Raw genomic sequence first — 233415 nt, 5'->3', positions numbered from 1 at the left:
TATTAATAGATGTACAAAAAACTTTCCTCAGTAAAGCCTGATGTATATTTGAAAAAAATAAGTATGGATATTCAGTCCAGTATTAGTAAAATTGTGCAAAATTGTTTACTTTATAAAAATCATTAAAGATTTCACAACAAAAAGACACGTGAAGAGTTCCAATGCGAAAGCCTCTAAAAGCCATCTTGGTCAAAAATGAGATAACGATACTGAGTGAATGCTCTCCACATAGTAGGCCTATATGTTTATCAAGTGCTTTCACTTCAAATGCGCCTGAAAGAAATGCTCATTTTAAAGAAAATCATCAGACATACTTAGAGGCTTTTGCATCTGAACTCTTCATGTGAACCATTACCAGAAGGTGGACAGTTTTTACATTAAAAGGCCTTTTACTTGATAAAACAGCATAAACTATCAACAGGTTTTCTTCAAAATTTTGATCATATTGGTCATTTAGAGAGTTTATTGCATTAAGCTTCCATTTACCATATTTAATATGGTGATATATGACCCAATTAGACTTTTCACAACAGATGCTTTTTAATACTGCCATAATTGTGTGTAACGTATTTGCAATTTTTTGTTAATTATGTATTCATTCATTTATTGAGAGGAGCTTAAACAAAGAATAGCACTTGGCTAGAATCAACCAAAAAAACAAAAACAAAAAAAAACATTTAAAGTCACAGTGTATTAATGTTGTTTATTCAGCATATCACATTTAGAAAGTGTTACATTGCAGGCTGGACTCAAACTGCAGTCAAACAACAGGTTCTCCATGAGCAAGAAACAGTGTTAAGTGTAAGTGTCGTAGTTAATGCTATCCTGACATTATGCAGTGTAAAGCCAGTGGTAAGTGGGTGTAACTAACGGGTATTTCTCTGTTTTCTGCAGTCAGAATTTCCAGACACAAGCACATTAACTTGCTGTACCTCTGTCTCATTATAAAGATGTCCAGTCAGCAGCTGAGAGGAAACAGCCCTGCAGGGAGAGCCGGAGAGAGACTGTGGCTACAGTCACACACTGAGTTTAGGACAAAAACATATTTAAACAAAAACACGTCAGTGTATCAATCGATGATATACGATTTACAGTCGCTCCGTCTCATTTCCACTGGTAAGTGTCCCTAATTTTCCCCATGGACAGAATCAGTGATTTACAGAAGCTGTGTAAGAAAAAAAAAGAGCTTTGAACATGAATGCTCCACATTCCTCTGACTGTATCCTTGGTAACAGATGGACAAAAGAAGACATTGACTGTAGAGGATCAAACATTGTGTGTGACTGCTGGTTTGTGAGTTCACAGTTTCATGCCTGCGAAACCAGCAGCACTATACTTTCTGTTAATGTTATTAATGTTCCTGTTAGTAATGTTTGGGTTATTTTAATATCAAGCTAAGCTCTCACTTGCACATGGTCAGTTTGAACCGTTAATGTGAAGTCATTATGAATCCACCAGGTGGCAACACCTCCATTGTGTTCTGAGCCAGAAAACAACGTTTTAGACTGAAAATGTGCAGACTAGAATTCATTTAATTAACCTATACTCAAACCATGGGCTTCAACAGACCATTTCAATTTTTACCTGCAAGTCTGTGTTTACTGCAAGAACTAAACCTGTGGTTTTTCTTTCTCTGTTTACTGCAGGCTATTTCCAGGAGAAAAACCTACAATGCTTTCAAATTGAACCTATAATTAGAACCTCAAAATATTTTGTGTTTTTAATAATTATTTGTTTTATTTAAATAATAATAGTAACAATAATAATAATAATAATAATAATACATGTTTAAAATAGCAATATTCTTATTTTAAAAAGAAAGAAAAAACAATTCCAGAAGCAAAAACAATGACAGTAATAATAAATAAAGCATTTATTAATCTTAGTTAATGTTAATTTAAATTTCTATGAATGCATCATTATTTATTGAACCTGAGCGAACAAAAAAGTAAAATGAACAGTTATTTTTATCAATATTAACAAAAATGAATAAATACTGAAACAAATACTGTATCGCTCATTGTTAGTTAATGTTGCATAATGCTAACATTAACTAATGGCCTTTTTGTAGTCAAAAATATAACAAATATATAACAATAAAAATAATGTCTGTGTAATATTTTTGTGTAATTATTCGTTTGTCTTCCTAATACTCCTTAGCACAGATCTTCTTAATGTTTAAAAACAAAATCCCTTTGCTCAGCATTTTATACGATTTGCAAACCAAACGGCTCCAATTTGGGGTTGTTCTAAATGTAAACATGTGAAGTAGCTGATTCAGCAGAATCAGAGTGAGAGGAACCAGAGTGATTTACTGCAGGTTTGCACAGATGCTGTAAGCAGCTCTGAAACACCCAGTAATCTACTGTAGCTGTTACATTGAATAAGAGAGAGGAACAGAACAACAGTGACTTATTCAGATGTGAGAAAGTCATTGGGTTCCTGTAAAGATTTCACATTTTAAAGACTCTTCAGTCTTTGATGTAGTCCACAGGTTCAGTCATTCTGTGATTTCAGAAGAATGTACTGTGCTCTGTCATGTGCATTGCTTCATGTTCTCAGTTTATTTTTTAAAATGTCATCAGCAATGTTGGGGGTTATGCATTATAAGTAATGCGAGTTACGTAATCAGATTACTTTTTTCAAGTAACTATAAAGTAACGCATTACTTTTAAATTTACAAGAACATATCTTTTCAAGAAAGTAACACACGCTACATTTTCTCATTTATTCACTGACACCTCTCCTGTTCGGTGCTGAGAGAAATCTGGATTGAGGCGCAGAGGCCGGAGGCTTATTAATTTCACTTCTGATGTAAAAGGGCCTTTACAATTGCCAAAAATATAACCTTTGGTTATTTTTCGATTAAAAACAAATAAGCAAGCTCAGCTCAGTTGACAAAAAGTAATATAATGCATTTATTTTCATAAAAAGTAACCAAGGAACACAATCAGTTACTTTTTATGAAGTAACGCGATATTGTAATGCATTACTTTTAAAAGTAACTTTCCCCAAAACTGGTCATCTGTGGATGTTTTCTGCTAAACAGAATAATTTACTGCAGGCCCATATCACCAGTTCATCATAAATATTATAAAAATAGAACACACTAAAATAGTGAAATATTTCCATTAATTAATGAGACTGAGGTCACAGACCCCTAGCGTGTTGAAAACAGGCCAAAAATGTGAAGACTCCTTATCAGCCAGTCTTACAAGTATGTAAACATGAGAGCAGAGGAAAAATTCCATTCCAGATGTTAAGGAAGACTTAGTTAACAAATAAGAAAGTCAACAGACCCATTTAAAAACTGTTTATAATACATTTATTTGTTGCTAGGGGTGGGCCACCTATTTTAGTGGTAAAAAAATTTTTTTTTTTTACATCAGTAAATATTACAGTGATTTACTACAGAATCAAGTTACCATGAGACTCCACTCAGCTCCAACATAGATTTCAGACTGATACTAACGTATTCCACTGACCCGTTAAGTCAAGACTTAATACAAACATGACTGTAAATCATTGATTTTGAGCCATTCTGTTTCCCAATACGCTTCAAAGGCAAAACATTTTAAAGCTGCACTTTGACACGACAAGAATGCGCTGATCATGTGTCAGAGAGGCACAGCCTGCTCATTTCACTGATCATATCAGCAGAACCTGACAGAGAAACAGAAGGAGACAGAGAGGACATAAAGCGTTTGTTTGAAAGGTAGCCATGACAATGGAACACTCAAAAAAGAAGAAAGAGGAGTCCTAAACAAATGCCTATCTGCATTTTAGGGCCTTGTGTGGTTGCCAGGTGATTGTGCAGCGAGCCTGTAATCGCTGCTGAGCCACGCTGGCTCCTGTGTACAAACCGCAGCAGCAGAGCACACTCACAGGTGGGGATCGGATGTGTTTATTATGGGAATAAACAGTTACGCCTGTATCATCACAGCACTGGAACCATGCAATACAGTTTACAGTACAAACAAAAACTAGACACTTCAACGAGACCACATCACCAATATAAAATATCAAAAATAACAGTATCACCAAAATTATTTAAAAGTACGAGTTGTTCCTTTCTGAAAGTAGCCTAATGTTTTTTAAGGATATATATCATTTCACATTTACAATTATAAATAGGCCCCCAAAAGTATTTGAACACTTCAGCCACACAAAAATGTGAATGTCACTGCATTAATTCCAAACATCAAATGCTGTACACGAGAACTTACTTCACACTTGTGGTGTGTGTTCACGTGTGGTCTGCTATTGTATGTCAAATATGAAATTATTCCTCAAAGTCTACATGAAATCAGATTGTACCCAATTTACTCATTCACAATACTTATTTTATGGTTAGCAAATAATCCATGCAAGTTAATGTTTGTTTTCCTAATCTTTAGGCAAAAGATGAAAATTCGCTTTCAGATTCAGAGAGCCAATAACAAACTTGCCGCATGTTTTCTTTTCACTTTTTCTGAGCTGAAACCTAACTAAATCCAAAAAAAGAGAAAATGTCATCCAATGTCTCCAGTCAGCTGTCAGTCTGCTGTGATGCAGTGTGTTAAAATCAAGCCCCAGACTCAGGGCTTTCAGTATTTCGTTACACAGAAAAACATCACAGAATGTTTCACGTTGACTTTAAAGGGATAGTTCATCCAAAAATGAAATTTCAGAATTCATTTTTGGGTGAACTATCCCTTTAAATGTGAACTATGTACGGTGGCCTAGAGAGCTCAATGAAAAAAACACCTGCAAATTAAGAAAACAACTTCATCAATTTGCCAACACACGTGCTGCAAATGCTCACAACACAACCAAATAAAGAAAGGCACTGCAAATAGAAAAAATTGATTTTTGGCCTCTCTATCACCACCTATGGTTGAAACATACAAATTACTTTGCAAAATTGACACTTAAGTTAAGTTTTATCAAGTCACTTACAACATATGCACTTTTTTCAAACATTTCAGCTTTTCTTTGGTAACACTTTATTTAAAAGTGTCCTTGTTACACATGTTACATGTACTTACTAATATAATAACAATTAATTATGCATAATTGCATGCAAGTAACCCTAAACCAAACCCTAATCCTAACTATATAGTAAGTACATGTAGTTAATTAATATTACTCAGTACTTAAATGTATAATTACACTGAAACAAGGACACCTTAAAATAAAGTGTATCCTTTTTTTGCATTAGTTTAAAACAAAATCACTAAGTATCCTTTTCACATCACAAAATAAGTATTTTATCTATGTAAACAGTTTATTCACAGTATCGAGCAGGGGTGAAGACAAACAATACTGGACGCTGGACATAGAAAGACACAGGGCTTGTGTCAGCGGCGGACGGCGGGCTTGAGACAGCAGCAGATGGCGGGCTTGAGACAGCAGCGGCCGGTGAGCTTGGCTTCCCTGTGGACGGCGGGCTTGAGTGAGCCGCGAATGGTGGGCTAGAATCAGCGGCGGTCGGTGGGCTTGCCTTCCCCACGAACGGCGGGCTTGACTCGGGGACGGCTGACAGACTCGACGGCGGGCTGGTTCTGGATTGGGGCAACGGTGGATACTGTCCTGGGACGCCCCTGGTTAGCTTGACATCATCCTGACATCCAGTGGAGTTCCGGGGAGGTGCTTCGATGGAGTGATTCCTGCTACAAGGGGTGTTTAACCGATCTCCCTGCACCGAGTCAAACCAGTAACTCCATCACTCTCTGCTCCACCACCATTGAAAGTCCAGCCTCACAAAGCACTGTACCTGCTGCATACCAGGCGGACTGCGCTATCGACCTGCTGCCTGGGGCCAAGTTACCCAAGGACATGTCTAACCCCTCTCGATCCCGGAGCACTCTGCCATGGAGGAGTACATTAAGGAGGATTTACAACAGGGGTTCATCCGTCCTTCCAATTCTCCTGCAGCAACCAGTTTCTTCTTTGTGGCGAAGAAAGACGGCGGCCTACGCCCCTGCATCGATTATCATACCCTCAACTCTCAAACCATGAAGTTCACCTATACACTCCCTCTGATGCCAGCTGCTTTGGAGGAACTTCGCGGAGCCCGTCTCTTCACGAAATTAGATCTGCACAGTGCCTACAATCTGATCCATATCAGAAGAGGAGATGAGATTTCTGGGATTTGCGAACTTCTATCGCTGCTCCATCGCCCATTTCAGTCAGCTGTCGGCACCACTTACCTCTCTCCTACGAGGAAAGCTGAAGTCACTCTCATGGACGCCTGAAGCGATCAATGCATTCGCACAACTGAAGTCCTCCTTCTGCACTGCTCCTACCCTCTCTCACCCAGATCCGAACCTCCGTTTCATGGTTGAAGTGGACGCCTCCACTCTAGGAGCAGTGCTGTCTCAGAGGAATGGTGAACAACCAGTACTCCATCCATGCGCATACTTCTCCAAAAAGATGTCCCCGGCGGAGCAGAATTACGACATCGGGAACTGCAAGTTACTGGCCATCAAGCTCGCTCTGGAGGAGTGGCGGCACTGGTTGGAGGGAGCTCAACATCCTTTCGAAGTGATAACTGATCATAAGAACCTTCAATATCTTCGAGAAGCTAAACGCCTCAATCCACAACAAGCAAGATGGGCCTTGTTCTTTACTCGTTTCAGATTCAAGGTAACCTATCGTCCTGAGCATAAGAACATCAAGGCAGATGCTCTCTCCCGCCTGCACCAACCTGATCCATCTCCAGAAAGCCCAAAGCCCATTCTCTCACCCACTGTGTTTGTGAATCCTGTTGTATGGGACCTGGATGATCAAATTCATGCCGCCACTCTGACAGAACCCGCTCCACCGGGAGGTCCAGAAGGGAGGAGGTATGTACCAACCGCTCTGCGCCTTACCCTTCTGGACTCCATCCACACCTCTCCAGGATCGGGTCACCCAGGCAGCCAACGAACCCTCTCGGTTCTCCAGAACCGATAATGGTGGCCCAGCATGGCTCGGGATGTCACCTGTTATGTCAGAGGTTATTCGGCCTGTGCCATCACATTCACTCCACGCCGCCTACCAGAGGGCAAACTGGTCCCATTACCCATTCCACGCCGACCCTGATCCCATATTGGAATGGATTTCGCCACTGATCTTCCACCCTCCAATGGGTACACTACCATCTTAGTGGTTGTGGATAGATTCTCCAAGGCCTGCAAACTCATTTCCTTACGAGGGTTACCCACTGCTCTAGAAGTGGCTGAAGCTCTTTTTCATCATATCTTTCAAATTTTTGGTATTCCTAAAGATATTGTGTCTGATAGAGGGCCACAATTTATATCCAGGGTCTGGTGTGGTTTCTTTCGTCTGCTATCCACAGGCTATCATTCTCAAACCAACGGCAAGACCGAACGCAAGATCCAGGAGATCGGGCAGTATCTCTGAGCCTACTGTCATGAACACCACGACAGCTGGAGCCAGTATCTCCAGGTCTTAGACTCCCGACAGCGGGGCAGCCGACTACAGTACCTCGTTGACTGGGATGGGTACGGTCCCGAGGAAAGATCATGGGTGGACAGAGATCATCACTTCTCACTGACTTCCACCAAACTCACCCAGATCATCCTGCTCCTAGGGGGCGTGGTTGTCCTCGCCAGGATAGGTACTGTCACAGATTCACCAGTCACACCAGCCACCTACACCAGATCACAATCACCCGATTACTAATTACAGACGCCTGATTCCACTCACTGCACCCTATATACTGTATGCATACTCACCTCATTCCCTCGTCGGCTGGTCTCAAGGTTGCATACCCCTCATCAGGCTCACAACTTAGTCTCCAGATCGATAAGGGTCTGTGTCTCTTCCGCTCTGGTTGGATATCCCTGGAAAGATTCAGATAAGACTGATTTCTGAGTTTGATGAGCTTCATTGACTATATGTAAGAACTCGCTGTTTTGGAGTCTGCTCTCAGTTTGTTACAATAAAGAAGCTCTGAATCATTATTTCAGTGTGTGCCTCTCTATCTGGTTGTGACAATTGCAGAGTTGTTTATTTTATTTTTTTAAATCAGTTGTTCTTTTGCATAGTTGAATCTAAGGTATGATTACCTGTGATCAACTGTATCAGAGCAGATCTGTCTTTCTACACCAAGACTTACTGACAGACAGAAGGAAGTCCTACATGGTTGTATGTAACTGTTTAGCATGCAACATTAACTTTAGTGTACTTTCTTATTTTTTAATGGATATATTTTGTATGATGTTTATATAAAGTTTTATTTATATTAATTAATGTATTTATTTTGCTAATGTATGGGAGTTTTATCTTTTTTTTTTTTTTTCCCATTTGTTTGTTACATGTAAACTGTTGTGTAGATGCTTGTGTTCTTGCAAAGGTGTCTGCACAGTACCTTTGCTGTTTTTTTTTTATTTTTACCTCCCTAAATCTTCTGCAGTGCACTTAGAATACATACATTTTAATGACTATTACATCAGCCTAGACTATAGTACTACTGGCTTTATTGTGATTAATGATCACAGCCGGCTTAAAGTGTCATCAGTGATCTGAGTCCATTCATAAAATAACAGTCAGCATCTGTGAGGATGTAAATAGTCTTTCTGTTGATCTTGTTAAATGCGGAGGAGGGTGGAGGGCCTGTGTAAAGTACTCATCAGATAACTGGAAAGAGGGAGCAGGAAATGCCAGCAATCCGACAGCCCTTGACACACGTCGTCATCTCTGCACTAATAAACAAGCTCAAAACCAGAAGCAGAGCTACACGCGACCTTTCAAAGCTTTCAAAACACACTCTGCTACTACTATCAGCAGGTCAAGAAAACATAATCCTCAGATCTTGCTGAGCTCCTTTCTGATGAAACTGAATGCTAGTCTTTCATATTTCACAGGTATATGCAATATAATACTAGTTTATCCCTTCAGGGAAAAACCACTGAACTCACAAACCTCTACATTACCTGCCAGGACATATGAGGAAAACTTGTTTATTATGTGGGTTTTGCATATAACTGTAGTTTTGTATATAAGAACATAGGTCTCTTGAGTCTAGTGTAGATTTTTCATCATAGCTATTCGGTTTTCGGTTTATTTCCCACTTTTCTTTCATTATTTATCCCTGCGGTTTTTCAGTGCAGTTTTCTGAAATATAAGCTGTTTGGTCACCGGGAACTGACTTCCGTCTCACACAGACACACTGAAGACAACGAAAACATCTCTTAATACTATAAATGGAAAACCCAAAATAAAGACTTCTAAATGTTGCCCTAAATTTCTTCTCATACATCATCATTATCCAGAAACTTTACAGTTTTATTTATTTGTTTTGGTGCAATTTTCACTAGCAATTTGTACATTTTCAAAACTCTAAATACTAATCTCACAACAGATCATCAGAAATGCACTTTTATCAAACATTTCAGTGTGTTTATAGTTGCATTGGTCCAAAACAGAAAATATTTTCACAACACAAAAAAGTGTCTCATCTACGCAAACGTTTCATTCACAGTAACTGTACTGTGATGTTATTACTATAAAACTTTTCATTTGCCTCTTTTTTTTTTTTTTTCTTGTTCAGTTTAATACGTTTGTCTTAAATCCAACTGATATTAATGGTTAATCAGTGAATCGTTTGGTAAATCTATATATTTCAGACATAGTTTCTGTAGAACTGCATGGTTTGCAATTTCCAAAATGGGTAACTAAGTGTTATGAATTATTGTGAGGTAAGGTAGTGTATTTTCTAATGGGCCTGTATTACTGTAACAATTTTAATTCAGCCACATTCAGCTGATTTGAAACATGCAATTGAATGAACTGATTGTTAAAAACACTACACTGAAAGACGATCATAGTATTGTCTTTCTGTGATTAAACCAAATGTTCTCATTACACATTAAAAAAACCTTGTGTTTTGAAGCAATGGTTATGGGGACTGAAAATACTGTATATATAACAGTACTGAAAGCATGAGATCAGGTTTTAAAAGATTGACCAGCAGTGTTACGTGATCAGTTTGGATTTTTGCAAAATGTCTGAAAATGTACACCTTTCATGTAAAAACTGCACCAAAAAAAAAAAAAAAAAACTGTATTGCCCCCTGTCACACACTCGGGTCTTACTGAGCCAGTGACACACAAACTACCAGACGAGAGAACTGGAGGAAACATCAGACAGACATCTGTGAACAGAGCTGGGACGCGAGACAGGGTTTCCAACTGCCACATCACCCTGACACCGAAACACACATGCTTTGTGTTCAGAGACTGAACTGAAGTAATGTTTCTTTCACTAAGATAAATGTTTATTTCAGCTCAAGTTGAGATAATTGTATCACTGTGACAACAGAAAACATTCTCATTGCGATATGAACTCTATGAACGTTTGTAATATTTATGTCTGTAATCACCACAATGCATAGTCTATTAAGGGTGACACAAATTCAAATTAGAGGCCAATCAATATTATTAAACATCTGATCAACTCAATTATTAAACATGGTTCAGCCCTACACTATAGCCCACATTTTTATTTTAATTAATGGCTCATCATAGAAAGGCCTTGAACTGAAATGATTTCAGTTAGGCCTAAAATAACAATTATGAATAATACATAAATGTAAAAAGAATGAAATAAGGAAGAATTGAAGAATTAAAACAATTAAATCGGTCTAAAATTAAACTCAATTTTAAATTTAATTAAAAGAAATTGTAAAATCAATTGTTAAATGAAATTATTAAATTGAATTAAATTAACAATTGAATTAAATTTTAAATTAATTAAAAATTTAAATACGTGCATATTTATTAAATTGAATTAAATTAACAATTAAATAACATTTTATATTAATACAAATTTAGATACTTACGTATTTTAACCTTTTGGTTATCAATAGGCTATATTTTCTTACTTTTCAACAAGCATTCTCGAACTGACCAGGAAACGGAATAAATCATACTATTGGAAAGGTTTGGCTAATGAATAGTAATTAGGATTCCTGACTGGACGCTCCAAGTAGGATTCCTAGAACGTCATCTGGACCTAATTAATATTCATTAGACAAACCTTCGTCATAGTAGAATCAACAAATTTGGTAAGGGGGTTGGGTTTAATAGCAGCCCTGGAATGCCAGATAGAGCAGCATCGGGAGCGCGCATCGGTGCGACAGGTCTGCAGTGTGTGTGTGTGTGTGTGTGTGTGTGTGTGTGTGGTTGAATAGGGAAGAGAGACGCTGGAGTTGCGTAGGGAAGTTCGATTCTTTTGGCGAATCGATTCATTTGGACTGTTCATTTCAGACAGCTAATAAAACGATTCACCAGTCATAGCACTCAGCAGTGTTCACAGAAGCACATTTTAAATAATAATTTGGTTAAATATAAAATCCAGAAAGGTATAAACTTTCAGTCGTTGGGTTGAATTGCATGATATCCCATTACAACCCATGTTTTACACAATCTCAAGTTTATTCTCAAAACAAAGTAAATAACTAAAATTTCAAACAAACAAATAAAAGAAATAAATAAATGAATAAATACTGTCTACACTGAATAAGGTCTATTGTATTTATTGCGTATTTATGTGTTCCAGTTTGATTGTGTCATTTTGGGGTATGTTTCCCAAAAACAACTATGCTCGCAGGTTCCTAACGATGCTTTTGGGAAACGCACCTCTGTTTGATACCCTTTCTATAGCTAGCCTATTTAATTGTCCAGATAGGCTACATTTTTCTATACCTGCTCGAAAAGTGTGTCAAATGAGGCTTGTTTATTTGTTTCAATAAAGTTTCACTCTCATACAAGAAGGTTCTCCCTCACTGAGGGATTTACGAACGCTTCGTGAATTATTTAAACCGAATCGTTAAAACGAACTGACTCAAAAGAACGATTCATTTGCGAATCGGACAGCACTACGTTGGAGAACCATGGCGGTGAAACAAATGACATGCTTGGGGATCTAAATTAGACAGAGCAGAAGAACCGGCGCCCGTAAACAGTGAGATATCCGTGGAGGTAAGAGAAGTAGATGACTTGATTGTTGCAGAAGCTGTAATTGTTTGTAACTCGATTTCCGAAACTTTATTTTGATCATTTGTTTGAACTTATGCTGAGCTATTGTTCCGCGGCGAGTCCCGCTGGAGCAGCTTTAGTGGGTTTGAGGGCAGGTTTAACACCGATCGCGGTAGTTCTTGATTATTTGAAGAACATTATTTAGTCTAGTTTTGAGTTTTTGAACAGTAGGCTATCTTAAAGTGCTGAGACTCTGTCAGATATTGATCACTGAATCAATGGAGACCAATGGATCTGCCTGCATATCACTGTAGGAAAGTTTTGATCCGAGTTGAAAAAGTTTCTTTGATCAAGGGGATGAGTCAGTGTGTAGATTATATCTGCTAACAAAAGAGCGCCGAAATCAACGTTTTTCATGATTGTGCTTTCAAATCGCGTTAAAATGTAAACGCGATCGTGTCAGTTTAGAATGTTACATTGTTTCTTTTCTTTTCAGATGAGCGCGGGGATTCGATAAAATGTGTCAGAGTGACTCTGAAGGGCGCATGCCATTGTCCGATTGAGGATACAGGACCACGGACCTAAAATACAGTTTTAACAGTTTTAACACTTTGAAAGTCATTGAAAATGATCAAAGCAGAGAGCAAGGGTGAACGCACCCTGCGGAGCGCGTCCCCGCATAGAAATGCATACAAGTCGGACTTTCACGCCATTAAGTGCTCTTTTGATGGGACCAAATCCGACAGTGAGGCCAAATCTTATGCTAATGGAGCCAGTGACCCCCGGGAGGACACTAGAGGGAGGCCGTTTGGCAATCGGGTAAACAAAATAAAGAACATTTTCCTGCAAATGGATGGTCAGCAACCGCCGGAGAGTCCGGATGCATCTTCTCCCGTATCCCCTGTGTCCAAATTCCCGGTCAGCACTCACAAAACCAGCCTCAGTAGTGCCAACAACCAAGAACCGCAAAACGCGGACAACACTCCGAAGGGAGAGGAAGTCGAGATAGATAAAGTCGCCCTGGCGGAAAAATTTTCAGTCACCAGAAAGCTATTTGAGAGAGGGATAAAAGAGCAGCCTGCCACAGAGAAACTGGGGCCCGGCAGGGTTTCTACTCGCCTGTCCCAGGGGAAGGTTCCTGAGGAGGGGCGTGGAGCCCAGAGGTCCTTTGGATCTTCTGAGAATAGCAGTAATAGTGTCATCAAAAGCCCAACGTCACCTGTGAGGAGTGCCCCAGAGGAAAGTAGGGATGTTGAGGACTCGAAACAGGTCAATAGGCTGTCACTTAATGCTGGGCCTATTTCCAAGCGGTTGGAGAACTTCATTGTGGATGGCGACAAAGAAGAGTCAGTGCAAAGTCCTGAGAAACTGAGCAGCCCTACTGAGTGCTTGCTGCCATCACCTCTACGAGGAAGTTTCCAAAAACCCAGCTCGCCTGGTACTGATTCAGCACACAAACCTACGTCCCCAAACTCTGACAAACTCTCGCCTAAAACGAGCTACAGCAGCCCTCCGTTCAAGTCCATCAGCCCCATTTCATACATTGCGACCTCTCCGACCAGCAGAATCCCCGGCGAGCCTCTATCGCCCAATGCTCAAAGCCCAATTAAACGATCGCCGTCATCAGGCAATGACTCGGTGAAAGACTCCCTGACAAATGAACCACCTCAACTTAGTAGTACTCCTGCGAAAGATCTCAAAGCTTCACCCTCTGCCAGCAGCATATATAAACGACCCTGGGGTCTGGAGGAACCAAAAAGCGAAAACCACATAATTCGCAGTCCATCTAGAGACATCTATCAAGAGCAGGCCGCACAATGTCTGGACCCTACTGGTGCAGGAGTGGTACGGGCTGAGCTGGTAGTGGTCCAGAACGAGTCTTCAGAAAGCGAGGAGAACGATGAAGAGTTTTTGGAGGAGGTTAAGCTGCAAAGGGAACTTAAATCTGAAATTGTGGCTGACTCTCTGCAGGTGTCATCAACTCAAAACCATACAGAGGACAAACAGCTGGAAAAGGATGTGTGTTTATCAACAGAGTTGAAGAAAGAGGAGCTAGATCAAGAAGAAGAAGAGGAGGAGGAGGAGGAGGAGATCATCCAAAAGAGGAATAGCTGTCATGAAGATGATGATGATGATGATGAGGAGAGTGAGCAAGAAGATCCGGATGAATGTGGGAAAACGTCTCCAGTGTTTTATAGTTTTGAGAATGCAGCGTTTGTGGATGATAAGGAACGGGTTCAGGACCAGCAGGATGAAGATGAAGATGAAGATGAAGATGAAGATGAGGTCTATGAGGAGTATGATGAAGCTCCTGGTTTGTCTGAGGATGAGGAAGGGCCTCCAAGAAGGAAAATCAGATTCTCCATTGAGCCAATACGGGTAAGAAATATCATTGTGAAAAAAAAAAAAAAATGTGTGTATATATATATATTTCTTTTATTCCATTATAACATTTTCATGATAGCTGAAAATTCAACGTTTCATTTTTGTGTCTCATTTTACATGTCTGTGCTTTGGAATGCAAAGTCTGCTTTTGTTTTGAATTTGATTATTAGAAAAACACTTAATTTTGGGTTAAGAGCACTCAGACACATCACTGTGGCTTTGGAAAGGAGATGTTTTGGGGACATTTCAAGCTCTCTGTGAGGCCCAGGGTCAAAGCTCTCACAACAGTTGGGCAACACAGAGGCTCATTGCAGAACATTTGTTTGGGGGTTGAAAAGGGGGAATATTTTTAGAAATATTGTTGACATTGCGATTCACAGAGGGACAGAGGGCTGACCTGTTTTACAAGCAATGCTGATAGTATAGTGCTAGTATAAAAAGCCAATTGAGTGAATCTTACAAAACCTGTGAAGAACATGTCTGGGTCATATCTGAGTCTAAAAAAGGAATAAAATAATGAAATGGGATGGGACTATTTAATATTGCCATTATTTAATGAAAGTTTTTGGTTGCCAAAATTCTTCTAAATATCTCCTTCAAAATTTTTTACGCTTTTAAAGGACAATGTCCTTAATTGTTTTGATGCAAAAATGACTTAATTTTCTTCATTCATCATATTTCATTTGTTATTCTGTGCTCCATATTTTGTCCCTGAATCGCAGTGATCAGACACCACTAGACTCTGGCCCCATCCTATGGCAGCCGGCCACGGGCATGTGGTCCTGATCTACTTTGCCACGCTGCTCTTTTGTCTGATCAGGTCTTGAGACGCTTAATGTCTATTAATCTATTTTAAGTTAATAATTTCCATCTTGTGCATTCCTCAGCTCTGGAATGTCTTTCACACCTTAGCTGGTAATGATCAACACAAGGTTTTCCATTTCCATTGGCCTGTTAGAAATAAGAAATAAACAGAGCCCTGCAAAGGTGGCAGAGCAAGTTGCCAAAATACCAGCAGTGGCCTGTTCCCGGGGCAATCTAGCACCTGGGACATTCTTCCTCTGTTATCTGAACGGCACTGCAGACTCCTGCACTCAAAACAGGTGTGAGCAGCAGCGATAAACACCTTTCCTTGTGAGCTATCTTCATTTTGATCTCTCTCTGTCTCTCTCTTCATGTGTAGCCTACATGTACATGTTCCATGAAATCTTAACTTTTAATCAAAACTGTTGATTGAACAAAATGTGGTGCTGCTTGTGCGAAAACAACCTCTACAATGCTAAAGAGTTCTGAGTGTTTTTGTCATTGCGGTTACTAGGGTGTTCTGGGTGGTTGCCTTGTGGTTTTTTGGTGTTCTTGGCATAGATATGTAGGCATAGATGCTTTATTATTGGTTGTTTCTATGGGCTGCTATAGGTAAGCCGTCTGTCATATTGGAAAGGTCAAAGCTGGTCTATGAACACTTGAGAGCACGTTGATTGCGTTTGCAACTGCAGTTATACATGTGTGAATATCTATGTCTACAATAGACATAAGCAGATGATTTTGCTTAAGTAACAAGACAAACAAGACAAACAAGACAAAGCCATTAGTTAACACATTAAAAAGTTACCATAGTTTAAAAACCTGTAGCAGATTGAGTTAATGCATGTTAAAAACACAAACCAACACATTCTTACCTGTGCAAGTTTATCCCATCTTTTTGGGGAATTTAAATTTTGTCTGTGGAATGTCGTGGGCATGTGACAACTCATTGAACCATACCATTAAAAGATCCCACCATAGACCTTTCATCAGGGTAGCACCATATTTAAACCTTAAATGCATGAATGTTTTGCCAATAACTGTTACATGTATTAAAGTTAGGGGTGTTAATCAAAAAAATTTTCCGAAAATTAATGCGATTAATCAAATTTTAACGCGTTAATATTTTTATATTTTTTACGATTAATCGTTTCATAAGGTTTGACCCCAACTTCTTCCCGTCATCGCAGCGCGGAAGGTTATCTATTGTGTGATGAGGGTACAGCGAGCGAACTAGTGTTGCCAGAGCAGCGGCACAAGTGGTTTATTTTGAAAATACAGTCGCGGGAAAAAATTACAGAGCCGTGGGTTGCGGTTTTTTGGGCTACTTTTTTAATGTACCGCGGTGTATACAGACAAATGAAAAATAAAAATAGATCCTTTTACTAATGTGTATTATACTTGGAATGTATACCTGGCAACTTAAGAATGGAGATGCGGTTGTAACATCACAAACAACGTGAGTTTCAGCAGAGCATACATGTTAAGGCTTTTACACAGCAGAAATAAACATGACAACAGCCACTATAGATTATATAAGATAATAAACACATGATTACGATAGATATGGTCTGTATGTGATTTTCTTGAGTGGAATGTGTGCATCTGAGCATCTGAAATGCAAATTTGTGCAGCACATAAAAGGCTATAAATGGCATATTTACAACAGTAAACGCCCAAATTCCACATGTGATCGCAAAAGGAAGTTATTACAAACACTTGATGGTGGTTTGAACTGAGTTCTGAGGAAAAGTGTACTATTAAGCTCATAAATTGTCTTATGTAGCATGTTAGCTCTAATGCAGCTGCAGAACAGGTCCGATTCTTCTTCATAATGCATTTTGTCATAATACTTCACGTACGGTCGCAAGAAATGTTTTGTTGTATTTATTTAGAAATACTTTTGATAATAGTTGGGTAAATGTATACTGGGATTGAAGCGATGTGGCTTGGTAAACGTTTTATTGCCAGTTTAAAGGTTGATAATGGCTGAATAAAAACAAAAGAATAATAAGGATTATGTCTCATACCTGGTGGAAGTGTGAAAGGTTCTGTTTCCTTAAACTAGATTGTCATGCATTTCTTTTTCAACACATTTACAGGTAAATCCTAGTATTTTAAATTTGCGATTAACCATGATTAATCACAGTCCATGACTGTGATTAACGCGATTCAATTTTTTAATCGATTGACAGCACTAATTAAAGTCTTTAGCAACCCGGACCTATCAACCCAATCTCATGGCAATTCATACATATTTTACGAGGTGGCTAATTCATACAAATTCGTATGTCCTCACTCTAAGGAATTTGTATGATTTTTGCTAAATCGTATGTATTTTACGAGTCCCCCAATTTATATGAATTTGTACAAATGACCTACCCCTAACCCTGCCCCTAAACCTACCCGTCACTGGGGTCTAGACAAATTGTACAAAATCGTACGAGTGAGGTCGTACAAATTAATATGAATTATCCACCTTGTAAAATACGTACGAATTGGTCCTGAGATGGTGTTGGATCGATATATCTAACATGGATGGATCTCTAACTGCTGCAGTAGTGTAAAACTCTCCTGATATTTTAATAACAATTACAAGAGAATAAAATAAAGCCTATTTCGTTACCTTCTGAAACTTGGATGGGTTCAGTTTGAGCAGATTGTTCAGCATCTAGCTCATATTTGTGATCTCAAGCATATTTTCAAAACTGTACTCAAGCATATCTTCAAAATCAATATTTTGATCACTGGCAGCTTATTCACCACATCCACCATAAAATGACAAATATTTAATTGCAGGTCAGTTTTTTCTGATTTGATATTATTGATGACTCTTCACATGCGACTTTCAGTAGACAGAAACAAAGTTTTGTGAGTTGTAAAAATTGCATGTGACTTATGACCTTTATACAGTGCTTGCCATTGTACAGACTGTAAGTCCGTTCTTCACAGCCTTGTTTTCATTTGCATAAAATTCAGTATGGTATCTACCTTCACTGTAGAAGGTCTAGATGTCTGTGTAACATGCTGGTATGTTAAAGTCACTGATGCATGACTAATGATAATGAATGATGAACCTTTTGTCTCAACCTTTGTAGGACCCACCTCACACTTGCTCTTTTGCTCTGTTGTCCTCTCTTATTTCTCTGTGATTGTGAAATGAAGGTGTGTAACTGTGTAAACAGGTCTTGTCCTGGCTTGAGGCAGGTATTTTTCCGCCATTGTGTTTCATCTCAGTCTTAACATGTTTAGCTAAAGAGTTGTTGCATTGCTGCTGTGGGTTCATACCTGGGGATTCAAACGAGTCTTTTATGAACAGGTTTGGTGAAGTTGTATAAATGAAAATTTTTGTAGACCTGGCAAGCTGCATCTCTGGTGCATTTAAGGCAGGAAACAGGAGATCTGTCTGGTTCCTACGTCATAGTGAAAGAGATTTTATCGCCTGGTTGTAGTTTACAAGGCATCTGTTGTAACTGGCATACGTAGTTGAGCGTAGTATGTAATGATTGTCATTAAACAGGGCAGAAATCAACTATGAGTGATTTATAGAGGTGCTTTGAGGTATGTCTGGAAATTGTGCAGCAGTTTTATAGTTGGTCTTCAGTGTACTCTGATTGATTGCTTTGAATACACAATCAATAAGCCATATAGACCGTTTTAAGGGATGTAAACAATAATAATCTAACACAATTAGCCCCAACACATTTCTGGTTGTAAACTTTTTATTTTCATAACTTCTGGGACTCCAAAAAGGTCCACATGCCTCCCGTTACTGTTTTGAAATAGTTTGACGTCAAGCAATGTTCATGGGACAATGACATCGCCGCATATTGAAGAGTTTTTAAATGTATCAAAATAGCTGCAGAAAGCAAGGTACTGCCAAAAATCGCACGATAACCAAATCTCAAAATGAAACATCATACCCCTTTTTAACACATACCCCCGGTTTCACAAACAAGGCTTAAGCCTAGTCCTGGACTAAAATGTAAGTCTGAGCTGTTTCAACTGAAAGAAACTTGCACCGACTGATCTTAAAACATATCAGTTCCTTTTTGTCTTTAGATGCACACCAGTGATGTTTTTTTTTTTCTTTTTTTCTAAGGCATGTTTATAAAAATGACTTAAATGTCTTAATTGAACAATGGCCTAATCCTGGCTTAGTCTAAGCCCTGTCTGTGAAACCGGGCCATAAAGTTACTAAAATTTGGAATTAGTACAAAGTCCTATCATGCAGGATCATGATCGTTTTCATTGTTGTTCATTGGTGTAACTTCCAAGTATGTGAGTATTCAGCAGCTTGAGGTATCTCTAAAGGGTTAGTTCACCCCAAAATGAAAATAGTCATTTACTTACCTTCATGTAATTTCAAACCCAGACTTTCATGCATCTTCGAAACACAAATTAAGAGATTTTCCTCCATTTTAAAGTCCATTCACTCTTCAAAAAGTTCATGAAGGCATCGTAAATGTAATTCATATGAATCCACATCTTCTGAAGAGACGTGATATGATGAACAGATTTAAATTAGGCTTTTATTCACACATCAACACACATAGAGCATATCAAATATGGTAAACGCATGTTCAGACATGCTTGGCAAGCACAAAGCATTAAGGTTTGTTGGGCTTCCATTTGCCATATTTGATTTACTATATATGTATTGTATAAAATCCTAAATGAAATCTGCTCAATTGCCCATCATATAAAGTAACTATGTCTTTTCAGATAAGAGATCCATATGGATCTCTATGTGAACCTTTTGAAATGTGAAAGTTTTGGTTACGTGGACTTTCAATGGAGGGAAAACCACTTCATCTGTGTTCCAAAGATGACGTAAAGTCTCGTGTGTTTGGAACAACATGAGGGTGAGTAAATGACGACAGAATTTTCATTTTTGGATGAACTACCCCAGATAAACAGATAAACACAGAGCAATCAGACATTGCTGTGGCAGTTCACACGGTCCTGTGAACCGCTCTAGCCAACATCAACACAAACTGCAGACAGTCTGGTCAGTGGTCTGTGGGCCACTGTAAAAGTTTCGTTATTTTTTGGAGATGATCTTTCACAGCACCCGCCTTCAGATTTAGTCATTAAATGTGTCCTCAGCTGCGATGGATCTTTTATGGCTTCATTTAAAAATATTGAAATTACACCACAAGTCTGTTGTATGTCAGCTTTTTGGAGCTTCAAGTATTTTTGGAGCTTCACACAACTGTGATTTATCTGCTGATAAAGGATTCATGTTTTTAAGATTTTACAAGTTCAGTTTTAATAGTGCTGCAGTGTGTGGATTTTTTTTTTTTTTTTTTGTGGTCATGATGCAATTTCAAGTTTTCCTTTCTCTTTGGAGTGTTACAAGCTGTGCATAGATAAGATCCCTGAAGTTGCAAAGACTAAAGTCTCAAAACCAAAGAGATATTCTTTATAAAAAGTTAAGACTCAACCACGCCCCCCTAAAACGGCTCATTCAAACATGTCTACGTCACGGTGTGGGGAGGTTTGCAAAACACCACCCAAATGTATACGCAAAGAAAGGGGGCGAAAGCGAAACTACTTTGTTTGGGCTTCCAAAAGAGGACACAACTAGAAATCAGTGGTTAAACTGTATTTACAACACTGTTCCAGAACAGTTCAACCCAAATATTAGAGTGTGTGCAGCGTATTTTAACGGAGGACTATTTCCTGAAGCTGGGAGTAGCCCGCCAGCTATGCTCAAAGGCTGTTTCTATAAAGTGTGGCAATTCCAACTTTGCAAGGACAGTCTGGCGCTTCACAGCCTGTAAGTACGTTTTCTTATTTAAAGAATTTGACTATTTAAACGAGTGTTTTGAGCTGTGTAGAGTAGCGCTTGTTGTTTCTCTGATCACAAATGCAGACATGGTAATGTTTAAAAAGACAGTATAAGTCATTATAATCAGTAATCATGTCCCCACTGGATGCAACAAATGCCTTGTTTATAATGGGTTTTATTGTTTTTGTTGTCGCACTGGGAAATGGCATCACAATACGGTAAGGGGCGTAACGCTTGAGGTATTCGGCCAATTACAACACACTGGATAGCTGGCCAATCAGAGCACACCTCGCTTCTCAGAACGATGAGCTTTGTAAAAATCTGCGCGTTTCAGAAAGGCGGGGCATAGAGGAGCAACAATAATGTACAGTTTTTTGAACCTTAAACCGCATAAACACATTGCGTTAAACCAAATACACCAAATATTGGTGACATTGTCATATGACCCCTTTAATGAATTTGCATCTTTTCAGCCTCACTTTCAAAATGCTTGCTACAGTTGCGAAAACGCAGAAAATCGAACCTGATCCAAATTTTATGACAGACAAAAGTTTCGGAGGCAGTGTGTAAACGTGATTGACACAATTTGAAGTCATATTTATTTTTTAACATGCAAAAAAGTCAGACGAAATTTTTGGGCTCAGTGTGCAATGACCTTTAACAAGTGATTTCCTGTGAACACTGAAAGTGTAAATGCTATATGACCAGACACAATCACAGGGCCCTATGAATTCAATCATACACATGTAATTTACAGTATAATGTGGAATTTCACAGAATGTGTTATTTTGGCTAAATCAAAAGTGGCGCTGTACTCTCAAATCGCAGTTTAGGCTAGTGTCTGTGAACATTAAAATGCAGAAACACTACTATTTAACGTTTTACATTTTAAAAAGGTTGATTTAAAGTGTTAATGTTTTATATGCAATGTAATTGTAAACGTTTAATGTTTTTATAATACATTTTGTAGTCATAAACCCAGAAAAATGAAAACGGACAACAAAATGTCTGACAAAATAAATGAAAAAAAATGAAAATCATGATCAATCAGTTCAGTCAGACTATGAGTTTTTGATTATTAAATTTTAAACCATTAAAAGGGAATCCAGAAAAAAGTAAAATAAAACAGAATTTGGGGAAAAATAAATTGAGCACATGGAAACTACCATGCAACAGACAGAACTCTTGTTACAGCAGCAGCTGGTTAGGACAGAAACTCATTAATATGCAAGAGAGAGCTCAAATTATTGTCACACATGGTTAAGACACATTGGCAGCCTTATATAGTTTACAGATAGTTTGATACATATTTGCAAACAAAAATGGCAAGAGCAACAGTCGCAAGTTCCAGTCTGATTGGCTGAACTCGTGCAGTTTCCAAGAGTTGGGTTGCTCTAGCGATTAGTCTGGCAACTTGAGTTTTGTTTCAATCCAACCTCAGTCAAGGAAGTCCCGTGTTCCAGAGAGGAGGAGGCAGGACAGGGTCTCACGGTAACCTGAGCCTGTCCTGTAGAGGAAGAGAGACGGAGAGACCGAGTATGAGAAAGAGAGACTCTTTGTTCAGCAGACCGTGCAGACAGAGTGAAATAACTCCCTTGATCACTGTCTTCTGTCAGATGTCTCTGTAGCTTCTGAAGTCATTGTCATCTATAAGAGGCCACATTCTGCACCTTTTTAGCAGTTTATTGTTTTCTGAGAAGTCCACCTATAATGCGATGTAAGATTTCAGCAAAAGCAGTCATACTTTACTTTTTAAACTTAGTTTACACCTTCTTTCTGACTTTGATATAACAGGGCAGTTTTTGCTACTGTACCTTTAAGAATTCTACATGTAAATAAATACCTCTGTTGTGATTGGATGTTCAGTAAATAAACACAAATATAGCTAACACCATCACGCATTAGGCAGAGCCAGGTTTCTTAATGTTGACAATATCAGTTTATGTTCTGCCCACAGAAGGTCATAATAACTCCACTAGCCCTGTCCCTTAGTTACTGTTGCTATGCCTGTCAAACTATATTACTGCCGCTTGTTATGCCTCTGGCAAATATGTACAAAGAGCTGATAGGATTAAGTGAATTATCCCAGGAATTACTAATGATTAACTGTGTATTTATGTCCATTATTTTAATCTCATCTGTCATAGAAGGCTTCATCTAGAAACCTGAAACTGGACAAAGAAATGTTTTGAATCTGTAAGAATGTGTATACTGTGGTGTGTAATGTTGTAGGTATGGGTGTAACGGTATACAAACATGAGATATATATATATATATATATATATATATATATATATGTGTGTATGTATATATGCATGTATGGTTTCGGTACAGCAGGAGGAAAAAAGTAGGCTTATTTTTTTATTTTTATAACTTTGTTTTTAAGCAATGGTTTACTGAACAAATTGCTTTAAATAAATTCAATTACAATTAAAATTTTCTTAGGGATAAAAAATCTACCTCAGATTCTGCTCTAAGCTATAGGGAGCCCTTTTACATTTCTACAAGGTTACAATTAACAACAGAGCCCAAAATTCAATTACTATTTATTTTTAACTATAATAATTAACACTCAAATAATAAATGTGTATGCAAACATGTAAATTGCACATGATGCAGTTTTTAAATTAACTTCTAATTATACAATTTCTATTTGTTGTTGAAATATAATCATTTACACAGTGGCTGTCATAATGTATGTTTAAATAAATCTTTTATAAGTTAAGTAATCAAGACACTAACAGGTAAAGTAAAATATAATAGTATATAGTCTAATATTTCTTAAAATGCTCTTCTCTAGATGTCATTTCTCTAGCAAATAACGATGAGCTGTGGACACTGATGACTTGACTGAGGTAAATGAAATGCTACGTGACATTTTGTTTACAAGCTGTTTTATTAAATTCAAACACTGATTGAGCGATTTCACGAGATGTTCATTCATGTTTATTTTGCGTTAGGAAGGGATGATCGCACTCCGTGCTGCTGTTAGTACTGAGGCTTCTTTACAGAGATCTGTCGTGCCACATCAGAGAGCACCAAAACGGCATTTATTGTCTGAATTTCCTGAAAAATGGAACGATTTGATAGGTACACATACCAAATCGAAAAACCCGTATTGAAAATTTTCGGTAATCAGTGAATGTGTACCGTTACACCCCAAATTGTAGGTATAGGAGTTATAGAAAGAATGTGTATTTGTAGTGAAAACACTAATGTGTCCTCACCTGCTGCATTGCTCATCTGTCAATTGTCTGAAAACAAGCACCATAAACAGTCCAGGCTGCATGTGGCCTTAAAATAACATTTTGACTATTTACAAAAAAAAAAAAAAGCCAAAAGGTTTACAAGACTGCAGTGAACCTCTTTTTATTGCCTGACAAGCAAGCAGTGACACCTTTAATAATAACAAAGAGCATTCCATACTTTTGTATATACAGGAGTTTTACAAACTAATTTGAACACCTTAGAAATAGGCACTATTTATTTAAGTTTTTTTTATTTTATTTTATTAGCATCATTTCCCTTTAATACAGTACAGCAACCTTCTTGGAATAGATTCATTCACCTTCTGAATAGACTTCAGTTCAGTGGTGTCTGTCAAAACATCTGCCACTTGCTTCAGAGATGTTGGAAGCAGGAATCAGCTTCTCAGTCTTCTCTCCAATGTTATCCATAGTGGTTTGATAATATTCAGGTCAGGTGATTGTCTGGTGATTTGTCTGGTCAGGGCAGATGTTGAAGTTCATCTTGGTGCTCCAACTGTCCAGATTTTATGATCATATATTTTTGCCATTTTAGTACTGATGCCTGTGATTAAAGTTATAGCAATTGCAGCTCTTTCATGGATGTTCTTTTCACGGATGTTGAAGTTCTCTGTGGTTGGTTTTTGTAGAAACAAGGTCTTCAAGGTGAATATTGAGGTTTGTTGTCACTTGCTGCTGTAGTTATTTGGACACAGTCCTTCTTAGTGCTTGATGGTCATTCACTTTTAGGTTTTGCCCACTATTCTTCACTGATGAAGTCTTGCCATGCTTTGCATATGCAGTCATAATCGTAAAGACTGTTGTTCTTAAAACACCAGGTTTATGGTTACATACTACATGCTAAACGGGCTCCCTTCACAATTCCTCGAAATCCCTTCACAAGCGAGACCTCTTGTTACTAGCAGGTGTCGACAGTTTTCTATCTCTGCTTGTGATCTGCTCATCTGAGATGTTAATTCTAGTGCTATAGTAAAGCGCAGACAGCATCACATAGGTAGTTAGCAGGTGATGACACAGCACTGTGGTAATGACACCATGGTAGGTTAGCACATAGCTTTACTAAGCCGTACACTGTGTTTATAGTATGCAGTCTGTGTGTAACTCATAGCTGCAGGCATCTCAAATACTCACACCATAAATAGTTCCGTATGTGATGATACTTGAAACATTTGTTGGTGGTATAGTGTATTTTTAAATGTGGTGAGATTAGTATATTTGGAGAGTAACAGTTGTCTGTCTGTCTGTCTGTCCGTTTCTCATGTTCTCTCTGAAAGACTGTAGGTGTGTCTGTAATAGTTGAAATCACAGCGGCAGCTGAAGTGGGAGTTTAATCTCTGATTCCCTTTGTTTTAATTCTCTGAACTAGCATGCTTTATGCATTTTTTACATTTTCAACATGACAATAAAGCAATTGTGTAATTGGAGCAATTTTAATGAATAAAATATCAATAGTGTCAAAAATAATATAAATGTGTAAATATGGGTAATAATTAGTACAGTAGGCAATGTAAAATTAAAGTTCACTGAAGAAACCACTGCTATGCAGTTTCTAGGGTGTGCTGGGAGGGTGAAACAGCTTTGTGAGGTGATTGCTTTGCCCAGCAAGAAACTACCAAAACAGCCAAATCGAAAGAGCCGTAACTTAAAGGCTAAACTGTGCTTCATTTTCTGTTGTTTTGTACTCCGTTGAGCATGCACAGCTTTTAAAGGATGCTGTATTTATCGTGAGCACAGGTTAATACATTCGACATGTGCACACTACCTAGTGGACCTTTGTGTTTGAGAACTCAAATCAGTGCTGATGAAAATTACTTTGGGCACAAGCAGGGGTTTAATTGGGCCGGAGCCGTCCAGGGCTGAGCCCCGGCACATGGGCTTACGCTGGTAACTCATCAGTGGACTTTCCTCGTACATTTTCAACAACTGTAGGCTATATATTTATGCCATTCCAAAAGTGCCTCCTACTGGTTAGTGAATCAATTTGCATTTTTAATAAGCCTCTCTTTTTGTTCAGACCAATGTGAAAATTCACCCATGTAACACTGTTTTAAATTAATATTAAAATGTATTGTTTATAATTTATTTAATATTTTACTTTTTTAATTAATTTTTGCTGGTCTTTAAAAAAACGTCTAAATTTGATTAAAAAAAATCTTGTAGTCAGATGTAGCTTTGTATACTGCCAGCATGCAGAAAGATTTCGATCAGCATTTTAGTATTCATAGCAGAGGACTCTCTCAACTTGTTATATTTTACAGGTTGTCAATTGATAGAAGACTTTTGTAGGCTTTGCATATACATGTGCAACCCTCGATAGCCTGAAATCACAGAGCCTCCCACCCCATAACAAATCCCAATTTTTAACCCCTGCTCACAGGGAAGCTATAATTTCAAATTTAAGGCCTATTCACACCACCATGATGTTCAGTACAGTTTTTTTTAAGTGATTTGCCTATGCAGACCAATGTGATAAAACGGCAAACAGGCTGAATGAAAATGCAAATTCACACTTTGACAGTAGGTGGCACGTATGGAAAACCAAAGCAGAAATGCTGTGGTACACAAGGGCTGCATCCGAAATCGCCCCCTATACCCTCATTTACTATTCCCTACATTGGGCCACTAATATAGTTCACTTGAAGGAGTGAATGAAAAAGAGTGAGTGAATTCAGACACTGAGTGCACCGGATGGACTGCCGCTTGTATAGTTTGTGCTTGCTGTTTAATAATCATTTGAAATTGGCAAACTGGCAGCTCCAGTAGTATAGGTGCGTTCACGCTAGGGGTTGAATGACTTCAGATTTTTTAAAGTCGACTTTTATGTGATGAAAGTAGAGTCGCAGTCGACTAGTCGCTGATGACGTCATTAATGAACAAATAAGTCTGCAGCTGTGACAAACAGTGTTGACAATACATTTCCGATACATTTGGAAATGGAGCGTAAATGTGGAAGTCCTTCATAGAGTTCTTATACTGTTGCGCCCTCTATAGGACCAGCGACTGGTCGACGTCAAGCTTAAAGCGTCATGGCAGAGCATTAAAGTCGACTAGTCGATTAGTCGGTGCAACCCCTAGTTCATGCCATATCGTAATTACGATAATACCAACTTGAAAAAAGCGTTCACATCCTCATAGAACTTTTAATTACAACTTGTGAACTGGGAGTTTTCTGAGAGCTACAGCTTGTACCATGTGACCGCTGCACCTCACGCAGAAAAATGGCGGCACTTCCAGTAGTAAAATACACAAAGTATTCTCATAGCTTCGCAAAATTTAAGTTGAGCCACTGATGTCACATGGACAGTATATCGATGTCCTCACTATGTTTCTGGGTCTGGGAACATAATAGTTGTGTTGCTGTCTATGGAGGGTCAGAGAACTCTCTAAACAAATCTCGATTCATTTAGGGATAGGAGTTTTTATAAATGTATGTCTGAGGAGAACTTACTATCTTTATAAAAGTTTAGATGGTATTTTTTCTTTTCATCTTGCCTCTGTATAATGCATATTGAAGTTCATAAGTGCAGCTCTGCTTTGTTTACAGCGAAAACCAAGGAAACGCTTTAAGTGCCACCTGCTGGCAGAGCGTGAATCTGCGTCTCATTCAGCTCGTCTGCTGTTTCTGTTTCATGCAGATATTTTTTTTAATATTATGTATAGTTTCACAAAACTGAAGTCAGACCATTCTGTTTTTGCTTCAAATTTCGAAATTATACCATCTAATTTAGATTAAAAACTGCTCATGTTGCATGTATGCAGCATCTTTGTTTGGATCATGATTAAAATGCAGTGGTTGCCTCTAATTTTAAATGGAAAGAGCACAGACAAAGCCTTATTTTGTTTATATGAAGATATTTATTTTATTTGTGTTGCTAATTTATTTGATTTGGGGCTTGTTTTAAAATTTCAATTTAGTTTTGTTATTTACATTTAGGCTACATTTATATTAAAATTTTTTTTTTTATTTAGCAGATGCTTTTATCCAAAACGACTTACAAATGAGGACAATAGAAGCAATCAAAACCAACAAAAGAGCAATAATATGCACGTGCTATATTATTATAGTGTCATATTTCAATTTCACAAAGAAACGTGCAGCATTTTGTCCAAGCAATAATAAAAGGACACATTTAATTTATAATTTGTCTTAAATCTCATTTTGTTAAAAAAAATAAATAAATCATGAATCAAATCAAATCGTGAGTTGAGTGAATCGTTACATCCCTAAAAATATCTTAATTTTAAGTAACATTAATTCAAGTAACTAATGTTGATTAAAATAGGACTTAAAGTGCTAATGAACAAGTCTCTGAGTGTTTCTCTTTATCTTAGCGAGTCAGGATATTTCCTTCATCCTCACACATGTCTCTTGTTGTTATATTTAGCAACTCAAGGTGTGTTCTTCCTGTTTACTGTCTTTGAATGTGCATTTGTGTGCTGTCGTGTCCTAGACGGGGAGTTGTAGCATTAGTGTGTGTGTGTGTGTGTGTGTCTGTCACGTGTGATTATGAAGTGCACCTGCCGTGCGCCCCACCTCTCTCCGCTCACCGCTCACTCCAGGAAGTTCAGCAGCCTCTCCTCAAAGCTACACAAAAGTCTGAACAAACACATGGGTGTGGCGCTAACAAGGGAATACTTGTGTTTCTATGACACACATCAGCCGTCACCTGAGGAATCTAACTTGCTCGTGCTCTGAAAAACTGGCTGACTGTACATTACGCAGGGCTCTTCTTCTTTGAGTTGTTTTCTTCTGTGCACAGAGAGATCAAGCAATCTGTAAGGATCAGTTTTTTTTGTAACCAAGTCACAACCCTAGGATTAGGATAGAGAGGTGGAGTTTGTCTGATGGCACTGCAGAAATGTGTCGTCTGAATCTTCATTGTTAGAGAGTCAAAATAATACACTTGTTTCGATTCCTTGTCGAAATCAGTTTCCAGCTGCTATATTGCAGGAGATAAAACACATTGTTCTTTTGAAGGCAGTGAGTTGAGCAGCTTTAGAAGTGCATTATGCTATTATCTCTTTTAATTCTTACATTTATATAAAAACTATTTACAAAAGGAAGCGTATGTGGACACATTAGTTATAAATATTAAAATAAAATAACCAAAAAAACATTCGGTTCAAGGGCTGGGCGATATATCGAACTCGAAATTCATGCGCGATTCATTCATGCGTAAAGCCGGTTCAGTGATTAGCGCTATTATAGATGAAGGCGATTCATCTGCAATAATGAACGCGATATTGCGTATCTTGTCAGTAAACTATGGCTGTGTGTATTAAATGGCGCTCTATTTGAAAACAGGCGATGGGAGATTTAGCGCTAATCACGTAACCGGCTTTACTGACGAGATGCGCATGAATATTGTGTTCAATATATCGCCCAGCCCTAACCAAAAGTCAATAAATATGTCTTTTTAGTAATTCACAAAGAATGTAATTTTCTCCATAGTAAATATACTTTTTACAACGTCAATCCAATCCTGTATTTGTGGCAGATTAGGTTTATACCAGCATCTAGTAATAGCTTTTTTACTTGAAGCAAGAGTTGTTATATACATAGCCTATAATTGTTCTTCCTTTCCCAGGAAACCATTGACACCTTGCTCATGTAAAGTACCTCAAAACTGAAATCAACTTAACGTATTAGAAAAGATTTTAAGCACTTATGTATATCCTTCCAAAAACTTCTGATATTAGGACATCCCCAAAATATGTGAAAATGGTTAGCATCCTGTGAGCCGCAGTGTCTCCAAAACTTTGAGTTGCCTAGAAATGTATTTTTCCTGTTTTGGAGTAAGGAAAAACAGAACAAAATTATCTCCAATATGAAGAATGGGAGGTTGCCCAGTTGAAGTTTACATATATTTTCCCAGTCCTCAGTTGAGATAGTAATACCACTTTCTTTCTCCCATCTCTCCTTAATGAACAGAGATGAATCTCCTTGTAAATCCATCAATGCTCTATATAGTTTAGTATTAGTCTTTGATAGTGGTTCAGCCTTGTAAGCTGAGGAGAATATTTTAACTAGAGCACTCTTATTTGGATATCCATCTGGCCTTTTTTAATTTTCTGATAGAAATGTTGTCGGAGCTGAAGATATCTGACAAAATCCTTGGAATCTTGATTGAATCTTTCTTTTAGAGAATTATAAAGTCTAGTAATTGTCCTTTATCTATGATTGTACAGTAAGCAGTGATCTCTTTCTTAGCCCATATTTTAAAACGCATATCTAAGGTATTTGGTTTAAAATCAGAATCATATGATCATATAATTAAAGGTCAATACTTGTGTTTTTAAAATATTCAATTTAAATCCTGAAAAAGTCCCAAAAATTTGTAATGTTTCCCATAGCTCAACCAATGACTCAGTTGGATCCTTTAGATACACATATGTCATCAGCAAATAGTGCTATTTTGTGCTCATCGCCTTTGATGTTAATACCTTTTATTTTTTAATTTTGCCTGATCCACTGCCCCAGGGGTTCGATAAACAATGCAAAGAGTAGAGGGGACAGAGGACACCCCTGTCTAGTGCCCCTCTCCAGTGTGAAAGTCTTTTGATAGATTGCCGTTTATTTTAGGGGTCATATGGGGTCATATGACGTTGCTAAAAAGAACATTATTTTGTGTATTTGGTGTAATGCAATGTGTTTATGTGGTTTAAGGTAAAAAAAAACACATTATTTTCCACATACTGTACATTATTGTTGCTCCTCTATGCCCCGCCTTTCTGAAACGTGTCAATTTTTACAAAGCTCATCGTTCTGAAAAGCGAGGTGTGCGCTGATTGGCCAGCTATCCAGTGCGTTGTGATTGGCTGAATACTTCAAGCGTGAGACGGAAATGTTACGCCCCTTACCGTATTGTGATGCAGTGTCCCAGCGTGACGAGACAAAAACAATAAAACCCATTATAAACGAGGCATGTGTTGCATCCAGTGGGGACATAATTACTGATTATAATGACTTGTACTGCACTACATTACACTGCTCAAAACTCGTGTTTGAATCGTCAGTGGCAAATTCTTTAAATAAGAAAACGTACTTACAGGCTGTGAGTCAGAAGCGCCAGACTGTCCTTACAAAGTTGAAATTGCCCCACTTTATAGAAACAGCCTTTGTTCATATATAGCTGGCAGGCTACTCCCAGGTTCAGGAAACAGTCATCCGTAAAATGCGCTGCACACACTCTAATATTTCGGTTGAACTGTTCTGGAACAGTGTTGTAAACACAACTTAACCACTAATTTTTAGCTGTGTCCTCTTTTGGAAGCCCAAACAAAGTAGTTTCGCTTCTTGAAACACAGCGTCTCCAGGACATGGTGCCGGCCGCAGCAACAATACTACAGCGAGAATAAAAATCACGCCCCCTTTCTTTCCATATACATTTGGGCGGTGTTTTGAAAATCTTCCCACACAGTGACGTAGACATGTGGGGGCGTTTAAACAAGGCATTTTAGGAGGGCGTGGTCAAGTCTTAACTTATATAAAGAATATCTCTTTGCTTTTGAGACTTTAATATTTGCAACTTCAAGAACCTCATCTATGCACAAACAGCTTGTAACACTCCAAAGAGAAAGGAAAACTTGAAATCGCCACGAGGGCGGCAAATCTCCACCATGTAAAACATAATTAAATGCTGGCAATAAAATAGGGATAAGTTGTTGTCTAAATACTTTATACCATTCGGATGAAAATCCGTCTGGACCTGGTTACTTATTTGTTTTAAGCCTAGATATTGCTTTATTTAGTTATATCTGCAGATAATTTAGCATTCCAGGTATCACTAATCAAAGGGAGTTTTAAAATTTTAACAGGATCTACATTAAAATAAATTTAAAACTAATCAAATCGTCACATTTTATGCATTTTTTGAAAATATACCATTAAATCATAAAACACAGAATAATTAAAAAAGACAAAATATTTAAAAAAATCAAAAATATAAAATGCATTTCACAGGACTATTTTATTTTTTTAAATACATTTTAATAATTTTAATTTTAATAAATTGTTACATTGTTAAACAAGGAATTTGGGGTTAAAATAAAACAGATAATATTTTTAGTGCAATATAAAATCAATTTTTAAACTGCAGGGTTGATTTGGTCTCCAGTGTGTGTAAGATCTTTGACACATTCATCTGAAATTGATGTGCTGTTCTCATGTTGTATCTCTTCATAATAATACAGTGGCCATGAAGTATTTAGACTCTTCAGTCTCTCTGAAAGTCATTGCTCTAGATACATAACATCAGTGTGTCATCTGCCCTCAAATGCTGCAGGATCTTTTTTTTCTTCAGTATCTTCACATTTCTTCAACATTTTTGCTCTGTCTTTGAATCAGCTGTTGTTTTGGTGATTTTTAGTAAATGTATGACTCAGTTCTCCAAGTTCACACAGGTGTTCCAACTCAGGAACCACAGGTGTAGTTCATAATCACATAAACTATAAACATGATCAACTAGCATGTTACAAACACAAAGTGTACCAAATTTGCCTTAATTTTGACCATTATTATTTAGCATCTTGAGGAACACTTTATTTAATAATTTTTTCTAAAATAAACCTTGTCTGGATCTTTTTAAAACAATGACTTTGATGCATTCAAATACGTTCTGGGACTACAGCGAGTTAAAAAATACTGACCAGGTGGAGTGTATAGCCCACAGCAAATTAATAATAATAATATATAGAGAAAAGAAAAGAAGAAGAAAAAAAAAACATAAGGTGAAAGTTAATCATCATTAAGTGGCTTTGGTCAACCTTGAGTTGCTTTAAATGTGCTTAATGAATGAATGGCTATAAAGTGCAGCATGGGTCTGGTTCAGTGCTGTTTTTCTTTGTCACATTCATGGCGCATGCTGCCAATCAGTCAAATGTTAAACAGCAGCAAACTGGGTGTTTAAATTGGTCAGAAAGAATATAGCATATATGAATTGCCTGTTGTCACTAATTGCTAAATCGGCTCTGTTGTGACTGGTGGAATTTAATCAGATTTGTGTGTTGTAAATTCACAGGAGTGTGTGCGGTGGTGTTGAGGTGAAGGTGTAGAAGTGCACTGCTGGTGTTTAGTCATGTTAATCACTGTACTGCTAATATGCTTTTGTGTTCAAAAAAATGAATGTCACAATGAAAACAAAATGGACAATCCTTACTTTACCTTATCCTTATTAATTAATTAATTAGAATTTATTGTTCTATTTATTATAATTGATTTGTTCATGCATGCCATGTAAAAAAAAAAAAAAAAAAAAAATCATGTTCCCTTTTATTCTTTAATCAAAAACATTAACATCCCCTTCCCTTCTCAACAAGAAGCAGCTGTTTCACTTGAATACATGACAAAAGTTGCAATTTCCAATTGATTACTTTAAACACAACAAACGTCTATATCCAACCTTCTACCACTATATAAATATATAATACAAAAATATATACAAAATGTCAATATAAATTTTAATATAAATTCATACCATAAGAATCAGGGACTTCGACATGTACACAAAGAGGGTTGGAAAAACTTTTGACCTCATATAACATAAGTGGAAGGTTAAGCACATTATTTACACAGTTTATTTAACAAAAAGAAATAAATAGATAAACAGAATATTTCAGACACTATTTTGTACATGACTTGTGGAAAATTCTAAATAAGTCTTTGTTTAGATTGTTCTATGATTGGCTAATATAGATTTATTTTTTTTACTATTCATTTTTTCTTTGTGTGTTAATGTGACTTACTGTTTGTATTCACGTATGTGTGCAGCCTGTAGGGTTTGTTGGCTGATATACAGTATGCATACAGTATGTGTGTGTTCCCTCCTCTCACACAAGCGTGTTTGTGTGTCCTGAGCAGGAGTTGAGTTAGCTTTACTTCACACAGCTTTTGTGTGTAGCTTAAAGGAGTTGAACAGTAATTATTGACTTTGAAGAGAGAAATGGAGACATAACAGGGAAAGACTGGTGTGGCGTTCCAGTGTTTCTCTGGACTGGAGTTGAAATGTAAATGTGAAGCAGATGTACACTGAGTATTAATTTACCCACATTACAAATGTCAGGACACCACATAAAACATGCACAGTGGTCAAACATTAAGCATTCTGTCTTGCCTTGCTCACCCTCATGTTGTTCCAAACGCACGACTGCTCTGTTCATCAGAAGAATGCTCATCCATACATTGAAAGGTTACAGGGACCAAGGGTTCTAAAACTCCAGACAGATATCAAGTAATGCATCAAAAAGCACTTTTATGATGATCCTTATAGTTGTCTGTAGTCACTTTGTGTGAGGAACGCGTTTAGGGCCCTATGATTTCTGCGACGCGTAAAACACAGACGGATTTCAATTAATACGAGATGCTTCATAATGATTGATAAAATTAATTTAACCATTAAATCAGAGTCTAGAAAAATTCAATTGGAAAAAAAATGGAATCCGGAAAAACTTTAAAGGAACAAAACGGAATTAGGAAAAAAAAAAATACTTATTTCATAGGGCCCTATTCGTAAATAAACTTTCATAGTTCTGAAATCTTATACATGCTTTTGCACATTTTCTTAACTACTGTAATTCTGTGTATACAGTATGTGCATATTTATCAGGATTGCGCGCCTTTATGTGCAGGCATGATTCGTTTGTGAGTCACCGGCAGCGCGAGAAGCCAGCAGAGAAAAAGATACTCCTCTCAGAAAACGTACAAATAAGGATAATTTTAGATATTTAATTACTATTTTGAGCATTGGGATCGCTAGAAGAGTGCTTAACAATCAAATTTTTGTGAAAACTTAAAATCGTCATTTTTCACACTTTTTTTTTTTTTTTTGTCTGGTCTGTTGCTCAAAATTAGCCCGTGCTCATTCACTTATTTTGCCAGCACGGGTCACATATATTTTTAATTCAAAACGGTAAGATTTGAGAGTAGTTTGCATCACTGGATAATATTGCCAGTCGTTTAACATTTCTATTGTAATGCGCTTGTCAAATATGAAATGTTTAGCTACTACTTACATTGCCCTCTTTCACTCTTAAAACTGAAGCGCTGTGATTCAAGTTCATGCTCGGCTTCAGTGAACAGTAAAGCCCACTTTCTTATATTTGATTGTCCAACTCAATCATTTTGACGTTGAGCACAGTAGCAGACCATGTTTAAAAATGTACTTTTAAAACTTTTTGTCATCATAACACAAAGAGCAGTGTGTAATGAAGAGCAGTGAAGCAGCATTAAGATTAAATATTGGGTGTTTATGGTGGTTTACGGCCTGATTAGTTTTTAAGTATAGATCCGATGACAATGGTTAACAGCTCATTGGAGAGGAAGATTATCAGTAAATAATATTAAATTTCAGCCTGTTTCTCACACAGATCTATCGCATGACATTCATAGGTGTATTGGATTTAGAACACAAGTCATAGGTGGACTACTTTTATCATACTTTCATAAAACCTGTGATGATACTTCTGTGGGTTGTAAAAGTTTTGGAACAATATTCGGTTGAGGAAATATTTTATTCCCATAATGTGCTTGCTCTCAGGATGAGGATGGGAGAGGAAGTCAGAAGTCAGACAGGAAGCTGTTTGAATGTTGACGTGTAACTGAAGCAGGTGTGAACAGTGCAGGACAGATTCTCTCTCACTCTCAGAGACCAGAGAGGTCAGGTTTCAGCAAAGAAAAGGAACATTGTTTGAATTGCTGGCGTCGTCCATGGCAACAAGAGAGATGGAAGAGAGACGGAAAGAAAGAGAAAGGAGAAAAAGAGGCCAAGTGTAACCACAGAGCGGTGTGAGGTCAGTGCAGGCCTGCCATTCATCACACGCTCACAAATACTCAAATATATTCAACAGTTAATTAACACGCAGTCATTTCTCTTTCTCTGTCTCGCTCGCTGTTATTTTTCTAGATGGATTTTCAGTGTGTTCACAGGTTCAGTCATGGTGGGTGTAAGTTCACATGCTAAAAGTAATTTTTATAACCAGTACTTTGTCTTGCTTTTCCAATAAAAAAATAAAAATATTCCTAAAACAAAATATGGTTACACTTTATTTTAAGGTGTCCTTGTTACAATGTAATTATACATTAAATATTGAGTATTAAGTACTGGGTAATATTAATTAACTATATGTACTTACTATAGGGTTAGGATTAGCGTTTGGCTTAAGGCCCCGATATACTTCAAACAAAATCGAAGAATGAACTGATATGATGTCATTTCGAACAAAATCAGGCTGAAGTGAAGTTCGTTTTGAGTTTTGATACAGCTCACCAAAGCGAACTTTTATGGAAATGGTATGTTTCTTTTGTATTGCAAACATGATACTTGACTCTGAACTGCTGCTAATCATTATTCTTTTGTCTATAATATTCTGACCATTGGTACCCGTCTCACCTAGATACATTTCTTCATTGCATCGTTATTGTGTTTAGGGCATACGCATGAGCGGCACGACATAATAATCTACTCCCCGCCTCCAGCAGCGCGGGGGTGTTGGAATGTTCGAATACAGTATACAGTCACTCAGCCTTTTCGATCTTCTTTTTGCCCCCAAACGAAGAACGAAAACGAACTTGAATGGGTTACTTGAATATAATTATTCATAATTAATTGTTATTAGTGCTGGGCGGTATGACCAAAAATGTATATCACGGTATTTTTCAAAATTATACCGATTTCACTGTATATGACGGAATATACCGATTTCACGGTATATTATTTTTTTCATGCATGACCGGGTATTAACCACATTTTCTACTGATTGAGAGAGGAAAAACTGCAGTAGATTGACTTAGAAGGCCATATTCTACTGTCATGATGAGCAAATATTGTAGAAATATTCCACGCTAAATAGTGACTAAACACAATCCATTAATACATGTTAACCAGGAGTCACTCTCATTTCGCGACATCATCTGATAAAATCAACATGCATCTAACGTTACACTAAAAAAAAAAAAGATGCTAGGTTTATCAGTTTGTATATTCTATGGAAAAAAGCCGCTAAATGGGTCTGAAAGTTGCTAAATATAGTGCTAAAGTCGTGCTTGTGTGTGTGAGACGCGGGAGCTGATGGCAGCGGGTGGTGGATATTAGAGGTCGACCGATTCATCGGTTTTGCCGATTAATCGGCACCGATAGTTGATTGCCACAACTATCGGTTATCGGCAAAAATCCATGCCGATAGTTTTCCGGTTTGCAACCATTGCTGGAGTGGCTGAGAAGGGTCTGCTGGCATTATACAGTACGAGAGCGGCCTCTACAGGCGGAAATCACTGACAGCACGTGTTGTTTTTGACACGTGAAACTCCAGACTCGCATTTAAATACAGCCGACAGAAAAGCCTGCCGCGGAACAGAGCGCCATTCACATAGTTTTCTATTAAATTACATTATATTTGTCCCAAATCGTTGTGAATGTATAATGACTTCACCCTAGGCTATAAATTATGTAATGTGCATTTTTCAGCAAAACGTTTGTCTTTCTGTGGCTCTAATAAAGTCTGTATGCTTCATATAGAGAGCTGTAATACAGATCGCGCGTTCTCTTTCCGCTTGCTCTGTTTTTTTTAAACACCGAACTTCAAACTCATTTATGCCACTTTGTTCATTCTTGAAGCAAACTTATGTCCGTTTGGTGATTTAAATAAATTGTTTTAGACCGCCACTTGATTTGAATGCAAAGCGTCTGGTGTGTGTGATACCTCTGAGTTCTTCTAGACGCAGCCCTGCACTTTTGCACGCTTAGTAACACATACAGCTGTGTCCTCGCCACAATGCAAAAGTGAAAAGAGACCCTCTCAAAAAGTGCCGCGTTCTGAACGTTATTTAAATGACACCGGTATTACGGTGTTTAAAAAATTCATATCATAAGAAAAATAAACACCGGTATTCGGTATGAACCAGTATACTGCCCAGGACTAATTGTTATTATAATTGTAAGTACATGCAACGTGCAACAAGGACACCTTAAAATAAAGTTTTACCCAAAATACATTAACTTGAGAAGCAAAACTGGATGAAATAATAATAAGATTTGTTTGCAGAGAATATCTTGTTTGTTTGTTTTTTCTTTCTTCATTGGAAAATAGATATTTAGGCTTAAATTTATGCTTGAAAAAATATAAACTTCAAGGTGCATTTTCTAAAAAACACGTCTTACAAGAAGATCAAATTTACTTGAGAAGCTTCTAAGGATGTTAAGATCTTTTTTTTTTTTTTTTCTGTAAATCAAGATATACATATTTATTTAGGGTTTTTTCCTCTGTGTCTGCTGGGCTAAAGAAGCATGTTACACTGAGTCAGTGGGTGAACTGCATTGAGGTTTCTGTTCAGTCGCTTCAATGAAGATTCATGCTGGGCTTTTCTATAAAATGTGCCGCCCAGCCGACATAGACTGTTGTTTAGATTAAATCCTGTGAGGAGTGTGGAGGAATGTGAGTGTGAGACACTGTTTCCTGCTCAGCTGCTGAATCTACAGCAGTCTGAATTGAATGGAGTAAGTTAAAAGCGGCAGTTAAATGGCAACAAGTCTTTCTCTTGCATCATCAAACAGACAGAGCAACCACTTTTGTTTTCAGTTCGCAAAGCAGTGACTCTAACGAACTAGTTCTTTTGTACTGTCCATTTCAAACTCAGTTTTGTATTGTTATGGTGTTAAAACCTCTAATTAAACCTTTTTTAATCTAAAATTGTCCATTTTGTTTAGAAAAGACAAATGTGTAATAGTCTTTTTAAGTCTTAAAATATCTTAAATTTCATTCAAACATGTTGAGACTGCATTAATATATGGTACAAAAGCAGTATGGTTTTATTTAGCTTGTAGTTAAGACCAATTATTATTGGTTAGGAAAGTTAGTCCCTGTGGTTGAGAGAGAGACGACTGTGTGTGTAGACAGAGAGACGTCTAGTCGTGTGGATTGGGGATTATGTTCAAGGTTGGGAAGCTGAACCGTTTTTTCCAGTTTTTGGACTACATCAATTTATATTCCACCATCTTCACACTAACCCTGTAACACGCACGCACTGTTTTTAAAGATGCCATATTTATCACTTTTATTCACTTTTATTTTTGCTGAAGTCTACTTTTATATCGTTAGCAGGGCTCATCACCTGGATTGCTGGCCAGTGGTTCAGATTTTTACAAAATTTACACTGGCCCAACCACTAACTAACTTAAATAAATAAATAAATAAATAAATAAAGATACAGCTTTCTTTGTTTTTGCCTCATGCAACAGTTCTGATAAATAAGAACACCAAAATTTTGCTTTAAATAAATTTTGAATACCATCTCAAAACCTCCAACCCAACTAATATAGAGTTAAACATTATTAAAGACAAGTAACTGTCAGTAATAAAATGAGAACAAACAAACATGTTACAAGCAATAGGTCAAATATACAAATGAAATAAATTTTTTCAGCCAGGTCTAACAGTAGCTTTCAGGTGAGACACATTACAGAAATTGAATAAAGAAATCAAATCTAAAATAACATGCATAGTCATCAGTCATCAGCATAAATTAAATATAGAATCATCTTTAAAGAATATCAAAGGTAATTTTTTTTCACATCTTTTTGTTCACACAAGTCATAACCAATTGTGTTTAGAAGGATACTTGACATGATGGCCGGTTTAAAGTCATTTTGTGTATATGTTCATTTCAAGTGCAAGATGATGTGAAAGATAACTAAATTCAGCATTTGCAGCTTGTCTGAAAGGCGGATTCGAGTGTGTACAAACAAAACCATCTCAGACAGTGAGTGAATTGTACAGTTAGTCATCTTCTTGTGCTTGATTAGTTCAAAATCGCTTACAAGTTTTTTTAAGTCTTGCAACTTAAAACATTCGTGAATGAAAACCTGTTACAGTTTCATAAACTATTCCTACCATATTTCACACTGGCCCTAGGCCAGCTCTTAGTGTTGAGTTTTGTGTTAGTCCAGATTTTTTATACCTGAAGATGTTATAATTTAGTATACACACTGAAAAAAAAATTATTCATTTGAATTTGCAAAATTTTCTTAAAGGAACACTCCACTTTTTTTGGAAATAGGCTCATTCTCCAACTCCCCCAGAGTTAATAAGTTGAGTTTTACCGTTTTTTAATCCATTCAGCTGATCTCTGGATCTGGCGATAGCACTTTTAGCATAGCTTAGCATAGATCATTGAATCCGATTAGACCAGTAGCATCGCGTTCAAAAATGACCAAGAGTTTCGATATTTGTCCTATTTAAAACTTGACTCTTCTGTGGTTATATAGTGTACTAAGACGGTGGAAAATGAAAAGTTGCGATTTTCTAGGCTGATATGATTAAGAACTATACTCTCATTCGCGTAATAATCAAGGAACTTTGCTGCCATACCATGGCGCAGCAGGTGCAGTGATACGCAGCGCCAGAAAGTAGTCCCCAGCTAGGTACCTGGTTATAATATAGCTGGGGACTGCTTTCAGGCGCCACGTAATATCACTGCGCCATGGTACGGCAGCAAAGTACCCTGATTATGCCGGAATGAGAGTATAGTTCCTAGCCAAATCGGCCTAGAAAATCGCAACTTTTCATTTTCTGCCGGTCTTAGTACACGATATAACTACAGAAGAGTCAAGTTTTAAATGGGACAAATATCGAAACTCTTTGGTCATTTTTGAACGTGATGCTACTGGTTTTTGAACTGCTAGGACTGGTTAAGTCTTACTAACCAAAATAGACTAAATTGTCTTTCATCAGGACTCACCAATTAACCGATACATGAATATGTAAATTAATCATGGTTGTGGCATCTTTATCATAAAGATTCCTGGATGAGCTGCTTTTAAGTTCGGCTTTAATAAATATTCTGGGTGGTCTGTGGAAGACATGATACATTGAACTCTTATTTAAAAGACCAAAATGTTGTCTGCTGGAAAGTGTCATATTGTCTAATTAATATTTTAAAGAAAAAAACATGGCATTGTACTCACACATGTAGCTTTCCAGAATGGTGACTGAAACCAATGAGCTGCCTCTGTGCTGTTATTGGACTTTCAGTTAATTTGGCATCATGCTGATATATTCTGATGTAATTCATCACATCAGAGCTCAGCACATTTGAAGTGACGAGCAGCGCTGTTTTCTGTACTGTGATGTAGATGGTTCTCAGTAAGACTCTTTTTCTGCTCCTAATTTTGAATCGGCATTTTTAATTCAAACCACAACCCTCAATGCCATAAACCAAGATTACAAAATACTTTGGACGCCTCTAAAATTTTCTTTCCCCCTAAAACTGCAGTTGGAGGAGCCCTCTAAACCTCCACAGAAAGAGAGGTTAGTGGCGATGATATCTGTCTCTGTGTCTTTCCTTCTTAGTAAACGTTTGTAGTTCTCAGGTGGATTTACAACGATAAAAATGTCTGTTTCCTGTCTGATCAAAGTATGGCGCTGCTCAGATGAGCAGACTGACTGCTGCTGGCCTGCTGTGGATGTGTGTTAATGTGTAGTCGCTCAAGCTCTGACATGCTCCGGGTAGTCCACACACAGGAAATGTTTACCAGGTTAAATCACACTCCTGAAAGAGTCCTAATCAGTAGACTGATCTCATTCCCTCTCCTGCTCTGAATGAGTCTAATGTAATGAGACATACCTGAGTTTCTCTTCAGATCTACAGAGCCTCGGAGGAAAACGTGTGTGTTTGTGAGCTAGAGGAAGAGCTGGCAAAGATTTGAGCTTTGACTTTGTTCATTTGGAGCCCAGTCTGTGTGTCTCTCCACAAAATAATACTATTTGGGCTAGTTGAACTCTGTCTACAGTTGGATTCATTTTATATTGAGTTTCCCCTCAAATTTCTTCTCTCAGACTGATAAAATATAATTAGTGGAGCCCAGTGAGATCATTTTACTCAAACCCAATGTTTTATTGTTCCTCTCACAGTGTTCAGGCTTAATCCGCTTTCATTCACTCGATCCTGTTTCACACACAATAAACACACACATTTAACTCTTTTCATTAATCGAGAAAATATTTGATAGACTGTTTAAAGGGATACTTCAGCCAAAAAAGAAAATGGTCATTGTTTACTCAGTTTTGTATATTGTTGCAAACCTGTATGACTTACTTACTTTATTCTTTGGAACAAAAAAGGGCAACTATTGTAAAATAGAGGATTGTTTTGCAAAAAATAAATAAAATAAATATAGTAAGTAAGTGAGTAAGTAATTAATAATCATAATAAAGTAATTAAAAAACAAAAAATTAAGTAGAGTATGTGAGGCATAAAAAAGTGTACCTCTGTCATAGTTACTCTTACTTGTCCTCATGTTTATGTATTTCACATTATGACACATGTTCCATTAATGAAAATGAGTTGAGTGAGTGATAAGGTGAGTAAATGGTAACAGTTTTAACTGTGGGATGAAGAAAACTTTTAAGTAAATTGTGTATTAAATTTTATACATGTATAATTTAATTGGGAAAAAAACAAGTTCTTCTCTTTCCATATCCTCTCACTTTCTCAGCTGTGGCCTAGTTCACTGAGGTTTATATTATGTTTGAGTTTTACATGTTGACTAAAGTTGGGTATGTATTTTTTTAAATGTTTTTTATGATTGTTGCTTGTTCTTCATTAGACTGTTTCTATAGACACAGTCACACTGCATCAGTTCATCATATAAATTCACTGTATGTATATTCACTGATTTTGTAAAACTTGGCTGACTCTAAAGAATGGATAAATCTCCAAAAATGATTGTGTGTGTGTGCAGTAAGTGATTTTCTCTGTAGCAGATAAGAGCTGCTTTCACTGGGCTGATACTGTAGCAGAAAGGAAGCCTTTCTCTGGCAGGACTGTAGAGAAGCTGATTACAGCTTTGATGTTTTGGTTTCATTGATATATCCAGTGTTTTTGCAATAAACAAAATGCTGACCAGTGAATTAGGAAGGGGTCTCATCTTAATAAACCACATAATAGGCACTCTGAAAGATTATGAAAGCGAATGAATAGTTATTGTGTGTTATTAGCTGTAATTGACAGTTGTTTCTGGGGCTTCAGGTGTACAGTACATTCTCTAATGAAGAGTACGACCGGAGGAACGATGATGTGGATCCTGTGGCGGCGTCTGCAGAGTACGAGCTGGAGAAACGGGTGGAGAAGATGGACGTGTTTCCCGTGGAGATCGAGAAAGGTGAGGCTGTGTCTTTGACAAAATACTTCGACTCTCTCTGAGATTCTTTACCAGAAACGTGCATTTAGTTTTCATGCTCACTTTTCCATCTCACGGACCCTTAGAATTAAACAGATTGTTTTTGCTACTGTACCTTTAAAGGTGTGGTCACATTAGCAAAATTGTGTGAGCAAAAATAGGTCCATTGTCAATAGTGTAGAGAAGTATGAAGCACAGGTCAAACAAAAATCACTTTCAAACCAAGTTTTTTATTGATCAATGTGGCAAATTCATGTGAACAACTTAAACATGAGAGAAATCCGCAGAGGGAAATTTTTCGGCCTATAGATTTCTATTGGAGTCACTGGATTTCACCATGAAATACATACAGAGGTATGTAATGTCTATACATAAATGATCTCCATTATGATTGGCTAGCCTCTTTGCATGTGAAATGAGTAAGGGCATCCCTGCCAAGATACTGAACTCTGAACAGGTATCAATATAGTCATATGTTAATGATAAATGGCCTGTTTGAACTGGGGAGAAGCTGTAAATGTTAGAGTATGTCTGCATCAATTATTGCACAACAATTCCAAGTCAATGAAAAAGAAAATATTCTGAAGACTTACCGTTTTTTTCTCTCTTCTCTTCGCTTCTCTTTGTGTAGGTGATAAAGGGCTGGGGATCAGTATTATAGGGATGGGTGTTGGGGCAGATCAGGGTTTGGAGAAACTGGGCATCTTCGTCAAGACCATCACGCAGGACGGAGCTGCAGAGAGAGATGGCAGGTGAGATCTTCAGATTAATATTTGGACTGGCAGAATAGAATTTCTTAGAACAAGCAGAGATTCACTGTGGATCCATTAGATGAAAAAACAGGTCTTGATTGCTTGGGAAAAGACCACACATCTCATCAACTGTCTCTGATACTGTGTGCTTGCAATATTGGGTAACACTTTATTTCTGTAGTCCACTTTAGACATTTTACTAACAGTAAGTAACTTTGCAACTACATGTCAACTAGCAGTCATTAGAGTATTAGTAGACTGTCTGCTTAATATCTTGTAACACTTTATTTTGATGGGTCCACAACATACAATATATTGACTATAAGAAACTTTTCAAGTATATGTCAACTTATTCTACTTGCCTAAACCTTCCCTGCTGCGAGTTAGTAGACACATAGTTGCAAATTAATGAGAATTAGTTGACATGTAGTTACAAAGTTACTTATAGTAAGTAGAATATCTAAAGTGAACTATAGAAATAAAGTGTAACCTAATATTGTCCTAATCAGTCCTTTTTCTTGAGAGAAGCATAATTTTATTCAGCAAGGACACATTAAATTAAGGAATATAACAGTTAAGACTTTTACACTGTTACAAAACAACTCCGTATCAAAAATTGCAGTTCTTTTGTTATTTATTAAAAATGCATCATGGTTTCCACAACAATATTAAGCAGCACAACATTGACAATAATCAGAAATGTTTCTTGACTAGCAAATAAGCATATTAGAATAATTTCTGAAGGATCATGTGACACTGAAGACTGCAGTAATGATGCTGAAAATTTAGCTATGATCACAGGAATAATTAACTTGTATTCAAACAATTAAAAAAATATATCTCACAATCTTACTGTTTTTACTGTATTTTTATCAAATAAATGCAGCCTTAGTGAGCATAAGTGACTAAGTGTAAAAAACATTAAAATATCTTACCGACACTAAACCTTTGAACGGTATATATGCTGGTGAGCTCTGTTTAGATTTGCAACTGCAGTAGTGGTGGGCATGTCTTCATGTGCTGCTTCCTGAGGGCAGCTGGAGCAGGACACACATGTTTGATCTGTCTGATGGGCTGTTAAACATTCTGTCCAAACCACTGCATTTATGACTGTGTCACAGTGCAGAAAACAGACTCTTCCTCTTTCCTGTGAATCTCAGCACTCGCTGCCAACTGGGATTTTTAAAGCAGACTTTGTTTGAAATACTTACTGCTGTTTGGAAAAAGTTGACCCAGCTGGGTATCAGGCCTCAGAGGTGTCTGTCATAAACATGTTATGATGTATAGTTTGTGGGTCAGATTAAGTGTGGGAAGTGTTAGCAATCTGTGGCATCCTGGCTAAATTTTCCCGTTGGCCTCTGACCATCATGGCCTCCTTATCATCCCCATACACTGATTGGCTTCATCACTTCATCCTCTCCACCAATAAGCTGGTGTGTGGTGAGCGTTCTGGCACGCTGTGGCTGCCGTCACATCATCCAGGTGGATGCTGCACGTTGGTGGTGGTTGAGGAGATTCCCCCCTTCTATGTAAAGCGCTTTGAGTACCCAGAAAAGCGCTATATAAATGTAACGAATTATATATGATGTGACATGCATTTCACATGTCACAGTGCAGCATTTAGCAGCACATTTACAATAGTGCAAATTAGATGGAATGAAGTATTATAGGTAATTTATTATGAAATAGATATTTTGCATTGTAAGAGTGACCATATGTGGAGGGTTTCATTACTGTATGTTTTGGAGCTTGTTTGGAGCTCAAAAGTTTGGGTTAAGTTGGATTAAAAAAAATAAAAATCAGCATATTAGAATGATTTCTGAAGGATCATGTGACACTAAAGACTGGAGTAATGATGCTGAAAATTCAGCTTTGCATCAAAGGAATAAATTACATTTTAAAACATAATCATAATTATAATCCATAATATAATCGGTAATATTACATTTTCCAATATCATAATTATTCCAGTCTTCTGACTGGTAGTGCTAAAGTAATGCACTGAAATGTGAGTGCATGCCATGGGACCTCGCATTTGCAATTTAGATTAATTTCGTGGTGTTGTCACAATACCAGTATTTTGACTTGGATACGATACCCGACTAAAATCTCGATACTACTACTGAACTGATGCTACGACAAAGACATAGAACAACAGGAAAAGTTTTATCTTTGTTATCAATAATAAGAACATAGATGCATGTAACGAAGTAAAGGACAAATACAATAAAACAAAGACACAAATGAAATAAATATAAATCCAAATTCCGTTTTGTTTTTTCCAAATTCCGTTTTTTTTTTTTTAATTTTTTAGACTCTATTTTAATGTTTACATTAACAAATATTAATAAAAAAGAATGTCTAATTAACTGAAATCATGAAAATTACACAGTTTAACAGCAATTTATTAGAAGTTTAACAAGAAATACATTTTTAAGGCCCTATGAAATACGTTTTATTTTTTCTCAAATTCAGTTTTACTTTTATCAAATTCTAAGAATCTGTTTTCCATTAATTTTCTGGATTCCACTTTAAAAGTTTCATTAAATTTAATAATCAAAAGCATGTTTAATTATTTTATACATATTAATTAGATTTTATAATTCTTTTTTTTTTTTTTTTTCAGAAACACTATGTATATACAATTTTTTAGTAAATAAATTGTGGTAAATATTTTTTCTGGTAAATATTGCTTTAAATATTGTTTTAATATTTTTATTAGTTGTAGCACTATCATTACATTAACTAATATTTATGTCAAGCTAAACCGGTACTAGTAAAATGCGGAATCGTACCATTTTTAAACCGGTACCGGTATATCGTGCAACACTATTATTTTAGAGAGCAGATACCACTTTAAAGAAAAATCTATCCACACTTTAGGCAAACATATCTAAAAAAAAAAAAAAAACTACTTTTCATAAGACAATACAATCCCATTATGTTCTGTTTTATTAGTAATAAACAATAATGCAAACTTTTTAATTTTACTTTTAAATGTAACATTTCACAAAAGTGGTTTGAGGTGTTTGTTCTCTGTGTAATTATGTTTACATTGATGGTTGCTTTAAGGGACATGCTGTATGAAATCAATATTTTTTTTGTCATCATAATATCTTAAACATTGTCATTCTGTTCCAGGATCCAGGTGAATGATCAGATTGTGGAGGTGGATGGCATCAGTCTGGTTGGTGTGACGCAACTCTTTGCTGCGACTGTCCTGAAGAACACAAAGGGAACTGTAAGGTTGGTCCTGCTCTGTCTATCAGTTACATAAACATCGTGTCTTCTATTATGGGTTAGAAGTTTTATGAAAAAACTGAAAAAATCTCACATTTAGCCTAGTTTAGTGTGGTCATTGGGTGCTGCATGCCATCACCACAGATGTCTGCTTAATTTCTTATGTTGTCAGACTTTTGTTTATGTAATGTGGTCCACATCACACCTTAACTGGCCTTAAACCCCATACAAATAGATAGGATTAGACCATCTGACTGACATGTAAAGTGACCTACAGTAGCATACAGTAGCTGCTGTTTTTGCATGATGAAAAAGGCTTGTGATGAGGCATTAGACTTAAAGTCGGAAACAGAAGTAGCAAGAGATTTTGTCCATATGTTGATGCATGTAAGGAAGGACATTACCTTTTATTAATAGGAATTTTGAGATGTGCTTGTTGCACTCAAAAAGAGAGATCTGAAAGTCAGCTTGCAGGGACAGGGTTAAAACACACTGAAAGTAGTTGGGCATACGTCACTAAGTCTGTCATTTCACTGGAATAATGACTAAAGACAGTTTGATTTGAAAATTACAAGCTCAAAAGGGCTTAACTTGCATTTAGAAAATAGATAGAGCAAATTTTCCTTTCATGCTGACTTTAAATCAGTATAATTACGATCTGATTGTTCATGTGTAATATGCAACTACACAGTTGCTAGTTATGTTATCAAAAAATGTTGGTTTTTATTTAGTATAAAGTTTTTTGGGTTTTAGGATTGTAAATGCTCAAGCTCTTTAAAGGGACAGTTTACCCAAAAATGTAAGTTCTGTCATCATTTATTCACCCTCCACTTTCAAATCTGTAAGAGTTTCTTCTGTTGAACACAAAAGAAGGTATTTTGAATAATGTGGGTAACCAAACAGTTGCTGGTAGCCATGGACTTCCATAGTATTTGGAAGTCAGTAGCTACCGACTCGGTTATCAACATTCTTCAAATTATCTTCTATCCACTGTAAACACATCAGTCCCCACAAATAGTAATGGAATCTGTGTAGTCCATGGAGAAAATATACATATGTATGCCCCAACAGTCCAAACAGAATGAACGATAAAGTAAAGATTATACAGTATAACCAGCATTTTAGCGTTTATCAAAAAAAAAAAAATCATTCTGAAAGTGAGTCCAAAATATTGTTTCTCTGTCGTAATAGATGTGGTGTGGGCTTCACTATTCTCGTAGAATTAGAATGTTTATTAAATATTTATAGTTACAGTTATAGTGACAACTCTGAATCTTTTTAGCATGTTAATGGATGTGACTGTTTATGTGTTTTATGCATTTAACAGACTAAATCTGCTACATGCACTGCTGGAGAGCAAATATGTACTTGCTACTGCTAACAGACACGCTGCTGTGACCATATAAGATATGCTGAATGAACAGGCATACGTGTATGATAGACAGGTGTAGCTGAGGGAGGTGGAGGGTTTCTGTGCTTCAGGACCAGCTTACAGTGAACACTGAACCAGACAGTTTAAAGTGCCCCTATTATGGGTAATGAAAGGTTCATATCAAGATCAAGGTAAAGGTTTATATCAAGATCAAGATGGCGCCGCACATGGTTGCCACGGTGCTTGGCTCTCCAGTTGTTTTAGTGTTTTTGTTAGTTTTTCCAGTTTTTTGTTTGTTAAACACGATCAGTTTCACCAGGGATGAACTGCTGAACATTCGGCAGAACACACCACAAAATCTCCTACCAGTTTTTGATTATTCTGATGTTTTGCTGAACGTATTAGTCGGCGGAGCAAACGCTTTAGGACGAGCAGACGGGGGAAGCGAGCTGGCGCACTCGTGAAGCTCAGACAGCACGGATTTCGAACGCCGCTACCCAGTATCCATCTGGTGAATCTCCGCTCTCTACCCAACAAAACGGATGAACTCCTTCTGCTTTCCTGGTTAAACAAGGACTTTTCAAACTCTGCTGCTCTGTGTTTCACGGAAACCTGGCTGAATGACGCCATTCTGGACAGCGCACTACATCTGCTGGGCTTTCAGCTGTTTAGAGCGGACCGTGACGCAGAATCAACGGGGAAATTGCGCGACGGCGGGACGTGCTTTTACATCAATGAAAGGTGGTGTACAGATGAAACTGTGTTAAACAATATGTGCTGTCCCGATCTAGAAGCGCTCTTCATTAACTGTAAGACTTTCTGCTTGTCGCGGGAGTTTTGCTCGTTCATTCTCGTGAGTGTTTAGATTCCACCGCAAGTTCACGTGAGCTCAGCTTTACAGAAACTCGCTGATCAAATCACAGAGACAGAACTACAGCACCCGGACTCTGTTTTAATCATTCTCAGGGACTTTAATAAAGGAAACCTCTCCCGTGAACTGCCAAAATACAGACAGCATGTTACATGTTCCACCAGAGACAGTAATATATTGGATCACTGTTACACAGCAATAAAGGATGCATATCACTCTGTCCCACAGGCAGATTTAGGACTCTCTGATCACTGTTTGGTTCATCTTATATCCACCTACAGGCAGAAACTGAAATCAGCTAAACCTGAATTAAGGACTGTAAAGAGATGGACTAATGAAGCAGAGCGGGATTTACAAGCCTGTTTCTTTCTCACTGATTGGAGTGTTTTTGAAGTTGCTGAAAACGATCTGAATGAGCTCACAGAGACTGTAACATCCTATATCATTTTCTGTGAAGATATGTGCATTCCTACCAGGACTCATTTAACCTACAACAACGACAAACCATGGTTCACTCCAAACCTCGGACAGCTCCGTCAAGCCAAAGAAGATGCTTACAGGAATGGGAAAAGAGTCTTGTATAAACAGGGCAAATACACGCTGGAAAGGAGATCAGAGTGCCAAAGAGGAATTATTCCGAAAAGCTAAGTATCCAATTCTCTTCCAGTGACACGGCTTCAGTGTAGAAAGGTCTGAAAGACATCATCAACTACAAGACGCCATCACCCAGCACTGAGGTGAATCAACAACTGGCAGACGATCTGAATGAATTCTATTGCAGGTTTGAAAAAACACCATTAACACCTCCAGCAACCCCCGTCTCCCCCACACCTGCACTCCAGATCAGTGTAGATGATGTGCACCAGATCTTCAGAAAGAACGAGAAGAAAGGCACCAGGCTCCGACGGTGTTACACCAGCCTGTCTGAAGTCCTGTGCTGACCAGCTGGCCCCCATCTTCACACAGATCTTCAACAGATCACTAGAGCTGTGTGAAGTCCCTTCATGCTTCAAACGCTCCACCATCATCCCCGTCCCAAAGAAACCCAAGATGACAGGACTTAATGACTACAGACCTGTGGCAATCGAATTAGTCAATCGAAAAACTGGTTTTGGCTTATCTGAAGGACATCACTGGACCCTTACTGGACCCCCTGCAGTTTGCCTACAGAGCAAACAGGTCTGTGGATGACGCAGTCAACATGGGACTGCACTTCATCCTGCAGCATCTGGACAGACCAGGGACTTATGTGAGGATCCTGTTTGTGGACTACAGCTCCGCTTTTAACACCATCTCATCACTCCTCCAGCCCAAATTAACTCCACTATCCGTGCCCACCTCCATCTGTCAGTGGATCAACAGCTTCCTGACAGACAGGCAGCAGCTAGTGAGACTGGGAAAATTCTCATCCAGCAACCGTACGATCAGCACTGGAGCTCCTCAGGGTTGCATCCTCTCCCCACTGCTCTTCTCCCTCTACACCAACAACTGCACCTCTGTCAAACTCCTGAAGTTTGCAGATGACACCACAGTCATCAGCCTCATTCAGAACAGTGACGAGTCTTCTTACAGACAGGAGGTTAAAGAGCTGGCTGTCTGGTGCAGTCTTAACAACCTAGAGCTGAACACACTCAAAACAGTGGAGATGATTGTGGACTTCAGGAGAAACCCCCCTGCACTCCCCCACTCACCATCATGGACAGCACTGTAACAACAGTGGAGTCATTCAGATTCCTGGGCAGCACCATCTCTCAGGACCTGAAGTGGGACATTCACATATACTCTATTGTCAGAAAGGCCCAACAACGTACATTATTCGCCAGCTGAGGAAGTTTAACCTGCCACAAGAGCTGCTGAAACAGTTCTGCTCCGCCATCATTGAATCCATCCTCTGCACTTCAATAACTGTCTGGTTCAGCTCAGCTACCAAATCTGACCTCAGAAGACTACAGAGTGTAGTCTGGACTGCTGAGCGAATCATTGGCATAACCCTCCCCTGTCTCCAAGAACTGTACTTATCCAGAGTGAGAAAAAAGGCTGGCAAAATCACTCTGGACCCCTCACACCCAGCACACTCCCTGCTCAACGACTCCCAAACGATTCGCTCAACGATTAATTTTTCCAAACCCCTCCTTTGCGTGACGCTAATCTGTGGTGATTGGTATGATTGGTCTCATTTCTATTTCATCATGCCTGTAATGCCTGATAAAGCAGCATTTGTGAGGCAGTGCTGCTTTGTGTACAGCCGTTACCGGGGAAACTGCTATTTTTAACGCTCAAAAAGCAGCACCTAGTGGCAAAGGATGAATTTGCATTTTCATTCAGACCAACGCAAAAAGACCACAAGTGGGCGGGCAAAATGCTAATGTTTCATGTTGACCTTAACATGAAACAGCTTGGGATTCGTTTTAAAAATGACTCGTTTCCATGATTCAGAGTCGACTCTTTCTTTTGAGAGACAATAACTTTATACATGGTGCACTTTCAGATTTAAAACGTTGCAGGATGTTTTAATTCGCTTAGAGCTGTGTTGCTGCATGAAAGGTCATTTTCAAGCATCCACAATAGGGGCACTTTAAATGTTGAGCAAGCAATTTCACTGGCTGCAGAATCAGCAGAGGCCAGTCAGTTTATGGCATAGTAAATTATGTGATTGCTAGATTGCATGTAAAGAACTGTAGGTTCTGGATCTGTAAGATTCTCCACACTTGAACCAGCTAATCGAGGTCTTCAGGGTTACTTGTTAATTACAGAGAGGTGTATTGGAGCAGGGTTGGAACTGAAGCCTGCAGGAAGGTAGCTCTCCAGGAGCAGGTTTGGAGACCTCCGCTCTGGGCTAAAGGTTACGAGTTTACCACATGCAAATAAACAATGCACGCACTCACACAGGCTCAGTTGTTTCATCTCTACCTGATGTACGCAGATCAGTATACGTTATACACGTAATCCTACTTTTGTTTCTGCCTTGCTCACCTGTCAATTACCCCGTTCAGGTTTCTGATTGGCCGAGAGAAGCCAGGTACTCACAGTGAGGTGGCAAGACTAATCAGTGAAACCCTGGAGCAGGAGCGGCAGCAGCAGCAGGTGGACGACACATACGAGCAGTCCACTGAAGAGGTCAGTCAAACACACAACTCATGGGCTTTTTTCTTAATCAGTGCTAACACATTGTACACGTTTGGAGTGCAGTGCTGGGTAGGTTACCTTCAAAATGTAGTCTGTTACTGATTACAAATAACATAATGAAAATTGCAGTCAGTATGTACTCTAGTCTAGATTACTCTTGTATTCTTTTGGATTACTTTTAGATAACTTGTTTATAGATTAATTAATAAAAAAAAATTAAAAAAAAGACAAATAAAATATATGATTATTAACAACAACATTTTGTTAAATTATTGAAATATTAACTTTAAATCCCGGGGACTTCAAGTTAATATTTTATATCAATGGGGTTTTTACTGGGGACAAAAAGTTTAGGAATCCCTGAGTCACATGAACAAACATAACTAAACATGAAAGCACCAAAGACATGGTTTACATATTATACATTAGCAGTGTTTAGTAACTTGCGTAATTATTAATCTCATACATGATATAATAGGGAAAAATTAGGGAGAATCAATAAATTATGAAGAATTTACTACCATTGTGTAATGCAATTTGTAATCATGTAATCCATACAAATGTAATCCAACTAATCTGATTAGTATCTGAAGTATTTTAAAAAGTAATCTAATCTAATCTAATCATAAATACTACATTTTTGGAGTCTGAATACACAGTCCAGATTACATGTAATCACTTACTACCCAGCATAGTAGGAGTGATTTATTTATTTATTTATTTATTTACTTTACTTTGTAGCTCAATATCAGTAAGATTTTGTTTGTTCCTGTGCATTTTAATTCATAGTTCCCAAACACCCCAGTGCATTTATTATAATTATAATTATATTTATTTGCATTTGCATTTATTGATTGTCAGAAGGTTTTAAAGTGGAGTCACAATTACCATTGCTCTGTGAAATCCAGTCATTTCAATAGGAAAACACAGGACCAGAATTTTCCATGGGAAATTGCTGTGTTGACCAGCAGAAAGCAAATTTGTTTGAAAATGACTTGTGTGTGAGCTGTGCTCTATACATTGCTGCCCTATTGAAAATGTACCTTTTTCTCCTGCAACATTTTGCCAAAGTTTTTCTAATTTGGCTGCACATTTAGACTGGAATCCTGCACAGCTGAGTTAAAGAAATACCTTCAGACTTTTTTAGCCAGAACTTCTTTGTTGAATGTTCACAAGTATGCAAAAATATGTAAAAATCCACCATGCTGAATGAGGAAACAGATTCGTGAGTCTATTCAAAATCGTAGTGGGGTTTATTCCTGTGTTGAACCACTGTGTTTTTGGTACCCGTGCAGGTATGTTAAGCTTTTGAATTCTGAAATGTTAATGTTTGACCAGTGGTTTTCACGATTTTCATTATACTTGGGTTACTTTGTTAATTCATAACTTATTTTTCAACTTTGCTTTTTTGGACTGGCTGTTTCTTGTTTTGTGCGTTACATCATGTCTGTGTCTCTGATGTCATGACAGGACGAGCACTACGAGGATGAGGAGGAAGGGGGAGAGGATGGCATCCTTGGTTCGAGTTTTGGCAGGAGGAATGTGGAAGTGTACGATCTGCCCGAGAGTGAAGAAATGTTCCTGCCGTCAAACATGGACGCCGCTCAACTAACGTTCAGATTTAAAGAGGTAACAGACTTTTGGTGCTTTTCATTTCACTTATTTATAATAGATTGCCATTAACAATTTCTTAATTTTGTATATGTTCTGTATTAATTTCAGCTCCAGATAAAACACACCATTGCAGAAGCTGAAGTGGATGAACTGAAAGAGAGAGTACGGACTTATGAACCATCTTATCCATTTATATAAAACATACAGCATTCCTGTGCGTTTTAATTGAAAAGGTTTTGTTGCAGTTGAGAGAGTTGTCAGAGGAGCGTGCGGCGTGGGAGGCGAGGGAAGCTCAGTTAGAGAGGAGCGTTCAGGAGAACTCTGAGAGAATCGTTCAGATGGAGAAGAACTGGCTGGAGGCTCAGGCTCTCTGTAAAAGCATCAACGAACAGCTCAATGACACGCAGAGCCAATATGAATCTCTGGATAAAAAATACAGCAAAGCCAAGAAACTGCTCAAGGACTATCAGCAGAAGTGAGTGGAGGACATGAGCACTAACCTTTCCATTAGTATAAAGTTTAACTGCTTTTTGATCATCATGCGATGTCTTAATTGTAATAACTTCAAAACTCTCTGTATATAGTCTGTGATTTGCATGAACTTGGGGTTTTTGGAGCATTAATAGCACTTTTTTGTCCTTTGTGGCAGCCCTTAGTCAAAGTATGTTTTCACAGTATTGTATTCTTCAAATTTCCTTCTCAGTTTCACAGTACAAAGTTATACAGATTTTAAATGACATGAGAGTGAGAATCCTTTACAGTCAACTAACCATTCAAAACAGGGCTTAAATGTCACTTACAGCAAGACACTACATGCAAAATCCACTGTTTTGTCATGAACTGGTCACTTTTAAGATTTTGGCTATTTTGCTTCCATAGCATATCTTCTTTCAGACTAGTGGAGAGAAAACATCCAAAATACACATTTAAGTTTTTGTTTCATTCGTCTCCATAGATTTCTTTTAAAATACACATCTTTAAAGGTTATTTTCTTAAAATTAGGGTTTTTGTTTTGATTTGCTTTTCTCATGCACTGATCTACTTCAGTAGCATTACAGTTTTATTATCTGTATTCTGAGTGTTTTTATCGGAGTTTCTTCATATAACATTTACCTGATTTATCTAACATTTTATTCCTAAAACATGGTGATTAAAACTCTGGCTGTTGACAGCATTTTCTGATTCATGGAGTGATAAAAGTACGACGGCGTTTTAGTGCCTCCTTTTAAAAAAAAAATTTAAAAATCTAAGATTACGAGAATAAAGTCGAAATGTTTCGAGAATAAAGTCGAAATGTTTCGAGAATAAAGTCGTTATTGTATCGGAAAGATGATTGACTCACATGCCGCTTGACAAACACATTATTGCAATATAGCCTACATATTGTTTGTATTTCGCTATAAAACTGACAGATTTGGAAAACTGAGGTTTGGAATATCTCCCGGTGCTTCCAATCCGGGCCATTTGCATGAGCAAAAGGCTAGAATAGCCTATCTAAAAATATTATAACTATAATCTTTATTTTCATAACATTTTGACTTTAATCTTGAAACATTTCGACTTTATTCTCGTAATATTTCTACTTTATTCTCGAAACATTTCGACTTTATTATCGTAGTGTTTCGACTTTATTCTCGTAATTTCGACTTTATTCTCGAAATATTTCGACTTTATTCTCGTAGTGTTTCTACTTTATTCTCGAAACATTTCGACTTTATTCTCGAAACATTTCGACTTTATTCTCGTAGTGTTTCGACTTTATTCTCGTAATTTCGACTTTATTCTCGAAATATTGCGACTTTAATCTCGTAATCTTAGATTTTATTTTTTTTTTAACGAGGCACTAAAACGCCGTCGCATAAAAGAGATCTCCAATAATCCCTCTGTAAAAAAAAACAAAAAAAAAAAACATTTACTTCCAATATGTCAACAAAATGAAACCAGAATTTTGAACTTCACTTCATGCAGTGTTCATATTTTTGCACCGGAAATGTATGCAAAATGTGTTTTATTAAATGAGAATGCATCATTTGCATATCTAAACATAACATTGCAGAAATTAGAAAAATCATTCTGATTGGCTGTGTGTGGCAGAGAGGCAGAGTATGAGCAGAGGGAGGAGGACTTACAGGAGAACTCTGGAGGAGAGAGAGGCCGAGTATAAAACTCAGATAGAGGATCTGCAGCGCAGGGTGAGAACACACTTCACTTATCAGCGGCAGCAGAAATGAACTCACACATAAAGCTTTCATGTTCTCTGATTCCTACCTATCAATCTGTCTGTGTGTGTAGCTGGTAAATCTTGAATCTGGCAGCGGTCATCATGAGTCTCCACTGTCGGGCAGTAAGTCTGCAGATTCAATTCTGCTGGGTGAGTTAAAGATCTCAATGCTTCTTAATGGCTGTCTAAATCCAAGCAGGATTAATTGATTGTAATATCATGCTGAGCCCAGACTGAAGTTATAAGATGCGAAAACCAGTTGGGCTCAGTCATAGAAACATAAAAACTGCTGCAGAGAGGAACAGCAACATGAAATGTATGCGTAATTATGCTAAATAAGCATGCAGTTGACTTTTCACATATAAAATAGTTAACTCCAGGGTCATTTTAATCCTGAATTAACTGGTTGCATTTCTTAATTGGTTATTATCCAAGGGTAGTCATGTTTTAAAACACTAGGCTGGTGTTTTTATTGGCATATTTATAGGGTTACTGACAATTTTTTATTTATTTATTTTTTTTTGCATTACATCATGTCTGTGAGAAGGCATCCATGAGAGAAAGCATCCCTGCTCCAAGCATGCATCCTATTTTAATAACTGCTTGTACATATCTTACCACATGAATCAATAATACTGTTTCTTCTGCAACAGTATCATTATGCAACAGTGTTTACTGATGCTGTCTCTTCAAATGCAGAAACTAAACCCAGCAGCACAAAAAAATATACATAGTACCACTCTTGCTAAAACCATTAATGGCGAACAAAATTAACCTATAAAACATGGTCTGAAGTAAGCTAACACAGCCAATTTTTGAGTAGGCCTGAGAGAAAGCATGTAGTTAAGTCTCCAGATGGTCCATTATCCATTGTCAGGTGCATAGAGATAAATGAAACACTGTTCACATAGAAGTCAGAAGAAGCCGTGACTACAGTGAAATTCACTTGACCAACTTGAACATGAGCAGTAATTCATACAGTTGGAGAGCTTTCAAAGGATCTCTGTCAGTTAAGCATGCATTGCTCTTCAGGAGCAGACTGGAATGAGGTGGTTCCTGAGACGGAGCGTTTGGACACCAGCGCCCATCGTGCAAGGGCCCAGCTGGCCCAGAGATCCAAACGGCAGCCACCGTCCCGCAGTAAACTCAAAGAGACGCTCAGCTCGCCAATGAGAAGCGCACAGGTCACGCAGAGCTCAAGAATTCATGACTGCTGTGAAAAATCCAATCCGTCAGTTTTGAACAATAACATTGTTTTTGACTTCAGGGTGATGATGAGAGTCAGTCTATGAGTCCCGAGTCTCCACTGCCTCGTAGGAGATCAATCCAGGAGAGTTTGTCCCTGCCGGTCGTCATATCTTCACCTACTAACCACCAGAAGGATGAAGGTTCTATTACAAGCAGCAGCCAATCAGTGCAGAGGGATCCTCAAGGCCCCGCCCTCTCCTCTCCTAAAGACTCCTCCCCCTCCAGCTTCCTGCGGAATGTAAAGAAGAGAGAGTCCAAAGGCAAGGGCAAAGAGGTCAAAGGTAACAAGCTGGATTTAGGATCCCAGGAGAATGGAGCTTTTACAATAATCATTGTCAATCTTGAATATAGATGTGCTGCTTAATTTTTATATATATATATATATATATATATATATATATATACATCCCCCCCCACACTACTGCCATAATCAATAGAAAATTAAGTGTTAATCAGTCCGTGTTAGCTTGGAAATCAGATGTTTGTGTTTTAATACAATTCTTTTATTTATTTCAGATGAGTCTAATGATGCAGCTGGTAAATCTAAAAGAAGATTCCCAGACTTTGGGTAAGAGCAGAATTCCACAACTTTTTCCATAGCATTTTACAATATAACTAAATGGTTTACAGTGAAAGTGTTCTTGTTGTAAGTTCATTAAGGATTGTGTTGTTGTATTTAATGCATTTGTCTGACTGTTTCTGATAGTGGTTTAAGGAAATCAGGAGGAAAGGGGAAAAAACTAAGCAAAGAAGCTACGAGGGCGTCACTGGACAGCAGGTAGGCAACACACACATTTGGTTTCCATGTTTTATAGACATAATGGTTTTTATACTGTCCAAACTGTATTTTCTATCCGTTACTCTAACCCTGCACCTAAACCTACCCCTTACAGAAAACGTTCAGAATTTTTAGATTTTCTGAAAACTTCATTCAGTATGGTTTATCAGCTTGTTTCCTCAAGGAGACCAAAAAGTCCCCACAAGGGCAAAAATGACTGGTATTACTATACTTCTGGCAAGGTCAGAAATGAACTTTTTGCCCCCTGGAATTGATTTCCTGGGGCAATTGTTGCTCTTGATATTGTACTTATTATTAATGTCGATTAATAGAATACATGTAAAAACATTTTTGTGTTTTGTGTCTGCGGAAATTTTGGGAAACGGCTCATATTCTGGCAAAAACTTTTGTTATAATCACTGAAGTTACGAAATGAATGTTTTATTTACATTGTATCTACAACATAACAATAACTCAGCGATGACTAACTTAAGTGTCTCTGATTGGCCATTGCATTCCTAATCTCAACGGAAATGCGTGTGATGGGTTATGTGGCTCAATGCTGCAAAGAAAACAGTGTAAAAAGCAGTCTGTTGCTGTGTGTGCATATTATATTGAATTTGTGGGGCATTTTTGTTCATTTTGGTGGCATTTTTGTTACACGCCCTCGTTAATTTCAGACCCTGACTTGTGGGTACATTTGATCCCCATAACGTAGGAATACCAGGTACACAAACACACACACACACACACACACACACACACTGAGGACAATTTTACACTTCAACTGTTGATGTGGATCCAAATACATTTGACGTTAGTTGTCAATGTGAAAGCTCTTTTTTTTTTTACAATCTGGTCCTCTGTTAGAAACCACATATGTCCTCCTGTGTACTTTTTCCTATTCACTTATTGTTTTTTGCAAGCAAAAGTTGAAGGCAAGCTGTGTCGTGGATTAGTTAAAGTCACGTGCATCAAAAGGTCCAGCTAAACAAATAAAAAAGTTGCCATTGGAATAAGTATCTAAAGCCTGGTAAAATACTTCTACAACACAAAGCTTGTATGTTCTCTCCTCATGTCTCGATGTGTTATGTTATGTTGTAGGGGTTCAGCGGAGTTACTGGAGGAGTCAGGGGTCCGAGTCTCCCCTTCAGAGTCTGTGACCTCCATCCCCACCTGCATGCCCTTCTCCTGGTTTGGAGAGAAAGACAAAGAGAGAGACAGAGAGCCATCGTCCTCATCCAGCAGTCTCCCACACACCAGTGCAGACGCCAGCGAACACAGCCACAACTCCAAAAACAAGGTGACAACTACTTCTCTCCCAGAGCACTTCTGCTCGAGGATTGATTCTCTTGCATAGCTTAAAACTAGTCCAGATCTATTATGGATCTTCAAAACATAATGACCACGAATTGACTTTTTGTATGATGACAACTTTATTTATAAAACACTTACAGTATCTTAAGATGTGGAATGTGAATTCTGACATTATTATCTTGTCATATTACTCTTAATATCTTGACCCTTGCAGTTCTAGGGCTAAATAATATAAATATTTGGCACTTTTTACACATACAGTACAAAAAATTGATTATATGAGTTGATTTTCTCTTTCTTTTGCTAATTTCTAGCAAAAAAAACCCCATTAAAATAAGCCCAAACATCAAACAAAAGTGATCAAATTAAGATAATAGATGTGATTAAAACTTGATAGTATTCATTCTAAATTAAAATGTTAGATAATAGTTCAATGCTTCTCACAATAAAAGCATGGGCTCTTAAAAAAAAAGTGAAGGGACACCCAATTATATTGTATTCATAAAAAAATAAAAGTAGTTATACATGTTTGGGGTTGGTAAGATTTTTTTAAAATGTTTTTGAAATAAGTCTCTTATGTTTACCAAGGCTGGCATTAATTTGATAAATACAGTTGAAACAGTAATATTGTAAAATATTAGAATTCAGTATTAGATATTAAACAATTAAATATTAGAATTTAAAATTGTTAAACTGTTTTATTATATTATTATTATTATTATTATATTTGAATTATTTTAAATTGTAATTTATTCCTGTGATGACAGCTGAATTTCAGTGTCACATGATCCTTCAAAAATCATTCTGATATGCTGCATTTATTTGAAATATAAATTTTTGGGTAAAAATGTAAAAGTATTTACTGTCACTTTTGATAAATTAAAGCATCCTTGCTAAATAAAGTATGAATTTCTTCTAAAAAAAAATCTTACTGATCCCAAAGTTTTGAACAGTGCATGTATGAACTTCTTATCTTTTCTAGTTAAAAAATTAGTCAATGGGAGAACAAACCAGCTTTCTGCCAAACACACAACAAAACTAAATAATAAACAACAAATATCTGGCATCCAGCTGGACTTGCTTTAGTTTGTTTGTAATTGTGAGTTGCCAAGGAGGAAGCAGCGTCGAAATGTTCTGGGTCGAAGCCTGCAGCCATATGGATGTGATCTTTCATCCAACTTGAGCCAAACAGACTCAGTCCATGTGTCAGAAAATGAATTCAGCAGCTCTTTGATCGCTCTCCGTTTCATCAGCTCCAGCTGAAGCATGTTTGGTAAAGGTTTGGGACAGTGATGTGATGTCATATTATTAACCCCTTTTCCCGAACAGACAAACCTCTCCTGGTCGTCTCTGTTCAGTCGCTCCTTAGATTTGGTACAGTATATTTTGTCTTATAAGCGCTCATAGATGTCAAATTTGATTTAGAAATGTAGTGAAATTCTTGCTAAATATCAAACCTCATGTGTCGAGCTTTATATAGAAACACATTAGCGTGTGTGTGTGTGCTTGTTGAATGCAATGCACTAGATGCATGATGCTGCTTCTGATTTAATCAGATTTGATTTGTACACTCACTCTTTTTCTTCGAGTGATTATTTTTTCAGCCTTCAAATACAGGCTATTATTGTCAAATCAACAAGTAGATGCATTACACTGCTTATCTGGTTTAGTCAACACAGTCTCATGGAAATTCATAACTATTTTGCATAACTGTTATCTCATTCGTATGTCTTTGTACGATCTACTTGCGCCCCAGTGATGATTGTGTTTATGGGTGGACCTTCATGCTTACTTTTTTAGTATAAATTAGGGGTGTTACAGTACACAAACATGATGGTTCAGTATGTACCTCGGTTTTGACGTCACGGTTCGGTATGGTTTTGGTACAGCAGGTGGAAAAACTAAACGAAATTGCTTTATTTTTTTATTTTTTTATACATTAAACAGTGGTTTAATGAACAAATTGCTCTTTCTTTAAATAAATTCAGATACAATTAAAATTTTCTTAGGGGTAATAATCTACCTCAGCTTAGGGAGTCCTTTTACATTACAATAAGGTTGCAATTAACAACAGAGCCCAAACTTAAATTTAATTATTATTTATTTATATGGCAATCTGTCGCACCACATTGAAGATAATGGCATAATGCCATAATGGCATTTATTGTTTGAAAAAAAAAAGACATTCATTCAAACACATTCATACCGATCTGAAAAACCCGTACCAAAATTTTTTGGTATGAATACATGTACCGTTACACCCCTAATAAAAATCGTACAACGTACAAATGCATACGAAATCTCCACCTCATAAAATAGTTGCGTTTTCATGTGAGATTGGGTTGGGTTTAGTATGTTGCTCTGTCTTGTGCTGTTACAGTATGTTGTAGTTGTTGCTAAAAAGTAGCTGTAGGTAGGTGGTGGTCGACCGATATGAGTTAGAAATACCCAATATAATGCAATATTAATAGGGCTGGCTTGACAATTTTGATTACACTATTTTAAGTGATCTTCATTTTGATGAACCAGCAACTCTGTTTTATTTGAATGTTGATTGTTATGTCTAAAAATAAATAGCAGTTGAATTTTATAGTTTGGACTTGTTCATTTTAACCTTTAATATTATAATAAGGTACCAACTGACACATTTTCCTGTAAGCTTTAGAGCTTTTAGAACTTATTTGGTTGAGAGATTGTATTCCTTAAAGGAATTGTTCACCCAAAAATTAAATTTTTGTCATCATTTACTCACCCTCATTTTGTTTCAAACCTGTATTGAGTTTCTTTCCTATGTTGAACATGAAAGAAGATATTTTGAAAAATGCTGGTAATCAAACAGTTGATGGTCCCTATTGACCTCCCCTACTATGGAAGTCAGTGGGGTCTGACAACTGTTTGGTTCTTCAGAATATATACAGAGTTCTGGCATGAAACTCTAGATGGATCTGACCTAATGACATCATCATCACATGGTACAGCTGATTGGTTCTCTCCTGTATCAGTAGCCAATGAGCTCTCTGCTCAACATTCAAATATATGACTAGTGCTTGTTGTAGCAGTTTCGCAGCGTGCTTCAGAAACCCTCCACCTTCCCCAGCTCCACCTGAAAGATCTGCTACGAGGTGATTCATGTATGCTATAGGGGGTTATTTCATATATGTTATATGTGCAGCAGTAGCATTTCTTACATGCTCACAGCAGCATGTTGTGGATGTATTGGCAGTAGCAAGTCTCGGGACTTGCTCTGCAGCAGCAGCAGCAGCAGCATAGCAGAACTGTTCCACCAAGACCAAATACATTAAATACATTGTGTTCAACATAAGAATGAAACTCATACATGTTTTGAATGACATGAGGGTGAGTAAATGATGACCATTTTCATTTTTGGATGAACTATTCTTTTAAATTGATATGTACTGTAGCTGATGCTGTTTATAACCAAATTAATCAAGATCAAAATCAGATGGAATCAAGAGCTTGTGAATCAGAATCAAACTGATTCATGAAATCTGTGTCAATATCCAGTGTCAATACTTTTAAATAATGAATATTTCTTATAACTCAAAATATGTGAAAACGGATAATGTCTACTTGCAGTAGATTTTACCCAAATGTTTGTTGATTAATCAGTCTGGTCAGTGTATCGGTCTGACACTTCCAGTAGTCATTTGTTGATGATGTTACACTTGCTGACAAGTTCTTTTCTCTGAAGCTCATTCTTTTGGTTCGGATAACAAATCCTGCTCTCTGTGCCCGTTCCAGAGTTTGTCAGTGTTAGATGATTCGAACCCCAGCAGTCCTGCTGCCGATTTTTCTGGGCTGGTGGTGGAGCCCAACCTGTCAGGCCGCTCTCATACATTAACCTTCTCTTCCAGCGAGGTGAGTGCAGATCAGACATGACGCTCTCACCGCCATTCGTTTGCATGCGTTTCGTGCCATAAACAGGCCATCTGGAAGGTCAAGTATTGTCTCGTGCCACCCGCTCTTCACTCATGTCGTTCCTGTGTTGTAGTTATTTTTAGTGTGAAGCATGCATGTGTGTGCTGATGGTGTTTTCATGTGGCTGATCTCAGTAGTGTTTGTTTCGCATGACCGAGAGGATTACATGCATGCTTGATGTGCACAGAAATCATCCCACATTCATTCGTATATTCTACAGTAGCCAAAAAGTAGGTGCATTAAATAAAATGATGCCTGTTTCTAGGACCATGAGATTCACCTGGCTGATATGTGTGTGTATTAGATGCTGGATGAGGAGCCTTGTTCTGGAGGGAAGGAGTATCACTGGCAGAACCGTCCTGTCTCTGATTGGACGTCCCAGCAGGTGTGTCATTGGCTGATGGGTCTGAACATGGATCAGTACACACCTGAGTTCAGCACACAGGCCATCGATGGACAGCAGCTCCTCAACCTGGACAGTGACAGACTGAAGGCGAGTAGGATGTGCTCTCATGGATGTATTTGGAAGAGAACGGTTTCTAATCTGACATAAACTGGCATTAGTGTAGCCTTAAATACATGTGCATGTATTGTAATTAGAAATATATTTTTATTTTGGCTCATTTTGAATGCTTAGACATTACTGTTTTTTTTTTTTAAAGAGGTGGATATGATTCTATGATTAAAGCTGTGCGATTAAAAAGAGAATCTAAAGGATTTATTAAAAAAAAAATACTTTTCAAAATGTATTGTTCATCTTTAGTGTTTTATCGTTTTTATCCCCAAAATATCCCAAATTACAATAGAAATGCAGTTACTATAAATGTAAACACAAATTTTCAATTTTTTGGAAAGGAGAATTTAAAAGATAAAGATGAATTAAGAAGAATTAATACATTCTGAAAATTTTATTTCCATTTGTATAAATATGTATTTAAAAAAGTAATTGCAGTCTGATTATGAAAATTAAAAACATTATAAATCTAATTACAAGTATTTAATTTCTGGAATCTGATTGTGTAATTCAAATTTCATATAATCAGTTATTATAATTTTCATATAATCATATAAACCAGCACTGATAACAAAACACATTTATGGATACATGTTTTATGGAAATGTTATTTTAAAAGTACGGAAAATGTCATTTTCATTTGGGATAATGAAAAAATAATGGTAGACCTATCAAAAACGATATATTTAGATTTTTTTCAAATTTTAAGAAAACTTTTTGACCCAGTATAAACAACGAAAGTGCTGGAGATTCAGAATTGAAGTAAACACTGGCACAACCATATATACATATATGTGTGTGCGTGCATAATTATTTTGCAGGTTGATATTCTTATTATATTTTCCAAGCACATTTGAGCAATTCAAAACCACATCAATCTTAATAGCTGCTATTTATTTGACATATAATGTAAGTTATATATGATTGTTAACCAGGGCTGGAAGTGAAAAATGCCTTATATTCAGGTGTGCATAATTACTAAGCAGGGTCATTTTTATATGTAAAATGGGCCAAAAAGAGGTTTAACTCGCACTGAAAAGTCTAAAATTATTAAATGCCCACAAGAGGGATGCAATACTAGAAATTGCTAAATTAAGGTGCGGCCATCGGACAGTGAAATTCTCATTGGGTTAGCAGAGCCTGAAAAAAAAAAACAGGTGATGTTTCAGGATTCTTTACCTAACCTAATGCCAAGTTCACACTGTACGATTTTAGCCCTGATATTCACTTATAAAATAAAATTAATCATAAAAGGGGGCTAGGGTTTTTTCCTGTAAATAATATTATTCTATAAAAGTACAAAAGATTTATTGCATTTTTCTTTTTCATCACTTTGAGGGCTTTTACAGGCTATAAGAAATAAACTCATTATAAAATGCACAAAACACTTTCAAGTACTTAGATTAGTGTATATACAATTTTCCAAGCAGAAGTATGTTGTTAACAAGGAAGTCATCTTTGTTAATTAGGCTATTGCGTGTCCGGGGAGGACTTATAGACCACAATATCAGCGTGATCTTGCGTCATTTACTTATCACTTCTCGTGTGTTTGCGGATCAGAGTTGTCGGCAATTCTTCCTATTGTAAAATCATGCAGTGTGGTGTTGTTTTTTTTGTTTTTTTTACTTTACTGACCCAATGATCATTTCACTGTCCGGTGGTCGCACCTTAATTTTAAAGTTTCCAGCCCTTGTTAACAATTATATATAACTTATAAATGATTATATGTCAAATTAATCCTGGTTATTAAGAGAACAATTTATTAATGATTTGGCCATCACTCCCATTTCACACAAAAACAAGGGTCGGGAAACTAAACTGCAAGCACAATCTTTCAGAAAATGCACTTTACAATACTCGAAATGTAAAAAGTGCATTAAGATCACTGCAAGATGTTGCTTCATTGTATTTTGTCATCTGCTGACACACTTGTGTTTAAGGATGGTTTGCAATGCTCTCCACAGGCTCTGGGTGTTTCCAGTCAGAATGACCGAGCCACCATCAAGAAGAAACTGAAGGAGATGAAGAAAGCACAAGAGAAGATGGAGAAACAGCGGGAAAAGCGTGAGAAAGAGGCCAGACGCAGCGGACGGCTGCCTGCCAGCACAGACTCTGTGTGCTGATGATGTTCAGCGCATCACCTTTTATTCATCTTAATTCTTGACACAATCCATTGGTAGACCGTTACAACACATATGAGCCATTCTAGAGGAGTTGCTATGAATGAATATGGTCAGTAACTCATTAATAACAGTCCAGACGGTCTAGCTGAAACACTAATGAAGCTGCTTACGAAATCATATTTTACTCTGTTCACTTCAGTCTGTGCAGCACAAATATGAGCAGAAATATACTGTTCATCTACAGGTAGTGATTTTACTAAGAAAGGTGTTTACAGATTGAACCCATCTGTGGGCATGTTGCCTTCACTGTAAAAAGGAAAAAAAAATTAAATCAGTATTTTGTCTTTTTTTTTTTTTTTAAGTAAAATATCTCAGCAGCCCTAAAACAAGATAAATGTATTTGCATAAGAAAATAAAAAAGTTACACATTCATTTTCAGAGAATATACAAAATTTTGTTAAATTAATATTTTTGTTGTTTTTTCTAAAAGCTTAAATTTCCAGAAGAAATTGCATTTAATTTATCCTCTGAAAGCAAATAAATCTATATTAATATATCCTAAGAACATTTAGATTATTTTACTGTAAAAAAAGACAAAATACTGATTAAGAAAATTATTTTTTCAGTGTTCTAAGTGAGTTATTAGACTAGCTTGTAAGAAAATGAATACGGCTGTCCAATTTATAGCAGACCAAAACTTTTATTAGTTTTAATTGTATTTTATGATACCACTGTAGGGGCTAAAAAAAAAAAAACATGCTAAGGGATATATAAATATTCAGATGCCTATTTTCACAACTTTGCCACTAATATTGTGGCACGAATAGTGCTTTCAAAAAAGATTTCTTATTGTATTTTAGGAGTACTTCTGGCCTGTGGTGTAAAACGGGTCATTTTGCTGGATCCTTGTACAGTCAAGTAATATTGAGCACTATATTTTTACTGAAACAAAAGGGGAACGTGGTTTATAAATGTACAAATGAAATATTTTATACACAACTATTAGCATAGCTTTTATTAGCATAGCTTAAGGAAGAGACATTAACTTTTGTACACATTTTCTACTAAGTAGAATAGCTTGTTGGTTAAACCATTTTGCTAATTCTGAAAAGCAGAGAGTGAAACTCAAAGTGAAAGGTGTTTGTACATCTCATCTTGTTGGTTGTTTTTATTTGGAAGGTTACTGCTTTTATATTATGGATATTGGTCAAAAATACATAATTGTTACACAATGTAGCATAGTTAACTTTTATTAGTGGCCATGGCCCAAATTGTATTTGACTAACAGAAGCTGTAATGAATTGAAGTACTGGATAATCATCTGATTGTAAGCGTCGTTTTAAAAGAGTGCTCATGTCATCGTGATTCTGTGTCCTGTGGTTATATTTTTCTACCTTGTAAAATAGATGATTTTGAACAGACAAAAATCAATCTTTCAATCTGGTACAAAGTGCATAAACTGCAAAATAAATGCTTTCACCTCTTATAAAAGAAAAAGACTGTGTGTGTTGAATCCAAAATGCGGCTCCCTTCACACTAGAACCATGTTCAAAAAGTAAAAATGGATAATGATTGTTCAGTCACTGCTAACTTACCTATTAAATCAAAATGAATCAATTACCTAGATTCAGATCAAATGTTTTCGAAGCACTGCCTCGTGAAGATTTGCTCAGTTCAAACCTGTGATTTATGCGTATGGGCGTTCATATTCTGGGCTATTCTGTTTAGTAATATTATTAATAAGGTTATTTATTAATATTAGCCTAATACATTTTTTCAGCTTTTATTAAGATCGAATTTGGTCCTCCAATGTCAGTGTTTTAAAACATTAAGCCACATTAAGTTTTTGTATGTCCCAAAACCGTGCTTTGAGCTGTAGCACTGATGTTTTAATTTATTTGAGTCCAAGTTCAAAATAAAACACTATGAACCGCTACATTGTGAACATATGAGCTGTAACCACTGCAAGCTGTAAAGTAAACAGGAAGAGTTTGTCCAAACTCAAATGGTTTTGCGAGAGAACACAAAAGAAAATTTTTTTTTTCTACCACCATGCCAGGTCCCTTCAGGGCTCCGTAGGAACTTAATATTTAATGGTATTTGATTTTGTAAATTGCATTTAGTCCCTTACAAAAATTAACTGCAGTACATTGAAGTACAACTGGACAATTGCAGTATAATGAAGTATATAACTGCAGTTCATTAAAGTTCAAGAGCAGTAAAACTGAAGTGCAATGAAGTGCAACTGTAGATTTGCTGTATAATGAAGTACAGATACAATATAACTGCAGTTCAGTGATACGCTGAAATGCAGGTGAAGATTTCACATGCAAAAACTTCTAAGTCTGTCTGATTAAATTTATTTAATTGTATTCATTTTTTTTATGAGAATTTTTTTAAAATAAAGCTCCTATGATTAGGTTCAGTAATTTCACTTTAATGGCAATGAGGTTCTTTTCATTGCCAATAAAGTCGTCTTGTATAGGCCCTGTACTGCTATGCAAGTGCTGTGGTTATAGACTTGGCAAGTGTTTTTTTTTTTTTTTGTGATCAACATTTTATTAAACTTAACATGAAATTGTACACGTTTCTTTGTTACATAGCAAATATACATATCCATGTGTACTCTTTTATTTGTATTTTTTGTAACGTAGACTTCCTATAAAATATTCGTACAAAAATATTTGCCCATGGAATATTTCACCCACATAGATTATATACGCACGTGTGATCTTCCTTCGCGCCAAAGGTCGTTGTCCTGACAACGAGTCTCGCGAGCATCTGTTTGATTACTTGTAACAGTAAATCAGCGTCTTTTCCGTAGTGTCTACTGCAGGATGGATATAAAAGTATAAAACACGTTTTGGTTTGACACCATCGTTCATATGTGAACTATCACAATTAAAGCACAAAGACATAACAACATTACACCCCGAGACCTTTCACAAGTGCGACAAAAGAGAAGAAACGCTTTCCGGAAGAGAAGTTCATCAGGCGAGTTGGAGACTAGTCGACTCATCCAGTTTAGCGGTGAGTATAATGTCTAATGTCCTCATATATCTTTAGTTATAATTTTAGAGAGATGTAAAAAGACTTGACGGATATCTTATTCAACCCGCTGAGATGAGAAGAAAACGAGAGGAACGCCGCTTCAGTGCTGATCTGTAGCGCTCGCGGGTCTGTGCGCGAGGAGCTTATGATTGAAAGACAAAACAACTGGTTTAGTGCTGTTTTTACTACACTTTTACTATAATAAACACCAACATCCCAATCCAACCAGTGACAACCCTGTGTATAGATGCATTTAACTCTGCTATGGCTCAGCAATTTGTTATAAGCAGATCTGTAGAAATCAGTCATGTCATTGTCCAGCTCAGTTCAGTACATCATTTACAATAATGAAATAAACAAAATTGTACTGAATACAGTGTATTTGTTTGTTTCTAGGAGAGCATCAACCCCTAATTGATATGAGGAAAAAATCACTGAAAGGTATACAGTGTACCCCTCTTTGCAACAGAGGAAGCATTAGGAAAGAGGGAAAGAGGAGAAGAGAGAAGGTGAGAAGGCACTCAACAGATGTTGGTGAGACTTGATTTCTGGAAATGCTTTAAAGGTCACTCACATTCTAGTTAGCCACAAATGTAAACCTGATTTTAGATAGTGTTTAAATGTGATTAATAACTCCAGCTACTTGTAGGCCTACAGTCCTGTATATTTCACACTAAATTGTGATGCAGCCTGAATCATAATCTCACCATGTTCATTTGTTGCCCAGAGGAGAACTGATCCATAAACTAAACATACTTTCTCCCAATGTTTTTTTTCTCCATTCTGTCACCTGACAGAGTTTGGGTTCCTTGCCGCTGTTGACTTTTGGCGTGCTTATTTGGGGACTAATAATATTCAGCAATATTATTGATCTGACTCCACTGGCACTATTGGATGAGGACTGAACTGAGCTTGATGATGACACCACTGCTATCTAGATGCACTGAAATTATTTTATATTTGATGATTTTTATACAGTTAATCGAAATTAACTGAGTCAACACTGATTTCAACTGAACAATGACACGTTTTATTGTTTAGAGCTGCTTCACAGCAGACGTGAATTCTGTTTGCATCATTATTTTTCTTTCGATCACTGTAAAGCAGCTTTGAAACAATCTGTATTGTATAAAGCGCTATATAAATAATGGTGACTTGACTTAAATTGGTTCAAATCTTCAAAAAAAAGTGCATGAAACAGGCAACCTGAATAAACACAAACTACAGTTTATTAATGATAACTGTATTTGCCTTTGTTTTATGTTAATTTTCTTAGGAATATCTGACAATATTTAGTGCTGGATATACACAAAAATAGAATAAATCAGATTTTTTCACAGCACTGTACACCAGCATTTATGTGCAGTAGTGTGACATTAATGTGTGGAAATGGACATTTTATCAGTGTGTGATTGCTATTTTCAGGAAAATGCGCTGGTAACAACTAAAAAAAGACGACCAAAAATATAATTCAACAGAGGATGATGGCTGTGGTGAAACAAGCACTCAAATAATGGTGAGCAGTAATCTACTTTATTTAATTGATCTTTTATTAACTATTATCTTTATAGTTTATAATACATAATAACTGCTATTGTATTTCAGAAACTAAGACCAGTGGGAGTGCTGGAGAAATCAAGTGTATAAGTCCTCTGTCGTCGTCAGCCATGTAAGAAATCTTCAGACATGAAGAGATTGAGGAGTTAAATGAAATCAAAGAGCTAAAAGAAGATTTACAATATTAGTGCCATTTCAGTATGAAAACAGAGAGAGAGCTGAGGGAATGGAAAGGTAATGAAATCTAGTTATAACAGCAGTTATTCTCAATGTTTAACATAAGCTCTCAACATTTTTTTTGTGGACTCTTTGATTCTCTCTGATTGACTGGAAGGTGTGCATTAAAACAATGAATGCAGATAATTACAATCAGTTCCTTTGCTATTTTAAATCAATGCGCTGCTTGTACTGTAGCACACACATACAGTCAGAACGCTAGATCTAATGACCTGTAACCAAACGAACTCATGAAAATATACTTAGTTTTACCCTTCCAGTCAAATTGTACTCCACAAACATTAAAGGGTTAGTTCACCCAAAAATGAAAATTCTGTCATTAATTACTCACCCTCATGTCGTTCTAAACCCGTAATACCTTTGTTCATCTTCAAAACACAAATTAAGATATTTTTGATGAAATCCGAGAACTTTCTGACCCCTCTATAGGCAGCAACGCAACTTACACATTTAAGTTCCAGAACAATAGGAAAGACATTGTGAAAGTAATCCATGTGACTCCAGTGGTTTAACCTCAATTTTGTCTTCTGTCGCATGAACACAACACTCATCTGTTGTGATGCTCTTGTGAATGCACATTACAGATCAATATTTTTGTAAATAAGTGGTATTTAGTAGGCAAGTAGTTTTTTTTTTTTTTTGGACGCAAACACTCGTGTCGCTTCATAAAATTGAATTAAAACAACTAGAGTTGATGAATTACTTTAACGATGTCTTTCCTACCATTCTGGAACTTGAATGTGTAAGTTGCATTGCTGTCTATGCAGGGTCAGAAAGCTCTCTGATTTCTTTATAAATATCTTTGTTTGTGTTCCAAAGAGGAATGAAGGTCTTACGAGTGTGAAACCACACAAGGGTGACTAATTAATGACAGAATTTTCATTTTTGGGTTAGCTATCTCTTTAAAGGCAGCTTTAACTTAACTAGCTGTAACAGGTGTGTATTACACAATTTTAATCGACTTCAATGGAGGCAACACGTTTCATGTCGGGTGGTTCTTTGCCTCCACCTCATGCATTAAAATCATGTAATGCACACCTAGCCATGGATTAGCCCTTATGTGTGAAGAGAGTTATAGGCTACACAAAGTATTAAATGAAGGGGGCACAATAACTGTGGAACACATATATTCTAATTATATATTTAAATGATATACTTGTATATTTGTAAATTGTTTTTTTTTCTATTATTATTATTTTTTTAGTAGTATTTAATTTATTTAAGGTTAGAATTTTCAATGAAAAACCAAAATGATAAATAGGGCAAATAATTTGAGTATTTAAACATGATTGTGTCTATGCTTTTTCCCAGAAATGCATGTTATTGTTCAAGGGGTAGTTGCATGGACTATCAGTGGAGGAACAGAAAGCTCTGAGATTTCATTATAAAAAGATCTTCAGTTGTGTTCTGAAGATGAACGAAAGACTTGCGGGTTTGGAACGTCATGAGGGTGAGTTATTGATGACAGAATTTTCATTTTTGGGTGAACCAACCTTTTAACTTCTGTTACCTGCAGTGTTTAAAGACATTGTTAATGCAGACCAATATGCCATAAGAAATGGGAGTAGAATGAATACTTTACACAAACACTTGGTGACATCACAATTCAAGATATATTTTAAGCATACTAAATATGCCTGTGGTGAAAAGTGTAACTGAAACTTGAGAATTTCTGATAGTTTTTGTTTGTTTGTTTGTTTTTCCAGACTACATCCAAAATAGTGTTTCCACATCTGAGATGAAGGCAGTCATAAGAACCAAGCAGAACGATGAGGATAAGCTCTTCAAAAAATCAAACCTGTCTGAATAATGCGGGAAGAAATGTGTGATTGTGTGATTTGTAAATAAACACTAAGTACATTTAGTGTAACTCTCAGCCTGTTATTTTAAGTTTAAAGAAAAGTAAAATCATTTATTGTTGCATTGCTGTTTGAGACATTCACTGTTGTTTTGTACCTTAATTTATTATATTGCAGTTGTGTAAAATAAAACTTGTTATTCTGAATATTCTGGTTGCATTTCAGTGTTACTGTACAGCATTTTATTAGTATTGCACTTTGGTAGTACTGAATTGTACTTCAGTTGTATTATTGCAGTACTACTGCAGATTTATTGCAGTATAACTGTAGTAATACTTCAGCTGTATTCCAGTAATACTGCGGTTCTATTGCAGTTGTATTTCAATAGTACTTCAGATGTATTGCAGTAAAATGGCAATAATGCAGTTTTTTCATGTCCAAAAAACTGCATTTTTCTACATGTAACAAAAACTGCAGTATTACTTTAAAAAAAAAAAACTGCAGTAATTTTTTGTAAGGGGTAGATTACACTTTCAATAAAACATTTGCACAAAACAATGGGTTTGCAAAAGCTGTTTTTGTTGCATTTTCATGTTCTGACCAGCAGGCGTCACCAGCGTGTGTCGATTGGAGGCCTTCAAAACAGTGAATCATTCATCACACTGTAAAACATATCCTACAACTGTGTTTAAAAGTGTATAATACGTTTGTCATGAGTTTGCAGTTACAGTCGGTCTCACTGCTATTGTACTCAGCGCTTTATTGAAACGGGATGAGACTGAAACTACTGTTTAAAACTGGTCAAAATAAGACAATTAGGCGTTTGTTCCTCTTTTTTTGTCCTTGAAGTGCCTGCAATGTTAATGAGTTAGTTGAAGCTGAAAATTTTCTAGTGGTGTGAAGCATTTAACACTTTCAAACCCTTCACACTTCATTCTCACACTTTCTTTCTTTTTTCTTTTTTTTTTAAAGCTATGCAAACAATATGTAATACATGGGACTGTACAAGGAATGTGAAGTCCCAGTTATGCTGGTATATATTATAGCCCACAACTGCGTGACACAAGCTTGACTTCCAAATCACAATGTGTAAGTTTAAAGCAAAAATAATCAACACTTCAGTCTCATGACAAAAAAAATAAATACTGACTTACACATTCAAATGTAAGATTGTCATGAAACTCATACTGGTACTAGATCACACTCAGAAATAATACACACTAAATACACCAGAATTACAAAAGCCTAATTGTCTATTTGGGATGTGATGGCACTAACTTACAATACTGGTACCACATGGTACAGTGCAAAACGTTTTCATTAGAACATACTAGAAACGTAGTGTTTCAGCATGCTCTTTTATGTATCCCCAGTCTCTTTTGTTACTCTTCTGTCCTCTATCCTGATCTACACTGGGTGGATAGATGAAGGTAAGATGCTTTATTGAGTCTGTAGAAACACATGCACTGGTGAAAGGTGCGAGAGGGAGTCTGGGCAAGCGCATCCACAACACAAGCGTTGAGGTCAGACTAGAAGCTGCGGAAGGTGGACATGTCCTTGGGTTCTTTGCTGGGGACACACCAGTCATCCGCTTCATGGATGGTTTTATAATGCTTCCAAGCAGATTTGTTGTAAACGGGAAGCCTCTCGATGGACTCAGTGGACAAAGCCTTAAGGGATTAAAATACATTATTATAAATGGAATCCAGAAATAAGAAAAAATATAAAGCATTATTTCAGTAAATAACTAAAACAGTAATTATTTCAATAATTATTAATATTATAATAGTTAGGCTATTATTATTATACACAAAATTGTTCAAAAGTTTGGGGTTGGTAAGATTTAAAAAAAATTATAATTTATAATAACAATAATGTTTTCTTTTGGAATACATGTTAAAATGTAATTTATTGCTCTGATCAAAGCTGAATTTTCAGTATCATTACTCCAGTCTTCAGTGTCACATTATCCTTCAGAAATTATGCTGATTTACTGCTCAAGAAACATTTCTTATTATTATCCATGTTGAAAACAGTTGTGCTGCCTCATATTTTTCTGAAAAGCATTAAGCTGGTTCTGAGTCTGTTTTAGGACCATTAAGGTTTTTTGCAGAGATACAATTCAAATGTTGGCTTTGTAGTTTTTCATCATATTTTTCCACATTACTGTAATGACACTGACATTTTTTGCATTGCTGTTAAAGCAATATCATAAAAAAATGTCAATGCAAAAAATCTGATAAAATGTCCTAAAATAGAATTAACTTTTTATGTAAATAATTCTAATAAAAAATACATAGATTTGGGAGGATGAAAATCAGAGGGTATTATATAAGGTTACAGACAGAGGTACTCACTCTGAAATAAATGACAGCGTCTGTGCCAAATCCCTCCATGGAGTAGAGCTTCAGGTCACCTTGGAAATATCTGGCGTAAAGTCTGGAGATGGGCAGTCCATAACCAAAACCAGCCTGAGACCACAAGACAACACATGCCATCAACACAGCAAAGATATAGTGTGGGTGCTTTAACAGGTCATTTAAGACAGGTCATTCAAAACAATGTATTTGTCTATCAGTAAAAAATGGAAAGTTGAAACAGAAATAATGTAGACAAAACAGGGAAATGAGATCAAGAAATGCAGGTTCCAACTTGCTACATCATTTGTCTGAGCATGTAAGCCAATCACTAAGCCACAGCTACTACAACCCTTCAGTTTCTGAGCATTCAAAAATGAAACCGAAAGAAAGTGGGACCCTGAGATGCGGACTGTACTGAGAGAATGTTCAGATTTCAGAGATGTCCCATACTGACCAGAGGAGTGGCTCGAGATGTGTCCATCTGAGGACGAGGTGCAGTGGAGTATGTGTATGTAAACAACCTGTCAATCTTCCTCAGCGGGACTCCGCCTCCACGATCACTGACCTATGACAGAACAACCCGATTCACATTAAACCAGGTTTTATTGTTTAATGGCCTATTATCTATCAAAGATTCTACCATTACATTAAGTGGAGATTTACACCAGCTTTCAAATGTTTGGGGTTGGCTGCATTTATTTGATTAAAAATTCAATAAAAAAAAAAAGTTTAATATATTTTAAAATATAATTTATTCCTGTGATGTTAAAGCTGAATTTTCAGCATCATAACTACAGTCTTCAGTGTCACATGATACTCCAGAAATCATTCTAATATGCTGATTTGATGCTCAAAAAACATTTCCGATTATCATCAATATTGAAAACAATTTCTGTGGAAACGTGATAACTTTTTTTTCAGGATTCTGGGAATAGAAAGTTCAGACGAGCAGCATTTATTTGAAATAGAAATATTTTTGTAACATTATAAATGTCTTTACTGTCATGTTTGATCAATTTAATGCATCCATGCAGAAAGAAAGCAAGAAAGAAAAAGAAAGAAACCAAACTTTTGAATGGTAATTTTAGGGACTCTGTGATTTATAGTATGCAGTATAATTAACAAGAATCCAGCTGGCTGTTTTGTTAAGTTTAGGAGTTACCACAGATTTGACCACAGCCGGTCTGTCTGACTCTGTACCTTCACAGACAGGTCCTCGTGGCCGAGGACGATCTGCACATGCACCGGAGGATATTCCATGGCATCTTCATAAAGTTCCATGGTAGCACGCATGGCATTCTGCAGGAGTCACACAACATATTTATAGCTCAGCACACTGCTGCTCACCTAAAAGAGCAAAGCCATTCACTGTACGTCATGTGACACAACATCATGTGTGATCTAAAACTCAATATTAACACTCTACTTAGAACTTTGGGCAAATATTCTCTCCAGATGAGTGCATACTTCAATATTTCAGCAGTGAGAACTGGAGTACAGTACCTTAAAGAGCTCAAACACCATGTGGTACAGATGAGACGGCACATAAACCACAGCAACAGGTTTATCAGGTCCTTTAACTGCAGAAGAAACACATGAGACAGATCAGTCACACTTCTGACAGTCCATGTGGAAAGCTGATGGTTTACAACTCATTAATTCAGTCACATGACTTGTAGTAAATGTGCGTGCAGCAGGAAGTTACCGTTGAATTCTTCCAGTACTAACTCAGGTGAGTTCATATAATACCGGTCGCAAAGGTTACGGGCATTTTCATAAGCATCTGAAATGCAGTAACAGGTAAAAGTTTAAATATTGAACAGGAAAATGGATGTTTTATAGATTCTGAAGAAAATATAAATGGTGCTTGTCAAGGCAAAAGTTGCTGTCGTGATTCCAGTGTGTTGTGGCTGTTTGCCAGGGCACTGATACATTCTTTCTTAACATGTTTTGGGTGGTTGCTAGGGCATTCGGATCATATTTCAACTCAAAAGTTATAAATAAATCAATCAATATGGCTTAAATGAAGTCTACAAAGCACCCCTTTCCCCATTTTCATTACTGTAATGCAGAAAAAAATAATGAAATTTTTTTAAATGTATTCATACATTTAAATCACGGTAACATTTGCTATAGTGAATTTAATTTATGCTGACAAACATTTTATAAAATTCTCATTACTGTAATGCATCTAGATGTTTTACTTAATGGTTGTTTTTTGCTGTTATTAGTGAAAGTTATAAATTACTGCATAAATGATATATTCAATTGTGTTCACGTTTAAGTATTTATTCAATGTAGCATTTGCAGTACTGAATTTATGCTGATTTGAAAATAAAAAAAGTATTTAAAAAAAAATAATGAGAATTTTGAGGGAACATTTTCTTGATTGTCAATACCTCATTAATAAAATAATGATTATTGCTTAATTATTGCTACATGTTTATGAGATAGATAGATCACGGTCACCTTTCACGACATCAGTGACATGACAGCTGGGGTCAATGCTGCCGATCTGTTTGGGATGAGCAGGATTGTCACATATCTTTCCCCCAAACAAAAGAGCTGGAAACACACAGACATCATGTTATTGACATGTAAGCCTCTCATTGGTGGTGAAACAACACAACTCGATGTTTACTGGGTGACTGATAAATACATGACAGATTCAGATATCTGGGACACTGATGGCTGTGAAACTTGTAAACATGTCAGTCAGTGCTGCTAATTCAATCTACACATTTCAGAAGCCCCATTCATCGGACTGTACACTTCTGCTGACCATAATGGAGCCCATTATAAAGCGTCACAGAGCACTAGGTGTGTGTGTGTGTGTGTGTGTGTGTGTGCGCGTGCGTGCGTGCGTCTCACTGTGCTGGTTCAGGAGCATTCTGATCGAGATCCTGCTCATGTAGAACCGGTCCAGGAAGTACTGGATGTTCTGGCTGGTGATGGGGTCAGTTCCGTAGGTCTCCTTATATTCCACCACTCCTTGAGCCATGGTGGGCACCACATCATTGTGGCGGTTTCTGATCTTAATTATAGCACCTGTGAAGCTAAAACAACAGAAGACTGTGAATGAGTGAGTGAGTGAGTGAGTGTTTGTTAGAACAGGAAGGTAGAGGTCTTCATGGGTCCACTTGGATTGAGACCCAAGTGCATTTGGGTTCAAAACTTAGACGGGTGCTTTAGACACGGGTCGGGTCTGATATTAGTAGCCTTGGGTTTGGGATCATTTTAAATTAATACAGTTTTATCAAATAGACCAGTTATTTTAAAACATGCCAACCTTTGATTTCTCATTTTGAGCATTTAGCAATATTTTATTATGCAAAACAAATACATATCAATAATTCTATGCTATTACTATTAGTATCCCCCTTCTTCTCTGTCAATCATTACCAAACCCTACAATACAGATGCATGCAGCAGCAACATATGACGACATGTTTTCATAGTTATTAATATTGTAATTCTAGCAAACTTTATATTTATATATATATATATATATATATATATATATATATATATATATATATATATATATATATATATATATATATATATATATATATATATATATATATATACATTTAATTTTTTTTTTCATTTATACTTTGCTGGGTTTTTTTATTACATTACATTACATTACATAAAACTGGTTAACACTGCTGCATGAGTGTTTCTAATAAAGTGATAGCATGATGGCAAATTTGACAACTTTCTTTTGACCAACATTTCATAATATAAATATAAATATACATACACACACATACTCACCGGCCACTTTATTAGGTACACCTGTTCAATTGCTTGGTAACACAAATTGCTAATCAGCCAATCACATGGCAGCAAATAAATGCATTTAGGCATCTAGATGAGGTGAAGACGACTTGCTGAAGTTCAAACAGAGCATCAGAATGGGCAAGAAATGGGATTTAAGTGACTTTGAACGTGGAATGGTTGTTGGTGCCAGAAGGGCTGGTCTAAGTATTTCAAAAACTGCTGATCTACTGAGATTTTCACGCACAACCATCTCTAGGGTTTACAGAGAATGGTCCGAAAAAGAGAAAATATCCAGTGAGCGGCAGTTGTGTGGACGATGTCCAAAAAAATGCCTTTATGTCAGAGGTCAGAGGAGAATGGGTAGACTGGTTAAAGATGATAGAAAGGCAACAGTAACTCAAATAACCACTCGTTACAACCAAGGTATGCAGAATATCATCTCTGAACGCACAACACGTCGAACCCTGAAGCAGATGGGCTACAGCAACAGAAGACCACACCGGGTGCCGCTCCTGTCAGCTAAGAACAGGAAACGGAGGCTACAATTCGCACAGGCTCACCAAAATTGGACAATAGAAAATTGGAAAACCGTTGCCTGGTCTGATGAGTCTCGATTTCTGCTGCGCCATTCAGATGGTAGGGTCAGAATTTGGCGTAAAGAACATGAAAGCATGGATCCATCCTGCCTTGTCTCAACGGTTCAGGCTGGTGGTGGTGGTGTAATGGTGTGGGGGATATTTTCTTGGCAAACTTTGGGCCCCTTAGTACCAACTGAGCATCGTTTAAACGCCACAGCCTACCTGAGTATTGTTGCTGACCATGTCCATCCCTTTATGACTACAGTGTACCCATCTTCTGATGGCTACTTCCAGCAGGATAATGCACCATGTAACAAAGCACAAATCATCTTAGACTGGTTTCTTGAACATGACAATGAGTTCACTTTACTCAAATGGCCTCCAGTCACCGCTGACAAATCTGCAGCAACAGCGTGATGCTATCATGTCAATATGGACCAAAATCTCTGAGGAATGTTTCCAACACCTTGTTGAATCTGTGCCACGAAGAATTAAGGCAGTTCTGAAGGCAAAAGGGGGTCCAACCCGGTACTAGCAAGGTGTACCTAATAAAGTGGCCAGTGAGTGTGTATGTATGTATGTATGTATGTGTGTATGTGTGTGTGTATATATATATATATATATATATATATATATATATGGGATAATCAACAGCTAGCTGTGCATTAAATGATCTGAATGCACGACGTGGAGGCGCGCGTCGGGTGGTTGCCTCCGCGAAGTGCATTCAAATCGTTTAATGCACAGCTAGCCGTTGATTATCCTGTTTATGCCATGGTCATTTCCCAGCATTCACATATTAAAGATGTTAATATTTGCACTGCAATATTTGACCGGAACGATAAAAATGACGGTTATTTTCATCTGTATTACTATCAAAGACTATAGAGACTTTGTTACTATTCAACTGTAACTGTATGTTACTATGGTTACCAATGTTTATAGGAAGCGCATTGATATAGAACGTGATTAAACTGACCTGGAACTACCGGTACAGTTAAATGAATTTAATCAACACCTGCCAGCCAATCAGAATCGAGTATTCAGACAGACCATGGCGCGCATATATATATATATATATATATATAGGTAGGTAGTTGACAAATAAAAATTGGACTGTGTCCTATGGTGTGACATAGAAAAAAAATTAACATACAAATAACATGAGAAAAATGTGTCTTCATTCTTAAGAGTTACAAATTGCATGAGAGAGGTTTATCTTCAATGTTAGAGGTTTTTTTCCCCCCATTTTTGCTGTCACACTATAGGACAAATTATACACTATATTGCCAAAAGTATTGGGTCACCCCCTTCTAATGAACAGGTTTGACTACTTTAGTAATTTCCATGAGTACAAATCTTAATGTTTAAGCATATAATGATATTCTAGGGAATTGTGCGTTTCTAATTTTCAAGCAACAGTTTGGACAGGACCCTTTTCTATTCTAACATGACAATGCCTCTGTGTATAAGGCAAGGTTCAAAAGAAATGATTGATTTAGTCAGTGTGGAAGAACTTGACTGGTCTGCAGAAAGCCAAGTCCTAATCCAAACTGAACACCTCTGGTGTGACTTTAAATGCAGATCTTGAGCCAAAAACTCTTTACCAAACACCAATGACTTGTACATACACTATATGGACAAACGTATTGGGAAATACCCCTTCTTTAGAACAGAAAAAGGCACTTCCAAAACTGTGGCAACAAAGATGGAAACATAATTCATGTATTTAAAAATTGTATTTCTATCCCTGTTGCAACAGTTTTGGAAGTGTCTAAAATGACTGTACCCATATGTACAAGTCATTGGTGTTTGGTAAAGAGTTTTTGGCTCAAGATCAGTAACGTCAAAGAAAGCTAGACATCGCATAATTGAATGAATGAACTTGAACTTGAATGAAAGTAGCCTAACCTAAAAGAAGGACTTGTGGGTTGATGTGAATGCCAGCAAGCAGGAATAATGCTCAGAATGCTTGTGGATTAAACATCTCCGGCGACGATCGTCACAATGGATTCATTTTATCGGGTTACAAGGTAGGATATGGATTTAATTGCGAACTAGTAATTTTATGATTGACTACATGCTACGGCATTCGAGTCCACATGCGTCCATCTAGAAGCAACAGCCTGGTGAATAATCTGCATTATAGAAAGGAAATAATAGTAATAATAATAATAATGAAATCTTTAAAGGTTATTCACGATTATGTATTGCTGCCAAGGTAATCTCTTTACACTGCTTTGTTATATGGAGCTGTTTGGTAGATCGTTATCTAATTCGTTTGTCTAATAAAGTGCTTCAGTGACAGATCAGTTGTATGAAAGTAGGCTATACAAGTTACACTGTAATTAAAACAAATTTAATGGTCAGTAAAACAAAGGGAGAACACCTTAACTCCAAGACGGCCCCATAACTTCATATTGATCCGAGGCTAAACAAAGGCAGAACGCCGTAACTCATTTTGAGTGTTCCAAACAAAGTGAAAGAGCCGTAACTGGTGTTATACGGTGTTCTGCCTTGGTTTCTCTGGGGCTTTTTGAAGGTACGGCTAAGACGACCCATTATTTTCTCTGAAAAACAACGAAATTGACTCAAGATACTTATACACGTGATAAAGGATGTCTTGAATGTCCCCAAAATATCAATAACTCATTTTCGACCAAAATCGTTACAGTCTTTTGCCTTTGAACGGCAGTATTTTATATATATATATATATATAAAAAAAATTTATTAACTAAGGTATGAGATCTTATTGTAAAGTGATACCTATTGGTCTTTATAATTCTTTTGCACTTTAATCTGTGTAAAATTTTTAACTTTATACATTTTTTGTGTATTGCTTTATTATATTTAAATATTCAGTTATTTTTGTTATAAGAAAAAAAAAGTTATTAAACCTGTTATACTGTATTATGACAACACTTTTTTGCAACTAAATTTCAATATCGTGATAATACCATATACTGTGATAAAAGCATTATCAATTAATCGCAACATGAAAATTTGATAACGGCATATCCCTACTAATATCTCTATCTATCTATCTCCATCTTGATAGATAGATAAATAGATAGATAGGTGTTATAATACCATGGCATTAAATTACAGAAATGCTCTTGGGGCAAATGTAGACACAAAAGTTATTTGTTGTAGTAGAGTTCACCACCAAAGATGTTTACCCAACTATGAAGACTTCGGTTTCTGAGAGCCCTAGTCATTTGAAAGGGTCCATTCTTAGGACCCAACAAGACCTCTACTAGAAGGTATTTGATGAATCTCTTACTCTTGTATGAGCATTTCATCATCAATATCCCTGTCCTTGAACTCCAGTATATCCTGGAAGCTGTGCATATACCTGCAGAGATGCAACACAAACACAGAATGTAGCTTACATATGCACACATATCAGAATAATAAGACTGCGTGTATGCATTCACACCGACCAGCTCTGCACCAGACGCACTGAAGGAGTTCTCAGAAGATTATCAGGCAATAAATCTATCTCCTTCATAATATTTGCCAGCCTGACAGGCAGTTCCTGTCTTAGAAACGTGAATGACGTTTTCGCACATGCGTTCTCTGAACCTGCAGAGACAAATGTACAGAGAGACATCATAACATTAAAAACAATAACATCATCATCGAGTTTTGGTGCATGCATCGATTCTATCCAGCATTACACTGATATTCTAGTTTACACTGATACAATTGTTTGTTTACATCTTTAATTAGATTTTATTTTTATATGTTCTACTTTAATTTTATTTAGTAGGTTTTAGTAATTTGGTGTTTTTTGTTTTTTTAAGTTGTTTATTTAATTTTAGTTTATTAGGTTATTTAAACCTTAAACTAAATGAAAATTTGATTTTTTTTTTTTATATTATGGAAAATCCAACATACTTTTTCATAACATCCTTCTCTATTCTAACTTTTGATTCGATTTTTTTCTACTTCTCTTTTATTGTATTCTATACCAATTACAAAAATACCGTGTTACATGGATATCAGTAGCATGGCTTTCTCATCTCTTTCTCACCTCCATGGCACTTTTTTTTGCAAGGGACTGTTCGTTTATTAATTTCTGTTTTGTTCTATTCTCATACTGAACTGTATTGATTTGATCTCAGACTTACCAAAATCTATGAACTGTTTCATAGAGAGAGGAGAAGGTGAGAATCTGGAATAAAAGTCGATTTGTTTGGCCATGGATGCAACGTTCATCAATGTCCTGAAGATCCTCATATTGGCGGCTTTTGCAGTTTAACTCTTCAGAAAATCCAGAAAAAATGTGTCCTGTTGGCTTTCTAAGCTCATATTTTCTTGCCCAAAACACAATCAGCAGAAAATTACTTGATTCTCGAAGTATGAAGTTGAATGTCAGTCATGTTCGCACATGCAGCGTTTCATTCAAAACCAGTGACCCGGTGACACCCAGCGCAGTTTCACTCTTCTGTGTCACTCAGTAATGGCACTGCAATCATTATATACATGAAATCGCACTAAACATGCAGGTAATCCCGGAGTGATAATGCATGACGGGTGTGAAGCCCGATGAACAGTCCAGCGTGTGTGTATGAACTCATGTGATCCGCAGGAGCATCAGTGAACACTGGGCCTGTCACCGCAGTTAAAGCGCACATTACCGCAGCACACTGTCCTCAGCCTCTGAACAACAGCAGCTGAGCTCCCAGCACAACAAACACTGAAAACACCCTAACCTCTGACCTGCTTCCTTGCTTGATTAGCAAACTGCCTCGCCAGGCTGCTGTAAACAAGTTAATGCTGCACGAACATAGATGTTTCTGTAAGTCAGCGCAGCCACTCTTGTTTTTCCGTCTTCTTCTTCTTCTATGGGTTTGTTGGCGGGTTGTCAACCAACACTTCGATGCATAGCGCCACCTCCTGTGCTGGAGTGTGAAGTGGTTTCAGTTTAGGTATAACCGGTTGAGATAATTTCCTATTTTTAACGATTTTTAATGCAGTCTTTAATCACTTCTTGGTTCTTGTTTTGAATTTGACACATTTCATACAGTAAATTGTTTGCATACTACAGTCTGTGGGTCTCTTTGGAGCTCATTCCTTTTCTGTTCATCAGAGCTGGGACAACAGTGTGTAATCAACTGTTTCTTGACACAATTCACATTATCCTATATGCTATGAGGTGTATAATTAAGTTTTGTACGACTCATCCATAATCTTGTTAAAATGATCTGGGCTACGTTTCCCAAAAGCATTGTAAGCCTAAGTTGATCGTAGCTCCATTGGTTTCAATGGGTGTACGATGTACTTAAGCTTACGATGCTTTTGGGAAACGCAACCCTGATCTTCTCTTCTTATGATTTGTGAGCGTCCACTCTGTTTTACTTCCGCATTACGTGCGCCCTTGGGTCACGTGACTATTTTGTGGCATTGCTGGTGGACCTTTTCCTTTTTTTCCGGTTTCTCAGCAGCGGATCCGTCTTAGTTGGGTTAACTTTGAGAATGGGAGAGTACCACAAATATATATTTTTTGCATTCCCATTTGCTCAAATAGCAAAAGAAAAACTCCACAATAGCGTTTTCATGACGTTCAAAAAAAAAAAAGGAAAAATTGAGAGAGGCTGATAACAGCAGTCAGAAGAGAGAACGATGTCAAATTTACCGTCCCTCCAATAGGGCTGTTCGATTCCGATTCCTGTTTCTGGAATCGATGAGATTCGATTAAAAGAATCGATTCCTCACTGTTGTTTTATTTGTAAAAATTGCGATTCATTTTTGTAGCGCTGATTAATTTTAAATTGTCATTTTGTCTGCATTGCGCGTGAAATAGTAATAGCCCACAGCTCAGCAGTGGACATGCATTTAAAACGTAAATTAAGCTGAATTATGTTTATTTTAACCATGCTTTGCACAAAAATAACAAACTCCGATACAAAATAACCAGAACATTAACAACAACACATTACGCCCGTTTCACACCGCAAAGCGTGAGCGGCGCAGAAGCGGTGTGTATGCAGAGCAGGAGCAGTGCGCGCCCATTGTGCTTTCATGGCAGCGTTTGTCGCGCGCAGCTGAACCGCGGCTTGTACTGCATTACAAACGAGTATCGTCATTTCTGTCATATTTTCCAGCGTTCTCCTCCGAACACTGTGTGCCATGTGCTTTGATGTATGATATGGCCAGCATACTCTGTGATGCGATTGTTCCCCTCCCCTCTGTCCCACACACATATGTAAATAACATATATTATATATAGGTAGTTTACACGATAAACTTGAGCCAAGTTTTCAAGATGTGTATACGAAAAAAATTGCCGACCCTGTCAGGAAAAATTATGTCTGACCCTTCTCATATTTTGTACGAGGAATATACATTTTTGCCATCTAACAGAAGGCTTAGAGTTGCATATGCTAGATTGAATTGGCTATGTTACGTAAATCTTTGGTGTATCAGTCTTTAAAAATAATAAATCAGAATTGGGGCTCAAATAGGCCTCTGGGCTCAAATGCACTGTAGCCGTGTGTATATGTATAGCCTACTGTTGTTTTCTTTGTTTTAAGGTGCGTCTATTGTATTGTTTTTTTAGTAATTATCAGTGGTGGAAAGAGTACTGAAAAAATATACTCAAGTAAAAGTACCGTTACCTTCCAAAAAATGTAGTGTGAGTAGAGTAAAAGTACTTGTCCAAAAAAACTACTTGAGTAAGAGTAAAAGAGTAGCCTATTTTACTGACTATTACTCATGAGTATTGAGTAGTATTGAAGCTGTGGATTCTACCCCCTCATAATAAACACTGTACATTGCATTTTATATATATTTTAAAAAACGCCGTACATTCAGTAATTCACATTATCTTGTTTGTCATAAAGAATGAAGAATATCTATCATCCAGCAGTTTTAATTTTGACTACCAACTCTTTAAAATACATCAAAACAGCACGGAAACAGTATTCAGTTGAAGAAAAGATTAAAGTTATTCTCAGTACAATCATCCGCATTTAAATCATAAAGTTTGAAAAAAATGATTTAAAATTAGGTCTCAGGTGTAAATGGGGAGCAGGTGTTATCGCTCTCACTCTCTCATACTGGTCACTGGAAGTTCAACATGGCACCTCATGGCAAAGAACTCTCTGAGGATCTGAAAAAAAAAGAATTGTTGCTCTACATAAAGATGGTGTAGGCTAAAAAAAGGGGGAAAGGTTGGGAAACACTGGCATAGTCTGTTCCAGTAGACTCACCAGTAGGCACGCCTTCAAGGATTCATTTACTGTTTTTACACACAAAATGTTTACTTGTCACACAGTTTCTGAAAGCTGACACTCAAACACCAGAACCACACACCATATCTGTAAAACCATACGCTAATTCTCGGCCTTTGACTCAGTTTTCAATTTCATAAAACACTTTTTGCAAAACACAACACACAATTCTCTACGTAACACACAAAATCTAATATTATGGCAAAGGTTTTTGCAAATGTTTGCTTTTGAGATGTGTGTGTGATATTTTGAATGCAGTGCTTCATTTTGCAAGAGATGTAAGTCATTTTGCATTTTGTGTGTGCAATTCTTGAATTTGTGTGTAATTTGTTGCAAAGTAACATGCAAAGATGTTACTTATGAATGGCACTGTTGCCAACTGCTTTCAGTGGAAAGTACAGCTACAGCCTGCTCACTTAAATGGTGCTATATTACGTCATATTGTTGAGTCTCAGAAACTAGATAAGGTTTGTCCAAAAATTCACTAGATTTTCAGGTGATTAAAATACGGACGCTAAATAGAATAAGTTGCTAAACATCTACAATTTAGTGACAAAATCAACACTGATGGGAGAAACTGAAACACACAATATGGCAGAACAGTGCTGCCTTCTAAATAAAAGAGCCAATCACTAGGCTAATTGGTAAAGTCATCACATAACTTCAGCTGCCGTTAGAAGCTGTAGAAAGTGACAGTTTCCTGAGATACCCCTCATTGGCTAGCCTAAATAAGCTTTTTTTAACACTATTTGAGCATAAGAAACAACATTTATGAGACAGTTGTTGTCAGATTTCAAATAACCAAAGAAACTACAAAAGGACTACAAAACTACAACAGGAAACCAAAACTTCAATATAAGAGTCCTAACGGAAAAAAACCCCCCAAAAAAACAACAACAAAAACAAAACACACAAACAGGGAACATGTGAGATTCAAATAAAAAACATTTAAATATTAAACCATCAAACAGACCTGTAGATGATAAATAAAGTATATTATATGGTAATTGCCAAAGCCTTTATTTTATATTAAAATATTTCAGGTGTAGCTGGTACACTCCTGAGTTATAAACTATAGTTAAAACCATACAAAACGTTTATTATAAAACTTTTGATAAAACATGGTGAGCTTTGTGAGACTGCTGTGCCTGATTTAAATTGTGTTGATTTGTTTGGTTTTGTCAACTCTAAATCTTCTCTGAAAATTGTGATATGTCTCTTATTTTTGGAGTTGCTTTGACCCTGGACTGTATGCCCTTTCCCTTATGGGATGGTTTTCATTTGCCTTTTTGTTTATTTTTGTATTAATAAAAAGCCCATTACGCTTTGTGTCTTTGGCTTCTCCCCATACCTGACAAAGATGTACCAGAATGGGTGCTGTGGATGTTTTTTTTTTTTTTTGATAAAAGTGATATAAGATGTATTGTAGTGGTTTAAATGTTGTGACTGATCAGAGTTGTGTTAGTTGTATTAACTGAATTAATTGAATTGAATTGAATTTTTTGCCATGGCGGAGACTCAAGAAGATACTTGCATGCCAAAGGTGAGAAGACATGCACTATAGCACATTTGTGGATCTTTTTTCGTCTGATATTGAAATGTGAGAGAAATTGAAAACACAATAAAACAACATGTTTTGTACCTTATAAAGGCATGGCTGGATAATTGACCATCTACAAGCATGCAGAAGTTTTTTGTCTGTTATATGGATAATATGTCTGGTTTGTCCAGTGTCCAAATTGTCCAGACTGCTACGGATGGACATGATTTATACATTATATTATATATAATATAATCTCTTGCAGTACAGAAGTTCATACGCAATAAAAAGCTGCTTTATCATTGACAAACAATAGAAACATTTGCATTTCCAACATTTGTTTCCTAAAGTACAGTGGACTGTATGCAAATAAAATCATTCAATATCATAATATCATTACTGTGTCTTATCAGGTATGCCTTTACAGTGTGAGGAACCTCAGCAAAAGAGTCAGCGTAAATATCAAACTGAGTCATGAACCATTTCAGACCTTCAAATGAGACTGAGAAAGTAAGCCGTTCTGGCGGATGATGTAGGACGTAGGCGTAGTGCATGCGCCTGTGAGATATGCTAGTCTCGCAAGAACCAACGTTCGTTTACAGGAGCAAAGAAAGCAAAGTTTCCTTACTTTAGCAAAGGAAAACCAGTCTCTAGACTTATATCGAAATCATCCGACATTTTTCTTTACAAATCCTCATTTTGTACTTCTAATTCACGACCGGCATTTTGTTTTGCTCTCTCCTTTGCGATTACGCATTCGTCACTAATCACCAAAGCATGGGCAATGCATACGTCCCCCGTCGGAAAGGCACTCTCTTGTGAAAGCGCATACGACAGTTAGCAAAAACTATAGAAAACTGTTTCTAACATTTTAAATATGGACATTTTTCTTACAAAAATGCATCTACAATGCACTACAGGAGGCCTTTATTCACTCCCCAGAGTGTGAGGCACTGTTTATGGATGCGCTTTATTGCACTTATTTTGGACTGTTGAACAAAAACACCCACCTATTGCCATTATAAAGCTTGGAAGAGCCAGGACATTTTTTAATATAACTCTGATTGGATTCATCTGAAAGAAGAAAGTCATACACATCTGCCTTGAGGGTGAGTAAATCATGGGCTATTTTTCGTTTTTGGGTGAACTATACCTTTAAGCACTGAATATTAACTGAATTGTTTTCTTGTTTAATGTATGATCTTCAAGAGAGAGCAGAGAGATCACAGCAGCAAAAGGTGGTCAAAAGCAGCCCAAAACAACAAAAGAGGAAGGGAAATAGGAAAGGAAAGAAATCTAAAACTAAATATCATCAACTAGTGATAGTGATAGTGATAGTTTAGTCACTTTTCACACACACTGCTGTGTGTACACAAATCCCACAAAAAGAACTCAGTAATATATGTATGTTTACATGCTCATGCACTACAAATCATCCTGCACTGTTCCCCAGCCAGCTGCTTGAACTCAATGTTTCTCCTTGCACATGTACAGTATTTATCTGAAGCATTCGTATAGTTTGTATAGTTTGTATTTTTTTAGTTTGTATAGGTACTTTTTTATAGATAGTATATTTATATTTATAGTCAAAATCTATCAGTAGGATAGTTGTGTATAGGTTTATATTGTCTTACTCCATTGTTGTATGCCTGTATTTATGTAGCACCGTGGTCCTGTGAGGCACGACATTTCGTTCCACTGTATGCCCCGCATGTAGCGGAATGACAATAAAGCTCAACTTGACTTGACTTGACTTGACTAGTTAAGATTCTCCTGTGGCTCGATTCTTCGTGGTCATCCTGGCCATGACATCTCTCCACCAGAGAATCAATTTGCATGCCAGTTTCTGATGGCTTTTATTGTCAAAGTTCTGGCAAGCTGACTAGATGTACTTTCCCCGGCAGTCAGGATTGTTTGCCTGGTGGCCTTCACTGGAGAGATGCATTCATCTACATCAGTGGTTCATCATCCCAACCCAGGAAAAGCAATCTGTGCCTAATACCATCAGCACAAAAAAAGAAATACAAAGATAAAATATACCATCAAAAGAGCTGTCTCTCCATCATGACAGCTTCATATCATCTCAAAGCTTGTAAAGTCAAAAATAAAGAAAAAAGAAAAAGATATCTACCCGTCTACATACCTGGTGAGGTGATCCCCTCTGGGTTGTGTTGTCTTCATTGCTCTGTTACCTGTGTGGAAAGTCTATTATCATCATCATCCACCTTTTGATGAATGTTCACTGTTCAGTTTACTGACCTGTTTGCCTTCACCTTTCTGTTGATAAAGTACTGGGGTGTATTCCAGAAAGCAGGTTATGTGACATACCCGGGTATGTTTGAGGATAAGAGAGCGGATAACCTCAGCTTTCGGTTCCAAAATCGGCGGTTACTTTCAGGGTATGTAAGTAACCATAGCAACTTGCTCTCTGAAGATAACCTGCTCCAGAGCAGGTTATGTTCCAGGGTTAGTTCACTTCAGCGCTATCAGAGCATGACAGATAGTGCAAAATATTATATATTATTACAATACAGTTATGTATATAGCCTACTATATATATATATATATATATATATATATATATATATATATATGCTATTTTAATGATAAAGCGCTAATATAAGTAATAAATAAGGTTTGCCTATATATTGCTCTAATATGGTTATTATATTTTATTGGCATATATAACAGTTATCTGTATAAATGATAAAACACTATTATGACAAGGTAATGTTTAATTTATTATATTAGCCTATATATATATATATATATATATATATATATATTTATTTATTACATTTTATATTATCATCTCACACATGGATCGGCATTTTCTATAATGTATTTCTATAATAAAAATACATATCTGATATGACTTAATATATAATTAGCATCAAACAAACAATATAATTCTTATTCTCAAGGATTAAAGATCAAACGGAAAAAAAATAAAAATGATTGCAAAACCATCAATTAGGTGGCGATATGCACGAAGCATAAGGCCAACATGACCTTTGAACAGAAGAAGAAGAAAGAAGCAGTATGGCGCGCTTATTCTTAGCGTCCGTTTCCATAGTGACTCGTCGATTCGTCGCTCTGTTGAGAATGTCTTGAGTCTTAACCAGGAACATACTCTGAGTTGAATGAACTTACTCCCGGACGCGTTTTTGGAACCACATACCTCGAGTAAGCAAGGTTTGGGGTTAATCAACCGAAAGTTCAGGGTTTATCTGACGGTAAGTTAACCATGCTTTCTGGAATACACCCCTGGTCTGTGTTCAAAACTAACATTCTGCTTAAAGGCTTGTTTATCCTGACAATAGAATGTTTAGTTTTGTGATGTTGTTGTTGGTGGGGGTTGTAACGAGTCAATGCAAGGAAGAGGAGAGGCAGGATCCAAATGCAGGCAATGTGAATTTTAATAAAACAAGAGGTAATACAAAGCATGAGACAGAGAACAGGAGAGGGGCGAACAAGGCCAGGGAACAACATGCTACAACTTCGCAAAGACAACAACCAACAATGACTAACTGAACCACTGGGCTATGTATATACAGAGACGTTAACAAGATGACAGGGTAACAACAAGACACACCTGGGAAAGCATTCAAGAGGACCCATAAAACAATAGGACTACAAGTTGACTACAACTGGCACTAAGAACAGGAAGTAACACAAGAGTCCACACACAAGACAAGCCACACAGACAGGGATCATGACGTGGTGGTGTACATGTTGTCATTCTAATTTAGGTGTTTATTCATACAACACCATTGTTTCAAAATATGGCTCTGATTAAGTAAAAAAAATATAATGAATAGTAAAAGAACCGCTGCTAAACTAAATATATAAATATACATGGTATACAGTAGATAACCATTGTATATTCATATTTTTGGTTCAGCAACAGTACGATACATGGAGTTTGCCCCCATGTCATGCATTAAAATTTTTCAGGTACACACCTGAGTTAATCATAAACTATTGAGCTAACCCAGATTTAACTATAAAATATTTATGTGAGACTGCTGTGCCTGATTTAAATCGTTTTAAACTGTTTTTAATTGTGTGTTTTTTTGTGTTTTTTTTTTTGTGCTTTGGCTGCCATCTGCCCTGTATGCTCTTTTCCTTACGGGGTATTATTACGTTGTAAATTGTTATTTACGTTTCTTTTTATTCATGTATTAATAAAATACTATTAAACTTTGTTTAGAGTCTTTGGCCTCTCCCCCCACCCTTAAGATGTACCAGAAAGAATGCTGTCAATGCTGTTTCTGTCAAATCATAAAATTACTGATATTTTGTTATGAGGATAATTATAATTTTAAAACATGTTATAATAATGAACAGATCAGATTTAAATATTAGTGACAGTTTATATATATATATATATATATTTTTTTTTTTTTTTTTTCCTGGATGTCTAACAAAACAAATGTTTTTTATTACTTCTGAGTAGACAGATACACCTGTGTATCTGCAAAACATGGACTGACATGTTTACAGTGGTTTTTGTATAGTTGTGTCTGTTTTTGAAAGGTTGTTTGAGACAGAATGGACTTTGCTATTGCCTACTATATGAATCTGCAGTAAAATACAGTCACACCTTACAGATGCACCTGTTTTGCTCACATATCTTAAACACAGAACAAGGAAACTGTTTCAGTTGCTTGAAAGGAAGCTGGAAACTTGTTGAGCTGTTGTTTTTGTCTTTTGTTCTTTGAGTAAATAAAGTGAAATGGCAGAAACCATTTTTTCTCAGGATCAGTTCAGATGTCCTGTGTGTCTGGATCTACTGAAGTATCCAGTGGCCATTCCCTGTGGACACAGTTACTGTATGAGCTGTATTACAAGCTGCTGGGATCAGGATGATCAGAAGGGAGTCTACAGCTGTCCTCAATGCATACAGACCATCACTCCAAGACCTGCTTTATATGAAAACACCATGCTGACTGAAGTAGTGGAGCGACTGAAGACTAAACTCCAGGCTTCTGTTCCTGCTGGACCTGAAGATGTGGAATGTGACGTCTGTACTCTGAGAAAATACAAAGCTGTCAAGTCCTGTCTGGTGTGTCTGAACTCTTACTGTCAAAATCACCTCCAACAACATAAAAATTTCTTTAAAGGTAAGAGACACAATCTGATAGATGCCACTGGACGACTTCAGGAGAAAATCTGTCCAACACATAATAAACTACTGGAAATCTACTGTCATACTGACCAGCAGTGCATTTGTTATTTGTGCACAATGAATAATCACAAAAATCACGCTACTGTAGCAGCTGTAGCAGAGAGGACAAAGAAACAGGTATGAACTGAAAGTCTATCTATCTATCTATCTATCTATCTATCTATCTATCTATCTATCTATCTCAGTGCTTCCCAAACCTGTCCTGGAGGACCCCTAGCCCTGCACATTTTGTATGTCTCCCTTATCTAACACACCTGATTCAACTCATCAGCTCGTTTGTAGAGACTGCAATTGGTTGTGTCTGATAAGGGAGACATATAAAATGTGCAGGGTTAGGGGTCCTCCAGGACAAGTTTTGGAAGCACTGATCTACCTATCATCTTTTAAAAGTCATGCTAAATAAAACGTGAAACATTTATTGGTATTTCTTGGGTTACTCAGTGCTGCATCAGTAGCTGATGGGAACACCCTCCCAGTGTGACAACTATCTGAATGCCCGTAGAGTCACGCCAAAGCTGAGGTTATCCGCTCTCTTATCCTCAAACACTGGCTGATAGCGCAAGCAGTGCACTCCGAGGCTGACATGCTGTATGAGCAAGGGAATACGATGCTGAGGTCAGAACAATGTAGAGCAGAAGGTACTCAGTTAAACTGCATTTTTTTTGTGACAGTTTTCAACATCCAGAGCTTCTTCGAACCTTAAACAAGGGTATGCTATCCAATTACTATACTGCCCGCCTCACTTCGCCATGATTTTCGGTTGCTAGAAGACTCTGATATTATGACACCAAAGCAGGATGGTGGTTTACACCCGATTATGGGATTTTACGTAGGCTACTACTCAGCCACTTCTGACCCCTTCCCTGAACTGGTACAATCACTCATCCCTTCTATCACCTCCAGTCACTTCATCTTCCTCCGCATGTCCCATGGCCAAACCTGCTACTTATTCTGGTGAGGCATCTGAGTGCAGTAGCTTCCTTCTCCATTGTTCCCTGTATTTTGAAATGCAACCCCAACAATTCGCTAATGAGAGAGCAAAGATCGCTTTTATCATCTCCTTGCTGTCGGGATGAGCACTCCAATGGGCAAGATCCATCTAGGATTCTCAAAGTCCAATTACACGCTCCCTTGATGCATTTGAAACCCATTTTAAAGAAGTGTTTGGCACCACCGCTTCAGCGATGTCCGTCCATGACAAACTCTTCCGATAACGGCAAGCGGATATGTCCATACACGATTACACCGTAATCTCGCCGCTACCAGCGGATGGAACGAAACAGCTCTCCTCTCTGCATTTCGTCGTGGTTTGAATCCTTCACTTCGTAAACAAATGGCCATTTATGAGGATAAAGTGGGACTGGAGAATTTCCTGCCTACCGCCTCCTGAGATCGACACCAGCGAGACCATCTTCAGAGTCAAAGAGATCTTAAACTCCTGGCGACAATATCTGGTCGATTGGGAAGGATTCGGTTCCGAGGAGTGGTCATGGGTGGACAGAGACAACATTCTAGATCCATCACTCCTCACTGACTTCCATCAATTCCTATTCCTGTTTGTCCTATAATTGATTTACATAGACTGCGTAATCCAGTGTTTTCTTGTCAGCTGAAGACTAATCAATCAGCTGTTTACTTGTTCTGTGGGCCACAACAAGGGTGTTGCTGCTAAGAAAAAAACGAAGTCACATTTGGTGAAGGATGCACCAGATTTCTCTTACTAATATGGCGCTTGGGTTAAACTCACCTTTTGGCATTTAAGTTCACTATAACTAGAAGTGTTGCTGCTTTTTTAGGCCTTATCTAGTGTGCAGCAAACTGGGCCTCTCTGCATATTTTGTCAGATTTTACAGTAGTTACAGCTACTATTTCTTCATAGAAACATCTGAGGATTGATGGTCAAGTGTTCCTTTTAGGTACTGTTGATGCCATTAGCCAATAAACTGGTGTGATTATACATGGTTCAGACAATCATCACATTGTTCCCATAGTGTCAACTACTGATGCTGTATCTCGTTCCCATTACATATGTTCAAAAAAGAGATCTGTACTCATAATCAGTTTATTTTTTAGAAATCCATTTACAGAAGTCTAATGTACACTGCTACCTTATTATTTATTATTATAAATAACTATGTATATTGTCTTGAGTCATGATTCATTTAGTTTCTTCTTATATTTGTTCAGCTTTATGGTAGTTTCACACTATATAGACCACAAATTATATAGTCATTTCTAACACAGTTGTATGGAATATTTCTAAAATTTACAGTTTTTTTTTTTATTTCCATGCAGATCATTTTGAAAGAGACACAGACAGAGTTCCAGAAGAGAATCCAGCAAAGAAAGAAAGATCTTGAGGAGCTGAGAGAGGCTGTGGAGACTCATAAGGTGAGTTTGGAGAAGAACAAAGGTTTGAGACTCTGCTTGGATCCTGTTTATAATTGTGGGTCACAGGCACCAGTCAGTGCTGATTGTGATGCGTGTCCTAACAGTGCTCTGCAGAGACAGCAGTAGAGGACAGTGAGAAAACCTTCATTGAGCTCATCCGTTCCATTGAGAACATCCGCTCTAAGGTGATGCAGATGATCAGAGAACAGGAAAAGGCTGCAGTGAGTCGAGCTGAGAGACTCATCTTTCGACTAGAGCAGGAGATTGATTATCTGAGGAGAAGAGATGCTGAGCTGGAGCAGCTTTCTCACACAAATAATCACATCCTTTTTCTCAAGGTAACAGATCTGAAATCCAGAAATGTGGTTTTAACAAAACCTTGCTATTAGATGTGTTTTAAATTTCAGCTTAATTACTAGAAATATGGAAAATCACTAGAACAGGAGTGTTAGATTACACCTGAGGAGCCCAGGAGAACACCAAGAATATGATTACTATTGCAAATAAAGTGCAGATATAAACAAGCAAGATAATATGATTGTACAGGCCAGTGGTGGAAGTCTGGATGTCATTAAGGTTTTTTGTTTTGTATCTTAATCTTTTATGTTTATTTCTTCCTGTAGAGTTTCCAGTCTCTTGCTGTATCTCCTGAATCTACAGAAACATCCAGCATCGCTGTTAGCTCTCTCTTCTCTTTTGATGATGTGGGAAAGTCCCTCTATCAACTGAAAGAAAAACTGCAGGATTTCTGTAGAGAGGAGATAGAGAAGATATCTGGCAAAGGTAAAGTAGAAGACTTTCTTTAACTCTTAGTCATCATAGAATATATATAAAAAAAGTTTTAATGGGATACTTATGTCTGTTTATTTTCTTAGTAACATATGTTGAAATTATTCCCACCAATGAACCCACACTCAGGGAGGAGTTCCTACAGTGTAAGACACAATGGAAACACACACACACACACACACACACACACACACATGTTCGTTTTTGTGAAAAGTGGGGACATTCCATAGGCGTAATGGTTTTTATAGTGTACTTGTATGTGCTATTGCCCTACACCAACCCTACACCTAAACCTACCCCTTACAGGAGACTGTGCATTTCAACTTTCCCCAAAAAAACCTCACTCTGTATGATTTATAAGCGTTTTGAAAAGTGGGGACATGGGTCAATGTCCTGAAAAGTCACCTTCACCTTGTAATACCTATGTCATACCTTTGTCATTATACAAATCTATGTCCTGACTTTTCACAAAAACACACACACACACACACACACACACACACACACACAGACACACATTGGCACGTTTATCATTATTAGGACTTTCCACTGATTTAATTGTTTTTACACTGATCAGAGAGAATGCAAATGATATATTTGTAGCACTGTTTGTGACATACAGCAATTGTTACACTGCTGTAGGCCTCTGAGAGGCCCACACATTAAATTCATTTAAATTTAATAAATGATTTTGTTTTTTTATCTCTTTTAGATTACAGTAAATTCACTCTGGATCCAAACACAGTGAATGAACACCTCCGTTTGTCAGTCTGGAATGGAGTGTTTAATGTCCCTAACGTAGTCCAGCAGTATCCTGATCATCCAGACAGATTTGATAAATATCCTCAGGTGTTGTGTAGAGAGAGTGTGTGTGGACGCTGCTATTGGGAGCTCGAGTGGAGTGGTGATGATGGTGTGGATATATCAGTGTCATATAAGAGCATCAGCAGGAGAGGAGGCAGAAATGAGTGTGTTTTTGGATGTAATGATCAGTCCTGGAGCTTGGACTGCTCTCCCTTACTTTACACATTCTGGCAAAATAACAGTTACACTGATCTTCCTGTACCATATGGTCGCTGTAGAATAGGAGTGTACGTGGATCACAGTGCAGGAACTCTGTCCTTCTACAGCGTCTCCGACACAATGAGCCTCATCCACACAGTCCAGACCACATTCACTCAGCCGCTCTATGCGGGGTTTGCAGTTCACAGTGGATCAACAGTGAAAGTGTGTGATCTAACGATATAGATTACAGAAAGCTGACTGTAATCTGTATTAATACATAATGTGGCTTTAAGCCACAATGAATCAGTAACTGAAATGTTAGTGGAGTCTCTTATTGACTATCAAGTAATACATAAAGTTGCTGAACTTAAATTAAGCTTAAAATATCAGACGTCAACAGAGTAAAACTATTAGATAATATAAAAATAATATTTGTTGTGCTGTTTACATTGACAGTACTTGAAATGATCAATGGTAGGCTACGTTTTACAGTTTTTAGGACTCTTAGGGACTTTTAGGGAGAGTTAGTTTCAAGTAAACGCTCAAAATGCATTATTTGAGTAACACTTTACAATAATTAACACTTTAACTAACATTAACTAATGGCACCTTATTGTAAAATGTTACAATTATTTGTTATTAAAGCATATACGTTCACAAAAACACTTAAGTTAAACAGAAAAGCAAGCAGGTGCAATACAAATAATTAATAACCGTTTCCTTACCTAAATCCTGCGTTTGGACCAGGCTCGGTTGCACTCTGTTCTTCTGAAATTATGTTTCACTCTGTGCACAGGGATGTCCGTTGATGTCCCTCTGGCGCCGGGCCTGTCACTCCTCCTTATTTTACATATTTGAGAAAAAAAATCGCGTTTTTGACATTGTGTTATTTGGTCCTCTCCGGCACCCGTCAGACGCGCCTCTGCATCCGCGCACCCGGAAACTGAGCAGTGCAACAAAAGCAACGCTTTCTGCAAGCAATAAACACCCTCAGGTCTGTTCACAACATGCTTTCAGATTAGAGAAAACATTTCAGTTGTGTGTTTATGACACGAGTGAGCTGTTCATTTTTCAGTATGTCACTTTTTATGTGTTGGGTGGAGTGCAGCAGTACGTTAGGTTTCTACTGGGCTGCTAACGTTACTGTGAATTCATCAGATAGCAATAACACACACAACTCTTCTGTTTGTGTTTATATATATATATATATATATATATATATATGCAGTTCTTCTGTTCCTTGTGCTGTGAGAGGGCAGAAGTTAATCTTATTCAGATAAAATCTGTTAAATCCTATTTAAGGAGATTAACAGTGAATGTTTTCTGTTATTAGAGTAAGAGAAGAGAGAAGTAAGTTATATACAGATCTGAAATAGATTATTTGACTATATGTGCTATGTGTTACCAATGTTTGTGTGTGTAATGTATAGTATTTTAACAGAAGAACACACCATCTCATGATCCCATTAGTTGCTGAAAGACGGCACTGTGTCCTGTGCTTTTTTGCTATTCTTGAAGGTTACATTTCTGAAAATGCCCTCTCAAATCTAGTTAAATCACTGTACAAATGTAAATGTAGTGTCATTCTTTTTTTTTTTTTTAAATAAATAAAATAACCACATTTTTAAGCAAACTTTTCAGAAAAAGTTTTTATCATATGTTAATGTAAAAACATCACGTGTAATATAATTTGTGTTTGTTTGTTTGCTGGTTTTTATTGTATTTTTTATACTTTTATTTTTTTTTAATATTATTTTTGCCATGAAAATAGCCTAAGATGCTAAGCAAACTTTTCACAAAGAGAAGTTTTAAATGTTAGATTAGATTATATTCAAAATCCAGAAAGTTCACATTTAATAAAATGAATGACACCTAGTTGAACTCAAGGAGAAAATACTTGATATATCCATTTAAAATCACAAAAATATCTGTTATGAGCAGGAAAAATGTTGTTATGAGAAAAGTTCCTGCAGTATTTGTTGCCCTTTGCACCAGATATGAAGTGAGTAGAATCATTTGCTACTCTATTTTTGAAGTGTTCAGTTTAACAGTGGTTATATTGTGCTCTAAACTCCTCCTAAGATCACGAGTTTTGGTGTGATCTTATGTATCAGGACTCATGCAGATGGCAGAAAATATTAGAGCGAATGATAAATCTGTTCTGTAATCCTCAGTGAGAGATTACTGGACTAAATGAGGCCGTTTCCTCTTGGTTTTCAAGTGCATGTTTTAATTTGGTCATTAAGCGTTGTAGAGAGTCTGCTCTGTCGAGAGAGTCAGGTGCTGCCACGCACAAAAGACAGATTAGAGCGGTGAGCAGAGACACAAACGTGACTCTTGGACTGATCCTGTTAATCTGTCTGAAGAGGCTGGGACGGGCCGACAGACAGGCGGCAGTGAATGGGGTCCTGAAGCCAGGTGAAGGGGGACTCTCTTTCCCTCTGCGGTTTATGGTTCTCTCTGAATATGTTTTACTAGTATCTGCCGAGGATGTTAATAGAAATAAGACACTCAAGGTTGTGTGCTACAGTAAAAGAAGAGCCTAATAACAGTCGCTTTGATTCAAATCAACTTACAAATGAGCAACACTAACACAAGTTTTGTCATAATGAGATGATGGATGTGCAGTGAAAGACTGCAGATTATGCTGATCAGTTTAATAATGTTTGTTGTATGTGCTGGTATATTATTAATGACAGGTGCTTCTCACTTGCTGTATCATATTTGATATGCCAATTTATAAGGCCTCTTTGCTGAAACTTTGCTGAAAACCCTGTTGTACACAACCTTAATAAACCTATCGTCTGATTGGTACTTTTTAGAAAGTAAAAGGGCTTTTAATATAATTGTAAAACTGTTAGGTTGTTGTTCATGTGTCTTTTTGCTTTGAAATCTTTACTGATTTTTATGAAGTAAACATCAGAATAACTTTTCTATTGTTAGTAAATGTTAAGATGAAAAATTACTAAACTAAAGCAACTGAGGTTCACTTAATTATCCATACATTATTTGGAAAAAAATCATGTTCAAATGTGAGTATCAAATATAATACATCAGGTTTATAGGGAACGTTTATTTGTTCATCTCTGTTATTATTGTATTGTATTGCATTGTATGTTTAGCCCCCATAATAAAAACTACAGAGCTTTGATCATAAAACTAAGCGTTTGATTATCTTAATGCAACATATTATTAGGAGATATAGAATGATATCTGCTATTTATAAAAGTACTCTAGTACATAAAGTACTCTGTTATATTGTTATTAAGATTGAAGATGATTTAGCCTACATTCCAAGCTATCAGAATTTCATCTTACTTTTTGGCCATATTATAAATAACATCTGCACCAAATTGCTTTATTTTGCTCAGTTAGGGCTTCTGAAAAAAAAATGTAAGTGTTTTTCTCCTTGAGTATGAGCCTCATATTCTCACTTCATCAAGTCAAGTTACATTTATTTCTATAGCACTTTATAAAATACAGATTGTCAAAGCAGCTTCACAGTTTAACGTGGAAAAAAAAGTCTAATGTTGCAATTAAAAAAAATAAATATATACAGAAAAACCCTTCATGACAACGTTCTGGCTTCCTGAATCCTGACACTAACTTGAGTTTTGTCTGTGTGTTTTGTAAAGCATAATGTCGGATAAAAGTGAGCTGAAAGCTGAACTTGAGCGAAAGAAACAGCGTTTGGCTCAGATAAGAGAGGAGAAGAAGAGAAAGGAGGAGGAACGCAAGAAAAAAGAGGTGAAAACATGCCATACTCTACTTTTTTACTTGTATTAATATTGTTTAAGCAATCAATCCTCCATCAGAAACTTCAGCTCTATCTGCAGATTTTCAGGCACATTTCATGAATGGAGTGCAAAAGTGCCTGAAATTACTGATTTATTTATTTTCTTTTTCTACAAATAGCCAGCAAGTTCTGTCAAACTTGGGAGGTCAAATAACATATTATCTTTTATGATATAAACTCGTATAATATTAGTTATGTTTTGATTGTTTTCTATTGTTTTCATATGAGGTTAGTTTTTTTTTTTTTATTCATTTGGCATTTGCAAAGGTCCTGATTGTTAGACAGTGTTAGTTTCCACTTTCCAGTTATTGATAAACTTACTTTTCCTATTAAAGAAAACAGAAATATATGTTCAGTCATTTTTCTTACAATAACTTTAGTAACGGGGTTGAGTGGGTGAGTTTGATTAATGCAGTCAACACTACAATTTGTGTCAACATTGAGTAAATGCAGTAGGAGGGTTCCTGGTGGAAGTAAATAGAGTCAGATTGCTGGTTTTTGTTCTTTGGGAACAATAGAAATTTAGTTTTTTGATGAAGTGTTTGTTTCACTCTGTTTTGTTTGTGTCAGGCTGAGCTGAAGAAGGAGGCCGTCCCACCGCAGAATGATTCAGACCTGGAGAAAAAGCGCAGAGAGGCTGATGCTCTGCTACAGAGTATGGGCATCACACCAGACGTACCTGTGGGTAAGTCACCTACACACCTGATCCACGTCCACTGTAGTGTCAGTCAGACATCTAATATAAAATATCCCTAGAATATCAAACTGAGATCCTTTTATGCATCAGCAAGACGACCCCTTGCAATCTAAGTCAATAATATGCTATGTGGACCAGATTTTAAGCTGATATTTAACAGCACTAGTTACTTGAGCGTGTTACCAACAAACAGAGAAACCCAGTGTAGTGTACTATATTGATTGAACACAAGGGGGCAGAGGTACACCACAGTAGTGGCAGCTAACTTCATCAAACAGCTAAGATGACGTATTTATGACATATTTTATATCTGAAGGCTGTACATATAAATAACGGTATTGTTAAAATAGGCTAAAAATGTTGAAAATCTTCGTCAAAATTTACATGCTCAAAATCTCAACTTTAATGCTTGTGACCAAGACAAACTAACAATCATTTAACACACACACAAATATATATATTTAACACACACACATATATATATACACGCACGCACGCACGCACGCACACACACACACACACACATGTTCGTTTTTGTGAAAAGTGGGGACATCCCATGGGCGTAATGGTTTTTATAGTGTACTTACTGTATGTGCTATTGTCCTACACCAACCCTACACCTAAACCTACCCCTTACAGGAGACTGTGCATTTCAACTTTCCCCCCAAAAAACCTCATTCTGAGTGATTTATAAGCGTTTTGAAAAGTGGGGACATGGGTCAATGTCCTGATATGTCACCTTCACCTTGTAATACCTATGTCATACCTTTGTTATTATACAAATCTATGTCCTGACTTTTCACAAAAACACACACACACACACACATATAATTTATTTGTGATTAGTTTGATTGTGTTTTTTAATTATTATTGTTTATTGTTGCTAATTAATTGTTTTGTTTGGTGCTGCAGTAGTGGTTACAAGTTTGGGATAATTTAAATTGTTAAAATATTTTTTAAAGAAGTCTCTTGAATAATTAATGAGCAGCGAATCAGCATATTAGAATGATTTCTGAAGGATCTTGTGACACTGAAGACCGCAGTAAATTCAGCTTTTCCATCACAAAATTAAATTAAGTTTTAAAATATATTAAAATAGAAAACTGTTCTGAAATTGTATCTGAAATTGTAGTAATATTCCTCAATATTATTGTTTTTATAATCAAATAAATGGTAAGTGTAAGAGACTTCTTTCAAAAATATAAAAAATCGTATCATTCCAAACATTTGACCAGTAATGTGCATACATCTGCTAAAAATCATCAAAACACTAGTTCATCAGACAAAATGTCTCAGAAAAGTTAGTTAGTGAAGAGAAAAGCTCTAGTAACATTTGAGTGCACGTGCATTAAGTGATTGAATTGTCCAAATGTTTTGGAGGGCACTGTATGTAGATGAAAGTATGTTTATGTCTTTCTTTCTTTCTTTCTTTAGTTCCTACATCCATGTCTCCCACGGCCAAATCTGCAGGCACTCCAAGTGAAGCAGGGAGCCAAGACTCAGGAGACGGCGCCACTGGGCCAAGGTATTTTCTCTCTCTCTCTCTCTCGCTCTCTTTATAGTGCATATGGCAGGTCTGATCTGATTGGCACTGGAAAAGTTTGTGGCTTTAGCATTGCTTGAAGGACAATCCTCCAGTGAAAGTGTTGTTGTATTTTTGTGTCTGTTTGCAGGTCTGAGCAGGTAGGGAAAGATTCTTCTGAATAAATCTGTTATTAGCTTCTTTTCACCTGTAACTAAAAGACAATTTATTGCTGGAAACCCCCTGAGAAGAAAGAAAGGGAAACATGAAAACATTAGCTCTGTTCCAACACCTAGTGAGCTGCCCACTGTGTCTGTGTTTTCCAGCCTCATAGATGCACTCTTAATGCAAAGGCTGTTTCAGAGTGATGATGATGCAGCCTTTTAAGCTGTACTCTAAAGCAGAATTGCATCTACAGAGAAGGTTATCCCAGAATCCAGTCTAGTAGGCCGAACCACAAAAACACCACAGGCTTTTTCCATTGGCTTCTGGATTTTTGCAGAAAAATAAACTTTGCGACCATCAAAAGTTGGATGTTCATCATAATAATCTTCACAAAAATGAACTACACCATCTACTGACTTTTACATCATCCCCATTAAGCTTTCAAAAACTCTTTCAGTCTTTATTTAAAAAATATTTTCCCTGAAATTTTGATTGCAAGTGCAAATTATGAACACAGGGAGGCAGTAAAGCCAGACTAGTGCATAGATGAGTTTTCCTGTTCAGTATGATGATGTTTACTGTCTCCGACATCCTCTGTAGTCCTATTTAACACCTTTTAAAAGTAAAAGCTTTTAAAAATCACAGGAAGATGTAACTGGTGTATTGTATGTCGAAGAGTAAAACATAAAAATATCTCAATCTCTTATTAATCACAGACCTTATTTCAGGCATTTAACCAAAACCCATTAACTTTGAGAAAATGGAACTGGACTCTGTTGTCCCAAAAGAATAATAAAATAATTCAGGCTTATTGCATTTTTTTTTACTCTTTGTTGCTTTAATGTTGCTCATCCTTATGTTATATCTGTTAGGTGACAGCTGTGCATTATAAATACCAGATTCTAGTTTAGGGATTGAAAGAAATTTGAGAGTAAAACTATTTTCACTGTATTATCGACAGTCAAATAGAGGGGAGACTGGAAAATGTTTTGTGGGGACACAGGCTAGAATTGAACCTGGATTACCTGCATGAGTCCCAAGGCTCAACTTTTCTGGAGCACATGAGCTAACCACTAGGCTCCAACTGGTAAAACAATATGAATATAGAAAGCTTATAGAATGTGAGTGCGTTTTAGCTCACAATAAGACCTGTGGGAGCAGTGTAGAGCTGCTGTAGGGAGTGTTTAACCCCTGATTACAGCAGAAACTCACACACACACACACACACTCACAGATGCCCCCGGGGCTCCGTGTCCACTCATATCCCACACAGCTTCATCACTTCCTACACACACGCAGGTCATGTTACCAGCTGCACACACACATTCTCCCTCATCACAGTCATACTCCCACTTAATGCACTCATGACCACACACAGCCTCTGGTTGTGCTTCCGCTGATGTGGGGCGGTTTAGTGTCATGATCTGTAAGGATTTCATTACTGTTTTAATATACGCCAGCAGTCGTCTTTTATTCATATTGGAAATAGCTGAAAATAAATTTCATTTTATTTTGTAGATAAGTATTCCACTCCATAGAATGAGAAGACTGAAAATATTTTAATGATGCATTTGGCTTTGAAACTAGATTGAGGTTTAGAGTACTTTGTGAAAGCATATGTCTTCTGTTCACCAAAATGGCATTTGTTTGATTTTCATATGGATTTTGTTAAAAAAAAAAAAATGCAGTTAAAAATATTGTACTACTACCATTTAAAATAGCATTATATTGTTATATATTAAAAATGATTTTTTTTTTTACCTGTAAAGGCAATGCCCCATTTTCAGCAGTATTTTTCTACTAAAACCTGATGAAATCCTTCTGTTTGATGGGACCTTTCTTATTAGAACAGTTGTTGTGCTGCTAAAAATTGCTTGTAAATCTCACATGCTATATTATCAACAACAAATTTTGGATTCAGTGTTTTTGTAAACTTGTTTTCTTTCAGTTATCACAGGATTTTTATTTCTTTTTGGAACTGATTGGTCATAGGCCTCATTGAAATGAGCTTATGCACTCAAATTATTAAATATGCATAAAATATTTGGTAATAATATAGCATAACAAGATATTTATAAGAAATCTTTGGTAGGCTCATCATTTTTTCCTGAACAATTAAAAATGTTCAATTATCATTTTTTGGGGGGGAAGTTGTTATATCCTGTCTGAGAGAAGACAGTGTATGTTTCAGCCCAGTGCAATAACATTAACTAGTATTTTCAGGGAAAAGAAAATCCTCTGGGTCAAAACGACCAGAACACAACATGAGGGTTAATGAAGTGTCACAATACAATGTCTTTTTCTATCAGAAATGGTGAAGTCTGTTGTTCTTTCCAGAGATGAAGGCTATTTCATGCACCACTGTCTTCATAGAAGACAGCAAACTGGACATCAGTGTCTTGAGAAACAGACCGCACATTGGTGCTCAGCTAGTATTACACAGCAGCTTCATTTGCAAAAGCGAGGAGTATTTTTATAAATATAGATTGTTAGAAATTTTTGAAATTTGTGTTTTGAACTTTTTTTTTTTAATAAGAATTCTTAAAAGCCCTTTTTAACTGATGCCCTCTTATTTTTAACTGCCATATAAATGTTTTATACCTTCTAATTCCCAATGAAGTCCAGCCATCTTTTCTTTTTTTTTTTTTTTTTCTTTTCTTTTTTCGAAAACCCTGTTTGACCCAAAAGGGAAAAAGGTTGCGAGTGTCGTTTAATGTTTATTTTATTTACAGCAATTTAGTGTCTAAATAATACGCAGCACTGTATCTGTTGATATATAAAGCAGGCTTTCCATGTCACTTCTAGTATTTACTTAAAAGTCTCTTATTTGAATTAAATCTATGATGGTGTTATTTAAAGTATATGTGGTTTTCTCAAACAGCTGTGATCAGATGATTATGGCTGGTCCTGTACTGGAGAAGTGTGGTGGTCTCCTGAACATCAGAACAGATGATTTCCTTTAGAAACAGAGCACCACATGGACATCTGGTTCTGTTTCTGACTGTGTTGTGTTTGTCTCGTGTGTGTTAGTATAGAAGCTTTTCTTCTTGTCTCTAACTATAACACTGTTTTTAACCACCTTTTATATAACAGCCTCTCTGTCTTGCTGTATATCTCTCTCTGTCTGTAACCCTGTCTCGTGGCTGTGACACTAACAGGACTCTGCACTGGGACTGTGACCCCTCTACTCTTCTGCTTCACTCTGAGCTAGGGTACTGCACACTTTCTGTTCATTCTCCTTCACTTCTGCTCTTTCAAACCTCTAGAGAAAGAAGTCATGAGTGATTGTTGTTGATCATGAGAAGGGATTCATACTATGATTCATGCTGTACTGTAGGGATGCACGATATTGGATTTTTGCCGATATCCGATATGCTAAAAATTTTAACTCATTTTGGCCGATACCGATATATTTCCTTTTGATTTGGAAACAACACCAAGTCTCTCCTGTGCAGAAATTATAAGCAAAATATTTTTAATTTCGGTTAGTTTTTAACAAGAACTTATTCGTTAGAATTAAATAAACCATAATGAAGGTTTTTTGACAGCACACTGAAGCTTTGATAATAACTATAAATAAACTATATATCATTCACTGCATTTTTCCCCAACATTTTGGGAAAAATTGTTGGGAAACATAAAGTGTTAACCCCAACATTTTATTTTATTTATAATATTTAACATTTGTACATAGTCTAAAGTACAAATTCTGAAAATCTTTCAGAGCTTATGATTTGTTTAAAAAATAAAACATATTACACATTAATGAATAAATCAGTATATATAAAATTATTTAATTTATAAGTGTCATGTTTGTGAATTTTTATTTTTTTATTTTTTCATGCAAGCTATAACTTCTGACCTTCAATCAAAACATATTCATTATTTTATGACATCAATTACTGCTTTATTTAATCAGAAACACTAAATGTTACTTGTGTAGGTTATTTTACTTTTAATTTAATTAGAAGTTGGCCAACTTCGCCCCCTACAGATTAAAACTTCTTACTGAACGGGTGTTAGGACCTGGGGGAGGCTATCACTGCTGCCGCTGCAGGTGCTATTACTGTTTACTCTATCATACACCGAAGGCTTCATTCTGTACATACTTTCACAGATTAAATGCAGCGATCCAAAAGATTGAATCTAATCACCATTCAGACAAAACTTTGCTTCAAGAATGAGCCACACTGCTGACATGATCTAATTAGGGCTGCAACTAATGATTATCTTAATAATCGATTAATCTGTCGATTAATTTTTCGATTAATCGATGAATCGGATTTAAAAAAAAGAAGAAAGAAAAGCATTCATTTCCAACCCTTTATTCAAAAACAGAACTAAAATCTTTAGAAAGTGCACAAACATGTTGCTCCTTGAACATCCCTGAGTTGTTATAATAAAATAAAATAAAAATGGACTAACACAAAAAACATACACATGTATGCTTTACATCTGCCAAATATATAGACTTTTGGGGGAAAAAGTGCAAAAAATTAAATAATTTAACACTGCGTCGTTAGCGTTGGTATTGTATCAGACATTTGCACTTAACATTATATGAAAATCAAGCTCAAATGGAGTTAATAATGTTTTTGACCAGAGAATGACGGAGATGGAGTGTTTTGTCTGTCATTAGAACGGCTGTAACTGTTACCTGAAGCAGCAAGTGCATTATGCTTTCATCAACTTTTACAGGTTATATAACTTTGATTGTAGCTATATGGGCGCTTAGTTTTTTCTTGTTGTTTAATACACTTGGCCAAAATCTCAAATTAAGCGCTTATGCACATAATGCACAGGATATTTAAAACGTATATAGACAGCAAATAACTAATTCTTCTCCACTCTTCAAACACACAAAAACATTATCCTTTACTGACATAGTGTTTGAGTAAAGAAAACGCTGTACTATTCAAACAATTATTTATTCACCCTTGCATTGCGAAAAAGCAGAGATCTCATCTCCTCCAGGCTGTGCGCGGTGAGTCAGTCTGAATGGAGGCGGGGTGAAGTTACGAGGTTTCGCTGAGAGCTTGATGATCTAATGGCGTTACGAAGTTTTACTGACAAGTTATTTTAGTGCTTATCATTGGTTTACTATTTTTAAAACTCTCTGATTTAAAATAAAAACGAATTATAAGCGACAAGTTTGGATAATTTTTCACAGCACCTGACTGGGCTAGGGTATGGCAACTGCCATACTCTGCCATACGCAAACGCCGCCCCTGCTCCCACACCTTGGATGACTTGGGTCACACGGATTTCTCTGCCTCCACTATGTATCTTTCCTCTACCTCCGCTCGTTTTTTTTTTTTTTTTTTTTTACTTTTTTTTTTAACATTTATTTATGAGGCGCCAAACTCTGCTAGCATCCGTGCGCGAGAGAGACCGAGTGTGTTCACTCCGCTCCGCGCTCAACTAAAGTTTTTTTTTTTTTTTTTAAATAATCAAACGTCTCTGCGTCGCGCGACACAACGAATCGATTATGAAATTGTCGATTATGTTGCAGCCCTAGATCTAATCACTAGCACACCCTGAACACATGTGAGTTAATGTATTCCTCTTATTGGCAAGACATATCGGCATAATTTTTCATATCGGGCCAATGCCGATATTTACATTTAGAGCCATTATCGGCAGATTCCAATATCAGTCCGATAATATTGAGCATCCCTACTGTGCTGTAAAGTAAACGTCAAGATATCAAAGCATAAGTGTTTTAAATGCTTTAAACGTCACACAGAGATGAATGTAAATATTATCAGTTTGAAAGATTTCTAAAGTGAGCACAGTGATTTCCAGAGGACATTTAGAGACATTTACACCTGGTATGATGAAAATGTGAGACAATGCTTACAATACCAGTTAAAGGTTTGGACACATTTATTTAGTATTTATGCATTAGTGTTACTATTTTTCCAGATTTTAGAATAATAGAATTTAGAATAAAAGTCATTAACATGATCAAATGCAAGTTTAGAAATTACATAATGACAAAAAATGTTAAACTATACACTTTCTGTATTCTAAAGCATTTGAACAATTGAAAGAGATGTTGGCTACTGGCTATTTTTCCTTCACAACCACCCATTAAATTAATTTAAATTAATAAATCAGTTATAAAAAATGTAATAATATTTTTGATGGGTTTATGGGTTTTTGTTTAAAATTCATTTATCGAAGTTTGTATTTATCTACAAGCTAATCTGGCACAAGCCTTTTCAGAACAAAAGATTTTTGTGCATAATTGTGCAACTAATTTTCTCCCAGCAAATGTGTCCATTTCTGACCACCTATGAATTTGGTGTGGGTGATTGAATCACAGTGCGTTTCTAAGATTTATTGGAACATGTTTCCACCTGTGCTGTGTTTAGTGCTGTCCACTTGTGATCAGCTGATAGAGATGTGGCCTCAGTTTGTCATCTGCTAAAGAAAGATGCAGCATGTGTGTAAACGTTTAGATGGTTGAACAGTGTGGGCATTATTCCTTCTTATAATTTATGTGTGTGTGTGTGTGTGTGTGTGTGTGTGTGTGTGTGTGTGTGCTCTTTCAGACGTGGTCCTCTGAAGTTGGCCATGGTGAAGGTGACCCACGTGGATTTCCCTCCCAAAGAGGTGGTGTCCTACACCAAGGAGACACAGACGCCCACCATGACAGAGCAGAAAGAGGGTAAGTCATCATCAAACCCATACAGGAATACTGAATGATACCATTTACAAGATTATTTTCATGTTATGGACCGTAAATAAAGCAATTTGTGATATTGTTATATTTAAATAAACACCAACAACCTCCAGATTTTAAATGCTGCAGGTGGATTCAGGCATGAGAATTACAGATGCATGATATATTCATGACCATATCAATAATGGCCAATATTGTTGCTTTCTGTATGTATGTATGTATGTATGTATGCACACATTTTCTATTCCAGCTTAGGAAAATTATACTTCTTACTGTAAATTGTAATGTTTTTATGCTTAATTTCATAGATTATTTCTTTCTGATTCTCTGTTAAATGCTGTTAAATGTTACAGTTTTTAAACAGCAAAAAACAGTAGGCTATATCTTTACAATGCGAGTTATCATCTTTTATCGACCACAGCATAAAAACTAACATTGGCTATATTGTAGAGCAGTCAGTGACTATTTTTTCATTGATAGCAAATGAGTTTGAAACTTTCACTGTAATGAATAGAATTTATTTTGCAAAAGGTTATTATTTTACAAAGGTGGTTTGGCTCATTGCAAAAAATCTCCCAGACAAGTCGAAGCCAATTTTTTTAACACTGAGGATGCAGGTCAGGGTAGAAACGAGCGTGACTGACACGTGTCAATCATCGGAGAAGGAGGCTGGTGAGTGGCACTGTATCTGCAGCAGCAGTTAGAGCACAAGCCTCTGATCTGAGAGCTATTCAGATGTGCGTGTGTGTGTGTGTGAGACATCAGAAGTGTGTAACCCTTTTTGGAAATGATCTGACTGTAGTGAACATGGAGATGAAAGCTGAGGGAAAATTGCAGAGACTCGAGAAACATAAGACTTCAAGGCAAGATTAAACTCACTCACACACACACACACACACACTCACATCCGTTTACAGAGACGGCGCGAGGGGGCACAGGAAATGAGCAGTAGGTTAGTGGAGATATGAGAATGTGTGTCCAAAGGCAGGTCAGGATTTGTGTAATTGCAGTTGAGGCCTTTTATGTGGCAGTTCGTGCATGTCTGTGACCGCCCCACTCATGTCAGATATGCACGATCACTGCTTTACTCTGTGTGTGTGTGTTTGTGATGTCTATTCTGTTGATGTTTGTGCAGGAGATAATTAGGGATCATTTTAATGAAAGATTTTTAGGGATCTATTTTTAGGGATATCATGACTGTATCAGTATTGGACAATTTAATTTATTGCCATTGGTCTGGTTAGGCTGATTATTGGATGCAGATATTATCATGGCCTATTTTTACAATTCTTACAGTAAACTTTCTTCTTCTTACCAAACACATTTTAAAAAGGGAAAACAGTATAGATATTACAGAATGTGATGTCACTGATGTTTCTGTACTGAAACAAAGATAAGCAATTTAAGAAGCAGAAATGATTAAAAACTATTCGAAATAGAAAAGTATGTGGACTCATCCCACATTAGGACAGAGAAATAATCAGAATTTATTTAAAACTGTGTCATTTATAAGTTCATTGTTTTATGTGTAACAGCATCAAGTCATTTGATTGGAGTAACACAAAAACTGTAACTGACTCACTTTCTCAAATCGTTTCAATTAATTCATTTCAAATATCAAATATTCACTGATAGCCTCACATCACATTTCATGTTTTAGTATTTAAAATAATTGCTAATGCTAATGATGTTAAGCGTTAATGTAATATTTTACATTAATAATCAGAAATGTTTCTTGAGCAGCAAATCAGTAGGCTATATGAGAATGATTTCTGGAGGATCATGTGACACTGAAGACTGGAGTAATGATGCTGAAAATTCAGCTTTGCATCACAGGAATAAATTACATTTTAAAATATATGCAAATCGAAAAAACATTTTAAATTGAACTAATATTTCACAGTCTTTATGTTTTTACAGATTTTTTTTTAATGAAATAAATGTACCATTTGTAAATTTTAAAAGATTTTCATAAACATTTTTAAAAAATCTTACTAACCCCAGATATTAAAACGGCTGTGTGCATTGTTTATTACTTTTAATTGTTAGGTATCATTACAATTAATTATCATTCCTCCTATCCCTATAGTGGGAAGTGAGAATAACTTTTGAGCCATTTCAGAGCAAATGCGGAAACATCACCTATCATGACAAGATAGATTTACACATTGTCAAAAGGCTGAAAAAAATATCTAGAGATATGTTTTTCTCTGCGGTGTCACTTTGCCCCGGCCCGCAGTATGTTAAAATGAAGACTTTTGTCTGCAGACTGTCCGAAAGCTCTCCTCAACACACACACACACACACACACACACACAATCTCTCCTTCCATTCCTGCCACTGTATAATCATTTCATCAACTCTTACACTCTCTCCTGTCTCTCCTCCAGCACATAACAAATCACTCTGGGTGACATTGGGAGGTTTTCCCATCTCCCTTACTTTCTTTCTCACTGATGGAGTGGTTTGTGGTGAAGAGGCTTGTGGGGCTGTTGAAGGCTCAGCTCTGTGTAGGTCAGGAGCTGTGTGGCCGTTACTGTGTGCAGCAGAACATACAGGTGTCAGTGCTGTATCAGAGTGCCAGATACGGTTAAATTCACACACATTCAATGCATTCTATAAACAAAGTGACTCCCTTGAATTTTCAGGATGCATACCTGCATCAGTGGTGTGTAAACAGAACCGCTCTGGACAAAACTAGTTGTGTCACGTCATACAGTGCATTTTTTTTCATGTGACATTCTGACCTGATATGACCGTGCGTCTGAAGGTTTTCGATTTAGATGCTGTTGTCTTGTGCCTCTTTCATCAGTTTAACTCTTTTATGGTGTGCATTAAAAACATTCAAAAGATGTGTGATGTGTGGATAGAAATCACGTTTATTACTGCCCGATCCACAGCTCTGCTTGCTGGAGCACCAGGGGTTGTGAGAGTGTGAAATTGAATTAAAAGTGATTGTTTTAATCGCCCTTGTGCTCATGGGAGGGTTAATATCCCGTACTAATCACAAGAAGCCTCTTGTATGGAGAGCATCTCTCTTAAAGTGAGGAACCCTCAGCCCAGCTCTTCACAGATCCAGGCATCTCTAAATGAATACTATTGTCCATCATCTCCTAAACACACTTATTTCATCATTCATCAGCTATCAGTCAATGACACAGGAATTACCACATTGATTACAGGGATAATAAAAAGCCTCTGCTGTGTTCATTTTATCTTAAGTTTGTGTTTTGCTCAAACTTTTTGGGACAAACTAATATGGTAATGTCTTTACTAAAAATTAATAGAATATAAGTTATCTCAAAATCTATAGTTATCTAGTTGCTTGCTAAAGGTCCAGTCATATTAGCAACATTTAGACAAAATTTTGCAGGCAAAAAAGGTGTATTGTCAATAGTGTAGTGATGTATGAAACAGTGATGTATTTTGACTGTGAACATTAACCAAACAATGGTAAATTTAACCACGCTTTAAGACAGCATTTTGAAAATTTGTGTAAAATGCCTTCACTAATGGGACCAGGGGCGCGGGAAGTGGGGGTGCTGAGGGTGCTGCAGCACCCCCTGTTTTTTTCTGTGGGCAACTGTTTAATTGTTGGGAATATAAAAAGTGCAAATAGCCATGTTGTTGGTAGAGGCTAACACTAACTCCACCCACAAACGTATGATTGGGATAGTCAAATTTGCAAAAGACGGTCGTCAATTGACTGATTCAGTGGCGCAGATGGTAAAGTGCGTGCTACCGTACTTTTGACACAATCGACCGGGGTTCGAATCTGCCCTTTGGCGAACTTTTTTTCTCTCTTTTTAAATTTCAAATCACATCACATCAGAAGAGCATTTATTTTTTAATAAAAATGAAGGAAATAATACAAAATTTGAACAAAGCATCGGGAAGGGTTACACCCGAGGTGTAGGGAGAGCTAAGAAGGTGGCATCCATTTAATAATTTGAAATAAAATTAAGAAATTACACTCAATAAGTTGCATACTATTTTATAATGTATTACAATGCAGAGGTGCAGATAATTGCCACTATTTGCAATAAGTAATGTTTTTCTCTAATAATGTTTTTCGCCACAATTAATCATACCCTTTTATTCAATATTTACAATAAGTAATTAGCAGGATCCTGCTATTTTAACAGAATAAACAGAATCTAAAGCTATTTGCACTGTGTAAATAGCATATCACTAAAGAATACCGCTATTTTCACTTAGTGTAAATAGCCTCTACCCCACAACACCCCCAACATAAAACATCTTCCCGTGCCCCTGAATGGGACATAAATGGACATAATCTGATGTGCAGTCACATTAGCAAACTTTTGGCAAAATTTCTCAGGCAAAACATATGAAATGTATGAAACACTGAGGTCACCTTTAAAATAAGCAACTATCTGTTGGTCAGCTGGCTGATTTCATGTGACCAACTGAACCTCTTGTGAAATCTGCGGGAAGTCTTTTGCCCGTATGTGGAATACCAAACCCTGGGGATTCAAATTGAAATTACTGGATGTTAATGTTAACCTTAAAACAGCGTTTTTGGGCATTAGAGGTGTATTTGTTTATAAAGCCTTCACAAAAAACAATGGGACTTAAATTGTCTCAATCTGTTCAATTGCTTGCAAAATGTGCAGTCACATTAGCAAAATTTTGTCAAAACATTTGTAATGTATGCAACATATGAAACACCAAAGTCACATTTAAAACAAGCAACTATCTTGCAACTCTCAACTTGCCGATTTCGTGTCACCAACTGAATCTGTTGTGAAATCTGCAGGAAGTTTTACGCCCATAAGCGGAACACCAAATCTTGGGGATTCCTATTGAACTAACTGGATTTTGACTTTGAAAATATTCAAGCATTTTATGCTTTAGAGGTATATTCAAACAATCAAATCCAGCATCTGAATGGGCCTGTGAAGCTCAGAAGCGCCGTTTAACATTGATCTTTATTGATCTGTTCAAGTAAACTTCCTCTCTGGAGGAGGATGCGACCCGAAGAGCTGCGCACATCTCTTTGTTTTGTTTTCCAGCTGTAAAGCCCATTACGAACAATCCCTTCATTGGGTCTCTCGGGAGTACCGGACTCGTATTCACAAAGCCGAGGTTCGCCTGGGCCTCTTTCACAAGTGCAAACGTGGAAGTCGGCGCTCAGAGGTCTCTCTGCGTCTCCTTTTCTGTGGGCGTCCGACGGACTCCATGCACCTGCAGAGGACATCAAAGAGCATTAGTCTTGTTCTTGAACAACCTCTGACCCCATGGGGCGCTTGCATTAATACATTGTCCTTTGACAAAGCCTGCCGATTACCGGCCGCTCTCTTTCTCTCTCTGCTTACGCCCTCCCCTCGCAAAAAGCTTTTATTTCTTGAGGGATACAAAAGCTATAATTGCTGCTGCTTTGAGATGAGGTGTCGATGGGAAGGGGATCTGCCATCAGGGTGAATTCTGTTAAATGTTTTTCTCCCTCTCTTTTTCTCTCTCCTCCCCTCTGTGGGGTCACCAGGATCACTTGCTTTTCTCCAAATGGGCATTTTTGCTGGCAGGTGCATTACACCCCTTATTTTCAGATTGTCTTTCCGCTGCTAATGCCTGGCAGGTTGATTGCTCGGGTCTGGCTGGCGGAGAAAGGGCCGCGCTGCGTTCGGGCCCCGGACTGAAAGACACTGATTACTGTTTTCCTCCGAGCCTGATTGAGGCCCTTGAAAGGAAAGATTTTAACCTTCTCTCCTCTCTCCTTGCTGAGTACGGGCCCGGCACGGCAAGATGGCCCGTGTCATCAGAACAACTCCATAAACTCATCAGAGCGAACCCCCACCACCCCCTCCTCCCTCTCTCTCTCTCTCTCTCTCTCTCTCTCTTCAAACCCAGCCCTTCCTAAGAGAGCCGTGGACATGTTTCTGATGTAAAATCTGACAGATGACATTATCATTTTGATTATTGCCGGAAAGGGTGATTTCACTCTCTATTGAAACAAGTTCTTCTGGTCATGCAAAAAGCTGCCATTAGCATGGACGAACCACATTTTGATTATCGAATATGACTCCTTGTGGGGAAATTAAAGGAATAATTTACACAAAAATTAAAATAATTTTATTATTTATTCATCCTCATGACGATTGGACGATATCTTTGATGAATATCCTAGATGCTTTTTTTCTGTATAGTGTGTTATTAAAGTCTTCAGTTGTAGCATTATATTCATAGTGTTCTGAGGTCAGTTTTGTGTGAAGAAAACATTAAAGATCATTATTTTTCTGATACTATTCCCATTTAAAATAGACTACAGAAGTTACATTTAAAGGGTTAGTTCACCCAAAAATGAAAATTAGTCTGTTTTACTCACCCTCAAGGCATCCTAGGTATATATGACTTTCTTCTTTTGAGACGAATACAATCAGAGTTATATAAAAATTGCCCTTGCTCTACCAAGCTATGCTTTTCCAAGCTTTCCAAGGTGTTTTTGTTCAACACTCCAAAAGTAGTCAAATAAAGTGTATCCATCCATATTTAAAACGTTGGGTTATGGTTATAACCTTAGTTCTCTGAGGGAGATGAGTGAGACATCTCACTATGGGAAACGCCTCTTGCGTGGCCATCCGTGAAGCCCTATACAATCACGCCCATCAGGCCCGCTCTCCCGGGAAGCACCACCCCTTCCTATTTAAACAGCAGCGCTGGCTCAGTACGGCATACTTTACAGCTCTTCCGAGTATAAGAATAATGGGCCCTCTGGTGAGATATCTCACTCATCTCCCTCAGAGAACCAAGGTTATAACAACATTCTTTTTTGGTCGACTCGCTCCACATCTCACTATGGGATACAGAAAATGCCCAATATTCCAGCATCCCCTAGCTTATTCATTGCACTTAGCAGTCTTTTATGCTCCTTTCCCTTTTTCTTTACTGTGCTTCCAGCACTGCCTGTAGCAAAGCAGATTTTGTCACGTCCAATTTATAAAATTTCACAAAAGTATGAGGAGAAGCCCAGTCGTCTGCCGCACACACATCTTCCATGGAGATACCCTTAAATACCGCCCAAGACACGGCCATTCCTCTTGTAGAATGAGCTCTTAGGTTTCCTGGTAATAGCTGACCTTTCACTAAATATGCCAGTTTTATAGCTTCCACTATCCAGTGAGATAGTCGCTGTTTTGACAGTGCCTGGCCCTTCTTAGGGTTCGCAAAACACACAAAGAGGTTTTCAGATAGTCTAAAAAAAACAGTCTTCTCCAAGTAAATCCTTAATGCCCAGGTCAGACTTAAGTGCTGCAGATCCCCTATCCTTGAGGACTCTGAGAGAGGAGGGTGGAAAGCCTGAATTTCTATCTCCATCAGGGGTGTGAAGTAACGAATTACAAATACTCACGTTACAGTAATTAAGTAGTTTTTATCAGTAATTGTACTTTTTTGAGTAGTTTACAAATTGTGTACTTTTACTTGAGTACATTTTAAGTGATGTATCGGTACTTTTAATCCGCTATTTTCCTCCATTTGTGGTCGTTACATGCTTATTTTAATTAAATTTTTATCCATCAACGTGATTGGATTGAGAGATATAAATCGGTCTCGTGACTTTCGTCAAATCAAATTGTCCATAGAAAACTTTAACCGCTAACTGCTGTTTATCATGGCTGCTGAAAGTGCATTCTTCAAGCATCAATTCAGTTGCATCTTCCTCTAATATGTTAAGGTACATTTCGGATTTCTGCTTACTAAATGATTTATGCTTGGCTATCTACACGGCCTGAAATGTGGTGTGAGGTTGCGGGTATTGCGTACAGTGTTAACTCCCACAAGTGCCACGTTCGGTAAATTCCCACTTACTAATGCTGGGTACACACCACAAGATAATCTGTCTGATTTTGGGCCGATTTCTCCCCTTTCGACAATCCTAGGTAATGTCCCGATTATCCTGGTGGTTCTAAAGATTATCTTATCAGATTTTCCTGTGGTATGTTAAGAGTGACTGAATCTGCTCGGAAGAACATCCGAGGCGCCCTGATCGCGAATCGTAAATATTCAACATGTTGAATATTTACAATCAGAAATCCTGATGTGTGGGGGGAACCCCAAGGACAAACGCGCATACGATGTCGAGATTATCATGTGAAACGAAACCATATCCAATCAGAAAGCGAGCTGACAGAAGACAGAAGCATAACAAACGCAGTCACAGTCATGGCGCAGCACAAAAGGATTTGGACACTGTCATCGCCATTTCTTTCTGCCATTACCAAAGACTGGGGCTTTGCCATTACTTTAAAGCCTTAAATCTATTCTTTGAATAATTTGTAATTATTTATACTTGTTTAAGGAAATGTAATTTTCTTATTGCTTTTCCTTTTTTATTATATATTTTTTTTATTGTTTTTTTGTTTATTATTGTATTTGATGTAATTTATATGTTATTGCCCTTGTATGTTCTTTGTTCTAAAATTGCAAAAAAAAAAAATCTTGTTTATTCTCAAGTCTCCAGAGATTTCCCGTGTTGACAGTCAGGACTCTTGGTTGAAAATCTGTTGATGTGTGGTGTGCTGTTTGTCACATTGCAGCACACCACACACTATAAGAGCAAAACGGTTAAATCTAGGATTCTTTTGTCCTCATGTTTGTGGTCTCTCACATTTTGAAGATCTTATAAGGTAGTGTGTACCCAGCATTATGAGACACGCGATCTGTGCTGCCTCGTCTCTCTCTCTCTCGTGTGTTCTGCAGCAGTTACTTGGATAAGTCGTTGTTGCTTGTTGAACTAGTTGACTTTTGATGAGTTTGAGCGCACGCTGTGAAAAAGTGTTGGAAACACTGTAATTTGGAAACTGTGGCTACTGCATCTGTGTCAGCGCGTGATGTAATAAAACTGAAGCTTGTTAATAAACGTTTATTTTTTATTTTATTTTATCCATTTTATACAATCCGCCTTTATTTAGCAGGTGCACTCGCGCATAAACAATTTTCAGGTTAAACACTTTTTGTTCCATTCAGTTGTGGATGCTGCGGATTCACTGAGACTGCCGCGGCTCAGCAATTCTCGCTATTTAATGCATTTTTTCTTACAAATTGTATTATCAGCATAACAATTCGAGTAAATGTGTAAAAAAGGTATGACATGATGCCATCCTTCTAGAACAATGTGCATTTATGTTAAAATTGTAACATAAATTATCAAGTTTAGTTATTCTTATTTCTTTATTGCAAAATGCTAAAACTGGCACCGTTTTGGAGAGAAATGGGCTCTCATTTTAACCCATATCATGGTGTGTGATGCTGAACTATGAGTTTCTAATGGTGTTTGTATTTGCACTGTTCTAAACATTAATATTTTAAGTGCAACAACAGCATGCTGTCTCAGTGGCACATAATTTTAAATCTATTTTTTCAGATTTTATGATTTAAATGGGGATGATTGTACTGAGAATAACTTTAATCTTTTCTTCAACTGAATACTGTTTCCGTGCTGTTTTGATGTATTTTAAAGAGTTGGCAGTCAAAATTAAAACAGCTGGATGATAGATATTCTTCATTCTTTATGACAAACAAGATAATGTGAATTACAGAATGTACAGCATTTTCTTTTTTAAATGTATAAAATGCAGTGTACAGCGTTTATTATGAGGGGGTAGAATCCACAGCTCAGTACTCACTACTCAATACTCATGAGTACTTTTAAATAGGATACTCTTTTACTCTTACTCAAGTAGTTTTTTGGACAAGTACTTTTACTCTACTCACAATACATTTTTTGGAATGTAATGGTACTTTTACTTGAGTATATTTTTTCAGTACTCTTTCCACCACTGATCTCCATACATGAATAGCCAGGCATGACTACCTTGGGCACAAATGCTGGGTTTGGGCGCAAGATAACTTTGGAATTTTTTTTTGTAAACTTGATACATGCAGGGTTGATAGATAATGCATGTAACTCCCCGACCCGCTTCATAGAGGTTAGGGCGAGCAGTAAAGCTGTCTTGTATGAGACAATCTTCAAATCTGCCTACTCCAAGGGTTCTAAAAGGCTTCCCTGAGTGCTTCCAGGACCAGGACCCATGTTGGTAATATAGGTTTGGTGATTGGTCTCAGGCGGTGCACACACTTCATAAATCTACTTACGATAGGATGCTTTCCTACTGTTTCACCGTTAAATCCCTTGTGGCAAGATGAAATGGCCGCCAGGTACACTTTGATTGTAGAGAAGGCTTTGTCTCCTCCTAGCATCTTCTGAAGGAAGGTAAGGATGTCTGACACTGATGAAAGAAATGGTTCTTCTGTCTTTCTATCTTTCCTGACACCATGTCTCAAAACCTTTCCATTTTGCCTCATACAGAGATCTGGTGGAGTCTGCTCTAGCACTCTGTATGGTGGAGATCACATTCTGAGGCAGGCCCAGGCTATTCAGGTTAGACCTTTCATTGGCCAGACCCAAAGATTCCACCTCTCCAGATGTGGATGAAAAATCCTCCCCCCTGCCAGAGAGAGGAGATCTCTGTGCTGAGGAAGACGCCATGGATGTGAATACAGCAGTTGAACTGTCTCTGCTGTCCATAACGGGGCTATTAGGAGGACCCTCACCCTCTGTGATCTGATTCTGGACAGTGTGGGGAGGATAAGGCTTATCGGTGTCAAAGCATATAACAGAGTCTCTGGCCAGGGACGTGCTAATGCATCCATCCCTAGTGGCGCATTCATCCCCTTTAGTGAGAAGAACAGGGGACAATGTGTGTTCTCCTCTGAGGCAAATAGATCCACTCTTGCCTGACTCCTGAACTACCTCTGGGTGGAGCCTCCATTCCCCCTCGACAACAGGTCTGTCCCAATATTCATTTGGCCTGGCACATGTGTCGCTCTGAGAGACCGCAAGTGCTTTCTGCTCCATAATAATATTCTTTTTGCCAAGGCATGCAGACTCCTCGATCGGACTCTCCCTTGATCTGACTAACACATGACAGCCTCTTATCTGTGGAAGGAAGTGTTTGAAGGCCAGGGAAACTGCAAGGACTACCAGACAATTTATATGCATTACTTTGGCTGATTCTGTCTATACCCCATTCACAGGTTGTCCCTCTATTATCGCTCCCCAACCCAGTGAGGATGCATCTGTGGTGGCCACCTTGCGATTTGAGACTACTCCCATTGCCATTCCTTTCATCGGGAATTCCCTGTCCTGCCAGATGAGCAGTGCCTTTAAGCATTGGGCTGAGACACGCACCTTTCTGTGTAAATGTCTGGAGGGATATAATCTCAGAGAAGCAACCCATCTCTGAAAGTCTCTCATGAACAGTAGCCCAAAAGGCACTACTGCTATGACAGAAGCCATGAGGCCCAGCAACCTCAGACAAAGCTGAAAAAAGTTTTCCCCGGATGAAACTGACTTACAGAGTTCCTTTAAATTCTCCCTGCTCTGTTCTGACAGGATTGCCCAGTAAGATACTGAGTGTAGGTTTAAACCCAGAAATATTATTGACTGAGTTGGAGTCAATGAGTTCTTCTACTGGTTTACTACAAAGCCCAGAGCATTTGAATGCATTAACACTGCCTTCGTATGCAGATCTGCCATCTCCTTTGGCCTGGCACAAATTAACCAGTCTTCCAGATACGCTAATATCCTTATACCCTGCTGTCTCCGTGGTGTTAGTGCCGTTTCCACACATTTTGTGAAAATTCGGGGTGCTAGAGACAGGCCAAACGGTAGAACTTTGAACTTGTATATCTTGCCCTAGAAAGCAAACCTTAGGAATTGTCTGTGCTGAGGATTGATCTGAATATGGAAATAAGCATCTTTCAGATCTGTTGAGGTGAACCAGTCTCCTCTTTGTATAGAATGGAGCAGGGATTTGTGTGTCAACATTCTGAATTTGTATTTTCTCAGGTGTTTGTTTGAAGTTCTAAGGTCCAAAGTAGGCTGTATGCCTCCCCCTTTCTTTGGGATCAGAAAATACTGGCTGAAGAATCCCTTCTTTGATTCTTCCACTGGTACTCCCTAATTGCTTCCTTGAGAAGGAGAGAATTTATCTCTTCCTTCAAAATGTTTGCATTCTCTGCCTGCACTCTTGACTGTTTTATTCCCGAGAACCCCGGAGGCCTTCTCGCAAATTGCAGTCTGTAGCCCTTTTGAATCGTGCTGAGTAACCACTGAGAATCTGTGCATTTCACCCAATTGTCTAGGTGTACTGATAAATCTCGCACCTTGTTCAAACGTTGTGTTGGAGAGACCTCTAGTGGTGAAACCTGGAACTGTGATAGACTTTCTACTTGCACTACAGGTGTTTTCAACAATACAGTTTGTACAGGGTGCTTGTGTAACACCATATTGTGACTTACACAATCTCTTTTCATTTGTATAAGAGACTTGTTTGAATTTAGAAAAAGGGAAGAACAAGAGACCACACAATGTTCTTGTGCATTAACAGTCTGCTTTATTTGATTCAACAATACAGGGGAAACGTGTGTGATGGTGCTTCTTGACATTCTGTACTCGACCCCAGGGTATGTGTGATAGTTGGTGAGTGCCTTTGATGCTCATCATTGTACTCCGGGGGATTTGCGGAGACAATGTGATAAACAGACTGGAATCTGCTAAACCGCCTGTTTCTTCTTTCTTCCCCTCGCAGTTGGAGGGGGAGGGGTGGGGCCGCTGCCTCTTGAGCGAAGGATTTTCGCTGCAAAGAGGGAGATTGTTTATCTTGATCATACTGAACAACCACCAGTGAGGATGTACTTCCGCTCCTCGGCCCATGCCAATATGCTTGCCCTCCTGTCAGTCTTGCTTGTGTATAAACTGGACGACGTGATGTTTGTCATTGCATAGGGGCTCTACAAGGCACAAACGACCTGAAGGCTTCTCGTTCCCTTCCCTTTGCCTCGAATCAATGCTGCATCGTTGCCACAGCTGGCCCGAACAGGCCTTTAGGATCTACCAGCTGATCAATGAAGTGAGTCCTATCTTTTCCCCCCATGGTGGACAAATTCAGTCAGAGTGATCTCTGCCCAACTACCGCCAGACCCACCGTTCTTCCTGTGGACTGAGCCAGGCATCTTGAAGAGCGCAATATGAGATCTGTTACCATGCGAATCTCGGTCCACAGCTCAGTGACATCCTTTCCTTGCGACAAGGCCCCTGCCATCTCCTCCTCCAGTTCAGCAATGTAAGCCAACAGAAGAGTGATTGCGTTAGTAGCGCGTTCAGTCTGAGTTGAAGATTTATAAATATTTTCAAAAATCGATGCTGAGAAACGATCAGATCTTTGAGGCAGCTTAGGTGCGATCATGGATAACCCGACCGCTGATCAGGGATCCAGATGGCCCGCCAGTGATGCCTCCATTGACGGCATGTGAGACCAGCCCATCTCCTGCATGCCTGCCATGTCCAGCAAGGAAAACCCATATACTGGAACTCTAGATGACAGTGGTCTTTCCCAGTATTTCATCAGATCATCCAGGAAAGGTGGAAGTGCCTGATGAACTGTTTAGGTAGTAGGAACAAGGAAATTCCCATCTAGCCTCGAGCATTTTGTGGCAGGGATAGCAGATGGCCAATCAATGCCCAGTTTACTTGCCGCTCGACAGCAAACCTTGTGCAGAGTTATACCCCCTGTTGCCGTCTGCTGTTCTTCTACCCCTGGCTGGTAACCAGGGGACTCGAGGAGCAAACAGGTCTTCATCATCGTGATGGAAACTGAATCAACTTCCAGTAGGACTTTAGGGAATGACTCAATTTCCATCTCGAATCCGCTAACTGCCAAGTTGGTCAGCCCAACTTGGCAGTTAGCGGAAGTTACACAAAACTGTTCATTATAGTTTTTAAATATTGAAATATTTTTAATACGGAGCCGTGTGAGGCACATTTTAATATGGATGGATGTGCTTTATTTGACTACTTTTGGACTGTTGAACAAAAACACCCACCCATGCCATGATTCATCTGAAAGAAGAAAGTCATATACACCTAGGATGCCTTGAGGGTGAGTAAAACATGGGCTAATTTTCAGTTTTGGGTGAACTAACCCTTTAACTACAAAATGGTTCAAGTAGTTCTATCATTACAACTCTCTGAAGATTTTAGCATGGTAATGAATTTTCTCAATATTAATTTTTTTTTTTTTTTACACCCTCAGATTCCAGATTTTCAAATTGTTGTATCTCAGCCAAATATTGTCCTATCATAACAAATACATCCATACATCAATGAAAAGCTTATTTATTCAGTTTTCAGATGATTTATAAATCTCAATTTCGAAAAATTGACCCTTATGACTGGTTTTGTGGTCCAGATCTGCTACGGGTTATTATACACTCCCCTCCAAAAGTATTGGGACAGTGAGGCCAATTCCTCTATTTTTGCTGTAGAGTGAAACATTTGGGTTTTGACATCAAAAGATGAATATAAGAGGATTTATATGTCGGCTTTTATTTCCAGGTATTTACATCTGGATCTGACACACAACTTAGAAGATATCACCTTTTGTTTGAACCCACCCATTTTTCATGTGAGCAAAAGTATTGGAACGGATAGAATTAACATAATTAAAGGGGTCATATAATGCCATTTTTGTACAAGCTAATATGATTCTTTAGGGTCTAAATTGAAAGTTTGTAATATACTTTAATTAAAAATTCTCATTAGTATTGTAAGAAAACACTCATTTTACCTGGTCAAAAACAGCTCTCTGTTCAGCACACCGTTTTAGTGCGTGTGTTTTAAATGCTAGTGAGCTTTGCTCGCCCGCCCCTCTGTTCTGTGGGCGTTTTGACCTAACACACGTGAGTGTTGCCTTGACAACAGTTGAGGGTATATTTTGAAGAATGGCAGCGGAGTCTCTGAGGATACTGTGCAACCGTAACGCTTTTGTTCATTATAAACGTGGGATTATTAATTATATTGAGAACGTCAGAATAGAAAACATGCATGTACCCTGAATGTAAACATTAGCCACATACATCGTGAAGCGTGCTAGCGATTTGCAAAGATTAATATAAAGGTTAATTAAACGTTACACTCACTTCTTCTGGAGGTTCAGCAGGAACACGAATAGTTGGTACCGATTCTTTTTCAGGAGCAGCTTCTTAGCAAAACCAGCTTTATACTGACCTTCATTTATAAAGCAGTCTGGTGAAAAATGATTCGCAAACATGAAAACATTGACGTTGCTCGTGGGGAATATTCCTTCAAAAGCGAAACTCAGCCACTGTGTCTTCAGCGGTTCGGACTTAGGAACATCAAAATGACTGCTGTGTTCATTATTGCACCGAGAACAGAACACCACAATCGCTAGACGCCATTCTGCTCATAGACAGCTCCAGCGTATATCAACAATGACGCGGACTATGATTGACAGCTCGCTCACGAGCAAGGGCGGTCTGTGTTGAAACACTGCTGTCAATCAACCATCGTGGGAGGCGTCCGACCGTGTGACGCCACACGGTCGAACGGCTTGATTTGAGACAGGGTAAAACAAATAAGGAGATTAAAAAAAAAACACTGGATGGATTTTTATCATTTTATGATGGTTGTGTACAGGCACTGCTAACACACATTTCAGTACAATCAACTTGTAAAAGTGCATGTACCATTATATGACCCCTTTAAAGTGAAAAAGACTTAATATTTAGTTGCAAATCCTTTGCTTTCAATGACTGCATCAAGCCTGTGACCCATTGACATCACCAAACTTTTGCATTCTTCTTTTGTGATGCTTTTCCAGGCTTTCAGCGCAGCCTCTTTCAGTTGTTGTTTGTTTTGGGGGGTTACCCCCTTCAGTCTCCTCTTTAGCAGGTAAAAGGCATGCTCTATAGGGTTTAAGTCTGGAGATTGACTTGGCCAGTCTAAAATCTTCCACTTCTTGCCCCTGATGAACTCCTTTGTTGTTTTGGCAGTGTGTTTTGGGTCATTATCTTGCTGCATGATAAAGGATCTCCCAATAAGTTTGGTTGCATCTTACTTTAAATTGGCAGACAAAATGTTTCTGTAGAATTCTGAGTTCATTTTGCTGCTGCCATCATGTGCTACATCATCAATGAAGATTAATGAGCCCATCCCAGAAGAAGCCATGCAAGCCCAAGCCATGACATTACCTCCACTGTGTTTCACAGATGAGCTTGTATGTTTGGGATCATGAGCAGATCCTTTCTTTCTCCAAACTTTAGCCTTTCCGTCACTTTGGTAAAGGTTAATCTTTGTCTCATCAGTTCATAAAACTTTGTCCCAGAATTTTTGAGGCTCATCTCTGTACTTTTTGGCAAATTCCAGCCTGGCCTTCCTATTCTTCTTGCTAATGAGTGGTTTGCATCTTCTGGTGTAGCCTCTGTACTTGAAATCTTCTGCGAACAGTAGATTGTGATACCTTCACTCCTGCCCTCTGGAGGTTGTTGCTGATCTCGCTTACAGTTGTTTTAGGGTCTTTCCTGACAGCTCTCACAATGTTTCTGTCGTCAACTGCAGTTGTTTTCCTTGGTCTGCCTGTTCGATGTCTGTTACACCAGTGGCTTCTTTCTTCTTCAAGGCATTCCAAATGGTTGAAATGGCTATGGCCAATGTGTGCGCAATGGCTCTGATTGATTTTCCTTCTTCTCTCAGCTTCATAATTGCTTATTTTTCACCCATAGACCGCTCTCTGGTTTTCATGTTGGTTACACCTCTTAACTATAAATGCAGTTTGAACAGGCAAAACCCAAATCTGAAACTGAGCGTAGACATTCAGTGCTAATTATGTTTGAATAATCATTGTGAAAGGACACACCTGGGCAAAAAAATACACCTGTCAGTCACATGTTCCAATACTTTTGCTCACATGAAAAATGGGTGGGTTCAAACAAAAGGTGATATCTTCTAAGTTGTGTGTCAGATCCAGATGTAAATACCTGGAAATAAAAGTGGGCATGTAAATCTCTTGTCTGATATTCATCTTTTGATGTCAAACCCAAATGTTTTCAGTCTACAGCAAAAATAATAGAATTGGCCTCACTGTCCCAGTACTTTTGGAGGGGAGTGTATAATAACCCGTAGCAGATCTATACAGATGGAGCTGGGGAAGGTGGAGGATTTCAGAGGAACTCTGAAAGTGCACTGCGAAATGCTGTCGTGAATGCTACTCAGACATTTAAATGTAAAGCAGTAAGCTCATTGGCAACGTATGCTAAATGAATCCGTTTTTGCCAAGTAGTTTAACACTGTGAATATCATCAATTTGCATTATCGACTCATCAGCCTGCGCCATCTAGTTTCATGACAGAACTCGTAATTTCTCTTGGTCAAACAGGATTTTTGCCAATGCTGCCCTATTTGATTTGGAAGCTGTGCTGGAGGGGAGTATTTTCAGTGAATAATGACTTCCATTTCAGTCAGTTTCTCACAGATGAGCTTATGTCTTATAGGGATAGTTCACCCAAAAATGAAAATTTACTGTTAATTTACTCACCCTCAGGCCATCCAAGATGTTGGTGACTTTTTTCCTTGATTAGAACAGTAAATAGGATTTTAGCTGAAGCTGTGGTCCTTGGTGATTGGAAAAATGCAAGTCAGCGGCTAGGTCTGCACGATTCATCGAAATTTCAGAGTATTGCACGGCACTGTAGTGTTTTACACATCAGCAGCTCATGGCCTGTTGCGTTCAGTGTCTCAGTTTGCTGTAAATGCTGCTCCACATGAATTTGTGTGGTGTTAGTTGCGTGCATTGCCGGTATAACATGCATTTGGGAGCACGTGTGCCGATCATCTTCCAAAACTTTTCATGAGAAGTGCTTATAAACCAGCTGTTGCCAACAAAACACAAGCTTTAAGTTTGATGTTTTAAACTTTTGAAAATGAAGTAATTAAGAGCCATAAATATTAGTATTCAAATTTTACAGTTGTTGTTATTGTTATTATTACATTATTTTTCTTTTTATGTTATGGTTTTATTTTGCATATTTTAATTTTTTTTTTTAGAAAGCGTTTACTGGGACTTTACTTTTTAAAAGGTACACCTTTGTACCTGAAGGGTCCATTTTAGTACCTTATTAGTACTTTTTATTATTGTAGTATTTATTTTCATATTTTAAGTTGCAAATGGAATTGCAATCAGAAATCAGAAAAATTGCAATTGGATTTTTTTCCCCAAATCTTGCAACCTTTCTGTGGACTACTTTTTTGTGTTTTTATGGTGCCATTTTCAGACAGTGATCCTTTTGCTTTTTTATTATATTGAAAAGAGGGGCTAGAATAGTGTTTCTCAGTGGGGGCGTTCGGAGAGCATTGGGGGGTGCTGGAACCAATATTTTTGAAAGGGGGCGCTGAGCTGTTCTTGGGGGCATTTGGTTACGGTGAGTTTACACCAAATATGTATGAGCTGAAACTTGCAAAAGAAAATGGTCTGCCACATCACACCGGCTCTACACTGGATGCATCAAAGCGCATTTTCTGTATCTATTTGTCAACTTGTCTGTAGCGCGAGCGCGTTTGGTGCGTTAGAAATAGAACGTGGCATCCGTTTACTGTAGCGCTTGCACTCATTTACTGAATGACTGATTATAACAGGATCCATGTGATTTAAAAAAAATCAGTAAGTTTGCATTTATTTGATAGAACATACAGTAAAAACAGTAAATCTACAATTTGAAAGAACTGCTTTCTATTTGAATATATTTTAAAATGTGTTTTCCTCTCATGCTAAAGCTCTATTACTCCAGCTTTCAATGTCACATGGTCCTTCAGAAATCATGCCGATTGTTGCTCAAGGAATTTTTATTATTTTTATTATTGTAGCTGGCACACCACAACGACGACAAAAGCTAGATTTGAAATTGAATTGATAATAACAAAAATATTAATTTAATTATATTTAATTGATATAAGAAAGATATAAATCATTATAACTATTTTGAAAATGAGAAGCATATGTTTCCCATCTTTCTACAACCCCAATTCCAGAAAAGTTTGAACGTTTTGTGAAATGCCATACAATCAAGAAAATGTTATGTGCTCATTCTCTTTAACCTATATTTAATTGACCGAAGTACAAAGAAAAATATCCAATGTTTTTGCTGGCCAATTTTTTTTATTTAATTTTTTTTTTGTAAATATAAACTAATTTTGATTTTGATGGCTGCAACACACTCCAAAATAGTTGGGACAGAGGCTGTCTCACATCAACTTTCCCTTTAATTACAATGTTTAATTGTTTGGGAATTGAGGATACTAATTCTTAAAAGTTTTGTGATTTCACTAGATGCAAGACTTCAGATGCCCAGTCTGTGGGCATCGTTGTCTGATTCTCCTTTTCATGATGGGCTGTACATGTTCAATAGGAGACAGATCTGCTGGCCAGTCAGTCACATGCACGTCTCTATGAAAACATTTTATTGTAGCACATGCAGAATGAGACCTGGCATTGTCTTGATCTAATAACCATGGACTTCCCATGAAAGACATCATCTTGATGGCACTATATATCACTGTACAATACCAATATATGCCTCCATGTCAAAGGTACCTTCACACATATTCCAATCACCCATCGTGCTCTGCTGCATCTTTTGCATCTGTCACTGATGAAAATATGGCTGAGAATTCGAAATCCATTTTTCCCAAGAAAGAAGTTGAAATGTGGACTCATTTGAGCACAGCACACATTTCCACTGTTTTTGACTGTCTGAGATGGGCTCTGGTCCTGAGAATGCGGTGTTATCACTGCATACAATTGATAGCTTTCTCCTTGAGTAACAGAGATTCAAGTTGCATTTATTGATGCAGCAGCAGACTGTTAAGTGAGAGTGTTTTTCTGAAGTACTCCTGACCCCATGTGGCAATTTAACACCGCAGCATGACGGTTACTTATGCAATACCATCTGAGGGCTCAAAGATCATGCAAATTCACCTGAGGTTTCCTGCTTTGCCCTACACAGACTGAGATTTCTCTGGATTCCCTGAATCTTTTCACAGTATGGTAATTGGTGAAAGACCTAAATTCTTTGCGATTTTGCATTGAGAAATGTGATTTTTGATTTGTTTGGCACAAAGTGATGAGCCATGACTGAGACTGAGATGATCCTTTTATACCCAAACATGATACACTGTAAAACCGAACAGTGAAATGAATGAAATGAAATGAGTTAATTTCACTCAAATAATAATGAAAGTTCATTAGACTTAATTCAAATAAGTTCTGTAAACTCAAAATGTCGTTGTAGTAAGGTGAACTTAAAATGATTGTTTTCTAGTTCCCACCATGCTTTGCATCAGACAACAAGGAAAATAAATGTAGAAATTAAGTGTTATTTAGTGTGTTTTTGCACAAGAGTGTTTTAACATAGAGTTAGTACTTAAATGTTGTGTTATGTTAGGATTTACATAGGTTTTGTTGGTTTTGTTATGTTGGTAGTGTTACCGTTGTGGTGAAGAGTAGCACCTGTGGTTAGGTTGGGGATGGATAGCAAAACTTAAAGACTATATATACTGCATGTTGTTTGATTATTCACATGCAAGTGTGTCAAGAGTCTTTTAGATAACTACTTTAGTGTGCCAGTGTGCTGTTTGCACTTAACTAAAGATCTGAATGAATGTGCTGTTTATGGAAGCAAGTTGTATATAATTATCATTGTGATGAGTGGGGTGGGATCATGGAAGTGAGGCTTGGCTTGGCTCCCGTTGCTCTCGGCCCCGCCCCACTTGTCATAAAATTTTTAAACTCTAATAACTTTTTTAAAAATTGAGTTTGTTTACTCAAATGTTTTCTTAACTTATTGGGTTTTACAGTGTACCCTGGCCTATTACCAGTTCCAAAAAAATTATTTGTACTTCTGTCAATTAAATAAAAGTTAAAGAGAACTAACAAATCAAAGGTTCTTGATTGTATTGCATTTTACAAAACATCCCAACTTTTCTGGAATTGGGGTTGTACTTTGAAGTATTTGTAAGCAAACTTTGAAATATTTTCACAGAATTTATGAAATATAGTAAAAGGGTTTATATTTCTTCCATTTGCAAATGTAAATGTGGTTTACCCACCAAAATTACCATGTCTACTATGTCAGAGAAAAGGAAATTCAATATATTCTAAAAAAAAATAACATTTTTCTAAAATAATTTTTTTTTTTTTAAACTAAGGGATAAATATTGTTATTTTTCACTGAAAGCTCATTAAAACATCCATACATATCACAGAAGTAAAAGGGTGTTCAAGAGTTCCAGGAACAGAAGAACAAACTAAAATCTTTTTTTTTTTTTTTTTTTTTTTTTTTTTGTAATGCCCCTGTGGATATATTCTAAACAGGATATTTTTTTTTAATCAAGTCTCTTTAAATTTGGGGCAAGGTATATCAGATCTCAACATCATTGAAGCTGTAGTAATGAAAATCACCAAACATGCTTAAAAACTAAGCTTAAATTTAATCTTATTACACTTTATTTTCAAATATTTCACTGTAAAAAAGTAATTCACTGTCTTATTTGATTAACTCAATGGATCCTTAAATTAACTAAATTTCTTAAAAATTAGGGATGCATGATATTTATCGGACAGATAAATTATCAACCGATATGGGTGAAAATGACGTCATTTTTATTGTTCCGATAAATAAATGAAATCCGATAAAGTATGCGTGCTGGTAAATCAATCAATCAGTCTGATTTATCTGAGAGTCATCCACTTTCCGAGTGCAATCTGCAGCTTTAAACTGCAGTGATTCTCAGCTTGTCACGCTCATTACGTCATCATTTGTGAACATGTCTTTGCCAGTCTGGAAGTTTTTCTCGGTGGCAGAGGAGGACAATACCATTGCTATTTGCAACGCATGTTGAGCAAGGATTGCGAGAGGAGGAAAAAAGGCGTCAAGTTTTAACACAACAAATCTTATATCTCACTTGAAAGGTCGTCATCGCGGCGAAGCTGTATTAAAAGAAAATAATAATTAGGGACTTTAAGCAGCCTCCACTGCTGGAACGGCAACGGCATTCCAATGTCATATTGCATGTTCGCGACTTCAATTGCTACTTCGTGGCGTTCTACTGTAACCGTCTACTAGGGGAGAACAGTTGTTTTGCCGTATTCGTTACAACGTGACAGCTTAAGTAGTTAAATGTTGCGTTTTATGGTATATACCATAGGTCACTAACAGGCGGACCGCGGTCTGGGTCCGGACCCAGAAGCCGTCCCATCTGGACCCGGACCTATAGCTTCTATTTCAACTGGCGCAGCTTTTGTAGTCTTTACGGTAGCGGACTCCGGTCCGAATCCGTGAAGGCTTTTGACATAATGAAATAAATACCAAACGCTAATTTCTAGTACATCAAATTTATATCTAGCAGATCAAGGTCAGCTCTAGAGCCGTTTGGGTGCAGTCGTGCGTGCAGTGATGAGAGCAGAGAGCTGCCCGCTGCGCGCAGACAGATGAAACTTTCAGTGGGTGAAAAGCAATGGCATTTTCAAAAATTAGGAAAGTTGACGGGTCCTTAAAAATCTTAAATGTTACAAGAAAGTCTTAATTATGATTTCAGGAGGTGTTAAATGTGGGGACTGAAAGACAAGAATTGCGCTATTCTTTGAATAAATATGAGCGCTGCACGTTTCAAAGTCATCTGCTTCGCTGCTTTGTGTACTGCTGCCATTCCCAAAGCGCCACCTGCTGGAAGAGAATGATTTTCCATTTTCAATCAGCCCGTACGTCTGCTGTTGTCAAAGGCCAATGTGAAAATCAATGCATGTTTTTAGCAGCAAACACGCAGAGTTGTAAATGTGAACTGGTGGATCAACAAGAAGATGTGTTATAAAATGTAAACAATTAAGGCAGTAAAATATATTTATATGTTATTTAATTAATATAATACTTGATTATTTTTGTGAAAACCTGCATCTGAACAGTAAATCGTGCTTTTTACAGTCATTTAATTTTTTATTTATTTTGATTTTTTTGTGCAGGTCTTTAAAAAAAAAAGGTCTTTAAAAGTCTTGAATTTAAGGTTAAATATCCTGCAGATACCCTGGCCTGGCAAAAACCATCGAATGTTTTTTTTATAATTGTTCGGACCTCGGCTGGTGGGGAGGGTTCATTACTGGACCTCGAGCCGTTTTAGTTGAAGACCCCTGGTATATACCATTTAATTCTATCAGTATGTGATTCCACCATTAGTCTTTCATTTAATCTGTGTTGATTATGTTTTAAACTTAAGCTAATTTTAACGATTTTTTTTTTCGTTTGTACAAAGATATGTCTGCTGTTAGCAACAGCACCTCAGGTAGCTCTGAGACTAAAGATATGTGAAGAGAACAATGTAATTATTGCCTAAACATCCTCCTCATAATCCATCATTTGTATTTAAATAAATGACTGAATGCCACGTTGTGCCGTCTTGTTTAGGTTGCTTAATGAGTTTTATGTTCTCGGCTACGGCGGTGTAACCACTTACTTCTGGTCAATGTAGCCAGTCCATTCGCAGCTGTTGCTTAAAGTCTCTATATAACTTCCTCATCCTCATGCACTAAAAAGGTTGAATAGATGCATTTCTTTATGCATGAAATATTTGAATATAAATTTGCTGTTAATGAGTTGTTAATTGCAGATAAACCATAGTTCTGTCATAGTTCTGTTAAACCATTTCTGTTACTAAGTATTGTGGTGCCTTACACAAAAAATAAAAACATTTGAAGAGTCAACAGACTGATGTTTGCTATTATAGTTACGCCAGAGCTACTAAAACAGTTTCATCAGTGCATCTTAGATTTTGTATTCTCCTGGGTGCACAAACTGCAGATTATATGAAAATTGTAATATAAAAATGTGAACTTATCAGTTATCGGTATCGACCATGAGAAGGACTTAATTATCGGTTATCGGTATCGGTTAAAAATTTTCATATCGTGCATCCCTATTAAAAATCATAATGACCCCATACATTTGAATGGTACTGTAAAAATAACAGTCCTCATTATAAACACAAAATAATAATCAACTGTAATGTTCAGTGAAGACAATTTGACTGTTTTATTTGATGGTGGGCGTTGAGGGACCTGGATAATGGGTAGGGGGTCGCTGGCTCAAAAAAGGTTGAGAACCACTGGGCTAGAATATTCTTCAGATATTCTCCTTTTGTGTTTCACTGAGGAAGGAAAGTCATATGGATTCAGAACAGTATGAATGCAAATAAATGAAAACATTTAATTTTGGGAACTATTCCTTTAACATCCTTTTAAAAAATTTCCCTGAGTTTTACATTTGTTCAGGCCTCATTGGTAGAGTATTGTCAGAGATGAGCCGTGTGTGGCTTACAGCTGGTCATTGCAGCAGCTTCATTTAGCTGCTCATGTTTGGGGGTGAATAGCGGTCCCTGGACCCCCTGCCGACTCTCTAATTGCACAGACTTGTGTATCCGGAGAGAGTCTTGACTAAGAGCAGTCAGGCAGAAACCCCTGTGCCATCCCTGTGCCACCACACACACAAATGCAGCAAAACCATCTGCCTAACACACACACACAGCCATCAGCTGTCTCAGCCGCTGGCACCTGCTGCCCTGTGTGTGTGTGTGGGATGCGCTGCTGAATGGTCTCTGTCTCAGTTACGCCGGGAGTCTGTTGGACGGGCTGTAGGTTAAGACCTCGGTGATGGTGTAGCCCCCTGTAGATTAGAGAGAGACAGACTCTGGGATGTAGATACAATGTCCAAACACACACACACGCCTAATATATATTAGTCTATTATATAGTGGTTCAATGCATTATATTGTGTTTTTTTTTTTTTTTTTTTTCACAGATCGGATTATTTTTTCGGATAAGCAAGAAAAAAAAACAAATTTAAAGCACAGAGAATGACAATGCCGTGAAGGGTTTTTGACATAGGCTAATTTTATGCGTGTGTATGTATAGGCAACTCGGTATTTCCGCGCTGTCTGAAACGCATCTCTTTTGCTTGTGCGCACTTTGATTGTGTGCGAGAACAGCACGTGAGTAACGAATTAAGCTCTCTTTCGTTTCTTCTTCTTGTGGTTTAAAATTGCTTGAACGTGTAAATTGGCAAATTAATCTGCGAATCACGTGTGTGCCGAACAGTGCGGTCTCGTCCATACGTATCACTGATAAACTGCGATCCGTTTACCCCTAATATGTGACAGATCAGAGCAATCTTTCATTTACTTATTTAACATAAAAATTGTCAAATTGCTACTCTGTATCAATCGCACACAACGAAAATACAGAATAATTAGAACAATCATTAACACGCAATGAATAAGTGTCTCATATCTATACACATTTCTCCCAGGACGTTCTTGCGACCCGGTAGCAACTCTTCAGTCACATTTAAAAATGCACATTGGATGTTTTTTGATCCACTTCATATAGTTAGATAATTTATATATTTTTAATTAGAGAAAATGGCACGTAAATTTTAGCTTTAATTTAACCACTATGGTTGATAAGTAAAAATGAAAGTAAATTTCCCACCTTTTGGATTACAGTGGTTTCATCTCAAAAAAAGTTTTTTTTAGAAGTCTCTTTTGTTTTTTTTGTTTTTTTTTAATCAAAACGTAATCATTTTAGTTTTTCATGACGTTTATTACAGTCTCTGACCCTTAGAATTAAAAAGACTGCTTTTGCTACTGTACCTTTTAAGAGGTTATTTGCACGTTAATGATTTCTGTTACTATTGGCTGACTTGGCTGACATGCAGAATGGTTCCTATTGTACTTAGGTCAAGTTGCTGAACACTGAATAGGTGTTGATATGTAAATGTGGATTTTTGCTAACGAATGAATTCGGGAGCCAGATTGTACAATTTGAAAGAACGCAGTGCTATAATGTTACCATGAGTTGTTTAATACCAATTAACCCACAGTAAACAAATGTAATCTTGAAAATACTATATTAACCCAGTTATAACCCAAGTAATGTGTAACATGGGCCCTATAATAAGACAGTTCAGCAGCTCTGGTGTGAATTATGTTTATGTTTGTGATCTTCTTATTGCAGAGGAAGATGAGGAGGAAGAGACCGCACCTCCGCAGCCTGAGGTTGAGGTAGAGAAAGAGAAGCCAGCAGAGAAACAAGATGAGGAAGGTAAAGTATTGAACCACACCTCATATACAGTGTCCTACCAACTCTAGTGTAATACATTAGTGTTATTTTAGTATCATTGATGTTCTAACTATCTTAGTTTTTGCTAATATTTTTAATTAAATTTTTATTTTTATTTTTTTCTGTTTTCTTTTTCATTTTAGTTTGTCAATTTTGTTGTGTTTGTCATTTTTTTTTTTTATTATTATTATTATTTACTTCCCTAATCCTACCCAACACCTAAACTTAACAACTACTTTACTAACTATTAATAAGTTGCAAATTAGGAGTTTGAGACAAGTCGTAGTTAATGGTTTGTAATGGCGAGAATTGTACCTTAAAATAAAATGTCAATTTTTAGTTTAATGTTGGTGTAATGGAAGCACAATCTAGCTAAGAAATATATGTAAGAAAAAATTCACAACAGACCACTTAAATATTGACAGTTTAATGCACACAATTTAGTGCACCCTGCTTCAAGTCGTGGACATGATTCTACCCAGAGTGTGCATTAAATTTTCAATAGTTTAGAGGTTCAAAATCCATTCTTCCACTTATGCACAGTTGCTCCCTGCGATATGCGTGTGTTTAGACATCTTTTGTGATACTCTCTTACAATAATGATTAAGCATCTAGCATAGCTCAATACTGGATTGACTGGAACAAACCTGGAACTGCTTCACAGCCATGCAGTTATGGAGAATTAAACACTATTTAATTAAACACTTTGGAACATTTGTCAACCACTAGAATCAAGAGTTCAACAATTCTGATGCATAAATGCAATTAATTTCATCCAGTTACACACCTGCCATTGTTTCCTGTCTGTTTGTGAGTGTAGCGCCCCCTCATGAGCTAACAGAGGAGGAGAAGTTGCAGATTCTGCACACGGAGGAGTTCATGGAGTTTTTCGATCACAGCACACGTATCATCGAGCGCGCTCTGTCCGAACACGTGGATGTTTTCTTCGACTACAGCGGCCGTGACATGGAGGAGAAGGAAGGGTAACAGTCAGCCCTACTCACCTAAACAAACTCACAAACCAGCTCATGTGCACTGTTTAATGTGAGATACTTGTGTGTGCGTGTGTGTGACTCTAGTGAGATGCAGGCTGGGGGCAAACTGTCTCTAAACAGGAAGTTTGTTGATGATCGCTGGTCCAAACAGCGAGTGGTGACCTGTCTGGATTGGTCCCCACAGGTACGTGACCTCCTAAACTTAATTTATGTCAAAACTTAAAAGTATAAATATTGATTTTCATGAAATATTTGTCTGGTTTCATTTTTTATTTTTTATTTTTAACATTTGAAGCCTTTATTTTCATTGCATTATAACGTATACAATACCATTCAAATCTGGGACCAGGGAGTTTTTTTTTTTAAAGAAATTAGTCTTTTGAGCAATGAAATTGGTAATCATATTTCACAATATTACTGTTTTTACTGTATTTTTGATAAAATAAATGCAGCCTTGGTCATAAGAGACTTTTCAAAAACTTGTAAAAATCTTACTGACACAACTTTTAAATGGTACTGTATAATATTTAACAATGATGTAACACGTGAAATTAGGCTGAAATTGAATTATATTTTTCATTAATAGGTTAGTTTTACAATTTATCAAAACTGCTCCTACTGTTGTTCATGAAAGCATGAAAAATGATTGGATATAATGTTTTGGATATATTGTTTATGTAATAGATATAATATGTAATTAAGTAATGGATATATTTTATAATAGGGTCCAGTTAAACATTTGAACATACCTGATTTGGACATGTGTCTAGTTTGATGTAATAGATCTACAGTATAAACCCTCTCAAACGCACTGCGCCTCATGTGTGTCCACAGCACAAACGTGTGTGTGATTTGAGAGAGAGCACAAAACACACACTGAAACCATGCTGTCAATGTGAGTTTGCATGAGAAATCTCCTGGCGTCATGTTTTTACTCAAGCAATTAGTGGCTAAATACCACAAATGAAACTAAAAAATTTATTAATTTATAAGATTGAATTAAAAACACTGCACAGCTGTAATGACATGTCATGTTACTCCTCAGATTTTTGGAAAAACTAGCTTTCTTTCTGGAAAAGCTATTCTTTTTCACCAGTAACGTAATCATTTACTCACCAACATGTCATTCCAAACATATATGACTTACAGTGCCGTGAAAAGTTTTTTGCCCCCTTCCTGTTTTTTTTTTTTTGCATGTCACACTTAAAAGATTCAAACAAATTTTAATATTACATAAAGATAACCCGAGTAAATACAAAATGCAGTTTTGAAATTATGATTTCATTTATTAAGGTAAAAAAGCTGTCCAAACCTGCCTGGCCCTACGTGAAAAAGTAATTGCACCCTAAATCTAATAACTGGTTGTGCCACCCTTTGCAGCAACAACTGCAATCAAGCGTTTGCGATAACTGGCAATGAGTCTTTCACATCGCTGTGGAGGAATTTTGGCCCATTCTTCTTTGCAGAATTGTTTTAATTCAGCCACATTGGAGGGTTTTCAAGCATGAATGGACTGTTTAAGGTCATGCCACAGCATCTCAATCGGATTTAAGTTCGAACTTTGACATGGCCACTCCAAAACCTTAATTTAGTTTTTCTTGAGCCATTCAGAGGTGGACTTGCTGGTGTGTTTGGGATCATTGTCCTGCTGCATAACCCAAGTGTATGAAGGTAAAATGACGTCAAAAAGATTTGCATGCGCAGGGTAAGATTTGTGAAAGTGTACATAAGATAGCAAGCGTAAATTAATTTTGCATTCGCAAGAAAAGAGTTGTAAAAGTGCAAATTGCATTTCAAGCGTAAGAAAAAAAGATTTGCAGCCTTTTACTGTTTTTTGTAAGTGTATATCAAGTATTGTGAAACTGAAACTTCATGCTAAGGCAAAATAAATATGATCTGTATTCTTCTGACTTTCATTTTTCCGCGCTTACACTTTTGGCGCTGTTGTTTCGCCCAAATACAGCCAAAAGTATTGCAAGCCTGTGCCCAGTGTTTTGCAATTGAAAACAACCTTATCAAGAACTGCAAAACGGATTGACTGCGTAAAACCAATATGTGTGTGTAGAAAAAAAAATCGTTGCAACTGTCTAAATGACTTCTTGCGTGCATAGAGCAAAATGTTGCCAAATAACCCGCTGTGTACGTCTGCGTCTTTGCGCTTGCAGTTTTGTACGATTCTCTCACTGATTTCAGATTTGCAAGCGCGTGTGGAAGGCGGGACCTTCTTCTTTCAGCCAATCAGATGAAGCTCTTGCTGACTCTCGATTTACTCTTATCTGATTGGTTCAATAAAAACTCCAGACGTGAGAACACATCTTTATTTTAATTTGACTCAGCGTCATTCTTATTGTGGGGATGGTATTTTTAATGCACACATATATATATTAAAAAGTAAATAAATACAATAAAATAAAATAATAAAACAAAAAGCATGATCCTTAGAAGCTGTGTACCATTAGGCTGACTACCATGTGCTTATATACTGATCTTCAAGCTAGAGTGAACATTATTGGATTGGTTCGACATTGCATTGAAATTTAATATTTTAGATAATCTGCCTACACCACTGAAATGATGTTAAACTTTACAATCAAAATGTTTAATAGCGATTTGTCTCCAGATTTGACTGTAATGCAAAAACTGACACTTCAAACATTTAATCAACATTTAAAAAATTACAACTACTTTGACAAAATATAGTCTTTAATAATGTCTAAATATATGCATCTAAATGAAAAACCAAATGCAAAATAACTATGTCTGAATCAAATATTCCCAGAAACCATGAAATACACAGTAATGTTGACATATGGTTATACATCCATCTAGTGGTTTCACATGGCATTACAGATGGTAAATGCATAATTTAGGGGTAAATATTTAGTACAGTACAGTAAAATCTCCTTTAAATACACGTTAAAGGAAAAACAAAAATCTGGCATCAACCCTGATCAGGAGACATGGTGAAATTATGCATAGTAGTGCAGATACTTTCAGTAGCATCAAGATTACAAACTAATATCATATGGTCTGCTGAAGAGAAGGATGATTAGGATAAATAGAGTGAATACACAGAAATGTCATTTCCTAATATTAGCTCGAAATTCAGAATGAACACATGGTAGTCAGTCTAATGGTAGCCTACACAGCTTATAAAGGATCATGCTTTTTTGTTTTATTATTTTATTTTATTGTATTATTAATTATTTATTGATTTTTTTTTATATGTATCTGCATTAAAAATACCATCCCCGAAATAAGAATGACGCTGAGTCAAATTAAAATAAAGATGTGTTCTCACGTCTGGAGTTTTTATTGAACCAATCAGATAAGAGTAAATCGAGAGTCAGCAAGAGCTTCATCTGATTGGCTGAAAGAAGAAGGTCCCGCCTTCCACACGCTTGCAAATCTGAAATCAGTGAGAGAATCGTGCCAAAACTGCAAGCGCAAAGACGCAGACGTACACAGCGGGTTATTTGGCGAACATTTTGCTCTATGCACGCAAGAAGTCATTTAGACAGTTGCAACGTTTTTTCTACACACATATTGGTTTTACGCGGTCAATCCGTTTTGCAGTTCTTGATAAGGTTGTTTTCAATTGCAAAACACTGGGCACAGGCTTGCAATACTTTTGGCTGTATTTGGGCGAAACAACAGCGCCAAAAGTGTAAGCGCAGAAAAATGAAAGTCAGAAGAATACAGATCATATTTATTTTGCCTTAGCATGAAGTTTCAGTTTCACAATACTTGATATACACTTACAAAAACAGTAAAGGCTGCAAATCTTTTTTCTTACGCTTGAAATGCAATTTGCACTTTTACAACTCTCTTCTTGAGAATGCAAAATTAATTTACGCTTGCTATCTTATGTACACTTTCACAAATCTTACCCTGCGCATGCAAATCTTTTTGACGTCATTTTACCTTCATACAAGTGCGCTTAAGCTTTAGGTCACAAACTGATGGCCGTACATTCTCCTTCAAGATTTGCTGATAGAGTGCAGAATTCATGGTTCCATCAATTATGGCAAGTCGTCCAGGTCCTAGACCATCACACTACCACCACCATGTTTGACTGTTGGTATGATGTTCTTTTTATGAAATGCTGTGTTGGTTTTATGCCAGATGTAACGGGACACACACCTTCCAAAAAGTTCAACTTTTGTCACATCAGTCCACAGAATATTTGCCCAAAAGTCTTGGGGATAATCAAGATATTTTGTGCCAAATGTGAGACGAGCCTTTGTGTTATTTTTGATCAGCAATGGCTTTTGCCTTGGAACTCTCCCATGGATGTCGTTTTAGCGCAGTCTCTTTCTTATTGTTGAATCATAAACACTGACCTTAATTGAGGCAAGTGAGGCCTGCAGTTCTTTAGATGTTGTTCTGGGTTCTTTTATTACCTCCCGGATGAGTCGTCGTGGCGCTCTTGGAGTAATTTCAGTAGGCCGGCCACTCCTGGGAAGGTTCACCACTGTTCCAAGTTTTCTCCATTTGTGGATAATGGCTCTGACCTTGGTTTGCTGGAGTCCCAAAGGCTTAGAAATGTCTTTATAACCCTTTCCAGACTGATACATTTCTTTAGATCGCTGCATGATGTGTTGCTCTTTAAACATGCTTCACTTTGTCAGACAGGTTCTGATTAAGTGATTTCTTGATTCAACAGGTCTGGCAGGAATCAGGTCTGGGTTTGGCTATTGAAATTTAACTCCGCTTTCTAAAATAATGTGGTTAATCACAGTTCTTTCATGATTTAACAGGAGGGGGCAATTAAATTTTCATGTAGGGCCAGGTAGGTTTGGACAGCTTTTTTCCCTTAATAAACGAAATCATCATTTAAAAACTGCATTTTGTATTTACTTGCATTATCTTTGTGTAATATTGAAATTTGTTTGATCTGAATCTTTTAAGTGTGACACAAAATGCAAGAAGGGGCAAAACCCTTTTCACGGCACTGTACATTTCAGTCTGAATATAGCACAGGAGTTGTCTATTACTTATTTGAGTCATATAGTTTGGGTTAAGAACAATGTAAGGGTAAATTATTTCTTCTTTTTAGGTACAACTGTTTTATTTAGCATTTAGTTTGCATTTTGAATTATTAATATTAAAAGATATATTTTGTCCCAGTGACAGTTTTTATAAAAGCTTTTTTCCATGCATGTTTGTAACAGGTAGTCCAAAGAATGATTGAATGAATGAATACATACAAGTGGATGCTTGTCGGCCAGAAAAAGCTGTAACCAGACATGCTGGAAGTCAAAAGTCTTTATGTAGTATAAAGTCTAGTTCTTGACCTATACACGTTTACAGTATCCAGAGTTGCTGGTTGCCTCTTATAACAACAATGAGGAAGCCCCGCATGAGCCTGATGGAGTGGCTTTAGTCTGGAACATGAAATATAAGAAGACCACACCGGAGTATGTCTTCCACTGTCAGGTAGGTATACACACACACACACACACACACCTGCCTTCAATCAGCAAAGACTGACTTCTCACTCATCCACGTACACACACCTCCTGAAAGCCATCCCACATAACATGATTGTCATATACAAACACCTACACACTGGCCTGAGATCTCACGGGTGGGCTGCAGCCGGATTTCCTTCCATCCTCTCTTCCTCCCTGTATCTTTCTGTCTCCCTCTCATTCCCCTGCACACTGTGATTTCACTCTACTGTAATTCAAACACACACATGTTCGTTTTTGTGAAAAGTGGGGACATCCCATAGGCGTAATGGTTTTTATAGTGTACTTACTGTATGTGCTATTGCCCTACACCAACCCTACACCTAAACCTACCCCTTACAGGAGACTGTGCATTTCAACTTACCCCAAAAAAACCTCACTCTGTATGATTTATAAGCGTTTTGAAAAGTGGGGACATGGGTCAATGTCCTGAAAAGTCACTTTCACCTTGTAATACCTATGTCATACCTTTGTCATTATACAAATCTATGTCCTGACTTTTCACAAAAACGCGCGCACACACACACACACACACTTGTGATACCTTAAAGGAATAGTTCATAAATTAATCATTTTCAAACCATGTTAAAATGTTTAATAACTGTGTTATTCCCATGTTACTACTTTATTTGCACAATTTTGTTCATAAAAGAGGAGAGATTTGTTTAAATTTCGCATTGCACATGCAGCAAAGCTAGTGTGATGCAAGAAAAAAAAACACTTATCAGTATTTTTAGGAATTTTGTTTAAATATATAATTAAATGGAAATTATAAGTTTTATATTATATAAATATATAAATTATATATTTACTGTGTGTAACTGTTTGACTACAGTTAATTTAAAATATAAATGGTCATCAGACTCAACCCCACAGATTTGAATCCTTATTGCCATTATGTTGCATTACAAGCAGCACAGAAGCAAATTGTAGCATTTCTTTTTGATGTTTGTGTATGTGATAGTGTTGCTGTATGTTCAGTGTTGACTGTGTGTTTGGCCTGAGGTGATCTGCTTGGGATGGCCTGAGTAGAACCACATGTGCCACCCTCAGCAACGGACACACACACACACACACACACACATACATACGTGTGGAAAAACTCCAGCAGTATTCACACACACTCAAAGAGGTGTGAAGTTGTTACTTGTTCCTTCTTTTTGCTGAGTGTGTTGGGGCTGGTTAACTCTTCTTTGAGAAAAGTGTGAGTTCAGCTTATTCAGTCAAAAACAAAATTAAGCATCAGCGTCATTTAGTTGTTGGTGTAAAAATTTAAACTCCCTTCATATTCAATTGGTGTTTTGAGGTGTCATGGTGGAATTTAAGGTCACATCAAACAGATACAAGCTACATTTATGCTTGATGCACCTCAAAGGCTTTTATAATGTAGCTTTTCTCGCAAACTATTTTTAAAAACAAGAAGGTACAGGACTTGCTGAGAAAATATCAGCTTAACCGCTGAGAAGCTGCAGTGAGAAGTAACTTGACAAACTTTACTTACCTCTCCCCCATTTATACATTAATTTTCAAATAGTATAAAATAGATGAGCTGAGCAAAAATCGTTTTAATAAAGCCATCAAAGATTTATATTCTGTAGAGTATATTATTTGGCCATTTTTTTGTGTTCAATACTTAAAGGGTTAATTCACCTAAAAATGAAAACTCTGTCATCATTTGCTCACCTTCACGTCATTCCATCCAAATCCATTAGACTTTAATTTAAAGTTCAAGTTTTTCAAGTTCAGGTTGCTTTATTGGCATGACATTTGTTTAATTTTTATTATTTTAATATTTTTTAATAAGTTTTATTATCATTTATTTAGTGTATTTGTAATGTATCTACAAACACAAATTAAGAGATTTTGAATATAAACTGACAGATTTCTGTTCCTCCATTGAAAGTCCATTCCACCATAACGTTCATACTTCAAAAAGTTCATTGTAAGAGATTGTAAAAGAAAGGTCTTTATGCTAAAGCTCAAATGAACTTGCTTGATGCACAAGAGTTTTGTTTTCGGATGTCACTTGAGCACGTTTGAGTTTCCGTAAGAACCAATTAGTTTCATCTTGTGTCATGCAAATACAGATGAGCCTCTGTTTACCATATTTGATGAGCTTTATGCATGTGAGTTTCTCAATCTTTATGTATAAATATAAAGTAATTGTATCTCTTCAGAAGACTTTTATGAATTTTTGAAGCATCAACACTTGAAATGAACTTTTAAAGAGCAAAAATCTCTCAGGCTTCTGATTAAAAATATCTTTGTTTGTGTTTTGCAGTTGAATGAAAATGAAAAGTTTAAAACAACATGGGGTGCATAATTGATGACAAAAATTTCATTTTTCTATCCCTTAGTAAAAAAGTAATATTTTAAATGTTTAAAATGCACTTATTTCATACTAAGTATAGTTAAAAATCTATTAACATATTTACTGACATGCCACTCAAGACTTACTGATTTAATAATTATAATTAAACTTTATTTGGTGTACTACTTGTGCACAATGCACATTTCTTATTAATAAGCCTAAAACGTGTATTAATGTCACTATTGATGATGATTATGATCTTTGAATAATATCAGTCAAGATATGCAAGATAATTAAAGTGTACCTGAAGTATACTTGCAATATTTCCACTTTAGCACAATCAAATATACTTCAGTATATCTTTAGCACTACTTCTGCACAATTAAAGTGCAAAGTAAAAAATTTGTTGTTCCAATTTAGCAGACTTTAAGTTTACCGGTTTAGTATGCTAAAAGTTCAATTGCAGGGTATTTTTATTAAGTACATAAATATGTAAATGTATTTGTAGAATACTTAGCATGAAATTAATGTATTTCAAATACATTTTAGCATTTATTTTTCACTAGGGTAGTCTATCCCTTTAAATACACAAACATTCTAAACAAGAACCAGCAGATGAGCTGCAATGGGCAATTTCAGTGAGTAGGCTAAAACATGGATTGTAACGTATGTGGTAGTTTCAATTTTAATTACACAGGTGAAGCTGCTAAACCTGACTTCCTGTGGATTTGCCCAGTTGGATTGAAGGAATGTGTAATTATCTCTGTCTCTCTCACTCCTCTAGTCTGCTGTCATGTCTGCAGCATTTGCAAAGTTTCATCCTAACCTGGTTGTCGGTGGCACTTACTCAGGACAGATCGTCCTCTGGGACAACAGAAGTAACAGACGCACTCCTGTCCAGAGGACGCCTCTCTCTGCTGCGGCCCACACGGTACGTGACGTTCACACACCATACTGGAAATTAGGCGAAGCAGTAGGTGCAGTCCAAGAACCTTGAGATATTATTATTATTATGGTGTCCTAAAACTAATTGCATATTTTCCCGATTTGTTTTATAATTTTTACCCTTAACCTTATATTGCTGTTTCTCTATGCAGCACCCAGTGTACTGTGTTAATGTGGTTGGCACGCAAAATGCTCATAACCTCATTAGCATCTCCACTGATGGAAAGATGTGCTCCTGGAGCCTGGACATGCTGTCTCAACCACAGGTACCCACAATGCCCTTCAAATATACCATCATAGTTTCAGAGTTTGAATATCACACTCAAAGAAAGCGATTTTCTTACTCAACCAGTAAAATAGTGAATGTTGTGTACAAATCTTGCTGACATGAATTCGTTGGCATCAGAAGCGCTATAAAAGGCCCACTGAGGAGCACAACCTCTTCCATGCTGCTCACCCTTGAGTTTCCAAAAACATTTGCCAAACCGCAGTGTCAGATGTTAATGATTGGTAAAGCGCTGGCTGAATTTAAATTGCGCATTTCTAATCTGCGGAAGAGGCTGTTGGCTGTGGTGTTATTGATGTGTGTGTGTGTGTGTGTGTGTGTGTGTGTGTGTGTGTCAACAGGACAGTATGGAGCTGGTGTTTAAGCAGTCTAAATCGGTTGCAGTCACCTCCATGTCCTTCCCTCTGGGTGACGTTAATAACTTTGTGGTTGGAAGTGAGGATGGATCAGTCTACACAGCCTGTCGTCATGGCAGGTAATACACACACAACACACTTACAATGTTATTGCAAAAATTGCAATAATTACTATATATTCATTAATTAAAATAGTAAAGCTGGATACTGTGTATGTAACACAATGAGTGTATTAGTACTAATACTAATACAAAAATCTTACCAGTTTTAATTTATGTATGATTGACACAATTCTTTACCTTATAAGCTATAGTTGTATAAATAGTGTTTATTATGTAATATAAAAATCTTTAAAATTATACTTAAGATATTTTACATATTTATAGAAAATGTATATACTTATCTTTTGTATTATTTTATTTAGTAATATATAGTAATTCTGTATATGTACACTACCATTCAATAGTTTGGGGTTAGTAAGATTTATTGTAAGACATAGTTTTGTTCCTTTAGGATTTATTAAATAGATCAAAAGTGACAGTAAAAACATTTTTAATGTTACTACTGAAAATTCTGTTTTGCCATCAAAGGAATAAATTACTTTTTAAAAGAAAACAGTTCTTTTAAATTCTAATAATATTTTGAAAAAATTACTGTTTTTTTTTTCTTTAAATAAATGCAGCCTTGGTGAGCATAAGAGACTTAATTTTGCAAACCCCAAACTTTTGAATACTAGTGTTGATGTTTGTTTAATGGTAAATAAATAGTTAACAAATATGTATAAGGGAATTAATATTGAATTTCTGTTAATAGTAAATTTATGGTGTCTACTGTGACCGTAGAGCTTTACTGAAGCAGAAGTCGTATTGGATTTCATTGTCTCTGTAAACTTTGGAATGTCCTGAAAGTTCCGACGCAAGAGTTCATATCAAAAATATGAAAAGCGGTTTGTTTTTATGAATGGGATATAGTCGATGTGTTTGTGTGTGCTGTAATGAGCTGAGAGAGCGAATGTTTCCTCTTCATTGATGATGCTGTGATTATCTGATCCTCTACACACACACTCAGCGTCTCTCACACGGCTGTTTACCTCTCACAGTAATGAGCTCACACACACTCAGCGGTGTGTGTTCGTTGATGTGAAGTGTTAACTGACTGATGGAAACATGCTGAGATGCTGATCATTAAACCTCTGCCATTCTCTCTCTCTGTGTGTGTGTGTGTGTGTGTGTGTGTGTGTGTGTGAGCAGTCGGGCAGGTATCAGTGAGATGTTTGAGGGGCATCATGGTCCAATCACAGGCATTCACTGTCACACAGCGGCAGGACCCGTAGATTTCTCTCATCTCTTCCTGACCGCCTCGTTTGATTGGACCGTTAAACTCTGGAGCACCAAGGTAGCACAGCATTCACAATCACTTATTACATAACACTGTCATTCATGTATCTCTCAGTTGACTGTGTGCTGCTCTCTCTGCTGTAGAATAACAAGCCACTGTACTCGTTTGAGGACAACTCAGATTATGTTTATGATGTCATGTGGTCTCCGGTTCATCCCACTCTCTTCGCCTGTGTGGACGGACTCGGACGCATCGACCTGTGGAACCTCAACAATGACACAGAGGTGAAACATTAAATATCATTGAATAAATGATGCACATATTCAGTGACATATTTATTAATAGCAATAATGGTTGGAACTCATAATCAAACTTTTATCCAGCACTTCTACACTGAGTGCCAGAATTATTTTTTTATTTGTATTTTTTTTCAGGGTTGAGCAATATAGTTAAAACAGTTACATAAAAAACATTTTTTTCAGCCTGTTGACAATATTCAGTGTATCTGGATATTTATGTATTTGCTCTGAAATCATCTTTTTTTCAGTCAATTTCTAAAACAAACAGTGTACCTTATTAGATTTAAAATGTTTGAAGTAAAACTCATTTGCACAAAACAATCAAATGCTGTGAGTTACTGCACTTTAGTGTTCAACAACCTTTCTGCCATGAATAGTGTTAAATTGAAAAGATGTATAGCATATACAGTACTATTCAAAATCAGTTCAAAAAGTGTTTATTTTCTTCCCCCCCAAAAATGTATATTTTATTTAGCTAAGATGCATTAAATTGATCAGTAAAAACATTTAGAATGTTCTAAAAGATTTCTATTCCAAATAAATGCTGTTCTTTTGAAGGTTTTATTCATGAAGGGATTTTGAAAAATTGTATCGTTTCCAAAAAAATATGAAGCAGCACAACTGTTTTTAACATTGATGATGATGATAATTATTTCTGAATGATTTTAGAATGACAGAAGGAATAAATTACACTTTAACATATATTCAAATAGAAACCTGTTATATTTAAAATAATTTTTAATAATTATATTCACAATATTACTATTTTATCAAATAAAGGCTTCATTGGTCAACATTTGAAAGGACTTCTTTGAAAGAATTCTGAGTCTGAGGGTGCAAAAAAAATCTAAATATTGAGAAAATCACCTTAAAAGTTGTCCAAATTAAGTTCTTAGCAATGCATATTACTAATCAAAAATTAAGTTTTGATATTTTTACGGTAGGTAATTTACAAAATATCTTCATGGTACATGATCTTTGTTTAATATCCTAATGATTTTTGGCATAAAAGAAAAACAGATAATTTTGACCCATACAATGTATTGTTGGCTACTGCTACAAATATACCCGAGCTACTTATGACTGGTTTTGTGCTCCTAGGTCACATTTACTGTATAGAGTAAGCTTACTGTATATAATTTACTACTTATTTTGCATGTTTTACTCATTGATAGTTTGAGTCCAAGTTCGCAACAAGGCATCACAGTGTGTTTGTTGATCTATGTTCTTGTAAGCTATTTCTGCTATACAAGAAAGCCAGTATATGAAAAACGTACAGTTTCTTGTGTTCAGCCTTGTCCTGTGTGTACTTCAACATGTTTGACAGCCAGTTACTTTCAAATATCAGCATGGAAGTTATGAATCCTTTTCTCCTATATGCTACACATCCTCTTTGTGACAAATAAAATATATAATGTGGATGTATCAGATACTGACTGAACATAGAGATCAGATTTCATCGCTTGCAACATCAGACACTCAGTCTTTATGGTCAGATGGAGAAAATAAATTGAACCTGTGTGTGTGTGTGCAGGTGCCCACTGCCAGCATGTCGGTGGACGGCAGTCCTGCTCTGAACAGACTGCGCTGGTCTCAGTCGGGCAGAGAGATTGCCGTGGGTGACTCAGAGGGACAGATCCACATTTACGACGTCGGCGAGGTGAGAGACTAGAGTTTACTTAAAGGGTTAGTTCACCCAAAAAGGGAAATTCTGTCATTAATTACTCACCCTCATGTTGTTCCAAACCCGTAAGATATTTTTATTAAATCTATTACATTTTTACTTTAACCCTCCCATAGACAGCAAGGATCCTTACACGATCAAGGTCCAGAAACGTAGCAAGGAGATCGTTAAAATAATCCATGTGACATCAGGGGTTAAATGGTAATTTTACGAAGCTACGAGATTACTTTTTGTGCGCAAAGAAAACACAAATAATGACTTTATTCAACAATTCGTCTCCTACGCGTCACCCCAGCACCATTCTGGAGAGTATCCACTGAACGTAAACGGCGTATGCTGTTCTGTGTCAGTTGCGCCACTCTGATACGTTGTTTACGCTTTGATCTGAACGTAAACAAGGTATCCGCGTACATACGTTGTTTATGTATGTGATACTCTCCAGAATGGCGCTATAGGGTGACGTGGAGAAGACCAATTGTTGAATAAAGTCATTATTTTGTTTTCTTTGTGCACAAAAAGTATTCTCGTAGCTTCACAAAATTGAAGTTGAGCCACTGATGTCACATGGACTATTTTACCGATCTCCTTGCTACGTTTCTCTTCATTGATCGTGTTAGGACCCTTGCTGTCTTTGGGAGGGTCAGAGAGCTCTCGGAATTCATCAAAAAATATCTTAATTTGTGTTCCGAAGATGAACGACCGGTTTGGAACCGGCATGAGGGTGACAGAATTAATGTCAGAACTATCCCTTTAAGACACATCACAGATCCGCTACACCGTAACACCTTTCTCCCTCGCTCCTGTTCTGTCACTGAGACAGTCATGTAAAAAGCCCACTCCGAGCCTCTAAAGATGATACACACACTACAATTATGTGTCTGTCAGAGAGGGGCCCTAACAGCACGGCCCTTCAGAAGCCACAGAGGGCCTCTGTCACTCAGCAGATAGAGTAGAGGAACGAGATGGATGATTGTTAGGCAGGGGTCAGTTCACTCTGACAATCTCAGAGTAGTTTGATCGTCTGCTGTGTGGCCACAACAGACTTTACACCTCTTTACAAAACGCTCTGTCTTATGTTTCTCTCTCTGTTCTACCATAGCAAATCGCAGTCCCGCGAAACGATGAATGGACCCGCTTTGTGCGGACGCTGGCGGAGATCCACGAGAACCGCGATGATGCCGAGGAACTGGCCGCTCAGCGCCTCGCCGCTTGATCGTCATCAAACCAGCAGATCTCAGAAAGCTGTTGTCACGTCTCTCTTTGGAAATGAAATGATTTCTGTGTGCAAACCTTTGATTCTACCTTTTGTTTGGAGTAAAAATACGAAACGTTGACTGTAGGTGCGATTCATAGAGCAAGGCCCACGACCAGAAGCCTTAACATTTGCATGCAAAAAACAAAACCATAATGAATGTTTCTGTTTCTATCCAGGTATCTCTGAGTGTGCTAAACTCTCAGCTTATTATGCACAGCCAAATATGAAATATTAAACCTTGAATCCCCAAAATAAAAAAAAAGGAAACAATAATTTTTGCATAAAGAAATGAAGCTGTTTTTTGTATTATTTGTATGACGGTTGAGCACATTTTGAAGTAAACCATAAGGTTTAAAGGAATAGATTTGCTGCCTCAAATTACACAGATTTAGTATAACACATTTTTTATTACAGGTTTTTAGTGTAATGCTGTAAAATAGAATTGGGGGTGAGGGAATGTGCTAGATGTCATAAATAGTAGAAAATATCATAAAATAGGCTTCATTTTCTTCCACCTGTAATTGTTTTCTTTTTTCTTTTGATTTTGGGTTGAAATATGTTTTTGAGAGGTTTCATCAGAATTACCCTAACATCGGTACTATTCTCAATACTAGCGAGCCGTCGTATCTTTTTGTTGCTTGATCACAGACCAAGAGAATTGTAGAGATCTACCTCTTTCAGATCTTGTCAGTGGGTCATATTCAGCATCAAGTATTGAGTTTGGTGAGTCTAGCTGTGGACCAAAGGCTGGAATAATTTGTGACTTTTTTTTCCTGTTAATGATCGATCTTGTTCCTCTTCACCTCAGCAGAGGCACAATCACATATTTGTGATGCATATCAATATAGAGGGTTAATTTTTAGACTATCTGAACTGTTTAAAGTGTCTGTTTTAGAGCTCAAGGTCTTCCTCTTCCAGTGTTCACACTTGTTTGAAACGCTAATGGTAACTCTTTTGAAGAACCTCTTTGAATGTCTTTGTATATCTGAATTCGTTTTCTAAGCCAAATCTCTTGTGATTTACCTCCAATCAGTTTGAAGTCATCCTGTAGTCTTTCCTGTTGTATTTTGCGAGGAGAAAGTAGGATTGCGAAGATTTCAAAACGTTGCTTCCAACGGTTTCCAACAGTATTCCTCATGTTTAATGGAATGTCCAATAAATTCTGCATTTGAAATGTAACAATGGAAATTTATTTCAATAAATGACAATTCAATAGTCAAATGCATTTAAACCAAATATCCTCTGTTGATGTGCTGTTGTTGTTGTTTTCAGATTATTATTTTTATTTCCTGTTAGATCCCATGTTTCCATAATCAGGCATAATCTTTAAAAAATACTTCAGCCTTTATACTTTCTTAATACTTTGGCCATTGTTTGAAAATTCCACAGATTTACTATCAACTTGGTTAGTAAATTAGTAATAGTAGATACATAGTAGAGAGTAGATTAGTAGTATATTGTACTACTTTTTATATTGTACTTTTTCTCTCTTTTTTTTTTTTAAGTATTAAAATATTGTATATCATTATTATTTGATGTGTCATGTTAAGCAGTAAAACCAGTGGTGGGATTCTACTTGCAAGATTGAAAAATTATGATAAAAAATGACATAATGACAACAGAAGCCATAAAAATATGTAGTAATGTTTGTGGAAGCTACAGTGTAATAAACCTTCAAGAGGAGGGAATAAACAAGTTGTGGAAATACACTACTGTTTAGAAGTTATTAATTAATATTTTTATTCACCAAGGACAGAGTAAGTGATAAATGATTTTTGAGCAGCAAATATGGACAATATTAAGATGATTTCTGAAGGATCATGTTACTGGAGTAATGATGCTGAAAATTGAGCTTTGCATCACAAGAAAAAATTACAATTGTTTTAAATTGGAATATTTCACAATATTACTGTATTTCTGGTCAAATAAATGCAGGACTGATGAGCATAGACTGCATTAACCTGCACTGTAAAAAAAAAAAAAAAAAAAATTGAGCCAACTTAAAGTTTTAAGGCAACCAGCTTCAGCAGATTTTTGAGTTTGCTCAACTTATTTTTGTGGGAGATTCTAAATTTTTGTTGTATAAACTTAAAACGACAAGACAAAAATCTGCTGAAACTGGTTGCTTTAAAATTTTAAGTTGGCTCAACTTTTTTTTTTTTTTTACAGTGTGTGGAAGGACTGATACTGAGGCAGAACATCTGTAACATACAATATACAGGTGCATCTCAATAAATAAGAATGTCGTGAAAAAAGTTTTTCTTGTAAATTATTTCAAAAAGTGAAACTTTCATATATTTTAGGTTCATTACATGTAAAGTAAAACATTTCAAAAGTTTTTTTGGTTTTAATTTTGATGATTAGAGCTTACAGCTCATGAAAGTCAAAAATCAGTATCTCAAAATATTAGAATATTTACATTTGAGTTTGAATAAATGACCATCCATACAGTATAAATTCTGGGTATCTCTTGTTCTTTGAAACCACAATAATGGAGAAGACTGCTGACTTGGCAGTGATCCAGAAGACGAACATTGACACCCTCCACAAAGAGGGTAAGTCACAGAGGGTCATTACTGAAAGGTGTGGCTGTTTACAGAGTGCTGTATCAAAGCATATTAAATGCAAAGTTGACTGGAAGGAAGAATTTAGGTAGGAAAAGGTGCACAAGCAACAGGGATGACCGCAAGCTTGAGAATACTGTCAAGCAAAGCTGATTCAAACACTTGGGAGAGCTTCACAAGGAGTGGACTGAAGCTGGAGTCAGTGCATCAAGAGTCACCACGCTCAGACGTCTTCAGGAAAAAGGCTACCAAGCCACTTCTGAAACAGAGACAATGTCAGAAGCATCTTACCTGGGCTGTGGAGAAAAAGAACTGGACTGTTGCTCAGTGGTCCAAAGTCCTCTTTTCAGATGAAAGTAAATTTTGCATTTCATTTGGAAATCAAGGTCCCAGAGTCTGGTAGAAGGCTGGGGAGGCACAGAATCCATGTTGCTTGAAGTCCAGTGTGAAGTTTCCACAGTCAGTGATGATTTGGGCTGCCATGTCATCTGCTGGTGTTGGTCCACTGTGTTTTCTGAAGTCCACAGTCAACGCAGCCATCTACCAGGAAATTTTAGAGCACTTCATGCTTCCTTCTGCTGACAAGCTTTATGGAGATGCTGATTTCATTTTCCAGCAGGACTTGGCACCTGCCCACACTGCCAAAGGTACCAAAAGCTGGTTCAATGACAATGGTGTTACTGTGCTTGATTGGCCAGCAAACTCACCAGACCTGAACCCCACAGAGAATCTATGGGGTATTGTCAAGAGGAAAATGAAAAACAAGAGACCAAAAAATGCAGATGAGCTGAAGGCCACTGTCAAAGAAACCTGGGCTTCCCTACCACCTCAGCAGTGCCACAAACTGATCACCTCCATGCCACGCCGAATTGAGGCAGTAATTAAAGCAAAAGGAGCCCCTACCAAGTAGTGAGTACATATACAGTAAATTAACATACTTTCCAGAAGGCCAACAATTCACTAAAAATGTTTTTTTTTGTTTTTGTTTTTTTTATTGGTCTATAAAGTATTCTAATTTGTTGAGATAGTGAATTGGTGGGTTTTTTGTTAAATGTGAGCCTAAATCATCACAATTAAAAGAACCAAAGACTTAAACTACTTCAGTCTGTGTGCACTGAATTTATTTAATACACGAGTTTCACAATTTGAGTTGAATTACTGAAATAAAAACTTTTCCACGACAATTCTAATTTATTGAGATGCACCTGTATATATATTATTTATTTATTTATTTATTTATTTTTATAATTATTATTCGTCCTGCCTACACTGTAAAAAGTGATAAGTTGACTTAACTTTAAAAAATTTAGGAAACCCGTTGCCTTAAGATTTTTAAGTAAATGATAATTAAAAAAATAAGTTAATTGAATTGTCAAGTTCACTTAACTTTTTTTTAAAAAAATTATTATGTACTTATTAATTTTAACGCAACGGGTTTCCTCAATTTTTTTAAGTTAAGTCAGCTTATCACTTTTTACAGTGTAAAATAAATTTAGTCTGAATATACAGCAAACTTAAAACGCCCAGCAGAATAAAATATTGGAGGGATTGTCCTCCAAAGTGAATGTGAAACAATCTCTGCAGAAGTTCACTAGAGTTAAAGCAGACTGTGGAGATGATCTGAAAACACGTGCTGATTGAAGAAATAAGAGCCGGGGTTACAGTGCGTCCAGCCTTTACTTCACGCTCCTTCAAATGCAATCTCACACACATCTTCCAGACCTCAATTAGAGGAGTCCTACACCTGTGAAACCTCTCATCTTACCATAGTGAGACATAGCGGCTGTGTGTTTGTTGCTCCTCTCCCGTCCGCAGATCTCTGAAGCTCCTCTGTCACTATTTCTCTGAAGCAGTCAATCACACCGGTTTTCGTTGTCCCGCGTGAATGGTTTGATGACATCAGCAGGGGTCACCGGCGAGCAGGAACACCTATACAACAAATCTATTACAATGCAAAGAAGCTCTATCATAATTCTGCAGAGGAACCTCATCCTGCTATGCATGATTCAAAAAGGGTGTAAAGCATAACACTGCCAGCAATTTAAAAAAAAAGGTGAGCTGCAATCTGAATGTGCTTTTTCATGCATTCATGTTTAGATATTGTCTGGAATGGAATATCTATGAGACAATATCTAACACAATATTTATAGTTGTATGTAGCCATATAGATGAAGGTTATTCTCAGGTGCATATTTGCTGCTGATATTATTACGCAATACTGAACTGACTGAGACACATTTGATGCACCTGATTACAGCTGCTGAAGATTCAGTGTTGTCATCACAGGAATAAATTACATTTTAAAATATATTTTAGATTATAGATTTAGAGTATATTTTTGGATTTCTTTAGATTTAGATTTAGTTTATCCACTTGTTAGGAACCATCTTTTTCAAGGCAAGTAAAAGCTTAAAAAAAAAACACAAGGGGTCATATATATTTAAATATTGTAAAATAAAATGTGAAAATATCTTAACCACAGACCTAATTTCTGGCATTTAACCACCCATTGACTTCAGGAACAATGGACCCAGAAGTGTTAAAATGTTAACTCGTCTCTGGGTTTTGGACAGATTTATGTATGATTTAAATATAACAAGGCACACAAACTGAGTGATACCACTTCAAGTTAATCAGCTGTATATTCAAAATTTAAGCGTATAAATTCCACTTTACTGTGACATGGATGAAATAATGTTGCACTAGCAACAAATAACTATTGGTATTTGATTCTTTGATAGGCTGAATCCTTGTATTTACTATTGGTGGTAATAGTTTAAGATGTGTCCACTGAAAAACCCATGGGTTGAGCACTAATCTGAATATTGAGAGAATTTGTCCCCTTGTTGTGGTGGTGCCACATTGTCTATCGTAGTATAGGGAATTGTTGTATGATGAACGGTTTTTGTACTGTCGAGTTACCAAAAATCTGGCCTCTGAAGCAAAACAAGCTGAGATCCACTGTATAATTTAACATTTTTAAAATGCTGAATGTTTGTTTAAAACATTCCTTATTCAAAGACTGAGTATTTTTCCGCTCTAGTCCAAAAAGAGGGACTACTGTACTCCTGATACACACACCTGTTGAAATCAACTCAGTGTCTGTCTTTAGTCTCACGCAGGGAAACTCCAGACTTGCTTTGGAAATCCCTTTAATGATCTTTGTCCAGAAGTTCCCATATGTTTTCAGTTCTCCTGAATTCTTTTTTATGAACACATTAATTCCCAAAACCTCAAGTCTGCTCATCTGTGAATGCTAATGCAAGCCAGCCCTCTGATTCACATGAAGACAACACCCAAAACAGACAGCAGAGCTGTGGCGCTGATCTAGAATCAGACCGCTCCGTCTGAACTGTTTTTAAAGCATTGTGTTTCAGACGGCACAGCTGATCCAGGAACAGCACAGAGATGCTTTATGACGGTCATTGTAGAAGGGAGGTGGAATAAGCTTGTGGTTAGACTCAAAATGAAGCCAAACCACGGCAGTATAAGTCAAGCAGAGAGAGAAAGAGCACCGGCCACAAACACATACATGCATGCACACACACTGAAAAACATACAGACAGAATAACACTGATACCCAAAAACACACACACAACTCTACTTCCCTTACTAAACCACAGACTCATCACGATGTGGAACCAGGGGCACATATTTTAACTTTGAGAGTATTTTAACAAAGACATTTCTTTACAATATACACTAGTGAAAAAGAAGTGTGCTTAATTGTATTGATGTGCACTTGTAGTGCACTTCAAATCTTAAAAGTATATATTTTAAAAAGCTGTACTCGCAGATAATATAATATTAATGAAATAAAAGTGCACTTAAAGAGAGTACACTTTCGTTATGTTTAACACACAAGTGCACTTTAAAATAATTCAAATGAAAAATTTTAAAGTACATTTTAAATTATTGTTTTATTTATCTTTTTAGTCGTTTTAAAGAAGCAAACTTATTTTGATGTGTTGGCTAACATACTAAAGCACATGTTTGATAAAACATTTAATGAGAATATATTTTAAATGTATTCAATTGCATCTTCATCATTACAAATGTGTAATTACAAATATATTTCAGTACATGGCATATGAGTTTCAATGGAAATCAAATTATAGTATATTTTAGGTTACCATAAATGCTTGTCAGTACATTCTGCAGTACGCTTTTCTTTTTTTTATTTTTTTTTATTAAAGAAAATAGAAGTAATTATGAAATGACATATAAAGATATACTTAAGTCCTACTTAAGTGAGTCAAAAACGCTAAAGTTCAGCAAAAACATAATACATTAACATGCAATTCAGTGCCCAAAAACATTACAGTCACTTCATACTTAAGTATTTTATTTTAATTATATTATATTTCCTAAATATGTTCATATTTCATAATCTTTTTTATTTGTTTCCCAAAGATATATGCTCCCATCCTCTATGGAATCTACAACCCATATCCAAAAATAAAAGAAAAAACAAAACAAAAACAAAAAAACATTCTATTTGGAATATCATTCAAAAATTCCCTTGCAACTACTGAATGCTATAGTATGTAACCGCAAAGCAACACACTATCAACCTGTTTTGCATGGACAAGCAACAGATTTAAAAAATCTTGAAATAAATGATTTACAAATGTGGCTCTGTACTCAAGAACATGTGTCTGTTTTGCACTATGAATCATGGCAATAACAAATAAACATTTTTCAATTAATTCAAAGGCATCTGCACTTTCTTTAGATATTTATAGATGCGCTGTAACTCATCGGATTGTTTTCTTTGTGATAACTGAGCAAAAACAAACATATTCAGGGTCTTTTAAGGACTGAATTTGCAGGGTTGTATGGGGTTGTTTGGGGTAATCGGATAGGAGGGGGCGTTTGAGGCAGACAGTTTGGCCCCTAATTTTTGTCACATCAGGACTGTGCACCCCAGTAAGTGTTTCTAAATCAGCTACATAAACCCTAAAACAAAGGTCTCTTTAAGGCATGGTGTCACTGTGTCAGAGTGACAGAGCAGGCGGAACAAGCGTCCATTCAGAGCAGAAACACAAAGGTCAGTCCAGATCAGGGTTGGTGTGAGACGGAGTCTGGCGGGTCCTGACCTCCAGCACCACCCTCTTTTCTCTTCACGTCTTCCCCTTCAGGGCCTCTCCTCACTGGGCCCGTGAGCCCAGCTCGCCCCTCCTGTCCCCAGAGAGAGCATCCCCTCCAAGTCCCGCCTGGGGCGGTGCGGCCTCTGACTTGGGAGCATCTATCACTGCTCCGGGACCCTAATCAGGGCCAAAGAGGGGCGGGCGTGACACCCGGGGTCGAGTCCTACTCTGTAAACATCCGAACGGTTTCCTTACAAAGGCTGTAAGACTGTCCGTCAGGATCCGAGAGGGATATCCGCTACTCTAAAAAAAGATCCTATCCGTCATTTGATTCATTAATTACTCCTCTTATCTACCCCAGTGATCTATCAATATCTCTAATTAGTCTCTTAGCGTAACTGTGGTGGAGGGCTACAGCACGTGGTGGGGCAACAAAATTTGGACTAATGCTGCCTTTTTAACGGTTTTTAGCTTTTAGTATTTTAGTATCATTAATAAGCCCATTATATGGCCCGATCACAGCAATGCTGATATAAAGCAATATCACCCAGCTACGAGTGTGATCTTGCTCATATATATATATATATATATATATATATATATTTCTGTGATGACAACTCTCTGAGTTATTTGCATTGTAATGTATATGACAATGTTAATGTATTTGGTCTTGGCGGAATAGATCTGCTACACTGCTGCTGCTGCAGAGCAAGAACCAGGACTTTCTACTGCCAATACATCCACAGCATGCTGCTGTGAGCATGTAAGGAATATTGCTGCTGTACATATAACATATATGAATAACCCCTATAGCATACATGATCACCCCATAGCAGATCTATACAGGTGGAGCTGGGGAAGGTGGAGGGTTTCTGAAGTGCACTGCTACTGCTACAGCAAACACTGCCAAGTATATGAATGTTGAGCAGCGAGCTCAAAGGCTACCAATACAGGAGAAAACCAATCAGCTGTGTCATGTGATAATGATGTCATTATGTCATATCAAGTTAGATCTATCGGACTGTGCCATCTAGTTTAATGCCAGAACTTTGTGTGTGTGTATGTGTATATATATAGGTGAAAATTGCATTACCATGATTCTGCAAAGGAATCTCCACCAATCAGAGAATCACACCAAATTAACTCTTATGCACCTGCACCACAAATGTTGTGAGAGAGTCATGCTAAATCCATACAATCCATCCTGAATTCTATTTGAAACTAGAATTAGAGTGTTATATTATAGAATGTTAAGATGAGTATTCCACATGTACCCAGATGGTCTACTATTTATGGTAGAAATTTGCACACTCTAACGGTGAATATTAACCATAACCCATTGAACTTTGGAGGAGGATTTGGCTCAGAACTACAAACATAAATAAAATCTACAAATATGGTGGATGCACAAAGACCAGTGGTTAAGTAGAGAGGTTTAGATAAAGGGATTTGACTGATTAATAATCAATATCTAACCTGATGAAAAAAATGTTAAGATTGTAAACTTATAAAGATGCTAACTTTTATATATTAGAAACATGAAGACAATTTTATGCATGAAAAAACACACAACTGACAGATCAGTGTGCTACTTCTTTTCTCTGCAGTACTGCTAGAGGAGTTGACGAGCAGAGTAAATTAACTGAACTGAAATGATATGAGGATATGAGGACGTTAACTGTGACATAGTGATTGGCAGGCCAGTTTATGGTGACAGGTGGCACACAGCTTTGCGATAAGATGCAATTATGGAGTGGTATGTCCCATAACTTTTCTGCTATAGACTCCAAAGTATTTTCATGTCTATAGAACTGTATAATACAGGTAAATACAGTTAAAAATTTTTACAAATGTTAACATTAACAAACGTTTTTGTTACTTGAAATAAAATAAATACCTTAAAATAAAAAATAATACCTTAAATAAAATTAAAAAACCTTAAACTTACTGTATTTCATATAACTGCCAGTGCAACATTTCTCATTTTTATTTAGTTTAACTTGTTGTACTAAATACGTATATGTATATGCAGTGTAAAACATAAAACTAAAACTGAAATAAAAATGAGAGAAATATTTAAAAAACAAAAACTAATAAAAATGACTAAACTTTAACTACATATTAAATGAAAAAAAAAATTGCAACTTATTCAAAATATTTGTTAAAAAAATTAAATAAATGCTATAATTATGTGCTGAATATTTAGAGTTTAGGGTATTTAGATTTTTGTTCAAATCACTAGCCCTTAGCAGGGTCAGTATTAATAGTGATTAAAAATGACTGGACATTTATACTGTATTCAGCAGAAGCATGTTTAATGGTCTTGAGCATGTGTGTTGGCGGTTTCCACATGCCATAAAAGTGAAGTTCGCAGGTATACACACTGCTGTCAAACTCAATAGAGTCACACTGCAGTCAGTCAGCCGCAGTCCTGCAGGGCATCTTGCCCCAATTATGGCCTGACAGAGGTCAGCGCCCCGCAGACCTGACCCTCCTCTCTCTCTGACACACCTACCAGCCTACATGAGCACAATTAGCATCTGATAAAAATAGTCTGGAGTTATGCAACAATCTTCAAAACTGCTGTGAATCAGAAGGTGCCGGTCAAATGTGAGCTTGTCCATAAACAGCTTTTATTACGTGGCCAAAACAAATAGTGTTTGACTGATGTTTGACTGAGTTTTTGGCAATAGCTGGTGGCTCTAACAATATTTAGAGAGCAGGATGGCTGACATAACACCAAAATATTAGCCTATAATTACTGTATAAGAAATGGGACAAACACAACATTGTGGAAATTAACTAATAGAATTTGACAAATAGAATTTGAGTTAGAACAACAAGTGAATGTGTCATTTAACACATTAGAATCAATTGAAACTTATAGCGGAGCTATTCAGCTTTCGCACACAGAAAAATTAATTTAAACTTTTCTGGTGAAAAAAGGTGAACGTGTGTGATGCTGCTTTTGCAAAACCTGCTGCATGATGTTGGGGTATTGTGTGTGATTGCCATGGCTATCGAGTTGCTATGATGCTCTGAGTGTTTTTACCATGTTGCTATGCTGTTGCTAGGGCATTATTAAGTGGTTGTTTACTGCACCAATTGAAAACAGCCCTCCACATTGCTGAGGGTGCTGGGTGATTTTTCTGGTTTCTAGATATTGAGTCCTTATTTTAATGTCTATCTTTGTCTGTTTTATTGTCCACTAGGTAAAAATGACCATGACATGAAGATTAATAAGGGTCAGAAAAAAACACTAATAAGTCACACTTTAACAAAACTTGTATATATGACACTTGTGACAGTAGTGGTATAGTGGCAATAGTTTCTAAGTGTGAATTTATCTCAAAAATTATTATGCTAGAATAAACCACTGGTCACCTCATCTGAGGCAATTACACTCCCGCTGCAATAACTTAAAGCAGGATGTGACATGATTTATTTATTTTTTTTCTAAATAATTTTTCTAAATTCTAAATTAAACCCTTTTAGAGTGAGAAAATCAGAAGTCTAGATGTATATGTGTATGTGTGTTTTTCCAAAGTGAAGTGAAATTGGGTAATAGGCATGAGTTTGATGGCCTTCTTAGGATGCAAAAGCACTATAAAAGAACCAAGAATGTGGTCCATGAGCACTATATACCAAGTCTCTGGAAGCCATACAACACCTCTGTGTAAAAACAGTGAAAGTATTAACTGTATTAATTTTTAGGTAAAAACATTTTAATAATCTTAAGAAACCCACTATTTTTCCACTATTAAGAAGCTTTTGTGGAATGGAAAGTTTCCATGGATGTTAAATGTTCATCACAGAACCATCAATGCTAATAAAGAACCTTTGTTTTTAAGAGTATATAGTCAAATGGACCATTTTTATGATAAATTTATGGTGTTTTGTTTTTCAAAGCTTGAAAGTCTTTAAATGAAGGATTGTATTTGCTTAACTGAGCTGGTGGAAGTGCTGACCCCCATCTAATAATGAAAAGCAAGACCATAATTCAAACAGAGAGAGACAGAGAGAGAGAGAACTGTTTAATCAGAGCATGGTGTGATGGAGGGACTGTGAGAGAGAGAGAACAGAATGTAAAGAGAACAGCACTAAGGAAGAGAGTACAAAATGCCAGATGCAGAGGCAGCAGTAGATGGCAGTATTGATCTCCTTCATCATGTTTCTAAAACCGGTTCTCTCTCTCTCTCTCTCTCTCTCTCTCTCTGTGTGTGTGTGTGTGTGGATTAGCAGAGAGTAAGGAGGCACTCTCTCTGGTTTATCTCTGTGCTGTTGACATCTTAAGAGAAAAGAGTAACACTAACCACTGGCCCATAATCCCCTGGGAGGCAGACTGCTTTCTAAAACACAGGTCTGTCTTTTAGCGGCGTGTGTGCAATGCTGTGAGAGCATCACACTCTGTGGCTGATGCATAATCTTCAGATTTGTAAAATAACTTATAATTTGTAAAATAACACAAATTCTCTGTGGTCCCTCTTATTGTCTGCAAATCAGCAAGTACCATATGAATCACAGAACTGACTAGGATTCTCAGAATCAAACTCTTTGTGTGCATAAACTCAGCTGACTCCATAAATAGATTGTTTACAGTTTCACCTAAGTTTCTTTCAGCCCAATCTCTGTCAGTAAACTATAACAAAACTATTTGACCGATGGCTGAAATACAAAAATCCTGTGTGTACAGAAAAACAGAAATACTGTGTTTGTCTCTCAAGTATTGGTCTCTCAAATGTCAGTAACAGAGCTGACATAATGCTGGTAAGTAACAGATTGTAAACAAACAAACAAACAAACAAACCTGGGGACAGTTGCATGAGTTATGCAACAATCAAGTGGTTGTTAACAAGTGGTTAACTGCTTTTCAGATTCAGATTAGACCATTTTACATTTTTATGTAACTGACTTCAAAAAGTTTGGACTAATCTTTCCGAAAAAAAACCTGATGATTAACATTTAAGACTACTCTAAAAAGTTAATGCAATCAGCCACTGATCTATCACATGGTACCAGAGCTGTCATGGGACTTTCCAACTGTACAAAAAAAAAAAATTATGTATAATAGATTGTCTGTTAAAGTGATTTTGGCTGAAATATAATGGACAGTAACAGAGCTTAGAGTATTGTAACTGATAGTAACAGCTAACAGAAACAGATTCTATTACTGTCAGAGGTAACATTAACATTAACAGACGTGATAGTAACAAAGCTGATTTTAACAGACCTGACAGTAACAGCTGATAGTAAAAGGGCTGACAGTAACTTGCCTTATCTAACTGAGCTGACAGTAACATAATTGATAGTAACAGATATGATAGTAACAGACATTACAGGTACATAGTAAAAAGGAGATAACTGAGTTTATTATAATAGAGATGAGAATAACAGAACTGATGTTAAAAGATCTTTTAGCAACTAAGCTGATAGTAGCAGAACAGACAGCAACGAAGTATTATAACAGATAGTAACAGAGTAACTATCTCAGAGTAACAGTAACAAACTTGGATATAAAAGATAGTAGAGCAGACAGTAACAGTGGATAGTATAAAACTGTAAAAGATGCAGTAGAATATGATAGTAACAGAGCTAATAGCCACAGAGCTAGCAGTAACAAAGTTGATAATAACAGAGCTGATCTAAATGTAACAAGCAGTATAGTAACCAAGCTGATTTTAACCAATATGACTGTAACATAACTAATTATAACTGATAGTAAAAGAACTGACAATCACAACACTGACAGCAACATAGCTGATAGTAAGTGATAGTAACAAACCCAAATATAACAGACATGATAACAACAGCTGATTTATTTTATTTTAAGAGAGCCGATTGTAACAAAACTGATAGTAACAGAACTGACAGTAACAAACCAGAAAATAACAAATCTCGGTAACACTTTAGAATAGGGAACACTTATTCACTATTAACTGCGACTTTTGCCTCAATAAATTCCTAATTTGCTGCTTATTAATAGGTAGTAAGGTAGTTGTTAAATTTAGGTATTGGGTAGGATTAGGAATGTAGAATAAGGTCATGTAGAATAATGAATTAATATGTGCTTAAGTTGTACTAATAAATGTCTAATATTCTAGTATTATGCATGCTAATAAGCAACAAGTTAAGAGACCATAAAATAAAGTGTTACCCAAATCTCTTAGTAACAGAGTGGATAGATCATATTTGGGAAGATTTGGAAATGTAATACGTTACAGATTACAAATTACCCAATTTAAAATGTAATGAGTAGTGCAACTATGTCAATTAATTTATTAAAGTAATGTAACTGATTACATCTGATTACTTTTTCATTACTTCTCTAAATTTCTAACAAATGTTTTCAACTGTTAATCATTTTGAAACATTTAAAGAAGACAAGGTTAACCTTACAGTAGTACTCAACACTGATTACTGTCAGACTTTCAAAATCTTTCATCACTTGAATTTAGATGATAAAAAAAAGTATTTTAAAACAGCCACCACAAAATCAGACTTTAGCACCTCTTTTTACTTTAAGATTTTTCTGATTTTTTATTTTTAAATTTCCAGCACTGTAATGCATTTTTATTACTAGCCATAGTGGCAACGCTCAGACAGGTTGTAGCCTAAATTAAATTAAAATTCAATTAATCAATTATGTAATGCTGTTACATATTACTCCCCAACACTGGTTACCTGTAGAAGCCATAGAAGCCTTCATAACAGAGCAATCTCAAAGCTATTTTTATACATGTGCTGACCTTCAAAGGACCTTTGGTTCTGTATGCAGGTCTTCACAAGGTCGATGGGGTTAAACAGCTGTAGCTCCCGTTGCTGCTCAGGACAACCCAAATAATCTGTCAATCAAACCTTGAGTTCTCTCCATCAGTATTCAGACACACGCACACATACACTCGTAGTCAAAATATGAACTCTGAACTACACAATCACACAGAGACAGAACCACACACACTCAGTGTAGATGTCAATCAAAGTATGAGTTTGAACTTCCTGCTGCCCCAAACATGCAAATGAGAGTGAATCTGTTTGCAGGGCAAATCTGCAGGCCAAGCTTAATGGCTATTGATGCAATTTCTCACCCTTGTTTACCCTCTCATTCTCAGTTTACATCTTTCTGTCTCTCTCATTTACTATTTGTGGAGCAAAATAAAGGAAAATGTATAGTTCCCCCCAAAATGGATATGTTTTGCAGAACGTTCATGCTGCTCTTTTCCAAACAAAAAGTCATGTGGCCTTTGAACAACAACTGTTTAAATTATATCAGATGGAAATATTTATAAAGTGACAAAATAAAATTTTTATTCACTGTGAAAATGCCTAAAGATGTACATGAAGTTGGTCTGTGTTAATTATAATGATCTTAGTTTAACAACAGTAGATGTGTGTGTGTGTGTGTGTGTGTGTCTGAGAGAGAAAGTAGGACTGTGTGAATGAGTGAGTGTGTACTTTATGTACTCTACCTCTATGTGGAATAAAACTGTTACTGAATGTGTGTTTGTGGCAGACAACACTGCACTCTTTTGATCTGTGTCTTTTGTTACCTGCTCAGGAGACATTGTCACGACACTATTGCCACATTCTTGTATGTGGGTTTGGTAAGAAAAGTATCTGTCATGGGCATCAATGGGAATGTAAATGAAGTCATGAGTGCAGCAGCAAGTGACAGTCTCTGACTTGTATTTCTGTCGGGTGAGAGCAAGTGCAAAGACTGCTGTTTTAAAACACTTAAGCGAGGGATAGTTCTATGTCTTTATTGCATAGTACACTGGAAAAAGTGGTATTTCTGCTTGATTAAACCTATAAAAATGAATGTGGTTAATTCAGTGATGTTAAAATATTTTATTGATTTGAATAAACCAACATTTTTTGTTTACTTGCACTATACCATTCAAAATTTTGAGGTCAGTAATTAAAGGGTTAGTTCACCCAAAAATGAAAATTAGCCCATGTTTTACTCACCCTCAAAGCATCCTTTGTGTTTGTGACTTCCTGAAGCCGTGTGAGGCATGTTTTAATGTGGGTGGATGTGCTTTATTTGACTACTTTTCGACTGTTGAACAAAAACACCCGCCTACTCTCATTGTAACGCTTGGAAGAGCCAGGATAATTTTTACTATAACTCCGACTGGATTCGTCTGAAAGAAGAAAGTCATATACTCCTAGGATGCCTTGAGGGTGAATAAAGCATTGGCTAATTTTCATTTTTGGGTGAACTAACCCTTTAAGAATACACTACATTGATCAGAAGTGACTGTAAAGACATTTAAAAAGCTACAGATTTTGTATTTCAAATAAAAGCTGTTCTTTTTGAACTTTTTATTTATTAAAGAATCTGGAAATATATATATATATATATATATATATATATATATATGTGTGTGTGTGTGTGTGTGTGTTTGTATGTATGTATGTATTTATTTATTTATCATGGTTTCCACAAATGTATTAAACAAGACAAAATCTTAAACTGTTTTCATAATGATAAGAACCATTTGTGCGCAGCAAGTCAGCATATTAGAATGATTTCTGAAGGATTACCTGAAGGATGACTGAAGACTAGAGTAATGATGCAGGAATAAATTTGTAATAATATTTGACAACATTACTGTTTTTATTTATTAAATACAGCCTTGGTGAACATAAGAGACTTTCTTCAACAAGGATCATGTGACACTGAAGACTAGAGTAATGACCATCACAGAAGTAAACTGCGTTCTGAAATATATTCAATTAGAAAAGAAATTACAATTTAAATTATATATATTTCACAATATTACTGTTTTTACTGTATTTTTGACCAAATAAATGCAGCCATGGAGACTTATTTCAAAAATATTTACAAATTTGCCAACCCCAAACTTTTATATATAGCAATTGTTGCCATATTTAGTACAGTATTTCCATCTGTGCTTGTTTAATTAGTCTTATTTCCTAATTTTACTTTATTATCTTATTTTATAACTTCTGCATTTGTATTTTATTTCAATAAATAAACAATATAATAAATAATAGCTCATGAAAACTGCTGTAATGGAAGATGTGTGTGGTTGTGTAAGTGTGTGTGGTGAGCCCTCGAGCATATGTGTGTACAGTTTGCATTATTATACAGTGGTCTACAGTGGTATCAGTTTCCTCAGCCATAATTAGTAAGAGATTCCACTGTGGTTCCGGAAGATTTGAGCCATCCAGATCGGAGGCCTCCAAAGCTTTAGATCAGACCCACGCTGTCTCTCTCGCTGTCTGTCTTGTTCTCTGACGGTACGGACAGCTATGCTTACCGACCCCGCAGAGGACAGACCTCACTCACCTCCCGCAGCAAAAACCAGAACGAAGCGATATGCAGACAATCACAGCCTGCTGCCAGACCGGCTGAGAGGCATCATGACTGCGCTGGAGAGAGAGAGAGAAAGAGAAAGTATGAAGTGAACTTTATAAAACTATGGAGGGCAGTTAGAGCACTGGACATTTCAGAGGATGTGGGATGTGTTTACAGGCGCCCTGAGTCTTTGGGACAGTGAGACATGGAGCCACGGCCACAGCTTGATCGACGTCAGCAGGACAGCCACAAATGACCAGCTTCTGGCAAATGACTCCTCTGAGCTGCCACAGTTTAACCGCTGCTGTTCCCCAAGTTATGAACTGAGGGCACACAGACCTTGGTGGATCAGATAAGGCATGGTTTACTGCATAATAAAATTTCCGTCATCAATTAATGACCCTCATGTTGCTCAAATCATGTGTGATTCACATTCTCACAAGGTGAGCTAACAAACTGTCCAGCTCTTTCCATACTTTCCTGTCCTTTTTTGTTTTTAGTCACCATTCACTTTCATTGAAAAAGGGCATTCTGGACTCTTTTTGTGTGGACAGTGTAGAAAATTATTAATTAACTGCATGTACTTACTATATGATTAGGGTTAGGATTAAGATTTGGCTTAGTGTTACTTGCATGTAATTATGCATAATTTTTTGTTATTATAATTGTAAATACATGTAACGTGTAACAAGCACACCTTAAAATAAAGTGTTACCAAAGTCTCTTATGTTCACTAAGGTTGCATGTATTTGATCAATAAAAACAGTAATATAGTCAAATATTATTACAAATTTTTAAAAGTATTTTTATAAATATATTTAAAAATATAATGTATTCCTCAGATCAAAGCTGGATTTTCAGCATCACTACTTCAGTTTTAGGTGTCACATGATCCTTCAGAAATCATTAATTCTTTTAAAAATCTCTTTCAGCTGAACAATATATTGGCATGCTTAAAAAAAAAACAAAAAAAAAAACTTTATTTTAAGATATAAATGATATATGTTTCCTGTACCTACTAGCCCACAATTATGCATAATTACATGTAATAACCCTAATCCTAATCCTAACCCTATAGTAGTACATGTTGTTAATTAATATACTCAGTAGTTAAATGTATAATTACAATGTAACAAGGACACCTTAAAATACAATGCAAGCAATCTTTTTATACACTGTTATTTTATAGATAACCTCACAACTTTTATAGTATTTTTAATAATATTTATGTAATTTTTATTAGTTGGCCCCATGCTGACTGAGAGTGTGGGTGAGAGAAAAGGTGAGAAAAATTGCTTTAAGCAAATCATTTAAAACATTTTCCTTTTTAACTTCAGGTTTTTGTGGTTAGACTTCAGGGGGTCAGACAGGGTATTGACATGTTTAATGCTTTCTGAAAATCATTGAGCTCTGGTGAGGAAGGTGAACAGGGTGAAAGGTTTAACCTTCTATTTCCTTTCATCACATTTCTCTCCATCCTCCAGAAGCTGGGTGAGAGAGCAGATTTGGGTGATTATACCTGTGGGATTTACCCTGTGCGCTGAATCTACATACGACTCAGCAGTGTACTCTACAGCTGGTGCTCACGGGCCTCTCTCTCTCACACACAGCTGTTTTTACTGTAGGGCAGAATGCTAACGAGCCTGTGCTTTGATCAAACAAGTCACTGTAATTACCCACCCAGAGAGGCCTGTATGTGTGTGTGTGTTTGTGATGAAGAGCAGAGAGCAATGGGCACATCCCAACCTCCAGACTTTCATACTCTCACGACAGATAAAATCCCAGGAAGCTGACTTTTAGGATGCCTTCTTTTGGCCAAACTTTAAAGTTATAGTCACATTAGCAAAATTTTGGCAAAATTCCATGGGGAAAAACAAACAAACAATTAACCTGTCCTTTGTTAATAGTGTAGTGATGTATGAAGCACAAGAAGTCATTTTCAAACTAAGCAGCCGTGGCAAAACCACGTGACTAATTTGAACCTGTTGCAAAATCTGCATTGGGAAATGTTTTCTTCCCACATGAAATTCTTGAATATGTGGATTACTATTAAAAGGACTGGATTTCGCCCGTGAAAATTCGCCAAACAACAATAAATGAATATTGTTCTACAACTTTAAAGAATAGTTTGGCCAAAACTGAACATTTACTCATCCTCAGGCCATCCAAGATGTAGATGAGTTTGTTTTTTCATCTGATCAGATTTGGAGAAATGTAGCATTACATCACTTGCTCACCAATGGATCCTCTGCAGTGAATGGGTGCCGTCAGAATGAGAGTCCAAACAGCTGATAAAAACATCACAATAATCCACAAATCCACACCACTCTAGTCAATCAGTTTACATTTTGTGAGGCAAAAAGCTGCATGTTTGTGATAAGAATCAATTTTAAAAATCTCACCTTTTGGCTTTCTCCAGTGAAAAAGTCAGCTGAATTGGGAGCGAAATATGCAAAGATCAAACACTGCTTACAAACGACAACAGTCCAAAACAGGTTTTTGATGTTTTTAATCAGCTGTTTGGACTCTCATTCTGACGGCACCCATTCACTGCAGTGGATCCACTGATGAGCAAGTGATTTAATGCAACATTTCTCCAAATCTGTTATGATAAAGAAACAAACTAATCTACATCTACAGCCATGGATGGCCTGAGGGTGAGTAATTTTTCAGTTTCACCCACGTTTTTGAGTGAACTATTCCTTTAATGTAGCATTTCATGTATCATCTGGAAAGAAAACAATCCCAGAATGCAATGCAACAAGCTTGGATGATAAAAATACAGTACATTTATAAAGAAGTTTATATCTAATTATAAAATGACCCAATACTTTATCCAATATTTTAGTTTGGATCCCATCTAAAGCAGTCTGTCTGTCATGAACACTCACACAGAACAGACCTCGCCTGAGGATCTTCACACAATAACGCAGCAGAAAGCACTGCCCTGATAAAAGCACCTATTAAAGACTCTCAGATGTGAGTGTGTGTGTTTGTGTGAAGTATGCATTCATGCAGAGCGAGCACGACAAGCCACTGCTGCAGGAAATTGGGGATATTTTCTTCTTCAATTAGTTGTATGTAATGCTGGATTACAAAAGAGTGCATGTCCCTGTTCTAATTCTGTTTTGGAGAAAGCCTGTGTCATTTTCCCCGTAATAAGCAGGCGATTATGGCATTATAGAGGATGAGAGACCCAGGAGATTAAAGCTTCCTTTAAAACCTTCATCATAACAAAAGGGAGCAACTGAAACTCTGAGACTCACAGGAAAGAAAAATCACAAATGAGATCTCTGCAATATCTGACATGTTTTTCCTAGATAGCAATGAGATTAAATGGAGAACAAAAATAAACTTTTTTCAAGTCTCTTGCTTCACACAAAAACACATAATACTGTTCTCATGTTACAGCAGTGGTTCAAAATCATTACGTTTGTTTTATAGCTCTGCTGTACACTATGTCAACTAAAGTTGATACTGAAAGTTGTTTCTTCACCCAGAAAACAAACATTGTGTCATAAATTTCTATTTATTGATTGCCATTGACCATGACCAAACTTCATTCGTACCATATGGTGCAGTGTTTGTTTCGAGTGCTGTGGTAAGGGCAAGATTTTTATGTGTAATGAGTTCAATTTTAGTCTGTTTTATTACTCAAAACTATTATCATTTTTGGAATTTGGTGCTCACCAAGGCTGCATTTATTTGATACGGTAAAATTAATATTGTGAAATATTATTACAATCTAAAATAACGGTTTTCTATTGTAATATAATATAAAATGTAATTCATTCTTGTGGTCCAAAGCTGAATCATTACTCTGGTTTTAAATGTCATAAGATCCTTCAGAAATCATTCTTTGCTGCTCAATTATTATGAATTATTATTGACTTTATAGTTTTTCTTTGAATAATAGAAAGTTCAATAAACAGAATTTATTTGAAACAGAAATCTTTTCAAACATTATTAACATACTTACTGTCACTTTTGATCAATTCCATGCAGCCTTGCCAACTAATTGTAATAATTTTTTCTTTTCTTTCTTTTCATTCTTTTTTTTTTCAAACTTTTGAAGGGTAATGTCACTGTTTTCACAAACATTTTTAATAACACAACTCTTTTTAACACTGATAATGAATAAGAAAAGTTTCAAATCAGTGTATTAGAATGATTTTTGAAGTATCATGTCACACTGAAAACACCGAAGCATAAGAGACTTCCATCAAAAACTTTTCAATGTACATGCAGTGATGTAATATTACTTATTACTTAAAAAAAAAAAAAAAAAAAAAATCTTCCTTTTAACCACTTTATTGTTGCCAATGTCATCATCAAAACAGCTATTTTCAGGCATATCAGAACATAGCAAAGGGATTTTTTTTTTTTTCATTTATGTCATGCATATAGTAGGTAATCATCTGCTGTGGGTTATGATGAGCTACCATATAGATTCTAGGCTGATTTTTAGTCCCAGTCTGTTCCTGGGAGGAAGAAAGAAAAGACAGAGCCTGGTTCTGGAGAGGAAGGCAGGCTTCATCTCTCCCCGCTGGGAAGTGCAGACTTGCTCCCAGCAGCATGAGCTCATTTTTTCCACAAGCTTTTTACAGTCCTGTAACCTGCATTACTGCTGCGTTATAATGCCTGTTTGTACACACAAAAAAGAAAACAAGACTGGACCGGAGCCACAGCGCACACACACACACACACACACTCTCACACACACACACACACACACACACACACACACACACACACACACACACACACACACACTCACACACACACACACACACACACATACTCCACTACAGGCCGCAGGCGTCATTCCAGTTTCTGTCTTTCTCTCTCTCTTTCCCAAATAAATCAACCCCAGCAGCCGCTGCTGTTGAAATAACCAAGCAATAATGTTACATTTACAAGCTATAAATGCAGTCGTAATGTTTTTATACCCTTTAGCTTTAATCACAAAGGCTGTTGAGTGTGTTTAATATGCAAGACTAAAAGGTGTAAGTGAAATATGAAATCTGCCGCCACACGTAACAGACATACAGGGTGTTCAGAGCATCAAGCCAAAGCATTACTGATATTGTATAGGAAAACCGTTTAACAAGAAAATATACTGACATCAGAGTTAATAACCACTTGGGCAGATGGTGGGAACGGTGTGTTATTACCCTCGATTATTTAAGCACCTATGGCACTGGTATTCAGACTGCTTAGAGTTAACAGAGATGGGGAGTGAACTAAGGGCCTGGAGAATACGACCCCTGCACAATCCACTGTTGATTTCACTTCATAAAAACTGGACAGTGGCTCCTTTGATAGAGTCGATTCAGAAATCCTTTATAAGAGCTTCTTTGAAGTCATTATCCTTTTGAGGTGCAGTGTCTTTGAATCAGCTGGTGTTTTGTTGAGTTTTAGTGGATGTATGAAGTCAGTTCTCCTCAAGTCGTGGTAGAGGAACCACATAGACAATCACACTAACTCAACATGATCCACTACTAAACACAGAATGTTGCATTCTTTTCATTTTTTTTTTTTAATGACATTCATACATTTTTGACCTAAGTATTTAAATCTTTTTAGGGCCAGTTTATCCTGTAAGATGACTTAATTGTTTTGAATGTGCACTTAATACTTCAAATCTTAAAGGCATATTTAAAAACTTGCAGATAATGTACTATTAATTAGATAAAAGCCCACGTAAGTGTACTTAAATAAAGACAATTATAATGATGTTTCTTAACACACTTAAGTATAATTTTAAAAGTTTGAAAGTGTAAAGTTTTACTATAAAGTTCATTTTAAACAATTGTAATAATTCAATCATCAGTTTTAATTTTTTTTTTTTTTTTGTCATGCTTTAAAGAAGTACACTTATTTTTATGTGTTGATTAACATACCACAGTCTGTGCATAATTATTAGGCAAGTCAATTTTCTGATCATATTTTTTTCCCCAAGCATATTTAACCAATTCCCAACCACATCTTCATAACTACTACTGAGGCTGGAAGTGAAAACACCTTATATTCAGATGTGCATATTATTAAAGCAGGTTTTCTTTTACATGTGAAATGGACATACATGCATACATAAACACATTAAATAACAACATATTAAATGCTAGTGAGAAGGAGGCAATATTACAGAAATTGCAAAATACTCATTGGAGTATCAGGGTCACAAACAAAAAAAAATTGAATAAATAAATAAAAAATATAAAATAAATTAAAATAATGAATGAATAAAATAAAAACAATTGAGAGGTTGTCACATTTGACCAATTCCAAACCACATCTTAATAAGTACTATTCATTTTGTATGTAATCATTTAAGAAGGGCTGGAAGTGAAAAAGCCTTATATTCAGATGTGCATAGTTATCAAAGCAGGTTTTCTTTTACAAACTTATTTGACAACTTCCTCATTAAACGTGTAATTACAAATTAAGTTAAATACATGACAAACATGATTCAGAAGAAATTATATTGAAGTCCTACACTCTAATGTTCAGCTAATGTAAATGTGTTTAATGTAACTAAAATGCAACTAGCATGCAATTAAGTCCCCAAAAACATTACATTCCGTTTTCACTTAAGTATTTTTTAAATATATTTTTCTTTATTTAGTACTCTTTTTTGAAAAAAAAAAAAAAAAAAAAAAAGCATGCTAAAGTGTACCACTTTTTCATGAGTGTCACTGAGGAATCAAATGTGTACAATGCAGAATCCTGTACATGTGTGTTTAAAACATTTTGTCAGGTTGAGTCACACAGTTCTTCCGTTTTATGGGGATCACAGATGTGAAGATCTTGACTGGCAGTTGCTGGAAGTTCTGCTGGTGTGTGTGTGTGTTCTGTGTGAGTTTGCATGTGTTTAATGAAAACCACATCAGGTGTAGCCTGATCCTGAGAGTTGAGCCCTGGAGAGGAGGCAGGTGCTTCCGGAGAGCTGGGCCGTGATTCAGTCGGACGGCCCCACAATCAGCCGCTGCAGCCGCAGGAGATGGGGGTGGAGGTGGAGGCCGCTGCCGGAGTCAGTGCTGCTGTCAGAACTGATCAGATATTACGAGAGCAGAGCCTCTGATCTCCACAACTCAACATGCTATCAGTAACTGCAGCCAGAGCCACTGAGTGGACAGAAACAGATCCAGAGAGCCTCAGACAGATGCGTGTGTCCAGAGCACTCTCATGGGCAGTCTTTAACTCAGCTGGTGTTTTGCTGATTGTATTAGATGTATGAAAGTCCAAAGATGTTGAGGGCACTATGTTAAAAGCACATTCCCCGTGACGTAACCAGAGGTTCCCTTGTGAAAAAAAAGAAGTGTATTTAATTGTGCTGAATGTGCACTTGTACTTCAAATCTTAAGTGCACTTTTAAAAAACTGTACAGATAATATAATATTAATGAAATAAACTTGTGTAGTTAAAGAGAGACACTTTCATGACTGTTTAACACACTTAAGTACACTTTAAAAGGTGCACTTTGTAATAATCTCAAATGAAAAATGTTTAAAGTACATTTTAGATAATTATTTTCCTTAATAAGTACTTATTTTGATTAATATTCTGATTATGTTTTCGGTTAATCTGATGTGTTAACTAGCATAAAGAACATGAAAAGTATTTGATTAGAATTTAATCGTAGTGTGCATCAAAATTTCATTTAAAGCCAATATATTTTAAAAATACTGAATTGCAACTTTGTGATTACAAATATGTAATCGCAAATGTTTTTACATATTTTAGTTCACCATAAATGCTTATCAGTACATTCAGCTCTTATATTGCAAAGACAATAGAAGTAAATGAAATCACATGTGAAGATGCACTAAAGTCAAATTGGATCAAAAAGCACAATAATTGCATTTAATATAGTATCACAGATGTAGTGAAGAGATAGGCGCTCGACAAGGAAGATGCAAAGATCCAAGATACTTTATTTAAATTCACAAACATAAACACAGTCGATCACAGGAGAAATACTTCTACACTACTATTAGACCTTCAATACCAGAAACCTGACTAAGGAAAGACTGAAGGCTTAAATAGAGCAACCAAACAAGAACTAAACAAGCAACACCTGAACTGAGTACTCAGTCAATTAGTAACTATAGAAACTAAACAGGCAATGAACAGGAGAGCATGAACTAATTATCAGGCTAGAGATCTGCTCAGAGTACAAAACAGAAAACAAGACAAGAAAACAGAACCAAACAAGCACAAACAAACTCAGAATGTGACATATAGATTATTACAGTTGGTTTTTAAAAAAGAAATTGCTTAACCACTAAAAGTGATACTTGAGACCCACTTAGTGGAACCATTCAGCCATATACCTAATCTTTAGACCAGGTCTGCAAAACTTACAGCACATTACATGCTTTAAACTCAGTTTGATATTGTAAAACAAACATTTTGCAAAACTCTAAACACAGTTCTCTACATTACACACATCATTCGAAACTAACAGCTCTTTTGTTTAATTTGGGAAACACTGCCATTTTAATGCCACACTCATTTACTGATGACCTACACACAGTGATCATGTGTGAAAACACTTATACATTATTTGTTCAATTAGTAATCAAAACTCAGTTTTTAGAAAGAAATAATTTTTACTCCCTTGCATTTCTGTTTACATTGTATCTATATTGTGCAAAGTGCTTTATAAATAAAGCCGACTTTCTGACTTCACTTATATGCATATTCAGTGTGTCTATGCATACACTATCTATACTGAACATGCTTACAAGCCAAGTCAGAAAGTCAACTTTATTTCTACAGTTTTTTTCAACTGCTTACACACATTTTCTAAACTTTACCTCTTTTTTTTCAAAACGTAACACACAAACCCAAGAATTGCACACACAAAATGCAAAATGACACACTGCATTCAAAAGATCACAAACACATCTCAAAAGCAAACATCTGTCTTATGTTGCAAACACTTTTGCCATAATATATTTTTGGATATGTCATATACACACACCAATTCAAAGCCTAAAGCTCCTATGGACATTTCTGTACAAGATCGAAAGTAATTGTCAGATTTTGAAAAATTCACAGTACTAGAGAAAAGAAAAGAAATACGTGTAGTTGGACAGAATCCAAACATAATTTTGAAAAAAAGTGATTATTCCAAATTAATTGTGTGTGTGTGTGTGTGTGTGTGTGTGTGTGAGAGAGAGTGATGGTTGGGTGCATCTAGGCTCAATCCCTCATCCGGGCTGGGTCCGGCCACAATACTTCATCCACGTCACATGCTATGTTCTCTCTTGCCAGACACCATGGAAAGAACCTCCTTGTATGGCGTATCCAACCTTGGATGGAGGCAGCATCAGTGTCTCTATAGGGTTCCTCTAAAAATTCCTCTATAGGGTTTAGAAATGGTGAATATGGAGGCAGGTAGACAACAGAAAAATGGGGATGAGTAACAAACCAGTTTTGGACCTGATGGGCGCGATGAAAGCTGACATTATCCCAGATGATGACAAATCTTGCCTGGTCTTCATTCTGCAGACCTTGAACAAGCATGTCATGAACAGCATCCAGAAAACGAATGATGTGATCAGTATTATAGGGGCCCCAAGTCTGGCATGATGGTGCAGGACACCATTCTGTGTAACTGCAGCACACATTGTAATGTTTCTGCCACGTTGTCCAGGGACATTGACAATGGCCCTTTGTCCAGTGACATTTCTCCCCCTTCTTCTGGTTTTGCTGAGATTGAAGCCCACCTCATCCACATAAATGTATTCATGGATGATAGCACGGGCATCCATCTCCAAAATTCTCTGTAAAAGACAAAATAACATGTAGATCAGTATATGCACAACCCAATAGCTTGACTTGGTAGGTGCAAGTCTGATATATTGGAGAAAGTGTTGTATGCATACCTCCACAAAGTCATGTCGAAGGTTCTTGACTCTGTCACAGTTCCTTTCAAATGGGACCTTATACAGCGGTTTCATTCTCAGTTGATTTCTCTGGAGGACACAATGTATTGTTGAGGAGCTCACAGCATTCATGTTAGCAAAAATTGTGGCATCATTAAGGATGTGATTGCATATTTCACAAATTCTTATAGCATTATTGGCCAAAACCAAATTCACGATAGCTGTCTCTTGCTCTTCAGTGAACTTGTGACCTTGCCCACCATGAAACCTTCGCCTTGCTACTCTGTAGAAGATTCAAGGATAGTGTGAGTGTGTGCCATAAACTGTAAAATAAAACATACTATTTTATACAATATAGTCAGAATGTCTTCTTACATTGAGCTGTACTGTTGTACAGTATGATAACCCACCAGACTGTGACCAATTATGCAGTGGACTACAGTAAATGGATGCATGGGTGCTAAAATATATGTATTATACTGTATGTTATGCTGAAATAGCTATTATGTGTACACTACAACATGCACATTACAGTAAATTGTTACATACCTGTTATCATTTCTAAAGGTTCGAATTATACCCGCCATTGTAAATCGACTCAAATTAGGCTGGACTCTCTCCACTTAAGAAGCTATATTCTTTTAAAGTGTATTATTTGCCTAATAAGTACTCTTTTTAAAAGTATGGTAAAATCTACTACTTTTTTCATAAAGATTAAGCATTTTTTCAGCACCAAAATTTCACCAAAATGACTACACCCTCTTTTCAAATGCACAAACAGAGCTCTTAGATTGAAGTTATCTTGTGCAACCACTTCCTATAGTTTTCAGTCAATATTTACGCGATTAAAAGGTCTTCGTTCTTGTGTACGTTGGCATACCATTTTCTTGTTGAAGGTTCCAAATTCCAAAACAAGCAGCAGAACATCAATAATTTCACTCCATTTACACAGACTCATGCCAATACTGTCATTTTTGACAAATGTTTGGTCTGTCATTGCCATTAAAGTGCTCATCCCTAAATCATTCCAAAGCCTGGAATCGAAGAGAACAAAAATCTAAGAGTATTTTTCACTCAACAGCACGTCTGGTGGCACTAATAGCAGTGGGAAATGAAACGCTCCACACGAATAAACATTTGTTTGCTCTGTAAACTCTTCTGAGGGAACAGCGAGGAAAATCAGCCGCAATCACTCCTTTGTATCATTGTTCCCAGAGCGATCAGACGGCTGCTTTATTTTCTTTGAGCTAAAGCTGCTTTTCATTCCTTTTTATTCTGCCTGTGAAAAGACCAAAGTCATTGATTCCGACTTCTCAACAAAATCAGTATGCACTCGCTCTGAACCGGATCGATAATTTTGAACTCTTTTCATAGATTCCACTGATGACAAAAAGTGTACAGTAGAGTTTCAAAACTCTGGGTTCAATGTTCACCTGTCATTCAGCTGAAAGGTGGCATATGATGATGGCTCTTTATACACAACACTTTCAAATTTTAAATGACTTTAGAAGAAAAGGTCGTTAGTGTTTTAGACTCGGATTGCTTGTTACAAAACTTTTCTTCATGCTCTGAGGTAGACATATTTTCACTTCCAAAGTTAACCATGTTTAATTCTCTTATTCTGAGCATTCCGTAAACAGAATATTAATAACTGAATATGCTGATTTGATGGTGTCTGAGCTGAATGTAAGTTTGCATTGGATTTTGGAGGTCTACTCCCTCAGAAACACCAGCTGCACCCACTTTTCAACTGAGACATGAGGGGTGAAGGTCAAGTTTACTCTCAAGAGCATCTTCACATATACCAATTGTGACGCTTATTACCATAACCTTTGTTACATTAACATAAATCTGCATTATAACGATAACATTGCTATTGGTTCATATTATCCTGTGCAAAGAAAACAAAAATAATGACTTTATTCAACAATTCGTCTCCTTCGCGTCACCGTAGCGCCATTTTGGAGAGTATTCACTGAACGCAAACTGCATTTGCTGTTCTGTGTCAGCTGAATCGTTGAATAAAGTCGTTATTTTTGTTTTCTTTGCATACAAAAAGTTTTCTCGTCGCTTCATAAAAAATTACGGTTGAACCACTGATGGCAGATCGACTATTTTGACGATGTCTTTCATACTTTTCTGGGCCTTGACAGTGTTATTTACTTGGCAGTCAATGGGACAGTCACAAGCCTCTCGGTTTTCATCCAAAATATCTTAAATTGTGTTCCGAAGACGAACGAAGCTTTTGCGGGTTTGGAACGACATGGGGTCGACAAAGTGATTAATGACAAAATTTTCATTTTGGGGTGGAGTAACCCTTTAATATACATGAATTAAACAGTAATATACATTTATTTTTAAAATGTAGTTCAAAGTACAGAATTAATAAGCTGTATGGTAAGGACACACAATAAATACTGACACAGAACAGATGATATTTACACTACTTATACTTATATTTTGGGGATTTTGTGAGTGAGGTAGTGAGGTGGCCTAATCTGTCAGCAATGAGCTCAGGTGCTAATTTCTGTTTCCATAGAAACTAGGATTGTTTGTCTTTGATAAAATGTCATAATATCCGTGTGGTGCAGCTGACACAGAAGAGCATATGCTGTTTGCGTTCAGTGGATATTCTCCAAAATGGCGCTAGGGTGATGCGGAGGAGACAAATTTAAATAAAGTTGTTTTTTTTGTTTTTTGCGCACAAACAGTATTTTCGTAGCTTCTTAAAATTACGGTTGAACCCCTGATGTCACATGGATTATATCACCGATCTCCTTGCTACGTTTCTGGACCTTGATCGTGTGAGGACCCTTGCTGTTTATGGAGGGTCTGAGAGCTCTCAGATTCCATCGAAAATATCTTAATTTGTGTTCCGAAGATGAACCGAGGTCTTATGGGCTTGGAACAACATGAGGGTGAGTAATTAATGACAGAATTTACATTTTCGAGTGAACTAACCCTTTAATACACAGATCTAATATAAACTGTGTTTTTGTAACTTATGCTTGTTTTTAACATAAACTCGTGTGCGAAAGAGAACTTTAGTACTCACATGCCTTGTGCAGCCACTTTCTATACGCGTGCTACAGATGTTTGCGCTCAGAAAACCGTCTATCGTTTGAACTGATATGGCTTTAAAACGCATGATTTCAGCGCGATAGACATGATAATCAAAACCAAACAGATGGCCTGCGTCCCAATGTGCATACTATACATCCTAAATTCTATGTAATATTATAATTTTCAATACTATTAAGGGCAGATAGGGTGGATAAAACTGTATGCACTGTATTGGGACACAGGGATGGTTTTTTGGAAAGGCACTTCCCTATTCTGGAAAAGAGGGCGGGTAGCGGCAGCTCATGCATTTAAAGAGACATGCTCCAATACAGAATGTTTCTGCTTCCACTCGAAATAAGCATTTTCAAAATGATATAATAAATGATCTGTGGGGTATTTTGAGTTGAAACTTCACAGACAAATTATGGGGACACCTGAGACTCACATTACATATTGTAAAAAGGGGCATACTAGGTGCCCTTTAAACTCAGTTTGATATTGTAAAACAAAGTTTTTGCAAAACTCTAAACGCAGTTCTCAACATTACACAGTGCGAAAACACTTATACATCATTTGTTCACTTAGTAATCAAAACTCGTTTTTTTTAAGAAATAAATTATTTTTACCCCCTTGCCTTTCGGTTTACATCATATCTACTGTACAAAGCGCTTTATAAGTAAAGCTGACTTTCTGACTTGGCTTATGTGCATAAGTGTGTACTTATGCACATACGTTTTTTCAGCCCGTTTCTCATAAAATAATCTGGAGATTTGATTTGGTCCTCACACTGCAGCGGCCCAACGAGATCCATGCCTATCCGCTCGAAGGGTACCTCGATGATAGGTAAGGGAATCAGCGGGCTGGGGGGAGGGGTGCTGGGTGAGGTCCGCTGGCACGTGGGGCAGGCGCGGCAGAAACGCTTCACGTCTGCATCCAAGCCGGGCCAGTGGAAGCGGTCGCGGATCCTCTGGATGGTGTTGTGGGCTCCTAGGTGGCCAGCCATTGGATGGGAATGTGCGAGCTCCATCACCGTTTCCATCTTGGATCGTGGCACGACCAGCAGCTGTTTTTCCTCCCCCCTGTGCGGAGCGACACAGTAGAGCAGGCCATTCTGAACGATGAAGTGGGGGACCGGGTGTGGAGGTGGTTGGGTTTCCTTCCCTTCGGTCACCCTCACTTGTGTCCAGCAGTGTTTCAGCCGATCGTCCCCGAGTTGTTCCTTGGCGAAAGCCCTGCCTCCCCTAACCTGCTGAAACACATCATAAAAGAGGTTAGACGTTTGGGAGGGGGACTCACCGTCTCTGGGGCTGTCCGAGGCCAGCAGGGCGGGGCGTCGTCGGGGACGTCGGCTGTACCTCCGGGTTTGGCGGCTCACGACCGGGCTGGCAGGTTGGGCGGCAATGGCGAGCAGGTGGTCAAAGCCCGGCCAGTTTCTCCCCAGAAGTACAGGGATGGGGAGGTCCTTCATCAGGCCCACTTCTACGGGTCAAGAGCCAGGAGCGGCGGTGATGGTAACCCGGCGAGTGGGGACTTGGCGCGTGTCGCCGTGTACGCACGTGATGGGAAGGACGGCCTTGGATCCTGGCCGTGGGGAAACTATCGTTGACTGGACCAGGCTGACCGTGCTGCCGGAGACAAGGAGAGCTCGATAGGGACGCCCGTTGACCTCCACATCTACCTTCGGAGCTGCCAGGGGAGGTTCGTGATGTAATACACAACCTGCCAGCCATGCCCGGCGTGGCGCAGTGGGAGGCTCTGTGGGCATAGGTTCATCCTGTGGCTCGGGAGCCGCCGGCCTGCCTACTGGCTGAAAGGTACCCTCCGGCGAGCGTCGCTCCTGGTGCACCCTTCGGGGTATCGGTGGTGCTCGCTCCCCAGCCTCGCGACGTTGTGCCGCCTCCGCCAGCTCGATGGCTTCCACTAGCTCTCCCACGGTGAGCAGGTTCCGCATGCCTGCGGCCTGGCGGATGGGGCGCGGGAGCGCCCGAAGCAGACGGTCCACTACTACCCGATCGGCCACTTGGGTTGTTTCGAACATTAGCAGGAAACTCTCTACGTCATCGTGGACCGCCATCTTCGGTAGCAGGGTTGACGCTCGGACGCGGGGGTCGGGCAGCGGAACCTGCTGGGCGGAGGCGGTCCGGAGGGCGGCGATTTCCCGCTCCACCTCTCCTTGTCGGGCAGCCATGTGTTCGACGATCTGCTGTTGTCGTATGCTCACTTCGGTCAGGTGTTTTAGCAGTTCCTCCATGGCTGGGGAGGCGACGCCACCTGAGGGCCAGACAAAAAGAGAGAAGTGTAAATTAAGGAAAAAAAAAAAAAAGGTGCTTGTTGGTGATTCTTCCGGGATTATGGCAGCATTCTCCACCCGTGTAACGGGTGGAAGAATCACACGACAAGGTGAGATCAATAAAGGTCCCGAAGGGTGCGTTTATTGTGATAACTGTCGTGCCGTAGTGCTCAAGTGACGCTGTAGTGCTCAAGAGACGTGTCTTTGTGCTCCAGGATCGGTGTCTTTCCGTGCTCCAAGTGCGTGATGGCTCGGTGTCCATGTGCGTCGGGTGCTTCGGGCTGGCCGGTTACACGCTGCTCTCTGGCGGGAGAAGGAGAGGAAAGTTAGCGATACTGCAACTGGAGTCATCTCTCACCCATCTGTGCCTCTTGGCGTTTTATATAGGCGTCGGGTAACGAGGTTCAGGTGTGGCCGGCCAGCCCGCGTTGATGGCGTGCAGGTGAATCTCCTCCGTTTCCAGGGCAACGCTGATGAGGTCCCAGGACACGCGTCACAATATATATATATATTATAGGTCAGTGGCCCTTGGTTTGGTATTGTTGGCAGAATTCGGCCCTCTGCGAAAACTAATTGAGGAACCCTGATATAAATAATAATAATAAAATAATATGTTTTATTTTTATAGCGCCTTTCAAGAACCCAAGGTCACTTTACAAAGTAATACAAGCAATTGGCAAACATAATACACCAAACAATCAGAAGAAACAATCATACAAACAAGTGTTGACAACAAGGAACTACAAATAATTAACAACAAGAGGTCTCACAATCATATGATGAAAGTTGATGAAAAGAAAAACAGAGAGGCAGAAGAGTTATTTAGAGAACAAAGTGAATAGATGAGTTTTAAGTTGAGACTTAAAGGTCTGAAGAGAGGAGGCAGCACGAACATTATGGGGCAGCTTATTCCATAGCTTAGGGCCCATAATACAGAAAGCTCTGCCACCCACCGTAGAGAGTTTATACTTGGGCACAACAAGCAAGTTATCATTGCTAGATCTGAGAGTCCGTGCAGGAACATATGGTTGCACTAACTCGACTAGGTATTGAGGTGCGAGGCCATTATGGGCCTTATAAACTAAAACTAAGAGTTTGAACTGAATACGTTTGTGCACAGGAAGCCAGTGAAGTTGGTGGAGGATGGGAGTGATATGCACAGATATTTTATTAAATGTAAGGACTCGAGCAGCAGAGTTTTGTACCATTTGGAGACGATTAATAACTTTGGCAGGTAAGCCGCTATATAAGGAGTTACAGTAGTCCAATCTAGAGGTTATAAAAGCATGAATAATAGTTTCAGCATCTGCAAAATTAAGTGAGGGACGTATACGGACAATATTTCGCAGTTGGTAAAAGCATGATTTAACAATCTGACCAATGTGTGAATCAAAGCATAGCGCAATGTCAAACAACACTCCCAAATTTCGCACAGTTGTTGAGGGCCTAATCTGGACACCATCAATATCTATGAAGATGTCATGCTGGGAGGAGCTCTGAGATTTAGAGCCAACTAGCAGGATTTCAGTTTTGTCAGCATTTAGTTGTAAAAAGTTATCTGACATCCAGGTTTTAAGTTCTTGAAGACAGAAAACAATAGAAGGGGGTGGGCAAACTGAGCTTGGTTGAACTATAAAATAGATTTGAATATCATCAGCGTAACTATGAAAATTGAGGCCATGACGTCTGATGATCTGACCCAGTGGCAGCACGTAAATGAGAAATAAAAGTGGACCAAGTACGGAACCTTGGGGTACACCACGGGAAATAGTGGCAGTCCAAGATCGATTCTTATCTATCCTAACAAATTGCTGTCTATCCGATAGATATGATGTTAGCCATTGATACCTATAGCAGATAGTCGAGAAAGAAGTATAGAGTGACAAACAGTATCAAAAGCTGCACTCAGATCAAGGAGAACCAGGATACTGTGGGCACCTGAATCAGAAACCTTAAGGAGATCATTAACCACTTTTAAAAGTGTTGTTTCTGTACTGTGAGAGGGACGGAAGCCAGATTGAAACTGTTCATAAAGATTATGATTCTCTAAATGAGACTGCAGTTGTGCTGCAACTACCTTCTCAAGTATTTTAGCAACAAAAGGGAGGTTTGAAATTGGTCTAAAATTGTTCAGATCTGTATTGTCAAGTCCAGGTTTCTGAACTGAAAGTGTAAATCTATTGAACTTTTTCAATATCTTTTCTATATCTTTTCTATATCATCGTGGTATGCTCCACATATCTGTGGAGCTTTTAGTGGGCAGGAGCTATTGACACGTCAGAGCGATAAAGAAACATGGATAAATGAGTAATAAGCAGCTTTCTCTGTGTGTGTTCCCCAATACAAAGATAATGGGAATAATAAAGATATAAATTTACAAATAAATTGTACTCACACTAGGCACAGTTACCTTGTACTAAAGCCCAAGCGAGATTTTCATTTCGCTAACAGACAGATATCACAGGATTATTACAGAGGCAACTGAGGTTAATGGTGGAATTTGCAGCTTTACTCACAAACCCTCCCTATGGTGGCCGAGAGAGCTCAACGCGCTGCAACTTCAGAAAACACATGCAAATAGAAAAAGCACCAGCAAATCAAGAAAACATCTTCATCAGTTTGACAGCAGGTGCTGCAAATGCTCACAACACAACCAAATAAAGAATTTTATTTGCAGAGCATTTCTTTGTTTGGTTGTGTTGTGAATATTTGCAGTGCGTTTCTTTGTTTGGTTGTGTTGTGAGCATTTGCAGCGCGTGTGTTGTCAAACTGATGAAGTTGTTTTCTTAATTTGCAGGTGTTTTTTTCTATTTGCAGTGCGTTTCTTTATTTGGTTGTGTTGTGAGCATTTGTAGCACGTGTGTTGTCAAATTGATTAGTTGTTTTCTTAATTTGCAGGTGTTTTTTCTATTTGCAGCGCATTGAGCTCTCTCGGCCACCGTACAAACTACATTACCTGTTTATCAATAAGATGAGAACCAGACCCATTATAAATCTAAATGTACTCGAAATTAAATTAATTGAAAAGTGTGATATCCAAGTAGTAATAAAGATTTTTGCTGTCATAATCATAACAATAGCGCATACAAAAATAGTAAAATAACTGTTTCATGCTCCGGCACAGTTAGCAATCACACTACATGTGTACCGCACACGAGCCACCTCTTCAAGCGGGCCAGGGCATGGTTAAACGAACCGCACTGGACACGGAACAGAGCAGTCACACTTGTGAAATGAACTGGACTTTGGGGGTCAGTCGCACTCAAGCATGGATCAGATCCCCTAGTGTGAGTACATCCTAAATCTAAGTGAATAGCAGATAGCACACCACAACTATAAGTAACCATAACAGCACAAAAAATGATGAATGATAAAAACATTGACAGCCAATCGGAATCATTTCTGCCTTAAAAAGCTTGAACATTTAAAGTGACAGATGTCTGGCCAGAGGAGAATGACACTATTTCAACACACTATTTCGCCGTCTAAATACTGTAAAGCTGATGTAAAGCCACCCAGCTTTATATCAAGCTGATGTAAAGCTGCTTTGACACAATTTGCATTGTTAAATTCACTAAACAAATAATAGTGACTTGACTTGACAACTGCAATGTATACTTAGAATATACTAGTTATCTTTATAATTATTGTTCTTGGTGTAAACAGGCCTTAATAGTGTTACTTCACTAGATGACCAATTTCACATGTATTTTGTGTATTTTCAAAATACAAAATACTGTATTTGTATTTAAATACATTTTCCCACACAGTATTTTGTATTTGTATTGAAATACATTTTTTTCACACAGAATTTTGTATTTTTATTTTAAATACATTTTGATGTATTTGTGCCCATCTCTGTATATATAGGGATCAAATAGAACTTTTATAAAATATAAAAGTAAATAAATAAATTGTAATAAAATTATATTATTTACAATTGCAGCTCTAGACAGTTACCTTACAGTTGTCTGGTTGATTGTATAGTCTCAAGCATTCAGAAATCACGCAAAACAAAATTAAGCAGTTTTACTACGATAAAACCATGGTTAATTTTTTTAAGGGTTGTGATGTTCACATGATTTTGTTGAAGAAATTATAGAGGCTGTAGCATTTCTATTGCAAAAAGGTGGCCAAAAATTAAAGATTAAGTGGATATTTGAATTAGCCTAAATGTTTGGTCAATATTAAAGGACTTGATCGTCCTGTAAGTAACAGCAGCAATTACCAGGCCTTTGGTGCCCTTTACAGGCAATAATATGTAATGTACATAAATTGTTTATTTTGTATTACATTATGTATTTTAACAGTAATTCAATGAAACCATAATTATGAATTAACCAATAATTATTGCCTCATTGTTTTTATATAATGCATTTTAAGTCATTTTAAACGTTGTTGTTAGCTTAGGTCAAAATATTTGAATTATGAGGTTAAATATTATCCTAATACTGTCAGTCCTCTGTCGTATGTGTCATGTGTTCCTGCCTCTTGTTTCCATATTTGGTCATGTTCCTGTCCTTGTTTAGTGTGATTATTAGTTAAGTGTTGTCCAGCTGTGTTTTAGTTATTATCAGTGATTGTCATGTGTATTTAGTTCCTGCCTGTTTAGTTAGTTTTCGTCTGGTCTACTCGTTATTCCCCGGTGTTCCTGTCTGTGTGAACCTTGCCTTGTCTTGCCCTGTCCTGATGTCACCATTAAAGACTATTATTTTGAAGTTACTCCTTGTCTGCGTGTTCCTCCCTGCTGTGTGCGCCGTGACAAATACTTCTTTGTAAACTATTATTTGAAGTAACAAAACCATGGTTAATTTGTGGTTACCATGGCTACAAGAACAATGATTTTTGGTTTTATTCGTAGTAAAGCCATGGCTAATTTTCGTAAGGGAACATGGAAAGTCGGAGAGAAAATTAGATGTGTTGTTGGTGGTTATTACCACCGACATTAAAACGCGTTATTAAAGGGATCATCGGATGCAAAATTCACTTTACAAGTTGTTTGAACATAAATGTGTGTTGGAAGTGTGTGTGCACATATAATGATAAAAATCCACCCAGTGGTTTTTTTAAAATCCCCTCTGTCAAATCAGGCCGTTCTGAGAGCCCTGTCAGAATGACGTAGTTCTGCACAGACTGCTCCCCATAGTTGATTGACAAGGTCGTTTTACCTTAGACCCGCCCTGAGTAAGCTGAGTGAACTGAGTGAGCTGTCATCAGTACACCATTGTGACGACTCCGGTGCAGGGTAAAACAAGATGTCTCAGATTAAGCGATTGAGGCGTTCTGTTGTTGGATGTAATAATGAATATAGAAGTCATCATTTACTCCCGACATGTGAGCCGCTGAAGACGCAGTGGATTACATTTGTTTTTGAAGGGAATGCGACCCCTGATCTACCTAAATGTGTCTATGTTCGCGTGAATCATTCGTGATCCAGATTCACAGATTGCTAATTAGCAAGTTTCACTATGAATGCATGCGGCTAAAGTAAACAGTCCCTCAGAGAGCGGCTCGGAAGAGAGTGGCAGGGTCAACAGAGCTCATTAACATTTAAAGGAAAATGCTACAAAATGGTTTGCTCTGACAAGAGCTGTTTTGACAGGTTTAAAAAGGTGTTTTTTTACAGTACCATTGAGAAATTTTAACCAAACCGCAAACATGAGGTGCTAGCGGGCGCGGATACAATGGCACGTCACTTGTGCTTAGCCTGCCTACTGCATTAACCATAAAAACATTTTTATAATGATATATATATGTTCATGTTTATATTTTTATTTATGTATATGCATATGTTAATTTTAATATTAATATAGAACGGAAGGTTTATTTTTTATATATATATATATTTTTTTTTGAGCAACTGGGATGGTGCATTGTGTGCGGCTCACTCAGGGCGGTGTCTCGGCTAGATTACGGCAGTGTCAATCAACAATTGTGGGTGGGGCTGGTAAATTGTGATTCTGTGATTGGCTTGCTCTGAGATGCTGCTAATGATATATGGAGATTAAAGAAAAAGGAGCGGGTGGATTTTTTATCATTATAGGGTGGTTGTGTACACACACTGCCAATACACATTTATGTCCAAACAACATGTGAAAGTGAATTTTGCATAATAGGTGCCCCTAGAGTTTTGCAAAAGGTTTGTTTTACAATATCAAACTGAGTTTAAAGCATGTAATGTGCTTATAGTTTTGCAGACTTGGTCTAAAGATGAGGTATATGAGTGAATGGTTCCACTATGGGCCTCAAGTATCACTTTTAGTGTCTAAGCAATTAAAAAAAAAAACTGTAATTGCTCCAGTTGTCATTAAATTTGAAGAAACTGGATAAATCAAATACAGTGGTAGAGCAAATGGCTGTGCATAAAACACAACTTTTGTTTGCAGTTCTGTCCTGTTCTGGTGTGGTTTGAATGTAATGCTACTGTATAAGCTCAGTAATAGAATCCAAATAATACTTCAAAACTTATAGGTTTATTAATTCACTTCAGTTGTATTCAGTGGGGGCCAAACATATACTGATGTGTTACCTGTTAAATATGTTCATATATTATTATGTTATTTAGACCACATTTACACTTCATTCCTCTCATATTCAAATATTATCCTCTTCTTTTACACCTGGCAGCATAAATGCATTCCTGTCTGATTGCGTTCATCGTGCTTTACTTGCTTCAAATGCAAATGCAGTGTGATTAATCTTCTGGTGTCTCACTGCAATCAGGCACATCAGATGATTTCATGTATGGAGATTGGGGCAAGTTGTCACATGAGCTGTATTATAAAAGTTTTTTTTTTTTGTTGCAGTTTATATCCACAATATATTTATTTCAAATGAACTGTTAAACTATGTTTTCAATTTTCATAAACATCTGGGTGGGGCAGGTGTCATTACACATTTTATGCTGTGATTTTTATTCATGTATTACAATTTCAACATGCAATTATATTTTTTAGTAAGGGAATGAATCTTTGCAAGTGTTTCAAGACCCTCAAAATACACATCATTTATTTGTTTGTTTGTTTATGATTTTTATATAATTCTTTTTTAAAGCGATATTACCATTTAAAAAATATTAAAAGATATCACCATTTAAAATTCATTTTGGACCCAGGTATGTGTAGCGTACCATCAGGTGTCAAAAATACTTTTTTGTTAAATTATTCATGAAGTTATATTAGTCAAAAAACTAAATTTACCCTTTTCCAATATTTCACAAACTTTTGGGACTGAATTTTGTTAATAAACATGACTATGCATGCTTATTGACAAACCACTGCAGCATGAAAAAATTATAATTTTTTCAACTGAAAGTGAAAGTTTATGCAATTTGTTTTGTTGTTAGAAATAAATATGTAGGTTTCATTTTTTTTTTTAATTCAATTCCATTTATTCCAATGTTAATACTGGTAATTCTCAGATTATACATTCTCATAAATTTCACACAATTATATATTCAAATAAGATTCCTCGTCAATATTTAAAAAAAAAAAAATCTTTCAAAGAATTTCTTTATTTTTTAATTAATCAAAAGAGGGGAAAATGTAGTAATAATGTGGTAATATTCAAAACTTTGACTTTCATCACATTTATGCATTAATGAGTAGTTACTGATCAGATATAATGATTTTAGATTAATAAATATTGAATTTTATGAAACAATTCCTCAGGACTTGGTAGTTGAAAATCATATACAGATTCTGAATGCATGAGGGTTAAACAGCAAGATCCCATTGTGACAACTTGCCCCATATGATGTGATAACACAGAAACACACTCTGCTATATTAAAAAAAAGCATTTATTTTTCTGGGCAATAACAGTGAAAAACAGTGGAAACGTTCACCGGGGTCTGTTGTGTGTAGCTCTCACATTGTAATCATATTTATATCTTCACAGTGTGAGAAAGACTTGAATCATCATTTAGCTGGAAGTGATTTAAGCGGTGACATGTGTCCATCACCGCACGCACACACACACACACACACACACACACACACACACACACACATCTCCAGTCACACCTAATGCTTCCAGAGAAAACATTAATTCCAAACAATTTATTTAACAGCTTCGTTATACACTTCACATAATTAAGCACAAGTTCAGCGCTTGATAAGCCTAAAGTACTTCATCGCTAAACCAAGCACGCACCCAGCGCTGTGGTGAAATTCAGCTCTTGCTAGCAGTGGTTCCTTTACACATTAAAGCAGTCTTAATTTCAAAGAGCTACTTAATTATTTCATGTGACAAGGGGGGTATTAAAATCATAACTCCATCAATTATAGATTTGATCATTTACGGGCGAGGTTAACTATGCAGTGATGTGTGTTGAGAGAGAGGCTTTTAAATTGGAACTGGGTTAAATTGAACAGCTCACTGTTGAGAGTAATGAACAGTGAGTGACAAGTGCGCTCAATGACTGCTGCTGCTGCTAACAATGCAATTCAACAATACTTAATACTTATTTCAAACATTTTGAAGTCTTTCAAATCGTTTTTTTAGTTTTCATTTTTATTGTTTAAATTTTTGATATGTTGAAAAAACATGAGACTGTAAACGTTTATATATATATATATATATATATATATATATATATATATATATATAATATTTAGATTGTAATATTTAGATTTCAAAATAATGATAAAATCTATATATATATATGTACAGTATGTATTGAAATCATTATTTGTATTTTATTTAATTCAAGTTTTACACACAATTTTAGTTTTTATTTAATTAATTAGGATTGTCACTAAATATTTTATGTTAATTTTATTTTGTTGGTGAACTAAATTTAATTGATTTACTATTATTTAATTAATAATCTTAGGTTGGTGCAACATTTTTATAAATTTACTGGGCTTAATCACATCACTTTTTATAAATCAATTGACACACTATTTTTGTATTTACATACTGTATTCAAGAAAGCGCAGAACTCAAATGCAACGGATGACAAAATATTTGCAAACACATTAACTTGTACTTCTAAACATACATTTTTAAATCTGATACATTCTTTTTGTTATCATCTTCAAGAAAATAAAAATTTAAACAATTTAGAAAAAAAAAAAAAAAAACTTTTACTGTTTTATAACATTGATTCACAAATAAACCAACAGCATTAAAATATAAAAAAGAGGGAATGAAAACTGAGGGAACAGAATAGAATGAGCACAAACATGCCTGAAATTGCTGTAAATTCTTACATTTTAAGTTGAGGAAGATGTTATGGAGGTTCAGAGATGGCCACTGCCAGAGTTAGGTTTTCCTGGAGATCCACCTCACGGATCACAAATCAGTCAACATGTTTTACTCTTCTCTGGTTCTTAGAGGTCATGAACGTGCCTTCAGTAAACCACTAATCCAGTACTGTTAGGGAATCAGTCAGGATATTACAGACACAAGCGGTTTGAGCTCAGAATCACCATGGCAGGGATAATGACACAGAATTTCCCAGGGACAGTCTGCACAGCCACTCCATCCTCCACTCCGGAAAGGTCATGTGTTTTATTGAGCTCCCGCACTGTCTTCCCCGTTTGGAGGAAATTTTCCCTGTGTATCTAATCTATGAGTCGACTGACATAATGGCCCACTTCATAAAGGCCCAATTTAGTGTTTGACAACATATTACATCTTACCTGATCTCTCTCTCTCTCTCTCTCTCTCGTAAAGCTATTTTATGATCATCTAGGACAAATTTGCTCAGATTATAGAGACTAACCCGGTTATTTATTGTATCTGCTTGAAGTTGTCTGTTTTCATAAATGCCTGGTGCCTGGTGGCTATATTTACTTTTCTGAAAACTTTTCTTCAATGATTATCTTATAATTTCATCATCAAAAACCACTCAGATTTGTTTAATTAATACTTCTGCAAGAGAATCTGACATAAAATCTTACATTGCTACTACAATTTATTTCCAAGACAGCTTATTGGTGTAAACATGTTCAGGATTGTATTCACCATATAGACTGTTTTAGGACTGTTAAGATTTATTATTAAGTTTCTTTGTAGCATTTTAATTTAATTTAATTTTAACCCTTCTCTATTTCTCATTATGTAAACGTTATGTAAATGTTCTATTATTTAAATGGCAAAGTATTGATAAAGGTATTTCTGTAATGCCTTTAATTTATGTTTTTTTAATGTAAAATATTAAATATAATACATATTATTTAAATATAATAAATACATATTTAAATAATAAAAATATGTTAACTAATTTAAAACGATTTGAAAATTTGAATGGGTTAATTGTCACGAATAGTCACAGTCCCAAAAAAATCTAAATGATCCTAAAACAGGCTTAATTTAATTTATTTGTTCATTTACATGCCACTTTAAGGTGGTGGTTTCACAATTTATTATCATGTGGTTCTTCATTTTGAAATCTGATGTAATTAATTTTGTTATTATCTGCATTTAAAACTACATATTTGTGACCCAAGCTGTGAAAAGGTGAAAACCCAGCTAAAGGTTTTTTTTTTTTTTGATTTACTGTTTTTTTGTACATAAAAATCATCCTCCATAAGTTAAAGCACCTTGATATCTTTAATACTGATTGATCAAACTTTTGATGCTTGTTAAATCTCAATTAGATTTTGCTATTTAAGTGCTACACGAAGATATATGACATTTTAAAAACAATAAACATTAACGCCGCGAGGTAAAGTTGAGAGTACAGCGATGCTGCTGTCAAATCTGATGCTGCTTCGATGAGAAAAACAACGCCGTGAGATTTCTTCCAATGGCGTTAACGAGCGGAAGCACGTGGGTAAACAGGAAGTAGTTTCGGCATTTGGCGGGTTGAGCGGAGAAGACGTGCAAAAATGGCGGGTGAGTGTGAAAACCCTCTATAATAGCGGCTGTGTTTTATTACTTCTGCTGTTACAAAGCGTGTGTGTTTTGTGTGATGTTATAACTCGAGCGGTGCTGTGTGCTGATGTCTGGGAGCAGATAGTTTAGAGAAGAGAGAGAGTTTTAGCTGCGGCTAAATGCTAATCTTCACACAGATGAGCACCACATGTTTGTTTACCTGGTTATGTGGTTGTTGTTAATGTCAGATATACTAACACACACGAACTCACAATATCACACAGATAGAATATTGTACATTAGGATGATCAGACGGGTTGCAGCTGCAAGTTAACTCGCTGTATGCAGTGTAATAGTGCTGTGTCTATGTGAGCTGTCAGTGTGACGAGCATTAGATATGCTCATGCCTGTATATCATTTAAGAGTATATATCTGCCAAATAGAAGTAAATATACATATGTGTTAAAAGGTGTATTCATTACTAGACAGTGATATACTTGCATTCACTTGGGTCCAATGCAGATGCTGCTATTTAGCATTTTAGTACATTTTTGTCATTGCAAATTATACAAATGATATGATCACTATAGCAAGTCTTAGTTGAGCAACTAAATAGTGTAAAGCACTCAAAACCTGATGATCCTGTTTTCCAGCATGATTTGAGATGTTTCAAACAGCAATGGAAGAAAATCTTATTTGCTATACAAAGACGTTTAAATGTGTTACATTTGATTAGTGAAGTTATGTTATTTTAGGCAGTAACATTTAAACGCCACTACATTCATATTGTATTAATCCGTGAAATTGTAGTCCAGCAGCAGCCGCATTATTGTGTTGTATCATCGTATCTTCATGTCTGAGTTGTGTTGCTAATGACAGAAATGACTTTTTTATTTACGCTGTTATTATGTTGAGACATGTTTCTCTGTGCCTTCCCTCCAGCTATGAATGACATGGAGAAGAAACTTGCAGAGTATAAATGTGACACTAATGAAGCTGTATGTCTGAAATTAGGTAAATCATTAATCATCACTTAAAAAGAAAAATTTCTAACATTATAAATAAAGCAGTAGACTGAATCTTTTGTTGTATGATCATTTGTTGAAATGAAATCAAATGAACCCTTTTTGTTTATTTTATTATTACATATTACTGGAGGTAATTGTGAACGATTCATCAATAGATGTTATTCCAAATCTTAAAAATGTTTGTCTTTGTCATCTTACATAAAAAAAAAAAAAAAACCTTGTTTTATTATCTGAGACAACTTTCCTTTTCTTGGGAATGGATAATATTTTGGCTCCATTTTAATATGTTATGTCCACCTTTTATTCAATTCCAAATTGAAAAAATGATTATTTTGTCTAATGTAGTGCGGTTCCCCGAGGATATAGATGATGAAAGCACAACGTTTCACCCTGAGTACAGTCATCAGCTGTATGGAGATGAGTATGTATCACACACCATTGCATACTAGACTCTTATTATATATGTAACAGTTGCGAGTGTTTTTTTTCTTGGCACCACTATTTTGACCCATTTCTTCAATCCTTGCATTTTGTTTTTGCATAGTGAAGTGGCGTTTGGCTACAAAGGACTTCAGATCCAGCTGTACTACAGTGCAGGGAACCTGAGCACCCTGTTCAAAGTCAAGTACACGGCCAGGGTCACAGACAAGTTTGACTGTGTGGAGGTACAACTCGTTCATTTGATGTCATACACGTCTGTCTCACTGACTGTATTGACATGCACAATTTTCATGTGCATACAGTCCAGTGAAAATATACATTTGCATCAAATTCTTAACAAAATCTGCACAGGTGGAGAGCAGCATTTAGTGTCATAACAGAGAGGAATGCTGTCAGAGAAAGCCACTGAGTCAGCTGACTATAGAATCAGGCAGTTATACGTCGCACTCCATACATGCACACCATGTGCCTTTCCAACATACGCAGGACTCAAAAGTAAGCATGGGTAGGAGCCAGTCAATGCAAACTTTATACAAACTCTAAATATTTGATGTTTTAGTTGTTTTGAATTCTGATCATTTAAACATGTCAAGTCGATAATGTTATCCAGCTGGCTAATACAGATTTAATGTATAGATTAATATAGGTTTTTTAAAAATAGTGAGAATGATTTGTGGTAGTCTTGAATTAATTACAGCTGATTATTATGTTATAATTGTAAGCCAGTCAATGTTTTGAATTGTTTTTATGTAGGAATTACAAATTAAAAATCCAGTTATTTTATGATACAAAAACAGTCCCTTATGCTGCTTGATTTTGCAAATTGGTGTTTGTTTTTGTAACATTCAAATGTATTTCAGTTATCATAAAAACACTGGTTTGTAGCACAAATAGGTTTGCAGTTTAGTCTATTTAATATTTCAAGTTGCGACAGTTAGTAGAAACAGATCTTTTTTTCTATATTGAGATGTACATCAGGGTTGTTATAGTAAATTGCATCTAAAACTATAAAAAAAAAGTCTTCACTTGCATTAAAAGAAATATTAACTGAAATAAAATATGAGTAAACTTTTTTTTTTAATTCTTTTTTTATTATTATACACATTTTGCCTGTAGTTGCCCAGGCAGCATTTCTCATTTTAATTTATTTACACTAAAATATCTACATCTGAAATAGAAATAAACAAAAACAATATACAAACCCTAAAAAAGGTAAATGACAAAAACATACAACAAAATTACTGAAACTTTATTACTAAAAATGATTAAAACAAAAAGGCAAACTTATTCAAATATTAATAAAAACTATAATAGCATCTCATTGAATACTAATAAACATCAGATTACAGAATGTCAGAAAATAAAAAAAAAACATTAGGATGGGACTCAGTTCTATCTAAATGTAACTTTCAGCTGATTGCAACTGATTGCAACAAAGGGAATTAAAGAAGTCAAGCATTGTGATTATTGTTGTTATTATTATTAGACCTTGCATGTAACTATATTATATAGGCCTATTATGCTTTGTTGCCATTGGAAGCAAATATAGGCTTGTTTTCTGTGGTCCTTTAGAAAAACACGTCACACCTGTCAAATTTCGAGTGCTTGTGCCTGTGCTGCGGTAGTCAAGCGCTCAAACAGCCAAGAAAAAGGCAAAACTGACATTTACATGGATTTATAATAAATCTCTCTCGTTAAATGAAAAGCTCTCTTTAGGATTGTTTTAACAGTATTGGCATGGTGGGCATCTTTTATTAGCATTAGTTTTAGCAGTGCAGTGGTGAGTGTGTGTTCTTATTGTTTACATGTTGCTGATGTGATAGGTCTGCCATGCCAAGTTAAGCTCAGTACTCTTGTTGAGATACTAGTCCAATTTACAGAGAGAGGGAGTAATTTGATTAATTCATTTTAAAATGAGAAATTATCTCCAAATGTTGCACAAAACCTGTTGTGGATACTTTTTCTAGCGTTTCTTTATTAGATTATAAAATGTCACAAATTCATCATGGTTCCAAACCCATACGACTTTCTCTTGTGTCAAATAACAGGAGAAATGTTCTGGCTGCCCAAAATCATGCACTTTATTCCAAGTCATCTGTCATACTTTGTGGTAGGAACAGACCGAAATTTATGTTTTGGCGCGTTGGTGCCATTTTATAGCAAAAATCATTGGTTTTTATTTGATGTCATTGCTTATTTCACTCTTAATTCAACCACAAATGGGGACATTTTCAGTGAATAATGAAAATTTTATTATGTTCTTTACATAAAGCTATCATATGACTTAGCAGTGGTTCTCGGCCTTTTTCACTCCAATGCCTCCCACTGTCCACAGCAATATTTGAAAGTCTGACACTCCTAGGTTCTGGAAATTAAATTTCAGGATACGAAAAGTTTTAAGATCTGAATATTCTTTAAAGTTCTCATGCTTTTTAACCAATAAAGTTAAAATAATTTTCCAGTCATTTGTGAATAAGGTTTAAGAAAAATATTTTCTTAATTTACACTTTCAAAATTAGGCTAACTTCTATACCCAGGTTATTTTATACAGTGGGAACAGTGCAAAAAAGGTTGTTGAGGGATGGATTTAAATAAGAAATATCTTTATTCTTAGTTGTTTTAGCTCATTTTAATGCTTGTTTTGTCTTATGTTAAGTCATGTAAGTAATCTTAGGTCCCCAAATAAGTTTGCTGAGGCTCCACTGAGAACCGCTGGTTTAGAGGCATGGAATATACATTTACGTTTATGCATTTGGCAGATGATTTTATCCAAAGCAACTTCATAGATACACATTTTATCAGTTCTTGCTCTCCTTGGGTATCGAACCCATGTCCTTGACGTTGTTAGCATCATGCTCTACACTTTGAGCTACAGGAAAGCCCTTGTAGCACAAACCGGTTCGTTTTATTGTCAAGAGAATAATTAGAAAACACCTTTTGTGTTCCACGGAAGAGAGGAAGTTTGTATTTGTGTTTTTTATGAGGACTATTCCCTTAAATTTCATTCACCTGTGTTGAGCAGGTGTATGATTTGCTAGATCTCTGTTCTACTACTGCGCACACACACAGTTTATAGCCCTAACTCATACCATCCCAGACTCTCATTCCAGCTAATAAAACCCTTTACAGAGAGCAAATGTGTTTAAACAGACACACTGACCTATATTACAGCTCATCCTTTCCACAGTATTAGAACAAGCTTGCTTGTCTGTGTGAATGATTTAGGTAGCTGAATAAAATCAGACCTGAACTTGTTAGTATTAGACCCAATTATATATTGTGTGCTGAAACCACGTGACTGTGTTTAGTGGCATTTCTGAATGTCTTCCACCTTTAAGCGTAGCATGTAATTATAGCCGCTAAACATACTTAAGATGTTTATTGTTTGAGGATAGTTGATTTTATTATGTCTTTTATTTACAGCGCTTCACCGTTGCTCATATTGTGCTCTTTTTTTTCATCTTTTTTCCTCGTAGATGAAGGTGTCTTTGATTAAAAGGTTTTTATTCAGTGTAATTGGATTCAATGCTATTGAACCCCATCGTATAAAGAAGATGCATTCTCAAAACTCTGAAGAGTCTCGGATCCTTAAGCGTTGTTAGTTAATATGGTAACACAACAATGGCGTGCTTTCATTTGTGCGATTGAGCAATTTGCCTGAGAAACTGTCTGTTTTTACCATTTTCTGTCTGCTCCGTTCTTGTCGTCCTCTCTTCGCTCCCATAACGCAGTGGTACAATAGTGAGTGTTACTGAGCTGCAGGTGCACCGATCCCCTTCTGATATTAGCTGATGTCTGAATGAGCAGGAATTAGCGGCGTGTTGCATTAGCCTTTTGTCGTGTGTTTTGTGGCCGTTGTGAATGAAGAGTCCCGCGACACAAGCGCAGCCCATCACGCGGCCAAAGGGCCCTGCTTAGCAACTTAATACAAAGTGTTCTCATGTCAGCCCCGCTGGAAATGGATACAATGCAAACATGGGTGCACATTCTGCTGGGTAAAAAAATCCCAGAGTGGGGGGAGGAGGGGGGCAGTGCTATTGTCCGCCCCGGAGCCCGTGAATGGAGAGGGCAAACTCGTTTGATTGAGTTCGCTCACCAGTCTCAGAACACAGGAGCCTATTATACATGTCCGGGCTTTTTTTTTTTGTTAAGTCGAGATCAATTCATTAAATTTTATTGCCCGGTGAGAAGCTGGGACACATTACGGTGGGGGGAACTTCATCTGATATTCATGGTTTAAGATAAGTAGTAAATGTATTCAATTAAGTGGTCTTTCAGAGGAGGCACAGGAAGAGGGGGGCTGGAAACTCCTCAGCTGACATTGCTAATTGCCTAATGGGTCTCCTTTTTGTGCCACAAAAATATGTATTTTTTTCCTTTAATTCCTTTTTGCGCTGTGCCAATCACAGCTGAAGTATAGCTTAATGACAGAACAATAGGGAATTACTCTGTTAGGGCTCTTTTGTGATTATATGTAAGGCCGAGCGCCAGGGGAATAGACGCATAACTCATAAATGTGCCACTTCAGTTTATATGATTAAATTCAGCTGCTTTCACTGTATACTAGACACAGCTGAGTTAACCGCTCTCGCTCTGTGGGAGCTTGAAACATGCTTTAGATTAAGATGAATGTGTGTTACCTCTATAGAGATGCACACATTCTGTCTCGTGTGCTGATCTTTGCCTTTAAACAGGTAGTTTGGTGCAATATTCTGTCATCATTTTCTAAGCCTCATTTCTAACCCTAGCCTCATTACATATAACAAAAAGTGAGGAGTTTAGCAGTATGATTAAGCCTCTCTTTTATGTGCAATGAAATCTGACAGTGACCAGTGGCTGTTTAGCTTCTAAAAGGACAAAAGACACTATATTGCCAAATTCTTCATATGTAAGTCATATTTAAAATAGATGTACTTTATGCAACAAGGATGCATTAAATTGATCAAAATTGACAGTAAAAACATAATTTCTTAACGATATTTTTATTTCAAATAAATGCTCAAAAATCCTAATAAAATGCATCAGTTTCCACAAAAATATGAAGCAGCACAACTGTTTTCATTGTTAATAATCAGAAATATTTCTTGAGCAGCAAATCAGTATATTAGAGTAATTTCTGAAGGATCACGTGTCACTGGAGACTGGAGTAATGACGCTGAAAATTCAGCTTTGCATCACAGAAATAAATGACATTTGACAATATATTTATATAGAAATCGGTTATTTTAAACTGTAATAAGATTTCATAGTATTGCTGTTTTTATTTTTGATCAAATAAATGCAGCCTTGGAGGAAATCAGTTGATGTTAACGCAGTTGTTTCCCACACATATACACTTTTTTTCTTCTTTAAACTGAGTAAATTCAGTGTGACTTCAAATTCACACGGTTCTTTTCTTGTGATTCTTAGAAGTTTAAATATTGACTTTGCTTGGTTTCTCTTGTTTGAAGTGTAATATACACTCTGGTCTCTTACATAAATGCTGCTCTCGTTGCAAATGTGGGTAGTTAGTCATTTGTTGAAATGTTGGTAGTTAGTCATTTAAAGGCAACTCGCTCTTTCTCTGTTTGTTCTCAGCCAGATGATGTGGAGGGCAAGATCAGAGAGATCATTCCTGCTGGTTTCTGCTGTAACACAGATGACTTCATCTCTCTGCTGGAGAAAGAGGCCAACTTCAAACCCTTCGGCAGCCTGCTGCACACCTACAAAGTTCACAATGTGGAGGCAGGAGAGGATCTCACTTACCAGATACACAAGGTACAGAGTTTCCCGCAGCATGTTGAGTCACCGCTTTGACAGCTGGCAATGTCATTCAGCATTCAAACTGGAATATGATCGAGTTCTCAGGCAATTGTACCAGCTTTGGCAGTGTGGATCGTAAATAGTGGCTATGGTTTTACTGATTCTTGTTATTTTTCTTGCTCACATAGACTTTGTTACCTGCAGAAAATGAGATGTTTCAGAAGTGGAGAAAGTTGAATGAAAGATTATTGTATTTTTTAACTGTATACCCTGTCGCTTATGGTTTGCTGACTTTTTATTAATAAATCTTATTGCTGCATCTTATTAGACTGACTTTTTCAATGTGCCATGTTATGCAAAAGTGTTGTTAGGAAATGTTGACTTTGCACATTTTAATTACGTTCTAGCACATTTCCTTGTGAACACACCATGGATTTTATCTGCCGTTCATCATTTCAGGTGGATATCTCGTGTCCAGGGTTCAGAGAGTACCATGAGCGCTTGCAGACATTTCTCATGTGGTTCATTGAGACGGCCAGTTTCATCGATGTGGATGATGATCGCTGGGATTTCTTCCTCGTGTGAGTATCTAATCCAGATCAGATTCAAATTCAGTCTGTATCAGCATTGAAGTATTCTTATATTTGTCACATTTCGTCATAATAAAAGAACAGTCCAGATTCAGGGGAGACTATTGACAGCATGTGTGGCCTTCTGTTCATTACGACAGAAAATAATTCCTCATTTCTCAGTTTGAGAACATTTGCAAAGACTGTTTTTTTTGTTTAGTAATGCTCTTCTGTCTAAAAGGCAAGACACAATCCGTTTAAAATACAGACCCTTTTAATGATATAACCGCAAGTCTTCATATGTTAAAAATACTTAAAAGTTTGATTCATACATGCAAGGATGTCAGAACATGTTTACATCTGCCCACAAAAATGTCTGTCTGTAACTCATAACCAGCTGTAAAGTCCCTCTATATCAGTAATACCACCACTAATCATTTAGACATCTGTACAGGTCAAATAACACATTTTTGAGTGGTTTATATGAATTAAAAAAAATGAAACAAACTTCACATTTTTGTTTTGAAACCTGCTGAAATGTCTTGCCCCATTTGTCTCAAAAGGGAAATTTTGTCATTTGCTCATCATGTTCGTTCCAAATGTATGACTTACTGACTTCTAATCCATATAAATCACTGTTAACTGGAATGGTTTGGTTACCAAAATTATTCAAAATATCTTTTGTGTTCTGCTGCAGAAAGTCATACTGTTTTGGAAGGACATGAGTGCCAGTAAATGATGCCACAATTTTTATTTTTGGGTGAACTGTCCCTTGTATTGCACCCCAGATAATACTTTTAATTAGATATTACGTTAGATATAAAATGCAATATTAAATTTTTTGGCTCAGTATCCAATGTATTTAGGATATGGCATGTTAATAATAACATACTTTTTACATATTGTTAGTTCATGCAGATCATGGTAAGACTAATAAAGTTCTGTTTTTAAGGACCTTTTTGTTTACCACTTCATTTGAATGTAAAATCTGTGTTCAGAAACAAAACCAATTGACAACCACTGACAGACAAATGCTAAATAAAGAGCCTCTCAGATATTTCTCAGTGTTTGAACAAATGTAACTTGTTGGCAAAAACTCATGACTCGTGTTGATAACTTCAGCAGGCAAAAAAATTGAAATCAAGTGCTCTCACAAAGCCAGCGAGTGCGGATAAGAAGGTAGTGTCAATTAATAGTGAACAGTAACTTTCTGAACAGTCTCTCTCACACACACGCACACGTGTAAAGCGTCCGAATGGGACGTCTCTCCTGCCTTTGTGGGGCCAATTATCAGGCTGCTTTAATTATATTTTCTCCTGCATTGAGGCAAATTGTTGATCTGGCAAGAGTTTCCTTTGTGCTGTTTGTCTGGTTTCTTTGCTCTTGTGTTTCTTTCTTTCTTGAGTCAGGCCAAGAGGCTGAATTGAATGTTGTTGTCTTTTGAAACGCTGAATGAAGTCTCCAGCGGTAGTGAAGGGGACTCTGCCTGTGTTTTCTTTGCTTTGGCACCTATTAAAACAGACAATGGGCAAATGGACTGGAGTGATGTGAAGAGGCTAGATGCCTGCCTCTCTGCTCTAAGTTGCAGTGCACCAATTAAGTGCATAATGCATTCAGTGTCTCCAGCAGGTGCAGCGACAGGCCACTGGCCCTCCGCAGCGAGTTCGCAGTGACGACGGGGGGGGGGTCCGGTGCATGGGAGCGTGCCTACGATTGACCTGCCCGCCTTTGTCATTTCCCTCTATCTCTCTGTCTTTCTTACAGATTCGAGAAGTACAATAAGGATGGAGAGACCCTCTACGCGACGGTTGGCTACATGACAGTGTATAATTACTACGTATACCCAGACAAAACCAGACCACGTGTCAGGTAATTACTAAGGAAGCACGTGCCCACTATCTGCTTTATTCTGCGAAAAAAGGAAAAGAAAATTACACATCTCTCTCTCCCTTGTCCCTAAAACTCCCAAATTACCGTCTTGCGTCTCTTGTGTGCCAGCCCCTCTCTGGGTATTATAAGACCCACGAATTCAGCATCACCCGCCCGAAAGCTCGTTTTGAAAACGAGTCTAATGTATTGATTGGCAAGACGCACTAACGTTTCATTACGTTGGCCACTGCTGAATGAACACATATAACCTTTCGAAAACTGATGATATCATTGCTTACTGTATTTGAGAATATTTTTTTTCGCAGCTAAAATGAAGCGGACGGAAGTGTGGCGGTCTGCATTAGTAATTCTCAACTGGTGGGTCGTAACCCAAAATGAGTTCTGATAGCAGGGGAAAAACCTAAATGCTAAATGCAAATAATAAATTGCAACTAAGTGCATAATCGTGTGTAGAATGAATAGTAGAATAACTTGGCTTATCAACTTTTTAATGGCAGGACAAAACACTTCCATTTATTGTTGTTGTTGATGTCAAAAGTAATGCATCCAGTCGCTCTTTCCCTTGGTAATATGGCACATATAACGCAATATTTAGCCCTGTTTTATCATATCACACTTATGCTGTTGTTTATGCATTTATCAAATAGTCATAGCCTATTAACCCTTTAAAGCCAGCTTTGTCATATTTGATACGGCAATTTCTAAGGTCTCTAAATTATCAACATGATCAGAACTTTGCTGTTGAACCTGTTGTACACAATCTCTTACATGCCTTCTGTCGTCTGATTGGTAGTTCATTCTTTTTTTTAGCAAGTAAAAGTTATTTTTAAATTGTAAAAACATCCCCCTTCGGGTTGATTTTTGTAAATTGAGCAAAAGATTAACTTTTATGTTGCTAGTAGTATTTAAAGATGAACACTTGCTGCCTTGAACACCCTAAGCAGCTTAGGGTTGCTTGATTATGCATTCAATCATCATTGTATTGCATTGTATGTTTTGTCCCGATAATAAAAACTACAGAGCTTTGATCATAAAACTAAGCATTTAAATATCAAATTACTAAGACATTATTGGGAGATATCAAGTGACAATTTTATATGCATTAATAAAAATTATATGCAGGCCATGTAAGTAGTATTGTATTGTTCAAAAGATTTTATTGATTTACATTATTAGCAGAATTTCATCTTTTTGACCATGCAAACTGCACCAAAATGCATATATTTGCTAAGTTTAGGCCTCTGAATAAAATTAAGGTGTTTTTTTTCTCCTTAAGTAAGAGCTCCATATTCTCCTTTCCATTTTATGTGATTAACAATTTTGTTACAGTGTTGTACCCCACTTGATGTTCAATGTAAAATGTTGGTCTTTAAGCAAAACCTCTGGCCTGTAGTGTCAGTTTCAGTAGATTCTGTAAAGTCAGTAGTGTAGCGTCTGTCTGAAGGGTGCTGGAGGTGTAACAGGCCTCTGTTTGCAGAACCATTGCTCAAAGGCTCAAGAGCTCTAACCTTAAATTGGTATTGTGCCTAAGCATCTTCTCTTCTGTGCAGCATCACTAAAGCTTTTGTGCTCTGTGTGTGTGTAGCCAGATGCTGATCTTGCCACCATTCCAGGGAGAAGGACACGGGGCTCAGCTCTTAGAGACAGTCCACCGATACTACTGCACTTCTGCTAAAGTACAGGACATCACAGGTATAAGCCGACACTGAGGCCTAGATTAAACAGTAAGGAGTCCTATTTTGAGTAGTTTATTTCTGTTTTTGTTGAGGTATTAAGTTTTATTAGTAGTGGTATTTGTCAGGATCACTATTACGGTTTCTCATAATCTAAAAGATTTGAACCTAACCATTAATGCTAAGTATTATCAGTTGGCTTGTAACTTGTCCCTCACGGTGCTACCCCTGTTGGACAATAAATGTGCAATCAGAAAATGTGAATGGTGCAAGCAGTATTTAAAGACAGTCATTAACAATACAGTATAGTCAAGTCAAGTCACCATTATTTGTATAGCGCTTTTAACAATGCAAATTGTGTCAAAGCAGCTTTACATCAGCTTGATATAAAGCTGGGTGGAAATAGTAGGTCGAAATAGTGTCATTCTCTGACCAGACAAAATCAGCATTTTAAATCTATGCTAAAGCAGAGTCAGATTGTGCAAAGGACTCATCTGGCTCCTGTGGTCTTGTGCTGATGGCCGTCTAGGAGACAGGGTCTTCACTGGGGATCAGTCTCTGGGGCTCATCTAGTTGTCCTCGTCTCCGCTGACATTCAGGGCTGTAGAGGTCATCTCTAGGTGCTGATCCACTATCTGATCTGGATACGGACTGGATCTGGGTGGCTGCAGTGACCATCTGATCTGAATGGATTTATAGATTTATAAAATATCAGCTATCGAATTGGTTTCTGGTCCTAACGTAATTTAAATATCCATTATATATAATCTTATTTAGTAATTATTACACGGCTCACTGGATTATTGCTGACCGTTGTTTTATTGTTTTTATATAGCTATGATAGTTCCATTTATTTCACTAATATCTGTCTGTCTGCCTGTCTGGCTAGCTAGCTGTGTAATAAGTGGGATAATGTAAAGTCAGCTTTCACTTTGCATCAGGGTTTTCATCACACTTTCAAATTTATTTTGCAATAATATGCAAAATAACATGGGGGGAAAAAACTACTTTTACATGAATTAATGCAGCCAAAAATGACAGCATGAAGGATCCAATACAGTCGATTATAATTTGGCTTGTTGCTTTCTTGATTTTGATCTTGGAAATCCTTTTTCAAATGGTTTTATCTGAATAACAAAAATTAATTATAGTCTAGCACCATTAGAGTTTGTGTTCAGAAAGACAACCTGTATGGTCACACATCCTTTCTAATGATATTCTGTGTGTGAAAGAGAGAGAGGGCAAAGTGTTGTGAATTTCCTTTGGTAAGGCAGTTGTTGCTGTTGAGTTGCTCTGCCTTCAGTTTTGGGGAGGTGAAGGGATTTGATGTTAATTGCCGGCAGTTTGCTGCTGAAATGTGCTGGCCACATGCTGCCACTCACTCACCCCCTCAACAAAGACACAATTATTCAAAGAGAGAGAGAGAGAGTGGGGGGCCACACTCTACCAGATCTACCCAGCACTCACTGTTTTACTATTTCTGTTTATTTCTCTCTCTTTCTCTCCATGTATAGAGAAATAAATATAAAAATTATTTATTTATTTTGCTGTGAAAACTTTTTATCCCCCAGTGTGTAATTCAAGAAGTATTCAAGAGCACAGTCAAAATGTAGTTATTGTGATAGTGAAATAAATCAAACTTAGCAATTCTAACAATATTTTTTGCTACTGAAGATTAAAATATTAGACAATTTTAAAACGTATTTTTCTTAATGCTCTTGAGTTTGTGAGGCAGCGAGTTCTACTTTAGTTTAATAGTGCAGTCTTTTAAGTGCATTAAAATCATGATATTATCTTGTTGCCACCATTTTTTTAAATCGCCAACATCAGCAGCAATATATTGTAAATATTAAATGTCTCGCCCAGCGTCAAACTAGGTCTTTTCTTTTCAGTCACTCTCTTCAGTCAGTGACTAACTACTAGTCAGTAGTTTAGTAAGTCTTTGTTTCCCCTGATTACCAGAGTAAACCTGCATTTAGCTTAATTTCACCACTTATGCATTCAGTGTTTTCATGAAGGTTTGTCTGGCGTCAGTGTCTTCATACTGTATTTTACCAATTGAAAACATTCAAGAATCTCATGAGTTGTCTTTTCGCAATTGTCTGCTCTGCAGCGGAGGACCCGTCTGAAAACTATGTGAAGCTGAGAGATTTTGTGCTGGTGAAGCTGTGCTTGACTCTGCCGTCCTTCTCCAGTGAGAAACTCTCTCAGGGCTTCAGTGAAGAGATGGTGTCTGAGGCCAGAGAGAAACTCAAGATCAACAAGGTAACATCTTTTGCGGGGTTTACTTGCTTTATTATTTCTGAATTTTTTTTTAAAGCTTTAGTCAAAAAAAGACATTAGGAGAACAGATGGGAATTAAATTGTTGTAGGAGTTAAGTCACAAGCTGGATTCAAACCTGCATTGCCCACGTGAGCACCACAGCTCAGTGTGTTATACATTGAATAGATATTTTAAAGTTTTAATGATTTAATGTTCTATTTCGCTATTAAGTTTCCTGAAGACCATCCCAGTAGACTAGCTTCACAAGAGTGTGACGACCAAGATATTTAAATAGCCCCTGTTTTCAGACCTCATTAAATAATTTGATTAATTTCAATGTATTTTGAACTGTTTGTTTCAGTCAAATTAATGGTATGTGATTATCATGAAAAATGTTCTCAAAAGTTCCTGTGTGGCATTTTATATGCTTTTGAAATGTTTTAGTTAAAAGTATGTGTGCAGCACTGTTTATTTTACATGGTTATATTGGTGCATATCAGTTGAATTAATTAAATATCGTTCTATGTTTATTTATTGGGAAACTGAAAGCATGGTTATAGAACTTTTTATTTTTATTTTTTTGCTCTGTTTTGTATTTGAATATTTTTTCAGCTATTTTACCTAGCCCTATTTTTGCCTTGTTTCTTTGAAGCTTTAATGTTGCTGTAAACTGTAGATAAAAAGCCAAGCAATTATACAGTTAAAGGGATAGTTCACCCAAAAATGAAAATTTGATGTTTATCTGCTTACCCCCAGGGCATCCAGGATGTAGGTGACTTTGTTTCTTCAGTAGAACTGAAACCGTTGCAGTCTGTCAGTCCTAAAATGCAAGTCAATGGGCACACAATCGTTGAGAGTAAAAAAAACATGCACAGACAAATCCAAATTAAACCCTGCGGCTCGTGACGATACATTGATGTCCTAAGACACGAAACGATCGGTTTGTGCGAGAAACTGAACAGGTTTTTAAAAAAAAATTTTTTTATATATATCATTTTTACCTCTAATACACCACTATGTCCAACTGCCCTGAGCGCATGCACGGCATCTGGTGCGTGACGTCTGTATGTGCTCTGGCGTAGTTTACGGAAGCACCGGAAGCGATCTGTCACGCATATACGTCACTCATTGTTTACACGGTGCACAGAGATTGTGGAAGTGTTCCCTGCCACTGTGAAGATCTAAAGATATTTAGAAGTACAGGTCATCACAATGGAAGACGATTTTGATGTATCATCAGACAACGTGGAATTTTTTGCCCAACCGTATTTATTTGAACCAGAATACTCAGAGCAAGAACTCAGAGAGATGGAGGAAGCAGCCGCAGCAGCAGCACGTCTTCAAGCCTCAGAGAGACAGAGATCTCTTCAAAAGTGGTGGTGTTCTTGTAGTAAGTGTTATGAGATGTCAACAGAAGTGGGGAGATCGCTTAACTACGCCAGAGCACATACAGACGTCACGCACCGGATGCCGTGCACGCACTCTGGGCAGTTGGATATAGTGGTGTATTAGAGGTAAAAAATGATAAAAATACTGTTCAGTTTCTCGCACAAACCGATCGTTTCGTGTCTTAGGACATCAATGTATCGTCACGAGCCGCAGGGTTTAATTTGGATTTGTCTGTGCATGTTTTTTTTACTCTCAAAGATTGTGTGCCCATTGACTTGCATTATAGGACTGACAGACTGCAACGGTTTGAGTTAAAAATCTTCGTTTGTGTTCTACCGAAGAAACAAAGTCACCTACATCTTGGATGCCCTGGGGGTAAGCAGATAAACATCAAATTTTCATTTTTGGGTGAACTATCCCTTTAATTCTTCAAAGAGTTTGTGCATTTATAATATATATAGAGGTAATGACTTTGTTCTGATGGGTTTTCAACTTGTAATGCCCCTAAAGGTAGGAGTGAACATCCGTTTCCTCTGGGGCCGCTAGCTATTAGCAGGTAGTGAGTGGGAGTGGGCCTAACAGTGACCCCTGTGGGACTCCTCTCTCTCGCCACTCCGGCCACTCTTTAACTGCTCCAATTATAACCCAGCATCCCCATTTATGCCCCACAATTCCCTCTGTTCATGTTGTTTGTGAGTGATTATCTCAGGGTGGTGCCTATGGCATGGCCAGGCAAAATGCTTGGCTCTCCATACTACCCTAGTGGGAACTGCGTGAGGTATGGTGGACCTCTCGGAGTCTTGGTTACTGAAGGAGTCATGGTTACAGATTCAGAATAGCACGGGAATCCCAGAGCGAAATGCTTTTAACCCAAAAAAATGGACAAGGTTAAAGAGTCAGTCTATAATTGCTGCTCTTTGCAGTTACAAAACTGGGTAACACTTTACAATAAGGTGTCATTTATTAACATTATTTAATGTATTAACTAGCATGAACAAACAACGAACAATGCATTTTTTACAATATGTATTAATCTTTGTTAATGTTAGTTAATGAAAATACAGTTGTTCATTGTTTACTCATTTTAGTTCACAGAGCATTAACTAACGTTAACAAACACAACTTGTGATTTTAATAATGCATTATAAATGCTGAAATTAACATTAACTAAGATTAATAAATGCTGTAGAAGTATTGTTCATTCTTAGTTCATGTTTACTAATGTTGTAAACTAATGTTAACTAACCTTATTGTAAAGTGTTACCCAAAACTGCATTATTCTCCATTGAGAGTTAGCATATGGACATTTAATTCATTACATTTATATAGCGCTTTTCTAAGAAATTACCACCACCAGAAATTATTATTCGTTACACCTTATTGTAATGTGGCATGCAACGTAAGATTTCATGTTTGATCCATTAGAAACAAATAATTTCTCATCAGTATAAAAAAGACTTCCAACAAAACTTAGGGAAGTTACCTACATAACACAGTGCACATTATTTCATATGATTAATGATGCATGATGTTCTTTTGATTCAGGTTTTGACTTTTGCATTTGTGAATGTCACAGTTTATGCTTTATGGATAGTGTCTGTGGCACACTGACAGTTTTTACGCATTTCTTATGTAGCTGTGCTAGTTCTTAGGTCTCGTATCACTCAATGCTCTCTTTATTTTCACATGAAATCATTTAAAACCAATTCAATATTTCATATCCTTGTTTTATTTATTTGTTTAGGAAAACAGCGTAATTGAATGAATATTGCGCAATCGGCTGGTCATTATCATAAAATAAACCCCCTCAGGGTGATAGAAGACCCCTCAGCTTTGTCTCCTAATCGCCCTATCTATCTTTATTTTGCAAAAATAATGGGCTTCCTGAACTCTACTCACTGTAATTTACATTGGTAACACATAACCAGACTTTCAACTGAAAGTAGTTCCACTTCTAAAGTACTGTATTTACAAAGTTCACAATTTGAATAAAACATGCAAGTGCAAGAAAATCTGAACCTCACATATTCTGCTCAAGATGCCACAGATGCTGTCTCCAAACTTTAGCTTGAAAAAGCTAGAATATTTGTTAAAAGAAACAAAGCTTTACAGTATGTCTCTTGTATGCTGTCTAACTTTCAGAAACATGCACGCCGTGTTTATGAAATTCTGCGTCTCAGAAACACAGACATGAGCGATGAAGAGAAAGCCAGAGAATTTCGTTTGGAGGTGAAAAAAAGACTCTATGGACCCTACAGAGTAAGTGTGTGTTTTATCTGCTTGTGTTAGCTGTAGGTCCATCCCTGTTTGTCTGCATTGACTGACTGCTTTTAAGAAGCAGAATGACTGCAATCTGACTTAGTACACGGAGTGCATTACCCATTAGGTGTAACTGCTACAACTCCCATGCAATGATTAGTCAGTCATAAAGCGCAGAGAGTGGAGCCTGAGCTTCATGTGCTGAACATGGATTTCAAGAAACAACAAAACAAGTGAAGTCTTGCCAAAACAAACCCCGGTCTCGACTGCCAAGATCGGCCTGCTTGTATAACGTTCTCCAAACCGCACAGCTCAAACTACAACATGTGAAATGAAGCATTTCTGAACTTCAAAGAGAGCTGCACATTTCTAGCTGTGTTTATATGTGCTGTATAAAAATGAACAGAAACAAAACTCTTTCAGTGCTGCTGTTCTGATATTCTGCAGTCTTTGTCTGGTATAATTTATTCATTGAGTGGCGTGAATAGTTTGCGCCGTTTCCTGTGTGATCCTCTCACGCGGTGTTAAGAGCGAGAGGGACCCGAGGCCTCGGTCTGGGTTTGTTTGAGGGTATAATGACTCACACCGGGCGGCAGCCGCAGTCTCCACATCCACACCACGAGCTCCATTCACAACAAGTGTCATTATTACAGATTTGCATCTGATTTAAGCGGAGCCATTTAGCAGGGAGAATGCAGCACCCAGTCACCTGCACACGGACGGACTCTCTCTAATCCGCTCTCTCTGCATGAAGACAGGCTACAGTTGGGTATCTCCGAACTGGAGCTGTGCAATATCACTAAATTCTTTTGACCTCAATAGTCATCTTTCTGCAGGCTTGTGTATGTGTTATAGTTATAATTTGGAGCGGTTTGACACGCTGTATTTTAATGTCTTAAGTAGTTATCCTTAAGCTCACACAACCTCTGCACTGATTATAGGAGCAACAAAATCTGTGCATTATCTTACTGGCCAAAATATTTAAATAAATACACTACTGTTTAAAAGTTCGGCCTCGGTAAGATTTAATTTTTTTGAATAAATTAAAACTTTTATTCAGGAACAGTGCAATAATTAATCCGAAGTGACAGTGAAGACTTTTGTAATGTTACAAAATATTTCAAATAAATGATGTTTTTATGTTTTTAATAAATTTTTTGAACTTACTATTCATCAGTAAATTCTAAAAAAAAAAAAAAAAAAAAAAAAGCACACGCAGCACAACCATTTTCAACAGTGAAAAAAAAAGAGGCGCTGTAGTAAAAAAGAGAATTATCATTTCAAATATTGTTTTGTTCAATGTTTGAATTTCTTTCTTCTGTGCGACACAAAAGGAGATATTTTTCAGAATCTTTCTATACTGAAAGCATATTGTGGCTAGTAGCTGTCATGTCAAAAATATTGCAATTTATGACATTTTCTACTGTGGAACTCAAAACGAGAAAAAAATTTATCATAATCCTCACAAAACTTTTATATGTATCATGTCTTCAGAAGTCTTGGAATATAGTATATGACATACTTCTAGAATTCTTTTATGACATTTTTTTTTTATTATTTTAATATGTTATAGCTACAGTATGTTTTGAACATGCTGCTGAATTTCTCTTTTTGAGTTTCATGGTGGAATGAATGTCGAACTGGTTTTGGAACTTTCCAGTTCTCTGGAGGTTTTTTGCAAAATTCTGTTGCCAAAGATTTTGTGCAGTGGTCTTTATCTTTTCATCTTATTTCATTTATATTTTAACTCGATTTGCTGTTTCTTTTCACTGCGTGTGTCTTAATTCTTCTTGGAGGTTGTGGTGATATTAGTTGATATGTTGCAGATAATGTGGTTTGATATGATATGTGCTTTGGTGCTGAAGCTCCAGCAGCGGTAATGTGTTGGATCAGAACCACACTCACGATGACACTGTCCAGGACAGAGAACTCTGACAGCAGAATACACACCAGACGGAAGAGACAGAGCCAAAGAAAGAGTGAAAAACATGAGGCAGAAAAGGAAATAGAGCAGGATCTGCAGACCACATGCCCCTCTCTCTTTCACTCTTTTAGAGGTCTCTTTACTCTGAATGTGTTGCAGATTTTCCTGTCTTCACAACATCTTGTCGGTGTGTATGTAGGTAGGGATGTAGGAGGTGATTCATTAATAATAAACTTTGCCCAACATTTCAATACGCACTTGCTTGAAGGTCTCACAATATCAGTAAATTGTTGTTTGATTAATATTATTGATATAAGAATGGATTAACATTGCAAAACCTAATGCACAAATCTGATATTTTGCCTGTTTGCCTTGACTTTAGACATTAATATCTCTTAAATAGGCATTAGGCCAAGAAGATTTGAACATTGACTGTCACACTCATTGTGTTGACCGCATACACACAGTCTGAAGGCAGACGCTTGTGGCAGGTGGACGTTGTAGTTTTATTTTTAAGTACAATTTTATGTATCCACTTAGTACTAAAGTACTAGAATCATTAAAATCCTCTTAAGTAAAGACGTTTAAAATAAATTCTGAGAAGTTTAGAAGAATGCAATTCCTGAAAAATATATTTTCACTTATATATTTTATATTATTTTTATAAGGAAATATCTCCTTTGTTGTTATCCAAATTTATAGTGGTTCTTTCTAAAGACATGCTGAATAACTCAATGTAGAAAACTTTAAACTTTAAAAGGTTATATATGATGATTTTTAATTAAAAAATGTAATTAAAAATTCCCCTCCAGGATTTTAAATTCTGTTTTTAAACCAATCTTGAAAAACATTCTTGAAAAATGTTTTGGGAACACAAAATATTCTTAACTTTAATCTTAAAAGAAAAATTTAAAATAATTTTATTCTGAAGAATGTCTTGTGAATCCAGCCTCAATACTTTTGACATCCCTAGATTTGCTCACACTGTCTCACTAAAGGAATTACACAATAGAGCTGTTCAGTCGTGATATCAGTTTGTAGAGCAACCCGACAGGCTGATTCACCATGGCTTCTCTCTGGAATTTCCCATAGGTTTTCGATTTATGAGTAAAATAAGGTCTGTGGCAACATTTTGACATTTTTGTATTATAAATCACACACAGAAATACCTCAAATGCGCTATATATATATCATTTTTTTTTTGTTATATAAAGTTGTTATATAAGGACAATTAGGTACACTTAATTTCCATCGTCTGCATGATTGTACAGATACTATTTAAGCTGAACTGAGCTGGACGATGACGTCATTGAATTCAGTAATGAAATACCTTTAACTGAAAATTGAGTGTTTAATCTTGTCATTTTACATTATTGACACTATTTTCCTCTTTTTTGATATTGGAAAATTGCTTTGACACAATCTGTATTGTTAAAAGCGCTATATAAATAAAGGTGACTTGACAACAGTGGTCGGCTGATTTGTCATGCATGTAAACTCCCCGTGGAAGCCGTGCCTCTGTTAGCAAATTGTGTTTTAGAAAAAGTAGATTAAGAGGGAAATCAGCTGATCGATGGCTTGCTTATAGTTGTCACTGCTTATGAAGCTGAAATAGAAGTATTTTAACAAATTTAGAAACATTACATGCAGAAAAATAGTATATATTTAATGTATTATATTTAGTGAATGTGTTTGAATGCTAAATCGGTATATGTTCTATGTGTGTGTGCGCTTTCTTTTGAATTCATGTTTTGTGAGTCTTGGCTCGGTGCCAAAGCTTCTCAGCAACCTTACAGACTCCATTTTTGTTCACGGCTCTTTTATTTCTCCTTTCTTTCTCTCGCTGTGTTTTTATACATGAAGTTTATTTGTGATGAAATCAGATTTGCCCTGGGGTTTCTGTTCAATGGCAGGTTTTGGATGGGATCGGGTGAGCTGCTTTGCATCTTATTTTCTCCTGCGCCGAACTGACACCTGTGTATTTTCTCCCAACACTTTTGCCTTGTGTGTAGAAAAACCAGCGTGAGCTGACTAAGATGCGGAAATGTTTGAGGCCAGAGGAGTTGGCGTCCCACATCAGCCAGATGGACACGAGACTGCAACACGAGGAGCTGGAGAAAAGCTACCAGGATGTGCTGGCGGAGTATCGCAGAGTCCTGGAGCGACTGGCTCAGGCGTGAACACACGGAGACTTCTGCTGGAAAGATCTGGAAAAGACTGGCCCAAACACACACACACACACACTGTTCTATTGCATTGTATCCAGTGTTAATAAGGGTTTAAACCTGACACATCTGCATTTGTTACTTGTGTGATAGACAGACGATGGGCAGTTATTCACATAATGAGAGATAATAATGCATTGGTCTACTGTGAAGATGAACTCTGAAGATTTTTGAGTTGATATTGTTATTGGTTTTTCCATCAAACATTTTCCTTAAAATGTAAAAATGTAGATTTTGAAGCACTTCCTATGAAAAACAAATAAAATGTTTTGTATATTGCTCAAATGTATCTCTTTGGTGATGTCTAAAATAAAAAACATCTTCATTTTACTTATCAGACTAACCCTGCACTGTTTGATATTACAGTGTTTAAAACTTGCATAATACATTGTGTTTGAAGTACACAGCTAAAAGTTTGGGGTAAGTCTTTTTGGTAACAATTTATTTCAAGGTGTCCTTGTTACACATTATATGTAATTACTATCATAATAACTAATTATGCATAATTATATGCAAATAACCCTAAGCAAAATCCTACCCCTAACCATATGGTAAATAGTTAATTAATGACTCCGTACTTAAATGTATAATTACACTGTAACAAGAACACCTTAAAATAAAGTGTAACCGTTTTTTTATTTTTTTAAGAAATTAATTCTTTTATTCAGAAAAGATGCATTAAATTGATCAACACTGACAGTAAAAATTATTTTTGTCAAGATTATTTCAAAATAAATGCTCTTCTTTTGAACTTTCTATTCCAAGAAATTAAATTCTTATTTATTTATTGTTTTTACACTTTGGTTTTGTAAGAAAAGCTTGTTCAAGGCTACTTCATTTGTGGCCGTCTCTGAAACTCCCAAGTGCACTAATGTGAAGACTGATCTATGGGCTGAGATCTGAAGATTAGCTGGCGATACACTGGATGAAATGCATAGAGTTTTAGCTGACATTACTGCACAATGATACAGAATTTAAACCTCTGATCATTCACTCATTTCAAGTCAAATCAATTTGCAAGCAGAAATGTGCTGTAAAATTTGCTCCCTCCCTTTTGCAGCTAATGCATCTTCTGATTGCATTTAGCATTGAGTGCTTCACTAATGACCGTAACGCTGAAGCCCTTCCTGTCGCCACACCGACCACTCACACTGATTCCACGGATGAATTACCATCTCTTCCCTTTTACTCGACACAGTTAAAAAATTAAGGTCTGGAGGTTAATTTTCATTTGTCATCCTCTTCAAATGTGAGAAGTTGAGCACAGAACTCTTGACCATGTCAGATATTAATTGTATCCTCTCATGTTCCTCTGGCTCCTGAGTTCATATCAAGGCCTCTCGTTTAAATCCAAATAGAGAGGAATAATTAATGTGGCTGGAGTATCTGGAGTGTTAAAGAGGATTTCCATTGTAGGATGGAAAGATTTTGACAGTAGATATTGTGGTGGAACTCATAATGGTGCTCCTCCTTTGGGATTTTGAAAAAGATTTGACCCAGATAACTGCTAACCCTTGTATCTCAAGTCTTCTGAAGTCTTCTCAAGTCTTCTTTGCTTTTCAGCTGGTGACCAGATTAAATAACAAATTAAAATGATATACACTCTTAAAAATAAACGTTCTTTATTGGCGTATATAGTTCAATGAATCTTTAACATACATGGAACCTTTCCATTCTTTATAGACCTTATGCTTCAGAGAAACAAACGTGCTGCCATCTTTAGAATTCTGTCTTTGAACTTCTGTTTTTGCCGTAGTTCTGTTGCATCACTGTTGAAGAAGTGGGTTTATTTATTGTAGAGTTAACAAAAGTTATGTGCATTGTAATGTTCAAAGCGGATGTCATAACAAACGAGAAGATTTTAAAATGAGCGGTTCATTCATAAATTAGCGTGACTTCACTCTGTGGAAATACAAATGGAAGACAGAAGACAAGCAATGGAAACAAGTCGCAACATGATGGAAACAAGCCACAACTAAATTATCACAATACAACGGCAAAAAGCCACAACGAAATTATCACAACACAACGGAAACAAGTTGCAATATAATGGAAACAAGTCGCAACACAATGGAAACAAGCCACAACGAAATTAGCACAACACAACGGAAACAAGTCACAACACAATGGAAACAAGTCGCAACACAAAGGAAACAAGCCACAACGAAATTATCACAACACAATGGAAACAAGTCACAACATAATGGAAACAAGCCACAACAAAATTAGCACAACGCAATGGAAACAAGCCACAACGAAATTAGCACAACGCAATGGAAACAAGCCACAACGAAATTAGCACAACACAATGGAAACAAGTTGCAACACAACAGAAACAAGCCACAACGAAATTAGCACAACACAACGGAAACAAGTCGCAACACAATGGAAACAAGCCACAACAAAATTAGCACAACACAATGGAAACAAGCCACAACAAAATTAGCACAACACAACGGAAATAAGTCGCAACACGACAGAAACAAGTCACAACAAATGGAAACAAGCTGCAACACAACGGAAACAAGCCACAACACAACGGAAACAAGTCACAACATAATGGAAACAAGCCCCAACGAAATTAGCACAACAGAAAGGAAACAAGTCGCAACACAATGGAAACAAGCCACAACGAAATTAGTACAACACAATGGAATAAGTCGCAACACAATGGAAACAAGCTGCAACACAACGGAAATAAGTCGCAACAAAGCGGAAACAAGCCACAACGAAATTAGCACAACACAACGGAAACAAGTCACAATATAATGGAAGCAAGCAACCACGAAATTAGCACAACACAGTGGAAACAGGCTGCAACACAACGGAAACAAGTCGCAACATAATGGAAACAAGCCACAACTAAATTATCACAATACAACGGCAAAAAGCCACAACGAAATTATCACAACACAACGGAAAGTTGCAATATAATGGAAACAAGTCCCAACACAACGGAAACAAGCCACAACGAAATTAGCACAACACAATGGAAACAAGTCGCAACACAATGGAAACAAGCCACAACGAAATTATCACAACACAACGGAAACAAGCCATAACAAAATTAGCACAACACAACGGAAATAAGTCGCAACACAACAGTAACAAGTCACAACACAATGGAAACAAGCTGCAACACAACGGAAACAAGCCACAACAAAATTAGCACAACACAACGGAAACAAGTCACAACACAACGGAAACAAGTTGCAACACAATGGAAACAAGCCACAACGAAATTAGTACAACACAATGGAAACATGCTGCAACACAACGGAAACAAGTCACAACATAATGGAAACAAGTCGCAACACAACGGAAACAAGCCACAATGAAATTAGCACAACACAATGGAAACAAGTCGCAACACAACGGAAACAAGCCACAACGAAATTAGCACAACACAACGGAAACAAGTCGCAACATAATGGAAACAAGCCACAACGAAATTAGCACAACACAATGGAAACAAGTCGCAATGAAATTAGCACAACACAATGGAAACAAGTCGCAACACAACGGAAACAAGTCACAACATAATGGAAACAAGTCGCAACACAACGGAAACAAGCCACAATGAAATTAGCACAACACAATGGAAACAAGTCGCAACACAACGGAACAAGCCACAACGAAATTAGTACAACACAATGGAAACATGCTGCAACACAACGGAAACAAGTCACAACATAATGGAACAAGTCGCAACACAACGGAAACAAGCCACACGAAATTAGCACAACACAATGGAATAAGTCGCAACACAACGAAACAAGCCACAACGAAATTAGCACAACACAATGGAAACAAGTCGCAACACAACGGAACAAGCCACAACGAAATTATCACAACACAACGGAAACAAGCCATAACAAAATTAGCACAACACAACGGAAATAAGTCGCAACACAACAGTAACAAGTCACAACACAATGGAAACAAGCTGCAACACAACGGAAACAAGCCACAACAAAATTAGCACAACACAACGGAAACAAGTCACAACACAACGGAAACAAGTTGCAACACAATGGAAACAAGCCACAACGAAATTAGTACAACACAATGGAAACATGCTGCAACACAACGAAACAAGTCACAACATAATGGAAACAAGTCGCAACACAACGGAAACAAGCCACAACGAAATTAGCACAACACAATGGAAACAAGTTGCAACACAACAGAAACAAGCCACAACGAAATTAGCACAACACAACGGAAACAAGTCGCAACACAATGGAAACAAGCCACAACAAATTAGCACAACACAAAGGAAACAAGCCACAACAAAATTAGCACAACACAACGGAAATAAGTCGCAACACGACAGAAACAAGTCACAACAAAATGGAAACAAGCTGCAACACAACGGAAACAAGCCACAACACAACGGAAACAAGTCACAACATAATGGAAACAAGCCCCAACGAAATTAGCACAACAGAAAGGAAACAAGTCGCAACACAATGGAAACAAGCCACAACGAAATTAGTACAACACAATGGAAACAAGCTGCAACACAACGGAAATAAGTCGCAACAAAACGGAAACAAGCCACAACGAAATTAGCACAACACAACGGAAACAAGTCACAATATAATGGAAGCAAGCAACCACGAAATTAGCACAACACAGTGGAAACAGGCTGCAACACAACGGAAACAAGTCGCAACACAACGAAACAAGTCACAACATAATGGAAACAAGCCACAACTAAATTATCACAATACAACGGCAAAAGCCACAACGAAATTATCACAACACAACGGAAAGTTGCAATATAATGGAAACAAGTCCCAACACAACGGAAACAAGCCACAACGAAATTAGCACAACACAATGGAAACAAGTCGCAACACAATGGAAACAAGCCACAACGAAATTATCACAACACAACGGAAACAAGCCATAACAAAATTAGCACAACACAACGGAAATAAGTCGCAACACAACAGTAACAAGTCACAACACAATGGAAACAAGCTGCAACACAACGGAAACAAGCCACAACAAAATTAGCACAACACAACGAAATTAGTACAACACAATGGAAACATGCTGCAACACAACGGAAACAAGTCACAACATAATGGAAACAAGCCACAACACAACGGAAACAAGCCACAATGAAATTAGCACAACACAATGGAAACAAGCTGCAACACAACGGAAACAAGCCACAACGAAATTAGCACAACACAACGGAAACAAGTCGCAACATAATGGAAACAAGCCACAACGAAATTAGCACAACACAATGGAAACAAGTCGCAATGAAATTAGCACAACACAATGGAAACAAGTCGCAACACAACGGAAACAAGTCACAACATAATGGAAACAAGTCGCAACACAACGGAAACAAGCCACAATGAAATTAGCACAACACAATGGAAACAAGTCGCAACACAATGGAAACAAGCCACAACGAAATTAGTACAACACAATGGAAACATGCTGCAACACAACGGAAACAAGTCACAACATAATGGAACAAGTCGCAACACAACGGAAACAAGCCACACGAAATTAGCACAACACAATGGAATAAGTCGCAACACAACGAAACAAGCCACAACGAATTAGCACAACACAACGGAAACAAGTCGCAACATAATGGAAACAAGCCACAATGAAATTAGCACAACACAATGGAAACAAGTAGCAATGAAATTAGCACAACACAACGGAAACAAGCCACAACGAAATTAGCACAACACAACGGAAACAAGTCGCAACATAATGGAAACAAGCCACAACAAAATTAGCACAACACAACAGAAACAAGCCACAATGAAATTAGCACAACACAACGTCAACAAGCCACAACAAATTTACACAACACAACAGAATTAGTCCTTTGCGTTGTGTTGTGGAGAGTTCGTTGTGTTGTGGAGAGCTTGTTGTGTTGTGGAGATTTTGTTGTGTTGTGGAGAGTTCGTTGTGTTGTGGAGAGTTTGTTGTGTTGTAGAGATTTTGTTGTGTTGTGGAGATTTTGTTGTGTTGTGGAGAGTTCGTTGTGTTGTGGAGAATTCGTTGTGTTGTGGAGAATCGTTGTGTTGTGGAGAGTTCGTTGTGTTGTGGAGAATCGTTGTGTTGTGGAGAGTTTGTTGTGTTGTGGAGAATCTGTTGTGTTGTGGAGAGTTCGTTGTGTTGTGGAGAATTCGTTGTGTTGTGGAGAATTCGTTGTGTTGTGGAGAGTTCGTTGTGTTGTGGAGAATTCGTTGTGTTGTGGAGAGTTCGTTGTGTTGTGGAGAGCTTGTTGTGTTGTGGAGATTTTGTTGTGTTGTGGAGAGTTCGTTGTGTTGTGGAGAGTTTGTTGTGTTGTAGAGATTTTGTTGTGTTGTGAGATTTTGTTGTGTTGTGGAGAATTCGTTGTGTTGTGGAGAATCGTTGTGTTGTGGAGAGTTGTGTTGTGGAGAATCGTTGTGTTGTGGAGAGTTTGTTGTGTTGTGGAGAATCTGTTGTGTTGTGGAGAGTTCGTTGTGTTGTGGAGAATTCGTTGTGTTGTGGAGAATTCGTTGTGTTGTGGAGAGTTCGTTGTGTTGTGGAGAATTCGTTGTGTTGTGGAGAGTTCGTTGTGTTGTGGAGATTTTGTTGTGTTGTGGAGAGTTCGTTGTGTTGTGGAGAATTTGTTGTGTTGTGGAGAGTTTGTTGTGTTGTGGACTACTGGGCCACTGTAGGAAAAAGGTTCTTTAGATTATTAAAATGTTCTTCACACTAAGAACTTTTTTTACTGAAACTTTCTTTGAGGAGCCAAATTGCTACAAAGAACCTCCTTGAACCTTTCATTTTTAAGAGTAATTGACCATAATATTTGGGCACTTGTCTACACTGCTCAGGCTGGTTTTGCTGCAGCAATAAATAGCTTATAGCTTTATAAGCTTTGCAGAGCCGCATTTCCCAAATAAACTGCATGGTTAAGACCATCTTGGACTTGAAAGTGGTCTAAGCTGACCTGAGCAGGTTTTTCATTAAGTATCTTGGTTATTCTTTCTTGCTCCTTTTATTTAACCCACAGCCATTTATTTCCACTGGCCTGCATGTCATATTTTTAGTGTGTGTTATAAAATATGCCACTAAAGTTCTTGCATTAGTACATAGTCCAAAACGCTCACAGTTGAAATGTCTTAAAGCAGCTGATGGTCTATGTATGTGTGTTTTGGGGAAAATAACTGTGTTCTTGGCGGCATCACTCAGAGAGCTGTGTAAACCGTAATATGTGCTTGTATTGCAGGGTTTCCCCCGACTGCAGTCACTCAAACTGCTGAGACCCTGAGAGCCGAGCACAGGCATCAGAGCTAACGCACACTGCAAACAGAGCCTTTGTGTTTTATTCTTGAGGATCCATCATCATCACCATCAGAATGGCTGTCAGTCAGTGATCTGAGTTCAGTGCTGCGTGTAGAAAAGGTTAGATTACAGGAATCTCACTGTCTGCACCTCTTTTTTGAGATTAGCAGGGTTTAGCTTTTGTGATCCTTGCTTCCCTAAACTGAGACAGCTATAAATGCTTCCATAAATTGGATTTTAAATGTTCATAGTAAGTATCAATGCTGTAAGAATGAAGGTTCTTTACTGGCATCTATATGTTTCAGTGAAGAACCTTTTTAACATTCATAGAACCTTTCCATTCCCCAAAAGGTTCTTCATAATGGAAAAGTTTCTTCAGTTTATTAAAATGTTCTTCACTCACACAAAATGGTTATTTTAAAGAACTGTTCACTGAAAGGTTCTTTGGGGAACTTAGAAATAGTTCTTCTGAGGCATCACTGCGACATCCCCCCCACCCTTCTGGAGCCTTTATTTTTAAGAATGTAAGCTAGATGTCTAATCCAGATCAAATACAATTTAAAGGGACAGTTCATCCAAAAATTCTGTCATCAGTACTCACCCTCACAACATTTCAAACCCATTTTTGGATATTGTAAAAAAAGTAATCCATATGATTTGAGTGTGTTAATCTAATTCCTCTGAAGAAACATTGTTACTTTATATGATGAATTTCAATGTCTTTTAGGCTTTTATTCACATATAAACACTGATTAATGCACACACACAGAGCACATCAAATATGGACAACAGAATATGTCAGAACAAACCTCTTTTTTATTTTATTATTATTATTATTTTATTTTTTGTCAAGGAAGTGCGGTTCAGCTTCCATTACCATATTTGATTTGCTCTCTATATAAATTAAATCATACAATAAATGATACGATATGTTTTATGAACTTTTATGAAATGTGAATTTTTTGATGGCATTTATTTTTAATGAAGGAACAAAAATCTCTGATTTCATTCAAAAATAACATTTTTATTTCAGAGATAAGTTTTATGGGTTTGGGACTACATAAGGATGAGTAATTGATGACAATTTTAATTTTGGTGTGAACTAACCCTATATAATCTTGTTTTTGATTACAATGGGAAATCATTTTAAATAGCTGTAAAAATCAACAATTTCACTTACAATGGAAGCCTAAGAGGACTGCACTGTGGATAAACATTAAAATATGCAGTTTCAAAATTATGAAACATTACATGTGCTAGCATAAGATGTGGTATGGTTTACCAGCCTTGTCAAGTAAAAGACAAGTAAAGAAAGTAAACCTAGTTACTTTCATTTTCTGTTGACATGGAGAGGATGTGGCTTACAGTGCTGTTTATATGGAGTGACATCCACCTCTAGGAATTACAGTGGTGATGCATAATCAGAAGTTATTCCACCTAGACAGGTAGTCCTGCTTACAAATGATGATTTAACAACTTAAATAAACCGTTTCACTGAAGAACAACTCGTGTAAGTGTTTTAACAAAAACACAAACTTCACATTTCTGCTTGTAAACCCAGTGGAAATCTTGGCTGCTAGGCTTCTAAGAGTAGAATTGTAAACACACAAAACGTGTGAATATAGATCCAGAGTTTTCTAAAGGAAGGTGTTTTGTGCAGTAGAGTTCTGGATACTGTATATGTTGAGTCGGATATTCCAGCGACAGCAGTGTTTCCCTTTGTAATTATGATGGACTGGAGGTTTCAATCTGGGTTTTTGGATCTCCGGTTACGCTTGTTGGCACGTCAACTCCGCGCCTCTCGTTACCTGGTGGCGCCTCCGTATACCTGGCCTTGGAACTCATCCCAGCCGTCCACAGCAGCCTTACAAACCTGATACCTCTCCTTCGGAATCCCAGCGTCTCAGTCCCAGATTTCCCAGGGGGCGGGAGAGACAGACATGCCGTCCTTATCGTGTTCCCGGACCATTGTCTCTCTGTGCGTCGTCTCATGCCTGAGGGACAGCAGTTTTCCTCAAATTCACTTTTCCAGACCTCTCTTATTCTGCCTTAATTGAGACCTTCTTTAGATACCCTTTGACATGCTGACAAGCCAAACCCAAACACGGTTAAAGAAACCAGGTTTGACATCTTTTAATTGCGTGTGCCAACAGAAGACTGATTACGGTGGGGGGGATCAGGTGGGCAGGTTGGGCTGTAAACCTGAGCACTCTGATGTTTGTGTGTGTGTGTGTGTGTGTAACAGAGCAAGGTTCTCTAGGGGCTTGTGGCAAAGCGTCACGCTATGCAAACACACACAAACACACACGCCTCTCTCTACCTCAGACAGGTGTTTCTCCTGTTTGAGATTCACTTCAGATTTAAAGATCTACCTGTTTTTATCACAGCTGGAATTTCTAAGCTAGATCATTTTTGAGATGACATTTAACCTTATACAGGATCGATGTCATTTCATTGAAGAATTTCTTCGGAATTCAATCTATATTTAGATTATTAGTGGTGCTATAAGACAAGCATCGTTATTACTGTTGTTCATATGTGAACAAACCCCTAATCCTACTAACCTATAAACGTCCTATATATCAGATTTTGTGTGACTTTTCTAAGTGATCTAATTTCTAAGTATTTTAGCCTTCTGGACTTTAAAATGGATAGACTTAATTATGTTGAAGGAGAGGCCAGAGTCATATCTATGGGGGTACAGTAAAAAAAACTGCCTTGAACAACTTAGAAACTGCACAAAAAGCGCCTGTCTTAAATAAAGATAGTCTTATTATTGGGAGACACCAACCTCTGCAGCTCTACAACTGAAGAAAGTGTAACGGTCAACCTGAATGTGCCTTGATAACCAATCACACTACTGCCTTGACGTCACTGAATTTCTGTCAGTGCAACAGAGTTGTGTGTCACTGTTTGCAGATAGGCTATCATAGAAATAAATGAGAATTGTCATTACCTAAATCCTACCTGTTGCAAAATTCTTCTTGACTTTTCTATAAAACAGCATTTTATAGATCAATCTGATAAAAATTGTTTTATGGCAAACATGGTGAAGATTAGCCGATTGGCTGCTGATTCATTGATAAGTTATTTTCACACAAAAGCAGTTTATTCAGCGTAGTGAAGCCTCTCCTCCATTGAAATCCATTTTTAAAAAACAGCATCTGGTCTCTTTCCCCGTGTACCACATATACTTTTTTGCTAGCCTTGGAGTCTTGCCTTAAAGCAGAGTTGTCTTGAGGCCAGAATACACTATGCAACTCGTCTAGATTGTTGCCTCAATTTGCAATCTGGCTTATTCTGCTGATCTGCAGATTTTGTGCTGTCAGAATTGACAGATTTCACAGAAAGTCTTGTGTATGATGAGCTTCAGACTATGATTCCAGTCAGATGATATCAGACATAGTTGATATTTCAGCTGATTCTAGAACACATATTGTTTTCCTTTTTCATATGTCTCCTAGCAATGAGGTGCATGTTTCTGTGTGAGTTTGTTATTTTCGGTATGACTTGAAAGTCAAGTAAAAGTCCATTCCAAAAAGGTAGTGTGCAATCCTCAGTTGTTTAGTGTATGATCTAGTGTTTTCAAATCTGTAGCCTATAGCAACCACCAATAACAACCAAGCTTTATGTTTGCAGCATTTGCACAGGCAAACACCACTCACGTTGTTTCAGAAAAAGTGAACATGTACACTGTAAAAAAAAAAAAAAGTTGAGCCAACTTAAAATTTTAAGGCAACCAGCGTCTTCAGTTTAAAGTTTAAGTTTTAAGTTTATACAACAAAAATTTGATAATCTCCCACAAAAATAAGTTGAGCAAATTCAATAATCTGCTGAAGCTGGTTGCCTTAAAATTTTAAGCTGGCTCAACTTTTTTTTTTTTTTTTTACAGTGTTGTTATTTTAGGCCACATACACCCAGGATGAAACAAATATATAGGCCTACACACAGGTAATTTTAGAGTTGCGATGAAACCGAAGTAGCGACAGACCATTCTTTCCTTATTGTGACATACAGGTGCATCTCAATAAATAAGAATGTTGTGAAAAAGTTCATTTTTTCTTGTAAGTTATTTCAAAAAGTGAAACTTTCATATATTTTAGATTCATTGCATGTAAAGTAAAACATTTCAAAAGTTTTTTTGTTTTAATTTTGATGATTAGAGCTTACAGCTCATGAAAGTCAAAAATCAGTATCTCAAAATATTAGAATATTTACATTTGAGTTTCAATTAATGACCATCCATACAGTATAAATTCCGGGTATCTCTTGTTCTTTGAAACCACAATAATGGAGAAGACTGCTGACTTGACAATAATCCAGAGGACGAACATTGACACCCTCCACAAAGAGGGTAAGTCACAGAGGGTCATTACTGAAAGGTGTGGCTGTTTACAGAGTGCTGTATCAAAGCATATTAATTGTAAAGTTGACTGGAAGGAAGAATTTGGGTAGGAAAAGGTGCACAAGCAACAGGGATGACCGCAAGCTTGAGAATACAGTCAAGCAAAGCTGATTCAAACACTTGTGAGAGCTTCACAAGGAGTGAACTGAAGCTGAAGTCAGTGCATCAAGAGTCACCACGCTCAGACGTCTTCAGGAAAAAGGCTACCAAGCCACTTCTGAACCAGAGACAATGTCAGAAGTGTCTTACCTGGGCTGTGGAGAAAAAGAACTGGACCGTTGCTCAATGGGTCCAAAGTCCTCTTTTCAGATGAAAGTAAATTTTGCATTTCATTTGGAAGTCAAGGTCCCAGAGTCTGGAGGAAGAGTGGAGAGGCACAGAATCCATGTTGCTTGAAGTCCAGTGTGAAGTTTCCACAGTCTGTGATGATTTGGGCTGCCATGTCATCTGCTGGTATTGGTCCACTGTGTTTTCTGAAGTCCGCAGCCATCTACCAGGAGATTTTAGAGCACTTCATGCTTCCTTCTGCTGACAAGCTTTATGGAGATGCTGATTTCATTTTCCAGCGGGACTTGGCACCTGCCCACACTGCCAAAGGTACCAAAAGCTGATTCAATGACCATGGTGTTACTGTGCTTGATTGGCCAGCAAACTCACCAGACCTGAACCCCACAGAGAATCTATGGGGTATTGTCAAGAGGAAAATGAAAAACAAGAGACCAAAAAATGCAGATGAGCTGAAGGCCACTGTCAAAGAAACCTGGGCTTCCCTACCACCTCAGCAGTGCCACAAACTGATCACCTCCATGCCACGCCGAATTGAGGCAGTAATTAAAGCAAAAGGAGCCCCTACCAAGTAGTGAGTACATATACAGTAAATTAACATACTTTTCAGAAGGCGAACAATTCACTAAAAAATTTTTTTATTGGTCTTATGAAGTATTCTAATTTGTTGAGATAGTGAATTGGTGGGTTTTTGTTAAATGCTAAATCATCACAATTAAAAGAATCAAAGATTTAAACTACTTCAGTCTGTGTGCATTGAATTTATTTAATACACGAGTTTCACAATTTTTGTTGAGTTACTGAAATAAATGAACTTTTCCACGACATTCTAATTTATTGAGATGCACCTGTACATGCAAGTGTAACAAAAAAAAGGGGGGAATTGGTTCTTTGCATCGGTCATTGATTGGATTTTGAGATGTGGCCACTGCAGTCAAAATTAGACATCAACTAATTAAAAGTCATTCACATTAAGATCTACAACATGCATATTCAAAATAGATTGTACTTTAAAAAAAAAGTTTTTCTTTATTTTTATTTTTATTTCTTTGCGAAAGACTTGTTTTCAGTGTGTTACATGGAGGTGTTCCAGAATATTATGTGCTTTGAATAATTTTGACAGGACTTCAGTTGTCCTAATGGCTAATGGCTTAGCTGAGGCAAAGTCATAGTGAATTGAAATACTACATTGTGATTTTGATTTGTTAGATTTTTGCAATTAATATGCATTTAAAAGCAGTAAGAAAGCAATTGTTCACGGTGCATCTGGTTATAATGATTGACGTTGATTGAACAGTTCCAGTCCTGTGCTTGTTGTTTTTTGTCACTGGTGATATATGTAGGTAGAGCTGAGACTATAAACAGTTCATCCTGAATGGTGGCTCGGTAACGCTCAGGTCTGCAGCTCTGAAGCCCCTTCCTGCCAGAGCCACGTAGAAAAACATTTAAATTTTTTTGTCGCCCTCGTCTGATGAGCTCATTTGTTACATTGTATTTCTTTCGTTCGCTTGTTTAATGTTTTGTTTTTTTAATTGACCTGAACAAATGCTAATGGACAGATGCCATTAGGCTGAACAAGCCGTGCTGAGTGACCTCCGCTCATGGTGACTGAAGGCTTTTGTTTCTCCTTCACAGAAAGTGAACATGTCACACTTTCTTAGTTCAGACAGTCAGAAAGTGGGAGAGAAAGATTTCTGTTTGAGCTCCTCAGGAGGGGGCTGTCTCGCTACACAGAGCACAGTTCAAACAGCAGCACAATGCCAATGTGCTGAAACAAAACCAGTTTCCCTTTAACACCAATTAAGTCGTGAGGCCAGCTTCGCTATAAATTCATAGCTGAGATTCACTCACTGTGCAGCAAACCTACATTTGCATAATTTTTAAACAAGTGACTTTCTTTCTGAAAAGAAAAAGAAACATTTGAAGGAAACTGGAGCTGCTTGGAGAGATTGTTTTTAACTGGCGCAAAGGAATCAATCAGCGCTGTGGTCCAGAGCGGAGACATTAATCTCTGATCTAATGAGCGGCGGGTGCGGATGACGTCTGGCGTATAGTGCAATTAAGATCAGGAGTGTGACCAAACACACACACTCACAGAGAGATGAGGGGCTGGACAGAAGCAGTATGGTCAAATGAAGATGGAAACAGAGAGATAGAGAGATCAGTATCAGGGCACGCAGACAGGAAGTCTATGATGTTGTGAGGTGATGGATCTGTTCTGAGTCTGACTCTTCCACTAATTCAGTTTAAACCCGCAACATAGACTATACTGCCAAAATTATTGGGACTCATCCCCTTCGAATGAACAGGTTTGACTACTTTAGTCATTTCCATGAGTACAAATCTTAATGTTTAAGCATATAATGATATTCTTGGGAATTGTGTGCTTTTAATTTTATAGCAACAGTTTGGACAGGAACCTTTTCTAACATGACAATGCCTCTGTGTATAAGGCAAGGTTCAAAAAGAAATGATTGATTGAGTCAGTGTGGAAGAACTTCTGGTCTGCAGAAACCCAGCTGAACACCTAAAATTCCCAGTACCTTTCGCGTCAGCATATTGACGCCAAGGGTTTCTTATTTAAAGCAACGGAGGGCCCTGCAAGTAAAAAAATTACGCTAAAGGGGTACCTTGAGCGTCAAAAAGCAACGCAGAGTGGTCCTGACCAAGTTTCAATATGTGACGAGTTGGGAGTGAGAAGGTGTTGGACTTTGAGCCAAAAACTCAACACCAATGACTTATACAAATGGGTACAGTCATTTTAGACACTTCCAAATCTGTTGCAATACACACACACACGCATGTTTGTTTTTGTGAAAAGTGGGGACATCCCATTGGCGTAATGGTTTTTATACTTTACAAACTATGTGCTATTGCCCTACACCAACCCTACACACCTAACCCTACCCCTTACAGGAACCTTTGTGCTATTTCAGATTTTCCGCAGAGCCGAACGCCGTACAAGGGTTTAGGCAAAAATCACAAATATGCAGATTAAAAAGTAAGACCTCATAGAGCAGTGATAAGACTATTGCTTCAGAATGGATTACATTTACACCAAACAAACAAACAAAAAAAGGCTTTTTTTTTTTTTTGCCCTGGTCAAGTAACTTTTTTACACAGACAAGTGAATGACTGATTTACTTGTCCGAAGAACAAGCACATGTCAAGGCTTAATGTCGAACCCTGAAGGGGTGTCCCAATACTTTTGTCCCAATAGTGTATGTACAAGTCATTGGTGTTTAGTGATGAGTTTTATACGTATCAGGGCAGGCAGACAGGAAGTCTATGTCTATGATATTGTGAGGTGATGGATCTGTTCCACTAATTCAGTTTAAATCCGAAACATACATCTGCGTTTACTGATGAGCCCTTATTTAATTCATCATCGTGTCATGCAGTGCAGTGGCATGGTTGCCAAAGTTATTATTTTCCTATTTATATTGTTTTGTTGGGGAGACTCATCTATGATATTCTCTTTATGGCACAACTTGACCTATTAACTGGGTATGTTGTCACATCACAATATGGGTTAATTTGTCGTAATGTAACTTGGCATTAAAAAGCCTATTTTAGGCTTTACAGCAACCATGAAACAACTGTAATGAACGGATGATGAATGAGTGGGGAAAAGGTAGCCCTTGTGAAAAAATAAATATACTTAAATATTTAAATTTAAATATACTTAAATAATTTTTTTTTTCATGCTAAGTATACTACAAATAAATTTTCATATTTATGTACTTAATAAAATACCCTGCAACTGTACTTTTAGTATACTAAACTGGTATAACCTACTTAAAGTCTGCTAATTTGGAACTACTAATTTTGTACTTAATGCACTTTAATTGTGCGGAAGCAGTGCTCAATTAAAGATATATATTTGATTGAGCTAAAGTAGAACTATTGCCAGTAATACTTCAGGTGCACTTTAAATATTTTGCATTTAAAGACCAAAATTATTCAAAGATCATTCAATGCTCGTCAAAAGTGACATCAAAACACATTTTAGACGTAATAATTATAATTTAATTATAATTTTTTATAATTTTATAATATCAGTAAGTCTCGAGTTATCTGTTAATACAATTTAAATATACTTAGTATGAAATAAATGTATTTTAAATATATTACTTTTTTATGGAGCATAGGCCTTCAACAAAATAATACCATTGTTTTCTCCAACAGTAAATTGCATACATTTTAACCATAACCATTTAAACATGTCGCAACTTGTGTGACATTTATGAAAAACTCTTGTTCCATTTTCATTATAGTTGACTCATCTGAATGTTTGTCAGTGTGGTTTGATTGTATTCACTTGTTGGCCAGGCAATTTTACAAAAATATGATATGATGTCATTTTAGTTCAAAGGACAGAAATAACAAAGAACCTAAATTAAAATAAATTCTAAATGCGTTTACCATGATTCCTCAATTCAAAAATATTAAGTTTGAATATACTTTTTTCAGCAGCCGGTTGACAAACGATAAAATTACAGAAGATCCGTAAGACTTCAATTGAAATAGGGAGCAGAATATCATAGAGAACAGTGGTGGGCCCTTTTGACTTGAGCCAGTAAACAACCACCTAGAATACCCTAGCAACCACAATGCATTTAAGTGGCAGCTTTGGCATGCGCAAACGCATTTTACTCATGCAATCTAAAATTTTTGTAGATTGCATTTGTAGTAAGAGAAAATCTCCACAAATAGCAGTTTAAATAATCATATATGCATGAAAATAAATAAATAAATGAATAAAGAGTGAATGTCTCCCTGTAAGTGCAGCTAATAGGATCAGGCTTGAATATTTCTAGTCATTCAGTGGAAAAGTCATGCTATTGGTGGAGGCGTCGCTGGCTGAACACAGATTACAGATCTGTCTCATCTCGTTCAGGGGCCCGTGGGTCATGCCCCTGATTACAGATTGATTTCTAAGGAGAGAATATGTTTGTGTTTTTGCTGCAGAGGCCATGTATACATTTGTTTAACAGTTAGCTTGAATTTATAAAACATTACATACACATTAGTTAGCCCAAATAAGACTTTTTATATGATCTATATTATTTTGCATTATATTAGATTAAACATGTTTATTTGTAT

At 37.1% G+C, this 233415-nt stretch overlaps 5 protein-coding genes and 1 long non-coding RNA gene across 9 annotated transcripts; 5 read left to right on the top strand and 1 right to left on the bottom strand.

The window, feature by feature from the left end:
• Nucleotides 1–11838: 11838 nt before the first annotated feature.
• On the top strand, nt 11839–68015 carry ppp1r9ala (protein phosphatase 1 regulatory subunit 9A-like A). Its single transcript, XM_058786982.1, is given in 21 exon segments — nt 11839–11969; nt 12463–14345; nt 43234–43366; nt 44016–44136; nt 47278–47382; nt 52613–52736; nt 54216–54374; nt 54468–54521; nt 54605–54834; nt 56454–56484; nt 56486–56551; nt 56652–56730; nt 57613–57764; nt 57848–58109; nt 58345–58396; nt 58535–58606; nt 59711–59909; nt 61253–61297; nt 63686–63802; nt 64167–64355; nt 66341–68015. Coding segments are annotated over 20 exon segments (4101 nt in total). The 5' UTR covers nt 11839–11969; nt 12463–12593; the 3' UTR covers nt 66500–68015.
• Nucleotides 68016–69252: 1237 nt separating this feature from the next.
• LOC131547238 (uncharacterized) lies at nt 69253–73457 on the top strand. 3 transcript variants are annotated; one of them, XR_009272878.1, is made up of 6 exons: nt 69253–69529; nt 69947–70059; nt 70976–71066; nt 71156–71341; nt 72656–72794; nt 73051–73457. It is a non-coding gene; the product is annotated as an uncharacterized LOC131547238 (long non-coding RNA). The 3 variants fall into 3 exon arrangements; XR_009272879.1 differs by having other exon boundaries at nt 69947–70084; XR_009272877.1 differs by having other exon boundaries at nt 69947–71066; nt 73051–73194.
• A 194-nt stretch (nt 73458–73651) lies between these two features.
• pdk1 (pyruvate dehydrogenase kinase, isozyme 1) lies at nt 73652–84727 on the bottom strand. Its single transcript, XM_058787643.1, has 11 exons — nt 84002–84727; nt 83312–83453; nt 83152–83223; nt 78375–78559; nt 77973–78068; nt 77209–77286; nt 77007–77083; nt 76704–76802; nt 75958–76068; nt 75501–75614; nt 73652–74813 (listed from the first exon to the last, which is right to left on the bottom strand). The coding sequence occupies exons 1-11, from the start codon at nt 84108–84110 to the stop codon at nt 74673–74675; spliced, it is 1224 nt and encodes a 407-aa protein (XP_058643626.1). The 5' UTR covers nt 84111–84727; the 3' UTR covers nt 73652–74672.
• Nucleotides 84728–93384: 8657 nt separating this feature from the next.
• LOC131546866 (tripartite motif-containing protein 16-like) lies at nt 93385–98265 on the top strand. Its single transcript, XM_058786923.1, has 6 exons — nt 93385–93954; nt 96133–96228; nt 96333–96566; nt 96852–97011; nt 97104–97163; nt 97730–98265. Exons 1-6 carry the CDS (start codon nt 93385–93387, stop codon nt 98263–98265), a joined length of 1656 nt encoding a protein of 551 aa, XP_058642906.1.
• A 628-nt stretch (nt 98266–98893) lies between these two features.
• On the top strand, nt 98894–153520 carry dync1i2a (dynein, cytoplasmic 1, intermediate chain 2a). 2 transcript variants are annotated; one of them, XM_058786921.1, is made up of 17 exons: nt 98894–99016; nt 101658–101769; nt 102389–102503; nt 103950–104040; nt 107361–107414; nt 110760–110875; nt 136822–136908; nt 137747–137909; nt 138006–138105; nt 143235–143360; nt 146491–146637; nt 146804–146917; nt 147279–147412; nt 148544–148688; nt 148775–148915; nt 150465–150590; nt 151714–153520. In XM_058786921.1, exons 2-17 carry the CDS (start codon nt 101662–101664, stop codon nt 151825–151827), a joined length of 1881 nt encoding a protein of 626 aa, XP_058642904.1. In that variant the 5' UTR covers nt 98894–99016; nt 101658–101661; the 3' UTR covers nt 151828–153520. The 2 variants fall into 2 exon arrangements, with proteins under 2 accessions (XP_058642904.1, XP_058642905.1); XM_058786922.1 differs by lacking the exon at nt 107361–107414 and having other exon boundaries at nt 98895–99016; nt 151714–153516.
• A 41334-nt stretch (nt 153521–194854) lies between these two features.
• On the top strand, nt 194855–216650 carry hat1 (histone acetyltransferase 1). The gene is made up of 11 exons (XM_058787871.1): nt 194855–194938; nt 195860–195931; nt 196291–196366; nt 196490–196610; nt 201964–202143; nt 202588–202709; nt 204462–204566; nt 206173–206279; nt 208374–208525; nt 212055–212171; nt 216108–216650. Exons 1-11 carry the CDS (start codon nt 194932–194934, stop codon nt 216273–216275), a joined length of 1227 nt encoding a protein of 408 aa, XP_058643854.1. The 5' UTR covers nt 194855–194931; the 3' UTR covers nt 216276–216650.
• The last annotated feature ends 16765 nt before the right edge of the window (nt 216651–233415 follow it).

This window comes from Onychostoma macrolepis, chromosome 09, assembly GCF_012432095.1.
Source record: "Onychostoma macrolepis isolate SWU-2019 chromosome 09, ASM1243209v1, whole genome shotgun sequence".
NCBI classification, from domain to species: Eukaryota; Metazoa; Chordata; class Actinopteri; order Cypriniformes; family Cyprinidae; genus Onychostoma; species Onychostoma macrolepis.
Note: the sequence above shows the minus strand (reverse complement) of the source record. Positions and strands in the feature narration are given on the sequence as shown.

Excerpts from the sequence above, each read along its gene's own strand:
- dync1i2a (XM_058786921.1), top strand. The coding sequence starts at position 101,662 with ATGTCGGATAAAAGTGAGCTGAAAGCTGAACTTGAGCGAAAGAAACAG. Across the intron at positions 101,770-102,388 it reads AGGAACGCAAGAAAAAAGAG|GCTGAGCTGAAGAAGGAGGC; the intron begins GTGAAAACATGC and ends TGTTTGTGTCAG. Across the intron at positions 104,041-107,360 it reads GACGGCGCCACTGGGCCAAG|GACTCTGCACTGGGACTGTG; the intron begins GTATTTTCTCTC and ends TGACACTAACAG.
- LOC131546866 (XM_058786923.1), top strand. The coding sequence starts at position 93,385 with ATGGCAGAAACCATTTTTTCTCAGGATCAGTTCAGATGTCCTGTGTGT. Across the intron at positions 96,229-96,332 it reads AGGCTGTGGAGACTCATAAG|TGCTCTGCAGAGACAGCAGT; the intron begins GTGAGTTTGGAG and ends GTGTCCTAACAG. Across the intron at positions 97,164-97,729 it reads CAGGGAGGAGTTCCTACAGT|ATTACAGTAAATTCACTCTG; the intron begins GTAAGACACAAT and ends TATCTCTTTTAG.
- hat1 (XM_058787871.1), top strand. Across the intron at positions 195,932-196,290 it reads AGCTGTATGTCTGAAATTAG|TGCGGTTCCCCGAGGATATA; the intron begins GTAAATCATTAA and ends TGTCTAATGTAG. Across the intron at positions 212,172-216,107 it reads GACTCTATGGACCCTACAGA|AAAAACCAGCGTGAGCTGAC; the intron begins GTAAGTGTGTGT and ends CCTTGTGTGTAG.
- pdk1 (XM_058787643.1), bottom strand. The coding sequence starts at position 84,110 with ATGAGGATCTTCAGGACATTGATGAACGTTGCATCCATGGCCAAACAA. Across the intron at positions 83,454-84,001 it reads GAAACAGTTCATAGATTTTG|GTTCAGAGAACGCATGTGCG; the intron begins GTAAGTCTGAGA and ends TTGTCTCTGCAG. Across the intron at positions 78,560-83,151 it reads GATGAAATGCTCATACAAGA|CTTCACAGGTGCTATAATTA; the intron begins GTAAGAGATTCA and ends CTGTTGTTTTAG.